This window comes from Glandiceps talaboti, chromosome 4 (genome assembly GCF_964340395.1).
Source record: "Glandiceps talaboti chromosome 4, keGlaTala1.1, whole genome shotgun sequence".
Taxonomy (NCBI): Eukaryota; Metazoa; Hemichordata; class Enteropneusta; family Spengelidae; genus Glandiceps; species Glandiceps talaboti.
The window spans coordinates 19,427,817-19,716,174 of record NC_135552.1 but is presented as its reverse complement, the minus strand read 5'-3'; the positions used below and the strand labels follow the sequence as shown (position 1 = coordinate 19,716,174).

Genomic DNA, 288,358 nt, shown 5'->3' with positions numbered 1-288,358 from the left:
CATCTAAGTGCAAACAGTAGATTTACTACAGACACCCTTATCTGCACCAAGTCTAAAGGGCAAACAGTAGACTTACCACACTTACCACCACCGCCTCATTTGCACCATCTAAAAGGTGCAAACAGTAGACTTACTACAGACAGCCTTATTGGCACCAAGTCTAAAGGATAAACAGTAGACTTACCACAAACCGCCTCATTTGCACCATCTAAACAGTGCAAACAGTAGACTTACCACAGACAGCCTCATCTGCAAGAGTATAAAGTGCAAACAGTAGACTTACCGGACAGCCTCATCTGCACCATCTACACATTGCAAACAGTACACTTACCAATTGCAAAGACAGCCTCACCTGCACCAGCATAAAATGCAAACAGTAGACTTATCACAACCAGCCTCATATGCTCCATCTAAACAGTGCAAACAGTAGACTTACCACAGACCGCCTCATCTGCACCATCTAAACAGTCAGAATTAAAATCACACACTTGTGTCATTGGTAGACAAGTCCCTGTGCCATCATTACATTCAAATTCACATGGCGGAGGTGGAGCTGGAAAGGCAATAATTGGAAACATTTACCAACAAATTTAACACAAATAAGTCTCTGAGCTATTACATGACATGGTGTGAGTTGAAAAATGTGACGACTTAAAATCGATCAAAAGATTGCAAACATTCTTGTCCTTAGAGATGTACATGGATTTAAGCTGCAACTAATTTCCATCCTGGCTGAGGCTAGGTTTTTCCTTATTCAGCAAGAACACAAATTTGCATAGGACAGTAAAGATAGTCTCCATGTGGCAGTTTTACAATCTACGGCTGTGTCATATATGATACAAAATATTGTATGGACCTCTGTAGCTGTAAATAGTGAATAGTGAAAGCCAAAAATGGGTAGCTGTGTATATATGTAATATAAGCCACTTACTCGGGCAGACACCATCAGCAAAAGTGATATCATCAATTGCAATATCACCCATCACATCAGGTCCAATAACAGCTTCAATAATAACCTCATACACTTCACCTGGTGCTGGCAACTGTACATAAGCCTCAAACCAGTCCTCTCCTTGCTCTCCACTCAGCGTGAAAACTACGGTACCTGGACTTGGCTGTGTGACTGGCCATTGATAGACAGTCAGTGTCCCTACATCGACGCCATCCATAGCATACCAGAATCTAAGACAACGGTCACTCATACTGTCAAACAGACCTGACACCAGCCAAGCTGTATCACCTTGTACTTGGGGTAATGAGGAATCAACAAACAGATATGTACCTGGTGGTCAGAAACAATAACAAGTTATGAAATAGTACAACAATTGAAAGTTAACATTCATTCATCAGAGATGTAGCATACAAAACGACCATCATCATGTATTCTATTTTCTGATCTGTTGTATATGGAACTCATTTCTTTCAAAATTCAAACTTCAGTCTTGGCAGGTCAAGTAAAATAATTAAGAGTAAAAGCTTGTTCCTTTTTATTACTATTAATACATTCCTACAGATCTTCATTTTTTGAATCAAAACACTTTGAAATGCCATTATTCTGACTCTGGGAAGATCTTAGTCCATTCAGTAGCACTTATAATTAGATGTTATTCCCCAATATATTTCATGTTCAGCCAAGGAAAATATGAGTGACCTTAGAGGGGCCTTTGTCACTACGAGTCACTAGATGAGTATGGAACAACCGTTAGGTCAAGAGTTTTTCCGGCTGAATCAAGAAAAATATTGAAGAATAACATAATTATACCAGCGCCAGTAACAGCAAAGAAACGTCAGGGAAAGTGACCAAGTAATGGCAATTTTGACTGTTTTGATTCATATTTTGAACACAGTAGAACCAGTGGCATAGACACATTGTCATGATGTAGACGCGAGTTGTCATGATGTAGACATGCATTGTCATGACGTAGACGCGAGTTGTCATGATGTAGAATGACCAGAGTATATTATTCATTTACTCATTTTTTGTTCAACTTGGCTTGTGCATGGTATAATAACTTGTTAAATCCACAGTGTTAGCAATATATGACAATTACTCTGAGTTATCACTGAAATATTTAAAATAAATTAACATGTTTATGACATGTTTTCACATTGCAAACACAAATAACTCATAATACATGGATCGAATGAAAGTATTTTGCTCAAATATATTCAATTTGGTATTAATTAATGTACCATTTTGTTCATCTAAAAGTCATTATAACTAAAATGTATTCTACATATTGCCATACCAAATGGTGTTCCTAGAGTGTGATCTGCTATAGGTCCTGTACCACCTGTTGCGGTTTCCCCAGATCCCATCACCCAATCAATATCATCCCTGGCTGGCTCCCCATTCTTCCAAGTACAGGTGTCGCCATGTTCAAAGTCACAGTCTCCAAATGGATAGCATGCCTCATTCTTCAGCTCTATCTCATCAAGCGCAATGTCACCTTGGAAACCGTCTCCAGTCACTGCTTCAAAAGTGATCTAATAATGAAAATAGAAACAAAATATATTAGTTTTCATATTTGTTTACTTTATTATTTTTTCATTCAGTGAGTGAAATATATTTGAAGGGTATAAAAACTTCATTATAAATATATTCAATTGTCACAAAACACAAGAACTGAGTCTGGGAGGATGACTCCTTATTCTCCCAAGTAGATTTATAGTATTACTATTACTGGTATTGTCACAAACACACATAAGCTTAGTCTCTAAATATCTCACTACTGGTCAATGACTGTTAAAATCATGTTGTTATTCTCAATTGTAAACAGGAATCGTTATATTTGATGAAAACTCATATGTCAACAATATTCCGCTCAGATACAAGTATGAAAATTGGTTTTACCATTGTTCAGTCTTGCTTGTTAAATGTAATAAAACAATATTACTGCAAAAAAAATTATAATTGCAAAATGTAGATATCGGTTCTGCAGACTTCCACTCACTGTTTTTCTAAATGACACCTGTACTGACAATGTGGGAATGTAGAGGGAGTTTAATATCTGAATGTGACTCAACAGTCAACTGTAACTGAATGTGTATTAAAAACTAGACATTTACCTCACCTCATATGGTCTTGTTGCATTCACTACACAATGTGTATCAAACCGTATATACATCTCACCTGATACGGTCTCGCTGCATTCACTGTAATCTCATTTACATGCCATTCAGACATACTTGTATCAGTAAGACCCCATAACTTAGTGGTTAATGCACCAGACTGCTTAGTATAGACATTTAATTCACCAACATCAGCACCATACATATGATACCAGAATCGCAGACACCTAGCATCATAGGTGATGTCATACACAGGACTATCTAGATGAGCTTTGTCTCCAGGCAAACGTGGTGATGACATCTCAGCATACATGTAATGACCTACAAACACAATTTTTTTAAATGGTGACCATCACACATGCCCTATGGATTAACATACAAATTTTCCATTACACAACATGGCTGATTCATATTATATTTCTAGCCAGCCAAGAACTCACTAAGCATCATCCAGTCTTTGATTTGCTATTTTTTCAATGGAAAAAATCATAAACCTAAGTTATAATCATGTTTATTGGAATTCTATCTTATCTTTGACATTATATATTTGCTGTTAAAAGTAAGGATAATTTGCAGAAAATCGAACTTTTAGGGCTAATTTTCAATAGGCTTGAAATTCATATTCTTTCATATACTCTGAAGTTCAAAGGTAATAAAACAAATTTTAAATTTAAGTTATTATTACTTACCATAGGTTGTACCATATGTGACATCATAAGATGGTCCTGTACCACCACTACCAGTTTCACCTTGATGTAGAGTCCAATCAAAGTCATCATTTATATCCTGACTATAGCCACATAAACCATTTTCAAAGTCACATGTATCTGTAGGGCAAAAACAGAGTCAGTCATACTGACCAGCTAGCTTCTGAAGTTTTGGAATCTTGCAAGTTTGGCACTATCCAATGAATTCGAATGTTAAAGAAAGTGAGCTCAATAGTTTGTATTCCACAAATATAATTTATGACCACATGTGCACAAATGTTTTTCTGTCAAACAGATAATGCTTATTGGAAACACAAAACCTATTTTTTATGAAGTATAGTTTCACATATCATGATGTCAAAGGTCAATTAAGTATGTCAAAATCTAAAACACAGACACTTTACCTGATGATGGACAAAGTCCTGTATTAAAGAAGATATCATCCAGTGCCAAATCACCAAGCCAACCATCACCTATTGTACCTTCCACTAGGATCTAGTACAAGGATTAAGAAGGTGAAATAAAGTTACACAAAGAATTCTCTAATTCAGAACTGTATTCAATAGCTGACATTTCATTTGAGACAACACACTGTGACACCATTTTATGCAGCAATTTACTCTCTAATGCATACTATATGTCACTTCTATGGGTTTAATAATTACATCATTGTAAAAACTCATCAAGACATACCGGTACCATCACTGCAATCAAATATGAACTGAAGAGGTTTGCTTTGTGCATACTAATGCAGAGTAATTACTTCTTCATATATGAATCATAGTGAGAAAGAATGAATGACCAATGACAAGTTCAACTGAGACTAGTATAACCTTATCATTAAGTGAGATAAAATCTAAATCATTCTTTTTATACTACATACCCTGAAATCTCTTGTTTCTTGTATATGAATCTGTGCATAGTTCCAATGAGGGCCATGGTCTCCATACTTAGACCATAGTAAAGTATCACTCTGTCCATCTATTCTCATATAGATATTCAAGTTATCTACATTTGGACCATACATATGGTACCAGAACTTCATACAGATACCATCAGGACTATGATAGTTGAATGTTCCACAGATAAGACGTGCCTTGTCTCCAGGTACCCGTGGACTAGACGCTTCAATATAGACATAATAACCTAGTGCAAATACACACAGTTAAGAGTTCAGAGTTCATTTCACTTTCATTTTTCATGGTATGTAAAATCTATGAAATAATAACTTTTTGTACAGTATCATTTTTAGGAACCTTATTTTTACTCCAACAGCATGTAAAATCTATAATGACGTTTTCCGTCGAGTGATATTTTATATATGAGCCTTATTTTGACTCATTGACAATCAGTATGGCTTTTTCATCTACCGTACAGTACGCAGATTTTTTATATTCAATTTTAATGGCTTACTTATATTTTCAACTTTTTCTCTTACATCAGCACTGTTATGATTGAAAGCTTTAAATTCTTTCGTTATGCATATTATCACAAAATAAATTGATTAAAAACTTATTTTTGAGAAATATGAAGATCATTATCCATTCCCTAGACACATTTCTAATATTGACTTGTTTCTGAGCAGTGCAGATAAATAACGAAGTGAAAATAAATTCTCTACAACTTACCATCTTCAGAGCTAGTTGTGTGGTCATATGATGGTCCTGTACCAGTTGTATATGTAGCTCCAGTTTTCCTTGTCCAATCAAAGTCATCAGTAAGTTCTTGAGTCCATGTACACATAGACTGTTCAAAGTCACAGTTGTGATAGTCTGGAGCTGTGTAAAAGTTGACAATACATTTAAAAATTTTACTTTATATGCTTTCAAGCAAATGAATTCGTACAACCAATATCCATTTCAAAATTACAACAAATGAAAAGTTCTTCATTAGAAATGCCCTTGTTTCATCTAATAGTTGATGTTTCTGTGTTCATAGTGTGATAAAATGTATCATTTTATATGCATGCATGCTATCTGTGTACATCTGTGTTGTGTTTGTGTAATTGGTAACAAAAAACCTTGTGTGAAATGTACTAAACATCATGCCACCTATTCAAATGAGATTTTTTCGTAATTTTGGTAGTAAATGTCTACATTGGTAGTAAATGTCCTCCTAAAGCCATGGTTGCTTTCTGATAGCTGAAGATGAATACATTAATTACAAATCAGGCAATATTTGGAAATTATTCCCTAAATAATCAAAACAAATTATGTCATCGGTAATCAAGCCTTCGGTTTCTAAGATAGACACAAACTGAATCTATTGTTCTTCAATGTGGTAGATTACACAAGTGGGTGATAGTGGTTCCCTCTGCTGTGCCATTCTAATCACCCTGTGATTAAGATAGTGTAAACATTGGAAGTCCCAAAACATTACAATGCAAGTTTATCGAACTTGAACTCCCTAATGAGCCAACAGTCAATTCAATAAATTATCACAGCTGTATCAACATATTGTGAAAATAGTTTTAGTTTTAAACTGAAGGTTCAAGTACCAGTCTGGTAATATTGCAGCTATCCCATCTAATTTTGTGGTCTTTGATATAAAATAGCCACTCTCCTATATTGGATGGTTAATTGTAATATATATTCAGAGTAATGACTAACTAAATATCTTACACTCTACTCTGCAGGCTAACATTTAAGACTTGGAAAAACATTCCCACATTGGTTACTAGAGAACACAAAAATGTTTGATAAACTTACGATATGTAGGAGTAGGTGGTGGCAATGTTGTTGGTGGTATAACAACAGGACAAGGACCATCATCAAGTTCAGTGTCATCTATAGCAATATCTCCAGTATTGTCACTACCACGTATTCCTTCAAATATAATCTGAAAAAAATATAGAATATACTAATGTCACAAGATTTGTCAAAAAATGTGACTTATTTCATCTGAATTCTCTAAAACTCTCTTTTATTTTGCTTTTGTATCATGAAACTCTCATTCTGAGGAACCTTCTGACCAACAATCATCCAATAACTCCATCATTTACTTTTTACTTTTGACTGAAAATCATACTTTTTAGAGCATAATTTGCATATCAATAATGTGGTTTCATCTTGTTCTTCATGTTGACATCCCTAAAATAATCCCTATCAATATTTCAGACCCAAGGTTTTTTTTATCTAATACGTATATCTATACAATAGTCAATACCCAAAACTAGCACACATTGAACTGTCAGAGCATGTCATACACTATTATTATCTCTGTGTACCCACATACAATACTCGTCTTGCTTACGTCATTATATTTTGGCACAAAGAGACAATGTACACCAATATGTACACGTACACTGTGTCGTCATGAATCACATGATTAGCTTCAAAGTTTACAAAAAACCACCCAAGTGGTACTTCCTGGACAAACCAACGTCATAATTTGCTGATATAAGCCCAAATTCATATCTGTACAAACAAAGAAGTAACAGGATACATTGCAGGATACACATACTAAGTACAAATATATGTTGAATGAGTTCCTTGCTTTAAGTCTGTCTGAGAATATAAACAGGATACATTGCAGGATACACATACTAAGTACAAATATATGTTGAATGAGTTCCTTGCTTTAAGTCTGTCTGAGAATATAAACAGGATACATTGCAGGATACACATACTAAGTACAAATGTATGTTGAATGAGTTCCTTGAGAATATAAACAGGATACATTGCAGGATACACATACTATATGTTGAATGAGTTCCTTGCTTTAAGTATGTCTTGTCACACATTGCATTCATTTCGATAGTATGATAATTACTGACAAGTACAATAAAAGGGACTGCTATATAAAGCCGACTGACCATGCAGTGACCAGACTATATACAGCTGCATAGAAACACTGGCATTATACCAAGTAGACATACCTTCTAACACATACAGGAATTGTTACAGACAATAGCAGGTAAATGTTATAATTCATCTGTTAGCTACCTTAAAAGTTATTAAGATTACTTCACTGTGTAATTTTTTGAATTAACCTTTAATAATTCTGTATACAAAACTTTGAGTGAGTGTTATTTACTAACAATTAATTAAGAAACTTAGAAGTCACTAATAATATATAAATCATTTTTTAGACTGCAACCATGCATATATAGAATTATATTATTTTTTTGTGGAACTTGACTGGAGTTATTTTGCTTGCTATGATGAAACTTTAATTTGAACAGTGACATTTTTCATAGTCAGTATTTTCAATTCACAATTATATGAGCCGTCAGATGACAAAAGGGACCTTAAGTCCCGCCAATAGAAATCGAGTAATCGTTCGATTTATACGTGGTACGCGTCCACTGTAAATCTGCAGAGTCGCAGTGACACGTCGGCAACGATTTTTTCTTTCAGTCATTCATTCCTAACCGTGCACTTCTCTAGCTTATAGAACTACCACTTCCGCAGTATATAATGTAAATACAGTAGTTTAATAGCCAAAATAATTTTTTGTGCGGATTTTCTTCGAAGTTTCTAACAATAAAATACATGAACAAAAGTTGTATCGACGGGGTTCAACATGCGGTGATGATCGACATTTACTTTTACATAGGAAGGGCCTGTGTCACTCACTTCAATGTACTTCATTGCAGAATGTCGGTCTTTGAAAGTTGTATTACTAGATATTGATAATAATAATAAATATGATGCAATCCTAGTTGAAATGATGATATCCGGACATTTCTAGTCGGAGTTGCTCTCATAATACGTTATGTTGCCGTGTCGCAGATCGCGATGTCGAATCGTCGCGATCGAGGTCACTTGACCCGGGAAGTAGATTTTCTGAGGTCATTCAAGGTCAACCTTGTTTACTTCGTATCAACTATATGTAGCGGACATTTGCAACTGAAAATAATATACACACATCGATCCATTGCAGACATGAGTTCTGAGCGACCCGAGCGAGAAATCTACTTCCCAGATGAAGATCTCGGTCAGGAATTTTCAAGCAGCCAACACGAGTATGAAGTACCAACTACCATGTACCAGTGACAGCGTCGCCAGGCCATGATCAACTGAATCCTCCGGTGATGTCAATATCAACGGAAACAGTATGTCAGGTACACATGTTGTTGGTGATGACGAAGTTGATGGTTGTCCTGATTCAGATGATATCCACGACAAGCTTAGTGCCGATATTGACGAATTTTCGTCACATGCGGCACAATTGTCAAGCGAACGATGAATTAGTAGTGGCGAAAGTGAGTCCTCAATCAATAGTAGTAGTACTAGCTATCGTAAAGATCGAAGTTGAAGACAAAGTGATCAGAAATGGTTGTTGCAGTGCTGACTGTCGCAAACACTTTACTTGTCCTTGGGTTTGATCCAGATTCATGCAATGATGACAACCCAGATGCAGTCAGGAAACGAATACGCCACAAGTATGCATATTACGATGATGGAGAAGTTTGTAAAGAAGCATTTTTAATTTAACACAACGTTACTTTGAAGTATTTAAATACATATGATATGAGACAAAATGGTCCAGTCCCACGCATTCATGGAAACACAGATAAACATCCAAAGCATACCTTAAAGTGGCCATATGGATGAGGATTGGGTATTTAGTTTTGGATTTTTAATTGATAAAACAAATTTATGATAGCGTCCTACTTGAAAAATAAAAGTGAAACAACATTGTCTCAGTCTATGTTTGTCACTTAATACGTTGAAAAAAGCCAACAAATATGTGAGAATGTTATTGTACGTACAATAACAAACATTTTTACACATTTATCATGCTTTTGCAGTTCATTGAACTACAAACAAGAGCTTGGTATATGTTGTGTCACATTGCTTTTTTCAAGTAGGAAGCCATGATAAAATTGTTTTATAAATTAAAAATACCGCCAATGGCGTTGTAGCACAACTGTACAGTTTTTAAAAATGCTAACATGCGAACAATAAGTGTTCATTTGGTGAATGACTATCCAGTTGCCTATCCAACCATGTTGCTATCTTTACGATATATGCTATCATTTGGCTGTTGCTATGGATGTGGTCTTGTTGCTAGGCATATTTACATACATTTTTTGAATATTTATTCAATTTTCTATTAATCTCCATTGTTATCTTCACAATATATGTGATCATTTAGCTGTTGCTATGGGCGTGGTCTTGTTGCTAGGCACACTTGCATACATTTTTTGAATGTTTATTCATTTGTCTTCTATTCCTGTTGTTATCTTTGCAATATATGTGATTATTTGGCTGTTGCTATGGGCATGGTCTTGTTGCTAGGCATATTTACATACATTTTTTTGAATGTTTATTCAATTGTCTATTAATCCCCTTTGTTATTTTTGCAATATATGTGATCATTTGGCTGTTGCTATGGGCGTGGTCTTGTTGCTAGGCATATTTGCATACATTTTTTGAATGTTTATTCATTTGTCTTTCTATTCCTGTTGTTATCTTTGCAATATACATGATTATTTGGCTGTTGCTATGGGCGTGGTCTTGTTGCTAGGCAAATTTACATCCATTTTTTGAACGTTTATTCAATTGTCTATTAATCCCTGTTGTTATCTTTGTGAAATACACGACCGTTTGGCTGTTGCTATGGGCGTGGTCATGGTTGCTACGGTATTTGCATACATTTTTTGAATGTTTATTCATTTGCCTACCATATGATGTTGTTATTTGACCAAAATATACTGCCATTTGGTTGTTGCTAAGGGCGTGGTCATGGTTGCTAGGGCCAATTTTGTCAAAATGTTTTGAAGAATAACATGCAGAAACATCTCACCAAGTTTCAGACTCGGTGACCAAGTACTTTTTGAGATACAAGTTTTTGACGCAAAATGAACATTTTTACACCTAATTTGCATATCACTCATGGAATCATGGTATGCTTAATATTTCTTTGTCCATACATCCCTAGATACATTCCCATTAAATTTCAGCCCAATCTGCTCACTGACAGTAGTTTTGGAATTATAGATTTTTAACCAAAAAGACACATTTTTAGCCCTAATTTGCATATCACTGATGGAATCATCCCGTCATGGACAAATCTTACTTTACATCCCCTTAAGAATGTTCCCACCAAATTTCGCACCAATCTGCCCAGTAGTTTCTGAGTTTAAGTTTTTTGACCAAAAATCAAATTTTTTGACCCAAATCACACATCTGTGATGCGATCATTTTGATTTGAACAATTTCCCAACTAGACACCCAAGGTAATGGACCCACCAAATATCATGGCAATCGGTTCAGCAGTTTTTGAGTTTAAGTTGTTTACACACACACACACAGACAGACAGACAGACAGACGCCGGGCGATCCCTATAGCACTACTGAACCTCAGTTCAGTTGTGCTAATGAGGTTCAGTAGTGCTAAAAATCAAAAATAAATACCCAAACCTCATCCATATGGCCACTTTAACATACGAACAAGTTAAACACTGTATTGAATTTATACTTCGGTATGCTGAAAACCATGGACTTCCACAGCTAGCAACACCAAGAGGTACAGATAACAAACCACCAGTACATGTACCAGCTACAGAAAATTATAAAACTATACATGCCCTGCACTGTACTGCTTGTGATGAAGCATAGCTGAGACCATTTGGATATGGCAGATTTCAACTTGTATGGCATCAGATTTGTCCTCATGTGCAATTTCCAAAATCTTATGTTTGTCATAGATGTACGGACTTTTGAGAAAAAAAGTGTTCAATGTACACACTGAAGAGGAAAATGTTCTGACAACACACATCAATGAATCATCAGGCAGAGCATACTATAGAGAATGCATCAATGTAGCTAAAGATGAACTGATAAATTATGATTTACCAATTGAGTATGATTTGCCAACTGAACCATGGAGTAATGATTTGATTTGATTTCATCACACTTTTGATCTTGCCCAAATATGTCTTTCTCCCTCATAGAGTTTGCAGGTTAGGCCAATGTTTTTAAAAACACCATTAAACATTCAGTTGTTTGGCATATGTAGTGAAGGTGTGCCATGACAAGTTAATTATTTAATAAATGAACAGGAAATCATAGGTGAAAATGGCACAAAAAGTCATGGTCCTGTTGTATCCTGTCTTCACCATCACTTTGAACAGTACAGCTTTGGAGAGCAAAGCTGCTCTATGCATGCTGATAACTGCAGTGGTCAGAACAAAAATAAGACTGTCATTGCATACTTAGCATGGAGAGTAATTATAATGACAGGACTTCACAACTCAATTCAATTAAATTTCATGATGTGTAGACACATCAGATGCACTGTTGATGTTTTTTTTTAATCTTATAAAACAGAAATATAGAAGGTCTGATATTGATACTTTACAGGAGCTAGCACCCACAGTCAATCAGTCTTAAATGAGTATCAATTAGTAATTCATGTTACTTAATAATATTATTATAGTTATCATTATAGCTTGACTTTTATGTAGTGAAAATATGGAGACAAAATGGAAAATTACATTTGGTAGTGAGAATCTTAATGGCTAAATATGAAGGGAATCTCTCCAAATCTTATATACTACACATATATAAGTTTGGTATATAAACAATTGTTATTTGTCAATTTTTCTGATCTGTATCGTGATACATGTTGTGGTCAGATAAAAATGGTACAAATGAAGTCAAGGAATAATTGCAGGATTATACATGCAGTTGGTTCTTCATTATAGAGTTCATGCAGTGTATCACTGCTAACATGGGGTATTTTCTTTTCTCTCTCTCTGTGTGATTTTGATTACAAAGTAACAGAAGTATGAAGCCCTCTCTACTCTGTGTATTACACTGTATTGGTCTTCTGACTATATCAAGTCTACCACTGACGAATTCCAGTGTAGCTGTTACTGAAAATGAGACTCAGAGCCTTCAAGGTGGCAGCTGTCATGGAATACCTGGTATACCAGGAACTGCAGGTATTCCTGGAATTCCAGGTAAGCAAATAGCATTTTGTTGGTACACACAATATAATAAGCTCGGAGCATACATATTTCTCCATTTCCAAATCAATTACCATTCTTGCAAGCCAGAGCACATATTTCTGTTGACGCAATGGCGGGTATGCTATGGATGGTGTTTTAAGAGGTCTCAGTGGTTTACGATGATTATCAATTAATGGAGAGAAAAATTCTTTCTACCTCACTGTATCAAACTAGAAATAGCATATTGTAATCATGACGTTTTAAAACAAAATGCATCAAAGTAATGAGATTACTGGACCAGATGTATTTATCAAAATATGTTTTTGAGATCTAGAAGTACCATAAATAGTACATTGAGTGACAGGTTTGTTGAGAATTTAAAAAAAAAAAAAAAAAAACCTAGACAAACTATTCTGACAAGAAACAATTTTTTTTCTCTTGGCCTTACATGTATGTCTCCCATTGGTAAATTTTTCACTTAACTACTACTACTAGGTCAGAATGGTTTACAAGGTCCTGCTGGACCAAGTGGAGCTGATGGCCTGACAGGAGAAAAGGGTGAACCAGGACTGAAAGGTCAACATGGTGAGGCAGGAGTAAAGGGAGAAAAAGGAGATACTGGGCAGGTACGATACCCTGAGAAAGTAGCATTCTCAGTTGTGCGAACTTCATCAACAGGACTTCTGACAGGTCTTCAGTTACTTCATTATGACAAAATTTACACAAATATTGGAAACGGATTTGATGGGGCTACAAGTAAATTTACCTGTCCTGTAGACGGTGTGTACTTCTTCACAATCACAGCATTACGAGACAATTCAAATAGGTTAAAACTTTGTTTGGTTAAGAATCATTCGCGACTACCATGTGTATATGCTGGCCATTCAAGTAGCAGAAACCATGGTTCATCCAGTAACAGCGTTATCTTAGAGCTGAAGCAAGGCGATGAACTTTGGACTAGAAATGAAGCCAACTCTGCTGTTTATGGTGATGCTTATGAAGTTACAACCTTTTCTGGTTATCTCCTCTTTACTAACACAGACTAGTAAAATATCTTCTAATTAGTAATATTCTGTTTACTAATTTGTTTAGGGAAAAAAAGTCACTTTTTTATATTTTGTTTTGGGATATGTTGATAAGTAGATTTAAACAATGGCCACACAAAAAGTAATCAATGCTTCTTACATTGTGTCAATGGAAAGAAAAACATGTATGTGACACACAAGGTGTAAATTTATAGGTGCTAGTTGAATTTAATGTCTGGTACAATTAAAATCTGATGTATAGGGAAAAACTTTATTGCATGCCTGCATGCAAAAGATATGCAAATGAGGCTCAGGGCATCATCATTTGTTGTACATGAAAGTATGTGATCGCACTCTTGGTTTTTTTTTTTGATAAACATAATAATAACAGAACCGATTCCACGCGAGTTCCAATGTGGCTACTCAGGGGTATTTGCACTGATTTGCAGTGTTTTCTGCCACACTTTCTCTTGCTATACTGGTGAAAGTATACAGCCACACAGATCGAACACTGCAAGTTCTGATGCAAATACCTCAAGTACACCACGCTTGCACTTGTCTGTCATGGAGTTCTAGCATCTAATGCTTTTCATGCGATAAAACAATTTTTGTCATTTGACAAACTCACCCAATATTCCTGTGAAGAGGAGACAGTGAATTTTCCTTCATACCAGACATCACCTTGGTCTCCTTGTTCTGCCCACATCTTGGTCATAGTTTGAGTACTTGACTCCATATATACATTGAGTGCATTTACTCCAGCTCCATTCATATGATACCAAAACTTGAAACATTTTTCTAGATATAAAAGAAGAGTATATAAACATATGCTGAGCATATACATATGAAATCGATGGTATTAGAGTTTTCATCAAAGAAATTGTTTCCTGTTTTCTTGTCAGTAAAATGGCTGTAATGGAATTGCCCGGGTATGTACAGAGAATTATTTGTCATTCAAAAATATTTGAAAAAGTAACCTACCAGTGAATGCGCCTGTGTTAGTTGCTGATAGATGTTCACTTATCAACCAGGCTTTGTTTCCATCATTGCCAACTGATGTTTCAATATAGACATAGTAACCTAAAATAAGAACAATTCATACGAATTTAATAGCCAACAGTTTGTGTCATGAGGGTTCTCCCTGGCCGCAAAGGAGTGCTGGTCAGTCAATATTTTGTTTCACGTGGGTTCTCCCTGGCCTCAAAAGAGTGCTGGTCAGATACATCAGTATTAAAAGATGGCAGCACAGTTTACTAGTCACTCCATTATTTGTATTAAAACTGAGAATGATGGGAAGCATTTTATTCATTTTCTGAGTGCCAGCTGATACGCATTGTGAAAACTCTGTACGAAGTTTCAGGTAATGGTAAATCTCTTTTCATGTAGATTTCTCCTTGTGCATTTTCCCCATAAATCTTGGTTCTAAATATTTTTACAGGGTTTCTTTTGGTCAATTTCCACTATTCATAACTAGTATCTTCTGGTATAGAGTATAGTGTTACAAAGTATATAACTGTATTATAAACACAGTAATTGTATCTAGGTTACCCGACCGTGTGAGGTCTAATTGATTAATGAGATAGTAATACGAGCTAGACCATGTTATTACTTGTAATTAAGTGAATGTTGCAAGTGTCACTACAAGTGATAAATCACAACTTTTAATGAATTCAGCCTTAGTAGAAAAGGGTATTTTCAAAATAGATTATCTCTGAATTGAATTAACTGTACTTCATAAACACTTCCTATATAAGGAAAAGAATTGAAGTTTACTGTAAACATGTTATTTACTAACCATATTTGTATTACGGAATGAAGATTTAGATTTGAATAAAATGTGAATGTTGGGTGTATGCTAATAAGCTACTTTACACAGGGAGAGATCTTGCGGGGCAGCGAGGAGAGCAACACGTCTTTAACTTACGGTAACTGATCTGCATCGTAGTAGGAATACTACGGAAAACTAATTGTTTCTATCTAGTTTGAACTGCCGTAAGTGAAGGAAAATGAATCCAAAGATCTCGTATTGTTGGTTCAAGCATACACCTACTTCACCAAAAGTAATATTTTGTGTGCTTGTGAGTTTATCCCCTGAATACGTGTCCTGAGATTCTGGTACCTCTGAGATTGACCGTGTGCGTCTGAAGTTACAACTTGAATTTGGTCAATAACTACCAACACCAAAGACAAGTCTGTAGCAATAGTATGTCATTCCTATTAGGCCTAAAAAAAATTGTTTGGTTCCGTTACCCGACTGTACCCCACTTAGTTTTTCACCGCCCACCCTAAACTTTTTTTATGTTTTCAAGAAAAAATAAAATCACAAAAATTGTGAAATATCGCGAGAAATAGTGGATGCATAAACTGACATCAACTTAAAAAGACAATATAAAACTGTTCTTCCAATCTGCAATGGCTGTACATCTGATGGGATGAAACCAATAACACAGAGACCATATGGAAAACAATGGTAACTACCTGAACTAGACAATCACATATGAAAAAACAGCATATAAAAGAAATAATAAAAATCTACCTACCCCACCTACTTTTAAATTAATCGTAATCAGAACCACACAGTTTTTTTTTGGACTTACCACTGTTCATTTTTTTGTAGTAGTTCAGAAATCAGGGTGTAAATAAAATATATTTCAGCTAAATCACTCCACCCTCTTGAGCTGTTATTGTATAACATAAAATTATAGTATAAGCAACCAACCTGATGGTGTACCAAGTGTATGATCAACAGAAGGACCCGTGTAAGAGGTAGGACTAGATCCGGCAATCCTTATCCAATCATAATCATCATCTTTTACATATTCGTTACTCCAACCACACATGTCATCTTCAAAGCTACACCATCCCTCAGCCTGACAAGGTGTGTTATCAATCAAGACATCATCTATGGCTATATCTCCTCGGTCTCCATTTCCAACTATGCCTTCAAATAGCACCTACAATGAACGGAATTGAATACATTTTGTGCTAAAAGTCTACAGTAAAGTTTTCATTTAACAGTCCCTGTGGGAGCACTGTAAAGAATTAACAGTCCATCAGGACCAATACATCATTGTAGTGAGTTCACAGTAGTATACTCTAAACCTGGAAATGTTCGCGTAAGATTTTCGCTAATTTCGCTACAAAACAAAAATGCGAAAATATTAGTAGTAGCGAAAATATATATTTCTGCATAATGCAATGTACCAGTATGGTTATTAGTGAAAATTAATCTTTGTGAACTACATGAAGACTGTAAAATCGCAAAATTTTCTAGTTGTGAAAATATGCAGGTTTACAGTATCTCAACAGTTAAAATTCCATTTTTCAAAAGGTCAAAATACAAAATTACCTGATAGTCATTGCCACTAGTTTTAGGCAGCAGTGGTACGGAACCTCTTCTCCATACCTCACCTTGATCACCAGATCTTGTCCAAACTGGTGACACAAAGATTTCAGCTATGTCTCTCTGATAAACATTGAGTGTACCAATGTTACTGCCATGCATGTGATACCAGAATCGTAGGCATTTCTCAGAGTCTGATGTAACATCAGCTGTTATGAGATGAGCCATATCACCTGGAGATCTACTACTTGATGTATCAATGTAGGCAAAGTAACCTGTAGATAAATTAAAAATATATCTGACACTTGACCAAACATTTCATCAGCTTGGTAGATCAAATGATTTACAAAGGTTATAACACACAAGCACACATGATATGTAAAATCTGAACAAATACTGGGATGATTCTGTTGCATTTGGAAACATATCTACATGTATCATACCTTGAAGTTGTTAAACCTGGATAAAAATTGTATACTTGTTCATAAAGCTTTCAGAGTCAGCTAAGTCCCTGATCACTCAACTAAGTCTATGATTGTGACCAGGAACTCAGTTCAGTCAAAAAGCTTAAGATGAACAAGTATGTAATTTGTATCCAGAGTTACCATGGCATGTTCAAACTTTATTACTAATTAAGTAAATGACCTGGATAGATGAGTCTACATACACCTACATAATATACTGGTATGTGTGAGTAAAGACAGTGGAGGGAAGAGAAACTCCACTGTCTATTGTGTGAGTTACTAAATATAGTCTACCTGTTTGAGTGCCTGTTGTGTGATCAATACTTGGCCCTGTGCCAGCAGTTTCAGTTCCATTGTAGCCCCTCATCCAATCAAAATCATCTGAGTTGTCAGAGTTTGACCAACCACAGAAGTCAAAATCAAAGTCACATTCAACTGTAAAGACAATGTGATCAACACATGATTAGACTAATTTTATTATGCTGTAAACACAACTTGCCAACATTGTAATTAAAAGTTAAATCTGAGATCATTTGCAACCTACATAATATCTTTCTATTAAGATAAATATATGATATGTCTATCAGCTTGATACTGTGCAAAACACTTTGTGGTTTCTTGTTTTATCAACCATATGCAATCAATTTGGAAATAATTTTTCTTATGATGTAAAGTTACAAGATATATATATATATATATATATATATATATATATATATATATATATATATATATATATATATATATATATATATATATATATATATATATATATATATATATATACATATATATACATATATATATATATATATATATATATATATATATATATATATATATATATATATATATATATATATATATATATATATATATATATAGTACATATACTTACAATGAAAGTAATATATCCAAGTCACAAAGAAAGGGGATTCAAACAACTACATTTACTTGTTTCAGGCAAAATGTTTTTATAGAAAGAAAGAATTATGGATAAAGAGAAATGCATGACAAGTCAAATGAATTCATAATTATATAACAAAATAAACAGGTGTACACTTACAATGTGGTGGACATAATCCAGGTGTAACTGAAATATCATCCAATGAGATGTCACTTCTGTAGTGAGTAGCTCTCACAGCTTCAAATATGATCTCATAATTCCTAGATGGTTGCAATTCTCTCTGTGCATATCTCCATTCATTAGCCTGGCTACCCATTCTTCTCCAGATCTATGGAAAAATAAAATAACCAAACATGTTCATCAGATTGGTTGATCAAATGATTTGCAAAGGTTATAATGCACAGTCAATCAGTTCAAAGTTTTTGAGTACTGAGTTTTAGATCTGTCTTGATCGTCGACCCTCATCTTTGGAATTTGTCATTCTGATAAGGATCGTAAACCACACCAGATCAAACTGCTTGCACATTATAATCTTTAGTTTGAATGATATATAAACTCTGACCACTGTGTAGAATTATATCATATTTTCTAGTTCTGTTATACCATTTCACTAACGTTGTCATGAAATTATATCAATCTAACAGTTAGCTACAACAGTTCAAACAAGAAAGCACACTCATAAAAAACAGAATTTCATATCTGATTCACTTCACATACATAACTTAGCAGCTATTAATATTATAATAAGAAAATATTTAGGCCTAATCACCTTGAGATATCTAAATCTGAAATTAACAAATAACACTATATAGTTACTATTTTAACAAATTTTCATTCCATATCTATGCAAGTTTGGATTGGTAATTTTCAAAGGGCATAACACAAGACTTGTACAACTAAAACACCCTAAAATATGTTATTTACCATGACTTCTTGCCCATTGTCTTCTCTAATGTAGACATTGAGTTCACCTACAGAGCTGCCAAACATATGATACCAAAACTGTAAACAGTATCCATCACCTCTAGAGGGCACTAGAGCTGATATCAGTCTTGCTTTATCACCTGCATCCTGATTGGTTGCTTCTATGTAGACATAGTAACCTGAAAAAGAACATTTTGTACATCGCATAACAAACTAGTCGGTTCTGTTCACATTATGAGTACATAATATAAAGTGAATGTTTTGTGGATATACCGTATATAATTTTTTATTGCATCATTAGCAGACACTTTTTGTGATGTATTTCATTCATAAACAGATATCCAAAATTTTTCCCCATTTAACTGTCAGATCTGTCTGCCTACATTTATATAAAGTCAAACTTTGCAACCCTCAACTCCACATAATAGCTGAATATTTCCCTTTCACACAAATGAGTGTGCTTGATCGAGTCAGCAGAGTTGCAAACAGAGAATGACATTATACTAACCTTGATCAGTTCCTAAGGTGTGGTCAAAGGATGGTCCTGAATAATCTGTTGCTGTGTCACCTTTATTTCTCAGCCAATCTAGATCATTAGCTGGGTCCTGACGCCAGTCACAGAAACCAACCTCAAAGTCACAATCATACTCTGGATGTGTAATAAATTACATTTAGTATACACAAAACTAACTATAAATATATATACACATAAAATGGATAAATTACCCTTACACAACTTCATTTATTTACTAGTCAAACAAAGAATACATAATCACAAAAAAAACACATACAATCACAAGATATGAGAGACACAATATGATAGGTTTCGGTGACTAGGGCCTGGCATATAGCAAAAATAAATACCAGTGACCAGTCCCAATTCAGAGAAGTCACAGCTAGGTCATACATATGCCTGTGAAAAATATTCAAACTGTATATAGGGTGGTGATGATAATACATAACTCTGGCAATTCAACTCACTTTTAACTATATCTGAATATACAAAGGAACTGGTTATAAAAGTGAGAGCATTGAAAGCACATATACTATCTTTTATTTGTTTTTATTTCCTTCAGAGATTGATGTCACCTCAAGTACATGTACTTGCATATCGGGGCCTTTTTGTTCAGGTTCTGAACTCAAAAAATCAAAATTTTCGAAATGATACTTACGATACATGAGAGGTGTAGTTGATGGAGCCTGTGTGGTGAGTGCTGAAAGGAAATCAACACTTAAGGTAATGATCACAACTTGGCAGCCACGAAAAAGTTTTTAATGTTTTATCTACAATATGACAAACTATTAATGTTTACCCGTTTACCTTTATGTCTGTAATATCAATTTTGTAAATATCAAACTATATCCACTCACAATTGAACTAGTTTTGTTGTCATTTCAAAGATTAGTTTCAAATCTATTCACAGCTCTACTGCATTCCATCCCGCTTCCTGTTCCTTGCATTCAGTCCATTAATTAGGTCATAAAACTTAACAAATTGAGGTCAAATTTGAAACATGTTTTATAAAAAAATATATACTACCGTTCTCACCTGAACAGACAGTGTCAGTAAACATGACATCATCAACAGCAGTATCACCTTTACTAGATGACCCTCTGATAGCTTCAAATATAAGTTGATATTCTGATGAGCTAACAATATATATTTGTCCTGGCAACCACACATCACCATGGTCACCAGTCTGTGACCACAACAAAGATGGTGCGTTTCCAGTATACAGATGAACATTCAAAGTACCAACATCTGAGCAACACAAAGCAAAATAATAATAATATTATAATTGTGGAATTTAGTGTGTGGATACAAATAATTATAAGTAATAAGGACACATGTATTCTGTGAAGACTTGTTACAACTGCTGACATCAGACCATGGATGAATGGAACCTGTTACAAAGAGGATATTTACAACACTTGGCACAGAATATTGGAAGTACAGAGACTTACATTCTATCATTTCATAAATTCAGTTGTAATTAGGCCACTTTACATGTTAGTTATCATTCACAAACATATTTCCAGTTCCCCTGCCTTGGCATTTCATGTACACATAAAGAGGCCATATATATAAAACTGTTCTTATCAAACCATGGTTTGTAATAAAAGCCTCTGCTGTTCCAACATGCTGAGACAAGTTTTTCCCTGTTTGTAACAGCCTGGTTCTGTTCGTACATGGTCTGGTGTCAGCAGTTGCGGTATGTACATCTTGAACAGATACTGAGGCAAAAGCACAATAGATTATTATGTAACAACACTAATTAAATATGATATGTATTACATTTGTGTATTTGAAGACAAATTTAAACTTTTGCCATTCATTTCGTCAAACTTTATACATGTACTTAGTTTTTTACTTATATGTGATTTTCTAGCAGTCAATAATCTCAAAATAAATTCGACCAGGACAAAAGAGCTTATAATTAAGTATGATAATTCTTCATTTTAAACTAAGCAATAATTTCTGACTGCCATTTCTTATCAATACATAACTACAATGTTGTAGTCATAGATACAGATTTCCAATAAGTGTACTGCAGATGTGGGATAATACAATAGTAAAGCTGACAGTGATGTTGATATAAAGACACTGAGTGACAATGTAAGATTGTGACTAGAGTGACTTTGGCTTACCAGATCCATTCATATACATGTGATACCAGAATGTTAGACAAGATCCCGATGTTGGGTTGAGATGTTCACTCATCAGCCAAGCTTTATCTCCGTTAGACATTCTGTTTGGTTCAATAAAGGCAAAGTATCCTGATAATAGATGGTACAAAAAGACTTATTAAAAGGGAATAAAGAAAGGAGAGGGAGGAATGGAGGGAGGGAGGGAGAGAGAAGAGAACAGATGAGAAGAGAGTGAGACAGAGAGACAAACCAGCAAAGAAAATTGTTTTGGAAATAAAATTTAAAAAAAAAAAAAAAAAAAAATTATAAATTACAATTGCAAATATTAATTGTTTGAAGACTTGGATCAATTTCACCTTGATCAGTCTTCCTAATTTGTACATTGGACAAACTTATCATAACAGTTTCTTACTGACTGTATTACTGGAGTGAAATCAAGTCTTGAAGACTATCAGAAGTACCATATACATGTACCATGTATGATCAAAGGATGGCCCAGTATATGTTGTATGAGTATATACCTACCTTTAATTTACCACCAGTGTATGATCAAAGCATGGCCCAATGCTGTATGAGTACCTACCTTTACCATCACCCAGTATGTGATCAAAGCATGGCCCAGTGTACTCTGTATGAGTACCTATGTTTACCATCACCCGGTGTGTGATCAAAGCATGGCCCATTGCACACTGTACGTATCAGAGTACCTACCTTTACCATCACCCAGTGTGTGATCAAAGGATGGCCCAGTGTAGTCTGTATGAGTACCTCCCTGTCCTCGTAACCAGTTGGAATCATCCAAGCCTTCTACTGGTTTAGGATTAGTCCATGAACAGAAACCTTCCTCAAAATCACAGAAACCTTGGGTCAAGTTGAAAACACAAATAATTTGTTTATTAATTATCATATACAGGTTGGTGAACTTCTCTGCTATCTGCGGTTTGAGTATTAACTGTAAACACATTCTTTTGGTATAGTATACTATACATCAGCTGATTTGATGTATACAAATATACTTCATAGACGGACTGTTTTTTTCCAAGTACAATGTAAATCACAAAAAGTGTACAGAGAAGTTAATACCTGTATGAATTTAACACATTATCAGAGTATCCATATTATCAAATGAAATCAACATTAAATACACTATGAAAAGTACATGGCTTTCTTACACCCAATTTATACCAGACAAAATACAGTCTGAATTGAATAGACCTGGTCTGCCATACAATACTTATGAAATGTTCCTTAGTGTAATTTCTACTGGACAGAACACATATTCTGTACTGAATACTCATTCTATCATACAATATATACAGTACAGATATGAAATCAAAATAAATATCAAAATTCATATATAAGTCATACTAACCAGGTGGTGGACATTGTCCTGGTGTCACCTCAATGTCGTCTAAAGACACATCTCCTGCTCCAGTTTGAGTTATTCTAGCTTCAAAAATTATCTGTCAATTCAAAGTTGATGAGAAAATGTTGAATTCCCTGACTTCTACTAATACTAGTCTATCAATAAAATGCAAATATAGCTTCTGCCCTTTCCTTCCATAGCTTCAGGTTTTTCTAGATCTTTAATTATTATTATTTTTTTTTTTTTTTTTTTTTTTTTTTTTTTTTTTTTTGGGGGGGGGGGGAGGATTTTTAAATGCTAGGCATTCATAATAGCTGGTTAAGACTTATGATCTTCAGAGAAGCATGTGTAAGGTTCATCTTCCTTTGGGATATTTTGATGTCGATCATCAGCTAAAAGCTTGAATATGTTTTCTCTGACCATCCTGAATAGAAAATCATGTTCTACATGTACATGACTAGCAATACCACTCTCTGATATTGTATTATATGAATGATAACTTAATATAGTTATCTATATATTAATTGATTTTATGCTTCATAACTAAATCTTGTAGACTGTCAGAAAACTTTCCAGGCAGAACTTATAGCCCTGCTTATAATCATATTAAACATTAACACAATGTGTTATACATAATGTGTCATATGGTCTCAGGTATAAAACTATGCTATTATACCCAAAGACAAGGATCTCTAGACCCACCTCATAGTCAGCCTGACTGTTAATAGTAACAGCACCATATCTCCAGATATCACCTTGATCGCCTGCCTTACTCCATAAGACATTATAGGGTCCATTAGTGCGGTAATAGATCAGAAGTGAACCATATCCCTGTCCACTGACTCCATTACCAGTAATGTGATACCAGAACTGTAAGCAGTCACCAGTTTGATTTGGTTTATGTGTAGAGCTAATAAGACTGGCAGAGTCTCCAATATTCCTTGGTAGTGATGTTGATGCAAATACATAATGTCCTTCGGAGAAAAATAAGAGGAGAGAATAGCATGCAAATTAACATATTGAGTAAAATGCTTTTTAATACTCAAACATGAAAGCTTTGAAATTTGTTCTTCCTTCTCTTTGCTCTTTGTTTAGTTTTTCAATCTTTAATCCATGGGACAGCAGAAAGATGTATAATAATAATAACGTCATACACAAATCATGATTTTGTAACCATCAGAATAATTTATTTAATCTTATCAGGTATATTACTGCCACCACTAGACATATGATATATCATCAGAAATTTACGTGTGTGATGTTAAATGTGACTGCCTGTTAATTTGAAATTCTTACCTGTACCAGACTCTGTGGTGTGATCAAATGTAGGTCCATCACTAGATGACCCGGCATCATCACTATTCTGTCTGACCCAATCAAAATTACCCATTGGACCCGCAGTCCAATCACACATGTCAGCTTCAAAGTCACAGAAACCAACTACATGGAAAGAAAACACAGTATAGACAAGCAGTGACAATCTTAGGTAACGTGTATTTTCTGCCCGAGTGAAGAAAAATGTTGGGGAACAACATAATTCTATCATCACCAGTAATATTTTTTTAAAAATCAGGGAAAGTAATAATGGCAATTTTAAGCATTTTGACTCATTTTATTGAACACAGCAGAACCAATGACATAGACACATGTTGTCATGACAACATACATGTAGACAGCATGTGTGTTGTCGTGACGTAGTCACCAGGGTGTATATTAAGAACTGATGATATAACTACATTTTATCATTGCTATCATAGTAAAGTTTGATGGCTGGCATTGATCATGAGACATTGGTTGTATAACTATAAGTGTAATATTTAGAACTCACCAGTAGGGGCACATGGTCCAACGCTGTACATGATATCATCAAGGGCTATGTCACCAAATATATTCTCTCCTCGTACACCTTCCAAGATAATCTTGAAGTCATTCTCACTTTGTATGGTCATAGAAGCATAGTTCCATTGGTTACTATAGCTACCTTCTCTGCGATAAATCATAGTTCGGCCTGACTGCCCAATGACTTGGACATAGATGTTGAGAACTTCAATATCTACACCATACATATGATACCAGAATGAGAAGCAGTTGCCATTTTGGTCAGTAGCTGGTAGCCCTTCAGTCATTAATACAGCTCTATCTCCCTCTATCCTTGGACTTGATGTCTCAATGTAAATGTAGTAACCTGTATTTGAAAAAGGTAAAAAATAGATTCATTTTTATCAATTTCTTCTTTCACAGCTGACAAATTCTTGACTATCAAACTCATCTGTACCTGCAGTATGGTCAGAATCTGGGCCTGCATAATCTGATGTTGTAGGGCTATTTCTATGACTTAAATCTAACTCACCTGAACCAGTAGTATGGTCAGAATCTGGGCCTGTATATTTTGATCCTGTAGGACTATTTCTACGGCTCCAATCAAATTCATCATCTGTATCCTGTATCCAATCACAGAAGCCACTTTCAAAGTTACATGTGATTTGAGTAGATGGATTAATGGTAGGGTCAGCATATGTAGGTTCTAGTCCACAAGACTGGTCATCAAGAATTATGACATCATCAATTGCTATGTCTCCTAGCACACCTGAACCCTCTACACCTTCAAATATCACCTGAAATAAGACAATAAAAATTTATTGATAATAGAGGAATAACTCCTCTCAAATATAGAATTCCCCTAGCTTTAATATTCAAAAGGGTCAAGTGGATGAAGATCAGAGATAACCCTATTTGTTAGTAGATGATATTGTGCAATTTGGGATATTGTGAAAACCAAATAACCAAATATTTCCATTTATCCTTGACAAGGTTATGAGTGATTTAAATCATATTTAAAGAACAGAAATACTAACATCTTCATTATGTGTTATCTTATGACTACCCAGCTGAATCAGAAGGTATATCGATATCAGCTATAAGTGATCTGCAACTTTATAATTTATACTCTTAGTTTTTGTATAGTGCTTTTCCCAGACTAGCACTTTACAACTATATTGTCACGGGCCACTGGTATGCGACTAAAGAGCATCAGAGTGGCCCTTTATACATCATACTTGACTGAATTAATAAACGAACAAACGAATGATCGAACAGAACAAAAAATCCTATGTCAAATCTACTTTGGACAGGGGTATGTAAAAAAAGCACAATTAAAAAATGATTGGAAATATCGGCAACAATTGTACCTGAATTAATGTGCTTATCAGCAATATTGGTATGGAGATGGTCAATAATGGTTTTGGTAGAGTCTACAAGACTTACTCCATGGAAGCCTACTACCCACTGCAGCCTCTACAAGTGCATAGGATTAAGGCATTCACATTAGGACCGCTATCCTATCAGGTCCCTAATTATATACCTAGGTTGACTGGGGCACAATCATGGTTCAAATCTTGCTCATGGACTTTAGCCATTAGAAACGAATGCTGGTGGCAAGGCTTGAACCTGCAACCTTCAGATTCCCATCCAGTCACTCTAAAAATCTAACCATCATGACAATGTACTACATGTAGACAACTGTCTAATATGCACTAGATAACCTACCATATATTCTTCACCAGTTGTGGTAATTGGTACTTGTGCATACATCCATGTCAGTGGATCATTCTGTGCGCCTACTAACTTCCACAACATCATCTCTGTCTGACTGACTATGTTCTTCTTGTAGACTCTTAGTTGACCAGTATCTTCACCATACATATGGTACCAGAATGTTAAACATCTATCCATACTTAGCATAGTGTGAATGGTACTTTCTAATCTGGCTACTCTACCTGCTGTCCCTCCAGATGTATCAATAAATGCGTAATAACCTATATAATATAAACGGTAATGACTGTAAGATGTATTTATTTTATTTATTTATATACATGTACCATCCAACAGGCATTGCCCAATAATAGGAAGACAGTTCGGTGTTAGTGCAGGAGGAAACCAATTAAATATCTGGGAAAAAAGATGTGATGTTCGGTAGAGTCAAAGTGAATGACACTCTTCTTACTTACAGCGTGGTACATTTAATCAAACCTTGAATGAATGGGTTTGAACCCTGACCACAATGGTAAGAGGCAAATGGTTTAACTACTCAGCCACCAACAATCCTGATTATTGGTAAATGATGAGTAACCTATACAATACAATGTTTGACATGAATGTAAAGTGTATTCAATAAATGCAAAGTAGCCTACACAGGATAGAAATAGATCAAGATGTCATTATTTCAATTCAGACGTGGCAATAACTGTAACAGTAATCTCATAATAAGAATAAAATGGATATCAGTGACATTATTTCTATAGTAAATAAATACTTAGTATTTTCCTTGTTGAATTCAAAGAATTACCGGTAGCCCATCAACATTACCAGAATCACTTGGATGTGGGCAATATTTAGCAACAGTTGATGTTGCATTTTCTTTCAATGGTGTTTTGGAGCTTCCTTACAATCTACAAATGTCTAACTTCATTAATATTTGTCAAATAAGTTGTTATATCCACTGATGTTGAATCATTCTGACATTTTATTTCCACTGTAATTTTTGTTTTTTGTTGAAAGAGGTACACCTGCAAGTACTTCTGGATCAATATTCATGTCTACCCATCATTATCATATACCCAGTAGTGATTCCAATGACATTATGTAATTGAATGGAGAGCACATGCATCAAATTCATGCAATGATCTTCCATATCATGCCCTAGTACACTTTGTCCAAATATGGTAAAGTGGCCTACTCATTGATATCCATTTGCACTGTGATTTGTTTTTATGTTTTTGAGCATAAAGTAACGTTTAACCATCAATTTATGTGATTTTGTGATTCAAATGATGTTTCCGTGCCACTATACATAAGGTATGTACATGGTCTGCAAAAATGTTTATCTGGGCTGTAAAGGTAATTATTAGCTTTATTAGGAATACTGATTATATATATATTATGTTCACACATGGCACACCATGATAAATGTCTCTTTGAATTTCTGTGCACACTTCTTTCCAAGTTATTTCTATACTTGTAAGTTATTCTGTCTATTGTTTAACACTGACCTGTATCAGTTCCCAGTGTGTGGTCAACAGATGGTCCTGTATACGGACTACCCGATGAACCTTGTCCCAACATCCAATCAGAATCATCTCCTGTGTCAATGTTGCGCCATCCACAGGTTGATGCACTTTCAAAGGTACAATTACTTGTCAGCTGACAGACTCCATCGGATATCTGGACATCGTCTATGGCTATGTCACTGGAATAACTTCCCCCAACTATGGCCTCAAATACAACCTGTCCAAAAGGTTTTAACATTGGAGATTAGATATGTACAGATAATGCTGGCCAGGACAAAGTTGTTATTAAACCTGGTGTTGGACATGCCCAATCAGAAATTTGGACTTCATCTATGGCTATCTCACTGGAATAACTTCCCCCTACTATGGCCCAAGATACAAGCTGTCCAGATGGGTTGGAGATTAGATATGTACAGCTAATGCTGGGATAAAGTTGTTATTAAACAAGGTGTTTGCCATGCACCATCAGAAATCTGTTTATCGGCGATGGCTATGTGACTGGAATAACTTCCCCCTACTATGGCCTCAAATACAACCTGTCCAGATGGGTGTTAACATTGGAGAATATATTACTGGTATAAAAAATATAAAATGCAAAGTTGGATACATTTGTTATTACACCAGGTGTTTGACAGACACCATCAGATATTTGGACATCATCTATGGCTATGTCACTGGAATAACTTCCCCAACTATGGCCTCAAATACAACCTGTCAAGATAAGTGTTAACATTGGGGATTAAATCCAATTATGACATTTTTGCAATGTGATCAAAATAAATGTAGGCTCACCTGATATGATGAAGTTGAAGTAATAGTGACTTGAGCATCCCACCAAGTATCTCCTTGATCACCTTGTAGACTCCACAACACAGCACCGTACTGATCACCACTCTTAGCATAGATATTCAGAGTACCAACATTACTACCATACATATGATACCAGAATTCTAAGCACTGACCAGTGGTGGCTGCATGGACAGTGGTCATCAGTCTGGCCACATCTCCCGCCACTCTTGGTGATGATGCCTCCATGTACATGTAGTACCCTGAAATGTAAATGTAAATAAAAATTCTAATATAAACTGGTATGTGTCATAAACTAGCTGGTTGAGAGGGTACTGCATTGATGATTTCAAACTGTATGGTGATCCTGCATGCTAAATATACTGAACATTTACTGATCAAAGACAGACTGTAATCTATACAGATCTGAATCATCAGAAGACAACATAATTAAGATTCATAATATATACCTTGATCAGTACCATAGGTGTGATCATAAGATGGTCCTGTATTGTTACTCAGAGTACTACCACTACCACGAGTCCAGTCAAAATCATCACTTGTATCTTGATCATAACCACAGATATGGTCATCTTCAAAGTCACAGTCTATAGTAGCTGGTACTGAACATATACCATCTGACAAAGCGATGTCATCAACTGCTATATCGCCACGGTAATCTAGGCCTCTCACACCTTCAAATACAACCTAGTTGGTATAAGCAAAAATTTAAAATGAGAGATTGTCAAGCTCAGCTATATATAAATTTCACTACGGATTTATTATCTTCAAACTAATATAGATAATGAGCATGATCACAAACTCTCACTCATTGTATACACTCCTGGTTGATTCTTCATCTTGTGATTGAATGGCAAAACCCTGTCCATTCGCATGTAGTTAAAACTCCATTCAATTAATGTATTTTAGTGCATGTAAAGTTACCTGGAAATTTTCAAGAACTGGGACGTTATAATAAGCATAGTGCCAGACATCACCATGTGTTCCTTTCCTACTCCATACAGGACTACCTCTGTTACCATTCTGTTGGATGTACACATTCAATGTGTTCACATCTGGACCATACATGTGATACCAGAATTCAAGACACTGACTTCCTGTGTTGGATACTGTCATACTCTCAATGCGAGCAGTATCATTCTCTACTCTTGGTGATGAAGCTTCAATGAAGACATAACCTCCTTGATCTAGACAAGATAACAGAGATACCATGACAGCCATGCAATAGTCATTAATTACAACTCTATAAAATCAAAAGATTTGCTCCTTTTTTATCAAATCACATAGTTGTAAAATGCATTCTCAGTGACATTCTACATGTAAATACAATTTAGTAAGTTGTGCATACTTAATATATAATTTAATATTTACTCTATGGAATAATACATGAAATCAAGTGTTGTTTACCTGTTCCTGTAGTGTGGTCAACACTGGGACCTGTGTTTGTAGAAGGTGAACTTCCCATACTCCATGTCCAATCAAAGTCATCATTACTAGCTTGACTCCATGACAGGCATATAGTTCCTCCTTCAAAGTCACAGTCTATAGTAGTTGGTACTGAAAGTTTTTTTGGGGGAAATAACGTTTTTAAAGACAAAGTTGCAATTCTGTATTCTCACTTAGATTACTGACTTTACTGTGTAGTTCGTATTTTAAAACAATCTTGCAGACGTAACATCTTGAATCATTATTCCCCATTGGATATATTTGGCCAAATAAAATCAATCAATCAATCAATCAATCAATCAATCAATCAATCAGTTAGTCAGTCAGTCAGTCAGTCATTCATTCAGTCAGTCAACCAACCAACCAACCAACCAACCAACCCATTCATTCATTCATTCATTCATCCATCCATCCATCCATCCATCCATCCATCCATACACACATACATACATACATACATACATACATACATACATACATGTACATACATACATCCATCCATCCATCCATCCTGTAGACAATGGTCAACTGACTTGTAATGTCAAAAGACATGCTTCTCGAATTAGTACACTTCTGGTAAAGAGAAATACAAATTTATCATTTGTTCTTTGATAATCTGGCAAAGTTAGGACAAACCTGAATTACAAGGACCAGCAAGAAATGAGATATCATCAACACCGATATCACCGAGATAATTACTACCGGTGACACCTTCAAACATGATCTGAAAGAAATATAAAGAATATAATAAATTTATAACCATGATGAAATCAAATAAACAACAAATACTAAATACAACAGACTTACATGTATGTCTGCTGGTGGATCTATGGCTTACCCTGCTTAAAACATATAACTGATATCCACCAGTGACATATTGTCAACATTCAATCATATTTTCCATGAGAGATTTTCTCTATTAATTTTCGTAGACAAAAAAATTCCAAGTTACCTACTCACTTGGTATCATTTAATTGTTTGCATCTCTAGAACTGCTTGCAAAGTTACAAATAAAAGGATGATAGAAATAAAATTTCTGTATGATGAAGGAAAAAGTGAATTCACAGACATTGGATACAAGACAATTGGGAGCTGATAAAACATTAGGGTCCCTGCCAGAAATGATTTACACCCTGAAATAGCTTCGCAGTTGTAACTAATATGCTTTTGGTTACACTGATCATCAAGGGAAAATAAAATGAATATCATGATGATGCTATGACATACTCCAGCTATTCTTTTCTACAATAAAGATCACATAATATTGAGTTAAAGTGGAATTCAACTCAAATATTCTAAGGCTTGTATTTTAATTTTTCATGAATGCCCAAAAGTAGACGAGTGCAACTAGCCTTTACAACTGTTAATCATTATTACATAAGACACTGTATTTTGACAGTCGTAAGTATTGGCAACAAACACAAAACAGTGATAAGCCAATGATGTATTATCCACTCTTTGTGATTTCATTTTTTGAATTACAATTTGGATTCAATCATTCTATGAATTAATGGTAGAAACAGGTAAATAAGGCTGACTTAGTGTGCAATATACTTTTAATTAATAGGCTGATATGTTAGTTATGTGTTTGGTCAACCTAAACTCATCAATAACAAATATTTCATTTATGAATTACATAGGATGACCTTTGAACTCTTACCTGGTAACTTGATACAGTAGATTTGACTGAAACAGTGCCCTCATTCCAAACATCACCCTTGTCTCCACTATCAGACCATATCATTTCTTGATTGGTAGAACTCTTCTTTAACCAAACATTCAAACTTCCTGTGGAATGAGATGTTATCTTTATAAATATCTTAGTTTTGAAAATCATCTAATTTTCATACCAAAACATATAACACATGTCACATGCACATGCAGATCAGTATATTTATGAAAACCTTAATCTACAAATTACCACTACATGCACAAAACACAATTAATATATTATACGATTACATGCCAATTTGGACACCACACACATGATATTCTGTATTACATACCAATATGGCACTTATACACACAGAATATACAACTAACTGTATGTGAAATACATACCTGGTCCAATAAGGGCACCATGCATGTGATATACTGTTCACATACCAATATGGGCACAACAACATGTAATATATACTGCACTGCATACTGATGTGGGCACTAAACACACAATATACTAGTGTATGTGAAAAAACAGCATTACATACACAATAAGGGCACCATGCATGTAATAATAAATGTATTACATACCAGTATGGGCACTTTCACATATACATGTAAGATACAAATGTACTGCATTACATACCGATATGGGCACCATACATGTGATACCAGAAATGTAGACAGAGCCCTCTGCTGTCAGTAGCTGTAAATTGTTGACTCTCTAAGTAAGCAATGTCTCCTTGTACTTGAGGACTGGATGTCTCAATGAACATGTAGTAACCTTGAGGAAAAAAGTGATTTCTTTTATGACTAAAGAATATTTTCAATTTTAAGCATTTGAAGTTAGAAGTACAATGTAGCGTATAGTAGCTGTGACAAGACAACCAAAGAATGTGTTAAAAGAAAGTGAATGACTTCTTTAACTTTCACCTGTACCTTTCACAAGTTTTGATAAAACATCTGAAAATTGAAGTATGACATTTCTAAATACCTTTGCTGCTTTGTTAGTAACAATATAGAGCATCTTAGACAAATTAGTTTTTTCTCACTCCTTTGCTTCTTACATGCCATCTGCCTGATTTAATGATAATTGAATTTTCTGTTTATGTGTTTGGATGTACATAACTCCTACATTTTACAACAAAACTTGTAGACACAACATCTCTCTTCCGTGTATCAATTCAGTGGTCTATAAATTTACAACAACTTAAATGGACAAACCTTGATCTGTTCCAAGCGTATGGTCCACAGACGGTCCAGTAAAGGAACTATCTGTTGAACCCTGTCCAAGCAACCAATCAAAATCGTCTCCACTAGCTGTGTTCGTCCAAGTACAGGTATTACCTCCTTCAAAGTTACAGTTGCCAGGTATTTGACAGGCACCATCAGAAATCTGTATATCATCTATGGCTATATCACTGGAATAACTTCCCCCTACTATGGCCTCAAACACAACCTGTCCAGATGGGTGTTAACATTGATGATTGAAAATGCACAGTTAATACTGGACAAATTTCTTATTAAACGAGATGTTTGACATGCACCATATCTGGACATCATCTATGTTTATGTCACTGGAATAACTTCCCCTTAATATGGCCTCAAATAAAACGTGTCCAGATGGGTGTTAAAATTGATGATTGGATACGTACAGTTAATGCTAGATAAACTTGTTATAAAACCAGGTATTTGACAAGCACCATCAGAAAGATGAATATCATTTATGGCTATTTTTCTTGAATAACTGCTACCTACTAGGGCCTCAAAAAGAACCTGTCCAGATGAACGTTAACATTAGAGATTAGATAATATGCAAAGATAACGCTGGATCAAACTGTTATAAGAAATGATATACACCATCACAAATCTTGATATCATTTATGGCTATGTCACTACCATAGCCTCAAATTCAACCTGAGTGGATTACTAGATGGCATCCAATTAACCATTATGGATGACTATTTTCCATCTTATGAAACACATAACAAAACCATAATGAAGAATAACTGTCTCACCTGATATGATGAAGTAGAAGTAATAGTCACTTGAACATCCCACCAAATATCTCCTTGATCACCTTGTTGACTCCACAACACTGCACCATACTGATCACCACTCTTAGCATAGATATTCAGAGTACCAACATTACTACCATACATATGATACCAGAATTCTAAGCACTGACCAGTGGTGGCTGCATGGACAGTGGTCATCAGTCTGGCCACATCTCCAGCCACTCTTGGTGATGATGCCTCCATGTACATGTAGTATCCTGAAACAAATTTAAGTTAGAGTGGGTCAATTGTATCTCAATAAATCGTATTCAGTTTTTCGTAGACCATTATACTGTCTGTATATATTTGGAAGAAGCATTTCATTGAGTACTGTAGCATTAGGGCATTTAGATCAATACATTAAATGTTACATATTGTAAATCATAATTCAAGTGACCCATGTGTTACCTTGATCAGTACCATAGGTGTGATCATAAGATGGTCCTGTATTGTTACTCAGAGTACTACCACTACCACGAGTCCAGTCAAAATCATCACTTGTATCTTGATCATAACCACAGATATGGTCATCTTCAAAGTCACAGTCTATAGTAGCTGGTACTGAACATATACCATCTGACAAAGTGATGTCATCAACTGCTATGTCGCCTTGGAAATCTATGCCTCTCACACCTTCAAATACAACCTGAAAGGAAAGAATTTAAATAATAATGAATGTCTGGCACTTCTCTTCAACATGGTAAAAATACATTCAGTCTGTTAATACCCCTTGTAAAGATCATTAAAGGCACTTGTTGTTACTACATAATTATATGTTTCAACTTTTTGAAAACGATACATGTACATGTAGCTGACAGAAGTCCACAGAACAAAATATGTTAAAAACTTTTGGAACAATTATAAACCTGAGTCTGTGCAAAATAACTAATGAATAAAGCCTTTTATTCTGGACAGATTATCTAATTTCAATACAAAAACTACATACCTGGAAATTAGTGAGAGTTGGAACATTGTAATAAGCATAGTGCCAGACATCACCATGTGTTCCTTTCCTACTCCATACAGGACTACCTCTGGTACCATTCTGTTGGATGTACACATTCAATGTGTTCACATCTGGACCATACATGTGATACCAGAATTCAAGACATTGACTTCTTGTGTTGGATACTGCTATACTTTCTATACGGGCTGTATCACCATCAACTCTTGGAGAAGAAGCTTCAATGAAGACATAGCCACCTTGATCTGTACATCAATAAACAACAGTAAACTGCAATATATGTTCAGCTATAGCTGTGGCTCTTGCTATTGTGGTGAACTCAATATCAAATCATGATGATGATGATGACATCAATATTGTTACCATAGTGATGAAGTCAAACACCATATTCTGTCACCATGGCGATGAAGTCAAAATTGTATCACCATACATGGTGTTGAACATAGTGGTGATAAACTCAATATTATGTCACTATGGTGACGACCTCAATACTATGTCACTATGGCAATGAACTAAATAGTGTCACCATGGTGATTAACTTCTCAGTACAATGTCATCATATGTCTTACAACAGTCTCATTTAATATTCCTGTTTATCAATTGACACTTGCTTTGTGTTCCTATACATTTAGGACTGGTTTACACTGATGAGAACTGACCTGTTCCTGTAGTGTGGTCAACACTGGGACCAGTATTAGATGACGGTGAACTTCCTGTACTCCACGTCCAATCAAAGTCATCATCACTGGCTTGACTCCATGAGGTGCACACACCTCCTCCCTCAAAGTCACAGTCTATCGGAGCTGAAATATATAATTCAAAATTAACAAAGTTATTTTTTCAATCAAACTTCTAGAAAGTGCATACTGAGGTGTGAAACTATTCATAAAATTCAAGTTGTTTATGTACTGACAACTAATACCAACAAATGAAAGTATACTTAAGGTTCTTATTCATTTCTTTCATCTAGTTCATCATGGTCGTTAAATGATTTGGATTTAGATCAGGAGAAACATAGCATAAGAGTTAACTCAACCTACTGCAACAAGAAATTGACTGAGGAATAATCTGGACTTAATAAACTACTTTCCTCGCTATTGATTGTTACTCAGTGAAAGGATTTTATCTTAAAAACCACAGTGACAAAAATCTGAAGTCAAATATTTAGGAATCAGAAAATCACAAAATTAAAACTCTTCCAACATTTTCAAATCTTATGAGATAATCATTAAAAGCTGTTATAGACATTATATACATAACTTACATGAACATGATCCAGTAATGAAATAAATATCATCAATTGCAATGTCTCCTTCATAATCACTACCACGAATTCCTTCAAACACAACCTGAAAAAAAATGCAGAGTATTACAAAGATTAATGTTATTTTGAAATATAAAGCATATTCTTTCCAAATACTTTTCGGTAGTTGAAGACTAATCAGAACTCATCATTGTAAGGTTGTACAGCCTTTCAAATTGCTTCTTACAAGACATAACTTTCTTCAAGCTATGACTAACCTTCCAGTTCTGACAACACAGTATGCAATGTGAAAATACCAAAAAATCTTTAATAAATTTTAGGTTCTTTGTGTCTTTGCTACTTTGACATGCATGCATATTTTCTCCTTTGTACATATTAATATATGCATTATGATGAGTTTAACAGCAAGATGCAGGATCTGGATAGAGCAACATATTTATTATACAATGCACATTTGGCATTCCTGTAGGACAGTCCTGATATCTATTTCACCTCATAATCTTACCTGGTAACTTGAATCTGATGATATAATTCCAACCTCAGCAGCATTCCAGACATCTCCCATATCACTACTTTCTGTCCATACTATGGTCTGACTACCTGTGTCCTTCCACAGCCACACATTCAATGTTCCTTAGAAACCAAACACAATAACAAGCAACATAAATGAAATGAAAATAGGGAAAATTTATTTCAAATTTGACAGTCATAGACAATAACAGGAAAAGAGTCAAGATACGTTCTACAAAACGCTTACCAATATGAGCCCCGAACATGTGATACCAGAAATGTAGGCATTGGCCTGTGCTGTCAGTAGCCATAAACCTCTTACTTTCAAATAAAGCTACGTCACCTTGGACACGAGGACTGGATGTCTCAATAAATAGGCAGTGACCTGTTTGATAGAAAAGGTTAGGACAGAAAGTATATACACATTAAATAAATTATATATCATGTACAGTATATCTTTTGGGTTTAAATAAAGCTTTGTTAATATCTAATTACAGGGTGTTTAGACACAGACATATCTACATTTGTAAAACTGAACAACGTTGCTGAAGTTGTCTAAAATGATTTTTCTTTTCACAATACTTTTTTCTGTTATTTTCCAGTTGTTAAGGAACAGATAAGAAACTACTAGAAATGAGGTATTCTGTGTTCTGATAATATTCACGAATATATAAGGACAAATAAATAAATAATCAAACGGTTCAGTAACTGTTTTAGTCATCATATGAAAAGTAACTTATGGTAATTATTTTTGACTTAGAAAAGTTCAATTCTGACCTTGAATAAATCTGAGAGTATATAACTATGAGTTCGACCATATGAAATATACTGCTAGATCATAAGATAGATGATGTTATATCTATTTTGAAGGAGCTATAAACACAATAACCTATACAAACATACACACATTCAATACGTGGCACCTACCTTGATCTGTTCCAAGTGTATGATCAACAGATGGTCCAGTGTACAGACTAGCTGTAGCACCCTGTCCAAGCAACCAATCAAAATCATCTCCACTAGCTGTGTTACTCCATGTACAGGTGTCAGCTCCTTCAAAGTTACAGTCACCAGGTGTTGGACAGACACCATCAGAAATCTGTATATCATCTATGGCTATGTCACTGGAATAACTTCCCCCAACTATGGCCTCAAATACAACCTGTCCAGATGGGTGTTAACATTGGGAATTAGCAGATAATGCTGCACAAATTTGTTATTAAACCATGTGTTTAACATGCACCATCAGAAATATGAACATTATCTATGGCTATGTTGCTGAAATAACTTTCCCCTACAACCTGTCCAAATGGGTGTGAAAAATGACGATTATATGCAGAGCTACCACAGGACAAGTCTTTTATTAATCCAGTGTCTGGTATGTACCATCAGAAATATGGACATTATCTATGGCTATGTCACCGGAATAAACTTCCCCTACGTACAACATGTCCAGATGGGTGTTAACATTGGAGATTAGCTATGCATAGCTAATGATGGAAACATTTATTATGCACCATCAACCTTTACAGGACCAATGTAGTACATAATGGCATTTTTACAATCATGAAAGTAGGCTCACCTGATAGGATGAAGTTGAAGTAATATTGACTTGAGCATCCCACCAAATATCTCCTTGATCACCTTGTTGACTCCACAACACTGCACCATACTGATTACCACTCTTAGCATAGATATTCAGAGTACCAACATTACTACCATACATATGATACCAGAATTCTAAGCACTGACCAGTGGTGGCTGCATGGTCAGTGGTCATTAGTCTGGCCACATCTCCTGCCACTCTTGGTGATGATGCCTCCATGTACATATAGTAGCCTGATATAAACAACATTGTTCCAGGTTTCATTATAATATTGAAAACACTTACATATGAACTAAACTAGATAATGTTACTATATATTGTACATTTCTATATTTAAAATGACAGCCATTTTTCTTGTCATCAAAACTGTTAATGGCCAGTAATATACTAGCCGGTGGAGGAGGTCTTTGAGACACAGGTCCATTGAAGGTGATACAAATAATTTCAAATCAGGTTTATGCTATGGAGTCTGACCTTATACCTATCCTTAATATAACTCTTACCCTAACTCCCTAGTTGGAAAAGAATTGTACAGTCCATTATTGCCAGAGAGACAACTGATATTTTCATACTGCATGGACATCATGCTAAAGATAAACATTTGCCCATCATTACATTGTTGAACCATGTCAACAGACTCAAGTGGTTATGGATCCCAAAACAGAGAAAGACATATCAACAAAAATATTACAATAGGAATATATTCAATTTTACCTTGATCAGTACCATAGGTGTGATCATAAGATGGTCCTGTATTGTTACTCAGAGTACTACCACTACCACGAGTCCAGTCAAAATCATCACTTGTATCTTGATCATAACCACAGATATGGTCATCTTCAAAGTCACAGTCTATAGTAGCTGGTACTGAACATATACCATCTGACAAAGTGACGTCATCAACTGCTATGTCGCCACGGTAATCTAGGCCTCTCACTCCTTCAAATACAACCTTAATGGAAAGAAGACTTTTTATTGTTACAAATTAATGCAAATTGCTTTGTCTACATCAAAATAAACCTTTTCATATATTAAAATTAAAACAAAAATGATGTGATTATGCTAATCAGATCAGATAAATTAACAGTATGATGTATAATGTTAATACAAAAAATACCTACCTGGAAATTAGTGAGAGTTGGAACATTATAATAAGCATAGTGCCAGACATCACCATGTGTTCCTTTCCTACTCCATACAGGACTACCTCTATTACCATTCTGTTGAATATACACATTCAATGTGTTCACGTCTGGACCATACATGTGATACCAGAATTCAAGACATTGACTTCCTGCGTTGGATACTGCTACACTTTCAATACGAGCTGTATCATTTTCTACTCTTGGAGAAGAAGCTTCGATGAAGACATAGCCACCCTGATCTGTGATGGAGAAACCAAGAATTTGTTAAAATCAGACAAATCTGACACATTGCATCATTGTGACATTGATATTGATATCTTAGTGCTATCACTTGATACCAAGTTGGTCTTATTCTTAATTCTGTTGCTGACTTTTCTATTTTCAAAATGTCTCGAAAATTTGTAAATTTACTGCTGTTGCTGATTGAAAAAATATTCATATCATGCACAATTGTTGTTTCAGCCTTGATCGCTGTATTCTGAATTATGTTTTTTGAATTATTCAACTAAGCATAATTTATATCATAATTTAAACTGAGTATGGATGGATGGCATGATTCAATCAAATAATTCTAACCTCAAAGATGGCAGTTTTCATAGCCTTGAGAATCGCAGGTATATACTTAACAAATGCCACACTGCCCAGAGTTATGTTCACTTATCTGTAAAGCGGAGTTCTACAGCTTTACAGCTCCATTGTATGTATATGACAGCATTGCTATAATACACCGTAAATGCTGCATTTCAACATACCTGTTCCCGTAGTGTGGTCAAAACTGGGACCAGTATCAACTGATGGTGAACTTCCCGTACTCCATGTCCAATCAAAGTCATCATCACTGGCTTGACTCCATGAACACAAATTTGATCCTTCAAAGTTACAGTCTATTGGAGCTGCAGTGTCAATAAACATACCAACATAGGTAAATTATGACAGTTGAAGATACTATAAACCCTAAACAAAATTATGCTTTACAATACTAACTTAAAGGTAAAGACTGTCAACACTAAATCTGAATTTGTTATGCAAGAGTTATACAATGTAACTTACATGGGCATATACCAGTAGTAAAATAAATATCATCAATGGCAATGTCTCCTTGGTAATCACTACCACGAATTCCTTCAAACACAATCTGAAAAAGACCGGATTTGATAAGATGAGCATTGAAGTTACTACTGTCAATAAATTCACATCAAAATGCTTTTTCCCTATAAGTACCAGCTTTTGTATTATGCATGATAATGTATGTTGTAAGCTTGACAGATATAACTAGTATACATCCATTCAATTGCAAAGCTAACTTCCAGCATAGTTTATCCTTATCAAACCATACATTTTCACTTTATAAACCTTTATATCATATGGTACGACATTCTTTAGTTTAGCATTTGGATGATTACAGCTCAATCATATCATCATATGCATCATTTCTTTTCAAAATTTTATGTTCTAGTTATGGTCACACTGACTTCATGTAGATTAACTTTACATTGCATTTAGGAGAAACCATACCATGTTTCCAATCAGCATTTCCAAAATTATATTACTACCTTTCGAGTGTGGAGTAATCTGTGTTTTGTAACTAATGTATAAATGTGCTTTGCATACATATCATTCGACTTATAGCTTTCATAAGGTACAAGACATTTTCAGTATGGAAGATACAACATAACATATTGCTTCAAAAGAATTGCTTGTTTTGATATGGTTACAGCTATTAACTAAGGTTGACTACCTGAAAGCCCCTGAGTGTATACCGGTATGTCTGTAGATTATAATGTTCATTTGACAGGTGTACATGTACTTTTATACATCTATCTGTTGTACAAATCATGACATAAGTACCTTTAAAAATGGGAATCTATCCTTCTTTTAAGAGAAAAATAAGCAGTTCTCACCTGGTAATTTGAGTCTGTTGATTTGACTGAAACTCTACCTTCATTCCAAACATCCCCCTTGTCACTTCCTTCAGTCCATAGTACTGTCTGACTACCTGTGTCCTTCCACAGCCAAACATTCAATGATCCTGCATGTGATTACAAAAGTGTGTGGTATGATTCCAAAACATTATAGCACATTTGGAACAATTGGAACAATGTGATATGGCTTAAAAACTACTGAAAACACATTATGACAAGCAAAGTTACTTGAACAGTGAGCCTTTGTTTCTGTTGACTCGGTAAGTAATACCAACATGTTGTGAATATCTTCATGTGTGGGCATCACTAGTAATGGAGAATTTTTTGGCTTATAAATTGTGAAAATCACCTACCGATATGTGCACCATACATATGATACCAGAAATGTAGACAGAGACCAATGCTGTTAGTAGGTGAAAACTTCTGACTTTGAAATAAAGCTGTATCTCCTTGGACTTGTGGAGTTGAAGTCTCAATGAATATGTAATAGCCTGGCAACAATATTATATAGTGTTACAATATATATAAATCCTGGAGCAAACTTGAGTCATCTCCATGATCAATCAAATTTATTATATCTAAAGTCAACATGTATGTACATTGTACACTCTACTTAAGGTGCAGTATAGCTCATCATGCAATTTGTGTCAACATCTATTTTACCATTAATAGTTTCACGTGCATTAATCATTACACTACTATCGATTGTTTATATATGCATGTATTGTACAATGAATTATTCCATGTCATGTTGGCTGAAAGCATTGAAATTGTAGTAATGAGTCATATGCTAAATTGTACATCTACATCATACATCCAACACAGAAATTGTAATATAAATCTAACATGCCTCTGTTACAAATCTGAAATAAATATACATAAATCTGAGTGAAAAAACTATGAGTTCGACCATATGAAATATACTGGTAGATCATAAGATTGATGATGCTATATATATTTTGCAGCAGCTATAAAAACAATAACTGTAGCAATTAATGTACACTACCTGTACAAACATACACACATACATTACTGTACTTGGCACTTACCTTGATCTGTTCCAAGTGTATGATCAACAGATGGTCCAGTGTACAGACTAACTGTAGCACCCTGTCCAAGCAACCAATCAAAATCATCTCCACTAGCTGTGTTACTCCATGTACAGGTGTCAGCTCCTTCAAAGTTACAGTCACCAGCTGTTTGACAGGCACCATCAGATATCTGGACGTCATCTATGGCTATGTCACTGGAATAACTTCCCCCTACTATGGCCTCAAATACAACCTGTCCAGAAGGGTGTTTACATTACTGATTAGAAAGGCAAAGCTTATAAATATTTGACAAATTTGTCATTAAACAAGTTGATTAACATGCACCATATGTGGAAATCGTCTATGGCTATGTCACTAGAATAAACTTCCCCCTATATGGCCTCAAATACAACCTGTCCAGATAGGTGTTAACATTGGAGATTAGATATGCATATACAATGCTGTTATTAAACCAGGTATTTGACAGGCACCATCAGAAATATGGACATCATCTATGTATTGTCACTGGAATAACTACTTTCTCATAGAGCCTCAAATAAAACCTGTCCAGATGGATGTTAATGCTGGTGATTAGTATGCATAGCTAGGCTGTACAAATTTGTTATTAAACCAGGTATTCGACATTCGCTAAAACAGAACCTGTCCAGATAAGTGTTAACATTGGAGATTAGCTATGCTGGATAAATCTGTTATTAAACTAGGTGTTTGATATGCACCATCTGACTATCCAGGAGCCCTGTAGTATAATGACAGTTTTGCAATGAACAAAGTAGGCTCACCTGATAGGACGAAATAGAAGAAATAGTGACTTGAGCATCCCACCAAGTATCTCCTTGATCACCTTGTATACTCCACAACACAGCACCATACTGATTACCACTCTTAGTATAGATATTCAGAGTACCAACATTACTACCATACATATGATACCAGAATTCTAAGCACTGACCAGGGGTGGCTGTATGGACAGCTGTCATCAGTCTGGCCACATCTCCAGCCACTCTTGGTGATGATGCCTCCATGTACATATAGTAGCCTGAAATACACATACATAACATTGGGCAGGGTTTTACACTAAATATTTAATATATATTATAATTATGTTATTATATATTCGTAAACGTTATTCATCCAAATCAAATCAAGAAATTCAAATACAGTCACATATACCACTTGTGCAGTGACCAAAAGCCCTAGTGATTCAAGAAGATGAAAAACAGAGTACCAGAGAAAACATGCATTTGGTAGATAGGGTCAAACTAAATGTAAATTAGACATTCCATGTAGACAATGCTTAAGCTAGCATTTAACTTATCAGTATATTTACAAAGATGGTAGTGATAACAACATTTGAACCTGAGATGTCAACAAACCTCATATGACAATGGTGTAGAAACAGGCAGAAATATCACTGAATTTTGGACTTTATCTCTTCTCACTATATTTAATGGCATGTGGTATCAATTTCTATTCTAGAATTATATTTATTAAAAAACCAATATATCCAGTATTCAAAATACCAAAACTTAAAAGATTAACACTGACAAGTTACCATAGTGAAACTGAAAGTGAAGAATAGTAAAATATAACAGATTTTGACAATTTGAAAATCATGTGGTTAACTCTAAAAGGCACGTTATTACATACATACTAAAAGTTGAGAATGTACAAAGACTAAGACTTTTGGTTACCTTGATCAGTACCATAGGTGTGATCATAAGATGGTCCTGTATTGTTACTCAGAGTACTACCACTACCACGAGTCCAGTCAAAATCATCACTTGTATCTTGATCATAACCACAAATATGGTCATCTTCAAAGTCACAGTCAAGAGTAGCTGGTACCGAACATATACCATCTGACAAAGTGATGTCATCAACTGCTATGTCTCCATGGAAATCGAGGCCTCTCACTCCTTCAAATACAACCTAAATTGACAGAGAACAAATTCATTCAATTTCATGTTGAAATAAAGTTACTGCAAAAATCAAAATCACAGAAAAAAAAATGTGATGCATATTTTTGTCTTATCAGCTTAACAGGAAAGTATTTGGCATATTAGAAATGGGACATATGTAAGAGAAGTTGTATTTAACAGTGTATACTGTTTACAAACATAATATGACAATCAGTATTTGACCCATAAGACACAAAGCTTAATTATATAGAATGTTATTATATAGAATGATATATACTGTTAAACTTAGTGTACCTGGAAATTAGTGAGATATGGTACATTATAATAAGCATAGTGCCAGACATCACCATGTGTTCCTTTCCTACTCCATACAGGACTACCTCTATTACCATTCTGTTGGATGTACACATTCAATGTGTTCACATCTGGGCCATACATGTGATACCAGAATTCAAGACATTGACTTCCTGTGTTGGATACTATTACACTTTGAATACGAGCTGTATCACCGGCAACTCTTGGAGAAGAAGTTTCAATGAACACATAGCCACCCTGATCTATAAGGAAAAAGTTAAAATATCAATGTTTTTGTGCACCTACTGTATCAAGACTAACAGACAAATGTTTACAAAATATATGTTTATATAATGCAGCTAGCAGAAACTACCACAAGATTTAGAGAAGGCATAATACATAATAAACATAAATTTGTAAAATATACCTGTGCCTGTAGTGTGGTCAACACTGGGACCAGTATCAAGTGATGGTGAACTTCCTGTACTCCATGTCCAATCAAAGTCATCATCACTGGCTTGACTCCATGAGGTGCACACACCTCCTCCCTCAAAATCACAGTCTATGAGGCTAGGAACTAGCAAAAAATGACAATACATAATTATTGTAATTTTCATTGATGTCAATCAGTTCTGTGAATGTTTCATTTGTGGCAATAATTATAACAGAATTGTTACAAGTTACAACTGCTAGGGATGTAAAATTTCTGATTTGATTGGTTTTGGTTTGTTTAGAATGGTTAACGAGAGAAAGAAATGGATTAATCACGGGTGAAACAAAGGGTCTTGACTGGAGTTTTTCTACTAACTTTCAATGCTACTAGTTGTGACAGCTGTCTAAATGTTTGAGTACATCTAAACAGCTGTTTCATAATCAGTAGATTTACTTTTAACTTTAATAGATCACTGCATCAGTGCAGATAGTTCTAAATATTATACAGTATAGTATATGTTAGCTGCTGTGGTGATAAACATCTTTGACCAAATTCGATGCAGTAAATGTGTTATTTCAATCACAACTTTCTGATAAGTTTTTAAAGGCTTCATTTTAGACAAAGGTAACTTACTTCTTGTTGGAGCAGGTCCCAATGTACTAGGTATTGTAGATGGTGATGATGTAGGTGGGTGGGCATAAGATGGTTTAGCTGCACAATAACCTTCTGTGAAACTGATGTCATCAATGGCAATATCACCTGTAAAACTCGATCCTACCACACCTTCAAAAATAATCTAAAATGGAACAAAAAAGTTGTTAGGGGAAGGGATGGGGAAGGATGTCATTAAACTTCAAACTCTAAAGTTGTACTCGTAAATACCATAATCTATGAGTAAAGGTATATGCACTGATATGTATAAACACACGCACATTTCTTACACTGGTGAGTAATTTTAGTGACATAGTACAATTATACTGTAAACTGAATTTAATTGTACATATATCATCACTGATAGTGACTTTATACTGGTATAAATATCACTGGCATGCATGATTGATAATATGAAACACTAATAAAACTGGTATCAAGTCTCTTTACTTTTATCATTTCAACCTAAATATATTTAGCAAGAATAGAAAGGTGTGCAAAACATGCATAAATTATAACAAATATAATTTTGACCAAATTGACTTACTCTAAACTGGACATCAGAATAAACAGCAATTTGTCCATCATTCCAAAAGTCACCATTATCTCCTGACAATTCCCAAATAATTTTATCTGATGAAGTTTGGACCATGACACGTAATGTACCAATTGTTGCACCATACATGTGATACCAGAAGTGTAAACATCTTCCATTTGATGACGTTGCACTAAGCAACTCACTGGAAACTTGCGTAACTTCACCAGGTATTCTTGGACTTGAAGTCTCAACATACAAGTAGTATCCTTTGAAAGAAAATTAATAGTTTAAATTTAACTGATGTACACAATGTATGCACGGGACACATTAATTATTGTTCAAATAATTTTATTCATTGTGTAAGATTCTCAATAAAAGTAAATTTAATATCCATCAACAGTTCAATAAAATATCAAAAACTTCCAATATTTCGATGACTGACAGCCTACTATTGCTACGAGACCTGATGGATCCAGTTCTAACACTTACACCATCTTTGATTGAGGTCGTGACCTTCTAGGGGCTCATGGCCTCATTCCTAGATGAAGATGGTTGTCTGTCGTCAAAATATTGGTCAGGAAGACTCTGATATTTTAGTACTCTGTTGATGGATAAAACTAACTTTTGTTGAGAATACTAATTGTTATTTTCTCAAATTCACATACCATCATGCCCCCTTTGACTTGGTAAGTTACATTACATTCTTGTATATTTGACTGAACCATGTTATATACTTGCATTTTATTTTTTTACTGAATTGATATACTGTACGGTCAGCCAATATCTGAATTTAATACAGAACAATCTCCATCTTTAATCTATCTGTTTCAAATTATTTACATACAATTAATCAGTTGGCTAAGTGTCATCTTCAAACAGACTAAACATTTCAAAATTAAAATGAAATGCAGTGTCAAATCTGGAAATCCTATGATTTTGGAAGACAAAAATTGTTGCCATAATCAACAAAACATTTTGTCAGTCTGAAGAAAATCTATGAATAAATGTACATTTATTTTCTTTTTTGTTGTTGTCCATTAGCATGAATGCAGTTCCTTGAGCAGTTCCTGTTCTGTGCTCTACACTAGGTCCAAGGAACTCTAAAAAAACCGCAAGCTTCATGTCACATTTCTTACCTTGAGCAGTTCCTGTTGTGTGATCTACACTAGGTCCAGTAGATGTACTAGTTGTTGACCCTGATAGCCTTATCCAATCAAAATCATCTGTTAGTAGATTGGTCCAATCACAGTTGTCTATTTCAAAATCACATTCACCAGGTTCAGGACATGGTGTTGTCTGTAGATTGACATCATCGATAGCTATGTCTCCTTCAATACCACTGCCTTTCACACCCTCAATAACAACCTGAACAAGAAAATATGGGACACCACAAAAATTTTTAGGAATTACAGGTGCTATTTCAAAATGTTAGAAAATACAATATCAAGCTCATTGATATTACATGACTTATCATATATGGAGGGAATAGCCAGTGTTTTTGCTAAGGTTTGGGAACCCCGGTAACAGAAAGGGGGAAAGAGGTAAAACTGGTAGTGCTTCCCATGCAATGTATCATAGTTTAGGTGGGGAACCCCGGTAAAATGATGTGGGAACCCCGGTAGATTTTACCTACTTACCGCCCTTAAATAAAACACTGATAGCTATATATTAAGTGGGTACCTCGCAGGAAGTACTGTCAAATACTATATTTTCAAGGGATTCAATTTTCACTGAAAAGAAAAAAATGACTATTTTTCCTGGAACTAATTTTCATTGATTTAGGAAGGTATGCATGGTATTTATGAATAAAAAGTACATTTAATAGATTGTATTTTAGCCGAAAACCAGTGATAAGAGTGCAAATAATTTCCAGTTGAAAATCAAATTAATTATTTCATAGTATTTGCTATCTGGCAAATTACTTAAAGTGTGTTTAGAGCCATGTGGGTATTTCCTCCAGCAAGTTGACAAAAATGATACTGCATATACTATAAAAGGTGTGCACAATACAAAATACTTTCACAACCGTGGGAGCAAAAGGATAGTAAGTAAGTGCTATGATCAAGCATTTATGTTCTGCCGCACTTTCACTCACTTTGCATCTCAAAGTAAAGCTGCAGAGAAGGCCACAAGCATTCATGCAAATACCATAAGTATACCACATTAGCACTTGGGTGTCACGGAGTTCTCTTATACACATTTGTCAAGTTGAAGTAATACAATACCTTGCTAAACATTGGATGAGATTATGCAAATGAAGTAGAATATTTATGAACACAACATATCGCCTAATTTACCTGAAAGTCAGAAGACATATCTACATCAACTCTAGCAAACTGCCACACATCCCCTTGATCATTAGAAACTGTCCACAGTGGCAGGCCCAGTTGGTCACTGGTTGGTGACTTGGCATACACATTCATGCTGCCCATGTCAGAGCCATACATATGATACCAAAAGTGAAAACACTGACTTGTTGATAGAGGGGTATATGTTGGTGAAATCAACAAAGCAACATCACCCTGCACTTGTGGACCTGACATATCTGAATACATGTAATGGCCTATAACAAAGGAAAACAACACAAGAATGTTAAAAACAAACAAAAACAACACAAAAACAAAAGACAAAACAAAACTTATTGCAGTTTAAATTTCCTTAAAATACACACACACATAGTAATATATAATACATAAAACTTAAAACCTTGCATTAAACTTTGGATTTCTATTTCCTACCATCTAACTTGAATAGTACAGGTTTTTTTTGTAAAATTCAAAGTACAGCAGAAGAGAGAAAGCTGTTACAATGTTTATAAAGCCACATTTACAGAGTGGAGAGAGAGAGAGAGAGAGAGAGAGAGAGAGAGAGAGAGAGAGAGAGAGAGAGAGAGAGAGAGAGAGAGAGAGAGAGAGAGAGAGAGAGAGAGAGAGAGAGAGAGAGAGAGAGAGAGAGAGAGAGAGAGAGAGAGAGAGAGAGAGAGAGAGAGAGAGAGAGAGAGGGAGGGAGGGAGGGAGGGAGGGGGAGGAAGGGGGGAGGGGGGAGGCAGGAAGGGAGAGAGAGAGACAGAGAGAGAAAAGCAATTTTACCTCCAGACTACATTTTGATTTCAATATTTGATCTAAAATTAAAAAGAAAGTAATTCCTACCCGAAGTAGTTCTGTATGTATGATCAACACTTGGTCCAGTGTTAGCAGTAGGAGTACCAGCATTATCTCTAGTCCAATCAAAATCATCGTTTCCACTCTGAGTCCAACCACACAAAGTATTATCTTCAAAATTACAATCTCTGTATGGGGGTGTTGTGCTACTGGATGGACACAAACCATTTTGAAGACTTATATCATCTAATGCAATATCTCCTTCAAAGCTGGTTCCTGCTACACCTTCAAAGACTACATACTCAGCAGAATTAGCTGTTATTGTCACAAGACCTTCGATCCATTGGTTTCCCTGTGTCCCCTTCCTGGTCCAGATTGCATTACCTTGTTGACTGTTAATTTTGAAGTATACATTCAGACTGCCAACATTGGCACCATACATGTGATACCAGAATCGAAGACACCTTGTCGCCGATGAAGAGATGTATGGACTGATAACTCTAGCTTTGTCGTACACAACTGTAGAACTTGTCTCAATGTAAATATAGAAACCAGCTGTTGGGCAACGATATTGTAGATTAAAATCTTTCTTCTGTTTTCAATTTAAAGCATAAGAAAACTGTGTGTGTGTGTTGTCTGTCTGTCTGTCTGTCTGTCTGTCTCTCTCTCTCTCTCTCTCTCTCTCTCTCTCTCTCTCTCTCTCTCTCTCTCTCACATTCATTCATCACTATCAAAGTACTCAGACACTGGCTGTGACATGGTAGAATAATGGTGGTTCAGTATTGACACAACTAAACCCAACCCCTAATTCCCACCCATCCTGCCCCTACACACTCTACTTGGACAGCACCATCAATGTATACTCACAGCCAGTGGTGTGGTCAAAGGCTGGTCCTGTACCCACACTACCGGTGGATCCTTGCAATCTTGTCCAATCAAATTCATCATCAGTGGCTTGAACCCAACTGCAGTTTGCTCCAGTTTCAAAGTCACAGTCAAAACCTGTTACAGCTATAAAAAAGAAGAAAAATAGATGTTAGTGGCCTTTGTATGAATGAATATGTTAATTTGGTTCCTGAAAGCGAGGTCTTTAAGCCTACAAATATAAGTGTACACACACACACAAACAATACTGTAGTCACATGCGCCTTGTGATTGATTTCCATATTAAAGGGTTACACCTTACCTGGTTGTATTGTAGTGGCATGTTGTGTGGTCAAATGTAGTTGTAATTGGTACTGCATCACTAGTTACATGTAGTATTGGACAGGACACGTTACCTGGTGGTATTGTAGTGGCAAGTTGTGTAGGTAACACCGTGGTTGTGATGGGTACTGCATAACTAGTAAGTGTTGGACAGGATACCTTACCTGGTGGTATTGTAGTGGCAAGTTGTGTAGGTCATGATAACTTACCTGGTGGTACTGTAGGAACAAGTTGTGTACTAGGTAATACTGTAGTTGTAATGGGTACTGCATCACTAGGCAATGTTGGACAGGTTACTGTATCAAATGATATGTCATCCAAAGCTATGTCACTTGTGTAGCTGCTGCCAACAATACCAATGAATAAAACCTATACACAAAACAAATAAAAAAATACATTAAAAAGATAACAGTGACCATTGCTGATAAGGAAACAGATTTTACCAACACCTTAGTCTTGACAAAAGCTTGGTTATACAATTCCATACACCCTTGTTTTTTTAGTGTAAATTCAAATGTGACTGAGCATTGTTATGGTCTCTAAGTGATGACATACTCAAACTATTCTTAATTTGATTGTGTGAAGACACATAATTGTTGATAATTCTAATGAGTGTATAACAAATATGATTCAAACAATTCTCATTTTGAGTCCAATTTTGGGGAGTACTCAAAATTGGTACTTAAGATAGAAGAGCGCCCCCTTGTGTCGATCAACTTGACATTCTTGTTAACTTTGTCATAATGATTAGTAAGTACATTTCATACTCATTACTTTGTTAAGGACTGATTTTTTACCATTATTATGTTGAGTAAGAAACAGTTACTAATCTTAATTAAGACTGAGTGAACTCTTACCTGATACTGAACTGTGGAATCAATCCTAGCCTGGCCTTCAAACCATTGGTCCCCCTTATCACCAGTCAACTCCCAAATCACCATATCTGTACCACTGACAGGTCTGACCATGACTCTTAGGGTGTTAACACTGGTTCCATACATGTGATACCAGAAATGAAGACAGGTACCAGAGACAGGTGATGCATCCAGGTATTCACTAACAAAGTGAGCTTCTTCTCCAATCACTCTTGGTGAGGACGTTTCAATGAAAACATAATATCCTTAAAAAGTAATAATTTGTCACGGTGTAAGAAAACCATGTATATAAATATTTAAAACAGCATAAATTTTGTGTTTGCTTAGCACTGATCAGATGAAAATCTACTATTTGGAAATCTCTATTTCAATTTAAAATTTCGATGTTCCTCATTTGTCCATCTTTTTTATATTCCTCTATGAACATGATAGAAGCAATGTTTGCATCTAATCAGGTTTGTCTTCAATTTATGAGAAATAAAGCATTATTTATTTAATATCATCATTATCAAAATTGGTATTATACAGTCACAGAAACTGAATCCTGAATATCATTTTATTACAGTTTCCTTGCAACTGACTGGATAATCAACAACTTACCTGCAGAAGTTCTCAATGTATGATCATAGCTTGGTCCTGTGTCTAAGGAGGAAGTAGCACCACTCTGTCTAACCCAATCAAAGTCATCACTACTTTGATCCTCAGTCCATGTACACTTACCACTCTCAAAGTCACAGGACCCTTTGATAGATGATACAAAAATACATTAAATTTAACATTATATGTATCATTACATAATTATGTACCAGAGGTTACTTGCATCTGTGCCCATACATACTAAATGTAGTGGTATTTTCACTGCAGTGCAATACTGAAAACCGTATTGCTTACCTGCATGAAATGTTATGCAAATGAGGACATCATCGTTTGCTACACACAAAGTTGCACGGTCGTGCTCTATAATTTCGATGGAAAATTTATGGAATAAAAGCTGAAACTTGAAGAAACACCACATACACAAAAAACACTGAGAAATGGCTGCTTATTGGTACAGGAGGAATAGAAGTTGAAAATTTAAGTCACACCATATACATCAAAAACACTGACAAGAGGAACAGGATGAGACATCCGAGTATTGATCCAAGTCACGTACGCAATATGTAATAGGCCATTTCTACCTACCTGGTGGTGAACAAGCTGTATCTTTTATCAAGACATCATCGATGGCAATATCACTATCGTAACTAGCACCAACAACTCCTTCAAAGACAATCTGATAAGGTAAATCGGCTGAGTAGGTGAATTCCCCAAGATTCCATTGATCACCAAGGCTTGTAGATCCTGTCCACTCAGCATTACCTAGCTGTCCATTCTTTTTGACGTATATATTCAAAGTTCCTATATTTAGACCGTACATATGGTACCAGAACTCTACACAGGAATAGTTGCCAGTAGCTGATTGGACAGGTGTTTCTAGTCTTGCAGCATCTCCGGCAACCCTTGGAGGTGATGCCTCAATGAACACATAGTAACCTGAAAAAATAGAGCCAATTTCAGATCATTTCATTTCATGAAAAGAGTAACGTCAATATTAAATACTAACTTGTCTTCCTTTGAATGAAGAGAGAAGAGCCAGAGAAAGGCAAACAGTGAATACATGATGTGCTTAGCAAACATAACTTTACATTTGTGTCACAATTAGTGACAAACAAGTTCACACACTGTAAAATTCTGAAAGGCTGAGACCGGTTTACAATCTTATTTGATTGAAAGACTTTAACTCACCTGCAGTCGTTCCATAGGTATGATCTACTGATGGCCCTGTAGCAGATGATGGTGTACCAGCATTGTCCCAGGTCCAATCAAAAGTATCACTGTTGTCTTGGGTGTAATTACATATCGTTGAACTCTCAAATGTACACAGCTGTGATGATGGTGGTGTACTGGGTGATGGTGTCACTACGACTATAATGAAAAGAAAACAGATGGTGTGAGAAAGAATTAAAGTATAAAGCATTCACAAATTAAGTGTATTATAAAATGTCACTCATAGGTATTTGGGATCTAATTTTATATCCATATATCACTTTTTAATTGATATATCATTAAAATATTCCAGAATACAGTGGCTAATCAGCAAAATGGGGAATATAATATGTACAGCATCACTTTGCTAATCTGACTTGAAGACAAGTGTAACTTCCTTCTCAGTTATTGTTCAGTGTCTATCTGTTGAATTCCATGGTATATATTTTGTGTATTACCACATAAAGGAATCAGATATATGTATACAGATTAATAATAATGTTGATATTTATATAGCACTTTCCCACTCTGTGTTCAAAGCACTTTACAATTATTACCCCTTGGCACGGATCTATAGTGACACAACAGCACTTTACTTCCTCAACTCCCTGGGGAGCATACAATCCATTGCAGCCTCTATATTAAGCGAATAGGATTAAAGCATTCATATTGCAAACTCTAACCTACCAGGTCGCCAATTATACAGCTGGGTTGACTGAGCACAATTGTGGTTCAAATCTTGCCCAAGGACTTTAGCCATTCAGAAACAAACGGTAGCGACAGGGGGTCAAACCTGCAACCTGCAGATTCCTAGCCAACCACTCTAACCATTCACCCATCATATGCATTGTATATAAGTACAGTTATCCTACTATTCTTTCATACATTGTTGTTGAAGTTGAAAATTAAAGATAACACAACACTGCTAGAAAGAAGTAAGTAAAGGTATAAAATACACAGCCACTTACTTGGTGGGCAGTCACCATCTATAATGGACACATCATCAATAGCAACATCACCTTGGTAACTGGGTCCAACTACACCTTCAAACACAACCTGATATTGACAACAACATAATTCATTAATTGAAGTAGTAATGACAAGACCAACATTCCAACATGTAAAACTGCACTAGCTGTTGACAACTACAAAATGTCTACTTCATAAGTTGCTTAACCTCAAAAGCCATAGTAGGTGTGTGAAATGAATTATCGACTATGATGTAGCATACATAACAGTCTGTTGTAATGTCAATTTCTTTACCTTGAATCTATTAAGTGTAGTAATATCAATCTGTCCCTCCAACCAAATATCTCCCTGTGTTCCAGTCTTGGTCCATACTGGAGTTGTCAGAGAGGGTCCTGTTTCAACGTATACATGCAGTGCATCTACATGTTGGCCATACATGTGATACCAAAATTTCATACATTTGCTGCCACTGACTGGGACAACTTCTGGACTGTAGAGATGGGACACTTCTCCTGCTACTCTTGGTGCTGATGTCTCAATGAACATGTAAAACCCAGCTGATGAAGAAAAGTGGTCACATCACATTTGAATATAACGTGAATCATAGGTTGAATTATTGGTACATTGTGACCATGGCAACAAATGCAATATCTCACAATCGTCATTCACAGTATTAGTTATTAGTGGTAAAGGAAAGACGCTATTGGGCATGTCAGTTGTATTAGTCAAGTTTATGGCCGTGATGTTGGTCAGACTATGCTTATGATGGTCATAATTATGAGAAAGTATTTGTTACAGGAAAGCAGGACTGGTACTCTTTTGAAAATGTATGTATGAGGGATATGAAAGAGTGTTTGCTGACACAATGTTCACAATACAGAGTTGTTACATAGGGGTATCAAGAATATATCATAACACAAAATCATCGTGTTCATGACTCATATAACACACACCACTGTACAAAATATTACACATTTATCAACTTACTTGAATCTCCCTTTGTATGATCAAAGGAAGGACCAGTGTCTATAGAACTAGTTCCACCACTTGATCTTGTCCAGTCAAAATCATCACTTGTACCCTGAGTCCAGCCACATGTATCGTTCTCAAAGTCACAATCAAAGGGTAAGGGAACTGAAAAAGATAACATTTCAACAAATATTCACCACTAAGAAAGTAGCTGTCATATGCAAAATCAACAACTTTGTTTATAACTTAAACTTCGATAGTTTTCTTTCTAAGTTTTAAAAGTAAATGAGCTGAAATCACCAAGGGCAAAAGTAGACCAGTTCAAGCATGTAAACGTTATTTACTGGGTGAAAGGAAAAACTAAATGGAGTAATATTCTGGTATAGCAATCAGGTATCGGTGTCTCCACTCTATCATAATTACTTGCATATACTGGTTTTTTTTTTTTACAACTCTGTACAATACTACAAGTATACAATTGAAAACACTGCTGGGACTGTGATGTATAAATGTACCATACTTTACAAAAAGTCTTTCCTCAAATCATTTGGTCAGTTTTAACTTTTAAAGACTGTTCAATTGTTAGTATTATCAATTTCATGTCTTACATTGATAAATGAATTAGGTATTAAACTTCGATGAAAATCTGATCACCTTTTACTATTCTACCTTACTTTCAGTGAAAATTGCATATGGTAATAATTATTCTATGCATATTTTGATCATAAAAAATAGCACTGTAATTCTGACCATTCAGAACTCAAAAACTAACAAGTCAAGTTATAAGGTCAATTCTAACACCTCACTCTTTTCATTTCATGAGAAGAAATCCTCATTTCACTCAAAAAAAATTTGCTATTGAAATGTTGGTGTTTTGACCAAGTAATTTCATTTTGTGTACCAAAAAAAATGTATTTAAAATGTCACATAATGATTGACATACCAACAGTTGGCCCCGTCACAGTAGTAGCTGCTGGTGATGGCAGGGTTGGTACTAAAGTGGGTGTTGCTCCAATAGGTGAAACTGCAGTGAGAGAGGAAAACGATGTATATTACAGTTACTTGTGAATGATACATGTATGTGTACAAGACAAATTGACCATTTTCCTTTTCTGTCAACAATTTTGCAAGTGTCATCACCGGAGAAGTTTACCAAACATGTGATGTGTATTTATTTCATCATGGCCTAGGTACTAAGCAAACATATATTGTGTACTTACATATATTGTGGCCTAGGTACTAAACATAATAAAATGGTTCTGTCCAATATACTCAACTGGGACTATTCTAAGTACTGGATAAAAACAGTACAAAAGTCATAGTGTCTGCTATCAGGAGATATCATAGCATAAAACAGCCTGTTGTCATATAGTTGAAAACTTATCTTTCATGTTAGACATTCATAATGGAATTTATTGAGGAAAAAGGAATTTCCCTTCACTAGATAAGACCTCTTATCAGACTCGTATATTGTTTACTGCATACACTGTGAATCACACACATTGAGATTCTGATCAGCTGTTGATAGTCTGATTGTGATTGCTTACCTCCACAGTAAGAGTTAGTAAATGAGATATCATCCAATGACATGTCACCTAAATAATCATTACCAATAATGCCTTCAAAATAGACCTGTAGAGATAATCAAATAATTAAAATTGTGTACTTGGATAATTGAATAAGGAGCATATTTAAATGTATGATGATTTTGTACATGCTTTTAAAGACACTATGACATGACCTGAATAAACACAAAAATAAAAATGTATGCAGTTTAAACTGCACCTCTGGTCAATATGTTTAATGCGCTACCTTGATTGACTGAACTAGAGAGATGTGAACTATTTCCTGTCATTCCAAATATACAGGATATAGAACATAAACATTTTCTCTCTAAAAGTGATGAAGTAGTAAGATAGGCACAAACTAAATCTATTGTTCTTTAATGTGGTAGATTACACAAGTGGGCGATAGCAGTTCCTCTGTTGTGTGACTGTATTCACCCTGTGATCAACATAGTGTAAACATTGGAAGTCCCGAAACAGCTAAACTGCCAGTTCATTGAACTCTGTAAATTAAACTCTGTGATGCCTCCCTACTAAGACTATAATTAAACCAATGTCCATTCAATAGCTTATCACTGTTGTATCAACATATTGCAACAATAGTTTTAGTTTGTGTCTATCTTTGTAAACTGAAGGATCAATTGCCAGAGAGTACTAATATACACATGTATGTGACAAATAATAAACATGAAAACTAACCTCATAGAATCCATTAGTAGTGATACCAACTTGTCCTTCTAGCCATATATCCCCATAGTCACCAGATAACTGCCACACAATCTGTTCATACCCATTCTGTTCTTTGATTAGTACTCTAAGAGTTCCTATGTCTGCTCCATTCATATGATACCAGAATATCAAACAGTGCCCAGATGAAGAGGTGGCATCGAAGATAATACTGGTAAATCTAGCAACTTCTCCTGGTCTACGTGGACTAGACGCTTCAACATATAAGTATTTACCTGGAATGGAATCAAGTAGACAAAATGTATCTTACTTAATATGCAAATAATGGGGAATATTGACATATAATGGGCTCAATATACATGTGGAACAATGCAATTCACCAAAACTATTTTGGAATTCAAGCTGTTTTTTTTTTAAAGTTATGAAAATGTCAAATTTCATGATATCAGACACACTGTGATTACTGAGTTCTGATGAACAAGGGGCAGATGAAGCATTTTGTTCATTAAAAAAAAATACAAAGATAAAGTATTAATACATCATGCCATGAAAATTACTAGCTATATATCTGACTATTTGTTCTGGATAAATAATATAGAACACACTGATAAACTACTGAGTATGATTGACTTTGTAAAATACAGGGATAGTATCATGAGTATATGTTCTATGTGATAACATTAATTTTGCTCAACTTGTGCTTTTTTTGTGTACAAACAAATACCCCACCCCACTCCCATGTCCGATCGACCCCCACTCCCATAGAAAAGGATGAACTATCATATTTTACCTGCAGATGATCCAGTTGTGTGATCAATGGAAGGCCCAGTACCACTTGTGCTTGTACTACCACTACCAACTATCCAATCAAAATCATCTGTACTCTGCACATTAGTCCAGGTACATGAAACCTTTTCAAAGGTACATTCACCAAGTGCACCACATGATCCATCATTCACCGATACATCATCCAGTGCAATATCACCATAAGAATTTGATCCTGTCAAACCTTCAAAGACTATTTGGTAATTATCAGTGGTTGCTACGGAGACCAGACCCAGGTTCCACCTGTCACCAAAATCCCCATTTCTATTCCAAAGGACATTACTCATTTGGTTATTTACCTAGTAGTGTGAGAAAAGAAAAAAACAAATGTTGTGATGAATTACCACCAAAAAAGATGACCAAATTTCAAGTTAAATTTAGATTACAATTCTTAAATATCATAACACTGATTCCTTTTCAAATTCTTTGTCAAACTTTACATATGACTTGTCATATTATTACCCTGGTAGTTGAGCCTTCAGTTTTCTAAGATAGACATAAACTAAAACTATTGTCACAACATGTTGGTACAACAAGTGATAAGCTACTGAATGGATGTTGGTTGAATAACAGTTCAGTCGGGAGACGTCTCTGAAAACTAGTTTATTTAGAGTTCAATGAACTTGCCGCTGTTTTGGGACTTTGAATGTTTACACTATGTTCAGGGGTGAACAAATCCACTGGTCCTGGGTCCTGGGACTAACAATTTTTTTGGCGGACCACACAAATTTTACCTTGTCTGGTCTGTCGGACCAGTACCTTACTGTTAATAAATATGTTAAAAAGTCATCTGAATGTACAGATTCATAAGTAAGATTTAATGTTTCACATTAGCGGGACCTGGGACCACTAATTCTTTCAGCAGGACCACTGGATTTTTTAAGGCACTGGTCTGGGGACCACCAGTTCACAAAATGATTTGTTCACCCCTGATGTTGATCACAGGGTGACTACAATCACACAACAAAAGAGGAACAGCTGTCACCCACTTGTGTAATCTACCACATTGAAGAACAATGAATTTAGTTTTCATCTATCTTAGTAATGTCAAGGCTGGGTTACTAGTGTCGTAAATTCGTTAATGCAATGAAAATTTCAGTCAGAATGAAATGTCTGTCAGTTTGATTCATCTCAAATTATGATGTAAAGTAAAGCTTTAGTTTATACTAGCTTACCTTTGAGTAGACATTGAGATCACCAATGGAAGAACCATACATGTGGTACCAGAACTGTACACAGGTTCCAGTAGAATTTATGTAGTATGGGTAGGTGGCAGTATATAGCATGGCATTATCACCACTCACTCGAGGTTGTGATGTTTCAATATACAGATATATACCTGTGTGTTCAAAGTTTAAAAAAATAACACCATTCAACCCATAACACCAAAGTAAAGCATTTTCTGTATGTACCACAATTGTTTCATTCATATCAAGTGTAAAAGTATACTGTTTTATTTGCTAAATTGACCACATTAGAAAGGCCACACGCTAGGCTTGTAAATAAACCAATTGAAACAGTATAGCTTTACCCTTGTTATGAATGCTATAAATGAGTGTAGCACATAGAGAAAGTGCTTTACTTTAGTGTTACTTGCTGTAAATGTTTTTGGAAGTGTATAACCTGCGAAGGATACAAACTTTAAGGCTTCCTTGCAATCGATATTTGTCTTTATACCTTTATGGCCTTACAGCTTGCTTGGATGTCTTACAATATTTTTTGAATGCCTCCCAATTTTTGTTTGACTGCCACAAGTTGGTTGAATACCCTTAGCTAAGAGTTTATTTTACATGCATTAGGGTTGAATGTGAATGATTTATAAGCTTGTGATTGAAAGCCTTACAATATTGTTTGAAGGCCAAAACTGATTTGAATGCTTCATAATTTCATTTGAATGCCTTACCTGTACTTGTACCCGTTGTATGATCAACACTTGGTCCAGTGCCAGTTGATGAAGTACTTCCTGAGGATTCTGTCCAATCAAAATCGTCAGTCACATACTCCTGACTGTAGCCACATGCAACATAACTGCTCTCAAAGTTACAGTTTACCACAGGGGCTCCCGGACTAGGTGTAACTGTGTATATAGAAAATCACAACATGGGTCAGACTGTTGTTCATATGTATGCTGGGTTATTCATTAATGTTATGATGAGAATAATGTGAATTCTATTTCCGATACATCCCTGGATCTACCAGTATTAATTTAGATCTCGCTGTAGCCTCTTGTTTGGAAGGCCATACAATCAAAATTGGATATGGCTGCTTGAGTATGGACAATGAGGTTTGGCACCCAAGACTGTCACTTTTAGTAGCTAAACAATTTTAAGTCATAAATATTTTTTATCTCAACACCTTACGAGAATCTACCAATCATCAGGCACTAGGCATGATTCATCATGTTTTAGTACTTGGTATAATGTAGTGATATCTCTGAAACAACTAACAACTAAGAACCATGATAAATACAGATTATGCCCCTTTACATAAAAAATGTATGGCATACAGAAACCAACCACAGATAGCTCTATTAAAATACTCTTTCTGGTTCAAATCTACCCCCCAAAAATACCAGAAAAGATGACACCTTACTTACCTTGAGGACAGACACCAAAATCCAACATGACATCATCAATGGCAATATCACTTCCATAAGATTCACCAACAATGGCTTCAAATACAATCTACAGATAAATAAGAAAATAAATACTGTTTTTTTCTGACACTATCACTATCACTTTCACTATCACTGTAGAAATTGTGACTTACATGATTGTCATTAGTGATAAACTTCACTTTTCATGAGGAGCTCAAACTTAAAAGTGGCACAGAGTACATTACACATATAACAGAATAATGATGCAAACTGTTTTCAAGCTATTTCTTCTTAAAAATTCATACACAATCATAGTTTAGGAGCACAGACTTTTGTGTGCTGATCATAGCATAAATTTACCAATACTGCAACAAATCTATTTCATTATCTTTCATCCAAATAGAAAACATACAATTCCCACGCAAAACAATTATTTTTGAGAGACGAAGATAACTATAGTTGAATTACATCCTACCTGAAACTGATCTCTTGTGGAGACAGTAAAAGCTGTGTATCTCCACACATTACCCTGCATACCAGTTCTAGTCCACAATGGACTTCCTAAAGCTGTTATATTACTTGTAACATACACATTCAGGGTTCCCATATGAGAGCCATACATATGATACCAGAAATGAAAACACGTGTCTTGGCTTGAAATAACTGGTGTGCTGATCAGCTGGGCTTTATCACCCACCAAACTACCAGTTGCTTCCATGTACATGTAATAGCCAGCTAGAACGCAAGATAAAACAACACATTACATAGTAATTCTGTCAACAAGGTTTTTATGCTCGTTACTGATTAGTAACTTTTACTATTTGACAAATGTGTGTACAACTATTCAAATCAAGGACTGATGTCACTGATCTTTAACATTTGAAATCATGGGACCTAACACAAAACATTGTCTGGCTTAAGAAAAATCTTATCAACAGTGCTACAATCTATCGTCTGGTTCAACAAAAATCTTACCAACAGGGATATTTCGGTTGAGCAAGACAATAAAATGTAGCACTTCCATTAAAACCATGAAACCTGAAACAACACATCTGGTGCGACAAAAATCTTACTACAATGTACACAACACTTCTACATTTTAACATCTAGCCCAACAAAAATTTGCCAACAGAGATATTTGTCCAGCAAGATGGTAAAATGTAGCAATGTTAGTAAGATTTTTGTTGAACCAGATGACATTTTGTTTAATGTCTTATGATTTTCATTGTATGATGTTGACACTCACATCCTGTGGTATGATCTGCACTTGGTCCTGTACCAGCACTTCCTGTTTCACCTGTCCATCTTGTCCAATCAAAATCATCGGTTGCAACCTGTGACCAATCACATGTCCCTGATTCAAAGTCACAGTTATCTGGACCAATCGGAATAGGTGGATTTGTAGGGGGTGCAGGTGTTGTAACTGATGGAGTAGTTGGTAGACCAGTTGGAAGTGCATCATCAGGAAGCACTGAAATATTGACAAGGAAAAATATATGTGGTTGATTTGTCTATAATCATTGCAGCGTTCACAATGTACATATTGTATGCCAGTGACAAGCTGAGGTTTGGGTATGAATGATATTCATGACTGTGTCAGAAATATCAATTTTGAGTAAGTCCAGGAGAGTCCAGGAGGACTGCAGAGAGACCCTTGAGAGAGAGATCTAGTTGCACTTATGATCGTCAATGTAAGACTGATCAGATTGATCATGTATGTGTTCACTGAGAAATAAGGCCAAAAGTTACAGAATGGAGTTGCTGCCAATAAAAATGACATACTACATACAAGTGTGGAAGTGTGGAAATTTCAAGGTGTCTCCTTCAAGAGAGTTACATCCTCTGAACAGCATACATACACTGGACATACAATAACTGCTGAAGAAGGCTGAGTGACTTAGCCAAAATATACTAGGTAAATTATTCAGGCTCTGAGTTTGGAACTACTACTACTACTAAGCATGCTGCCTTATAAACATCATAGTTTACACATGAAATATTTTATCTGCCAAAAGTCAAACCATTTCATTTTCATTTCAAAAGAGGACCTTGCTCACATATCAGCAAATTTTTTGACAGCAAAACTTTATAGCAATAACCAGTCTCCATAAATGAATGAATGCTGTCAGATTGCTGACTTACCTGTACAAGATCCACCAGTGAAGGCTATATCATCAATTGCTGCATCTCCTTTACTTGATCCATCCCTTGTGTAGCTAAATACAATCTACCAGGAGTCAATCACAAAACAAGAATATATAACATTCACACCATACAAATGTTGTACACACCGCCATGAACATGACAGTTTTGAAAGCAGTGCATTCAAAATTTATACAACTAATTATATAATACTAAATAGATCAAATTACAGTCTGTCTACTAATGTGAGGACAGTATGAGCATAGAGGGGATTCTCTTGGTATGAGTAAAAGCAAACACGTTTGTCTACAATATGCAAAATTATCCAGAAAAATGTTCAAAGGCCAAGACTTCTCATTTTATTAATAGGCAAATGATCAAGTTTCAAGAGCATTTTAAACCAATTACAAACTAATTGTTAAAATTCTTCTATTTACATGTAAGTAACTAGGGTCACTTCAGTTTGTCACATGGATGTTCACATTTCACTTAATAGGGATTATATAACATTGCAGATAAAATGACAATTTGCATAACGTGAGTGTCAATATTGCCATGGCAACAGTAATCATCATACATAATTATTTAGATTAGATGATGATCATACACTGTTTTACATGTATTTGACATCACTGGACGGTACATTTTCCCCCTTTGATGCTTCCGCTAATTATAACAGACCTCATTCAGACATGAGGGAGCGCTTTACATAACCACAGACAAGCCAGAAGGCGGAGGGAATGGATCAAGTTTCAGGAATATGTGTCTGACTCAGGAGCTGACTCGCTCGACTCTCTGCTCAAGAAGTCAGATTTGCCTCGATCGTGACAAAAATATGACCCGTTCGCATCGCTAGGTACACTCTCTGAAAGCTGTAGATGTAAAACTTTGAAATGGGACAATTACGTTATAAATGCAAGACAAAAATTACCTTCAGATGCCGCCGGCAACGCTATCCGCTAAACATGGAATTATTATGATGTCAAAGTTCATGACCTCGTCGAAAAGGTTATTAAAACAAAATTTAAAGTGCGCCCTCGCTAGACAAAATAATACATTTGGAGGACGAATGATCAATCAAGATGAGTCGATATTGACAAGAAAGCAGATTTACTCCGTCTTCAATCAGAACTGTTAAAAAGTGGATCCAGAAACACATTGTTTATACCTGGTGGTCCGCAGATTGCGAAAGACCAACTCTCCCAAATAACCAGTCATCTCCCTGTTCACTCGTCAGAGACCACACCACTGTTCTGGTGACACCAACTACTTGTTCGACCACAAGAGTTCCCGTTCCTGTCCCTTTCATGTGATACCAGAATTCCAGACATTTGTAAGTGTTTGGCACAGCTGTGAACGGTTCGCTGATTAAACGAAATAAGGCTTGGTTGACACCAGCGTTTGATACTTCACTGTACAGGTACGTTCCTGCAATGACATGACTATAGTGATTAAAACGGATCGTTTATTCGTAAAAAAAAAACACACCAAAAAACTAACATTTTTTAAAATATTGCCCATATATATTAATTTACTCTTGAAAGGAATTTTATCAGAGTGTGATATATAAACCATACAAATATATTCAAGTTCATATATACTTGTAGATCAGTTAAAATAGTTTAACTATACCATATTCATTTCCAAGGGTGTGGTCAAAATCAGGTCCAGTTTTAGTTGTACTTGTTGATCCTTTATTTAGAGTCCAATCAACATCATCATTGACTAGGTCATTGCTCCATCCACAGAGACCATTCTCAAAGTCACATTCACCTGTGGTATTATATTGAAAGAGTCAAGACAACAATCACAGCTGCATTACTTTTCTTTTTTAGTCCCCAAAAGGGGGACTATTACAATGGGCTCTGTGCATCAGTCCATGCAACATGGCTGAAAAGTGTATGCCATATCATTACATGGATATTGGCATACCAGTTACACACCTGTAAATTCTAGATATGTTACAGCTGTGTACTAACTAGAACTGTTAAGAGATGTTTTACTCATAGCTGGTTCAACAACTATGGCTCTATAAGACTATAGGGTGCACAGCCCTTCCTAGGGATATGTGACTGTTACAGGGCGTGGGAGTTCCCCTGTGTACGATATAGTATAATGTTTCCTGAAATAGTACATTATAGTTACCTGGATCATAGCAATCTCCATCCATTAACATATAATCATCAATAGCCAAGTATCCATTGACAGCACTTCCACGTACAGCTTCAAACACGATCTGATAATCACTACTGCTATCAATAGTAACTTGTCCAATCCTCCAACCATCACCTTGTTGGGAGTTTCTGGACCATAATGGGTTACCAAGGTTACCACTAATACTACTGTACACATTGAGTGTAGCTATGTCATCATCACCATCATTGTTGTAGTAAAACTGTAGACATTTGCTGTCAGAGGAGGCTGTGTACGTAGCTGATATAAATCGTGCTTTGTCTCCAATATTACCATTTTGGATGTACAAATAATGACCTGTTGGTTGAAAGAATTTTTTTATCAAAAACAGAGGAGACAAATACTTTTGAAGATGCAGTAAATATGCATTTTAACCAACAGTGAAATCTGCATATTGTGTAGAGTGTGTAGGTCAAACAACCCTATCCTGCCTTCCTAAAGAATATTACACTCCGGGATTACACTACCTTGACTCCAATATTTAGCATTTCATTTATTCACATCTATTGATGTATCTGAAATTTACTGTGATACTTTGAAAGCTTCCGTATGTATTAGTATAATATTAACAATGGTCATTATCTTACCCTTCTTTTATAAACTGGTGAATCAAGTTGACTGACAGTCTCAAATTTAGAATTGGCCTAAAAACCTTAGAAATATTTGAATGATAAAAAACATTGAGAACTGAGCATTCGTATCACATGACAAGGACCTTGTACATGTATGGTTTAAGTTCACTTTTGTTTTTGACAGAAGAGAAGTTGTGGTTAAGATACTTACCTGCCTTAGTACCATAAGTATGATCAGAAGGCAGACTTAAGCTATTACCATCACTTAGTGTCCAGTCAATATCATCTGATGAGTCCTGTGTTACTCCACATAATGTGTCATCCTCAAAATCACAAAGGTTGCCTGAAACAACATACATATAAAACTGTGGTGAAACAGCATACCAGGCTTGGCTTATTGACCCTTTTCTCATTCCATGCCCCAGTTCTTGGTTTATTTGAAAACATAACCATAATAGCTGTTTGCACAATTCAAAACATCGATTTCTATTCGACATACCTGAGTCACAGTAATCATCTATAATACCAATATCATCTATAGCTATTTCACCATGAAGGTTAGAGCCATGGACAGCCTCTATGACAACCTGATGGTCGTCATCTGTTGGTGCAATGATGTTCACTTGAGCTTGTCTCCATACATTGCCATGTGTTGACTTTTTATTCCAAATGACATCACTCAGAGTAGACCTTGTCAGTAAGTATACACTGAGTTCACCAATCTGAGATCCATACATATGGTACCTTGAAATAGAAGACATGCATATGTAAAATGTCTCTAGAATTTAAACAGTGATCGCTAGTTGTGATAACAAGTGAGTAGGTGAGTGAGGGAGGGAGGGAGGGAGGGATAGATGGGTGGTTAGATGGATACATGAATGAGTAAAAATGTAAATAAATTGTCATAACATGTCAATAGAGTTACAAATAATTAATGCTTATTGTAAAAAATATAATTAAGATAAACCAATGCTAACTTTGAAACTTGTTTGTCTGTAGACAGTATTTTTGTTTCAAACTGATTTTCTAGATGTTATCTTTGTCAAAAATGGAAATACATATTCAAGATTTCAAAACCTGAGGTCATTATACTCACCAGAAAGTAAAGCATTTTGGATGATTAGCCTTCATGAAGACATTAGCACTGATAATTTGTGCTACTTCACCTTCATCCGGGGTGCCATCCCCTATGTACATATATGTACCATTGGCTGCAAGATGTCAATAAAAATAGAATTAGATTAGTACTACAGCACTTATTAGTAATATCAACATGTTAAAGATAACCAATGAATCCATCTCATAGAAAAGCATATCGGACACTAATTTATATAACCTGTTATCAAATTAATGCAATTAGGTTTTCATTTTCATAATTTGGAACTGTATTTGGACTGCACTTTATTTACTTTACGGTTTTACTATTACTCTCCATGTGACATCGTCGTAAACCACAGCCTCTTTTACGGCACCGTCCAAAATGCTCTCCTAATAGCTTTGCAGTGTCGCAAAAGAAATAACAGCTCTGGTTTGTGAGAATGTCCTGTGAATGTCTATTTTGTTGCAATGACACAATACCAACAAATATACAATTAATAACTTGATATTAAAGAACTTCTGAATTATAGAACTTACTTCCAATTGTATGGTCACCAGATGGTCCTGAGTTGGGAGAATCTACTTCACCCTGCTGTCTTACCCAATCAAAATCATCATTTAAAGATTGTGTCCATCCACATGTATCATTCTCAAATGTACATGGAACCTGTGCTGGCATACCTACAAGATAATGGAATGTCTCAATGTTACTGATGAACAGACATCAACTTAAATAGAGAAAGTTAAAACTCCAACAAAGTATTTCAGTAGTATTAGAGATGAACAGAATATTATCAATTTTACAAGTCCTTTACAGGTTGATAATATGACAGAAATCCCATGATGTGCAAGTGTAAGTGTGAAGTGTGGCATATTCTGGGTACTTGCACAGGTACTTCAGGTCTTCTCTGTAGACATGTATGTTAGCAAGTGAAAGTGCAGCAGAAAAATCTGCAAGCACGAGAACAAATACCCTTTTGTCTTTCATGTCTCCACACTGTCACTCATGTGGCATGTGATTCAAAAATCATGCATCCAATTGAAATAATGTACTGGTCTTGCACTGCAGTGCAAATTTGACAAGTAAAAGTGCAAACATCTGCAATATGAGAATTCCCCAGACCAATGTCATCAACAGTTATATTTTGTCATCCTTACCTGTACAATAGCCTTCTGAAATTACAATATCATCAACACCTATGTCACCCTTATTGCCTTTCCTCCTACTGGTGATAATCAGCTGTATAGGGAAAAAGAAGAATACCAGTTTTTATTTAATTTGTGAAGGCATTTCTTTCCTGTCCAGCAGGTACTTAGCAATTTCACCCACACACAAATGTCTTTTTTTTCGTGGGATATGTTCAACTTGAAGTGTTTAGCTGCAAACTGTTCACACCCAGTCCTGCTCAAATGGTATGATGATGTACACACAAAGATAAATTATACAACTGCACTTTATTTGTTATTATGTATAGATTTCCTCTCTATTTCTTTGTCAGTCTGAGTAGAAAGCAGTACTCCAATAGTCAGGTGATTCAGGACTCTATGGTGATATGAATATAGCCCACCTGATAGTCTAGGTACGGTTTCTATTTGTGAATGCGACCAAGCTGGTTAGTCTAGGTGTTACTATTGGTGAATGTAACCAACCTGATAATCTTGGTATTGTTTGACTCCAACTCTGGCTAAGTTCCAGGCATTGCCTTGGTTTCCAGCAAGTGACCATAACATTGTCGTAGTAGAGCCACTGACTTGTTCCACCAGTACATTACCAATTCCACTGCCGTACATACTATACCAGAATTCCAGACACCTGTCATTTCCTGGTGAAGCCATGAAGGGTTCACTAACCAGCTGTGCTATAGAACCTCCATCAGTGTTTGAAGACTCAGTATAGATGTATGTGCCTGTATATCACAGTAATAAAATCAGATATCATAGATTTTTCTCAACATTAAAATGCATAATAACTGACACAGACAAGCAGTTTTCTTGCCTTGTAATGTTCTTTTGCTGATTAGTAACCTTTGTCATGAACATTTTGTGATGCATCATTAGAATGTAAATCGTCAACTATAATGCAAATATTGAAAAGAAATTTAAAAAAACACATAATACATAGTATAAATTGAAAACCTTTTTAACTTCAGTAATTGTGTATAGACATAATGTTTGGTACATCTATGATGTTAACCCAAATGTAAACGACAGCTAGTGAAATAATGTTAAACATATTAAATCAAACTATGGGAACTAATTATAATAAAGTATGAGGGTGTTATTATGTCCTTACCATTCTCATTGCCATAGGTATGGTCATAATCTGGTCCAGTATTACTAGTGCCAGTTGGTCCTTTCATCATTTCCCATTCTGTTTGGTCATTATCTTGATCATTACTCCATGTGCACAAACCAGTTTCAAAATCACAGTCACCTGCAGTGAATAAATTTCAATAACCATTACACTGATAAATGTAACAATTAAATAGATATTTCTCTTATTATAAGTTTTTTTTGTGATCTTAATAATGAAAGTGGATATAACATTTTGTCAAACATGCAGTTTACTTAATATAGCTTCAACAAGTTTTAAATTATTTCATAACAATATAGGACAAGGTGCTTACATAACAAATTACTATAGCTTGATGATTTACAACAAAATATGAACAGACTGTGTTCTATAATGTTAATGTATAGAAACATAAGACTTTTTCTATATTTAATACTTGGGGAACATCTATTAGAAAAAGGTTTTGAGTTAAATTTTTCTGAACATGGGTTTTAACAGGAAAGTAGCCTTGAAAAAGTGTCTATGTGGTATGGGATGCATTTCATTGTTTCGTTTTTATCATTCTCTCTGCAGAGTTATAAAAAACTATATAGTAACCCAGAGTGTTCAAGGAGCTGCCCACCAAATATAGTATCCCAGAGTGTTCAAGGAGCTGCCCACCAAATATAGTATCCCAGAGTGTTCAGGGTTCTGCCCACCAAATACAGTTTTGTAATGACACTAACCTGGATTCTGACAGGCTCCATCAGCAATGAAATAATCATCAATAGCCAAGTATCCATTGACAGCACTTCCATGTACAGCTTCAAACACGATCTGATAATTACTACTGCTATCAATAGTAACTTGTCCAATCCTCCAACCATCACCTTGTTGGGAGTTTCTGGACCATAATGGGTTACCAAGGTTACCACTTATACGACTGTACACATTAAGTGTAGCAATGTCATCGCCATCATTGTTGTAGTAAAACTGTAAACATTTTATACCATCTGTATACGTAGCTGATATAAATCTTGCCATGTTACCTTCAATGGCTGCAGTTGCTGCTACAGATAAGTAATGACCTTAAGAATGCAAGAAAAAAGTATTATTTAGTTGTTGTTGTTTTCTAAGTACTTTCATCTCATAATTATAAAGCTAGTGATATAGTATAGCTTTTAAACTTTTGTTCCGAACACAAACTTGAAAATTGTACCTGAATTGTTTGACGACACACTTCAGTCTTTGTTTAACAGATAGCCCCACTGTTGTAACAAATGTTTTAATTTAATACTATGATTTACCAACACTGGTGAATTTTCATTTTAAGCAAGTGACTTTTTACAAAGTCATCTTGAAATATATGTACATTGTACAGTCTTACCTGTGACACTGCCATAAGTATGGTCCATGACAGGGTTTCCTCCATCAGACAGACTCCAATCTACATCATCTGTGTTGTCTTGACTACCACCACAAAGTGTATTGTCTTCAAAATCACATATATCACCTAAATGGAGAGTGCAATTTAGCTATGTTATTACTCTCAAAACAGTTCTAAGGACCTTAATGACACGTCTGTAAACACACTAATGATACTATGATATTCCAGGTGAGTTATGACAACTGAAATTGTGTCAGTTTATATCAATGTTTATTCTACAATACTGTGTTTTTGTGTAAAATTATAGATTGTATTAGCACAAAAATGTAAGCTTTTTGATAGCCTGATATTAGTATTTGAATCTGAACACAATAAACTCAAAAGATTACATACCTGAATTACAATATCCAGTATTCATAATGACATCATCAATAGCAATATCACCATGGACATTGTAACCATGGACACCTTCTATGACAACCTGTCTAATATCATCAGTGGTAGTCATAATGTTAATCTGTGCATTTAGCCACATATTGCCACGTGTACCCCTTTTGGTCCAGATAGGTGGTCCCAGAGTATTACCATCTTGAAGGTATACGTTCAGATCAGCTACATGTGTCCCATACATATGATACCTACAAAAGATATATATTATAGGACTTACTAGTGCATGTATTGTTGAAATGTCATATCTTTACTGTCAACCTGTTGTGTACATTTGTATATCCAAATGGTAAGACATGTGAAGTGAAATACAATTCATAGTGTTTTGCAATGGTTGAGACACTTACCAGAAGGAGAGACACTGAGGTTGGTTGGCCACCATACTGATATCAGGACTAACCAGATGGGCTACATCCCCTTTACTTTGTGGACTGTCATTCTCAATATAAACATACCAACCGTTATCTACAAGAAAAGTAATTTTAAGGTTTAGGGGAATCATTCTTACAAGCCAATGTCTCTGACCAATGTTTTCAAGCGTTTAAAATATGTTTGGCTGCATTTATATCGTAGCCCAATATAGCGCCCTCTCTGTTGGTAAAATATAGAGACTTTTGTTTTTACATAGTTCCATACGTTATCTATTGTGATGGCAACACGTTTTTAAATGACGTCATTAATTAATGATTATGTTCATTGTATTGATTTGAAATGCTTAACTCTTTACATGGTTGCGTATGTGTTGTATTATTTTGCCATATGACAACTCACCTCCTATGGTATGATCTCTCGGGGGTCCAGTATGAGGTGACGACGTCTCGCCTTGCTGCCTGGTCCAATCAAAATCATCGTTACTGGACTGAATCCATCCACATAAATCACTTTCAAATGTGCAATCGAATTGACTGAGGGTACCTTTCATAAAATGGCAAGTGGACAAAATTTACTAAATACTGATTGGATTAGTGAAGGAATAAAAATGAAATCTCAGCTGAAAGCCATCAGTTTTATTTCGTGTCTTTTAAATTTAGGATAAATTTGTTGTTTCGAAAATATTAACTTATTAATAATGAATACAGCATTAATATACGAATAATATGATCTCAAGGAATGCTATTTATGTTTGCACGAAGAGATACTGTAAGTCGGAGATAGTATTGTTACGGATGACAGAATACAACTTTTTAATATTCGCTAAGTTTTGATGTTTTGCGAGGTCACCGTGAACTCTCAGCTGTCATGAATTAATACTTAGAACAAATGTTTGCATTGCGCGAATAGTATTCTTCTGAGATGACAACATTGAGTTATTAAAAGATCAACAGTGTCAAATAATGACTGATTACAGACAGTTGGAAGAACAATGACGTGATCACATTGTTTAGCTAGTTTTCATATTTGTCAATATCATTTGCATTGAATTAAGGCGACGGCAATACTTCCGTTTTAGTCATTTATGGTGCTGATTACTTTATCACCCAATCATTTGAGTATTGTATATTTTATGTTTATAAGAATTTAATGGAATAATAAAAGTTTGGATTCAGTCTTTGGAAGAGACGGTCTGAGACTAGGAGCTTCGATCTGCTCCGTGGCCACTTCCAAATGATCCAGGTTAACCATGAACATTGTGTGTAGTTTGAGCTAATTCCCTAAAAGTCCAAGTCGATCCCGTGTACAGAGTGGAGAGAGAGAGAGTGGAGAGAGAGTAACATTGAAGGGGGTTACCTAAACAGAAGAGGTATCCCTAAAATTTGTTACATTGGTGGAAGAACCGGCCTTGGACTAGGACCATTGTGCGCGTAATAAGACAAATCTAAACTTATGAAGAACAATTGACAACCTTTGAGAAGAAAAAAAAACGCCGCTGGGTGAGTGAGAAATCGATGACTTGATAACTTTTCGAAAGGAAACTTTTAATGATTATGATACAATGGTGGGAATTCAACTCGAACTAGAACTCGTAAAATATTGCAGTGATGGACTAAAGACATCTCAGAAGGAGAGATTGTGTTTCAAAACGCGGAATTGTGAATAAACAGACAGCGATAGAGACTTTGACAAACGTTGCAGCAGTGAAACCTTCAACGGGGACCGAACAGCTGCCATGCGATTGGAGATATCGCGTATCGGACGCTGATGCTGACCGAAGCAGTTCGCATGTGAACTACATGTTTAAGACTTTTGAAGGACAAACAACTCATTAATCATACGGTAGTAGAGATTTGCTAAAGATTTACATTGTTTTATTCCTCGAATTCATTTCTATTCATGATCAGCAATTTTTTACTGTGTGTACAGAGAAATGTGTAAGAAATAATAATTGTATGCTCGATTTAGTTTGACGATGAACACTTTTTGAAATCTATTTTTTTATCACAACCATTTCAGTGATGCTGTTTTACATCTCAACGGTCGCGTACAAGCAGAAGGAATATTATTGATGATTTTTCTATGGAGAAAATATTTGTTTTAATAAGAATATTTATTGGAATATGGAGTATTGGAAACTCCTCGAAGTTTTATTGACTCTGAGTTGTAGTGAGCCGAAAACGCTACAGATAAATGCGTTGCTCACAAGTTGAGTCTGATTTTGTGATGTAGAGTTCCTACACAGTAAAGGAAGGAACCATGTTGATATATTATTTTATTGAATCTGCAGTACAAGATAAATATTTGATTTTCAAATATTGAGTGTAAAACAGAGATCCGACCGAAATGAGCTGTATTATTGTCTATGCAAAAATTCCTTTCAAATTCCGCAAGAATTTCTGAAATTCCTCAAATGCTAAAAACCCGTATGATAACTGCTAGTCCAACCATTTTTTTCAATCGTACACGACGTAAAGTTGATTTTTATAAAAGACGAATGATATCACTTGTTTAATGAAATTAGAGTTGTCATTGAAGAGTACCTGTATGATAGATTTTACAAGTCAAAATTCAAAAGGGGTTCATTTTTATCTGGGTAAAAGATAGGCACGGCTGTGTGAGTGATTGTATAGTCTGATCAGACGCTGTATGATTGAGGAGCTGTATAATAGAGGACTTTAAAGGTACTTCTTAAATAACCACTCGCATTATCGTCAATGTTGGAAAAGATAATTCCTGCAATTCCGATCTTTGAAAGTAAACTGAATATCTCGAAATCAGACTGCTGTTCAAGAAATGAGCACACATCCATAATATTCCAAGTTTGGCTTGTACTTTTCTCCTTTTCTATCGATTTGCAAAATCATAAAAAGTGTTTCATTTATGAAAGGCAATTATTTAGAATATTTTAATGTGTGGCGGGGACGCCACACTTTGGGAAAAGGTGATAGTGTTACGGATGACAGAATACAACTTTTTAATATTCGCTAAGTTTTGATGTTTTGCGAGGTCACCGTGAACTCTCAGCTGTCATGAATTAATACTTAGAACAAATGTTTGCATTGCGCGAATAGTATTCTTCTGAGATGACAACATTGAGTTATTAAAAGATCAACAGTGTCAAATAATGACTGATTACAGACAGTTGGAAGAACAATGACGTGATCACATTGTTTAGCTAGTTTTCATATTTGTCAATATCATTTGCATTGAATTAAGGCGACGGCAATACTTCCGTTTTAGTCATTTATGGTGCTGATTACTTTATCACCCAATCATTTGAGTATTGTATATTTTATGTTTATAAGAATTTAATGGAATAATAAAAGTTTGGATTCAGTCTTTGGAAGAGACGGTCTGAGACTAGGAGCTTCGATCTGCTCCGTGGCCACTTCCAAATGATCCAGGTTAACCATGAACATTGTGTGTAGTTTGAGCTAATTCCCTAAAAGTCCAAGTCGATCCCGTGTACAGAGTGGAGAGAGAGAGAGTGGAGAGAGAGTAACATTGAAGGGGGTTACCTAAACAGAAGAGGTATCCCTAAAATTTGTTACAGTATATTTAATGGTTGACATTCATAGCATTATTGTATTCGTGGTGATACCAGTGTGTGTACTCTTAGCATATATACCATTACGATAACCGTCAATTGTGTAGTATTTTGAATTATAGATATCAAAATGTTCTCAATAGATTCTACGAACTAAAGAAATGATAAGAATAAGTTGAAATCCCCATATACGTTGCGTATGGTGTAAATTATGGTATAGCTGCGGTAGTAACTATCATACTGAGGTTGTCGCTCCGTTTTTATAGTACTGACGGACCCATTTCATTTTTGGCAACTTCGATTGATAAAAAAATAAAAGAAAATATAAAAATGTAAAATGATCATGTAATAATGATAAACATATATTATCACAAAAATTCAAAGCTATAATTATGGCAACTGTAGATTGTATTACTCAGTCCTTATTGTAGATACGAACTAGGCACGTACCATGTACACGAAATACAAAGATGACGTAATCTTCAGTAAGGCCTTATCTCCTGTCCAATCATTTATTAATGTGATTATTTTTATGCTAGAGTTTTTAGAGTGGTGACATTTAAAATCTAAGGATGTATTAATATTATGATTCCAGTGTGTAAAGATTAAGATTCGACGCAGATTGAAATAGTAAATATGATGGCGCTGTTCAAACTCTTACTGGCAGTGGCCAGTACTAACACTGTAACCTATTTTGACTTGTTAACATTGTATTTTACAACATCTTCATGCCAGTACTGATACACTCAACATTTAAACTGTATTTTGCACCCGCACCCATGAATCTTGTACGTGTTCGTGAAGCCTTGATTAAGTCTTTCGTGATATAGCGGACCTTGGATTAGAAGTGTTGAATGTAGACAGTCATCGGTATTACATAATTAGATCTAATTACAAACAGTAGCGGTCAGATTATTATTAATAAGTATAGTAAAGACAAGACAAGATACCATATCATGGTCAGTGTTCAGAAATTATGCACTGAATCTATTCATTTGGTTTCAATTTATTCTGGGCTTCGATTCCTTATAGTCGATGTCTTCTAACCACTGACTGTCACGAATTATAGATACTAAATCAAGGCATGGTATATCAGTGACGAACCAATACAAAATCACGATGAGGATAGTCACGATCAACTAGTATACACAATGTACATGTACATGTTTGAGTGAGGGCAGTTGGTAAATTGTTACTTGCACCTGTCGATCAGTATCTAAAGCGGTTTACAAAAACACATCTAAATTGAATTCACTATTTATAAACAGACCAAGAAATGTCCCCTTGCTGAGTTTATAACCTGAAGCGTATATGTATTGTATGAATTAGACCCGTGTCCTTTTCAACCATTGCTACAAGCGACGTCAAAACATATTTTAGAATTTAGACCGTGTAGACTTGTTGATACCCAGTTGACAAATTTGACAAATTGGTGATTTTGATCAATTTCGTTAATAATGTACTATTAATTTTGTTGGTTTACCTTCATGTGAACTAAATACTATGTTACCATCATTTTCTTCATTGATGTGGCATGTTTGTTTTCTATCGGTTTATCCCGAAGTACCCGGGATACATACACTGCACATACTGTTGTATATAGGAAAAGGGTGAAAATGTTTTAAATAAAAATAATACGGTTCCCGATTAGTTTTTGATTTTATATTACAGGACTATCATTGCGCATGCGTTCATCACAATCTCATATCTGTCGTATCTGTAAGTTGAGTTCACGTTGTAACTTACGTAGCATTATAATCGGCGATTTCTGGACATTGTATAAGCTTTGGTGACGGCGCCATTACAAGTTGACGATACGAGTAACACAACACTTCATGAATCGCAAACAATCTAATATTTATCTCAAAATTCAGAATCTGTAATTTTCAGAATCTGTAGTTTTGTTAGTTTAAGTCTTGGTGACACACTGTTATTCTGATGTCAAATGCCTGAATAGGAACTAAAAAGTGACATCAACTTTGTTTTAGTTGAATGAAAGACTATCATACAAATAATGCATCCATTGAAATTGCATCTTGTCATACCATCTAGTACTAACTGTTATACTGTTAGAGACAATGATGGTTGATTGAACCCATTAATCATATTTACTTGACTAATTAGTAGTACACACAATAATAGTTGGCCAAACAAAGTTAAGGTGTCTAAAATTGACAACGAGATTTTATGTATTACACATTATTATGATATAGCGATATAATTGTAGAAAAACCAGACTTTTCCCGGCTTACGAATCACTTAATGTTTATTTCATTTTATAACATCTTTTATTGAAGGTTGAAGTTATTCTCACGCTGGTTATACAAGACATGGAACAGCGTAAACACTGGATTACACGCCCCCTATTTCAACAGACAAATCAATGGCCAAAATAAGCGGGTGTAGACTTTATGAGCGAAGTGCGCAAATGTCTCCAAAGTTGTTAAGAATATTTCTTTTGTTTACATCAAGAATAATCAATCACAAGAATATGATTTTATAATCAACGTGTTTGTAAAATATATACTATATACACATGGATGGAAGAAAAACAAATCACAGCTCACCTGAAATACACAACAAAGTCAGAATTCCAGCCAGGAATACACTTTTCCCATCCATGCTGTGAGGCAAACGGTGCAAGGAAACCGATATCCTCTAGCGATGAGGAATACTCCTTCTGCGAACTGAAGGGAAAATCCCGAAAAGTGCGACTCGTGGAAATCTGAGGCTACTGTGAAATCAGGATAGTTATGCCACCTTGACTGTCACGTGCCGAGATTGTGGTTGTCAAGGTGATATCAGCTTAGCTATGATATTGAGTCTGATATTCAATTATGTAGATAGTTCTTGTATTTACCAGAGAGGAGTCAGGTTTCGTTTTTGACAAGTCATTTAATGGTATATAGCTAACATTATGCCGTGAGCTATGTTTAGTTTGGGTATTGGCACATGCAATCTAAGGATACGCTAGCTGTACTAAGCCTGTAGTAATAGTAGTATTATCACCCCTTTTTATACCACCACGACATTTCTAAACAAATAGAATTCCTCATTATGTTATTTTGGTATTAAATAAAGCAAGGACAAGTCGTTCTCAATGTATCACGTGTTAAAAAAATTACATTATTGTGCAATAAGTCAACATACTTGGAGCAAGTAAATTCTCATACTCTGACGGTCATCAACTTTACTGTAATGGTTAGGTTTTTATCTAGTAAGTCTGAGTAGCTATTGCATAACTGGCAAGGTGTAGTCGTTGCAGACGGACGGACGGTGTTCCGGACTTTGATTCCGACTCCCGACGATTCGGACTGTAGACATGTTGAGAGTGGAGATGCACACTGAGCGAACATGAATATTGAATTGTTGAATAGAAGTGTCCAATCTAAGTACTGGTTTCAAGTTTCACTAGGTTTCAGCGTTAGGATACCAATGCAATATTTTTATTCAGTCAGTACCCAAAATGTAATCAATGTGGCTCAAAACAAAGCACGATGTTTTAACAATATTGACCTCGACAGGGTTCAAAGGGCAAAGATTGACATTCAGGGCATTTGCCATATATCTACGTGAATCGCTGATAGGAGGCTAAGCTCTAATGTCTACGGTATTCCGCGAAGCATTTAATCACCAATAGATGTATTTGATTGGCATGTACAATGTCGATTGATTATACAATGTTACAAAGTTAATGAAAAGAATATATATTCTTTCCGACTAAGGGGCGGAATCAATAGTTCAATGTATAGGCCTCTAACTCCCCCAACCCAATCCCCCCCCCCCCGCCTTAACTAAATTGGCCAAAATTGAAACAATAGTTTCAGACAGCAAATCAATTTTAAATTGTACAGTAGTACGTAGTGATATGAATACAAAACCAGTACTTATGTAGTGAGGAAAAAATAACGCTTTTATTGACTTCCTTCATGAATTTAGATCACCATCACCTTTTGTTAGTGAAAGTGTCGGTGTGATTTTGTTTTTGAAAGACCCTGTATATGAAAAGCTTGAAGCCAGCATACTGTAATGGGTCACTGAACATTCACAATGCAATGTCAATTCAGCGTCTTTAGAATACAACCCATAGCCAGACATACTTCAGCTATTTCTACTTCGCAACTTTGGTTTGTATATAATTATATGTTTGTGTCCTTTAGGGCAAGGTACATGTATGTGAGAGTTAGTCTTCTTTAATTACAGTAACCTGTAGCTGACTTCACACGATTGTAATGTAAAATGCAAGTATGGAATGAATCAAACAGTCTGAGTATACCATAAATAAATGATTGATTTATCATTCCATTATAGCGCTGGTAACCTGTCACCGTGGGCAACAAACACAGTAAACGGGGACGACGTGGAGTAGACAGGCAAACGTATACACATATGAGGCCTACCGATAAAAACCTATGGTCATGATCATGGTGATCTGAGTAAAAACAAAGTAATCAACGCCGAGAGTCATGGGCTGGATGGCGCCCATACGGATGGCCCATACGGAGATGGCAATAATAATGTCCATGTATAGTACGTGGGGATACCAAATCAAACACCTTGGAGAAGAATTTAGAGGAATTTTCAGTATTTATTTATTACATCTCAGAAGAAATCTCTGACAGTCAGTCCATGCAAATAATTCATTGGTTATGGTTTTTTAAGAAGATTATGATCAAATGCCAACTGCTATATTGCTCTTTTCGTATAGCTTCTATTGAGTCGAGTTCTGTTCATAGTTGATGGCCTCGATGAAGCTGCATCTAACGTTAATGATGAAGTGATGAAATTAGTAAAGTCACATCACATATCTCGTCCATACACTGCACTAAGTGTTTTGAAACATCTTGACACTTGTATTGTCAATAAAGGGTTTACATTGGAAGTGGAATAGAATACATGAAAGGCTACTTTTTTAAGTATTCAGGTATTTCAGAAGATTAATATAGAATGTTTCTGTACAAAGTATGCGATGAATCACAACTATGGGAACTAGCATGTAATCCATTATGTAACATCTATCTGTGCATCGTGTGGGAAGATCATCGACTAGAATTTCAAGCCACCAAGACTGAACTTTATAAGGAACTTCATTTGTCAGTTGCCAGGAAATATTGCGTAAAAGCTGGCATAGATGTGACAAACAACGCCATACCAGAACACATTGAAGATACTTTTCGTATTGGTGAAAAAGCATGGAAGTGATGATCGATTACATTTTGATTTGACCTAATTTAAAGACTAGATACACTGCCAATGCTGTATACGATATGGGATATACAACATTCGATTCGGGTTCATCTCAGTTTAAACCCACAACTATTGCATCATTTCCACACAAAACTGTCCAAGAAAGTCTAGCTGCCAGACACATTGCAAAACTTGCAAAGAATCCCCAGTTAGAGATCTTTAGTACCTTGATTTCTAAATATAAATATTTCACCGTGGCAGTTTTTGTATGAGATTGTGTAGAGTCGTTTATAAACTTAACCTTTCCCTAGTTTTCGTTAATTTATACCCTTTGCAAAATACACTAAACCTCAACACACCTGACAACAGTTCAATCCTTGAGATGAATTACCTCTTTACAAAATCTTTGATAGTACTTTTTACTCTGGCTTGATGTCCGTGTGTAAACCGACGCGAATCAGGTACTAACCTGATTACGTGTTTGTCAATTATAATTTTGAGGGATTTTGACAGTATTTAATCACCAGGTGATACCCTGCAAGTATGCCAATACAGCATTGTAATAAAGTCAGAAATATGAAGAGAAATTATTAAACATATTGTATCAAGTATGTAATTGGTGTGCAACACAAGAGATATTAATTTGTCCCTGAACTAAGATGAAATGAAAAGAAGGTCACAGTGCCATCGTCGGTGGTAATTTATTTCTATTTATCTGATAAAAGGCGTGATAGAAAGAAACACTTGTCACCTAACAAAAATCTCCCATGATGTCCAATGCTTAACGCATCATGATTTGTGGTAACAGAGCAAAATACACGTCATACAGTTTTATCTATATGGTGTAATAGTAGTCGATGATGTTCATGATTTACTGGAATAGGTATGTGTATATTTGTATGTAAGGCAATATGTTTTTTTTTAAATTCTCCAATCTGAACTAGTACACAGGTGACATGATGTTCATGAGTTATTGGAATAGGTATGTGTATATTTTTATGTAAGGCAATATGTTTTTTTTTTAAATTCTCCAATCTGAGGCATTGGTCCTTTGTATGGTAAGAGAACTAGTACACAAGTGACGTCATTGTTTATTTGAGTCCTGCACACCTGTTGTGAGTTGATGTTTCTAGCACAGACATACACATACACACGTGAGATATAAACTACATATATCATGATATTGATTCATTTTCATGACAAACCCGTTTTAATATTTACTTTGCATTGCATTATCAGTATGAGAACTTGCACACCTGTATCAATCAAACGTGACTCGGTGACGCCTACTTTAGTGACGTCATCTTAATTTGTCAAAATTAAAAGAAGAAGATTATATAAACGTCATACCTGGGTCTTATATATATGTGGGCCGATTTCGATAAAAAGTTCTTAGACTTTTAGCCAACATCCCAATTATTCGCTTTCAGTGAGTCATTGGTTTGAAGTTTCCTTTAGACCGTGTACTGAATTCACTGGGACTAATCAATCATTCATGGTCTCGGGGAGTACTTGATTCGATTGTAGGGGTGTGTAGCTTCATGTTTTGCAATGAGTGTGTATGAATTCTAAAATGCGTGAAAGATGTCTTCTTTTTCTTCAAAAGGAATCGGGGGTGGGGGGTCACATTTTACAAACCTGTTCTTGGGGAGGATCATATTTTGCATTACAATGTTTGGGGAGGGTCACATTTTGCAATCCGTAGTTTTGTGACCAAATTGAAGATTCAATTATTGTCAATCTGTTTTGTGTGTTTTGAGATGTAAAAGTGAGATGAGCTCTCAACATTTATTTTTACGAGTACTTTACCTACATGCCAAAGTACAAAAACAAAAATACATATATTGTAAGAAAATTGTTTAATAAAACAATGCATTTTGTTGAGTTCACCATCTCACCTTATCACTCACACTGTCAGAGAATTTTGTTCTTAAAATATGGTGATGGTATCAGTGATGAGAATGATGACCTTCAAATATAGAGGATTATCCCAGTATTGTTGTCAAATGGAGAAATGACGTTACTTTCGAACAAAAAAATCTTTTTTGCACGGGTAAGTTAAATTGTATTTATAGGCACATCCGACCGGTTCTAAAAACTATTACCGAAGGCTACATCTCCGGTAAAGATGCGTTTATTTCAAAACTCCCCGCGTATGAAGTATCCCCGCATTGCTTTGGTAAGGGAGCCTTCAGTATTTACAGGGGGAGGGAAATCACACATGGTCTGTTACGTAAAACATGACCCTCCCCATTCTCCATTTGTAAAAAGTGACCCTCCCCTTTGTCACATTTTGTAAAACATGACCCTCCCCATGACAATTGCATATACTGAACGTTAATCAATATTCCCATTATATGTATACATACAAATTAAATGATTTTGACTCTGTATTAGACAGCAATATTTGTACATATAAAATGCCAAACAGTAAAAGACTGGCTAGTTACCTTTCTCTTATAATCATACACAATCTAGTTAATATCTAAAACGTGCTTTCCGTGTTGTACATACTCTGCCTGACCTGATCACTGCAAAAGTTCTCTGATATCATTGTCATCATCACCTTCAACTTCAGTATTGCCATTATCAGGTGTCACTCTAATCTGACCCACTGTTACTACTTGAGTCGGTACCTGTACACAACATCATGTCATAGAAGTTATGATAAGGGTCAAGTCGTCACCTACATATTAACATCACATGTCACCGTGAGTTCCCATCTTTCCAGATGATTGATATAGTCATACCACGTGAAATACGACCTGCTATCTATTCACCATATTTCCAGGTGATAAAGTCATATCACGTGAAATACGACCTGCTATCTATTCAGTGGGCACGGTCTATGAATGATGTATGTAGGGGGGTTGTTGTAACCTAGCTATGGACATTAATCAATGGAATTACTATAAATATATATATCATTTCACAACCGAATAGAGCTATGACGTGATTGTTGACCGAATCGGAACAGGAAAGTATTTTCGCAGTCTTAGCAAGCAGTAAAAACACAGATTTCACACAGTTCCATCGTACCGTGATAGAAGTGGTCTATAGTTCTTATATCGAAACCAAATAGACCCCCTCGATAACAGCTCCTCAAAAATCACCTCGACCGCCTCAACAACATATCTATCAAATTAATACGCACCCCCTCATAAAAATGAGAACGTCCAGGTAGGTAAACATACTATTCCATAAAAGGGGAGACGTTGAAAGTTTTAGACATAACGAATACCTGAGCCATGGCGTTCAGATTTGGGGCCTTTGTGCTCCTCTCCATGATATCCCTGGGTTTCGGCCCATCAGGGGTTTATTCACAGGCGGTGAAGAAGTATTGTGATGCAACGTTGGGCTCTATTCACGATTATACTGGAACAACTTTGCAGAATCCCGGCGAGGAGATCTCATTAGCACAGTTTAAAGGATCAACTTTGTTGGTCATCTCTACGTCTACATACTGAGGTAGGAATTCAACAGAGAAATATGGACAGCGAGAATAGAATTTTGTTCAAGAATTCGAAGTGTATGTGCTATTTATCAGCTGTTATTGTTTACTTATACAGTTATCAAAATCCATTGGCAAAGGCTCATATGTAATACAAGTAGTGCGAAAAATCGTAAATAATGATTGTAAACTCTTCAACAAATCCTGTCACATTTTTAAAAAAAACACCGTGTTACATGACGTCTCTTCTGTTCGCAGTCATTTCGAGTATTGTTCACCTGTTTGGTCGCCTCAATATGACTCATTTTGGTCGCCTCAATTGGTGCTGTAATCGAATACAAAATGTGGTTATTATAGCAGGCCAAGTAAAATAGCACACTTTCGATCTTTCCTTGTCGACAATCCTCGTCGGAATGTACTTATTGATTACAGCTAACCTATGGATGATTGGGTTTATTTTTCATTTATTTATTTTATTTATTTATTTATTTATTTTGAATGAAATGTTCTTTGGTTATATAAACTCCTATAAGTACCTTACTACATGTAAAATTGCAATTACAAGGCCGTAACAATATAATTTTTTCCTTTCAGGTTTAACCCATCAGTATCTAGAACTGAATGCACTAGTGGACGAGTTCAAGGATCAAAATTTCACAGTCCTAGCTTATCCATCAAACCAGTTTAGTAAGTTATGTCTCATGGTCTGTCAAGTTTTAGAAGGTGTTCTTTTGCTTTGTTTTGTTTGTTTGTTTGTTTGTTTGTTTGTTTGTTTGTCTGTTTGTTTGTTTGTTTGTTTGTTTGTCTGTTTGTCTGTCTGTCTGTCTGTCTGTCTGTCTGTCTGTCTGTCTGTTTGTTTGGTTATTTGTACTGAACGGTTATCAGTGAGTCGGGTTCATGGAAGGTTGACACTACATTGTAATAAAGTTGACATGACATTGGGCGCAATATGTAAGTATCGGATATGACAATACACTTTTAAAAGAGTCTATATGTATGGTAAATTGTAAATGATTGTTGACGTACATCGATCCAACATCTTCCCAAATCCATTACGGTAAATAGCAATAGATACGCGTGGGTTGCATCAAACACCACAAAATAAATTTTGAGTTTTGTCTCCTGTCATCTTTGGCCTTTGTTAATGATAGACCGGTTACCACACTGTACACTGTATAGTACATGTACACGAGTATCACATCTTCGTGCAATCTAGTATCGTTAGTGTTATTTTCTCATTATATTACTCGGCTACGACTCGTGTTATAACGCCAAGCTAGTTCAATGAAACGAAGAGTAGATATCGAATTGAAATAATCTGATAGTAGCATGCAGTGTGCAGAAGGTGACGAATTAGTAAAAATATATGAAGAATAAATACTTCACATAAATTAGAGCGATACGTGGAGTCTTTTCATCATACCTGGGGGGGGGGGGGTCATAGTTTTGGTTTTCCTTAGACAAAGAATTCAAACACAAAACAACCCATCACGGGCATTTAAAAGTGATCTCCCCTCAGTGAACAATGGCAACATCTAATACAGCCACAATTCGTTATGTTGTATTAATTTTGATAACAGACATGCAGGAGCCAGGAGCCAATGATGAGCTGTTGAATGGTGTCAAGTATGTGAGACCTGGGGAAGGTTATGAACCCACTTTCCAATGTTTGAAAAGGGAGATGTCAATGGTGCCTCCTCGCAGGGTGTGTGGCAGTTTCTGAGGGTAAGCGACGAGATTTCCTAATGTCGTTATGATATATGGACGTATGGCAACAAAAGAGACATATATCGAAAATTGCACTATTCTTTTAGAGAGAGAGGGAGGAGAGAGAGAGAGAGAGAGAGGGGGAGGGGGAGGGAGGAGAGAGAGAGAGAGAGAGAGAGAGAGAGAGAGAGAGAGAGAGAGAGAGAGAGAGAGAGAGAGAGAGAGAGAGAGAGAGAGAGAGAGAGAGAGAGAGAGAGAGAGAGAGAGAGAGAGAGGCGCGCATGGATAGGAAAACCCGTTCTAAAGTGATATTATCTATCTAATAGTAAGCTCGTCCTAAATCTTAAGAGTACTGTATGTCATAGGGTAACTAGTATTTGTTCAAAACAGTTCGCATTATTGCTAGGTTAGTCTATCATCTGAGTCAAAGGTATTTTATATAGAATCGTGTTACCAAGGAAACTGGTAAAAAAAAAAAGAAACATCATCTATCATTATAATTACATGCAATGGTATAGCTAGGTTTGTGTTGGTCAGGTGCAAGGTCAAATCTGGCCCGAGTACAACTGTAAAACTTAGTCAAGTTACAATGCCATCTTTTGTTCTCCTACATAGGATACTTGTAAATCACCAGTAGCTGATATAGGAGACAGCAACTCATTGTTTTGGAATCCAATTCATAACGATGACATTCGTTACACCTTCGTAGAGCGTTTCATCATCGATGCTAACGGTTTCCATACATTCGTATCAACGACGGCAGCGATATGTACACACCAGGGGGTCTCAGAGATGACATCGAACAGTTTTTGAGAGACGGCTACATTGATTTGTAAGAACGTATAGCAGAATAAACTGCCTTATTGACAGAAGAAAAGTTTGAAGGTGAATTTGAAACGTTTTAGTATTACTTGAAAACATGGCATCAATGTTTATGAAGGCCAGTATGAAACCATTACAGTGGTGTACTTGGTTCTGATGTTACAATGTAGTTTATGAAATGTTAGTGCATTCCATTTTGTAAAAAAAAGCATTGTATATTGATATCATGTTATTTAAGGCATTGCCAATTTGAAAGTAATAAAGCAACTTTCTTTTCACGAATAAAGAGACAAAACTTGATTTGCATTTGTTATGCTTGGAATATAAACGTCGGAATTCTCATGTGGATGACAAATTCACCGCTTATTGCAATTAGTTGAATTGCAACAACTACGTCCTAGAATAAACGTCGAATTTCTCGGTTATAGTTATGGATATGAATCATTCGGCTCTTCAAAGTTTACCCTCTGCTCGGCACTGTCGAAACACAAACAGAGAACGAACGAAATTCGAACATCCGTACACAAGTAGTTATCCGTCTACAGTTCACATTTTAAATTGGTCACATGGTCAATACCGTTTGTTCTGCAATCATGTTAAGATCTTTTTGCAGTGTTACCGTAGCTTGTGAAAGAGATTCAAAGTCTGGTATGGGTGGTCACTGTTACATTGGATAATTGAGTTTTAAAACATGTATAGCCTACCAAATCTATCCTGCGTTTATATATTGTAATAGTAATAGCATGCCTGCTGTTACTGTTTATATCATTAACCAAATATACTGCAGCCACTTTGGAAACAATGATTGTGTGCCATCTTTAGTACATTTACTTTATTAATAAACCTTCTTGCAAGTCTGGCTGAAACTTGATAGTTTATCTAATCCAAACTACATGCTCATCCTATACAGGCTGTAACCTTGTTGCCAGTCTCACTGAAGTGATAATTCATCTAATCCAAATGACATGCTCATCCTGTAAAGCCTGTACATGTACTACAAAAGTACAACTGTTACGATGAATACCATGAATATCATTGTGTAATATACACAAGTACTGAATGTGTATTCACCATAGCTGTGCACCATATACAAAAATGTAGACTGTAAGATATGCCGTGTTGCTTCGCCCTCTCAAACCGGAGGGGTTGACATTAATTTTTGGCCAAAACATTGAGTTAGTATTACAGTTATATGATCTATGTAACTAGGAAACAACCCTGTCCTTCACTCTCATTTCACAACATGGTCCATGAGATGATGTGATGTGAAACTACGACTACACACTGACAACTCTATATATGATAGAGGTGCTCAGTACACCAATGACGGGACGCCCTCACACATTGGTAGCAATTAACATCTTGTGGTCACTAGTTTTTTTTAATAAAACACATCCTTTTATTGACATACTAAATGTAACAGATCAATCACTGACTCACAGGTGTTTTATAATATCTTCTTTCAATGACTGCTGCCTTGTATCACTCAGGGCATGTACTTAGATATTTTATGTTTTATTTGTATTTGTTTTTAATAAGGTAAACATTTTATCAAATAAAATGAAAGTTATACTGGTAAATTGTCTGTCCTTGATACTTGGCATGTTTTCATATATTCTGCATCATAATTTAAGGTTGATAATAGACTTCAATATAGTTTGTCTTTATACAACTGCTGACATCAGACCATGGATGAACGGAACCTGTTACAAACAGGGAAAGTAAACAACTGAATTGAATTAATGACACAGAAAAACTGAGACTTGTGTTACATTTCATGGTTTAATAAGAACAGTTGTATAGTTCACATTCACAAACAAGTTTCCAGTTTCTCTGGCACTGATTACATACACATAAAGAGGCCCTAAACCTGTTCCTATCAAACCATGGTGTGTAATACAAGTCTCTGTACTTCCAACATACTGAGCCAAGTGTTTTAATCCAATTCATGGGTTTACTTTCCCTGTTTGTAACAGGTTCCATTCATCCACGGTCTGATGTCAGCAGTTATAGTTTGTGTATGGCAAGATATTTGATAGATATAAAATACACAACTTACATTGATAATGGTGACTCATACGAAAACTTACAACAATTCTTTCCTTGCTAAGTATCGTGTCTTGCAGACAACATAAAAGGTATCGCCCCCTCCCCTCCTCCCCAACTGTTTTTATTACAATAGTCTTGTATATATGCATGATTTCTTACAACTGAAATTATACTCAGAAATAAGCAATATCACTGACGTATACTTGTACACAAAGCTGAAGTCAATAATCCAAGTTTCATGACAAAAATAATAATACAAGGATCAAACACTATAAAGAGATTTCCTTGCTAGAAAGTCCTGATTTTTAAAAAGAACTCTGGTTTGCCTGTCATTCTTAAATGACTTCCCTTATCATTACGCTACATAGACCTGTATCTGCACACGAAGTGATTCAAGCTATTTTGCTTTGTTGATGTCCTTCATTCTTGTTAAGTGTGCCTGAATTACAAAGTCATTATGTCTATAAAACCAGGAAAATCTCCCTAAAAAACCAACAAGTAATATTCTTAGCTGTTCCCTTTAAGCTTTATCATCGCAGTTGATGATATATTTGTGAAGGGCGCCCTCTGTGTTCGAAATATACACACCTGTAATCATAGTAGAGTACATATTATTAGTACATATATTCTGGTATACAAGCTCTGCAGGTCCACATGTACAACTATGCCTATCTCACTAAAGGTGATATAGATGCAACTTACAAAAGCTTAATACTGTGAGTACTGTTCAGATACAAATGACTGATTCTCAAAACATTTCCTTACCATTTGATGGCACATTTGATTTGTAAAATCTACTTGGATTGGTTCAACGTGTAAAAAATTTCCAACCTTTCTTTCAATCCTGATTTTATGTTGGTATATCACAGTACATATATTAAAACCTAATCTATAATTTAACAATACCAAAGCATGTCTGTAAGTAGTGTTTGCTTGGCTCTGTAAATCATTCTACACCACTACCTGCAGGTGTGTCTACACACGGTACTCAGGGCTTTTGTGATCTCATGTTAGAAAATCTGGCAAATTTTGCATACATTTCCATACCATGCACTATGACGTTGGTGGGTAACCATGGTAACAGAGAATAGAAATCTAGGTAAAATTTGCATTGATTTCCATACTTTGCACAATGAAGTTGGTCTGTAACCATGGTAACTGAGGGTGGAAATCTAGGTAAAATTTGCATTTGATTTCTATACTGACATAAGTATGTAGATTTCACCTATTTCAATAAACAAAAAATTCATCATAAGCAAAAGAGCACATATTATTCAAAGCTTAGCAACACAGCTTGAAGACATGTTTGCACTATGACACACATTCCAATGTCCGCAAACAGTGTAAACAAACCTATGTGAAGCTCATGGAAGTGTCCAACTTACATGTGCATCAGAAATCGTAAAATGAACCTTCAAAAAGTGTTACATTGCACCCAAAATATTGCCGAAAGAATCACTTGGAGTGTGGCCATGGACTTGAATACAAGGATTACACACAATGACACTAACTGCTGCTGTAGGAAATACCAACAATCTAAGTCACTACTGGTTAACAACTTTATGATAAGTTGGTAACTCTGAATCCATTGTAAACACACATGTACTTAATGAAAAATATATTGATTTCACACACGCTACTAGGATATACTTCTGGTCATAGTTTTAAGTAAAATACTTAATCACACGCATATTTTGCTAATTTTCATCGTGATTTAGTTTATATCCAAAAGCAAATAACTTCCTCTATAATACATGTCAAGAAACTTATCTGAAATATGTCTGGAAAAGACTTTATGAAAGTAAAAATACTGGATGTATAACTGTTGAAAGGGGAGTCTTTTTCTATATTACTAGAGACTGAAAACATCTTGTTCACTACTTGGAAAGGTTTTTTTGTGTATTCCTGTCAACATGAACTAAAGAATCATACAGGACAAAATATTTTGAAGACACAAATTTCAAACAAATTGTCCACTTGAAAATTATGACAGTTACCTGTGAGGTACACTTTAGTATTCTAAAAGATTACAATATGGCCAAATAAAAAAAAATTAGTGTTTCCGATAACCTGTCTGACCCTAGTTTATGCCTTAAAACGCCCCCCCCCCCCCCCCCCTCAACATTTTTTGAAGGTAAAATGGTAACAATTTACTTCTATTTTTTGGGTACACCTTCATGCCTTTGCCTCATCTTGGCAATATAACAATATTGTCTCCATAACGTGTTTATCCACTTAACTTATAATTATCCTTGTCTTCATTTACTTTTACATTTCATCAAACTCTTATGGAAGTATTGTGACCAACGAGTATCTTATCTTAAAGTTGAAGTAATTTTTACAAATTTCAAGTAAAATAAAATAAAATTCCACCCTATTTTCTGAAATCATGTTATCGGAAACAAACATTTTCTTTTTATTTTGCCTAATCTTTGTCTAAAATTTATCTCAAAATTGCAGCATTACAAATCATTTTTTTCGAATCTTTGGTATTGTGATCTTATCTTGCTTCACAAAGGAAGAGTATCAAAATAAACTGAGTTATATCTCTCTCTGTTATTTTGATGATGGCAAGGTAGAGCTAAAATGACGTAAGCTTGGTGTTTCACTCATTGGACATTTGACACAAAGATAGACATATTTCGACTCTAGACTAACAATAACAGAGACACAATGAAACACAGCAGGATCCTTTGCCCAATCACATTGAACACTGATAAACATTGCTATTCTTTCACAGTGCAGTAAAAACAGGCTTCTAATGAAAACATTACACATGGACTTGAATTGTTTATTTTCTAACTGATAATCAACATTTCAACTTGACTACTTCTACATCCCCACTGTGCATAACACCTATGTAATTGTTTCTTTTGCATTAGAAGTTGTCTGAGGGTACCGGGTGTGTAATAAATGTCAATTTTACATGAGTGAAACACCAAGCCTACATTATTTTAGCTGTAATATATACTATGTTGGCAATGCTGCTATGTACATCCTATTGCAATGATGTCATCTACCAGTCTTGGGTGTTAATGATGTTGAACGCTGACGATCATTGTTCATTTCTTGATCAGACGTCGATATTCTGCGTCTACGGAAAGTTATAAAATTAATGTTATCTCAAATTGTGTTTTGAAAATTCTTTTTTAACATTTTATCAGAAAGCCTCTATTGAATGTCTGTCATCAATTGTTTATTTCGTGGTAGGAGGTTCTTATTCTGCCTCTTCAGAAAGTTAAAATTTTGTGTTTCAAAAATAACATTTGTAAGTCTATTCACTGTCTGGGCATTATCAAACAGAGTCCAGTATTTTCCACAGAAAATAATGAAAAAAGATGTGAGATACTTGCATTACAAAAGAGTAAATGTTTCGAGTTATAACTTCTGTAGTTTCAACAGATCATAGGGTGAGGATCCACAACTCAACAGAAGGACTGGAGATAACCCTTGTCTTTCATAGTAATCTCCCAATGCATTTACAAAAATTCTTTATTATGTATTATAACCAATATTGAGGAATCCTATTGACAAATGACAGTGCATGTGCTTCTGATTCAGCTAACTCTGAAAGTGTGGATTTGAAAGTTTCTGACATGCTAAATGCGTCACTTCATTTGTAATGTACATATTTGACATGACTTTCATTGCAAGACTACTGATTAGTACTGTAGACTATATATGATCATTCTGAAATTTTGCTATAACTTACCGTTTAGTTCTTTTGTCTCTTTCCCTCCTTGTGTCGTTGACATCGCTGTCTGAGTCATCTGATGAGCAACATGTAGAGCACTCACTGTCACTGCTACTACTTGAACTTGAACTTGAACTATCTGATTGCAATGGTGTGGGTCGACTTAAGTCAACACTGTCTGTAAGTGCTGCAAGCTCTGGTCGGTATTTCTAACAAAATGAAATATGAAATTATCATTATTATCATTAAATTTGTTGAGTGGTCTTTTACATTTCTTTTCATTCATTCATTCATTACATAAGATACTTTGACTGCAGTGTGTAAAGAATTTCTCACTACAAGAGAAGTAAATCAGCTACAATATGGGTTATGCTATATCACTTTATTTTTTGCTATTATCGTGGATGTCTCTATTTCACTATGAAAAAAAAAAGGTTGATGAAAAGACACTTTTTTCCCAGACTCTATATCTTTCTCTTAAAAGCAGCAAAACTTGATAAGAATACCATTTTCTTTACCTATACCTTTAGCTTAAAATCTAACATTGCTACCTTATGGTACCCAATACATTTATAGTCAAATTTGAAGTATAAGTTTCTTATAATATATCTCTTTGCTAATGTTATGGATGAAACATAAAATTATTTCATCCGAGGCAAAAATATCAAACCTTTGTCCAAAATTCAGCTCACAGCCAGTAAACCATGATTTACCAATGCAAAATATTATTGCATTGTAACAGTAAATAATTTTGTTTTGTTTACCCTCTTTTCATTTTTTGTCCAAGTATTTATAAATGAGACATGACTGCTGCAGTCATCAGCAAAAAACTGGTGTACATTTATATTGGTGCTGCTAGAGATATTACTAGGCATTACACAAGTGGAGGTCATGTACTGTTGACAATTACTGTAATACTTGTAATGGTGGTGCTTCAAATCAGTGTCTGATTGAAATTTCTGGGAGATCATGTGTGGTGTCTAGTGGACTAGTTTAATTCATCACGTATCTAGATTGCGTGTTTTACAGGATGAGTTTCTGTAGATCCATACATAGTTACCTAAAACTTGCACTGTATGAAAGGTAATAAATCAAAACAGCGACGTGAAAACAAAATTCTCACATGATAACAGACTTTTCATATAATACCAAAATATACAACTAATAAAGTGCTTTACTGTTGTTTTTTTATATCTCTGGACTTATATGACGAAATAGGCATTGACTTACTTTGAATGCAGCATGCCACTTAGCCGATAACTTGGGTCTTCCCCGTACAGTTTTATGCCACACAATGGGTAAATTAGTAACACTACAAAAATTCTGAGTAACAGCGATGGTTGTATCAAGGTTTATAACGACATGCCACCATCCTCCCGGTACAAATACAGTCTCACCTGGCTTTTGAAGGATTTCCAACTGAAAATGGACAAGTTTGAGCTCAAAATGATGAAAATAAATATTGTGTACAATAGATGGCCATGGATAATGGTAGTAATCACTCAGTTTCCTTTAAAAATCATAAATTTTCGAGGGAAAGTTGGAGAACTGTGTGTGGACATGAGTCACAACTTAAATTGGCCGTATGGATGAGGACTGGGTATTTATTTTGGATTTTTAGTTTATAAAACAATTTTATCATGGCTTCCTACTTGTTTTTAACTAAATAAATTGCAAAAGAATGATAACTGTGTAATTTTTTTGTTAATGTATATGCAATAACAAACTTTTTTACACATTTTTTAGCTATTTCCAATATTGATTGAGTTACAAACAAGCCTTGGCATATATTGTCTCACATTGATTTTGCAAGTAGGAAGCCATGATAAAATTGTTTTATAAATTAAAAATCCAAAATAAATATCCACTCCTCATCCATACGGCCATTTTAAGACAAACTAAAATACTGTCTCTATTGGGTAATTGTACAATAGTACTGGCATTAATAGTATTGGATGTGCACTGTTCTGCATCTATGAAGGTGACATTTCTGTAATGATTTTTTTATTCTTATTTTTTGTAAGTATAAATGAAAAGTGAATCTGAGCCATGATATCAATATTTCAGACAAAATTCAAAACTAACATTGGAAATTTCCCAACTATCTTGTTAGAGACACACTACATGAATTGATGTATGACTAAATTAGAATTTACAATATCACTCACAGGTTGACAGTCTTTTGGCCAGGAAGGAGACTGTGTTCTTGGATAGACTATTCTAAACCATGTGACTGCTTCATCTCGCTGTTGACCGCCCTCTCCAGGTCGCAGTTTGACTAATTCTTTAGGAGTGTGAGTTGGGAACATACACCACCTGGCAAGACAATACATGATATCAAAGTTTGGATGGAATTTCTATCACACTACCAAGTACTATCAAATGACACAAAGCAAAGTGTTGGGGTAGGGGATGGTGGTGTTTAGAGATTAATTCATTCATAGTTGCCAAACAACAAAAGGAGTCAATATCTGCCATACAACTCATCAAATCAACAAGGTACTCTAAAAAGTTGAATACCAAGGTAGTATTTGTGAGCTAGGTATACAGACTTGAAACTTGGCAGTAAACATGAAAATATCATTTTCCTGCATGGTGGGTGAGAAAAACAAACAAATCAACACCACAAAGCAGGATCAGTGGCACATGCACTCCCTCATTCCCACGATGGGAACATTATTTGAAGCTTATCTGAATTGCAAAACAAGCGCTATTGTCTACTGTAAAGTGGTGACATACATAATTTTAATTTTCTCTTGTACGAGGCAAGAGACACAGAGATGCATAACTGAAACTATACTCAGTGGGTCTATGTGGATTCCCATAGAATTCAAAATGTACCTTTTGTGTCCAACTACCTAGGCATTTGATGCACTGGTACCCAGTGGGTCTATGTGGATTCCCAAAGAATCCATTCACTGCATGGCACCCAGTGGATCTTTGTGGATTCCCATAGAATCCACCAGTGGATCTATGTGGATTCCCAAAGAATCCATTCACTGCATGGCACCCAGTGGATCTATGTGGATTCCCATAGATTTCATTCACTGATACCCAGTGGGTATATGTGGATTCCCATAGAATCCATGCACTGGTACCCCAAATGAGTCTTTGTGGATTCCCATAAAATTCAAAATTTACCTTTTATGTCCGACTACCAAGGCATTCCATGCACTGGTACCAAGTGGGTCTATGTGGATTCCTGTCCCTGATCTTGCTGGTCCCATCACAAACCATTTATATGGCGGTCGTTTCGCCTCACCGGCATATTTAAATAAATCGTCTTCAAAATACTTTGGTATATGGTAATCACGTAAAAGTTTTCTTCTTTTTGGATGCTGTGAAGTATACAAATAAAAGCAATTTCTCCATGGCTGTTTGAATGAATGGCACTCCAGTTAATTTATTTACCTCATTGAAATCACTGTTTGGTGGCACTATTATAGTACTGGTTTACTGCTAGCTTAGGACCTTGGCAATCAAGTCTTCAGTTTACTAAGATAGCCGCACACTACATGTAAATCTAATGTTCTTCAATGTGGTAGATTGCACAAGTGGGTGATAGCAGTTCCTCTGTTGATGTGATTGTAATCACCCTGTGATCAAGATAGTGTAAACATTGGAAGTACTAAAACAGTACACAGCAAGTCCAAGGAATTCTGTCAATAAAACTGTGTGAAGCCTTCCTACCAGTGTGCCCTCTAATGATAGTCAAATTTTATTGTTGTGAGTCAAAATGAGAAAAACTGGGAAGTCACCAGTCACCACATAGTAAGAGATAGGGGAACAATAAATTTTGGTGCATCACTTGAAATTGTGTGTGTCAGTGTCACGTCAAATTGGCTTAGAGGGCATACTGCTCCCTACTGAGACTGTATTTAAACAAACGGCCATTTCGTAGCTCATCACTTTTGTATCAACATGTTGTGACAATAGTTTTAATTTGTGTCTATCTTAGAAAACTGAAGGCTCAATTACCAGAGTAACATCTTTGCCTGATATACCATACTGTGAATAATCATATATGTATACATCTGACATTGAAATACAGCTTTCACTTGACAATATTTTGCCAAAGTCTTAAACACAAATAGAGGCTAAAGAACGTTGTCAAAGTATTATTGTATCAAACAGAGACATGCATGGTAGTCAAAAGTGAATATATAGATAAAAACATAACTACTGTGTGTTCTTACCTCACCAAAACTACTGTGTTCTTACCTCACCAAAACTACTGTGTTCTTACCTCACCAAAACTTCTGTGTGTTCTTACCTCACCAAAACTTATGTGTGTTCTTACCTCACCAAAACTACTGTTCTTACCTCACCAAAAATACTCTATGTTCTTACCTCACCAAAGCTACTGTCAAATATGTAGAGAGGGCTGTCATCTTTGTTATGTTCCATGTATTGTACATAGTACTTCATTTTCATCTTGACAGAATAGCCATCATTATCTTCACCACACTTAAATTTCTGGTTTCTGTATTTCCTTGCTAACCTCTGAAAGTTAGATAATGATAGAGTGCAAATTTGTCAGATTCTAGAAAATTAACAAAGCTATTAATATTCCATCTGATTTAAAGTGACACGATTTGTTACTGAAACTAGTTTATGTCTTGAAGGGTACAGTATGTGTGTGGGGGCGGGGTGGGAGGTGGGGGTGTGTGTGTATGTATGTATGTATGTATGTATGTATGTATGTATGTATGTATGTATGTATGTATGTATGTATGTATGTATGTATAAAGCTACCTCACTCTGCTTTAGACACTGTATTCAACTACTTCACTACAACCTTGTTTTAAATTTATGGTGTTTGCTCTATTCTATCTAATAACAGCAGTGCATGTGTAATGCGGCTGGCAATAAACATGTATGTTATTAGCACCTATTTCGACTCACGTACAGATAAATTAAAATCAAGAAATCATATCAATGAATAATTTTTACATCGTGTCTGAATTCCAAGAGAAAATATCTCAGTTATCAGATATAATTTGTACAGATTCAGTAAATGGAATACAAATATAGTAGATTCAAGTATCATCTCTAATAAGGAAAAGTAAAATAATCCAAAAACCTCAAATCATCAAATTTACAAACTGTGCCCCCCTTTAGACATCATTTGACGAAAAAATGTTGAATTATGATGTAGAAAACCTACATGTAAACTGACATCCAGCTTACACATCATGTTACACATGCTTACACATCCCTACAGTTTGCATTCCATGCACACTTATTTGTGCTTTACCTTCAAAAATATGTCAATCACGACGAGTGTTTCAGTGTGTATGTAAAGAAGTGTTCTACTCTAAAGATCACTGAATCAGTACAGAAGCCCGTCTGTCATCTCAAACAGTTTATACAGACTAACTGTGAGTAATGAGAGTTACTTAATCCTCTTTCTACCAGTGGGATATTTGTTTGCACAATAAACCATAAGTTGGGAAAAACAGGACTAAAACATACACGTCATATCATTTCATTAAAAATGCCAATCACTGTAAAACATACATGGTCATATTACATCTTCATTTTGAAACGACAATTCAGTCAAACATACAGTCAATACACTGTCAAAGAGTTTCACTATTTTGAAATCTGGAAGTGATTTCAGTACTATAGACTTTACCCGTTATCCTTCCATCATTAAAAACTGCCAAGAGACATATGTAACCTATAAGCTTGCTAATAATGTAGTCATGTCATGAACAGATTAAAAGTATTATATTTACCTTTGCAGTCCACTTTTCGGTAGCCCTCCACTCTAATTGATCATTGGAAATAACGACAGGTTTTAATGGTTTCTCGTACTGTTCTATGAATTCTTCTGTGCTGAATTTTGTTGCATCAACTCTTTCCACATGATCAGGAACAGCATCAGGAGACAGGTCAAGTAGTTTGTGATAGTTTAGTTTGTACCAGTCCTGTCTCTCTTTTAATTCTTGGATTTGGAAGAAGTAAATAATAAACATTTTTTGTAAGAATGATGAAGCTCGTATATGTCATAGATGGGGTTTGGTGTACACATACATCTGAATGGAATGGAGTGCTGTGGATAACTGTGGCAACAGGTTGGCTTAATTAATTTGAATTAAATCCATATCTCATTATTGGGTTGGAAAGTGTCTTAATCATTTGGAAGTCATTCAAGTCAGACAAGCTAACTATTACCGTAGTAAAAATACAAATAATAAACTATTACTGTAGTCAAAATACAAATGATAGAATTCACTGTTGTCACATACTGACACTACATGTACATTCACTATGTTTTAGTACGGACACTATTACTAACACTGCTTAATTCAACTTTCCACTAATGTTACTTGTATATAATTAGTGAGGACTTATCATACAATATACAACATAATGTCTTAGCAGTTACTGTAACTGACAAGTGTACTTACAGTAACAAAGACATTATTAACGAGATTGCTATCTCAGTATCTGTAATGTATACATGACCCATTTGCATGTGTTATTTCGGTATTGTAGTACTACTGGTAGTAGTGGTATCCAGTCAAAACGTCCCCGGGTCAAAACGTCCCCAGTTTCCATAAGTCAAAACGTCCCCGGGTCAAAACGTCCCCAGGTCAAAACGTCCCCGTCTTTCCATTTTCCTCGACCCAAACTATTTGTGTGTGAGTGTATGTGTGTGTTACATTATATCCTTATTTCTTACTATTTCTTACATCACAATACAGTAATGTGAATGCGTACCCACCTCAGGTGCCCAAAATACGTTTATGCGTAATCATTGTCTTGGGCAACCATCACTTTATTTACGGGAAATCAGACAGATTTGAGGTCGTAAAAGTCCTCCAATTTTTATGAAAATGAGCATGTAAATCACGAACAGAAAATGGTTCGGAATATGGGCATCGATACTTGACCGTGTTTTAGGGAAGGAACGGAAACTGTTACACAGTCAAGTCTCTTGGTTAAATGTTGGTCATACCCGAGGACGTTTTGACTCGGGGACGTTTTTGACCCGGGGACGTTTTGACCCGGGGACGTTTTGGTCATACCCGGGGACGTTTTGACCCGGGGACGTTTTGACCCGGGGACGTTATGACTGGTAACCGTAGTAGTAATACTGTTACTGTAGTATATAGCTGTATATACGTAGCACTAGTAGCAGTCATGCTTGCTTGCGGAATACGGGACTCGCTTTTCAAAAGGGGATATTGTCAGAATCGGGTCCCGACTTAAACCCACGTCTGCAAGCAGGACAACGCTAGAGCAGCGATGTACTACTAGTAGTAGTACTACTGGCACTGCGGCATGCTACAGACATGTACATCAAGTAATAAAATGTTTTGTATAAACACGCTTATGGGGGTTACATTAAAAACCCGCCTCAGAGCTGGGTAATTCGTCCTCTTGCTTTGCATAAGTGTGACACTTAGCAGGTCACTACTAAAATTTCACTTTTAACATTATTTTATCACTGTGTTCTCATATATGTAGTCACAACGTGCGTTTCACTCAGCATCAACTAACCTGGACGAGCAATTTTCTTGGCTTCCCTTATTCTCTTACGCGCTCGATGGTCCATTCTATGGATCCAAAGTTGGTCAAACGTCTTCTCTTCTCGCAGGTGAATCTTATAAGCTATGTTTTCAGTCCACCTCTCGTCTTATTTTTCTGTCACTCTTTCGAAATTTTAGCAAAAGTGTGAAAAACGGCGCCTCTCGTACGACCTTCGTCAACCTAACGTGTGTGTTTGTTGTTGTTTCATAACTCGATGACAACCGCTGAGCGGGGGCGCTATTGTCAATGATCCACCTGACAAGAAAATGAACGTGTATTTCTCTTGGCTGTGGTAGCACTGCGGTGACAAGCTTAAGTCCACTGGATGTGTAGTATACGAGGAGTTCATTAAATAGTTTGAATAAGAAAAAACTAGCTATATGCACTTTCATGACTTTGCTATGCCATATCGGCACAGAAAAGAACAAAATAGGTGCTTGCAGACTGGACTCGATTCCGACAAAGTCCCTCTCCTTTGTGAGAACCGAAATCGCACTCCGTCTGCAAGCTGGACTGGTAGGCCCTCCTCAGAACCCAGTACGCTTACTTGTGATATTACATGTACTTTATTTTTGTCGTTTAAATCAAGAAAAAAAGAGGGTTCATAAGCTAATCTAAAATCATTAAAATATATATTTCCTACTTCAAAATGACTACCTAAATATATCATCTCTCCACTCTATTACCCCCCCCCCCTCGTTGTGTGAAATAATTTCTTCGCCAAAATGTCCATGACACTTTTCTTAAGTTTACTCTCCTTTTGACATTTTCAAACTTAACTTTAGACTTAATAATAGTGAAAACAATGCCTTCATATAATTTGACGTATGCATCACAGTGAACATATTAACCATTCTGTGTCACGTCTCGGTGAACTTGAAGTACTGGATGACCTTGGCATCCGAGGAAATCAATCAGATCACTGTCTGCCTATCTACCATTCTCATCTACACACTCTGATTGCTACATGCATTGAAAGGCTAATTTTAACCATTATTTCAACAGTTCATGTATTATTAATTAATTTCGGATAGATTTTACACCTGACACAGTCTTCAATATTATCCAGTAACACACACCGACTATAACAAGAGTAAAGTGAGATTTACTGATCAAATCATAGTCTGTCAATGATGAAATTAACAAAAAGCGAATTTCAGCTGAAATATATAGTACTGTCATGTACACAGACTGGAGTAACTCTAATGTTGAATCACACATCATAACATAGCTATCAATGTTATCGTCAGAAAATATCAAATTTTATTGACTGCCAACAGATCTATCAATATGAACGTCAGTAAATATCAAATTTGATAGCATCATAACATAGCTATCAATATGGTCGTCAGGGCTATGCAAAATTCAATTTCTTTGCTAGCAATATAAACCATCTTTTTAAGTATGGCCTTAAGTAAATATCAATTTTGTTGTTAGTATCATAATATACCTCAGTGTTTAAGTAAGCCTTACTGTCGTTAAAAAATATTACTCCATTACTGCAGTTTTGAGAAATCGAATATCTATTCTCTAATGGACCTCGAAGGACTTAAAAAAACTGTAAATGAAAGCAGGAAGTAATATAGTGATGCGTTCTAAATGATGAAGGATCATGCAATCAAATGTCGTTTCCGTTTTATCCGGTATGGTCCCGGGTATGGTCAAATTTCATTTCAGAAAACAACGTCGAATTTTACCCGTGGGGAGTGTAAATCGATATTGTTTACCTGACTTAGTAATTGTACATATTATCTTCGATTCAAACAATTTGTGCCAGCTGTGCGCCCTCAGGTAGGTAGTAAATTTATTCGTAAAAGGATCTCGATGTAAGTTTATTTTACGTGTTTTCGAATATAAAGTTCACGCTTAGGTAGTTCGTGATCGTCATAAGTTGCTCCTGACTAAAATCTGAGCCTCAGTATTGTTTGGACAAAGGGTTCAGGAGGTGAAGAGCTCCTAATATTGCTTACTTCCCACGATGCATCCTGTCAGTGTACACCAGGACTCTTCTGGTCCAGACTTTGTTATATTTATCTCAGACCAATTATAGTGGTCTGAGGGGTTATCATTGACTCTCCACCAACGTTGGTGGCGGGTCTATGGTTTTATAGATGCCGCGCAATGCAAGGTTGATAATAATGACTTCTGTGTGGAACTAATTACAATAGACTGTTTATTCGGTCTATTAAAGGAATACATGGTCTAGCATAAGATAACGGAATGATTAATTTCTACTTTGCAGAAATAAAATGACATCACACCTTTCGTTTCTTGAAAGTAAAACGTCAATTGAAGATAGTATAGGAGAATGATATCAGTAAATACTATGCTTAAACGATGTAATTGAGATAATTCACATTTGGAAATTTGTTGAAAGGGTGCGTTTAAGTCTTTTTTGTGCAAGAATATCTTTCTTAATTTATATTACTTCAAGTTGACGACTGTTTGTATGATCAATTGATAAATGTAAAGGGATTTTAAAGAGTATAGTGTGTAACTAGTATGTGGGTAGCTGTGGATTTGCGGGTCAATATGCTTGCAGATTTGCGGGCTGTGGGTCAATTTGCGGGTTGCGGGCCAATGTGCTGGTCAATTTGCATGTCGCTGTTGATTCATGTGCCAACGTGCGGGTCAACATCTTACACAATTTTTGAATATAGTCTTTGGATCAAATTGAACACGTAATTACCAAAATCTCACTTCTGGACCAGTGGGCCACTGCTGGTTCTATACTTAGACTAACTTTAAAAATATAGAAACATAAGGATCTGCTCCATGGGCTTCTTTAAATTTGGAAATATCATATAACATTTATCTCTTAATCTCTTATTGTAATTCTATAAGATTCAAAATGTCTTTAGCCAATCTACAGTCGATGAAATGAAAACCACAGTCATTGCAATAAGTTGTTTATTAAACCCAAAATAACAACATATGCAGTGTGCCAACATTTAACGAACTAATGGTCTACGATAAGTAGAAAGTAAAGTGATCAGAGTGGGTACATGTATTTGCGGGACTGGTAAAGTTTATTTCTTATTCAAAGCCTAGACACGTGGGTCTCAAGAAAGTAATAATAGTTAGCCTACAGGTCTCAAATAAGTAATTAGAATTCGGAAATCCATGCATGCATTTCCTACTTAATAATCTTACACAAAGACATAAATTAATCAGTGAACGCATTTACTTACGACCAGCAAATTGACCCGCACTTTGACCCACTGACCCACAAGTCGACCCGAAAAATAATGGTACTATTTTAAACTTGAACACAACTTTTTTGTGGTATGCGCATAGAAAATCTGATCTCCTGTGACAGGCTAAAGCATTTATTTTTTTCTGATCAGAGATTACATTTATACACAATCACGAATAGAAATAAACGAATTTGCTAAAAATCCCAAATGTTTATATGTGACAAATTTATCCGATGTTAGAGTAGACGTGTATCTATAATCCACACCCTTTTGATGGCAAGCTGTCTCCGACCCCGTGACCTTTGACTTATTGCCATAGCATTCTTGTGATGTATACCCCTGGGTTAATAATGGAGCATTTAGTACACCAATCTTTAAAATTTAAATAACGAGGGAATATTAAAGCACACCTCTGAGTTAAGACAGCGTACATGATCGACCCCGTAATACGTCAATATTGCATATGCGATATCTATCTCACTCACCTGTTCGCATAAATCAAACCAGATGCCAGTCTGTATACATATATGAGTGGGTGATATTCCCCATTGCATGCATTGTTAAGGTATGCTTGTCACTTGCGATTCATTATATTGCATGCAAACAAACCAAAATGTCATGAAATCTAACCCCAATACAATCATCCTCTCTTGTCTCATGTGATCGAGCATGGACACATTGTATATGACTATCACTGTAAACGATCCATAGGTTGGATGCTACAATCTACAGATGTTTCACTGCATATTCTAGGGTTTACTGACACACCATATTAACTCTATGACAGTGACAATTCAAACACATTAACACGGATCACAATCACCTTGTCTTATAAGGGCATACATAAAGGCAAGTAAAACCGAACGCATCATGGAGTATTGATCATGGCTCATCATTCTATTCATGTGAAGCTACATGACATTCGAGAGGAAGAAAATATTTGTTTATATTATTTGATGACCAAGATCAATCTCTGCTATTAAAACTAAACGCGTAGGCCCTCTACTATCATAGATTTGACTCCAAAGTCTTAACAGTATACATCTTGATATAAACATTGCAATTCTTAAAATCTGTACCTTTAGATAACCATAATACTAATGCAGTGTTCTATTCCAACAGTTTAACCTTCTCACAGTATTGCAACATTCACCACGCATCATTTAGTTTTAGATGAGAAACACAGACTTACAGCATAGACAGTGGAGGGAGACTGTCTAGGCTTGCAGTAAGTCAACTTCTCAGTTTTAATCATACCATACATAGTGGTGACAGATGGTCATTTTACAGTAAGGTTACCTCCATATGGTAATCAGCATTTGTGCCAAATACAAAATATGTTTAAGTGACGTCACTAAGTTTGACTATACTGTTTTACAATATTTACATGACAGACCGCAACTAAAGCCATTCCCCTCCCCTTTTCAAGGTAGAGTCACAGTGTAAATGATAAAATAATGTACATTGAAACTCATGTAGGAGGAATTCTGGCTTGAACATGTCGTGAACAGAGGTGATTGAGTATGCATACACAAAGAGGATTTATAACAGACAATTACGTTTTACCATTTGGTACTCATATCATAACGTGCTTGGATAATCGTATACGAATTCCTGGCGAGAGATTAACCAGTTGCTAATCAGACTTTAACACTTTTAAATCGTTGGAATTATATGAGAATATCACAATATGAATACAGAATAACCACACCATTCTATAACGGTTACAGAATATTTATCATATGCAAACTATTTAGTAATTCGCAACGAAACACTATGTAACTTGTAAACATATGGCTAATGAAACGACAGGCAAAGTTTTGATAGGTACACGAAATGCCCTGAGTGGATAGTGAACGCAATGTATACATACATCTAATTGTAGTACAAAGCGTCTGTCAGCACCCCACGTACAACGCACTGCTGTTTGCCATGAGGATCTACGGATGATGTGAATTGTGAGCGGTATCATTAAAGTGACATTGATATCAGTGAGATTAGTCAAGTAATCATTGACAGCACATCTGATTACAATTACTTTGTCCAATTATCACCACACATTTATTCACTGCTCATATGGACACAATAATAAAACTTGTTTTACAACATTCATGTGCATACGGAGTTATTCACTGCACACCATGAACACAATAATAATAATATACTGCAACGTTAAAACATTCGTAAAGCATACAGAGAGTTATTCATTGCTCACGTGGATACAATGATATACGTGGTTGAAACATTCGAAAAGCATACAATTATTCACTGCTCACATGGATACGACTGTATACTTGGTTAAAACATTCGTGTATACACACTGGCAGAATTATTCGCTGTTCACATGGATTCACATTATCGTTAATATTGTAAATCAGTAAAGCATTCCTAAAGAATACATGTGTATTCGCTGTTCCCATGATACGACCACATACTTGGTTAAAGTATCCGTGTATACACAGTGACTTACTAGTATCAACATTCTTGATACCTTGACTTTTTCATGTGCTTTAGACATATAGGGAATTTCGTATCAGAATGAATAAAGGTCCAACTTTATCACAAAACAAAGTCATAATTTTAAAGGAGCTGATATTACTTTGTTATCGTAAGAAATATACATCCGTTTGTAGTTTTCAACACTTCTATAATACAATTTTAGCCGAACAGATTTACATCTATATTAGTTGTAACCATGGAAACCCCTACTATTTATTTCAATTCCTGGGAAAGATCTGTATATCCAGGTTAGCGATTATTCTTTATAATAGCAGCCACTTAACCATTTTAAGAACGAAGGAAATGATTATTTCGTTACGGCAAATTAATATTGAACATCAAAAGACATGGTAAATCGCTTTTACGCCAACTCTATTTTGTTGTGTTTTAAAAAGCCCGACTCTCTATCAAGATGTTATTCTGTCAAACTCGACGTCGACGTTAATTTGGTCATCAGAAGCATTTCGAAGGGCATCGACATTACAGTATTTCAATGAGGGTCTACGTAAGGAGGATCCCACTTGATAATGTAAAGACTACACGCTAGGTAAATAGGGTAACATAATTTATGTAACTTTAATGGGAATCGAAAATTTCTATATTTTTTCAATCATCTTTGGAGAATTCTTCTGAGTAAATATGCGAATTCATCGGAACTCACGACGTAGAAAAATTAAAAGTATGTTTCAATTGGAAATGCAATTTAACTGGATGAGAGGGAAGCTGTGAGGAAATGAGTACGTTCGTCACGAGTAAATGTAATGTAGTTTAGCTATATGAATCGTAGCTATGACGAGCTAATAACATTCACGGGGGCCATGTCGCACAGTTATTCATTTGGTGTATTTAGTTGAATGATGATGTGTCGCGCTGCCTTCCAGTGGAGCCTAGAGTACTCGTGGTGAGACAGATCTCCCGCCAGCCTAGTATTTTGTATAATTACATGAAATCTTCTACTTCCTTTACAATGTAACATGCAGTCGTTCGTTCGTCAAGGATTATCCAGCTATACTGTTGTGAGCGTGCAAAGTTCGTTACAAGGATGAGACAGAGGACATTAAATACACAGAAGGTATTACATGGTCATGGGTGAATAAAGCTTTAAAATGTAACTTAGGATTGATTTCTTATCAAATAATGAAATATCACCAGGACTACAAATTGCTGCTTTGGATTTTTGGTTCATTCCCTATGTAAGACTAATTGGTACATTCATTGTTCAGGTTTTGCACGTAGGATCAACATCAGACCTATACAAATCCTACGATGACTAATTGACGATAGTTTGCCATTCATTAGGAACTGACAGAGATGAAACAGTCTGACGTTAATATTAATTACCCAATCGATTACATCCCACTTCTTAAAGACTTGCCGCCGCACTGCCATGTCACAAGTAGGATTGTCACACGTAGGACTGTCACACATAAGAGTCTCATCCGTGATATATTGCGTCCATTCTCTTTAGACACAAAGTGATTGCTCAATAAACTAGTAATGCACACACCTGGAGAGTACATGTTTTAAATGATTTGAATAATCTTGTTGATTTCATTCCATAGAAGTCGTGTATTGCAAAGAGACTGAAACAATAGTTTTCTTTGTTACATTATAATATACAACCCGTTTCAAATTATCGTTCAACGACTCTGATACAACCAGAGGCAGAAACCAATAAGAAACAGCAAGATCGCATTTCTTGCTCCATTATATCTATTATGAAGTAAACCATTTATATGTACTACAACTAGCTAAATGCAGACACGCCGACGCCAATGCTGTGACATCTGCATTTGATCGATGTCTGCATGGTGGCACCTTAGTTCATGTCATTTAGACAAAATGTTGAAAGAGACTGTATTCGTGCAATGTTGTCATCTTACAGTGCAATATGTGCAGTTTCTTATTGGTTTCTGCAAAGTTGTATCAAACAAAAGCCGATGAATGGTAATTTGAAACGGGTTGTATGTATGTGTAAACACTGCGTCAGTGATTACTCATAAAATGCTCCATAAAACCTGCTGGGAAATCCGTAGCATTATATATAGATGTTATACCGTAACGATTCAGACATCAATCACCCTATATGTTTAATAATTCATCAAATTTTAGAATTGATGGGCAATGTATTAAGAAAATATTACATTACTTTCAGATAATACCACATCATAAATTTCACATATTATGTATAAATTATGAATTGATAGCTTGTTAACTTCCTACAAACCACTCTTACAAAGTCCCAAAACACGACATATCTGCTACATCATAAATTTAAAATATTACATATAAATTATGAGCTTGTTATCTTCCTACGAGCTACTCTACTTGCAAAGTTCCAAACACAACATATGACATTACTGAATTATCATGTGACTTTCACGTGATTATTACATACTATTTGGAAGAAGCGTTGTTACCAAAACAGAGAACATGACTGCTAATTTCCTGTCACGTAAATAATTGAAAGCCACAATAATCATAAATATGTGTGTATGTATGTATGTATGTATGTATGTATGTATGTATGTATGTATGTATGTATGTATGTATGTATGTATGTATGTATGTATGTATGTATGTATGTATGTATGTGTGTGTATGTATGTATGTATGTGTGTGTGTGTGTGTTTGATAACTACATATGGACTCATGTGAAAGTGGCGATGACGTAATCAGTTCGTAAATATAGTTTGTGATAGGCATCAGATCTAATCAGAACTAGACTTCATTTTACATATTTTACTAATACCTTTGAAAGGAATGCACATTTTTTAGCACAACTGAACTGATAAGATATAGGCATGGTCCGGTGTCTGTCTGTCCGTCTGTGTGTGTGTGTGTGTGTGTGTGTGTGTGTGTGTGTGTGTGTGTGACTTACACTCAAAAATTGACAGACCGATTGCCTTGGTATTTAGAGGGGACATTACTTTTGGAGTGTAGTTTGGAAATTGTTCAAATGAAAATGATCACATCACAGGTGTGTGATTTGGGTCAACAAATGTTATTTTTGGTCAAAAAACATAAAAATCATAATCTATTGGGTAGATTGGTCAGAAATTTGGTGGGAACATTCTTAGGGGTATGGGATTAAGATTTGATGACGATATGATAATGCCATCAGTAATATGCAAATTGGGGCTAAAATGTGTCCTTTAATTCCACGATTCGGCTGCAATTTAATGGGGCTGCATTTGGGAGTGTATAGATGAAGAAATTTTCAGCATATAGTGATCTTATCAGCAGGGACTGAAATTTGGTGAGATGTTTCTAGAAGTGTTATTCTGCAGGTTTTGTTCAAAACATTTTGACAATTGGCCCTATCGACCTTGACCACACCGTTAGCAAAACCCAAATGCCAATATATTCTCCTAAAATAACATCATCTGGTAGGCAAGTTGGTAAATATTCAAAAAAAAGTATGTAAATATCCCTAGCAACTATGACCACGCCCATAGCAGCAGCCAAACAATTGTGTATTTAACAAAGATTCTTAGACAAGTGAATAAATATTCAAAATGTGTATGCAAATGTGCCTAGCAACAAAACCACATCGATAGCAACAGCCAAATGATCACGTATATGGCAAAGATTACAACTGGGATTAATAGACAAATGAATAAATATTCAACAAATGTATGCAAACATACCTAGCAACAAAACCACGCCCATAGCAACAGTCATATGATGATGTATATTGCAAAGATAACACCAGGGTTTCATAGACAAATGAACGAACATTCAAAAAATGTATGCAAATATGTCTAGCAACATGACCAAGCCCACAGCAACAGCCAAATGATCTCGTATTTTGCAAAGATAACAACATAACTGGATAGGCAACTGGATAATCATTCAGCAAATGAACACCTATATCTAGTATGGATCAACATGTGGATACATATTTTTAAAAGCTGTTCAGTTGTGCTACAACACCATTGGCGCAATTTGTTGTTATCAAATCGAGTTACTCACTCTACGTACCATATTTGTAGATGCAGTTTCTGTGAAAGATAACTTCTACATAGTGGCCTCTCCTTGCCCCTATATGCTTAAAAAAATTAAAAAAAATTAAATATATATATATATATATATATATATATATATATATATATATATATATATATATATATATATATGTTTATATATACATACATACATACATACATACATACATACATACATACATACATACATACATACATACATACATACATACATACATACATACATATATATATATATATATATATATATATATATATATATATATATATATATATATATATATATATATATATATATATATATATATATATATATATATATATATACATGTGTGACACAACAATGAGTCTAACGGGGATCGAGACGTCATGATTTTTGCTAACAATGTGCTTCCATAAAATGTTGCATTACACCTCAGACCACCAAGCACCCACCACACAGAGACCGGCAAGCAAGATAGCAGGATATTGATATGTTTGGTGGTCTGAGATGCACATACATGAGGAAGTCTGACTTGTTTGCATGCACAAGGACTTAGCTTTAGGATGAATAGATGGCCTAATATCGGTTGCTGCGATTGTCCCTCTTTTACTGTCCGTTCTATGCAACGGGTGACCTTTGCAATTTATATATGCCATCTTTAATCAGTGCTACTTTATTGCAATATAAACCTCACCCCAAGTCTTGCAAATAAATGACTCTATTGTGTGTATTGAATTAGATACATGTTAGTTTACAGTAACTTTGAGTGATAAACAGACGACAAGATGATGATAACCATATAATGGATGGATTTGTTTAGCTGACTAGATGGGCATACAAATGTTTCTCTCGTCTCCATAGATGGATCGTTCGATAGTCACTCTCATACATCTAATGTCCGTGGAAAAAGGAGATATATCCCTGATACGCGAGTACATTCTTGTGTTAGTAGGCAATAAGCAGCAGGCTTCCCGTGACATAGAAATAATAAAATGAATAACAGACATTCCCTTGACGACATAGAAACTTATCTGCAGTAAGACATGTATACACACATCGTTACCATGGTTACCCTAATAGTCACAGTGAAAATTAACAAGCAGTAAAAGCTTTTCACGAATGACGTGGTACACACTAGGCAAACACTTTTTAAATTCTGAAGACGAGACCGACTTAAAGGCTTTATCCAATCAAGACGAATACATGTAATAAAGAAAGAGCTGCAAGATGTAAAAAGACTAGAGTATACCATAGATATATACACCTCTACATTTTCACTCCAGACCTTGCTTCTATTACTAATTGTATTTCCAGTACACATCCTAATTTAGCGTTTCCACTTATAAAATAGCCCAAAGCTATCTATATCCTGGACATCTCCTCTTAAATTTAGAGAGATAGAGAGAGCCACTGTACAGGCTTTACTTAACATATTGGGAGTAAAATCAACCAGAAGAGATTAACAGCAAAATTAAAACTACGTGGATACAAAAATACAAGAAAAGCTGATGATGAACACAAGTATTAATTGATATCGTAACCAGCCAACTGAATCTGAATGCTCTCGAAGACTTAATTCATATAAGTGACCTAAAAATAACGTTAACACACAGTTGATATTTATAGGAATACCAATTAATGAATGCTTACAGAGCAGAGCAACTTCGTTAAGTGTTCCGATAGTTCTCTGTCTCACAGTGCTGCATCACAACTAACCAGATGTAAACTGAATGTCTTCCGTAAGGGCAAAGTTTTGAGATTGTCGTTCCTACAGACAATTGTTGGAATACACTTGAACAGAACATATGTAATAAGTTATTTTTTCTCATTGATTGCTATTTGCTTATTGTTGTTAGTGATCTCCTGGCCAACCACAACATGTACTGTGACATTTGTTGAAAATGTAAAAAAAAAAAAAAATAAGCGAATCGTCAAACCACCTTAGACAATATTTCCTGACGAGAAACAATTTTTTCCTTTTTAGTGGCCTACAAAAATATGCCAATAATTTATTAAAACTAAAAGCTACATCAATAATATTTTCAGGACAAGTGCGCTTTGGTATCGCAAATGCATGTGTCAAATTATATTGAATTTGAAGTGTGCATTCTTGAGATATAGCCTAATTACCGAAAACCATTAATTATGTAAATGTCTCGTTAATATTCATGGGATATTTACCGAAACCTAATCAGTTCTTGTCACTACCCTACAGAACACATGCAATAAATTTCGTTTGAATTGAGCCAGTCGTGTTTTAGAAAATGGTGATAAAGTCGCACCACTTTAGACCACAGTTCCTGACGAGAAACTATTTTTTTCTTTTTCGTGGCCAATCGAAAATATGCCAATAACTTATTAAAACTAAAAGCTACATTAGTAATATTTTCAGGACAGGTGCGCTTTGGTATCGCAAATGTGTGTACCAAGTTATAATGAATTTGAAGCGTGCATTCTTGAGATATAGCCTTAGTACCGAAAATCATTAATTATGTAAATTGCTCATTAATATTCACGGGATTTTTACCAAAACCTAATCAAGTTTTGCCATTACCCTATGGAATACGTCTTCAAAATTTCATTTGAATTGAGCAAGCCGTAATGGAGAAAACGATGACACAGACAGACAGACAGACAGACAGACAGACAGACACACACACACACACACACACACACACAGACACACAGATTTCCAACCACAAATATATCTCTTCCATACGGTAGAAAAAACGTTGTTGTTAAAGTTACGTTACGTTCACTAAACACTTTCAGTTGACATCGATCGGACTTGTGCTGTCAGACCGCTACAGCAAACCGCAGGCCTCTTTACGGTGCCGTCCGAAAGGTACCCGCCAAGCTTTGGCTTGCGAGCGTACGCTATATATATTATAATATATAGTGGCACAAAACACATTTATCATGACTTCATCTCATCGTCAACCCATAGGCCTTTTTACTGCCATGGACCATTGAAGACCCACCATCATTATTTTTCCGCAAAGTGAAGCGTCCGAAAATAACCATAACAAGAACAAACTGTGTTGCCACTCTTTTGGAGTAGTTACCTTTTTACGTATGTTGAAATAGTCAAAATAATCTTCTATCTCTGGAGAGGAACACTAATAGATGGATATAAAAGTTAAAAGGCTCTTGGAAATAGACGTGTCTTGATGTTCTTCTTAATGAAATTTTAATACCTCTGGATTATATTTCCTCAACTTGATAAAAATGACATATTATAATTAGCATGCATTCATCTTATTCATGCCTTCATATTTTAATTCTGTATGTTGATGTGTAATTATCTCAAGTGTTGAACTGAGCTATTGCAATTTCCTTTCTCCCCCCCCCCTATTTTAGTGTATAACAGCATAATTGTAAAAATGAATGATGTAACAACGTGTGTAATGTTTACACTTTCAATTTCCTGTCTGCACGTCATATCACAGAGATAAGAAGTTGAGGAACGTAACTGGGTTAAACAGCTTGTTTATATGCATGTAGTCATAACAACCTATGTTATGCTTAAATGAACATACTATACCCTATTCTTTATACTCGAATTTTATCAATTTAAAATCATCCATAAGTAATGAATGTCGAAGCTTTGTAAATGAAGGCTATTTCAAGAATATTTCAACAAAATTCTAAGACTTTAGATATTAATTTGGAAACCACTGACACAAAAATTGTAATTCTAAATGAAAATAATAATCGCAAAATGTACATATACATGTTCTATTTGTAATTACTAAGTAATGTTGTGTGAGATTTCTCCGTCTTACATATGACTAGCTATGCGTCGACGATCTCCAAAGATTTGAATCATTCTCTTTAGTGTACTACGTCGATCTTGCAATGCGTTGTTTTCTCGGCGGTGGATTGGTGGAGGATGGGGGTGCAGTAAAGGAATTGCTTTTGTGGTTGGTACATTATATCAATGAATTGATGTCGTTTACTAAGAACATCAGAAAACTAAACCAAACACAAAATTTGTGTTGTAAAGAGTATTGATTGTTGTCTTAGGTGGAAAAGCATCGCGGTGTCATCATAGGTGTTAAGTATCAGACAGTCTAAGAGTGAAAGAAGACGACATCTATTTGTTGACGATTTTCCCACCTAGCTTGGGGTGACCCTAAAACGAATGACAACCCGAATGACGGAAAACGAATGACAGTAGATCCAGTATGTAAACAGTGGAATGACACCCTTTTCTACATTCGGTTAGTTGAAAGACACCAACTGCACTGGAAAAACGAGTGGAATGACATCCGCCACTCTATAAAATAAGTGGAATGACATCATTTTCAATGCTTTGGAACTGGAATGACAGCATTTCCAGTATGTAAACAGTGGAATGACACCCTTTTCTACATTCAGTTAGTTGAATTACACCCTCTGCACTGTAAAACCAGTGGAATGACAGCCGCCACTCTATAAAATAAGTGGAATGACAGCATTTTCAATGCTTTGGAACCGGAATGGCAGCATTTACAGTGTGTAAACAGTGGAATGACATCCTTTTCTACATGTGATGTATTTTCTGCTGTTACATCAACCTATTCATAGTATACATAAATTCTCTTCTAAGACTTACACATTTGATGGAGAAACAAACAGACATGTCTCGAACAAATCACGTGTTGCCCTTCTCCAGTGTCTAACTGGATCTGACAGGATGACCCGATTGCTGGTTCAGGAGGTGTGGAGTAAACTCGATGTATGAAAACACCTCCAGCAAAATCGGATAATTCTGCGAGATCCAGTTTAGACACTAAAGAAAGACACGTGCTTTGAACGAAACAGGTTTGTTTCTCCATCAAAGGGGTGAGAAGAGAACCGTGTGTATGAATCTAAGTGCTTCCATGATGAACACACATAATGATAGAGAATAACATTTAAGTCTACTTCTTTAGTTTATTGAAAGGCAAAAGGAAGAGGCAGGATCGGGCCGGAGGGGCAAAGTGCGGGGAGCGAGCGCAAAATGACATGCGGCAAAGGGCCATGGGGAAAAAAGAGAGAGGTGTCGGGCTGATAGCAACTGGCCTCGCACCAAAACAGATTACCAGCTTTAAAGTATTCCAGCATATGTGACAGAGAGAAATTGGTAGATAATTAAAAGATAAATAAACGCATACGTGCGTGCAAAACTAGATAAATTCAATAGTTAATAATGGTGGACGGTTTCCACTACATCTATACATAACTGTTTTATTGATGTATATAGGTAAGTACATTTGTTAACGCTACCATATGTCACCATATACAATATGATAAAGCTGTAGGAATAAACAGCACGTTTTATATCTGAAATGATATCTCATTTATGTCACGATGATGTGTTTTAGAATAGCAATGTGGTGAAAGAAATAATACATTTGAATGTGTAAAAATAAATTTTTTTTGGAGTTGAAGTTCGTCACGTTTATCTTTTGATTTTTCAATTCTTAAATTCATTTTTGGCATAATTTTACTCTTATACTTATAACCATCTGTGGTCAAATGATTTCATACCATGCATATCCCTCGTACTCGATTCAATTAAATTAGGTTCCACAGTTCTCGAACATATTTATCCATTGTATAACTCTCGTGAAAAGAGCATTACACATATACAATGTATACATATGTACATTGTGTACTTTATTGAAGACAAATTTAATTATTTGCCATTTGGTATTTCAACATATTGTTGACATATTCAAATTAGAATGTATCCCGGGTCAGGTTTCCACATTAATCTAAGATACACTATTATCGACATTCCAATGAATCTTTCATGTCAGCCCTGTACTAAATCCCCTTCTGAAACAAGACATAAATACGATTTTATTTTACATTAACGATTTATAAAAGTGACATGGAAGTGTTACAATTCTGTACTGTGTTCATAACAAAATACATTATTTCATTACTGATTAACACCATTGTACAGTTTAGGCAAGAGAAAATTAACACGTGGTGTATAAATCCCACACCAATATGAAGACAACTACATTCAGGCATCACGCAGTACTGATTTTGCTTTTGAGAAAGTGATAATATAGTGTTATATGGATCTATCAGTGCAAATAACTCAAAATGACTGTTAACACATATTCATGACAGAGATTTGAGTTTCAAAGGAAAGGTCGAACACTTTTTATTTGGACATAAACTCAATAGAAGATTGAAAGTGATTAGTATCACATTGGCCAAGAATGACGTCATCACTTATCGTTTCTCAGAAAATTATGCCATTTTGTCGTAAAAGGAACATCTTATCCGTATTCACATTGATTCATCACATTCTTGGTATGACCGTAAGCTACTCTCCTCGTCTTGCAATAAGTGCCCACTAATGCACTATATGTTTATCCTGAATTAGCTCTCTACCGTTTCATATTTCTTAAATCGTGTTTGTGTTACTTTTTATGATGTCGTCATCATTCAGCGGTTTCGTGTTTTGTTTTTCACATTACTAACCAAGGGATAGCATTAGATCTTGCCGTTGTGTACTTTTTGTTGAAAGAATTCAGTTTTTACTGAAGATGTTACGTATAAAACAAATGAAATGCAAAATAAGACAATACATCACAATACAATACAATACAATACAATACAATACAATACAATACAATACAATACAATACAATACAATACAATACAATACAATACAATACAATACAATACAATACAATGCAACAATACCACACCACACAATAAAATGTAATGCCATACAATGCAATACAATGCAATGCAATACAATGACAAGACACGTGATAAGAGATATATGTTATATGAGACATGACATGACATATGATTTATGATATGACGTGACGTGACGTGATGTGATATATGATGATATGATGTGATGTGATATGATATGATGTGATGTGATATGATATGATATGATATATGTGATGCAATGCGATGTGACATAATGTTATTTTAGGCAATAACATACAGCAGAGTATAGTGCAGTGCAATGATATCAGCCTGTGAATAGTGTCATCTCCGAGTCGTGTATTTTTACGCAACAACAACGGATACCTCAAACATCATGAAATATTGTCTAACTGCACCAAACAAAAAGATTAGTCATTTCCAACTATCTGAGGTGAACAGGGGACATTATGCAATTACCCTGTAATGAATTGTAGCTAGCGGTTGTTTAGTGTCTATGTAGATCAAGTAATGGAGTTATTGACAAATGGGGACAGTATAACATTGTTGGCTCATTTTGTTTACCACAATCTACGATATATGGAATATATCACATAAAGTGACGGTACTACAACTCTCAGTCACCAATTAGATATTCTTTACGTATCACACACTCTATACAAACCCTACATAAATAACCAAGAACCCTAAAGCATGTATTACTTGATACTTTCATTCAAGTCACCACATTTCTTACCTGTCCACTCTGGTGAAATATTGATATAACTCCCTGATATACCAATTGATCTGTCCGTCATGTTACGCTTCATACCTGCCCCCCCCTCCCACTCCCAATTAACGATCAGTGGTAGAGCCCGATATACCTGACCTGTATTTTTCTTTTCATGTCATATTTAATACCAGCTTTCCCCCGAGGAAAATAATGGTTTAATCCTATTAAATGTACATGAATTTCTACAGGATGTACAGCTTTTAGCATGAGATAAAACTTTACGGGTTATTTTTCGTCTTTGTTGATTACCACTGTACATAGCTATAGATACCCCCCCCCCCCCCCATTTACGATGGAATCGTTATTGTGTATATTGAAATTGGCTGGTAATTTAGTTTGGAAATAATTATAATTCCGAAAGCCTTCATTTTTCATAGTGTTGCCGATGACAGAACACAATGATATTCTGATTTCTGGTATTCATCAAAATTTGATGTGACGCGAGGTCACAGTGAACTCTCAGCTGTCATGACGTAATAATACTTAGAACAAATGTTTCCATTTCGCGAATAGTATTCTTCTAAGATGACAATATTAAGATTTATTAAAAGATAAATTGTCGAATAATGACTGATTACAGACAGCTGGACGAGCAATGGCATGATCAAATTGTTTTAGCTACTTTTCATACTTGTCAATATTATTTGTATTGAATTATTAAAGGCAACAACACACTTTGGTTCATTCATTTATGGTGCTGAGGATTTTATCATTTGAGTATTGTATAATTTATGTTTATAAGAATTTAAAATTGGAATAAATTATGGATTCACTTTGGAATTGAAGAGAAGGGAACAAGCTGAAGGCAAGGCAAGGAGCGTCCATCTGCTCCCTGGCTACTTCTAAAATGATCCAAGTCAACCATGAACATTGTATGTAGTCTGAGTTAATTCCCTAAAGTCCGATCAGAGAGTAACACTGATGGAGAATTAACGTTAACATTAGAGGGCGAAGCATTTGTTACCCTAGGGGCTAGACTTTTGTTACAACAGAAGTAGCACTGTTTCTATGGAGAGTGGCAAAGTTGGGGTTTAGCAGGCAAAATTATGTAATCACCCTGTAATGTGTTGTTGATGGCCAGAGTGATGATCACACCAGTAATGTAGTACTACAGCTGCCACAAAGAGATCTGGTGGTTTCTATAACGACCATGTAACATATTGTGAGTGTTACGCTTTAATATATTTTGATTGATATATTGAAATTATTTACACCAGAAACATAAGATAATAACAAACATACAACAATAACATATTACAAAAATATCCAAGTCACGATTCTCCTTGTTTTCTGTATGCATTGTTGTCAAGGTAACGAACTAACATGATCAAATCAGCCTAAGTGATGCTAAGCTTATGTAGCCGACAAACATATGCTACATGTGTGTCCGATTGTTCAGTCAATCTACAACCATCTATGGAATGTGATACTACTAAACAACCATTTTCTTTGTTGTAAATGACACAGAACAGTAGACAGGAGAAAAAGCATGCCATACATATTGCTAGTATCACATTTCACTACTCTGTGTTATTTTCAGCCTATGAAATGTGATGCAAGCAATATGCATGACATCTTTCCCCTTCTGTCAAATGCTCTGTGTTATTTACAACCTATGAAATATGATACAAGCAATATGCATGACATCTTTCCCCTTCTGTCGACTGCTCTGTGTTATTTACAACCTATGAAATATGATACAAGCAATATGCATGACATCTTTCCCCTTCTGTCGACTGCTCTGTGTTATTTACAACCTATGAAATGTGATGCAAGCAATATGCATGACATCTTTCCCCTTCTGTCGACTGCTCTGTTATTTACAACCTATGAAATGTGATACAGGCAATATGCATGACATCTTTCCCCTTCTGTCGACTGCCGTGTTATTTACAACCTATGAAATGTGATACAAGCAATATGCATGACATCTTTCCCCTTCTGTCGACTGCTCTGTGTTATTTACAACCTATGAAATGTGATGCAAGCAATATGCATGACATCTTTCCCCTTCTGTCGACTGCTCTGTTATTTACAACCTATGAAATGTGATACAGGCAATATGCATGACATCTTTCCCCTTCTGTCGACTGCCGTGTTATTTACAACCTATGAAATATGATGCAAGCAATATGCATGACATCTTTCCCCTTCTGTCGACTGCTCTGTGTTATTTACAACCTATGAAATATGATACAGGCAATATGCATGACATCTTTCCCCTTCTGTCGACTGCTCTGTGTTATTTACAACCTATGAAATGTGATGCAAGCAATATGCATGACATCCTTCCCCTTCTGTCAAATGCTCTGTGTTATTTACAACCTATGAAATATGATACAAGCAATATGCATGACATCTTTCCCCTTCTGTCGACTGCTCTGTGTCATTTACAACCTATGAAATGTGATGCAAGCAATATGCATGACACATTTCCCCTTCTGCCGACTGCTCTGTGTCATTTACAACCTATGAAATGTGATGCAAGCAATATGCATGACACCCTTACCCGACTGCTGTTTCAGAAGCATGTATTGGATGCTTACTTATAATATTCAATCACTCTTGTTATTAGGGTACTTCTAAAGAAAACATACTGAGATGAGTTTTATATCTCTGCAATCCCTGGTAGAATTAGTTATCACTGAGTAATACAAAGCTTTACGTCTTTCCCTGCTACAACCACCCACAAATAAATATGTTACAAGTATGTAAAGTAGCTAGCCAGTAAGTTAATAAAAGTGTATTTCAGTCTAAATGGTGGTGTGTTTTTAAAAAAAAAAAAGAACGGGATAGAAACTCAATTGTTAAAGAATATCCATTCGAAACGTCGGGATTGAATTTATTTATCAGGACTGTTCTACTCATTACTTTTTCACTCCTACATATATGCATGCATGCATACATACATACATACATACATACATACATACATACATACATACATACATACATACATACATAGTCATAGACATACATATATACATGTTACATACACACACGTACATACATACACGTACAAACACGCGCGCTCACACGCACATATGTTCTTTAAAAATACATTGCCTGGTTACATATTTACTATTTATATCAAAGTGCAGAGATTTCGACAAATATCACCATGGGTAATCTTTCGAACAACTTTTAGTGTAAGTCTATACCGCCATTTCATTTAGTGTAGAGGAAATACGATGTGAGGTTTGTGTTCATTTTCTTTTAGCCAGCTTGAAATTTAACCCTTTTGGCATCGAGGGTTTCAAATATAGGCTTTGTTGACGAATGGACTCTGAAGCTGGCATATTTGTAATTCGCTTCATCTATACAGCCTCGCGATCTTCAAACAGTTATCAGATGTCTACATGGGAGGCGTCAGATTGTCTGTACCATTTAGGCACACTGAAATGACTTGGAATTACATATTGGGTAGAGTTCAGACGTCCCAAAATTCACAATCCAAAGGAAGAAATAAATCAATAGATGACAAAATGATATTATTTTTATTTATGACTGATCGAAATTAGTAATCTAAAAAAGGTTTTCAAAGTGAAGATTGAGGATAACTACTCCTTTCGGCTCAGAAAACCTCGTTACCTGACAAACTTTCACGTGATTAATTCCGCCTTTAGCGTTCCTAGTAAAGTGGATGTGTGCATCGAGCACAATAGATGGTAAAGCTTGTTTGCGAACTACTAGATAATACACTACAAAGTGCCTCCAACTATTTACTAATCATTTGTGATGACGCACTTCAGATTAGAAGAATTGTACATGTGTGTAACATCTACAACGACGGATTAACCAGCTACATTCCGTTTGTCCGAATTTATAAACAAACGCCAATTTCATTTTTTTTTTTTGAAAATTAATTTTCTATAGAATTTTCATATAATTGTCAATTTTCACTGGTATCAATTAATCGTGACAAAATCTTCTTTCGATGGCATTTACTATAGTCATTTAATTTGAATTGCAGTGAAAAGGGCAAATGAAAGCGTTCCAATTTACCTCTTTCGTAAAGATACGGGCTGATGACACGTCACGGGTCTATTTGATGTTTTCAATTATAACGCTGCTTACACGACTCCGTACATCACTTTATCTACGGGAACAGAATACACGACAACGCGGAGCCCATACACGTCGACACTCTGTACAGTTTAGTAATGATACATCTAATGTTAGATAGTTTAGAGTTAACGACGATGTCTTTAGTTGGAAACTCTACAGAAATAGAACATTCTGTTAATAGCTGTCAATGTTCTCCACATGTTCGAGTCATAACATGAAAACTATATTGGCACATAATATGTACATTGGCTAGACGAACGAGGTTTACTTTGAAAGCGTTTTAGTGTAGATGTCTTCCGCACATTCAACCTGAATGGCAGAAAATACTGTGTTGGATTTGTGATCATTTTGACAAGGGAATCAACTATTGCTGTATTTTTTGATCACCTTGACAGGGAAATCCTCGATTGCTTTTATTTGTGGTTTCCACGACTTATAAGCTTACAATAAACATGTGCCATGAATACAAACAGAAACGATCGATGGAAATAAAGATAGACATGAGACACTTGAGTATTGATCCTGACATTGCAAGACTTAATGAAACTTTTACTGCATAGTATACAGCCATCACGCTCTTGATAATCTCAGTCAGTAAATGTTAAACACCACAAAATGAAAACACATTATGCTTCAAATCGAGAAATTTGACAAAAGTGTAATACTAGACCCGATACACACTTCAATTCATTATATTCCAGGCCCTTTATGCCGTCAACCTTCATAAGTGGGCGCTTTGTGTAATAACATTTTTTTGAATTGTGAGAGATGAAAGGCAAATTGTTAAATTTTAGTATTTAATTGATTGATAATGATACATAAATATAGAGACCCCCCCCCATCTTGCCATTTATATTCAATATATTCAACTGTATTCGTATTAGGTACAGAGTAAGCATTTCTGATCATCTATTTAATTTAATATATGTTATTTTTTTCAATTTGACGAAAATCTCGTCCTTTAATTTAATAAATTTCCTATTCCGATTAGTCTAAGAGCGCTCTAAGTAATTATGGTGGTGGTGGTGGGGGGGGGTTTACCGGTAAAGGGGGTGTTGTCTAGCTGAACATACCGTTAAAGTGAACAAGTAACTCTCAATTATTCTGTTTCTATAAAAATGACAGACCTGACCTTACAAAGGTACATTGAGGGTATGAAACATAATTACATGATATGACTGTATTAATATCACGTGGAGACACATTCATGCTTAAAAGTGTGTACATTTTCTGACAGCAGTATATTTTTATGTCTGATAATTAGACCATACTTTATAGTGACTGAATGAGACAACACCATCTATAATAGTAACAGTGTTTCTCTCCATTTATATCCTAAATCGTACAACCCCAAACTGTAATGGAAACTATCACATTGACGGGTTTACTGTTGGAAGTCGTCATTATCGTGTACTCTCAATATGTAGACACACAATGCGGAAGTTCAAATTACCAACTATAAATAAAACCCCGAAATGGCCGCTTTTAAAATATGACCTTCCACTAGGACAAATCGTAACATCTACTTTCCCCTTCCATCTAGTCCCCCCGACTCCCCTTACTATAATTAATAGAAGTTCCCCATGACCGGTTTTTGTGTGCATCTTATCATTTGACATAGGTATAGATAGCTGTATAGGTTAGAAGATGAACGACGGATATAGGGGTAATAGATATCGGCTACGTTCACACAGATAACATTACCCAGCTGTGACAAATGTTGTCAACGACTTGATAGGGATTCGCATTGAAATCATGTTATATCTCCAGTGGTTTCGCTCTCATGCAATGCAATTACTGCGACCTTTCCACTGGAGTTGATATTTAGGGTAGGTGAGCTCCATTTAATAACAATATTATATTATTCGCCACTTTCTAACGACTTTTAATGTCACGAAATTACTTCATGACGTCACAGAATCGAAGATGCACTTCCCTGTGGTGTTGACACCAGAAATTTTGATCTATTTTAAAAATTGGAAATTTTAACTCATGCAACCTGATTTTTTAATTTATGATTACGAATATCATTTCGGTAGATTCTCTTTATTTACGTACGATTGCCAATTTATGCCAAAATTATAATTAATACCAAAGCAACCTCTTTTACATTTTTCAATTATATTGATACAATGGACTGTGTACTGTTATTGAGCTGTACATGCGCAGTGATCAAGGGGTTGTAAACCAGTTGCTCTTATGTTCGTTGATAATTGCGTTTTCAAATTTGCCGGTCTTGTTAGAGCAAGACACACATATATCGTACACGTACCAGCAGAACGAGGCGAGTTCCCTTGGAGAGAAGGCGTATATCGAACACTTTGCTGTGCTCTACTATACGTTGATCACGTGTTGATGGACTCCGACTGTAGACGGGCCTGCAGAGAATACCACGTCTACATAGCTGGAATTAATTCATTCGTTTACATCCATTGGATAATTTCAAAACGATAACAATAATCGGCGATGGTTCAAATACTATATACGTGGCAAACGCAGTATCTACAGCTTGCATTGTGAGCAATCCTCGCAGAATTACCTACTAGAGCGATTCTTTCAATTTGTGTATGAGCGTACAACTACTCAGCTGTATACTACTGGCGGTAAATAGTAGTACCTGTCGACTGGTTAACGCGAAGTGACTTCTACCATACGTACATCATGGTTTATACAAAGGATAATATGTTTGGTATAAGCATTGCCATCATTTTCGGTGGCGTTGTTTTAATAATGGTTGGCGCGCCTTGTTTATCCGTATGTTTCTTGTCTGGTTTCTATAGAAACGCGGGATCACCTGTTTGGACAGGAATGCTGGTAAGTACTTGATAAGGTGTAATGTATTAAATTCAAACTGTCATCTCCATTTTATTTTTATGAACTGTTTGGAGATTTGACAAAATGCATACATCTCTCAATAAACAATAAAAGCTACGTACTTTTTCATTTTGCTGCATATTCTAACCTAAGCACGCCGTCAACCTCCAAAAAACCATGGCGACGATGCTTTAACTGATAAATTGAAGTTTTTGTCAAAACACCAAAACGGATGGTGTAATTTCTTTTCACTTGAACAACCAAACAATGGTCTCCAGATACAACAACGATATAAAATGTAAATCTATTGTCACAGTGGTTTCATGTTTCATGTTAATATGCATGAATACAGCATGGTTAGCCAAACATTATTATTCTTTAATATGTTTGAGTATTCATGAAGAGCAAAAATGTCAACCAAGGCTTTATTTGATCTTCATAATGGATGGCTTTTTACAGAATAAATTACGTGCGGCCTGTGACACACCGTTTGGTTATCACGATGCTTAGCCCACTCTAACATTAGCCCAAACGATCTGCTTGATTTAAAGGGAGATGTATATAACTGATGGTATCCTATCGATATGAGTTAGCGCTTTTTGTAAGATCGATCCCGATAAAGTTTGAAGAGCCATGGGTAAATCAGGCCATCCATTATCTCCAATATATAGGTTACAATTTCCTATGCTGTCGTTTCAATTCCTTCGTTTTGATGGTTTGACGAATGATATTGACCTCAGCTGTCCCATCCTCCATGTCGAACCCCTTCAAATACGTATATGTCCACTAGAATGGTACAAGCTCTGGACCGATCAATGTCCTCGAAATAGCAGAGCCGAACATCATGTGTTCATATACGTTGTAATGTCTTAAGCCGAAAAACTGAGAAATGGGATCACCTCTGTCTTAAAACACAAGCATTGACAGGCATGTTACTTTTACGTAATGTTATGGGTGCTACCCTATATTTCTTTACGGTTGAATTTCCGACCACAATCAGTTTATCAATAGGGTATGGTTTTAGAACTGTTTATTAATTAATTTATCAACATGCTGATAGGTAGACAGCTTGTGTATTTAATGGGTCAACACTCTAATGCTCAAACTTAACGACTGTAATAACACGATTACAATTTAAAGTACGTTGTAACAGAATATGTCAACATCGAAGGAGAGCTATCTGTTTTATCTATCATTTCCGTCTTCTTCTTTTTTAATCTCACGAATCGATCTAATAATACACAACCGGTTTGAAAAGAATAAAGCCGTGGTCACACAATATGTTTATCTTGTGAGTATATCTCCAAAGATAGAAAGTCGAGTGTACGCAATGAAGTAGTTTGTCAAGTACATTGTCTGTCAGAACAGTAATTTAGTTGTGCTCGAGAACAAACATTGGGCAAATAGCGGATGTGTGGATACACAACAAGACATAGACTATAACGACACTACTTGTCAACTACTTGAAACCTCGTAAGTAGAGATACACTCCAATTTTCACTGCAAACAGAAGTGTACCTACCGTTAATTGGTGCATGTATGTACATCTATCCATTCTAACATGAATAGTAAATTCAACAAATGTACATTGTTTCCAATTAGAAACTTGCTGTGTCATGATTGATAGCTTCAAAAGCCTTTATGTACAATCGATTCCGTAGGGGGATGTTTACCTCTGGTATGTTATGCAGTATAGTTTACTATTATGATAGTCTGGTCTAGCCTAGCACAGAACAGCAAAATACAACTTACAGCACTATAATATATATATATATATATATATATATATATATATATATATATATATATATATATATATATATATATATATATATATATATATATATATATATATAACATAAACATTACATCTATGTTTGCTGAATTAAACTAGACGGAGTTTTAAAAGCTTTGTGTACAAAAACTGATAGCTAATACTGGATAACTTCATTTTTAAATGCCAGTAAGGAGGAAAAACATTTTTCTTTCGTGGGGTTACTTCTAAATCTTTGAGGAATGAAATGGTCGTTATATAAAGGACAAAACAATATAAAATGACATTCGTCCTCAACAACTGTAAAACCTTGTCTTTTACAATATGGACACACTCTAAGTTCAACAGGAATATACAATGACGTCCCACTTCAATTGCTAAATTGTGACTATATATATATATATATATATATATATATATATATATATATATATATATATATATATATATATATATATATATATATATATATATATATATGATTTTAATGTATATATATATATTGCCGTATATGATGGTGCCAAGTATTGAACCAGATCACCTCTATTTTCTTGAAATATACTTTTAAGAGCGTATCATGCTTTGGCAAGTTTGAAGTAACTTAAGTCTGAACAGTAAATGACATTTTAGGAGGAACTTTGCATGAAGATATGTAAATAATAGGCTTTGATAACTAGTGTAGCCCTTTCAAGCCTGTAATGTATCAACTTTAACTCTATACAGCAGACGGTAGCTTTAATAACAAACCCTGGGGACGGAATGAAAGTCATAAAAGGTATCAAATATTCGGGATTATCGATAGCTTTCAGCTGTCAAGGATCAAATAGTATTTAAAAAGTGTCCCAAAAGACTAATTGGTATTGTAACATAATCCTGGAGATAAAACTCAAAATACTGGCATTGTCCCCTTAGTATACATATAAGCCGAGGACTGTTATCATAACATTAGCCCTTGTAACAATAAGTATTGGTTTCAAATAACCAACGTACTGTAACATTAAGCAGGCATTATAAATGATAACATACAGAGCAATAATATAAACACAGGTGTCACGGAGAGCTTATTTCTGGTGATTACATCTAACAGTGCTGTGTGATCCACCACTTCGAATTTAACTATGGTATAACAGACTACCTAGATTGGTACTAATTGTTGTATGTTTTCATGAAGTAGGGTATAATAGACTGCCCAGATTGGTACTAAATGTTTTATGTCTTTGTAAAGTGTGGTGTAAAAGACTACCTAGATTGGTACTGATTGTTGTATATCTTTGTAAAGCATGGTGTAAAAGACTACCTAGATTGGTACTGATTGTTGTATATCTTTGTAAAGTATAATGTAACAGACTACCTATATTGGAATTAATTATACTATGTTTTAGAAAAAGAATGGTGTATCTGAGACTACCTAGATTGGTGCTAATTGTTGTATGTTTTCGTAAAGAATGATGTATCAGACTACCTAGATTGGTGCTAATTGTTGCATGCCTTCATAAAGTATGGTGTATCAGACTACCTAGATTGGTGCTAATTGTTGTATGTCTTCATAAAGTATGGTGTATCAGACTACCTAGATTGGTGCTAATTGTTGTATGTCTTCATAAAGTATGGTGTATCAGACTACCTAGATTGGTGCTAATTGTTGTATGTCTTCATAAAGTATGGTGTATCAGACTACCTAGATTGGTGCTAATTGTTGTATGCCTTCATAAAGAATGGTGTAACAGACTACCTAGATTAGTGCTAATTGTTGTATGTTTTCGTAAAGAATGGTGTATCAGACTACCTAGCTTGGTGCTAATTGTTGCATGCCTTCATAAAGTATGGTGTATCAGACTACCTAGATTGGTACTAATTGTTGTATGTCTTCATAATGTATGGTTTAACAGACTACCTAGATTGGTGCTAATTATTGTATGCCTTCGTAAAGAATGGTGTATCAGACTACCTAGATTGGTGCTAATTGTTGTATGTCTTCATAAAGTATGGTTTAAAAGACTACCTAGATTGGTGCTAATTGTTGTATGTCTTCATAAAGTATGGTGTAACAGACTACCTAGATTGGTGCTAATTGTTGTATGTCTTCGTATAGGTGTACAGACTACAAAGGTCTATATAGTTATCAGTATAGGTGTACAGACTACAAAGGTCTATATAGTTATCAGTATAGGTGTACAGACTACAAAGGTCTATAAAGCTATCAGTATAGGTGTACAGGCTACAAAGGTCTATAAAGCTATCAGTATAGGTGTACAGACTACAAAGGTCTATATAGCTATCGGTATAGATGTAAGGCTACAAAGGTCTATATAGCTATCAGTATAGGTGTACAGACTACAAAGGTCTATATAGCTATCAGTATAGATGTACAGACTACAAAGGTCTATATAGCTATCAGTATAGGTGTACAGGCTACAAAGGTCTATATAGCTATCAGTATAGGTGTACAGACTACAAAGGTCTATATAGCTATCAGTATAGTTGTACAGACTACAAAGGTCTATAAAGCTATCGGTATAGATGTACAGACTACAAAGGTCTATATAGCTATCAGTATAGTTGTACAGACTACAAAGGTCTATATAGCTATCAGTATAGATGTACAGGCTACAAAGGTGTATATAGCTATCAGTATAGGTGTACAGGCTACAAAGGTGTATATAGCTATCAGTATAGGTGTACAGGCTACAAAGGTCTATATAGCTATCAGTATAGGTGTACAGGCTACAAAGGTCTATATAGCTATCAGTTTAGGTGTACAGACTACAAAGGTCTATATAGCTATCAGTATAGATGTACAGGCTACAAAGGTCTATATAGCTATCAGTATAGGTGTACAGGCTACAAAGGTCTATATAGCTATCAGTATAGGTGTACAGACTACAAAGGTCTATATAGCTATCAGTATAGGTGTACAGACTACAAAGGTCTATATAGCTATCAGTATAGGTGTACAGGCTACAAAGGTCTGTATAGCTATCAGTATAGGTGTACAGACTACAAAGGTCTATATAGCTATCAGTATAGGTGTACAGGCTACAAAGGTGTATATAGCTATCAGTATAGGTGTACAGGCTACAAAGGTCTATATAGCTATCAGTATAGATGTAAGGCTACAAAGGTCTATATAGCTATCAGTATAGATGTACAGGCTACAAAGGTCTATATAGCTATCAGTATTGGTGTACAGGCTACAAAGGTCTATATAGCTATCAGTATAGGTGTACATGCTACAAAGGTCTATATAGCTATCAGTATAGATGTACAGGCTACAAAGGTCTATATAGCTATCAGTATTGATGTACAGGCTACAAAGGTCTATATAGCTATCAGTATAGGTGTACAGACTACAAAGGTCTATATAGCTATCAGTATAGGTGTACAGACTACAAAGGTCTATATAGCTATCAGTATAGGTGTACAGACTACAAAGGTCTATATAGCTATCAGTATAGGTGTACAGGCTACAAAGGTTTATATAGCTATCGGTATAGATGTAAGGCTACAAAGGTCTATATAGCTATCAGTATAGGTGTACAGACTACAAAGGTCTATATAGCTATCAGTTTAGGTGTACAGACTACAAAGGTCTATATAGCTATCAGTATAGATGTACAGACTACAAAGGTCTATATAGCTATCAGTATAGGTGTACAGACTACAAAGGTCTATATAGCTATCAGTATAGGTGTACAGACTACAAAGGTCTATATAGCTATCAGTATAGGTGTACAGACTACAAAGGTCTATATAGCTATCAGTATAGATGTACAGACTACAAAGGTCTACATAGCTATCAGTATAGGTGTACAGACTACAAAGGTCTATATAGCTATCAGTATAGGTGTACAGACTACAAAGGTCTATATAGCTATCAGTATAGGTGTACAGACTACAAAGGTCTATATAGCTATCAGTATAGGTGTACAGACTACAAAGGTCTATATAGCTATCAGTATAGGTGTACAGGCTACAAAGGTCTATATAGCTGTCAGTATAGGTGTACAGACTACAAAGGTCTATATAGCTATCAGTATAGGTGTACAGACTACAAAGGTCTATATAGCTATCAGTATAGGTGTACAGACTACAAAGGTCTATATAGCTATCAGTATAGGTGTACAGGCTACAAAGGTCTATATATGTATTAGCATAGTGTATAACTCCTTCGTGTTTCATTCTCAAGATAGCGCCTACGAACAAAAGTGCACATACAAATTGAAATTGAAATAGGCAATTAACCGTCAATGTACTAAACTACGTAGTGTGTAAATAAGCACAGTCTTTATTCATACTGCCAAAGACCTATTAAAAACCACTTGAGATATCATAGTTTATCTACAATTACAATATCAGAGTGTTTCATGAAAATGGAACCTATTAATAAAAGAAGCCTTTATATTTTCTGTTACACATATATGAAATTGAAAAATGGTGTTAGATTATGCTCAAGCACCACTAGAAAATAGGTAGAGCTCGTTTTCACAGCAACAAAATTGTAATTAGGCTAAAAGTATATTACTGGAGGGGTTAGCATGATATTAAACTCTGTTCAGGCAGAGTTGCAACAGCAGTTCAATTGTGTTAAAAACAAAACGCCGTTAGCCCCATTCATGTATAGTATGTCAAAATAGAGTAACTTATGGTGAAACATAATACAAAGACAATATTGGTAGGAGGAAATGGACATGTGAGGACGCTGTGGACAGGATGGGGGGGGGTGTAAAGGGGTAAGGGAAGAGGATGGGGGCGACAGTAATGTCATTTCACTTGCAATATTATCTATAAGCTTTCACGACACGACAAAGCGAAGATACACTGCAATAAGAATTGTATTCTGGGTCCAGCATTATCATGTTTGAATTGTTTTGCTTGAGAAAATCAATGTGTTTTAAATACAAAAAAAAGGATCATTTACTAACCCAGGTTTACTAATCATCAATCATCAAATGGCAGACAACAAACTCATTGTAGAATGATTTCAAATGCGTAGAATTAAACATCATGTCGTAAAATAAGGCTTGAAGTATAGCACCTTGTAGCACGACTGATTTCATTCACGTCATTAAAGTTTCAATTATGGGATGGCATTGGAAATGCAAACCGTAGGAAATTACGAGTCCAGCCCGAAGTGTTAACATGACTGTAAAATTAAATTACTTTCTTGTCGGATAAGATCTGTCCTTGTAAACTTGCTCTGAAATGACGATCAATCGCGATCATTCAAAAGACATATTATTTTATACCTTGCACACCTCTAGGTTTATTTTCTAAAGAGTTTCACCTTACCGGCTGTAATTTTACAAAGTACGATTTCATGGCCTGTTTATCGACTCTGTATATTGACGAAATAAACTTTAATGGCATGGATTCCTGGAAGAAATAGTTTAACTCCAGGGCAACAAGTGAACGTCCTTTTATCCATTAAAAGCTATCCAATAACCTTTTTTGCAATGATCTACTTTTGGTTGACAGTGACGGTCTTTGTGACTTTCAAGGTTACCACAAATAAAATGACAACAATTCTCTTGATTAGGCCTTAAAAAAATAATTGTTTGGTTCCGGTTACCCGACCCCACCTAGGTTTTCACTGCCGACCCTAAACCTTTTCTTACGTATTCGAGAAAAAAATAACAAAATCGCAAATATTGTGAAGTCTCACGAGAAACAGTGGAAATCAACTTAAAAAGACAATGTAAAACTGCTCTTGTAATAGCTGTACATCTGATAGGAAGAAACCAATAACAGAAAGACCATTTAGAAAACAATGGAAAACCTGAACTAGACACTCACACATGTATACGAAGGAACATATTTGACCATGTCTTTCCGCCGGGGTAAATCTTTAGCAGAGGATGTGTAAATGTGATGAGTATGAGACGAAGTTCCACCTTTGACTTAATTTACCCCCGGTGATCTCTCCCCTGGGGGTTGTAGGCAGTCAAAAGTGTCACTTCGTCTCGTACTACCCCTTGACAGAGATGGTAGTTAGGTGGGTCACAGGTAGGGTAAAACTGGTGTTTGTCCGATTCACTCTCCATTTGAAGAGTAAGGGACAAGTCAGTTCCTCCACCCGGGGAGGGGTGGATTTTTCCATCGGGCCAATAAAAATCTCTGAACACCCCCCCCCCCCCACATACACACACCTTCTGTAAAACCGAAAACAGACTGACCCCCCCCCCTATAACTTACTTCTAAAACATAATGACACCCCCTCCCATCATATTCATATGCCAGATATTTCATCGTGACTAAGAGTGGATTGCTTGACTTGAATATCTCGCAAATACTTTATAAGAGAGCACAATCATGTAATTAGCTACTACATAGGGTTGAAATATTCAAAAAAGGTTCAATAGCATCTTGACAGTAAAAAGGTAGGGGGATCTTGAGATTGGAATATGTATACCTCTCATGGGGGTGGAGTGTTCCTAGGGATCTCCACTAAAATCAGTGGAGGTTTTTTGACTCTTGAAGCCATTGCTAATTCTTAGTCGAGACCGTGGTCCGTGCATCCGTTCCTCTTTATAGCTAACTCGAATTGTTGATCTGACATAACAAGTCTTCTACATTCGGATACACACCCCTAATAATAATAAAATGTTATTTGGTGTCCAAATTAAAGTAAGGTCCTACTATTAGATGATAATCTACATTGTGTGGGTTCATAAAATCACACATAGCAACGCTTACTGATAACATAGCGATGTCAATTGACACAATTACGGGAGAATGGACATCAACTACATAAACAGTAAAAGGCGTTGACATATTAGAAATGAAATGGTGAGTCTAACTCGACATTTTTTGCTCTAGACTATGTTTGTTGGAGGCTAATATGTAATATTTGTACAATATATCAGATACCAAAATACATACAGACTCATCAGGTCGACCATAAACCTTAATGTTATCAGATATTACCTTTGAGATCAAATGGAAAACGCGATTTGCATGAGTACATCATAAATTAAATTTTTTTTTTTTTTGTGAAAACGGTGATTTCTTTCAATTCAAATATTGTACTTAGGTGATATACTAAAATTATTTCACGTTCACATCACTTTTGAGCGAACGTCGATCATATTTTTCGACCAAACCATTTTTACAAACTAGTTAAGGAAGTATGATACGTCACGTTAGTTTTAAGTTGGTCTTTTTGGTTTCTTGTTTGTTTTCGTTTTCAGTTGAGAATAAATAATGGCTTTCGAATTTTGTCAACCTTGCCATTAGATCATCGAGGTGGATGTGTTGTTGTTGTTGTTGTTGTTGTTGTTGTTGTTGTTGTTGTTGTTGTTGTTGTTGAGTTACTTTCACTTGGGGATGATGTCCATGTACTCTTGTATAAATGTGTGGTTGGGCAAAGTCCGTTGATCGCACCAAGTTTTTACCACACGGTTTTACCATCCTTTTAGTATCTTCTGGTTCTGGAACACTATACATGTTGTTCATTTTATACAAACTCATCAACGTTAATGGCTACAGCCCACTGTACGTACAGACGTCGACACACTGACTGGCGTCAACCATTAACATGATTAAGACAACTTACAATGCGAATTGCATATAATGAAACATATACTATCAACTATCTGCTCCACGGGATCTCCTCTTACACTCAAAAATGTACATGTCAACAACCACTTCACCTAGGCTATACGTCTGCTATATATGATGGTTCTTTTATATTGTAGACATACAGAAACTGTATTTGTAGCTACTAGACATATTAGGGTACATTGAAAGACACGACTGCATTTGAATATACTAGACATACTTTGGTAAATAAAGAAACATTTGACCGCCTTTTAGGATCCTGACAACAATGTGATGCCGATTATGGATTGCTATGAAACCATCTTAATGGATGTCATTTGCACATGCTACAGTTCTATGATCTTATACTATGGAATGTTGGCAACATCATATAAACTAATAGCCCCTACACACAAAATCGATGATCTTGTTAGTGGCCTTGAATCATTCATGGTTTAAATTACTGTTATGACTTGCCAGGAGCAGATTCTTTTCCAGAGAAATGGTGACTCTTTTGCAGAACATTTCAACTTCGTTACTTTATTTATTTTGGTCTATTATAACGTCACTGATTTTCTGTTTCTATAATCTTGTCTGCAATGTTGCATTGAATCTTAAAAAGAAAATCACCTTTTTGTCAAATATCAACGTCTCCGAGCAACATTACTCGATGCGATGAACCCTCCAGTAAGTAAGATAGTTTCTGGTAGCAAATCTATACTTTTAGCTTATTACTGATTTCACCACGTGTTTATCATATATAGTCAGATGTCTCAATTAGCATTGGCAGACGGTGAATGCCAAACGTTCATATATTTCTATAATTCACTGAACATTTATACTGCATTCGATAACGACTACTCGTAGCAACGCCAGTGGGAGTAGTGCCTGTATGTTGTGATCTATATAATAATGAATTATATTAGAAGGGCAGCTGCTGATAGCAAAGATTCAACGATCATTCTTGATTTACTGAAACGTTTAATAAAATGACATTCCAAGGATATGCTTTAAAGCGAGGATTGGAGGTCAAGGCGATTGGATTCAAATAAGGTTGTGAAATTTGATAGACGTGTACCAAAATGTTATCAAACTTATTTAAGCTTCCATACGTATATGGGGATACTCACAATGGGGATGGAAGGCCAAGGATGGAGACTTAGAGGCGATGGTGTCTTGGCTGGCCAATCAGATCAGATTAAAACAAAATATTCAAATTTGTAAGTAAAGACTGGAGGATTAATAAAGCATCTGAACTACGTTGCTATGGTAACTGATATGTTGATTCCAAAGTGTGATATTTACATTAATAAAACCACAATCTATGGATTTCAATATCATAATAAAATGAATAATCTAGGGGCCAATCTACATATTATAATGATTTTATGGATTTCAAGTTCCCATTATCGATTACCATACATATTCGATTTTTAACAATCTTTAATTATTAAACGATATAAGGAAAAGAACTGACGTTCATCTCCAGTAAACTTAATCTGACTCGACTCTACTATCATGACTGTTTAACTAATGTATGTATTTATGGCAGGTCACACAAGGCATGGCATTCTCATTCTCTATGTTTACATTTACCAGATATACATCAGCGCAAATACATTAAATCTATCAAATAAACAAAAAAAGTTCCAAACGTCTATATAGAGCACATGCTATCTATTCTATTATATACCGGGTCATTGAGCTTGAAAAGAATGTGTCTTCTGATATGAAAAGAACAACGAGCCGGGGCAATTTTAAATGGGTTGTTAGATTTAGTTGGCTACAGTGTCAGGCTTAAGACATTTAATCTCTTTTGCTTACTGTTCATCAGTCGGATCGTGACTATCAGCTGAGTGGTAGAGAAAAGCAAACGACTGCCATTATCTATTTTGAAAGAATTCACTAATTGCGGATTCTTGAAGTTGTCTGAATATTTTGAAGTTTATTTCTGTTGCTGAGATAGTTGAATTTTCTCTACTAAAGCTGATACCACATTCTTTTGAAGGAGACAAGCTTGCTCGCCGGCGAGTAAGTAATTATATTTGTTTATCTAAGTAATGATGATAATAGAATCGATACTTCAGATGTTTGATTTAGGGAATAAAGCTTTTGGAAAGTACGAGATAACTTTTTTTAAAGACAACAACTATGTGATGGATGACATGTGAAGAGACAGTAAAACACTTTAAACATGTATTTACTCGGCACATATTCAATTACATGCCTGGCAGGGTACAGTCCTATTAGGCAGAAGTCTCATTTAAGGTTTGATTGCACAATACATGGTTAAATCAGGTGTAATGTTTATCATATCCGCTTCATTTACTGTTTAATCTCTTTCCATTACTGCTCAGTTTAGTTTTTGGGGTTACAAAATGTACAACAACATTTGCCTTTAAAAAATATATATATATTACCATCTTTTCATTGTTGCTATGGACTTGGACTTAGTTGCTAGACATAATGTAAATCAGTGCAGATGGGCTACAAACACTAAGTGACATTAAGTTGACGTTTTCGTTATTGCCAATCTAACATTGAGAACCCACAATTCTGAAACAGTAAACGACTTCTCTGAATCAATACAATTAGAAAGATATACACTTATAACGAAAATTAGATATGTATGAATATATTCTACTTTTGAGAAGCGTATCCTAGATAATGACTGGTTTCAATTAATACCTATTGAGAATTTACATTAGAGTGTATGACTCGCGAAGAAAGACTATAAAGATTGAAATGATACACGTGACATCACCGACTCTCGAAGACATGTATATTAGAATCACTGTGTGTTGTCAGGAATACAAATGATTCCAATGAAAGACTTCGGTACTCATTTACGCAACGTGACCTGAGAAACTTGTAAAAGATTACACATGACCTTGTCTTGTAAGAGTCGAGTTTCAATACCACCTAGCTAGACGTACAGTTCGACTATTTTGTGCTTAGCGCTGCTATTCATCGTTGTCATTACGCAGACAATGTAGGCAGAGATAAACCCATGACCCTGCTGTACGCAAGATGGATAATATTAGAGTCAGGGCAAATTCGACTTATTCAGACAGTGTGGATGGGGAGTTGCCTGTTCTTCAAGCAAAGCGGTGAAACTAATCTTCTCTAACAACGTGTGGTTACCTGCCGTAAACTAATAGCGTCAACTAGGTCATTTCATTAGAACAGATCTTGTTGAATTATTATAATGACAGTCGTAAAAATGTATAATATGTGATAATAAAATTAAATTATCTGGTTTGACAGCTGAATGAAATAAAATGACAGGTAAACTCAATATGACACTATAATCGCCACGACATGCTAAGGGTAAAATCGATAGAAATGATTAGGTATAAAATTGGCACAGAGAAGAATAGAATGTAATTACACTTAATTTGGAACATAGTTGCCACACGTTCAGTTTCCATTTCATCACGCCATTAAAATTGCATGGACATTGTAGTACACATATTATTGTATAAATGTATTAAGTTTGCACATTTTTTTTGTTATGGTGATATCATGTTTGAGCATGAACAAGCTGTAACCATATGTGTGTCAGCTATACTATACTGAAAGAGTATGACAACTGGGCTGGGAAGGGAACAAGAAAATGTTAAGGTCAACTAATTGCCAATTTACACGGCATTCGAACCGATTTCTAAGATAGGTAACTGCATACATGTATACATACAACATCATGAGGAATTATCGAAAACCAACGTTTATTTTGCATAGCCCTTCATTGGATCGATGAAGCAAGATGAGAATTTGATTCGTTTTGCACTTCGCATCTGACGAAGTTTTACCTTGAGGGGGTCATTCTTTTTTCCAGAGCGTTACCATGGAATTTCCCATCTCCCGATTCTGTAACACAAAGGAAGAAGCTCATAGGAGATTGAAGAGATCTCCTGATGATTCAGGTTTTTTAAAAATCATTTGACGTCAGCAAAATGATTGTGAAAAAAAAATCGTTCCTTTGTTCGTTTAGAGGCTTTAAACCACTAAAGTAATGTTATTGCAAAGTTAACTATATCAGTGAAACAACCACATATCTTTTTAATGACATATCAATTTAAAATAGCCTTCAGTTATTGGTGTAGATCGCATCACATCACATGATATGGATTAATGACCCATAGTGACCCCAATTTGCATGTAGGGGCACTATTCGCGTTCTGCTTTCCCTTGGACAATACTCATGTAGCACGAATGTCTTATCGGGGATTTCATTTGACAATGCCTGCGAATGTGGTATGTTATTATAAAACAGTTATTGCCTGGTTTTATTCGTGCTGTTATGGTATAAACTGTTTCACTCGGCTCTGATCCCCGGTTAACAGTGGCTTCATAACAGCCCTCTAGGTAACAAACTACTAATAGTGACCTCATAGCCACCCATAAGCGAATAATAATATCGTTTCAAATCTATCTTAACTTATTCATTATTACAATACAAAAAAAAAAGCATATTCCCGTGTCTGTCTTCTTAAATTATGTAACTTTTGTGTATTCAAATTGGCGTCATTATTTGTGCTATGTCTCAGTCTTATTCACAGGGTCATAGATTTGTAAACCAAGTTGAACGGGTTCGAACTAAACATATGATTTATAGCCTGGTCGTTCTTTGTCACGACAACGCGCATGTCTACCTCATTCGTTCTGGGATGCTCTAAGTATGTGAGTCAAAACGTTCAAAATAAAGCAAATCTCTTCTCAATTTTTTCAGAAATTATGGTTGCGCAGGAGTAATTATAGTATTCCCTAAATATATTTCTTCATTCAGCCGGAAAATGTTCGTGACCTAAGGGGTTTTGTCACTTCCAAGTCTCTGACTTGAAGTGACAAGGCCCTTAGGTCACTCGTATTTTATTTGACTCAACGAAGGAAAATATTGGATATAGCATAGAATCGAATTATTGTTGGTATGCAACTGTGGTCAGTCTTGTCTTAAATAATCATTACTCTAAATACAGACCATCATTGGATTAGTGGCCAGACAGTACGAATGAGAGCCTTGGGAATGTGAACTTCGGGACAAATATTGATTTATTGCGTGAGATAAGATAGAGAATCAAACATAAAATTAGCTAAAAGCCGGCTTAATGTCGCCTCATTTGCTATAGATAATAGTATATGCTGATTGTATTTCATGAAATGACCATATTTTTTTCGTGACAAACTTTGGAACGTGAGTGAAGAAAAAAAATGTTGTTTGCGGTGCAAAATTTAGAAATTCGTGTTGTTACTTCATTATGATGTTCATACAAATTTAGAGATTACAACTACTAGATTGGACGATCATATATGTATGTCTTGTAATAAACCACACACAGTAAGGTGTATACAAACATACGCACGTCTATGCCTAGGTAGTTATTATGTGTCATTTCAAACCTTCCTAAAACGAAAGTTGGATCAAATAGCAATTTTATTGCTTCAATTCTGTCACATTAATGGCTGATGCAATTTCCGGCCAATACTGTCGTTAGCATGAAGATAATACACACATTTATATTTTATCAGTATTGAGGCACTCTGACGTAGGCTGTGATACCATCTAAAGAATCCTGATAAATTGAAACTATTTCACATTTATACGGTTGGACTTTAATGAAAGACATCATCATCCTGTCTCCTAGGAAACTAATCAATGATAGTATTTTATAAGCCAATGTCTTTTCACGTTTCTAACGCTTTATTAGTTTAATAAGAAACATGAATCTGTCTTGCAAGAAACAAACCTTTCCAAAGAGATAAAACCAATTCATGCTGTCGAAGTAGATGAGAGTGTCAACTTGCAGCAAACGTTTGCAATTCGTTCTGTAATGAATGCATTGCTTATGAGAAGGTTTACAGGATGAAAGTTGTAGCAACTATCTCATGTTACACACAGTACGTTGCGAACTGGGGTCAGAGAGTCCCTCAATGTCAGATATAACATTGTGAATCACTACTGGAAACTTATTGTCCACATGGTAAATACATACATGTTTTTTTAATGACGTCATAATATATGGTGAATACATGTTTTTAATGACGTCATAATATATGGTGATTACATGTTTTTAATGACGTCATGATATGCTAAATACGTAGTTTGTTGAATGACGTCAAAATATCGTAAATATGATTTGTTGAATTTGAATTTGAATTTATCTCCACCAGAAACTACTGTTAATAAGAAAGTGTTCTGGTGAGGACCATGAAATAGTTCACTTGAAACTAATCTAGTCCATGGTCCCGACAAATATGGAAAGTAACTAGATACAAGGTATATATATAAATTATAAATAAATAATCAAATACGCATACTTTCTTTAAATTTGTATAGATGATATTACAAATGAATAATACTAAAACAAAGAAAAACATGATATAGCATAAAGAATATCAAACAACCAGAACGGAAAACCGAAGCAAACGAAATCTATGACAACACATACAAAGATTTTTTTACATATTTTCAGCATTGGGGAAATAACAAGACGAAATGAAAGACGTCGTAATATGGTAAATGCATGGTTTGTTGAGTGACGTCATAGATCATGGAATAAAAAACTTTTATTGACTGACAGGTCTAAGCACGTTTCGATTTAAGTCTTCCATGCCGAGTAATTGAAATAATTGGACATGTTGAAGAGATAGCGAAAGTATGAAACCATTATAAGCATTCACAGAACACCAAGTGTATTCATCGTGATATTGTTTCCGTTAACTCTGGTAATCGTATACTAACTAAGACACGTCGATGTCGCCAAGGAAAGAAGTACGTAGTCGAGGAAAGAAAGACTCATCGCTGTATCCAAGGAAAGAAAGACTCATCGTTGTAGCCAATGAAAGAAAGACTCGTCGCTGTCGCCAAGGAAAAAAAAGGATTCAATTTATCATTGCAAGTAGTATATCTTACTTTGATAAATCCTTCCTAATTGGAATGGTATCACGACTGTCGGATTGTGCTCAGGTCTAACAAATCACCATCTATCAATACAAAAAACTGTACATATCGGTGATAATTTACTGCATTTGCACTGAAGTACGAGAAGCTTATACAGTATATTATAACAAACCCAGGGATAGAGCTAATTTGTTCAGATGTATGAAATATGAAGACATCACAGTAAGGAGTTCTAAATACCAACCTTTTTAATTGTACTTTCTCGTATGTTTAAGTGTCTTATATAGCGGATCATACGATTGATGTTTCATTGCTGTACATCAGAACGTGTATCAAAACACAAAGACACACATGTGCACACACATAAACACACACACACACACACACACACACACACACACACACACACACACACACACAAACAAACAAACAAACAAACAAACAAACAAACAAACAAACAAACAAAATAACTAACTAACTAACTAATAACACACACACACACACACACGACAAACAGCAAATGTTAAAGAAATGTAAACGCTGACACATTCTCAAAGGAATAACAATGATAAAATAAAAAAGTAGTACACTCAGAAAGGTTGTCATGGAGATATAAGCCTCGTCCTTTTTTCATACATCACATTGACAAAATACAGAAACCAATATCTCAATGAATGTATTCTCTACGATACCTCATATTATTTCGTTGCCTAGTTACAATGATAACAAAGTAATTGACAAGTTTATTGTATCGTATACTTAATGCCCCTATTTCTTTTTGTGATATGGTTACTTATTTCATTGGTAATCGTGATGAAACAGTAATTCTGGTATGATTGTAAGTATTTTTTGTCTCGGTACAATAATGTAAATACACAGACCTATCTAGAATAGCGTCATATGCACTACTTCACGTACTATGATTGTCTAATGGATGACTGTCAACATAAATATGATCAATTTCATTTTGATATTGCTTGATACAAAAAAAAATACATCTACGAATCTTTCTAGAGACTTAGACTAGAAATTATCCATTGCTCCGATATTAACAGTCCAGGGGATATTGTATTTCCTAAGCCTGCAGTATTTCAATTCGTTTGGGATTTTTATTACTAAGCTTGGGAGTATATGTGTCATGCATTACGTAATCGCAAGGGAATGCTATCATCCTGATGGTGGAGAATTACAAATACAAAAACACAGGAGAATAGGAAATGTACAAAATACGTAAAATTGGCTATTTTCGTACCGTTAATTCTTAAGATGGGTGTCAAGCTAACCTTTTTTTGTTGAAGACAATGGAATGGTCCATGCCAGATGATGGGATTGACATGACATTACTAGCTGAATTGGCTACAGGGGTTTATTCCAGTATCTGTTTCATTTGTCTATTTGCATTGACAACATGGTTTTATTCCAATCCAATATTGTCAAATCCTTGTAGCCCTAGATACTCGTTTTGATAATATATGGTATTATAGAATTTCACTTTTTTCTAGGAAATGTTGGGTTGTATATGTTGTTTATTGAGGGAAATGATGAGTGAATCGAGTTATTTGATAGTAGTCATCTAAGAAACTTGATGACTTAATATTGCCATAGGTGCGTGTTTCTTTTAAGGTATTATACCATTATCATGTTTGGCTAAGCCACTAGATGTATGAATTATCAATTCTTACCATGTGCACCTTACACACAAGTGGTAGCCTACAGCAAAACGCAATGTAAAACGAATCTACATCTCAACTGTAGATGAGAAACTATAAAATTAATAGAAAATGTAGCATGGATTTTATTTTGTTCAATGTAACATAGCACTTACTCAATCATGATGGTTCTTTTCGGTCTGTACATCATAATCTACTTTTAAAGAAACGTCCATTTCCGTATGTATTTTTTAACAGACACAATAATGTATATAATATTCCCCAAAGAACTTTGGTGTCTCACACACCCGATTTTGAAGGTCAAAGTTCAATGAGAGAAAGATGCTTTTAAAGGCAATCTAATACTCGTTTCAACTTTACACGTACATAGTCATATTACATATTTACAGTATTAATTTGTACACTCTTTAAACATGTGGTTTTATATTATATGCGTTCTCGTTCACATTAATTATACCATTTCAAACATTTATACATATCTAAATTATTTGATTCCAAATTTATAGCTTATTTGTATAAATGTGAATCATATTTATGCACATCAGCACAACATGTTTCTCTCTACAACGTAATTCTCAAAATTCCTTGATAATTGCGTCGGCTTTCCTTTTGACAGAAGAATTGTCTAGCAAATTCAACGTTAGTTTGGTAGTTTTTAATAAATGTTGACCTCGCAATCATGCACTGACTAAGTTTGTTTGCATAACATATAGACTGTACAGTATTTATCTCACTGCCATCAACCATCAAATGCCAAAGTTCAATCATAGATGTCAAACGACTACCCCTCAACGAATCAGTTTTCAATCAAATAATGCATTTTCTATTACTATATAAAGCTTTTATGTCATCAAAATGCCAGTTAAAATGAAACTACTTCATTAATAAACATGAATCATAGCGATGGCTGAGAGTTGAGAGAGAGAGAGAGAGAGAGAGAGAGAGAGAGAGAGAGAGAGAGAGAGAGAGAGAGAGAGAGAGAGAGAGAGACAGACAGACAGACAGACAGACAGACAGACAGACAGACAGACAGACAGACAGACAGACAGACAGACAGATAGAATAGAGGCCAACAATTATGCAAGTAGTAGTAATAGTAGAGGGTCAGTACAATGAACAGTTGTGTAGCTTGTGATTATGAAAAGGAAACTTTCAATTTTAAATTATAGTGCGAGGAAGAAATACCAATATCAACCTAGCGAATTAAATAAAGATACTGTCTTGTTTTCACTAGGCAATTGTAACTGGAGTAAGTGGTATCTTAGTATCAAAGAATGAAAAGGTGGACTCAATGGTAAGTGTTTGTCATTTCAATTCAAATCATCTGCTGAAGATGGACGCTCTATTTCTCTCTCCAATTATTTTTCTTGCATACGATATTGATATTCAAGTACCATTAATACATCACTTCTGTCTAGCCATGAATGGAGAGTAGATGAAAAAATAAAATTTAAGTCCCTGACGGACCATTGAACTCCTTTGTTTATGACTTTGAATATTCTTAGACTAAATGTTTTCAAAGTTTATAAATATTTACTAGGCTCTTTTATTTATGGTGTGATCCGTCAACAATCACCACATTCTTTGTATGATTATTTTTGAGTCACTAGTCACGACTATGATACTCGATTCTGCTTATAACAAATTCTATACCCATGTCATGCGCCAGATCGAATCCAGGTCAATTTTCCATTTCTATTTCTGGTGCAAAAATTTGTAATGACATCCCTGTCAACATAAAATGTATTAACTCTCCTTCAAGCAACATCCACTGGAGCAGTATGACTGTTCAAGTGTATATTTGTGCTTTTAATCGTGTGCACAAAATGCATTAGGGAAATTGTTTCTGGTCAGCGAAATTGTTTCTGGTCAGCGCGCGCATCACTTAAATACCCTCGCGTCGGTCTTTTTTTTCGTGTTTGTCCAACCCATGCAGTCTACAGATCTGCGGGGAAACACAAACATGACCCTCTCTACTCCAGTGAAGACAACTGTCTGTGTCAAAACATCATTCCTGTCTTGTGTCAAAATATCACTCCTGTCTTGTATCAAATATCACTACTGTCTATGTCAAATTATCAATCCTGTCTGTGTCAAAATGCCATCCCTGTCTATTTGAAGATGTCATATCTGTTTATTCCAAAATGTCAGTACTATTTATTTAAAGATGAGATCCCTGTCTACATTGTACAATGTCATTCCTGTCTATGCTATTGTATTAATTGTATCTCTAATCTAGTCTCGACGGTTAGTATAATGTCTATATTCTCTTGATAAACATAGTCTGTTATCCCTATAGTTAGTATGAACGTCTATGTTTAACATATTCCCTTACCTCTACGGTTAGTATAACCTCTATGTTCACTTGACAGAGTGCAACTCTGGATATCCGAGTACCATCCAGTTGTTACAAAAGACAAAGTACAAGAAGTGAACAACGAGGCATTGATATCTATGTATAGCTATTTCAACTAATTGCTTTTATGCATCATACATGACGACAGAACCACTTTGACGTAATTGCGCTTGTTTCAGGGAATATATATTAGTTTGCCATAGCTACTGTTTGTAAATGTCCGGACTGACTCAGTTCTCCCCTTCTTTATCATGTTATCTCACTACTAAGTAAAGTAATCCAAGGATGCTGCCATATCACAGGTTATCAAAAGCAGCAATTCAATATGCTACAATTGTTGTGACCACTTTCTTACAATTACGTTTCTTCAGCTTTAAGTATAAATGTCCATATTATATGTACTACAGGCGTATAAGACTGCTTCAGTTAGGTGAATTATCTCGTGACTCTATGAAATCACGACAAAATCAATATCAACTTATTTAGTCAAATGTGATGACAATACCATAGCATAGTGCTAATAATACACACGGTGTGCATAACATATCGTGAATATATCACAAAACCTGTTGATTATAAAGAGTCTGCCTCCAGCAGTTTGTAGCATTGCAGGACCCTCTCAACACTGCAAGTTTACTAAGTACCCCGGCCCAGCCCACTGGTTCATCTATATATCTATATTCTCTTAATGACTTTAATAGTATGTTGACATTACTTATAATAGATGGTTTATTAAAACAGTTTTGTGACCACATGCTAAAATGGTCAAATTATTTGAGTTTACATATAAAATAAGAATAAAAAAAAATTTGCTTTCCATTCATTCATTCAAAATATTAATTTATTATCCCGAATTGCTTATTTGACTTGTGTCTGTTTATTATCCAGTCCGTGACGTTCTTACTATTAAATATATTGGTGATAGTTGCTGCACTGTTTGCCATGATATTATCTGCAATTGGAGCCTACTGGGAATCCACGGTGATATGGGTATATCATGATAAAAGCAGTGGTCTAGTCTTGTATGTGTTGGTAGAACTGGTAGCCTTGGCTGTTCTTATTATATCCTGTATAGCCTCGTTTTTATATTGCTGTGGAGTTGGGGAAAGACAGGTATGTGAACCTGTATATATACATATATATATATATATATATATATATATATATATATATATATATATATATATATATATATATATATATATATATATACATACATACATACATACATACATACATACATACATACATACATACATACATACATACATACATACATACATACATACATACATACATGTACATACATACATACATACATACATACATACATACATACATACATACATACATACATATACAGCTATATATGATGCTATGGCAGTGTTTTTAATGACAGATATGCATGATTTGTGACAGGTAAGTTAAGTTCTGATACATATATGCTAAATTCCATGACAGGTTTGCTACATCAATGACATGTATCGTTAAGTCCTATGGTATGCTTGATTCTATGAGAGGTATGCTTGAATCTTTGACAGCTATATAAAGCAGTTATACTGAATTCTACGACGCATTCTATGACAGATATGCTAAAGTCTATTACAGGTATCCATGACAGGTATGCTAAATTGCATGACAGGTATGCTACATTCTATGACAAATGTGCTACATATGCTATGACAGGTACATGTATGCAACACACTATGGCAGGTATGCTGAATTGCATTACAGGTATGCCACACGCTATGACAGGTATGCCACATGCTATGACAGGTATGCTACATGCTATGGCAGGTATGTGTTTGATAGTAAGACAGGTATACTAAATTTAAACATTAACTTTTTTTGTGACCATATATTGTTTCGATGGACTATATAAATTTGATCAACAATAAAAGGCACGTATGCACCATTTGATTTGTATGATATACAATGAGGGAATCTCTTTGGAGATAATAGTGCTCAATACAATTAGTAGCAGTCTATTTTTAATATCAGAAATTAGTAGTCTGACGTATGGTTAATTTCAGGTATTATATACATATATATATATATATATATATATATATATATATATATATATATATATATATATATATATATATATATATATATATATATATATATACATTGTGTATATATATAAAATGTAACAATTTACTAAGGCGTATATGTTATAAACTGTATAAACAAAACATAGCTGTTTGATGTTTCAGAATCACATTTCATGATAACTTACAGTTGTCTTCCACAATTCAAAATCTTACAATAATAATTTTTTTTTCCATTTTAGATCATGATGGTTCAACAGCAATTGCAACAACTTCCTAACACAACGTCAACTTCAAGTCGTGTCCTGCCACCAAGATCATCTCCTGCTGCTCTTTATGTCAAAGGTCACGTACAAGTCTCTTTAGGACAGGGTAGTAAAAGCCCAAATATGAATGAGTTACGAGATAATGGATCACATGGTAGTCACGTGGACAATACACAGGCTCCAGAATATAAGCCGTTACAGGCCCCTCCTGAATATCAACAAAGAGTATAAAACGTGTTGTACAATTTGGTCTGTAGTATTTCCATAATACAATTCCGGAAACTTAACGAGATGATGACTGAAGACATGCAGGAAAGGTGTTTGGACCAGGTTATAATTTTAATGAAATATTGAAAAACAAGTACAAAACTGCAACAACAAAGCTATCACAGTCAGGCATTTACAGAGGTTTGGTTAAAAATCAGAAAAGAGCTTTGGGATGAAAACATCTTATTTTATCAAGGAAACAAGAATTAACACGTTTAATTTTTAAAATATTAAGATGTATCAGTACAAACTACAAATTTATTTTACCTACAGATCTCTCATTATCAACATTTACTCGTAAAATAATAAGGACAAATGGATTTAGAATCAGATACACTTTTAATCATCACTGGATGATCAATGAGTAGAAATATCTCGTTATGTGTACACAGATACGAGATAACGTAACCGTAGTTACGGAGTGAGGCATATACATTTGTAGAATGATACATCCCTAGTTCCAGAGTTAGAAGTACAAATACAGGTCTATTCTTAACCATTGGTAAACTGGGCATACAGGAATAAGGTACTCCTATGAGGTGGTAAGGGGTTGGGTATGCACGAATACGGTAACACTAGTTACTGAGTCGGGTACACACAAGAATGAGGTAACCGTAGTTACAGAGTTGTTCGTATGTGCATGTACAATATGTCTATTTTTAACCTTTGGTAAACATAGGAGGGGAGACGAATAAAAATTTGCATGTACACAGTATTTGATGAAGCACTAGCTCTTCTATCAAATTCTTTAATGGGATCAATATATGGAAAGATGACACCGACAGATTACTTCTCCTGTTATTTCGTCTTGATTCCATAGCTCGATTAATAATTCATCACCAGTATAAAGAAGTCTCCATGGATTTTAATATTTGAAATTGATATGTGAAATTACAGTTGTTATGCTTAGAAATAAGGTGAACGTACAATGACATGGAAATGTCAAAATCAATATATTTTAGTTGACGTTCGGTTTATTTGCCAATGGTTACCCATTTCCGTCAGAGTTGTTGACCTTAACAACTATGTGCAGTTGATGATAGTCGAGTCTGGAGCGCTTATGAATAGTAATCTTTTAAGCGCATTCGCTGATTCGAATTGAAGACTTGGATTCTGGTGGCCTAGTTTTGGGTCATTTTGCAGATTACTATGAAATATATATATATAACAAACACATTTTCACAAACATTAATACAATTTAAGCTTCAAGAAATGCTAAGTTAACAGACAGACTTACACGTTCATTAGTGGAATTATGAAAATGAAACGCTTCTGGGACATTACGAGATCGAGTCGCAATACGTGTGTAGTCAAACAAAACAAGCATAATACGGCTGCGTGAAAGACAAAAATGGAAGTCTTAGTATTAATAATAGTTCCAAACCTGACTGTAGTGACTATTTACACACATCGAATTCACTTACAGCATCAGCAGGTACCTGGTGTATCATTAGCGCTGTAATGCATACCTACAGTAGGTTTTCTACGACTACCCTTTCGAACGTGTATATTGCATTGCCCTACAAATTATCTACACAGAAATGATAATATAAAAACAACGGGGTTTCCTACAGATGTGCTAGTCATCATTATCACCGTGGTAACAGTATTTTGCACGTGATCAATATCATATTTACTGAACCAGGCCATTTTCTACCGATTGAGTAATATAAAGAGCAAGTCTTAATTAGATGACATCACACGTGGAATAAATTACAAAGTTATCATGGAACTAATATTCTAGTACTCTATAGTTTAGGTACAGCACAGATTCCGTAAATAATCACCTTTATACACTTCAGGGTATTATATTCCATTATACGGTGACAGTTCGTTGAAAAGTCATTGAACACACACAAACAAAAAAAACCTACACATTATTCTCACACTAGTAGAGAGTTTGTCCTCCCGGATATTGATATATTGAACGCAGGGATGTAGTTAAATTTTTCAAAATTACTTAATCCTAAGAAACCATGTCTCACTTATTTCATTTGATGAGCAGTATCACAACTTGAATGGACTCATTCTGATCTGGTTTAAACTATACACGTCGTCTGGATGTCCCGCCATTTGTACAATGAAACTAATAACATTACATGAAATGGGTCTAGATACGTCAACACAGCCTGACTATTAGTCACCGTGCACAAAGAATGCAATAGTATTGCTGAAGAAGCTAGTTATAAAGATACATTCAGAGAGAAAAAAAGACAAATATCATGAACTCAAGGGAAATCTGTATTTGTTATCGAAATAACGACATGTAGTCGATTGAACAATTCTACGGATACTTTCATCAAGATCACTTGAATCTTATAAATCAGTCGGGAATAACTATTTTCTTTTAATGATTTGTATTATTCTAAAATTTGAATTTTACAATTTCTCAATTAAAATTTGATATTTGAGACCAGAATTTATCAGAATGTTTTTTTTCTGTAAAACATGGAGGAATATATCAAATAAAGCCTTAACGTTAGAAGCCAAGCGACCAAATTTAAAATCGTTCCTATCCTTTACTTGAGATGTGGATATCATCAAAGTAATATGTACTTGGTTTTATGAATAAATAATTACTTTTGATTGTTCGTCATTGTTGTTGATGTTTTATTAAGACCCAAGACTTAAGGTGTATAAATGCGAAGTAGAAATAAATGAACTGGAACACATATTGCGAAACAGATGCGTGAAATAGAGCGCAGTTTTGGAATGAATCACGCCGGCCGAGCGAGGTCTATTTCTAAAACGCAGATTTAAGCCCAAGACAATTAAAATACATGTAGCATGTCCTCTCTGACACTGTAATATACATCACACAAACTACCCCAGACTCCCAGTTGAATACAACTGATTCATTGATTCCCACAATCCATCATTCCGATCAAAGAATAGACGTTAAGCACGTCACGGATTGAACTGTGCAACCGTTTTTCGATTTTTCACATCTATGTATCATTTTACACATATTTTTAAATTTCCGTGTGACAATGTGTGGGTATGATACAACCTCTCTTCGATTTTTTTCCTTGTAATCTTTACACACCATTGCCTAATCGATGTAATCTCGAAAGGCGGTTAAAGATTTCAGATATACTGCTACAGGTGTATGAATATGAACGGTTCATTGAAAACATGTGATATTTAATATGAAGTTACTAACATTGGTTAAGCTACGTTCACAGCGCAAGTGCACAACCATGTTTAACACACACACACACACACACACACACACACACACACACACACACACACACACACACACACACACATTGGGATTGGAAGTAAGACTGAAGTCTCCAGCTTATCATTTTATTAGATATATATAAATATTATACATAATTCACACACAATGATTCTCGTTCATTTCTCTCATAATATGTGCCTCTTCCTCTCATATTGTAAATCTATCCATACCAAATCCATCGTAATAACATCACTTCCCTTCCCCAGGAAACAACAGCGAACACTTTACTTCGTCGTATGCAAATACATACTTTATAATGTCTTCTGCTTCCGATGCGGAAGCAGATTTTCCTTTATCGAATATTTCGTACGAAATAGACATATCAATTTTGTAGTGGCACTTCCTGAAGCGAGGTTTGTTTTGAATTGATGCCATCAATTGATCACCCGGATGAGATATTGCAGCATAAATTTAGTCATACCCAGGTTACAGGTGTACAAAGTCTGCCGAAATAGAGACACGCAGATGGCGAGCAGGAGACAAATATGTTGATATCTTATCGTTGAAACACGAGTCAAGTCAAATAATGATCGTCTTTTTTAATCTGCTTAACAATATTCAGTATTCAGCGATATTCAGTCACAAGTATACACTTTACTGTTTACCATGTTTTCTAGAATATTCACACAGCTAGCGGGAGGAATACGAGTAAGCCAGTTCCTCTGTCAACTCAGGGTAATATTTCGTGGGAAAGCAGACGCTTGAAAAGTCGTTGGAATGGCTAGAGAAATGTTTTTAAAAAATATTAAAAACGAGTGAGTGAGCGAGTGAGTGAGTGAGTGAGTGAGTGAGTGAGTGGGTGAGTGAGTGGGTGAGCCTCTCAAAGTTATATTTACAAAGAGCGTTGATGTTATTTAAAAATGTTGTTCCGACCTTGAGAGTACGATTGAATGGCATGCCGCTCACGACACATCGTACAATCTCACTGAAGATAATGATCGCCAGGAAGTGTACCATCTAGTATTTAACAAGCTAATTTGATCGTCGCTGTCCGTCATTCCTATGTATATATGTCAGTTTTCAAAGTCCGTAGTTGTCTGACTGTCAAGTTAAGTCAGTATACTGCGACTGTTACTAAAAAATTACTTTTATCAATCTGCAATCGTCTAAAATGTTACAATTCGCTAAATGTCTCTAAAATAGTATTAGATCTGCCAATACCAACATTGGTAATGTACAACCTCTAACGAGTATGGCTGTGTGCAAGCCCTGTGCGCAAGAGTCATATACTATATAACAGAATATAACAGTCGACTTTCTTGGTTCCAAGATTCATCACTTCAATATTACTTCAAGGCTTACTTTTTGGCTTATTCCATCTTTGTTACATTTCATGTTTGGAAAAAAGGTTCATAATTGAACGCTGAAAAGATAGTATGACGTCTAATCGTGAGAGTGTCTCATTGAAGAAAGAAGAAACGTCACGAATGAAAATATTGATACGTGATGTACACGCACATTCAGGGTATCGTCAGGTGAACCACTGCAGTAGTCTTTTAAGTAGTGTTTATATAGGAGATGTACACTTCATCATCAAATCGGAAACAAGACTTCCACTCTCCATGTTTGTAGATCTGAATAGAGAGTACAAATATCATTGTTGTCAGAGGTCTACACAGGCCTATCGCATATTCTGCAGCTCACAGTGGTATGAACCCAATATAGGTCAAATCTAAGTACATACAATCATGAATCCGATGTATACTAATACATCCATGATAGAATGTAGAAAATGAAATTATTGAAATATGCCCAATACCGAAGCATCGTGTCCCCATATGTAAATACGTTCACCAGCTTGGTAAATCATAGCATTAAATACGTGTTATTACAAAACCAAGGGTTTCTAGTTACTTACATGTAACGTTTCGGCCATTCAGGTCGACAGACTCTATCTCCGCCAAGCCGTAAAAGCAAGTACACGTACATTTTGACAAAGCCTGTAAGGAGAAGCCTCGACGTTGCGATAGAGATTTTGTTTTTGCAATGATCAATTATTTGATTGAAAATTTAAAATGTAGCCCTCAATTTTGTTAACTTGTTAATATTCTAACTGCTTGAAAGAAACGTTTTCTACCTGACAACATTTTTAATAAAACAACCTGACATATATGAGATGTATTAACGCGGATGTAAATCTCCTGCCCTTCACTAAATGGATAGTTACGTGACCTGGGTAGGTAATCTGTTTGCCTTTTCAGCTGCCGATAATTCACTATGAGGTTCTCTCGCTGGAAGCCTATACTAGGATTGTACGCTATTTGATGACTTCAATATGTGATAGTGATACGACAATGACAAGTTATAACGGTATATAATTTGTAATACCGTATGTCGAACTGTCTAGTGGTAAAATCAATAAGCTGCAGTTTTACTCCACACGCCAAAACGAGTTCCTTCATATCATTCGCTATTCATGCAACTTATAAGTAAGTTGAAAAATACACAATATTTCTACCTAAATTACAAATCAAAAACGTCTTTTTTGTTCATTTTGCAACTTTAAAGTTTAAATAAACAGTTATCTAAAAATAATTTTAATTTTCTGTCACAATTCCATGGCCATGTCATGAGTTTTACAATCGTCATGTAATACCTAATTCAATGTCTCTTGGCTATAATATTACTCTTCGTGGTTTGAAATTAAAAAAAAAAGACTCCGTTTCATTAAATTGTAAATCCATAGTCACATAACAGCATAGAATTTATAAGTTACTGTCGATAACACTATTTATAGGACTACGCTAAGTGACAACCCGTGACACTGAGGGCACTGTGACGGACTCACAAGGGATAACAGTCAGTCGAGACTAGACCCATATATCACAAGTTCATACTAAGGGTTTTATGAGAACCGTTTAGATTTTTCTATTTTCCACAGTTCACATGTTATCAATTTAATCTAAATAACACTTGGGTTAACCCATTTTTACCTCGAAAATGAAGGACAAAAATATGAAGGGTTACTGCATGCGTCCATTCTTATCTGTTTAAATATAAAAAAAAATATTTGGGCGGAAAAAATCAAAGGTGTTTAAAATGTATATGAAATAGAAATTCTATAATTTTACGAAATTTACAAAGGTTTTTGTGTATTGAATGTTGTTTTGTGGATTTTATTTCATGTAATATATTTAAAACAAACAAAAATAAGTCTGTGCATTTGACGTCACACGTTTTTGTTACAATCGCAAAAGACATTGGTCCAAAGATTTATAAGCCAGAGTCCATAAAACGAGTCAATGGTCTATAAATAATGTTGCGTTTCCCTCTTATCATTATATACATATGAAATAGCTGTATTTAAAAGTGGATTCTGACGTCTCTGTGGATCAACGGATTATTGATAAAACTATTTCAAACCTATGTCAATTTACTGTTCCTGAGTAAGTATATTGTACTGCCCTAGGTGATTCTTGGAACCATTAACGATATATTCTCCGTTATTTCAGACCTACATAGTATTATTATTTCACCTTGTTGGCTCCACGAATATTGAGATTTGATATAAAAGGACGGCAGATGAAATTTGATATTTTAAAATGGAATGTGATCAATTATATGTAGTCTGTTGAGACGACAAATATAACGGTGGACTTCGCAGGTTGTAGACATCGCCAGTTTAATACGTCATCCGAAAAACTACCCGTCCGGTTTTCCTTTGACCACACAATCGATCCTGGAACTTGTCGGATTTCACAAAGATCGAAAAGACAAGCCTGAACTCAATAAGTGTAATATTTAGCATGAAAATGAAAATAGTGAATCAATGTTGTAGGAAAGAATTATATTTCAACATCTTGGCATAAATTGGATGAATTTAGAATTCACAATACAATGGACGTCACTACTCCTATTTTACCCTTGGGTTATGCGGTTGACATTTTGCATGGTAAACATGTCAATATTGCAGACAGACTGGAACTGCCTATATAATGACATACGTATACGTCAGCGAGGAATAACAAACTGTCTATTTTGTGGGTGGGATGGTCTCTTGCAATGGAGTAGGTACTATTGATCTAGGAAAGGTTCTAAATAAATGATTGCGTGTAAACTACCGTGAATGGGTGAATGCTAATGAGCATGGGTATTCAACCCAAACAGTGTGTTTCATTACCTTTCCTTAGAATTACTCTTAATTTGTTATTAAAAGCTGTCATAAAAATTGATTGAATAGTTTTTATAAAAAATGAATATATGGTCACGGATGATGTTACATGAATATGATTACATTATATTTAATAACTAGAACGATGACGTACATATATCGCGTATGTAAACTTATACTTGTAATTTGCATTAATTTCATTTCTGCCTATGCTACGTTGAAAATTCTAACAATGGGTAGACGTGAACGTCTTGTCCGATTGCGGTAGTAATGCGGATGACGTATTTTGAGCAATGAACATGTACAGGTTCTGACGATACGTGAATGACGTCACGGTTGTACCAATCAATATTATCAACAGAACCATGTAGTTAATGTTGTGACGACAGAGAAAGGGCGGTAAATGTGATGCCATCACTATTGGTTTTCCCTATAAACCCTTGCAGGAAATTCACCCAAAGGCTGAACACGTGTCAAGTACACTGTGTATCACGCTTCTGTCCAAGGTTGAGTAAGTTATCAAGGTGATATTTCATCACCCGAAATCATAATTATGGGATATAATAGTAGTACTTATTAACAAGGTGTACGTAAGGCGGAAATCCGTCTGACCGGACTTTTCAATTGATAAACTCTTTACTGGATTTGTATACATCAAGTCTATCCAATCCATTATCAAACATGTACTCTCCTTATATCAATATTTCAACTTTCTATGCAATGTACTTTCGGCTACATTCATCTTCTGTTTTACACTCAGAAACCAGAATGGAGTTGAATACATAAAGAATTCCAATTAGGTATTAAAACGTTGTATTCGTTCTGACTTGTTTTTCATCAACGTAATAGCCTTGGGTTTTGATCAAATTTATTCAAGATTATGAAAAAAAAATCACTTTTCAAGGAAACTGTGTATATAAATATGCCTATGTTATTGTGAAATTAAAATTATATCTAACGGTTATAATATCACAATAATTCTGCCTTTAATAACGGTGGGGGGGGGTATCAGATCACTTATACTTTAGGTAGATTGTACATTCCGGCTTTGTAGGGAGAAGACACTTATTATACAGTCTGTATCATTAGAAAATCCCTTCTCGTTTTAGGCAAAACACTAATGGTCTGAAATGCGCTAAGTGCCTGAAGACACTGGCTCTAATGTAAAATATGCATAGCTTAATGAAAGATGAATATAGTAGTACACTATATGTACGTGTTATTTAATAGTATTGGCCTGACAGAGTGCTTGCCACTTCCAGATTGTAAATGTCTAATAATGATGGAGTATTCACACACAGAATGGCTACCATCTAAACATATATCTATGCATTATATTTCGATCGTGCCAATTTCAAATGATGTTTTAGCTTATGAGTCGAAATAAGCTTATACATTGTCCAATACTAATTATAAAGACTGAAATAATTTAAGTAAAATTCTTGGTCCTACAAAAATAGTGGATACCATATACATATATAACTAATATTCCACAAGTTTATACGGTTGTTTTTACGCGTGGGTCGAAATTGTAAAGCGCGAGCTCTGATCGAAGTATTTTAACACGCGCAACATACCCGTACACTGTGCGTTCAAAAACTTGGACCGTTAAGAATGTCTTCGGTTGTTAAGTGCGCGTGTTCTTCTTAATTCTTATCATTTCTTGCAAAGCGACAAGTTAGCTTTTACGTCGACACTTTCTTGGTTAATGATACAGGTAAGTCATATTATACCCGTCTAAATAAACTTTTCTTCATTAATTAGATGAAGAATAACATGACGCACTTTGAAGGTGGACTAGCAATAGTAAACTACTACAAATCAATGTACTCATTTCAAATATAGCTCAATTCTACTCGTGTCCAGTAAGTAAAACCCCCTGTGGCTGAATTCTGTTGATTAATGCTCTGTTCGATGTCTAACATCACGTCGTAGTCATGCTGCGGGCAGTCCAGTGTGTATGGACTCGATAGAAGTGTACACAAACTGTTCTTTAGAAGATTACATCTCCCTTATTACAACGTTGTATAGTATAAATAATTGAACACAACACTCAAAGCAATCCTCTAGCTTATCACGCGTAAGAACATTTCCTGAGAAAATTGCTTTTGTCAACCATACATCCCGCGAGAGGCTGAAACTCGGCAATTTCTTTAAAGTATCACCTATAAGCTTACTCTCTAGCGAACCCCCCCCCCAGTAATTATTGTAACAGTATAAGATTGTGAATATATTGATAAAAATGATAAGATATTCTGTTTAGTTGACAACTTTAATGAAAGTGTATTATTATCTGAAAAAAGAGAGTCACAAATCTATGTTGACAGACCGTTGAATGTCGAGGCGTACAACTATATACCATACCAAAGTAATCTCTTTTGAATGCAAAGAGACTGTTGCCAGCCATTAGTGGCGTATCCCTCCGTTTGCCTGAAGACATGTAGTACTGAATAAGCAAAACATATCGTATGCCCCGAAAATGTTAAATCTCCAGAGTCACAATGCAGTCAAAAGATTATTTCATTGATTACTTGCTTTTGTGAAAGACCTAAAACGCTGGGAGTGAAATCATTTTGTCGTTCAGGAAATTTTCTCAACCGTGTAATTTAGAGAGAGACGGTGAAGGACACGGGAAACCATTAGCGACAAAATGTTTTAATGAATGTATTTGGGTTCCGGTGTAAATCGTACAGCCTAGTTGTCCGGATACAACACACACTGTGCCATTTACATATGGATAAACTCTAATGTGAAGCTAAGCCACGTCTTGGCCAACAACAATATTCACAAACCAATATCACAAGAATTACATTTGCATACTATTACAATATGTATCTCACATCCCATTAATGTCACAGAGTCTAAATGACCCAAAAAATAGAGTATCTTTAAATAGATATATACATATACGTGTATGTATAGGTTCTGAGATAAAACATCTTCTCGTTGCCGATATCGTACGATTAGGACTATGTTGAACCCCATGACTTCATCATGTTCTACAACTTTCTTGAAGAGAACTGAAGAACAGTAATGATGAAGAGATAAATAACAAATCGGGCTGTCGGTGGCCGAGTGGTTAAACCACTTGCCTTTAATGATACGTCATATTCTCAGACACATATTCTTTCGATAGTGAAAACAAATCATCAAAAAGACTCCCCTGCTAGATGACTTTAGCCCCTAGGGAAAATAGAACACGACCTGTCACTCACTCTGTGCAAATTGAGGTCACTATGGGCCATGTGGTATATGAAGATTGAAAAAATTGTGTTTTTATAATATGTGCGAGGTTGCCATATTATATATATAAACCAAATATACTTATTCACACGACTCAATCTCTCTATGCTATGAGGCCGCCCTCACTGGTAAGACACGGTTTGAAAAGATGGACAGGGAAGTTACATGACACCAGTGTCCTGGGACTTACTGAGAAGTATGTAAAGGAAACACGTAATCGCTGCATTATTCAATCCATTGATAATATCAAATTATAAATCACGAAAGCTTAGCCTTAGTTACGGTTTTTATACATAAAACATACTATGTCTTTTCCAATTTCTGAGTGTCTGCAAATGGGATAATCCTGTAGACATCTCAAATAAATAAATAAATAAATAGACAGACAAACAAACAAACAAACAAACAAACAAACAAACAAATAAATAAATAAATAAATAAATAAATAAATAAATAAATAAGTAAATAAATAAATAAATGTGTTTAAAGAAAAATATCGGTACTGTTGCATTTTCCATGTTTTATTTATATAATAGTAGATGGCATAACTACAATATGTATTCTGAAATGACACATTGTTGAATCAAAACTATGGATAGAATCACCAATAGTCATATTTGTGTGTACTAGTCTCACAGTTAATTGTCATCATCAAGGTCTTTATGGATGTTTGTATTCCAATGATATCTCATGACAGAAATTAGAAAGATGATTATAAATAAAATATATAGAAAAAAAGGAATGATTTTTAGTGATAGTACAATCATTTAAACATATGACCTACCTCATTTCGGACTGAGTTTTCCATTTCTATATCTATACGATATAAGAAATTTAAAGACCAACAATAGACAAATATTTAAGGCGAAACTAAAACAGTATATTTTTTTTGAGGAGATGACTACATCTTCCCGATCCTTTAACTTGTCTCTATAATTTCATTTCTGAATGTATGCTTTTTATTTTATTTCTATTTATTTCATTTGTTACACCGAGTTTCTGTATATCAAGTTTATTACATTTTCCACTGTCATAATCTCCATCACTATTCACAGGAGATGTATTTTTGCTGTTATATCTCGTATACGCGTACCAAATTAGTCTTACATTGTAATTGTCATGAACGTTTGGTCCATGGACTTTGACTAGTTCCTCGGGAACTATTTCCATGGCCCTCGCCAGAATTATGTTTTGTATTACCGTTTCAAAGAATGTTGTTGTTGTTTTTCATTTTCTGGTGGAATAAATTGCAATTCAATATATATATATATATATATATATATATATATATATATATATATATATATATATATATATATATGCAGGACTTGTCAAAGTGTCAATTTAGAGAGTAACCATGGGATACAGTCGAGATGACATCAGTGTAGTGGTTATTGTAACAGGCTTGATAGCGATTGCTGCTGAATTGCCCTGCTTTGTGTACTGTTCTGCCAGTATACCACGTGATATACCAATACCAATCCTGACCGGTGTCCTGGTAAGGAATTGTGTTTTAACGTATCAATAACTACCCAATGAAATCTGACCGTCATATGCAACGGAGTAACAGTAACAGGAAACTCGTGAAATTACTTTAATGATTTAATGAATCAATATAAATTTGATACATTCATAACATTGGCCGATGCTCCGTGAATGTCGGTCAGAGTAGTCATATTACTTTTACATAATTATTCATCTATTTGTCATATTTAGATAATTTGGCTAAATCCACTTTACAAGAACCACAGCTAATACTTATTACAATGCATTAGGCCTGTACAGGTAGACTGTAAGATACGTCGTGACGTTCCGCCCTCAAAGGCCTCCTCTCACCTGAAGGCCGGGGTCGGCCGATGCGTGAGGGCGCCCCGTCACGGCGTACCTTACAGACTTGCCTACAGGTATCAAGCACATTGTCAAGCTAACCTCGTATATGGTAAACGAATGAAACGAAAATCATGGCACGTGGTGGCAGAAGAACTGATAAACCATGGTACAGGATATCTTTATATTGATTTCATGAAGCAAGAAATTAGACTTTGGCTTTTTTCTTATAATTTTATTTCTTGATTTGTTTAACTGTCGTTCTCATGACATAGGCAATCGTCGTTGGAAGTGTTGGTATTGCTATATCTCCACATGCAAAAACAGGTTGTTTGGTAAGTTGTTGGCGTGTCATGTTATACCTACTAATAAGCTTATATAACTCCACGTGAAAAAAAAAACCAAACAGCAGGTTGCTTGGTAAGGTTATTTGATTTTTCGTTGTATACCCACTATATACAATATATCTCCACATGCAAAATCAGGTTGCCTTGTAAGTTGTCTGTGTGTCATTTTACACTTTCTAATAAAAACGACAAGTTATTGGTCGAAGTAATGATAAAACAACAGAAATTAACAGATCAAAAGAGGAAATCTGTATGGTTGAAATACAGTTTGATATACTGATAGTATTTTGAAAGTGATCACTTAATCATTAGTGGCCTGATACTGGAGTGATCGTAGTAGCTTAGCTATCAGAAGACGAGATTGTTTTGCTGATTCGTACAATACGATCAACTACTGAACAATCAACTTAAGCTAGAGAATTACAAAACTGCCAGTAACGTATCCATTGTTGTACTGAGCTATGGCCGTGACAATGGGTTCAAGGTCATCTTCATTGTGTTTTGATCACTCTATATCTCTCAAGTATATCTTCTTTTTTTCAATCATACAGAGGATAATGGTCCACGTCATGTACGGGTCCTTTGTTTTCAGTAGCGTTCTATCCTTCCTCTGGGCTGGTTGGGGCACCCTCACAGAGAGGAAGAACTTCAACACTGAGTACACTTGTTACAGTTTGTATATGGCTAATCTTGGCGTATCTATGCTGCTTGGTTTAATTAGTACTCTCAACTATATGGATTTCTGTGACATTTGTTATGCACCTGGGGATAAACCAGTAAGTTAAACCAAATTATAACTACTTTTATACCACATGTCTTTCGGTGCCTAATTGCATGCGTGTATGTCAGCTTGTGTGTGTGTGTGTGTGTGTGTGTGTGTGTGTGTGTGTGTGTGTGTGTGTGTGTGTGTGTATGTATGTATGTATGTATGTATGTATGTATGCATGTATGTATGTATGTATGTATGTATGTATGTATGTATGTGTGTATGTCACATGTATGTATGTATGTATGTATGTATGTATGTATGTATGTATGTATGTATGTATGTATGTATGTATATATCTATGTATCTGTGTATCTGTATCTATGTATCTGTGTATCTATGTGCGCATAGCGATTATTATGTTCAATATTTTTAGTAATGGCAGTGGAAAATGTAAAGATGTGTAAAATAGATATACAGTGTGGATTTTCAATTTATTTCAAAGAATTATTTGCATTTTTACAGGAGCAGGAAGTGGGAGGATTTGGACGTCAGTTGAAAACAGACGATGAAGAAAATGTTGTTTGATCAAATAGGAGTTAAACGCGTCTCTCTGTGTGTGTACACCACGGGCCAAGACTAGCAGTACCTTCTACGTCGAATCTGACCTTTACCCATTGACATTTAGAAACTTTTACTTATTTTGTATTTTCTTCAGTAATTTTTCATCAATGTTTATAAATACAGTGTTAAGTCAACTTTCTTTGCAATTTATTTGTATGTATTCGTGAATTGACTACAGCTGATTTCGCGCAGATCGTGTTAATTGTTACCGACATCACTTCCAGTGGGCTAAACATTGGTTTTGGTGTCGACTAAAACGACAAACCAAAAAAGATCACAGCATACACTTGTAACTTCTTTTTATCAATCGTGATAATTCCATAACGCTTTCCATCTGTACATCTATGCCATTTGTCTTCATTTCTACGTCTTTCTCTCTACATCTGTCTACTTTGATGTCTCTCTATCTAACTTAATTGTTTGACATCAATCAACATAATGGCTGCATTGGAAGATAACCCTACCATAAAAGATATTTCAAATACCGTACGTTGGCAGTCAGATTTCAAGTTCACATGCCTTTTGCTTAAAGGTGTTTGTACTCTCCTTTCAACCAACCAATAAATTATCGGTGCCTGCAATAGCATGATAAGGGTTAGTTATTTTTAGCTGGCTGGGGTGGTGTTTGTTTTTAGCCAGTGGATGTAACTTTGCAAAAACATCACTTAAAGGAGAGGGGGGTCATTTTGGAAAAAAAAAACGCTTGAAGTGCTAGTGGGATATGGGGTTGGTTACTTTGTAAAACAACAAGATAAGCGAGTTCACCTTACCCAACCAATTAAAAATGACCGGCCTTTACTTATGCTAAGGGGGCCAAACTATAACAAGGACGGCTCATTTCTCACGCGCGCCTAGTAATGCACGTCAGTGTAATGACGTAAAGCGTGTGCGGGTCGAAAATTATGGCATCGACCAAGAAATTGGATTATTGTTATTTCAAGTCTAAGAACTATAATTGAATTTCCGAGGTAACGAAAAACTGACAATTTGATTGGTTACAAAACATGGTTCGACAGCCAAATAAACCGATCTATTATTTTGCTGATATGTTTTGCCACCAGTAAAACAAATTCTGCTAAATCATTATGAGACCTATAAAAGACAAATTTCCCGTTTAGAATCATTCGTAACGAATTGTACATTTGTGTAATGAAAATAGACATAGCGTTTCTTTTGATTGATTAATTAGCGAGTTTAGCTTTGTCAAATCTCCTTTGCGTGTAGTCCATCTTACTCTTTTCCGCTTGAGTTGTTATTGAATTGAGTTCAGTTTGATTGAATGTTGTTATTTAACCTAATCTTACGATGAATGACTACAACTCATAACTCTGTACATTTCGGATTAATTAAATGCCAACAGTTAGAGGATCATGTCAAACCAGAAAATGGCTATATATTGTAAGTTAGTTGCAAAAACAAACCATTAAAAACGTTTTTGATAAATTGCTATCTTAGGGGCGATATCAATAGTTCAATGTACGATAAAACTAAATTCTTTTACTTTTTTTTTTTTTTCTTTTTTTTTTTTGGGGGGGGGGCATTTTAGTTCCCATCCTATAAAAACGTGATCTGTTTTGTACCTATACAAATATTTTTTTTTAAATATCGTCAAATTGAGAAATGGAAGAATTTTAACAATGTTAAATGCATGGCACTAAAATAAAGTAAAGTGTCAACAAAAGTCTTAGAACTATGTTTTCATCACTACATATTGGTTTTGTATTCATAGCACTACTACATATCGATTTGAAATTGGTTGTACTGTCTGAAACATTTCCAATTTAGCCAATTTAATTAGAAGGGAATGTGGTCGGAGAGGTTGAGGCCTAACTAAAAGAGTTTAGTTTTTATCCTAGTTGAACTATTGATCTCACCCATAAAGTCGGCTAACGTTACGTAAAAAAAATTTGCAGATTAGTTTCCCTACGTCTCTTTCAAGTTGGTTCGCGATATACGACTGTAGACTATCTAATTTCTGTTACTATCGTTTCAACAGTTTAATCTACGTCACTCCTTGTAATCTAGATAAACTGCTTCAACTTAATACCCATTGCTATATCTAAACTACATTTTATAATCGTGTAACACCAAAATTAGAAGTGCACTTGATGACAAGTTTTGCTGTGTGGCCTGGCTATTGAAGGGTCTAGCAAATACGAATCTACGAGTACAAACTCATGTTTGATCAATATCGTCAAAAAGTACATTCCACATTATTTTTACTCTCATCCTACTTATGCAAATTTTATAGAGATAAATGCTTTCAGAAGATAATGATATAATTCAAAGACTAGTTGCTTTTTTTTTCCTTGAGAAAAGAGGCACAAAATATTTCTTGAACCTGTGACATTTTACCTATTGTATTTAAGATCAGATAGTATTTTGAGCTGATGGCCATGTATATACAATAAATGAGCAACATATATAATAGATGTAATACAGAGTGACCTAGAGTAGGTCGTAAACAGTTACTCCACATACATATATCATATATGTACCAATTTGTCACGTTCCTGTAAAGTACATGATGATAGCCGTCGATATCACATCGTCAAAGTGACGACAGTTTCGAATACTGACATCTTACAGTGTGGAGTAAGAGTTGTTTTTTTGTGTGTAAGCACAGTGTGAGCTTTGCTGCTGCAAGGAATGGTAGGAGACAGTACTTTATATAATAGTTGCGTATGTTACTCAACTGTAACCGATCACGTGACTCTGACGTAATTAGTTGTATACCCTGATGTATTGCTAGGTCAGCATGTAAATATTCCAGATCAAATATTGATACATTCAACTGTCGTGCATCTAAAATTTATTAAAGTCAGTTTTGACGACAGCTGTACAATTCTCATTTTAATAGCATAGGTTTACTTTACACTTTGGCCCAATGGATATTTGAAAATATATATATATATATATATATTTCTCATCAACTGGAACAGGTGCCAAAAGTGATAAAAGAATTGCACCAGCTGTCATTTATTTGAGGATGTTTGTTTCTATGGAAACGCCGATTGGGCAAGGTGAGGTACAAACCCCATGTCAACTTGATTCGCATCTAGTGTACAAGTATCTTATTGGAAAACACTTTAAAACATGTAGGCAATTCAAAACCAACTTTGTACAGGGTTATCCATCTCACAATATGCAAGAAATGTTTCCGAGTGCTATAAATTATTGTTATCATTGTGAAGGGTAAACATACCAATTGGCGTCTGAAAACTATGTTCAAGTTATCAGCATGATTTACCCTCGAGCAATCACTGTGGCAAGACGAAAGCATGAAAAATGAGAAATAGTTGGTACTAAATATCAATCTTAAGGATGACTTCATCTTAACTCAGTGGGCGAAAACATCCGGCATCAAGCATGGAAGAAACTTTCACCTCAATAATTACTTGTAAAAAAACCCTTGTCGTCTAAAGAACCATACTTTAAAGAAACTCAAGACGACTAATAATCGTGTTAAAGGAAATCGTGACATCGGATTAATGCGAACGAAACTGTTGGCATCTAGATGCACTGCGAATTTCACAATACCATTCAACTTTTCTGTTTGATACAACCACGCAGAAACCAACAAGAAACTGCATATGCTGCAATTTAAGATTGAATGAGTACAGTTTCTTGCTACATTTTGTCTGGGTGCAATGAACTTCACATGCCACCATACAGACATCGAATGAACACCGTAAAGGGCATTTTACGCACCATCCATCGTGTGCTTGATACTAAGGAAAACGTTGACGCCTGAATGTCTGCATGAAGCTGTAATACATTTATATAGTTTATTTGATTTAGCCTAAATGTAGCAAAAATGCGATCTTTCTATTGAAGTGTGGCATGTGCAATTTGTTGTTGGTTTTTGCGTGGTTGTATCAAACAGAAAAGCTGAATGGTGTTGTGAAATTCACTGTAGCAGCTACAAGAGAAACTTTTTTTCAACTTTTGCTGTCTTGTAGATGTATAAAATTCAAACGAAACTGACACAGGGGTCTATGATATAACTTATAAGATCAACGGTCACGATTGCTTCCATTGATATAATTTTAAAAACATCTAACAGTTACATTCAATAGCATTAAATTATAAACCGTCCACTTACTAATGCGTTTACGTATACTTTGATCGAAAGAGACCAGTACATAATAAGAGTATTGATCAGATTGATGGTACAAGGTTTGCTTTTTTTCATTAGTATTATATGTATTTCGAACCTATAGGGGGATAAAAATGGATTGGTTCCCAGACAAAGGTTAAGACTGGCCTAACCCTGTCAGCTATTCACATAATTTTCAGGTCTGTCTTGTAAACCACCAAAGCTCTGCACGACTCTGACTAAAGAAAATTAAGGAATTGGGACCGAAACATCGGAAAGAGTATGCACACTAATATTGTGAAACAAGATATTTGTATTTATCCGCGTATTACCTCCCCGCTACCTTATAGTATTTATCATAATTATAGAAAGCTGGGTTTCACTAAATGATAAACAGCGGCCTTGTCGAGAGACAACACTATATATTCCGTTCTTCTTGACTTAGCAGCTAGCTATCAATTACTCGCGTTTTTATTCAATAGTTGTAATGTCTGCCAAAAGGTTACAGTTATTGTTACAGTGACTTAAAATATATTGTACACTGACTACAGTGACTGTTAAAGTACATTGTACACTGACTACAGTGATTGTTAAAATATATTGTACAATGACTACAGCGACTGTTAAAATATATTGTACACTGACTACAGTGACTGTTAAATATATTGTACACTGACTACAGCGACTGTTAAAATATATTGTACACTGACTACAGCGACTGTTAAATATATTGTACACTGACTACAGTGACTGTTAAAATATATTGTACACTGACTACTGCGACTGTTAAATATATTGTATACCGACTACAGTGACTGTTAAAATATATTGTACACTGACTACAGCGACTGTTAAAATATATTGTACACTGACTACAGCGACTGTTAAATATATTGTACACTGACTACAGCGACTGTTAAATATATTGTACACTGACTACAGAGACTGTTAAATATATTGTACACTGACTACAGCGACTGTTAAATATATTGTACACTGACTACAGCGACTGTTAAATATATTGTACACTGACTACAGCGACTGTTAAATATAGTGTACACTGACTACAGCGACTGTTAAATATATTGTACACTGACTACAGCGACTGTTAAATATATTGTACACTGACTACAGCGACTGTTAAATATATTGTACACTGACTACAGCGACTGTTAAATATATTGTACACTGACTACAGCGACTGTTAAAATATATTGTACACTGACTACAGCGACTGTTAAATATATTGTACACTGACTACAGTGACTGTTAAAATATATTGTACACTGACTACTGCGACTGTTAAATATATTGTATACCGACTACAGTGACTGTTAAAATATATTGTACACTGACTACAGCGACTGTTAAAATATATTGTACACTGACTACAGCGACTGTTAAATATATTGTACACTGACTACAGCGACTGTTAAATATATTGTACACTGACTACAGCGACTGTTAAATATATTGTACACTGACTACAGCGACTGTTAAATATATTGTACACTGACTACAGCGACTGTTAAATATATTGTACACTGACTACAGCGACTGTTAAATATATTGTACACTGACTACAGCGACTGTTAAAATATATTGTACACTGACTACAGCGACTGTTAAAATATATTGTACACTGACTACAGCGACTGTTAAAATATATTGTACACTGACTACAGCGACTGTTAAAATATATTGTACACTGACTACAACGACTGTTAAAATATATTGTACACTGACTACAGCGACTGTTAAAATACATTGTACAATGACTACAGTGACTGTTTTAAAATATATTGGACACTGACTACAGTGACTGTTAAAATATATTGTACACTGACTACAGTGACTGTTAAATTATATTGTACACTGACTACAGTGACTGTTAAAATATATTGTACACTGACTACAGTGACTGTTAAAGGATATTGTATACTCACTGCAGTGACCGTGTTCATATATTTTGTACACGGATTGCAGTGCAGTGACTTAATTTCAATATATTGTACACTGATCGCAGTGACTGTGTTTAATTACAATGTACACCGGCCGTATAGTCTATACACGGCATGCAGTGACTGTCTTCGGATACTTTATATGCGAACTACAGTGACTGTATCTTGCATAGTGACTGCACTGGTCGTATCTTCTATACTGACCGTACTGACTGTGTTTAAATATCTTGCACACTTAATTGACCGTTTAAATATCTTGTGCAATGCAGAGGCTGTGTTTAAGATGTACACAAAAGCAATCACACATTGAAGCCTGATACAAGTTTATAAGGGTGTGTACGATACCGTCACATTATGACGTGAACATATGTGGGGATACTCATTAAAACAGTGCTATAAAATCCCACCCGTAAAATGTGATCAATTTTTATAGTATATAAAATGGACAGTCTGTAATGACATGAAGCGGTTATGGTTATTCGTTTTCTAAACAGTTTACTTAAGGTACATGTATATATAATCGTATATGATTATGCATGGTGTGAATTACTGACGACGACAGAGCCCTCAGTAGGCGATCAGGCGGCCTGGCATCATCATAACTCAATGTTTCAGTGTATATCAACAGACAGTAGGTGGACACACACATATACTGCGCTGGTAGTCTAATGCTGCGAAGGCAATCATGGGATTTTGGACAATCCGCCAGATTATGAACACCTTTTTTATCGTCACTGCAATGTGCATTTCCGGAAGTTATTCATACGGGTACGTTGTCTTTCTTGTATACCCCTGATGCATACTAGTATCTTAGCACAACGCTTTACGTAAAATGAAAGTTCTGTAGTCCATTGCCGTATTGCCGCTGATCTAAGTTTCATGTTCTGTTTCATTGCTTTACAGACACAGTATGAGAAACGAAAGGTACTTATATACAATTTTGATGGAAGTCAAGGCAGAAGGTACTCAGAGCGGACTCCGAAACGAGAATTTTAGTAAATATCCAAATTACCTAGAACGAGTTACGCGTTCATTCGTTATTTCCTATTGTAAAGTATCCAGACTTCATGGATTGGTTCAGTCACACTAGAATACCACCAAATACAGTAATGAATTGTATATAGATGGCAAAAACGCCCTTGTAATTTCTAGCTATCAAAATTACCCTATATCGAAATAGAATAATCGTTTATTGAATATAGAGAATTATTCTCTTGTTTTTGTTCTACACACAAGGGTATATACGATCCATATTTTCAATTTCCTACGCATTCGTAAAAAATGAATACCCGTGATAAAAATGACGCCTACACGATATACGTATTGAATTGTACACCTTTGTAACAACCGATACTGATAAGGTGTCTGCTGTTATTACCCCGTCGTTTCATATCAAATGTAAAACATTCACAACAACAACACATTTCATCATTGCCATGTAGCTGTATTATTAGACCTCAAATTTAATATGACAGCATAATATCTCGTTTCGGATGTCGCTGATACTACCTTACATCTATTTATTATATCTTATATTCAATAACTTCTATATAGTATTTCACATTATTCAACTTTCCGCTCTAATAACTTCTTTTTCATGGTACACATTTTGATTCTGCAGTTACTTCTGAAAAAAAATATGCACTTGCTTGCCAAAGTCTTTTTCTTTTTCATTACTTTCGTTCTTTGCGATGCTTACTTGGATTTCCTGGGTTTGTATGTAGTAAGTTTTTGTCATTAATTATTACAAGCACGTGTATATCAAACTGTGAGCTTTGATTTTGACAGTGAGGTGGTTGTTGGGTCAAATACAAGATTAGTAAATGTGGTTTAGCTATCAGCTTTGGGCCCATTTATAGACAAACTGTCAGATATGAACGACGAGTTGATGTTAAAAAAACTATTTCAATATCACAGCCACTCGAGGATTTGCATAATGATTACAGAAATTCCGAAACAATCGTTATATGATTTCAGTGTGTCCCTCTGGGGAATACTTGTATCGTTATGGGAAGGCTAACTACAGTCACGCATGTCTGTCTAAAAGCTGTTAATGTCAAAATTCTTATGTTAAATTAATGGGCGATGTTGAGGCAATTGTTGACTTAAAAGGTTCAGCACGCAATATTGAATAAAACAATACAGGAATAATTATTAGCCATTCCTAGAAGATTTAAGTATTGTGAATATAAACTACAATGATTTACATGTATGACAATAGTCAGAATGGCTTGTTTTGTTTTCTATTGGTATCACCTATAGACCTGTATCAAATCTCTCATCGCTTGAAGTAATCAAAGGGTAATAATTGTTAGATCTTATCGTCTACAAGCTTGTTGAGTTGGAGTAATATAATGGCGTGGGCGTGTACGCTAATGGTACACTATGATCAGTATGGCTTTTTAAAAAAAATGGGTTAGCCTGTAAGAAACAAAGACGATGCGCATAGCCTATAAAGGTATATGGGAATTTGAACTACAAGGCAACGTAGGCCAGGGTCATATTGTTTAAGTAGTATTTGCAATTACCATAAACTTATCAATCATATGCTCATTCCAGAAATGTCAAGACAGCAACATGATTTCATAAGATGGTTACTTTGAGAGAAAGTGGAAATCTACTTTGCAAATTAGAACCGTGACATCATATAACACCATAGACCTTGGGTCCCTTCCAAGATCTATACTAAAACTTTATTTGATATTTGTATTCGTGCTCAGTTACTGGTAGTTTGGCGTATTGTAAAGTTCAAACGTGCCGATATTACCTTCACATGCCCACAATACAATGTAATATACTGTGTTTTATAGCAGATTGCTTCGCTTTATGTCGCAGACATGGCCTAAAGTATGTAATCAAGTGTTTGAGATTGATAGATATACACTAAGCGCTGTCCGTTTTCAATGCAACGACGACATTGATTAAATGTGACGGCAACGCTGATTGAAGTTAGATGTTAGGAGTTTAGACATTGTACGTGACATGGAAATCCTGTAAGCCTCACCAAAGTTATGTTCGAGACAAAGCCACAATTTTGCTCCATCCACGGGTAGGGTTGATCTTTATTTAGGTAATCACAAATCGAATGTCACAATTGGTCGCTTAGAGCTTAGCTTAGCCATGTTATCACCATTAAACCTATTTGCAGAAGGAATCAAATAAAGTAATAAAACGTGACATTGGGAAGACAGCGTAAGTATCATCGCATTTATAGATTATCTTATTAATCAGAGTAGTGTGGCTGCTATCAGCTCATCATCACCATCATCATCATCCCCATCATCATCATCATCATCATCATCGACATGCATGCTTTCGGAAACACTCGAGTTTTTTTCTTATTTCTACTCACCTGCACAGAGCAGTGATAATGTACATTTTGTACATTTCACTTGCCACGCGTCGTTTCAATCTGTGATAATTACCTAGATAGTTTATCAAAACATCGATGGAACTATATTTTAGATGAAGAAACATACAACGTAAAGTCAGACAGTAAAAGATGGCATAATGCCAAATAATCTTGAAATACTGCAGTGTGTGGTTTCGGTAAACGCAAAGTTTCTTGAAAATTAAGAGGATGGATTGATGGATGAATGGATGGATGGGATGGTGGTTAGCTAGGTAAGTAAGTAGGTTTGCCATGTTGGTAAGTTTATACTCAGGTGCAATCAACAAAGCTGTTATTGCAAAAAAGCTGTTTTTACTCAATTTTTCAGTGAGTGGGTAATTTTATTTCGATCGGTAGCGGGAGGGCCTGGGGGAGTAAACAAGGAATAATTGTGGCTGGGAAATCTTGATTTCGATACAGTGAAAGGGGAAAACATGGAATTGGGGGGGGGGGGCGCACATTGTGTGTACGTCAAAATGATTGTTGATATATAGTGAATATCACAAATGTTTTCCTGGTGTGAGTGGGTAAATATCGTCCACAATATTGGGTGGGCAGTAAGCTGGCGGGCAAGTGTGAAACCCAGTGGGAGGAAGGGAGGGTTGATATCCTTCACCACCAGTAGGAGGGCACATAAGACCAACTAAACACCCTCCTCACATTTATTTGGGGGGGGACGGGATCGATATCTATTAAAAGCATAATTTTTGGTCTGAAACAACATATAATTATAATGAAAACCACAAATCTGCCCATTGGCTGCACCTGCACTGCACGAAGTTTCTTTCTTCTCTCCCGGTATTCTATCTGACACTACATTGGTATTACTTACTAAGTACTGCGTTTGGATTAAGAGTTGCATTGGTGACATTACCACGTGACATTACCAAGTGACATTACCACTTAAAAGATAAAGTATATACAGATTTCTTATCTCGTTGTTTTTACTATTAAAAATTACCCTAGGAAGGATTTAACTAGTTTAGATAAAGTATATACAGATTTCTTATCTCGTTGTTTTTACTATTAAAAATTACCCTAGGAAGGATTTATCTAAGTTATATATTTTTCACAGAGTGTGATTTCTTATTTTCAAAAAAAAAAATTCAGGGTCGTCGTCAGATATAGGAACCACTTATAAGTCAGATTGATCACTAAGTGTGACCTACACATCGTAAAATTAGCCGAACTATTACATTTTAAATTACAGGCTTTCATCTGAGTAATTTTCCTTCACATGTATACTTGTCCCTCGAGTGGTTAGTGGAAAGATAATAGAATACAGTACTTAAATTACCCTTCTTGCTTAGTTCAAATATGTTTGATCGAAGGCTTTTTCCCCTGACTCCCAGAACTTATTAAACAGGTGTATTAAATCAATTGAAATTAGTAAACAAAGTGTCTATAGTTAAAATCAAAAGCCTGTATTTCTTAACTTTCATTCAAGCTTTGATTGCACATTCGTTCTTTTTCTTAAATATTGGCGTATCGCAAGTCAACATTAGGAGAATCATTCTAACTTTCATTCATACTTTGATTGCACATTCATTCTTTCTCTTAAACATTAGCATATCGCAAGTCAATATCAGGAGAAAGTTTGAGTTCTGGAGTCGAGTACTTCATTTTCCATTTCGTTGCTATATAAATCAACAATTGTGTCTTCAGATAACTAATATTATACATATTTCTTCCTCAGCTTACAGAGTGAGATTGAAAAGGCTCACAGTGAATTCCTTGAAAATCTATTAGAACACTACGACAATCGAATTAGACCTCATTTCAATGGTAAGTAAACAGTCATTGCAATATTTTTACCTCACAAATCGACTTTTCTTATACAACATATCAACTTTCACTTTGGTTATTGAGTCTTGAGATTGCCAAACTACGTGATAGTAATTTTTAGGAATTCTTGCCAATAATCTCAATACACGTAAATGGTCATTTTCCGAATTCTTTCCCATGATCTCAAAATAAAATGTATGGAATTTGAAACTGACCGACAACTTTGTGTATAATGGCCATGTAGGTTTATTGATTCAAATATTTAGATTTGAATCAGAGGTATTCAAATAGCCTAAATGGAATGTAGACGACATCGGTCAAGTTACTGTACCAGATGTCCTAGTAGTCTTTCACTGCCGTATACGTATATACAGACGTCACCGATGAATATCTAACATCATGTATCGTACTGTATTTCATTTTAAGGTTCGTGTAAATTAACCATATCTCAAGTTGATTAAACGTAATTTGGTTGTATCAAACACAACTGTGATAAAAGTCATTTTTGATTATTTGTGCTATGGCATAAATCCCAACTGAGCTGTTTTGGTGTGTTTTATTTGACTCATGGGATAACATGTAGGTACTGGTGTAAATTACTTGCACGACTGCAATCTTTAGGGGTGTCATTGTCCTACATACAGCCAACTCTGTTACAAATTTCATCATGTGAATGCCCCTAGATCACATCTAGACCTTTATGTAAGTGACATGTATATTACAGTTTTATCCAATGGGTATGCAGCAAGTAGCACCTTGTGTATGATCAATGTCTTGCGAAATTCGTGTATCAGTCATTACGCCATATCTGGCATGATGTCTCCCATCATAAACAGCCATTCCATGAGTCATAACACTCTTTGCATCTATTTCACAAGTGGTAAACTGTGCTTATATTCGGCTATACTCTACTTAAGTGTACATATTGCTTCTGTCATGTTAGTCTCAGCACGTTTCACAGTGACAAAACAGCATGTACATATCTAAAGACATGCTGAAAGTAAAGTTTAAGTTCCTCACATTTCAGTTGCTCCACTCTGGACTAGTAATTACAAAACTCGTATATACTTCAAAAGTTGGCTATAATCACCGAAGCATAAAACAAAGTATTAGAGTTAGATTTGCCATATCGATTACCACTTATAATTAATAGGTTACCTTTCCCTACCTTGCAAAAAAACAACAACACACATTTCAACCTTTTGCTAAATTGACCCAATTAAGGATATAATTGTCTACTGTATATTGAATTGGAGTAGTAGCGTGACATTGTGTATGATGGAGTATATCTAGATATCTGACTGGCAATGAAGAATGGTCATTAATAATAAACATCTTATAATATTAATAACACTGGCGTCGCTTTACTTCCTAGATTAAATATATTAAGTATATGGAAACGATCACGATGTGCTACTTAATAAATAAATAAATAAATCATTAGTTTTAACTGCCTAAATATGGACTCAACTATTAAGCTGTAAATTGCTACAAAATGACTGACTTATACATGTGGAAACGAACATACGACGTATGGCCATTTAAATGTTAGAATGAAGGATAAAAAATAGACAGACAGACAGACAGACAGACAGACAGACAGACAGACAGACAGACAGACAGATAACACATATTCTCATCTGTCTGTCTGCCCGCCCGTCCGTCCGTCCGTCCGTCCGCCAGTCTGTCTGTCTGTCTGTCTGTCTGTCTGTCTAGCCATCTAAGAATGTCATCTCTGTAAAATGAAGTTCATTTATCAAGATATAGTGAATATGCCACTTTAGATATTTAGACATACCGACTAGGTGTACATGTTGTTATAATAAATGTTGAATATAGGAGGAATCCAACATGTTCACCTGTTGACCCTGAATGAACTACGCTATGTAGCTTGCATCTTTAAGCTTTACAAGCCGAGTATACATGCACGATATGATTATTTAAACCTTTAATGGACAACTCTATCGTAATATCGTTTATTAAATTTTAATCCCTTGGACGCGACTGGCATACAAATCCCACTCTAAGCACGTAACTGGAATTTCAAAAATTATTATGTGCACATGTAAAGATATATATCCAGGTGTTTATTCGATATTTTGTTACACCATGCTATTGAATGCCCTGACGTTAGACATAAAAGTACATTCTGTTGTCATGAATGTGAGATATTTCCACGTGTTATTTGGATATTGTGATCGATAAACATACACCTTGCCCCTTAATGCCCTGACGTTAGACATAAAAGTATTTTCTGTTGCCATAAAATGTGAGATATTTCCACGTGTTATTTGGATATTGTGATCTTTAAACATACACCTTGCCCTTAAATGCCCTACTATGAGGCAATGGAATGGTAGAAGTATGATTTTAAATGAAAAGCAATACGATCTGAACAGATGGTTTTTGTAAACACATTACTATTTATAGCGCTAGCATTATAGATCTTTATCATGCTTTTTTCATTGTTAACCTGGAAGTTAGTGCTTCGTGTCATGAAGCTCAGTGATGCAGACTCAGATGTTTGTTCTATCTAAATGATTATATCTTCTTCTCTGTGTTATTGTTAGGTCCTCCCGTAAATGTCACATGTGATATGTTCATTGGGACCATTGATAGTGTCAAAGAAACAACAATGGTAAGTATCTGATTCAACGCACAATTTCAAAAGACAACACCTTAAACAACTATAAACGAATGTCTACTTTTAAAATTTAACACATTGTCAATGTGTACGAGGTATATACTACTAACCAGCAAGACTATACAGTTACGGCAGCACGATGTTTTATTACATCGAATTACACACAAAAAAATACACAAACTGATAATGCGCACGCTCATGAAATGTTACATTTTATCTCACTGTGAACACAAATAAACAGTTTTGTGTTTGAATCTTTCTTGTTTCATCCGACAGTGATGTTTATTTGTGTTCACAGTGAGATTAAATGTATCATTTTATATGCTTGCAAGCTATCCGTCTCTGTATTTTGTTCTATGTTATACCAACAACAAAACGTTGTGTGAGATGTACAACTGCTGACACCAGACTGTAGACAAACAGAACCTGTTACAAGCAGGGAAAGTAAACAACGGAATTGGATTAGTAACACTTGGCACAGCATGTTGGAACACAGCACAGACTTGTATTACACACCATGGTTTGCTAAGGACAGTTTTATGGCCTCTTTATATGTACATGAAATGCCTGGGGAACTGGACATTTGTTTGTGAGTCTGAACCATTATATAAAGTGGCCATAAAACTGTTCTTATCAAATGATGGAATGTAATGCAAGTCTCTGTACTTCTAACATGCTGTGCCAAGTGTTATTTTCAATGGTTTACTTTCCCTGTTTGTAACATGTTCCGTTCGTCCGTGGTCTGATGTCGGCAGTTGTAAAAGATATCGTGCCGTCTATAGTCACTCTGGTTTGGTAGTAAACAAACCATTAAACTGTAGGAATACATTGTGATCATTAACTCAAACGTGGTCGGATACATCATAACGGTGACGACAGCAACCCCGTCCACCACCACCAGTGTACTTGAAAATAACAAAAATAGTTTAATCACAAAAACATGCAAGCCCCCGTTATTGTTGTCAACATCAACCGAGAAAAAGTAAGGAAAAGAATAGGCTTGGAAATGGCAAAAACAATATGCCGTCATTTCCCTTAATTTTAGCATACATAAAGTGACAAGCGGCAGTTGATGTTTACCTTTGTAAAACTAATTTCTGAATTAAAACTTCAATCACGACATTCAGAGATACCATGACACAAACATTTGCTACAGTGTAATCAACTAAAATCTCCTCGTACATGAATTGAGAGTCTTGTCTTTGTCATACTTGCTTTATGTCTTGAAAGAACTGAAATACAGACCTAGGCCTGTTTGTACACTCGCAATGAAATTTAAGACGTGCGCCAAGCCAGGTATACACTATTACGATGCACTTTATACTGATTAACGAAAAGCTGAAATTCCACACTGAGCTACTAAACTATTGACAAATGAAACCACACTCCCCTTTCCTTTCACTAATTGTCATCTTCCTCTCTTATACTGTTATCACGATGAGCTCTCCTGAGTGTATCCAATTTAACTGTCGCAACATAAAATGTGGTTTTGTTAGATTATGGAAGGATTTATGCATTTACAACGCCCCTCGTCCGTACTTAGAAAAAAAATGTTTGCAAACGAGAAAAATGTACAGGCATCAGTCTTTTGATAAAGTAGCAACCTGTTTCTTGGCTCCATATTGTCTGCAGATTTTGACATGGGTTAAACTAAATAGTTTGACTATAAAACAGAAGACTATTTGATTCAATATTTATTGGATGTAAAACAGAGTGATAAATAGAGAGAGAGAGAGAGAGAGAGAGAGAGAGAGAGAGAGAGAGAGAGAGAGAGAGAGAGAGAGAGAGAGAGAGAGAGAGAGAGAGAGAGAGAGAGAGAGGGGGAGGCAGGCACTGAGACAGGCAGTTATGTAGGTAGCTAATTAGGCAGGTAGCTAGGTACGTGGGAAACAGTTTTCTTGTTCTTGATCTATAAAAAAAATAATGGAGAGCGCATTAAATTTATTAAAGTTGAACGGTCTCCTTCAAGTTTATCAATGATTCACATGGGACCTTACTTACTAAACATCAACGTGCAATGCACGGCAGCTGACTGCACTAGACCTTGGGTCGCTAATATCGTTTAATGGTGTACAAAGGCGATTTGATCACACACCTCAGATTACATCTTTTCAATTTCAATTATATTGAGCCGGTGCAGCTTTTATATTACTTAGTTCATTAATATGGCGGTGTAAACGATTGGATCACTTACATTAGTTGCGTATACAAACATTTCTACCAAGACCGATCACACACAGACAAATAATATCACGTTTTATTCAAATAGAGCTAGGCAGGCCAAATCACAGGTATATCTATCTAGGTCGATCACATGGACAGAAGACTGATTTTATGTTGTTTTTGTTATAAAATATTTATCTACCAAGTCCATCGTTCAGAGAAAGGAGTCACACCTGTTTTATTAAACCATATCTACCAAGGTCAGTCGCTTACAGGAAGACGTGAGAGGAAAAGAAGTCAGTTATTAGTGTCGGTTTACTGTTACAAATTAAAAAACGATTTAAATCATGTGTACAAAACCTGATAAGGTAAACGCAGCTTGTTATTACGTGCTAATCGATAATGAAGAGTAATCATGGCATAAGATTTAAATGAAATCTAACCTCTTTGTGTTTAGTAATACGTAATGTGAATAAATACAGTTTATTTCTCATATAAAATATAGACAAGTACAACATGCAAGGTAATTTTTAACATTGCCACATAATGAAGTATATATCAGGTAACTGTTTATACTGTCACAGTCACACACACACACACACACACACACACACACACACACACACACACACACACACACACACACGAGTTTTCGAAAGAGCTATTTACAAATTGATGTTAAATTTCGACAGTTGTAGCTATGTAATTTCAGTAATTGACTCTACCTTGAACTTCGACAGTTAGACACGAATGCCAACTTCAGACCTCCACCTCAGAGTCATATTTGTGACTTTTGTGAGAGTGAACTAAGCACTCGACGAGTGGGTTAAATACAAAACTCCAGGGTACATAACTCCCGTCCGAACAAAATAAATAACCGATATGAACATGTGGAATAAAAACAAATATACCAAACATAAAATTATGCAGTTTTTTTCAAATATTTATCCAAAAAAATCTCGGGAGAGTTTTAAGGTCAGACCACAGTCCCTCTATGACTTCCTGTTAGAAATAACTGAGCCGGTCTGACTTTTATTCGTCTCTGTAAATCTTGTTGTCCCTTCAAAAATGTGTAAGAATTCCCTCCCGCTGTTCAATACAAACTACCGTGTGTGTATATATATAACGAATCTCCCATGTTTGGTTCACAGCTGAAACTACAGTTCTTAAATTTCCATTACATACTTTTGAGTGTTATTCATGGCTATGAGCTTCAGCTCGGTCACAGAATTGAACATCCTAAAGAATATATTATTTTTCTTAATTGATATATTCAATGTATAGATCTTTACCAAAACTGTACCAAAGATCAAGTAATACCAGAGGCTCGACAGAACAAATGTCTCTGTACCCAAATACGAGCAAATGGGAAAATTCAAGGCTTTGCATAAGACATTAGGTCCTCTCGGTGTTCAATATTACTGCATCTGTCACGTATATTTGTATTTTAAATCTGTATTTGTATTTGTTGTATTTTGAAATTGCATGAAAAACACATATAATGGATACATTGCCGTTTATAAATAAATGAATAAATAAATAAATAAATAAATAAATATTAGTAAATAAATAAATACGAATGGGTACATTTATATATGTGCGTTGTGTGTGCAAGAATTTGACTTCTGAATTTATGAATTGATAAATAGGTATGAAAATATGGTTTATATTGCTACACATTCATAGCGTTAGGTTACCATAATGTTAAACAGATGGTGGTCAAACCGCTGAGATATATAGTAGCAATGTATGCGTGCCAGACTCATGTCAATTTTTGTCTTGTCAGACGACAAGATGACGCAATGTTGATGAAACAATCTTTGAAAGCATTGTATCGAGGTTTAACTGGCTTTCATTTGACATTTCAATATGTCATTTGTGGAAACATAGTTGTCTTCTACTGTTGTTTTTGTATGCTATATAGGCAAGATTTAGAGATTCGACCTTTTTGTCATGTGTGAGTGTCTAGTTCGGTTTTCCGTTGTTTTCAATATGGTCTCAGTGTTATTGGTTTCTTCCCATCAGATGTACAGCCATTATAGCTTACATCGTCTTTTTAAGTTGATGTCAATTTCACTATCCACTATTTCTCGTGAGACTTCACAATTTTCGCGATTTTATTGTATTTTTTTCTCGAATACGTAAAAAAAAGTTTATGGTCGGCAGTGAAAAAAACTAGGTGGGGTCAGGTGACTGGAACCAAATTTTTTTAGGCCTAAGTATAACAGTTTCATCTTTTTGTTCATTCATTTTTTTCTTCAGAGTTACAGTATGGATATATTTATGCGTCAACGTTGGAACGATCCAAGGTTATCATTCACAGAGTATGATGGAAAAGTCGCCGTACACACAAAACTGCTAGATAAACTCTGGTTTCCTGATCTTTTCTTTGCCAACGAGAAACGTGCATCAATTCATAAAGTGACCACGAGTAATAAACTGCTACATTTGTTTCCAAATGGAGACGTTCTGTACAGTGTCAGGTAAGTAATGTAATTACTAACTATCGTGTATACCTCATTATGTTAAAAGTATATGTATGTTTGTCTGTGTGTACATACTATGTATATATGTATGTATATATATATATATATATATATATATATATATATATCATAAGGGAGCCTTCAGTGTTTACAAGTGGGGAGGGCCGGGGGAATTAGGGGGTTGGTCAGATTTTACAAATCGCTTCTTAGGGAAGGGCCACATTTAAAAAAAATGAAATTGAGGGACAGTCATATTTTACTTGGCTCATTTCATAATCTGACTTGGCATGGTTTTGTGATGTTTGTAGTCCCACCATTGACATCACTGCCACATCCCACCGCTGTCACCATTGTACCGTAATATAAGAACATAATAACATACCAGCCAAATTGCTGCTGACAACCATGCAATGAATAAACGTTAAGTCATGGTATCAGGAGTAGTGGTGGTGGTGGTGGTGGTGGTGGTGGTGGTAAACAAGCAATGTCATTAAATTATCAATGTAGTGGCAGCGGTGGATAGAGTACTAACAATAGAATCTCAGATTCGGGTCCTTTTCCGCTTTTGAGAGCATTTAATTCTCTTGTTTTTCTTTCTTGTTTAAAAAAAAACATTGACTAGAGGGATTGACTATGGGGAAGGGTCATGTTTAAGATATATGAAATTGCGGGAGGCCATATTTTACAAAGTGGAATTGGAGGGTCACTTTTTTTTGCAACCAACTGCGCTTCCCGCCTCCTCCCTCGTACTGAAGGCTCTCAGTCCTAACGATTAAAATGCAGTTGCTAGACACGAAAGATTTTCTTTTGAGACATACCAGACACTCATACAAATTGAATGGGGTATTCTAACTTATATAAACATTCTTGAATGGCAAATTAATACGTATACTTGATAGCTGTGGCCACTTCTAAGTCATATATTTGGAGAAAGAGAAAGACTATTTGGTCTTACAAACAATCTTAAGTGTAATGCGAAAAGAAAGCAAAAACGTGACTACGTTGAAAATAAAACACCATAGGGATGTGAAATAACACCGTGGTGTCAACATAATGGGATGGAAAAGATTAGAACGTCGTCTACTGACAGTCGCTGATTTATGTACCGGATATATGTGGTGTCTGACCTTCGCAATTGTTTTTGATCTCTTTGGCAAACGTATAAATGATAGATATCGGATGCTGAAGACTTGGACGTCAATATAAATTAAGAAACGGCTTGCCAATAATTGAAGTAAAGATATTCCGGACAAGCAGTGCGATATAAGAGCTCTCAGCGACTCAGTGTGAATGTACAACTGTGGCCTGTGCGCGCTTAGATGTAAAAAAAAAAAAAAAAAAAAAGGATTACGCCATTCACTAAAATATTAAATGCAATGTAGTAAACTCGTGCGTTAGCGAATAAGTCCAAAATCAATTAAACATGGTTTAAGCTGTCTATCGTAGAATCCATCAAATCGATTGGGTAATAGTTCAATTACCCCTCAACCTGTCTGTGTATGTGCTGTCGAGTGTAGATGTGAATTTAGAATGGTTCTCTTACTTTGATTAAATTGCGATTTACAACTGAACACTCACATGTCTAAGTAGTTTTTAACCTTAAGTTGGCGAAGCAAAAAACAATACCAACCGACTATGTCCTTTAACTAATTCTTTGGGTAATAAGAAATGAATACATGAAAGCAATAATACATAACATGGCCACAGTTAACTTGATGAGAGAACTGGAATATAAACATTTGTATTAATTTTTTTTAAAAGGTTCTTTTTGATAGCGCTGGCAAACGCAAATTCCATGACATGCTCCTACAAAACTCAGTGACAGAAATGTTTATAAAGGTTATCAGAGGGTGACGTATAAAGTGTCATCACTTAGAGTGGTGGATTACTCAACACTATCAAATTCAGTCAAAACATCATGACATCTGCCTTTTCTTTCCTGAATACTGTTTAAATTGATTTTTTAAGTAGTAAGTAAGCATGGTTGACCGTGTATGGCATTTAAGCGTTAGTACATTAAGGTATGGTCATATTGATCCCCTGTATAATTACAAACATTTATAGACACCCTCTGTCTATGCATGATTAGAACGTCATAAGAAGCTCGTACAGTGCAGACGTAAGTGCAGGCATAAGCTATTAGCGTTATTGCCTTTGAAAAATGTCCCCAAAATCATTTGAATTATAGAAGATTATTATCATCAAAATGATAGCAACAAATCGAAGTGCTAGTACACTTATAGAGGTGATTTTCTCAAATGGATTACTTCTGTAAATTAGGTAAATACGTTATATTCTTCATCATTATACTCGATGTGAGACTTTCATTAGGAATGACATTTGATAAACTACCACTATTCTAAAAGTCGGCCATTTCTCATTCTCTTCGCTTATGACTCACATACGGACACGTACGTGTTGTAAATCACCAAAAACTCGAACCGTTCTGACTTTATTTTATTCTTTTTTTTACAAATAAATCACACATGAACTGGATAATTATAAAGTAAAACGAGTTCTATATTTGAAGTAAAGAATGAATCATGGTAACTATACCATGACATTAACAGTTCCTTTCCTGGTTATATAGTGTTTGTACGGCGATGTGTGCTAAGGTTGTGATTAAATATAGTACTTGGGTGAATGCCTCTAGTGTTACATTACTGACGTTTTGTCAAATGGTAATAATAAAACCATATTGAACTAAGATTGGCTGTACTGTGCAATTTCCAACAGAGACCCGGTCATAGTTGCGGATGATGTTTGCTATGACGAATTCTTAGTATTCCATCCAATAATATACCCGAAACATGATCAGAAAGTACAACACTGCATGCCAATGTGTTCATTAGACATAACTGTGTGTTCATTAGTGTATCAAATTGAATTAAATTGAATTATGTTCTTCAATGGAATGTTATTAAAAAGTAATGATGATGTTGTTACGCAAATATGAAAGTTAGATATATGTGCCAATAATGAAATTTCCTTTTCTAGCACAAATGGGGGTTCGTATTGTGTGTTATAATATACACATACATTTACATTTCCTATTCTTAAACTATACATAGTAGCCTTGTCAAGGTAAATAGACATGCTTCTGATGAAAACCAAACAAGCAAAATACTCTCACCATGAAATGAATATCAACTCTGTGACGTCACTACTATGTGCTTTAAACACCTGTCCGTGTACAAACATCAATAATGTATGAACCTCCCCAAACGGAGACTCACTATGATGGTACATCGTGTGACCTCATTGTGTGACCTCGTCGTCACGAATGACGCAGTGACAGTCATTCTTTGCTATAAGTTAACATTGCAAGGCTAAATCATAGCTCTATACGAGTATATGTAATATACCCTTATTGCTAAATCAGCTTTTGTTGTTTAAAATAAGAACTCTTATCCGCAGTCAAGCTATATCGTACTATGAATTGTGTTTGACAGTTTCATGTCGTGATGTCAAAATCAAATTGTGCACACAAGGGTTCGAAAAAATGTATTGTGTACATTTCTACAGGGAGCCAAACAGTCCTAATTTAGCAGTAAGTGTGCATGGTTCATATGTTACAAACTAATGATGATAAAAATATTATTTTATATACTAATAGTAGCTTATCCATGTTGACATTACGTGGAATGGAGTTAACCAGGACTGATTGTTTAGATGTAAGACCGCGTATCCTGACGTCATGTTGTGTGGCATACCCGTGACTACCTGATGAGATGTCAACAATGAATAGTGTACTAGATCCAAAGTAATTAGTATCTGGTAGCAGTGATACCAAAAACATTTTGTTTCTAAGACTAGATTTCTTATAGATCGTGGTTGCTATGCAACCAGAGTGATTCTTTACGAACGGTTTTCTCTCCGGTCTTCAACAACATTATACACTTTCTTTATATAGACATATTACCGAGTGTTACTTTACCATTTATAACGTAGGCACCAACCTTGTTGTACACATAATTAAATACCATGGTTGATCTGGTTTCCATTTAAAAGGTATACAAGTTTTGTTTGAGTTTAGGATATATTTCCTTTTGTGCTCTCTATCTGATAATGACCTTGATTGATCGGTTTATTAAGCACACCGTAGCGTTTTCGAATGACGAAAGAGTTTCACAACCCTGGACAAATCGGGTTTATAGGTTTATTAAATATTTTTCTTCTAATTTACACAACCCAGACTTTTAAGGTTGGAAATCTAATCTTGATATGTAAAAGTTTGTAGACCAATAAACAGTTATTGATATTTAGTATAGACCCCAGAGTGAACCATAACGTTGGGGTCAATATATGGCAACGTCTTCCGCAGTCATAAAACAGATCATGCGATACGACATCACATTTCAAGCCTTGCCCTAAATCATTTACGGTATTGCATCGAGGTACCAATACACAGTTATTATGCAGCATTTTCTAATTGGTCTGTGGTAGGTCGTTTATGAAAAGATGATATCTTAAATGTCATGTTTTGGAAGGTATATCTTCTTCAGAACATCTCTCATAATATGATTAATTATGCATTAATCATTAATAGTCATAACGTGAGATTAATATGTACTTTAGGGGTTAAAACAATTTCAAAAGGTGAACCATGTTTATATTAGGTCCCTTTGTACCTTATACATATAACTTTGTGCAATGATTTTCATCAACAAATGTAGCAAAGAAAAACAGTTCAAATTTAATTGCAAGGCCCTGTAATATCTAGGGGTAATATTTCAAGTAAAATGTTTACAATAGTGTTGGCCTAATATGTCATTCTCTCTTGTGCCCATCGTTCACGTAGTCTTCGTAAGTCTGAAGGTTCTAATATGATTTCCTGGTCATTTACAAAAAAATCGATTTTTCATTGCCTTACCAAATTGAGTCGAGCTGGAACAGCTTTTGACTGTAAATGCTCGTGTCCTTTAACTTTGGAACGGTATGAATATTCAAAACAAATGACGCCAATCCAATGCCGAGTTGCCAATGATAAAATCGGCATTTTTTGCAAAGTAGTAGTGCAGCTGCTATATCGTTACATCTATTCTAGTGTTGCGGGAGAGTAAACCAATCGTTAGTGGTCTGCTTATACATGTGCTGTGACGTCACTTTCACAAAAACGTGTCTTCACAACACTTTTATATCTTGTACATCTAAGGAAAACCGTCGGCCTTATACAATAACGACTTACTAACTATATCTGTGTTTAAATATGTTTTATCCATTCCTAGAAGAATTGTTCTAAACGTTGGAATTGTGTATTACGATCTAGCGATTACACGATTGTACATAAAATGGATGAAATTACAGAGCGTAAAGATAAGAAATTGTATATATAATGAAACCACTTAATGGCCAAATGCTTTAGCATATAGTGCCCTTATTTTTAGACTACTGAAATGATAACGATCTAGCTTAGATTTTTACGACACTGCATATTCAATACATAGTTTGTGATTGTCAATTACATGGCGCTGCATTATATTAGCAATGAAGTTGCTGGAGTGACGTCATTCTACATTTGTTGTGGCATGTGATATGGAGAGTTGTACGATACTGCTCAAGTGTTAGACGTCGTAGAGTGAGGCTCGGAGCATTAAAGTTGTCTCCTGTCACGTATGCCGGGTTGTCGTGATCGGTCAACAACCCAGTCGATTTCTATTTGTACCTTTCCCTGATAACTTTTAAAACAACTGCCATTGAAAATATTGATTCCACTTCCACCATTTGCTTGTGCAAATATTAGAGAATTGGTTTCGATTTCATCGAAGGGTTATCATATTTGTAACATTTATGACATATACAAGAGAACATAGGTGTTGCCGTGATTAATTGATTTTAATATACCGAAGTCTTTCAATGTAGACAATGTAAAGCGACGACGTGTGTCCCATGAATCCAACACATTGTATGGTCGCATTATACCTGGCAATACATACATACATACATACATACATACATACATACATACATACATACATACACACACACACACACACACACATACATACATACATACATACATACATACATACATACATACATACATACATACATACATACATACATACATACATGTCATTTATCATCGCTATCTGAGTCTGCTTAAATCATTTCCGCAGCCAAAAATTTGTTTTTAGAGAACAGCAGTCGCACGATGTAAACACCTGATGTGGACAGGATATGTGATCAGTGGTCAGTCTATACAATCCGTGTTCAATCTGTACAGTAGAGTCAATCTGAACACGTGTCATTAAGGTGAAGAAGAATGTTTTTCTATGTCAAAAATGTAAATTTTGCATGTTAAAGTGTTTGTTATTTTATCGAGATAATGATAGCTATAACTTCAAATTGTATGGAGGAGTTGCTTATGTGCCAAATTGCATATTTGGAAATGTTTATTTAACCCTTTGTTGGAATATGATACGGAATGTTTAGCTATTGCAAGACCAATGATGACTAAACACACGCTCGTTACAGGCAATTAAGAACATATTTAAAAGGACATATGTGGGAAGACGTCATCCCTATAATATGCTCCATGTTGAATAACATTCTTAGCTGTATACTATAAACGATGTATCCCCACAATGGTAAACACTAATAATATTGCAAAAGAAAAGCAATATCAACAATAGTTACAGTACGCATTTTATCAACAACAGATGTACAGAATTTAAAAGTGTAAAGCTTGAATTCTTAAGATATTGCCCAATGACCAAAAGGAATTAATTAGGCGAATGATTCATTAAACATTATAAGCTACATCGAAACATATAGAACAAATGCGATATACTATCACCAATGAAAGTCCAGTATATTCAGTTTGATGCTTGCACTCTTGAGGCAACACCTAATTACAAAAAAAATCCATATTTATGCAAACAAGTCATCAATATGCATAGGCTGTCTATCAAACTCTAATCGGTTCTTGGGATTTGCATAACAAACACACGTCTTAAGTTTCATTAGAATTGATGGCATAATTTTTTGAGATATCGTATTCGGAGTAATATTAACATTAATATTATAGACGACTCTGTAATACTGTCTTCCCTTATGGAAGGTAAATAAAGCCGAAGGCTACGAAACAGACATAATTTCAGGAAAGTGTTGACTTAAGCAAATCATATTTGTATGTAATTTGTCTACTGCAGTTCACATTCGAAAATTTAAATCGGGATCGATATAACGGAGATTTATGTAAACAATTGTCACTTAATACAGTTTGTATAAGGTGAAACAATGCTGCAATGATCCGATACCAATCGATTCGGATTTTCCTAGCATACTAATTGCTCTATGTTACGTTGCGATGGAAACGGACAGTAAACAAACACACGTGACACAACATCTGTTATATGTAGCAGCTACATAAATGTTCCTGTCAGATGTTAATCGCTTGGACAATTTTGCGCAAGCTGCTTATATTGATAAGCTTTGACAGGTTCGTTTTGTAGTAGTTTCCTGACAATGGTGTGCAATAACTTGTCGATGATTCTAGCCGTAGGCCGAAAACACTAGATGTACTACTTCGACTCATTGAAAATATTGAAAGAAGCAATGAAATATAGATTCATAATGGCACTTGTCATAAAAAAAGACATCTTGATATTAAAGACACAGTGCTGAGAAACGTTCCTTTACGACACTGGTCATGATTGTGCAAAACGAACACTTTTATAGCTTACAATTGTTAAACGAATACTTATTGAAAATGCGTGAGAGATGACATTTAATTTTGCTTTTACAGACAAGCAATAGATAAGTATCGCATAGTCGTAGCTTTGTACGACATTTTATGGCCTAAAATCTCACAAGAATACAGTATCATTTTCACAAAACCTGTACTGCATGCGATTTGCGCTCTGAGACTGTCATAGCTCCCGAATGTGTTTATTTGTTGTGTTTGCGAATCAGGATAGAGATTCGGTTGATTAGATTTGCGAAGTAATTTTTTCAGGTTGAGAACAGATTATTGATATCGCGAATGCTTTTTTAGTCGCCAATCGTAAAAAAAATAACTAAAACTTTAATAAAAATCAACATACATTATGAAATCATTACACAACGGGTAAAACACACACCATAGAAAAGTCTATTTGTTTTCAATCGCTAAACTACTGCACTGCCGGTTCTTTTGATATTTTCTCAGGACAAACAATGCTTCTGCAATTGCAACATGGGGATTACCTTGCTAGAATTTTGCGAACATAAGTTGCGAACAAATTGCGGCACGTCGTAATCTTTATGAAAATGGTACTGTACGCATGGGACACCAGAACGAAGTTCTCTTGTTGCATAAAAATGCCTCGACTGTCTTGCTCCGTCAATCTTTACATAGTTAAAATAGAAGAAAAGTTCAGAGTAATGTCACACGCATCTGAAACATATATATACACGTACAATAAACTGGAAATAATAATTTGAATTGCGTGAGCCATGCAACTATTTCATATTTAACTGAAATGCCACTTCACCATATACGTTTCTATTGAATGTGAAATCTGGAATCGGTGAAGTTGAGAGTTCATTCAATTAGAATTGTATGAGAGTTAACTAAGGGTACTAATAATGGGTAAAGTGGCCAAGAAATCATTCATGTCTGACAAGGGATTTCAGTAGCTACTCTGGATTGTATATTTTAGGCTGTGAAACACGTCGAATTGAATTTCTAGAACTGTCTGCTGAAGCGAGAGTAAAATGTCATGTAAATCATTAGGCAACACTTTTACAGCAAATGTCTCTTTATTTTCCTCAATCGTGCTTCTCCTGCAAATCGTTTTGTAAAAAGCCAAAGTCATAAGTTACGACGTGGCAGGACAATGGTGGCGAAAGAAGAATTTCCTTGTTAACATTTGTAGTTGACTAAAACAAATAAAGGGCGGTCGTGTTTCCACTTTAATGACACACTCGTTCCATATAAACCAATACCAATACAACATTCCATTTCCTGGCCGTACACAGTCTTCAACGCTGCCGTGTGTCCATTGAAAAATGAACACTCATACAGTTCATACATTTATCATTCTGAAAATGTAATGGTTTATTCTCCGGTCGTCCACTGATCGAACTTTTGAGAACTTCTACAAGTTTACTTCCCAGTCTCATGCTATAAACATCACTATACCCCTTTCTCGGTCAGAACAATACTGGTACATATGACTGTTCATCGGCAAGTAATGGCATCGGAACAAAGAAGACCCGGGCCCACTGTTGGTCCAGGTGGACGATTCCGCGGCTAACGACTGCGCACAAGTACAATTAGTAGAGAAGAGCGATTGTACAATTGTATGACAAGGTCTGTGATTGTACATACAAAGTATCCATTAAGTTTTTCAATTTAATAGTTGTACAAAGAGCGGAGATATGATAGTTCTGATACACGTTGTGATGGGTTTAATAAGTTCTGTTGACCAATATAAAAATGACGTTTACTATTGAAATTGGGGAAACGTTACATTTGAGACGACAAATGTAGATGTGCGTCCGTGTTACAGCTAGAAGGTTAGAGCTGAGTAACAAGTTTTACCACAGTGAACATATGGTACAATTGCTCTCTAATAAATAACATACGACATATTTGAGTTTTAACTTAATCCGCATTATTCTGTGCAATACTGGCGCAATAAAAGGTTATCTTTGCAACATTTGTTCCACATACATACACACACACACACACACACACACACACACACACACACACACACACACACACACACATACATACATACATACATACATACATAATATAACTTTATTGCCATTTGCAGAAACGTGCATTGGAAATTGACTTTCTATGTGCACTCATAAAAAGAGGTGGATAAAATTAAAAACCAAAGATTGGAAATAAAACAACAATTGAATAAAATGTAGCACAGAAAATGTCAGTGAAAAGTAAAAGCAAAAGATAAAATTGATGTAACACATCAAACTATTCAAAACACACACGATGCTAAAAAGATACAATGCTTAGACAAACATAGCACTAAAATAAATGGTAAACGATCCTAGGACTGGTTTAAAATGTGAATCGCAGATGGATAAAAGCTCGTCCTAACACGTTCTGATTTCGTTTTAATACATCTGTACCGCCTACCTGAGGGTAACAGTTCAAAAATGAATGTGCCGGATGACTGAAATCCTTAATGATTGATGTAGATTTACGAATGGATCTGGAATGATAGATTGATTGTAAGGATGGTAATTCTGTACCGATGATTCTCTGTGCTGTTCGTACGACTCTCTCAGGTGCATTCACCTCATCGTTGGTGATGTTGGTAAACCAGATGGTGATGGCATATTTTAAAATACTCCATGACAGTGCGGTAAAAAATTGACTAAAAGACGACTCATTCCAAATTAAATTTTCTTCTAACGTCTGAGAAAATAAATGACGCTCTTGTGCTTTCTTTACAAGGTGTTCAGTATTTGTTTACCAAGACTGGCGGTGTGAAAGTTGAATACCCAGGAAATTGAAAATAGTGACAATTTCAACTGCTCTACCATGAATATCGATCGGGGTATGTGTGATACCAACCTTTCGAAAATCGATAATAACTTGTTTGCATTGAGTTCAAGATTGTTCGAACTGCACCAATTGATTAAATTTACGATTAGACGTTCGAAGCATTTCATGATAACAGATGTAAGTGCAACCGGTCTATAGTCATTCAGACACTTGACGTGACTGGGGATTTTTTGGCACAGGAATTATAGTAGATTTCTTGAAACACGGTGACACAATACAGAGGTATTGAATATGTCCGTAAATGCGCTTGACAGCTGGTCAGCTCAATGACGAAGGGCTGCAGACGGAATATGAGATGGACCTGGCGCTTTGCGTTCATTTAGACTCACAAAACACTTACGTACATCAGACTCAATGGTAGTAAAAGGTGATTCTATGTTATCAGTATCAAGGCAATAGGGGGGCCTAAGTTCTTCTCGTCAAAGCGAGCATAGAAATCGTTTAGACGACCAGGAAGGTTAACATCGCTGTCGACTATTTGATTTGATTTGCTTTTGTAGGATGTAACTGCTTCTAACCCCAGCCACAAACGTCGCGAGTCATTTTCTTCGAACTGGTCTTCAAGTTTTCCGCGATATCGTCGTTTAGCAGATTGTATTGCTTTATTTAGCTCATATCGTGCCTTTTTATAATTACATGCAATCAATCGCATTGAAGGCTTCGGACTTTTAGTTTTACGCGAACATCTCTGTTGAACCATGCCTTCTAATTGGGATAATGCGAACCAACTCTATTGGAATGTAAGATTCTTTGCAGAAGTTTATGTAATCTGTTACCACATATGTGTACTCGTTGACATCCGAAGATGATTCCTTGAATACTGACAAATCAGTGGAATCTAGGCAGCCTTGGAGACACATAAATAGTCAGACCGAATAGTCAGACCAGCAATGGACAGATCTATTTACTGGTTTTGCGGACTTAGTTTTTGTTCATAAGCAGGTATCAGAAATGCATACATACATGTTATACATTTATATTTTGCAATATTTCCGTTGCAAACTCTAATAGATCTTGGCGATTTAATGTCAGTGTCCTACCGTCTAGTAATTGAATAACACGTTATTTTCAACCCTGTACTGTTTCGTGTGTATGTTACTAGGCTAAGGTTTCAACTAAACTAAACTATCAAGAGGCACATACGAATAAAGAAAACGCCACTTTGAATATACATATGATGCAACGAAACACCACAATACATTTCGTGTAACTTTTCAGACGTTATTTGCTACTCAGAATTATGGCTATACACTAATATTTAATGTTTCCGAAATAAACAATTGAAGCAAAGAACTCCATCTGAAACATTTGGCCAGATACCAAATTTTGTCGTAACAGATGAAATTAGACAAAAGTTCAAAACCAATATCATTCATGGAAAAGTAGAACGAAACATCAACGGTTGCTGGGTCTAATTCATCCACGCATATTCCTATTTATTGACTTAAGCTGTTTTGTTTCTCACGTTCCATATCTGTGAAAGTTTGAAGAGAGTGATATTTCAATAACATTTCCAACACACAAGTCTGTGGAATGCAGCATAAAAATTGTACATGTTGACGGGAGCAGTCCAACTTTCTATACCACTGCTAAAGGTCACATCAATGTGTGTGCTTTACAGCACATGAATTGAACTTTGAATTTTACAGCCTCCACTACTAAAACTCAAACGAGTGTGAATTTCACTGCACATATAAAATTATATACTGCAATGAGTAGCTTTTGAAGTATTTTATCATAAAAACTGTGACAAAAATCATCAAATATACCAACACGAACATACCTTGTTATGACAATAAAATAATAGTGTCATAGTACAATTCGTGGGTGGTATTTTCACATTTTACACATTAACATGATTATAATATGGTGATAATATATTCATTTATTCATCGCTTGGGATATAGCACACCAAAGCGAGTTGAAACAGATTTTGTATGATTTGCTTCTAACTGACCAAACTCAATTTACTGAAACACATAATAATAGAAACTGGGGTGAAATAAAGAGCTTCACATTTTGACTAACTGAAATAGTTTTCAAGTGAAGAAATCAAAGACGGGTTTGAAACTGTCAAAGACGGGGTTAATTCCGTCACGTAGTTAATATGCTATTCCTTATCCAATTGCATATTATATATGTGATTGAATTGGTAAATCTGTGTTTTAACGACGTTTAAGGACATGTAATAACCCATGTTCTGGCCAAATTCCATTCCCGTTTATATCCTTTACATCAGGGTGGAAAAAGTACTGTTGATTTGTACAACCTTGCAGCCTAAAACAACATATATGCATTAAAATATGCATACGCGTGGTACGGTCTGTCAATCTGTAGAAAAGTGGCATCTGTCGCGGTAACAACAGGTTCTCACGTTACCGTACATTTGTATGACAAATAGCTATCCAACATCGGCAGTGAATACATCATTGACACACGGGTTGTTGACGAATACATTCGATTGTCGTTTGTGGTAACATTTAACATTTTAGTGCATCATTTACTAGCGTTACAGTACTATTATAAGAGTCTTCGTACGTCTAATGTGAAGATGTGTATACCAGAATCAATTGATAAAACATCATGCATCTCTGTCTCATTGTGACGTATATTGCCATTTCGAACGTCAATCACCATACTAAAGGAATAAATGACAATGAAATATGCCATAGATGCAATTATTGCATCTTTACCGGCCTATAGGCTCTTTACAAGTGCAGCTACATATACGTACATTCATCAACTGTAAATCTACTTTGTTCTGTCTTTCACAGTCACTAGAACTGTAAACGGTTCTTTCTTTCAATCAGTACCGTGCTACCGCTGTCAAATACAACTTCTTTCACATGATACTTGAAGTAAATAAGACATTTGGAGCTGTCAGCGGAAGGATAGAATGGTCCTCTTAACATCAATCATTAAACTTTGTGAAGTAGAACATTATCATCTGCTACGTCAGGCTTCTAGCAGTAAATTAGTCACCTAAAATGGTTTGTGACAAGTAAGGATCTCGAACCGAGATTGGTATGACCCCGTGTCATATTTTTTTGCATGATACAGATAACATTGAAATCACCTCTGGAGTCATTATCATGGTGTCCTTCATGATGCAACTAACCTAGTTTGCTGTGATAAGTACATTACATAGGCCGTTGACTGTATAGCACTTGTTAGTTTAGCAGTAAATGACTGGAACATTAAATATGCTTGAATCTTCGACTAGTTTCGCACTCGTGCGGGCTTTTTCTAGTTAGTCTGTATGCATTAGTTTGGACACTTTAATAGTAGTGTCACATAGTAGTCTTTAGAAAGAATATCGAACTTGAAAACATGCGTACACACAATACGTCAATGTGCTAAATTCAAATTTATCAAATTAATTTAGTGCCGATTTTTTTGTTATTTCTTCGCGTATTTTGATTTCGTGATATTTGATATAGTAAGAAACCTCGTCGTTGTTCAGATGCCGTTACCAAGCCCACTCATCCATGCAAACACCCATACACAAATATGTACGCCTGGTGGGGAATAGGAGACAGGGACTTAATTTCCCCCGATATTCTTTGCCGCAAATAAATTTCGTCTTGGATGCTGTATTCAATCCGTTACTGGTAAATATCCCAATTCATGTCTACGTCAAAGTCCTAAATGTTTTTAAGCGAGTATAACGAAACGTGTACATGGGCATTGATGAAATGCGTCAATTAAAAATGAAATTCATGAGCATAGCTGAACATTTACGTCATCGCCCCAATATTTACCCAAAATAGTTCTTGTATGTCAAGCATGCCTGAATCGGTACATATTAAATAGCAAATTTACAAGTTATCGGTTGAATAATTCATTTGTTTGGTATGAAATATGCAGCCTCTAATTTCAATTCCAAAGCCGTCAGATCACTGTATATTGATCTCTGTTATTTAAGTTGATTTACTCACCTAGTTTGCATATTTTGTATTCTATGGCCACTGTCGATATTACCACGACGCTGATACAAATAATATAACGTCATTTAGATTTTACATAAATAGGATACATTCTCATCAACGGAATTCCAGTTTTTATTTCCAACTTTACAACTCTTAACATTCATTTTCATTAGCACACCTACATCGTAAACCTGCTATAGGTTTGTAAATTTGGAATAAATAATTCATATGTATATATAAAGTACTCACATACCTTTAGAAAGGCAGCACACATACCACACTTGGTGATAATAAGAACATATACCTCTTATTTCAGTTACGAGTCTTGAATATTAAAAGGATAAATCTGTTTTGAGTATATTGCAAACCAAATTCGAATGTTATGATATACCATACAAATCAGAAATCGAGTCCAACTTCTTGTAAAAGGTCGCCGGGGTGCGAAACCAGTCGAAGATTAATTAGAGTCATTGCTTTACTCATGTACTGTTGACTCATTCAGAGCAGATACACAATCTAAACAATGCTATCCTACGAAATTAAAATATGCACAATTCTTACTTAAATTACACGTCGTCATGGTATCGTAAGTCATGAATGATAATAAAACACAATTTGTACTAAAGGATTTCTTACATTCGACACCATGGCCATGTTTTGACGGGATATCAAAAACACTGATAACATAAAAACCAATCAATATCCAATTTCTAAAGGAATGTTAGCAAATTGTGTCTTAGAGTTATCGAAAAAGGTATCCCATGCGAAACTATCTTTAAAATATCTTTATCAGCAAGGTTTGGGGTCGTATTAAAGCTAAGGCAAAGTCAGGTTTGGATATTTGGACAATCGTGGTATGAATAATAAAAAAAAAAGTCACAAGATGCGTTGTGAATAAATAATGTCAATTTTGTAACGTTGAAAAGATTTACCTACGAGAACAACTAAATTGATGTCTGCAGTACGTTGATAAATACTTAAATGCTTCAATTACCCATCACAAGTGACCGTGAACATTGTGAATGACCATGTCACAATGTCGAAAAGTGCTCTTAACTTGTACAATGTCAGAATTCGGTTACTCGATCATATGCCAATCAGTCACTACTTAACGTTAACGTTAACATTTGTAACGATTATCATTATACCATACATTCTAAGCGTCTTGTCTTCATATATATATATATATATATATATATATATATATATATATATATATATATATATATATATATATATATATATATATATATATATATACACACAGACTTTGGACTTGATAGACCTTATTGACATATCTAGTATAGTACTTAGCATTGTAACATTGGACTTGATATACTTTATGGATATATCCTAGCATAGTACTAAGCATTGTAACTTTGGACTTGAAAGATAACACCCCAGTACGGCACTAAGTATATTTACTATGGAATTGATAACCCTGTTTGCTACATCCCAGTGCAGTTCTAAGCAGTGTAACTGTATTCGTCAATTTTATACGATAGCTGGAGAGAATTCTGTTGTTCTCAATGTTCTGACCTGTATGACCGTTTTTTTTTCCTTTAGTAGGCTTAATCATATAGATTGACAGAATATCTCGAAAAGCAAAATGTCTCAAGTACTTTGCTAGGATAATCTCATGGGGGGAACTCTGACTGATCGTCAAGCGGAACGAAGTGTAATAACATCAATATTCTATCATTATATCCAATTTCATTGGTAGGAAACACTCCTCATCGTTATTTCGACCGCGCTATTGAGTGTTCACTGAAACCAGTTTTTGTAGGACATTTACATTTAAAGACAAACAGCACCAAGCATGGCATCACAACATATACATGTAAAAATGGATTAATTATACCATGGCAGATCGCTGACGATATACACAATATGATTTGTATTACATGTTGAGGAGAGAAAACACAACAGAAGCAGCTAAATTTACATCATAACAACAACAACAACAACAACAACAACAACAACAACAACAATTTTGCATTCAGAATGGTAGTAAAGAAATTACACTGACGTACATGTCGTGATATGCAATATCACAAGACCAATTGGAAACACTTAAAGCAAATTAATCAGTAGAATTATCTGGCATTTGATGAATTGTCCCGTAGAGGCTTGTTGTATTGAACATGTAAGACATCAGTGATTGAAATCTACAGTATCTAGTCACCTGAGTAGGTGTTCAACAAATGCGATTATGTAAAGATTGCCTGCGGAGACTTTATTTACTTAGGTTAACCCAGCTGTGCGCGAGTTTTACATGCATAACGTCACGGTGAATTATGGTAGAAAATACAAACGTATAACAATGCTAGGGGATTACAAACTATACCCTGGGAAAATAGATAATTATGATAAATGTATAGTAATCATTCTGCAACACAAACAAAAACAGCGAACATAAAATATCAGCATTCATAAAATAGAGTTATGCACAGTCTGTGATATAGAGACTGCGTGGTTAATATGGCTATTCAAGCTATGAAGGGTTAATTTACATATTTTGATGTGGGTTTGTTTTTATTAAACTGCTTTGGGATCACTCAATACCAAATAAATGATTTTCAATTAATAACGTTCAAGTGGAACGTATATTTTAGTGAACTCGGTTGATTACAAACATTAATATTGCATTAAACCATTTTTTTTGAGGTAACATCGTTACTGCTATTTCACGGCTTAGTATTTACTGACATAACAAAGTATAAACACAATTGTCATATATAAGAAATATATTATTTCTCACATCTAGAGTAAACATTTATTAACAGTAATCCCAAATGAATCTTAGAACAGTGTTATATGATCTACATGTGTTATACTGAAAATTGGTTATAGGGGATTCTTTGTGAACTTCATTAGTTTGGAACAGTGTGGATTGCCAAGGGTACCAAACATCATAGATTGAAAATAACAGTCTTGAATAATGGTTTACCACTGAGTGAGATCTAATGAATCACTGTCATCCATGATTAGGATACGTCATCTCTAGCGTCCTATACGTATACATACTTTATGAGCTGTGCACTCTACAAATAATCATCGAGGGAGAAATATTGAACTTATGACACTGTTAATCTGCCAGTGGAGTGGCAAAGATCACGCTTTAGAATAGGATAGTTGATGTCGGAAAACGTTGAAGCTACAAACTTGAGTTGAGTAAAACTTTTAATATGAAGCAGTGTTGGTTGAGTAAACGATTCGGGTTGGAAACAACCTATTAGTTCCCCATGGCGAATTAGTTATACAGTTAAACACCATATCATGGATGGTACTGAACTATCAAGTTTATTGACATCATTAATTATAATGTTTACATAGACTATCTCTTTACAATAACGTCGCCAAACGGATTAGAATTCCTTTGACAAAGTCGGAGTCCTTGATATTCACAACTCGCAAGCTATAACTCATATTTAGAAATACCTTCACTGAGTAACATCACAGGCGTTTTGCAGTTTTGACATGTCTTTGTAACTTACAATACAGACGCTGTACAAAAGATTGCACAATTGCACTATACATAAACTCAAGACTAACGCTGGTACCCCAACTGTTTACGATATACCATATATAATAGTAGTCCGAGTAATCAAAGACGTATATTACCGTTTATTGCTTGGATTGTTTCATTTCCTATTTTATCCATAAAATAACTCAGAACCAAAAATTGATTTATCATTTAATGAATCGTGTATTTAAAACAAGGTTACTGCAATGAAAGCTAGTTAACACCAACGGTAAATTACTGTGAACGTGACATTGACTTTATGTCGATTTGAGAACCACAGATTAGAATTTAATATGCCAGAAAACGAAAAAATCGTCGATTTAAAGAGTGAAAATCTATGTTACTAAAAAATGTTTAGAAAATATAGATTCATCATCATATATATTCTGTTTTTACACTTTGGAGATAAACCCATTGTCTGCAAGATTCACTGGCGGCATATAGTTTTCACAGCTGTGCAATAAATATCTAAGCCGCAAAGTATACAAGAAGTACGCTATTATGAGGTGAAATCTTGCGGAGCAAAGGTTTATGTGTCTTCATAGTGTGATTAAAGAGAACTAGTTGTCCAGGAGATTCAGTTTACATTGATGCAATAACTAGGATTGGGTCAACCGTAATCTCAATGATTTAACACCGGAAAATTCATACCAATGGTGTTTATCAACAACCCTCGTACATCAAATACGTACACTTGATGACTAGTACTATGTAAAGTATTTGAAAATGATCGTGTAACTATGTATATTTCCAAGGTTTCAAGGAGCAAGTACTCAGTGACGAATGTGTACCCCGGCCCTGTATATTTCAATGTTGTCTATAATTATAAGCTACGATGGTGTTTCTTGTAATACTTCCATGTTTTCTAACATTAAAGCTATATATTCACGGACAATCGTGTGCTCTTGCCCCCCCCCCCCCCGGGGGGCAACATTTTATGGTTTTTTTAACCGAACTATTCAGCGACGATCGTGTATCACTCTATATTTCCAGGTTTTTTAACCTAAGTATCCAGCCATGATCTTGTGTCTGTGTATATTTTCCAGGTCTTCTAAGCCATTTACCAACGATCATTCATCTCAATACATTCCAGGTTGTCTAACCTAACTGTATACCGACGACAGTGTATCCATGTATATTTCCAGGTTTTCTAACCTAATCATCCAGCGACGATTGTGTATTCCTATATCTTTCCAGGTTTTCTAACGTGACTATTCAGTGACGATCGTGTATCCCTGTATAACTATTCAGTGACGATTGTGTATCACTGTATATTTCACGTTTACTGTGGTCCCGTGTAAAATATTCCGCAATGGTCGTACAATCATGAATATTTTTCAGATTTCGTATCCCATTTATTCAGAAATCGTCACGCACCATGGACTCAGCAATTGCAATGTAACAATGCATATATATTTTCCAAAGCTAGAATGGTGTTTGCCTGGTGTTTCACTCATGTGACATGACGTTTAATACACACCCTCAGACAACTTCTAATGCAAAAGAAACAATTACATACTATTAGGTGCTGTACACAATGGGGATGTAGAAGTAGTCAACTTGAAATGTTGATTATCAGTTAGAAAATATACATTTGCAGCCATTAAAATCATCAAGTCCATGTGTAATTTAACGTTTTCATTAGAAGCCTGTTTCCACTGCAGCAATGCTTACCAGTGTTCAATGTGATTGGGCAAAGGTCCCTGCTGTGTTTATTGTGTCTGTTATTGTTAGTGTAGAGTTGAAATATGTCTAGCTCAGTGTCAAAAACGTAATGTCCCATGAGTGAAACACCACGCCTACATCATTTTAGCTGTAAAATAACAAATTTGCGATTCCGTACATTATTAATTCACCAGGTCTCATCTGGCAAACATATATTTGGAATGATGGCCATATCTATATACAAAATGTAGTTAGGCCTAAAATAAAATTGCTTGCTTCCGGTTCCCCAACCCCACCTAGTTTTTCACGCCGACCCTAACCTTTTCTTACGTATTCGAGAAAATAATAATAAAACAAAAAAATTGCGAAAACTGTGAAGTCTCGCAAGAAATAGTGAATGCGGAAACTGACATCAACTTAAAAAGACAATATAAAACTGTTCTTCCAATCTGTAATGACAGAGACCATATGGAAAACAACGGAAAACATAACTACCTGAACAAGACACTCACATATGAAAAAAATATACATATAAAGAAATAAAATAAAAAATCTATCTACACCATCTATTCTGAAATTGAGCGTTATCGGAACCACACAATTTGTTTTATTAGGCCTAGTAACAAATGTAACACAGCTACATTATATCATCATGCGTGAAGGGAAATATGACATATCAATCAGTGCAGAGGATCTGGCAATGGATGGCTATGTAGAACATCAAATCTATTATAGTAGTCTGTGCTACATTCTACAGGAATCTGCCTGCACAGCTGGATGATTCCTTATCACAACACATTCCATTAGACACAATTGTCTGAGTGGTAATGAGTTTGGAATACACTACATCTTGACTCTCGGGAAGTCGAATGGTGACTGAATCCATGCGAAAACAGTAACTGGATGACAGACGAAATATTAGGAACGTTTATTAACTATCATAGTGAGTATAGGTAGTGATATAAGCAGCAATATGACGATTGTTTGTTTGTCCCCTGTTCTCTATCAACTTTGGACAACATATGAATTGATCACTGACATATCACAGGGTGTACAAATAGCACAATTGCAAGAAATGGCTTGACTTTGCCAAATGACCTTGAAGGTCAAGATCATGGCAAATGTCATGGTCTTGATACAAGAAAATAGGAGTAGACTCTATGTATTACAGTTTGTGAGATACACAGTCAAAAAATTATTTGTACAACAATTATGGCTGTCATTGAGTGATTTTCTATGCAGGTCAAGACAGAGGGTACCAGCTCACACCATATGAGTGGATACTTCAATGAAGTCTCCGTGTCTTATGGTTCAGGAGTTGTCGCACAAATCCTTGAATTTTACACCAAATACGGCTGCCATTCGGTGAAACAATTTAATCGAGCAGCAAAAGTAATGTTTGTGTGTTCCATTGCCTAAATGCTATAATATCTGTGCCGAAGATCTTATATACATGTAAAATACACAGTGTCTACAATATGCAAGAACTAGCTTCATTGTGGTAATTTAATAGATCCTGAAGGTCAGTGCTAAGGTCAAAGGGCAGGGTCTTACAATAAAGCTTGCACCTGATAATATGGGGAATAGACACTTGAATGGAGTCTACATATTGCAGTTTTTGATTTATACAGTAAATATTGATTTTAAACTACAAATAAGTCGAACATTCGGTCAGATAGTTGCATATGTCGCGAAACAAAGTGACGTGCATATGTTTCATATGATATATCACCATTGTACCAGGTTTCAATGAAATAGAATACTGCATGTCAGAGAAATGACGTATTATAAACGGGCGGAGCCAATTGTAATAGCCCACCCCCCAACACCACCCCACCCCCACCCCCACTTCGGGAGACTAAAATGTCACTACTTAACAAAACACCACTTCGCAAGAGTCTATCGTATCTATTGCTATTCTCTAAACGGTAAAAGTAGCGCTAAAGGTGTTGTAGGACTAATTACTTTAATATATCCCAATTTTAAGGTCACATTTCCTCTCTATACATTGCATAACATTGATCAGATCATCTTTTCATCTTTGGTGTAACATCTTTCGATACCCTACAGACATCCCTTATTGCCAATCAACTACTTTGTTTACTTAGCAGTAGTTTCTGGGTTTACGATATTTTCCTAAAATATGCAATGGCATATCAAGACCAAAAAATCACATTTGTGTACCTAATTTTGCATGTCAGGGATGAGATCATCTTACATTGAATAATTTGATATCTAGACATCCCTTGGAATAACTACTAAACATCAATTTATTATGTAACAGGTTTACATTCCATATGCAGAATACACTCACAATTTATCACCATTAGCAAAAGGTTATACACTTGATAGGGTCTCTGACAGGGATCAAATTTTGATATTTACAATGAGTGCAATGGTTAGTTTTTTAACTATCTTGTTGGAACATCGTTAGCATAGTAACCTAATTGACTTCTTCCCACTAAGACTATTTTGTAGTCACGATGATATGCAGTACTCACATAATTGTCTTCTTACTAGTCTATGGTTAGGTATCCACCTTCGATAAATGTGTTTCGACTATGTTGTGTATACGTATTTAGTTTATTAGTTTATTAATATATATCATAATGAATGTCAAACACATACACATACACATAGTCTCTCTCACTCACTCACTCCCTCCCCTCTCTCTCTCTCTCTCTCTCTCTCTCTCTCTCTCTCTCTCTCTCTCTCTCTCTCTCTCTCTCTCTCTCTCTCTCTCTCTCTCTCTCTCTCTCCTGGATAACAGCAATTATTGTAATATTAAATGTTAATTGTGTTGGGTATACAATATTTTACGATGACATAGGCTATCAACAGAAAGAGAGAACTTTGGCTATTACGGTAATGACATTTTGTGTTCGTGAACTACAATTGATGGACAGCTCTTTGTAACATAATCTCCTGCATGTAAATTATTACCATGGGCTTTCATCGATGTACATAGCTTTGAAAGAAATGTAAAGCAACTACTTATTACTCTGTTTTACTTTCGCATGGTTAACCACACCCCATGTGGTGACTAAATACCACAAAGTTATTGATTTGTTACTAATAGGATATTTTATATCTTGTTATCATGATATCTAGTCACTCTCACGTTTCTTGTGTGTTGATACTGTATATTGTATTTTCCTATCTTACATCACCATTTAAAATATAGGAAAAATTATCCTCTACTTTTCAAAATTATGAGAACTTTCAGTTCACATTTTTTTCTGTAATGTATTCCCATTCATGAAAAAGCTAGTGTCAGGTTTGTCTGGTTAGGTGTTTAATATTCACAACACTGTACGTTTTCTCAATCACTTGCTATTATCTACATCAATCCATATCTGACAAACATACCCCTTCCATGAAAAGCTTTCATTAGAGATGCGGTGACGTCACAGGACACAGGTTTTCAATTTTCTCACTACTGTAACCACGGCAACAGCCACCTGAACGTTTTACCATGACAACGTAATACATGGAAAGCATTTGGCCACTGTTACACAATCATTTCCAGTTTACCAAGACATTCCATTCCGTCAATATATAAAGCAAAGAGCGATGTGTAAAATTAGTTGCTCTAACACGTGGAAAGAATGGCACAGCTGCTATGATAAAGTACGTGGAAAGCATGGCATACCTGCTATAACACATGGAAAGCATGGCGGTGTGTAAATTAGGTACCTCGTTTGGTACATACGTACAACAATCAGTAGACGGTTGAACACGGTAAAAAAGAAACACGCACACGCATTTATGTTACACACACACACACACACACACACACACACACACACACACACACACACACACACACACTATTAGTCATATAAAGTTTAAGTTTATCATGACGATTGTTTCCTGCAAGTCATCTTTGCGTTATATATATCGTAGTATATAAAATTAATCTCTCTCACAACTATACAATTCTTCTACTTGGAAAACTCAGATATCAAAGAAGTAAGTCATTTGAAAGCATATTATGTTATAATTTTCCCCCGTCTATATTTCAAATAGATTGTACAGACGTATAACATGTTACATTGTTTGCCTTTCACAAATACTTACAAGGCAGCTTTCCGTGGATTGTAATTGGAGAAGTCAAATTCGTACTTAGACTGCTATTTTTCTATTATGGTTGTCTACAAAATGTGAACGCAGACATGCTAACTAGTACATAGATTCTACATTAGTAAGTCATAGATGTATGCATGATAAAAACAAAACTTAAGTAAATAGATCAAGTCTCATGATATTTTTGTCTTTCAAATAAGCTATCATGTCATTTTTGTTATCGACGGTTCGTTGCGGAAGTTGATTGCATTACCTTTGAAGTGCCGAACTTCAATCCCGGCTTTTCAAGTTAGTGTGATTTAATCTAGTCAGTAAATATACATGTAACCTTTAGATGTCTTAGAGTTTTGTTTACATGTTATGTGTGTTATTGAGAGTTGAGAACTCGATGCTACTTAAGCTTATGTGCTCATTGAATTGGCTGACAGCTCACAGCCCCAAGTTACCTTTATGTTCATTGGTGGCCACTTGTTGACCCGATGTTATCGATTAACATTTGACAACCCCATACTTGTATAGGCTTATTACGGTTGACAACCTTATGTTACCTACAAGTTTAAGGGCTTACAGTTGACAACCCGATGCCATATGCAAACTTATTTGGTGACATTCAACAATCCGACGCTCACAATATAGTTTTCGAATGCACTTGACAACCTAATGCTAAATATGCGTTTACTGGCTTACACGTGACAAACCGATGGGTTTAGGGTCTGAGAGTTGACAACCCAACAACCTATGTTACCAGCAAGTTTATTGGCTGACAGTTGGCGACCCGATACTACCTGTATGCGCATTGGCTGATCCGTTGTAGCGTATAGCTGACATAACTATAGCAATGGTCATAACATCAGACATGCAATATTTGTCTATCTACAAATCTCACAATATCTAATGTTTTGGTGGTGATCGATCATATATTGGAAACAATACTGTACATTTCATTTCCATATGTTTATACATGTACAAAAGTTAATTAGACGTGTTCACGCACCCTTCCATTGTTGTATATTCTACACAGGTTTAGCGCTAATTAAATCAGCTAGGTAAATCACGTTTTGACATTTTATTACTAGTTAATAACCCTTAAGGTGAATGTCACCTCCATTTACGTCAAGTTCAAAGGGTCGCGATACCCTCGAAAATGTTATCGCTAACATGTGTATGGACTATTTATGTGGATGCACTACAACATACAGCGTCTGTGGCCATGCCATACTGTAACTACTGATGGATCGTTCCCTTAATATATCTGAAAGAACGTTAATAACACGGACGTTCGCCAATCTGTCATCGTCAACTAAAATCGCCGTCTACTGGCATAAACAACTAGTGGCATCAATTAATAGATGCATAATGCCTAAGCTGTTCATTAAATGTATAAAAGCGGTGCATAACTAAGGTATTATATCGAAAGTTCTTTGACATTTACGAATGCACTGAGCATTTGATGAATCGCGCGTGCGTGCTTGAGTGCGTTCTTGCGTGAGTGCATGCATGCGTGGGTACGTGCGTGCGTGAGTGAGTGAGTGAGTGAGTGGGTGAGTGAGTGAGTGAGTGAGTGAGTGGGTGGGTGGGTGGGTGGGTGGGTGAGTGAGTGAGTGAGTGAGTGAGTGAGTGAGTGAGTGCGTGCGTGCGTGCGTGCGTGACAACATGTAACACATTATCGTGCTTTTAAAATGAATATAGTTTACATTCACTGTTCACTTCCACTATCATGACTATAGCAGAACACGCTTTGCACGATACTGGCGACATAATACCAACAATCAAATCTCCTACTGTTATTTAAAACACTTTGGTTTACACACTGAAAGCCGAGCAATTTATCATTCTTAAATTGTTTTTACCTTCAGCTGTTACCGAAATGAAAGGCTGTTCTCCATGGGCTCAGACACTGAGCTTCAGCGTAGGCTTTCCATTGTAGCAATTATACAATGCTGTTGTCATACAACGAAGACAAATCTGTTTCTATCAGTTTCTGAAATGTCTGTCGTTTGAATACATTCACGATATTTTTATCGATCAGTTATCACCGTCTAAACTCTGTCCTTGCATTCGAGACATTCGAAGACATGGTTTAAGAAAACGTGAAGCCATATCATCTCGGATTGATCTCTTTATTGGGAAGATTCAAATTCAAGAATATCGTAGTCAAAATTTAGTATCTACCATCACATCATCCGGTATACACGTACATAATCACTTCACATTTAACCCTTGGATCCAAATGTACGACTTATGGGTGGAGTACTCGTTGCAAATGATGGAAGTACAGCCATAGAATGTATGTTCATAACCTATGCTGATTTAGCATAGGTAAAATGTTCTTTGAATGGATATGCATAGATTAGATGCATACTGGCAGGAAAGCAAAACAAATCCATTATCACAGTAAAGTTATTGTCCTGAAATATGTTGTTCAACAGTTTGGATTTGATGAAGAGTAGTTTTCACTATTAAAAAGACAACTTATCTGTTTTATGTATTTATTGATAAATTATCCGTCTATATGGCAGCCAGGTACTTCACACCACATAAATAAATAAATAAATAAATAAATAAATAAATAAATAAATAAATAAATAAATAAATAAATAAATAAATAAATAAATAAATAAATAAATAAATAAATAAATAAATAAATAAATAAATAAATAAATAAATAAATAAATACAATCATCTTATAATGAGATTATCTAGTTCAATGCCATAGTCTGTGTGGTATAATAAATCACGACCCCAGATAGTGTTATCAATAGGGAAGGTAACGGATGACGCAGGCATTCACTTATTTCTAGCATCTAATTATACGTGGTCTTTTTTCTTACCGTGAGAATTGGGTAACATACTCGCAGTTTGACAGTAAAATGAAACGCTACAGACGTGATATTAAGATAAAGTATTCCAACTACGTGAACTACAAATTGGAGTTTGACTGTAAAACATTTACTATAAAACACGTGATGTTCTAAGTAAAACTACGATTGATTACTTCTCGCAGTTTGACTTTGTTACACACACACACACACACACACACACACATACACATACACACACATGTACACGTACACGTATACGTACATGTACATGTACAGCAGTGAAGCTATGACTGACTATTTCTCGCAGTTTGACTGTAAAATATTTGTAATGAAACATATACAGAAATGAAACAACAATCAGTCCACGGAGAGCTGTATACAATCTAATATTCAAAAAGGACTTGACTATCGGTAGAAATAAATATGACTTCAGAGGATTGCCTAATGTGTAGGGGACATTAATTATTTATTGTTGCAATCCAGGTCAAGTCTCTACTCAATTGTTCATCAACTGGTACGTCCAACAGACACCAATAATTTAATTTTCCTTTATTACCATAAATTTGATTTATAATCCAAAAGTATCAGACAACAACATTGTAATGCTGGATAAAAAGAAGCCGCAAAAATAGCGCTGTTCGACAAGTTCTATGCCTAGGACAGTCATAAAATTGTAGATAGGACGATTATACAATGTGAGGTGGCAATAATAAACAATTATACTACGGCTAGACCGACTTGGCCAATCAGAGGCCTTGATTTCGGTTGGTTATATGGAGCCATAACCCACTCTTTCTTAGGGGTGTGACCTATATTACGCTCAGCACTCAATTTGCATGCAACAAATTGCACAACAATTGAAAAAGATCCGTTTGAGCCAAACATGCCGTAGTATAAGTAAGATAGACAACTCGTTGACTATCTATTACATAAATAAATAAATAAATAAATAAATAAATAAATAAATAAATAAATAAATAAATAAATAAATAAATAAATAAATAAATAAATAAATAACGTGGTTATTATGGCAATTTGTGGACGTGCTTATGAATGAGTTTCTTCATGGTTTCGGAGTTGTAAATATAAATTATTCAGAAAAACTGCCAAAGTCAGTCACGTTTCTACACTTATATTTACTTATTCAGTGTCTCACAGGTTTTGTACTGTAGCTAGACAAAAAGATATAGTTACTAGTAAATCTCACTGGAATGACCTAAATCAGTAAAATAAAATTTGTTTATAAATACAGCGAGTGGAAATGTGAACAACAACATGGGAACACTCAGTTGGCTAAATAAAGTGATTCACTGCAACTCAGTACTGTAGACGGAGTTGAAAACCAAATGTGGTAAAGATAAAACCAAAGCAAACTTGCACAATGGAATTTGAATGCCAAGATGTTCAAAAAGACTTACATGTAATATTAAAAACTGCACCATTATCGCCTAAACATTATGCCAAGGTTAATGTCCCGTGTCGAGTCTTTATCAGCATTTCTTAATTTATCAATTTTCTTCATTACTGTACACTATTGTGAAACCACTACGTAATTAATGGTTAGAACCGTTTGTCATTGCATTGTTCATATTTCATGATTACCTTTTCATAAGACATAGTGTATCATTTGTTAACACTTGTCACATGGAATGACAGATAGAGGTATACTATTGACAAGTCTAGATTACTTTGAGATTGGATTTTCACCTTTTCTTCATATATAAAGCTCTGCCGTTAAAATGACTCTTCTCAGTGTTGCCTGTGTGTACATGTGGTGTAAATTATCATTTACAATTTCTAATGACCTTGCCTAAAGAATCCATACATCTATCACAGTGTGTTAGTGGGAGATAACGGCAGAATTTCGCTAAGTCATGCTATGTATAGAGTATGGCTAAGACGCGCCTCTGTATCCTGTATCTGTATCCTCTCGCGCAATGCGGAAAATCGACTATCCTTTGTCATCTAACGTATCATTCAAACTTTGCTTGCTTACAGAATAATGTTAACATTATCTTGCAATATGAAGTTACATCTGTTCCCTATGGATCAACAGATATGTGGTGTCCAATTAGAGAGTTGTAAGTATCTCATTTGCTACAACATTTCACGGCCAAAACAATTCAGAGTGCCACTTGTGGAAATATATATCGTTATTTACAAAATAGCATTTGCTATGGTAAATAAAACGATGGGGACAATTTTTTCTTAACCAAGTGTGGCTGTGCGACTATATAAGTGCCTTTACATCTGTTTTCCTTTTGTTTTTAATAGATGGTTTCACAACTAAGGACTTGCTGTTTGATTGGAAGGAAGTTGGGCCCGTACAAATAAATGAAGATTTAGAATTGCCACAATTCAATATACTTGGATACACAACGGAATCATGCACAAAAGAATATAATACCGGTTTGTGAAATGCACTGGTCATCAGTCTTACTACATAACTATGATATTTAGCATAACTACTGTACAAGTTGTGTAACCATCCACCAATATGGTTCATAACTTGATAATGTGCCAGACTTGATGGTAATTTATCCCTAACGCTGGCTCGTTATCATATTAAATTAATATACTGATCAGTTTTTGGGTTTTGGCTATAAAGTTATATACTTCATCCATCTGTTAGTTTAACTCTTGATACATGATAGACACACGCATATGCACGCACACGTACGCATGCACGTGTATGTGTGTGCATGCGTGTGTGTGTGCGTGCGTGCGTGCGTGTGTGTGTGTGTGTGTCTGTGTCTGTGTCTGTGTCTGTGTGTGTGTGTGTGTGTGTGTGTGTGTGTGTGTGTGTGTGTGTGTGTACAAGCATTTACAAAATATACATGTACAATAGAGATTTTAATCTGTTATCTTCTCTTTCAATCCATAAACAGACATGAAGACTAACTGACTTTCGATTGGTTCTTCCTACATTTTTTCAGGGAGCTACACCTGTGTGGAAGTTCAATTCTACCTTGTACGTCAAATGGGTTACTATCTAATACAGACGTATATACCAAGTATGTTGATTGTTATCTTATCATGGGTTTCATTCTGGATCAGTGCAGAATCATCACCAGCCCGGGTAGCTCTGGGAATCACAACGGTCCTCACCATGACAACACAGAGTTCAGGGGCCAATGAGACATTGCCTAAAGTATCATATGTTAAGGCAATCGATATTTGGATGGCTGTTTGTTTGCTGTTTGTCTTTGCAGCACTGGTAGAGTTTGCTGCTGCTAATTATATGCATAGACAAGAGAAAGAAGACGGTAGACCGTCATCAGTGAAAAAAATATACATTGAAGTAAGTCATCAATTTGTCCAAATATATCAAATATGCTTTAGGACCTATATCCCTGAACGCCACGAGTTCTTAAAATCTCTCTAAACTGTTGACATTATGAATGTTTGTTCCTGATCCTTTTGAAACAGTACAAGAAACTTTTGGGTCCACTATCTTGTTTTCAAGGAAACTGATAATCTCTTATTTTCCAATAGACTAAGAGTTACCACAATATTCGGTAGCCATAATGGATTCTCAAATGGCTTAATTTTGAGATTTTGACTATGTTACAAAAACTTGTACGGTGATCCCTTTTTTTTACATTTTTGATTTCTTGATTTTGAGTATGAGGAGTAGTTTATCTGAAAAAAGTAACAGCAAAAGATTAATATTTTTATCTCTGAGGTGTACGATAGAGCAGGTCGGTGAGGGTGGACACCGGGTATATTACAGTCCAAGGGGCATATTATGTTAAACATATAACATTACTAAAGAGTCAAGAAATTGGCATGTCATTCAAGCTTGCCTCTGGTAGAGAAACATTTGACGTCAGCTTACTGTATTCCTATCCTGACGATGCTTAAGAAAATTCTGTGACACTCAAGCACATGTTTATGTTTGAAGGGTTATTCACCTTATGATAAATGGTGACACATGCAAATAGTAAAACAGAAGGATCTATAGGCACTTGTTTCCTTAAGTTCGTAAATTTCTTATCTCAAGGTGAAATTTACTGCATTCTTACCTTTAGATAATACAACATCAAAACATTGTATCTTTTTTCAGGGATCCAAGGAGAATGGAGACGTGAGTGTTGACACGACATATGTTCCAAGATATATGAAAAACAGCAATGATAGATTACAGGCAACATTAGCACGTATCATGAACAATGATAGTAAGCCGCAACGATTTTCGCGAACTCTCAGGAAGAAATGCAACACTCAAAAAATTGATCATACTGCCCGTGTCATATTTCCAATGTCGTTCTTGGTTTTTAACATCATCTACTGGTCAATCTACTTAAGGCAATACTTTACAATGCCTCGTGAAGGCATACAAACGAAATGACGGAATCCAGAGTGAATGAAACCACGGAGGACACATATACTGAAGATAAAAGCAAACCTCACGAAACCCCTTGAAGGCATGGAGACTAAATCAAAGCCGTTGACGTCTTATGATCGATAGCAGTGTCTTGGTCGATTTTCCAGTTTTAAGTTGCTATTAAATGATGCTAACTTTAGGCTTTGTTTGTCTTTATGACATTTGAAATAACATTTTCATCATGAAATGATGGAACGACATTTTCTCCTCTTTTATTGTAAGAGATTGTATGAAACAAAGACTACACTGTATGAGGAGACTTGAAATGCATCTTGCAACAGGTCTATTGATGTATATTGATGATAGAATGAACCGATACACACACACACACACACGCACACACAAATATATATACACACACACAAATATATATATATATATATATATATATATATATATATATATATATATATATATAAATGTGTGTGTGTGTGTGTGTGTAGAGTTAATTTAAAAGAATAAGGATGTTATATGTCGTTACTCAGTCTCACATCCTTATTAGTATATAATGCTCTGCTAATAATATTGCACCGAGCGCTGTTCTCTCCAGTGAGACACTTATACTTATATGTTTATATGAATATGTATATATATATATATATATATATATATATATATATATATATATATATATATATATATATATATATATATATATATATATATATATATATATATATATATATATATATATATATATATATATACACATACATATATATAAGACTTTTGTTATTATAGTTTTAATTGTGGTTACGCTCCTTTTTCAAAGCTGGTATCACATTTAATACATGTCAGTGATACCGATGTTATTGAGATGACTGTCATGTGACATCCTAAGTTAAATCATGTGACATAACAATATCAGCGGTATGTATAACTCAATGTGATTTATAGTTAGAAACGATATCGATGGGCTGTTGCGACTATCAAATTCTGCTTTTGACATTTTGTCTTCAGACAAGAACATTCCTTACGGTATGACCAGCTGAGCATACCATCTAGATTTCAGTTACTGAAATGTCATGTAGTAGACACATATTACTGCAATTTTAAAAAGGAACTTAACACAAACAAATAAAGCTGATCAGAAATATGTATTATCGAGAGAAATATTCAATTAAAAGATCAGTCCCACAAGCAGTTGTGACAAAAATGCAGCTTTAGATATTTGTGAAAAAAAAGTGAAACTTACCAAAAGTCATCAGTATTATTTTGTTAAATTCTGCACAATTACATGTGCGTTAGGTGTTGGAACCCAAAGATGTATTTTGCACTTGAACTTAATGTAAAACAATGCCCTCTTTGTATTACATTTCTATGCCATAAATCATCTTCGTAAAAGTTTTGTATGTCCTATGTCACCTTTGTACTAGGCTTGCATGTGCTATGTGACAATGTCATCTTTGTACCAGGTTTGTATGTGCTATGTCTTCTTTGTATGATGTTAATATGTGCTATGTCATCCTTGTACTGGGGTTGTATGTGCTCTGTCATCTTTGTCCCAGGTTTTATGCACACTATCATCTTTGTGCAAGGTTTGTATGTGAAATGTCATCTTTGTCCTAGGTTCATATGTTCTGTGTCATCTTTGTACCAGGTTTGTATGTGCTATGTCATATTTGTATCATGTCTGTATGTGCTATGTCATCTTTGTACCAGGTGTGTATGTGCTGTCTTCTTTGTCCCAGGTTTGTATGTGCTATGTCATCTTTAAATTTGTGCTAGGTTTGTAAGTGATATGTCATCTTTGTGCTAGGTTTGTATGTGCTATGTCATCTTTGTATCATGTTTGTATGTGCTGTCATCTTTGTACCAGGTTTGTATGTGCTATGTAATAATTGTCCCAGGTTTGTAATTGCTATGTAATCTTTGTGCTAGGTTTGTAAGTGATATATCATCTTTGTGCTAGGTTTGTATGTGCTCTCATCTTTGTACCAGGTTTGTATATCCTCTTGTCATATTTGTACAAGGTTTGTATGTCCTATGTCATCTTTGTACCAAGTTTGTAATTGCTATGTCTTCTTTGTACCAGGTTTGTATGTTCTTTGTCTTCTTTGTCCCAGGGTTATATGTGATATGTCATCTGTGTGCTAGGTTTGTATGTGGTATGTCATCTTTGTACCAGATTTGTATTTGCTATTTCTTCTTTGTACCAGGTTTGTATGTGGTATGTCATCTTTGTACTAGGTTTGTTTGTGAATTGTCTTCTTTGTACCACGTTTGTATGTCTGATGTCATGTTTGTACTAGGTTTATATGTCTGATGTCATGTTTGTACTAGGGTTGTGTGTTTTGTGTCATCTTTGTACCAGGTTTATATGTGATGTTATCTTTGTACCAATTCTGTATGGTCTGTGTCACCTTTGTACGAGGTTTGTATGTCTGATGTCATCTTTGTATCAAGTTTGTATGGTCTATGTCACCTTTGTATTAGGTTTATGTTCTCCTATATATAAAAAAATATACAAATATATACAATACTGTAGTTTCCAAATATAGATACAATAGATTTTGTAAATATTTTTAAAATAAAATATTTTTGTGACAAAACATTACAAAGTTACAATGGTTTTAGTTAATATTGAATAAGTGTCACATAAGCCCAGCTTGTTTTGAGTAAGTCATGTAAAAATGCACAAATAAGTGTAGTTTTAGACATGTAAATGGTCCTTCATCATTTATCATCACTTCTGGCTTTCCAGGTTACAATGACAGAATGCACTTGGAAAGCCTAAATTTTAGTACATAAGGTAGTATCTGGTATATGTCATGTTGTTGTAGGACAGTTAGTACATGTGTAGTGGTTGGTCAAGCTTTTGCCAACATTGTTATATGAAAGTTTATATGTACATGGTGATTGGTCAGGTTTGGGGAAACATTGTAACAACAAAAATAAGAATGTACATGGTGATTGGCCAAGTTTTAAATATAACATTAGATAAATACATTATTTATTTTCCTTTTCATTCATCTATTTATTTATTTATTTATTTATTTATTTTATGTGTGTGTTAATTAATTTATCATATATCTAATGATTAATTTATTATTCTCATTCCACCTGCACTGTGGCCTTGCTCTGCTGAATATTATATGACACAAAAATTATTCTCGCAAACCATAGCTAACTTTCCTTCTGTGACACATTGAAAGTCTTGAATGGTGCTGTAAAAGAGGCGCAAAATATCATGTTTTATCCATATGTAATCAAAACAAGGGTACTTCTATTACACTTCTCTAGTAGTTTGAAGAGTCCAAAGGCTGAATATTAGCTTCATGTCCACATATACTCTTTCCATCAATAGAAGGTGACAAAATTGACAAGATCAATCCACTGACTCTAACCTTAGGATATAGAGTACTTCTCTCATCTCGCATCCATTAGTAGAAATGCATACTTTTAAATCATCTGTAAATATGTCACAGAAGTCTTTAATTTATTTGTTGTTGTTGTTGTTGTTGTTGTTGTTGTTGTTGTTGTTGTTGTTGTTGTTTTTAACTTATGAGGTATGTAGATAGGATTGAATATCCACAAGATATTTATTCAAACACTTGAGATTTGTATCAGAACAAGTTTATAGAAAGTCTGCATTAGTAAAAAAAAGTGTCAAAGAGCTCCAAGTGTGATACGATAAAATTTCCACTGTACACCTGAATAAGGCCTAATAAAAAAAATGTGTGGTTCCGATTACGCTCAATTTTAGAATAGGTGGGGTAGGTAGATTTTTTATTTTATTTCATTATATATTTTTCTCCTGTGTGAGTTTCTAATTCAAGTTTTCCATTGTTTTTCAAATGGTCTCGGTGTTGTTTATTTCTTCCTATCAGATGTTCAGCCAATACAGATTGGAAGAACAGTTTTATATTGTCTTTTTAAGTTGATGTCAGTTTCTGCATCCACTATTTCTTGTGAGACTTCACAATATTTTCTCGCATATGTTTAAAAAAAGTTTAGGGTGAGCAGAGAAAAGCTAGATGGGGTCAGATAACCGGAACCAAACAATTATTTTTTTTAAGGCCTAACTTATATCTATCCTGTGAGGCTGTGATGCATTATGACTAGACACCTGAATAGTGTATATGTCTTGACCAAGGTATATATACTGGGTAGTATTTATACTTTGGTTTGCTAGTGCTCTGTATATGGTTTTATACCAGTATAAACATGTAACTATATCTCTGCAGAATCCTGTAATTCCTACCTTGTATCACATGGTAATTTTTTATTGCCTTCACCATTACAATATTTAGTTTATCCACAATCTACTTGTACAATATAATACATACAGTGAAAGTATTGTAATTTTAGAACTGTGTTCATCACAGCCTGTACATTTGCAATAAAACTTTAACAATCTAATCTTTACTGGACAGTCTTATTTTGTAAACGTCTTCATGAAAAGTAGAAGCAGTTGAAATTAGGACTGGAATGATATGACTGACATTAGGACCGGGTTTATCACTAAAATTTGGACTGGGATGGTATAAGTAATTTTGAAGTGGGCTGATATGGCTAAACATTGGAATAGATCAGCATTTTGAGGGAATCAATTCTAACAAATGTATGACCGTAGACATGTTGTTCAGAATAAATTCAAGTCATCAGCAGATGGCAAATTTCTAACATTGCACTGCATTGCATTACATAAGTAAAGGTATTTCTAAATTTAGCATGAAGCTAATAAGCATGATCATCCAAGTTGATAACAGATGAGGTATCATTTGGTAAACTTATGACCCTTTCAGTACACTTTGACACTGTTCACATATTGTAGGACGAGATGTCACTAGACAGTAGATATAACAAATCACCTATCACACTGTTATGTGATACGTTATATCAAGGGTCAGGGGTCATATGACACTGCCTATGGGGAAATAATTTGGAAAAGTGACATGATGAATACTGTCATATTGATTATCAGATATTTTTATGGGTGTCATAACTTGACATTGTAAAGTTACAGGGACTCTGATCACTAAAACACTGATACAGATAAAAAAAACTTTTACACTGTAACTGTTCCTGTATGTATGTATGTATGTATGTATGTATGTATGTATGTCATCGATAAACAGAACAAACATGCAATATTAGTTGAAGTGTCCGTTCCCTTTGATGCACATATTTCATTGTGTTTTCAGAAGAAGTTCGACAAATATTTTCCACTCTCACTAGAAATAAACACTACAGGCTTTCGTTCAGAAATAATAGTTATTGTCATTGGAAGTCTCGGAAATGTACATCATAAAGTCACAAGTGGTTTGATCAAAGCTGGTTTAAATAGAAGGAATTCCAAATCCATCACCAAATATTGTAGTGTAAGCTCAATAATAGGTTCTTACAAAATTTGGAGATTGAGATGTAGGTACTATAATAACCAGATATCACGTGAACGTTTGTCATAGGTGACCAAGAGAAACTCATTCACTAGTCACTGTGATTTCCTGCAAGGTATTGTGTGTGTATTCTGTAAAGGAATTATGTAAATACTTTACCTGTTGGAAATTTTGGAAAAGTTGGAAATAAAAGAATTTGATATGTATGTATGTATGTATGTATGCTACAAGCGGAACTATATACTGCCAGTTTGCTTACAAAGCTGTTCATTTGCAGGAAAGTTAAGATCATAAAAACTGTAGCCTTCACGTGTGTGTGTGTGTGTGTGTGTGTGTGTGTGTGTGTGTGTGTGTGTCTGTGTGTGTATGTGTGTGTGTGTTTGTGTGTGTGTTTGTGTGTGTGCATGCGTGCGTGCATCAGTGTGTGTGCATGTGCGTACATGCGTGCGTGTGCGTGCATGTGTGTGTGTGTGTGCGTGTGTGCACATGTGTCTGTGTGTGCGTTTGTGTGTGTGTGTGTGTGTGTACGTGTGTGTGCATGTGTGCGTGTGTGTGTGTGTGCATGTGGTATAATAATTCTACAAACAATACTTGCAGAATGGCAAAAAATGAAAACAAGTAATTCATTACATTTTACACTTAGTATTTATTAGTTGCACAATATCAAATACTAATTTTGAGAGCATTGAGTAATAACTGATCATATCATTTGTTCATTTTACTAAAATGCACATACTCCTTACTCTACGTTTACATTTCTAGCAATGTATTTTACAATTCAGAAAGAAATTCAAGGTAACATCTGCTATTTCAATTATCCATGCATAAAGATATTTAGTATCTGTACAAACTCTTAAAGCCTCTTTGACTATAAGCATCTGAAAAGAACCACTGAAAAATAGAACAAAATGATAACGACTAATATATTACTAATATCTCCTAGAATTTGCTGGTCTGCTTCTGACAACCTACCACCAGAGGGCGTCCTAATCTTGCCAGATGAAATAATTGTCTTATCTAATAACCTGCAGACCATCAGGTGGGTCTTTACTTTTGAAGAATGGCTGATGAGCTACTTCCAAAGGCTACAGGCTCTCAAATCTGAGTTCAACACACTGCAAATGTGGTGGGTACATTACATCCACATGTCACGTATTTGCAACACGTAATTTCTAATTTCTCTGTTTGTCATACAAACCACAATAATTACGAGATAAGATGTATATTTTGATATTTTGACTTGTTTCTAGTTCAGCAATTTCTTCTTTACCAAGTAAAATGCTCAATGAAGCTATAATAGCAATACTTATAAGTAAACAATTCAAAATAAAGTCAGAAAGTACATGGTGTGTCAAAGTAGCCTAAGACATTTGGAATCATTCTCTTCAATTCTCTACTACTTCTGAAGTTCACAAAAAAATTCATAATTCACCTGCACGCAATCATTATTACTGTGCTAAAACTTTGTGAAATTTTTCTCTAAGACTGGACTTTCTGAAATTGTTTAGAGACAAGACACGTCTTCAATTGTTTTACATAAATAACCAGGATGCATTTACCAAGGCACGAAATTACAATCTGGCAATTTTTTTTTTTTTTATTATTATCTTTTGTGTACTGTTACCCAGATTTCTTCTCTGGGTTGGGTAAATAAGCCGTACTTAGGTTCTACAACCTGGCCTTCCACCATGTTCCATTTGAAATGTTTACATAGCTCAGCCAGGAAGAGTGCAGTCTCTGTGTTGATGTACTGAGCGGCAGGACAGCTACGTTGACCAGCAAATCCAAATGGTGAGAACGCGATGTCTGCGCGTGTTGCAGAATTCTCATCGGTGAACCGATCAGGATCAAACCTGTTGCCGCAATAGCAATGTTATAGAATTAAAAGTGGGGTGTATAATATATACAAAGTATGGTATCTTGTACAATGTATTGGAAATTTCCTCCATTTATTTCATATTTTTTTACAGCAATCACCTAACATGTACACCCGTTGTTATTATATGGAAGCTTCAAGTACATGTAACGTCCATAATATAATTTCACATCTTTTCGATGGAATTTCCGCATACTTATCATGATGAAGTGCAATAAACAGATGGTCTATGAAAATTATATGTACCATCACAGAAAGTTGACAAGTTCAGAATACGCCAATACGAGGATATTGATTGTGAGATCTAAAGTAACATTTCCAATATTTTGTCATGTACTTGTAACTTGCAAAGCTATTATATTTTAAAACCTGACATTTTACCATCTATGACACAAGCCGAGTTTATAACCTTTTTGCTTACGTGACAATACTAAAAAAAATTGTTGATTTACTATTCTTGTATAATGTTAATGTCGATTCATGTCTTCTATGACATCACAATTTATGTTCTGGCATTCTTAGAACAGTTGACCGTACATTTTTTGCTATGTATAATAAATCATGTCATCAGATCGTTTATATGTTATATTCTAGTATCGAGTTTGAGTCCAGTCAACTGCAAGTGATGGTTAAGTGTACATGAGTGAGTAGAATACTGTGAGTACCTTTTAATATGTAAAAAAAATTACATGCCAAAAAACTTATATAAACTCAGCGTGTGTTCATTTGATGTACGATCATGTCGTAACAAAGTTCATGACAAAAATACCCCTTCGTATCATAAACATATATACATCAACATATACTAATACAGACACCGTCTAAACATTCAAAATCCATTGAAATGTAATGTATTAACTGTTGACTTACCTGTTTGGTAATGGCCAAAGTAGCTCATCTTGTAGCACAACACCCAAGGCATGGATTACAGGGGTCTATCAAGGCAATACAAATACACTATACAATTACAGGTTTGTTGCCATAATTATAAAACTTGATGAGAAGCAGTCTGGATGATGTATTAAAACTTACGATAATAGTTTGATGAACCTGGTATTTTATCAATTAAGCTTTACAATATGGCCCATTGAGATTAACTTTTTTTTTATTAGTTTGGTGAACCTGGTGTTTTATCAATTAGCATTATGATATGGCCCATTGGGAAGCACTTTTTTATCAGTTTGATGAACCTGGTATTTCATCTATCGAGTATTATAATATGGCCCATTGGGATGCACTTTTTTTATCAGTTTGATGAACCTGGTGTTTTATCAATTAGCATTATGATATGGCCCATTGGGAAGCACTTTTTTATCGGTTTGATGAACCTGGTATTTCATCTATCGAGTATTATAATATGGCCCATTGGGAAGCACTTTTTTATCAGTTTGATGAACCTGGTATTTCATCTATCGAGTATTATAATATGGCCCATTGGGAAGCACTTTTTTATCAATTTGATGAACCTGGTATTTCATCTATCGAGTATTATAATATGGCCCATTGGGAAGCACTTTTTTATCAGTTTGATGAACCTGGTATTTCATCTATCGAGTATTATAATATGGCCCATTGGGATGCACTTTTTTGTCAGTTTGATGAACCTGGCATTTCATCTATTGAGTATTATAATATGGCCCATTGGGATGCACTTTTTTTATCAGTTTGATAAACCTGTTTATATGGCCCATTGGGATGCACTTTTTTATCAGTTTGACAAACCTGTTTATATGGCCCATTGAGATGCCATTTGTAATTAAACAGTGGATTTATTAATCCCATGTCTATCACAATATGTGAAGCAATAAATCTCCTAACATAGCAAGTGTTGTCAATGTTCTGTATATAACTCACATTCTTGGGTATCACATGTCCACCAATTTCAACATCTATTTCTTGATATCTAGCTGTCCATGGCAACACTGTAGAACAACGCATTGACTCTTTAACTACTTGATGAAGATACCTGTTGATAATCAATTTCCATAGACAGGACAGGGGATCATGTTATATACATGACACAACACAGTTGAGGTCAAGAGGTCATTTGAACTGGACCTCCTAATAAGGTTACATGTACATGGCTTGTAATAGATTGAGAACCCAGCTTTAAGACACATGTTTACAAGAAGTAACTCATGAACAAATCAATTATATGACAGCAATTGTACGCGAACGTTTACCAACCAATCAAAATACACTTGTCAAATGCTTCATATCTTCCCTGCTGGCCCAAACATTAAGTCCGATATGCATTTATTACATGCGCATGAACTTTGAAATTTAATAATAGTTCTTATTAGTCATTTGACCATGAAACTTTAATGTTTTTTATTACCTATGCCCTATGAATTTTATAGTTTTTAGACCATTAGAATTGAATGTTTTTTACTACCATTGCCATATGAACTTGAAAATTTTATAGTTTTTAGACCATTAGAATTTAATGTTTTTTTATTACATATGCCCTATGAACTTGAAAATATTATAAAAGTTATCACCTATATGCCTTATGAACATGAACATTTTAATAATTTTTATCACCATAGCAGTAACTATTTTGACTGATACACAAATCTGAGCAGTGTAATCTACCCTGGTATGATGTATTTAATTCCCTGTACACTTTAAAGGAAACTACGAACCTTAACTTTTTAAGATTTTCAGGGTTCACCTTCTTCTCATCTGGTAGGACATCTTTCAGTTCTTTGTACACTTTATCCTGTACATCATCATCACTTGCAATGAAATACAATGCCCAAGCCAACACTGTCAAGTAAAATAACACAAAAATAACTGACATGAACGTGATATTCAAATACTGGTTTTCCCTTTCTACTCATATGTAGCTAATGCAGAACACTATAAAACTACTGTGTGACCCTGCCAAACAACGCAGGTTTCTCTCCAGATACTCTGGTTTCATCCTGCTTTTTCAACACTAGGACACGAGGGCGCTGTTCAGTGGCAACCATTCAACAAATTTCCAAGTTTATTTGGACGAATAAAATATTATTATTATTATCATTATCAATACTTACAGTAAGCAGTGCTGTGAAATCCTACCATTAAGTATGTAATTGCATCATTAACAGCTTCTTCTTCTGAGTTACTAGATTTAGCCAATACATCAATAAACAACTGATTGCCTTCATCACTGGATGCATTCTCCTTTCGTCGCTTTAGTTGGTTTCTAAACAGTCTTTGTAGACCCTCAATAGCTGTGTATAGAATCAGTGGTTATCATTAATGTAAATGATGGGATGACGGCAAAGAAAGACTTCTTTGATGCTATGTATTCCAGAGATGTACCAAATAAAACAAGTCATTTTGACGGACAATTCCATTTCATCTGTTAAGATGGGAAATTGAATTATGTACTGTCATCAACAGTGGTAGGAACAGATTTCAAGCAAAAAACAAAAAACAGTTATTTATTCCATCAGCAATATGAACTTATGATAAAAAAAAATTGAAAGGAACGGAGCCTGTTACTGTTTTTTCTGTTTCTGCTTAGTACAGAGTTGTTGAGTATGTAGTAGGATCATGTGTTGTTGTTGTTGTTGTTGTTGTTGTTGTTGTTGTTGTTGCTTTCTTCTTTTTTCTCTGTAGTATATTATTACCTACAGTGACTTTTAACATTGTTTTATAGCAAACCTGTCAAATTTTCTCAAAATATTTTGTATTCATTTTTTGTATATTTTATAAAACTGTTGAAATATGTCCTGTGAACAATATGATAGGTCAATAGGTTGTATATCTCACAGCAAAATGTGAACATTTAAATTTACTTTTCACAACTATGAAATGAATTGCTACTAACTATTATGTTATACTGAGACAAATTTTAAAACACCAGCTAAACATGACACACTTAGATTTTTATCATATCAATCCCCGATCTATGATTCAACTCTAATAGAAGAAAAATTTTGATGTCAAGAAAACTGATAGTTGATAGGTAGTTTTCAGTTTTTACCGACCTTTCTGGAAGCGTTTCTGACGTGGACTGTCTTCACTTGGTACTTCACTTACATGCAATCTCTGCTCTATTTCATGCCAGCTCTGAGCAAACAAACAAACAAACAAACAAAAATTAAAGTAAAGTGATATTACAGATTCATAGAATTTGCCATCAGTCGACTGTGACCAACTGGACTCTATTTCAACCATACCTTGTACATACCACATCATACTGTGTACTTACCACATCATGCCGTGTACTTACCACATCATACCGAGTACTTACCACATCATACCGGGTACTTACCACATCATACTGTGTACTTACCAAATCATACCGAGTACTTACCACATCATACTGTGTATTTACCACATCATACCGAGTACTTACCACATCATACTGTGTACTTTAATACCACATCATACTGTGTACTTTAACACCACATCATACCGAGTACTTATCACACCATACTGTGTACTTGAATACCACATCATACTGTGTACTTACCACATCAAAGTTCTTCTTCAGTTCTAAGACAGCTCTATCATCATAGAAGTACTTTCCAAACAGAGATCTAAGGAGTGCCTTCAATGCCAAGGCTACCATATACTGACATAGTGGAATGTGCTCTTCATTGGGTACAGATTTCAACTTATCAACCAACTCTTCACATACCTAGCATACAAAAATGATGGAAATGTGAAATGAATTAATGTACATACCTAGTATATAAGAATAGGAGCATTAAAATTCATTTACATATTTCCCATATATGAATAACATAAGTATTCAATAAAGTAAACAATTATAATGCATCTCACTTACAATGGAACTTATGAACAAGAATCATCCAATAATATCATGAGTTGAAGTCATGCATCAGGATCTGGAAGGGCGCCCTCAAGCAATTCACAAGAATGAACTTTTGTTTGCTACATGTACGTGTGCCAGCATAGTGCATGTACTGTATAGTGCATGTACTGTAGTGCTGATGAAAAGCTATGATGACATGGTATAATTATACTGTTTCCCCATCCATCGGTAAATTTATATATATGATGGCTATGTCTGCACGAATTTGACATGTGAACGGTTGATAACATGTCAGTAATTATGGAGAAAGGAACATGTTATCAGTAATTTTCCAGATGAGTAAACTGCAATTTGTACTTGTTAATTAACTTGAAAGATGATATAAGATGATAATAAAATCCTACACTGTGGGATTGTTCAAGGCTACTGCATAGTTTATGTGCAGCTTTAGATATGTACAAGGCTTTGTTACAAAGGAGAAATGCATAATCAAAGGCCCAGACATTGTCATATTATGGTAGCTATGTATTTTAGGAAATAGACCTGTATCAACAACCATCAATTTGAAAAGTAAGCGCCTGAAGTAGGGACTAATGTTTTTTTCATCAATATATATTGAAATAGGAGAAAAAATGACAAACCTCATGAAAGACTTCATAGTGTTTCTTTACAGCTAGTTCACTAAAATTCTGATCATGTAGTTTTCTGCGACTTCTACCACTCCCTTTATTTGCATACAGTATGCTGTTTTCTCCAATCAGTGGTCGATATAACAGGAAGAGATCACCTGAAATGAACACAATGGATTCATGATGTGTTTGAGATACAGCATATTACAAAGAATTACCATGATTTTGATATTGTTCGTTCGAATCTAAATTTGCGTTACACATATCAGCACTATTAATAAAACCTACATGTTCAGTATGTTGCTGGTAGAACAATGATTTAGAAAGAAAAAGGCTATTTTGGTGAACACATTCAGGGCTAGAATGTAACTTTTATGCTTGGTTGTCAGATTTAGCTAGATGAATTTTTTCAGCTGTGGTATTCTGTTGATTTCCATTGGTCTAACTAGCTCCTTATAAATTTGGTAGTCTAGATTTGATGTTTACTAGTCTATGTGCCCTGGACTACTGCTAATTTGGTAGTTTAGATTTGATGTTTAGTAGTCTTTGTGCCCTGGACTACTGCAACTTTGGTAGTTTAGATTTGATGTTTAGTTGCCTATGTGCCCTGGACTACTGCTACTTTGGTAAGTCTAGATATGTTGTTTAGTTGTCTATGTGTCCTGGACTACTGCTAATTTGGTATAGTCTAGATATGTTGTTTAGTTGTCTATGTGTCCTGGACTACTGCTACTTTGGTAGTTTAGATTTGATGTTTAGGTGTCTATGTGCCCTAGACTACTGCTACTTTGGTAGTTTAGATTTGATGTTTAGGTGTCTATGTGCCCTGGACTACTGCTAATTTGGTAGTCTAGACTTCATGTTTAGCAGTTTATGTGTCCTGGATTACTGCTAGTTTGGAAGTCTATATACAATGTTTAGCAGTTTATGTGTCCTGTCTTACATGTACATTTCACAGGGACCAAATTTTGGCTGGAAACATTTCAACTTGAAGGCTGTACATAATACATTGTATGGTCTAAGCTGCTGAGGTTGTTGTTTTTACTTGCTAGATAACAGCACAGACAAGTAAGAAACTTGTCTGTGATAACAGCATGCACGTTTACTGCTGAACACAGTGGGATTAAGATTGGGGAGAGAGTTTTGTGTACATGAATAATGAATATTTAGATTCCTCTCAATAACAATTGTGCTGTGTTCAGTGGGTGAAAGTGCTATCGTCTATCAAGTAAAACAACAACCAAACCTTGCAACATGATTGACTTTGAAGTTTGACAGTAGATGTATCTACCATACTGTCTTCTGGTGAACACTTCCTGCTTTCAATGTAAAAGTACAAAATCTTGTCTATATTCTACATCAATGGTTATAGTGTCCATGTTTTATTCAATGTTGGTAGAACTCAATGAGTCACTATAATCATTAAACTTACCAGGTTTATCAAATACATTCTGATGTTGCTTCCAGAGATCCACAGAGGCCAAGCTGACACATAATTGGGATCCATAATAAAATGACGCTATGTTACCAAACTCAGCATGTAAATCTACCAGGAATTCATGAAAACTACCAGCTGCACTGATATCAGGAAGGTTACCTTCTCTGTAAGGAAATTAATTGTATGGAAAAGGCAGGAATGAAGAACAGTGGACTGACCATGTACAAATTCATAAATTACAGATTTGTACTAATCAAGGTGTTAGTGTATGCACACCCTAGCCTAGAGTGAACTACACTCAAATCAATGATGACACAGAAATAGGACATATATTGAATCACCTTGACAACAGTATGTAAAGAAATGTACATACACATGCTTAGAAGTTTTTCTTATCTATATACATATATCTGTTATTATCAAAACTGTGGTACATCATATACATGTGCTGTATACAAGTTTATGGGTGTAAGCTTTAACAACTGCATACATGTACATGTACATGTACCACGGTCAAAAACTATAATATGAGCTGTACCAAGTGTTCTCTATAGCTACAACAGCTGCTACTATTGTCATAAATTATATACTCGTTTATTAAAGTGGCCATATGGATGAGGATTGGGTATCTATTTTGAATTCTGACTATAAAAACAATTTTGTCATGGCTTCCTACTTGAAAAATCAAAGTGAAACAACATATACCAAGTCCTTGTTTGGAACTCAATAAATTGCAAAATATTAATAAATGTGAAACTCTTTGTTATCATATACACAATAATAAACTTTTACACAAATTTTAAACTTACCAGTAAAGTTTTTTGCAATGTATTGATTTGCAAACACAGACTTTTTCGGTGTTGTTTTTATACATTGATTTTTCGAGTACGAAACCAATAACAAAATTGTTTTATAAATCCAAAATGCAAAATACATGTAAATACCATTGAATCCTTCTCCATATGGCAGCCTTTACATGTAGTTTTGAAAGACTGCATGAATGAAAAATATCTTGATAACTTTTCATAATTTGATAAAGTTGTAATAAATGAAGAATTGTGATTGATGTGATACTAACTTAATAACAAAATAATGTTTCATTTTTAATCATCAAATTTTAAAAAATATAGTAATTCATGCAACCTAATGGATTTGGGATTCTTTCGGCTTGGATTTTCCCCTGTATTTCCTTACTCAGACTATGGAGGCAGGAAAAGTCCTACCTCCAATGCTCAGACAATTATAATAGGGTGGCCTAAATTAAATACAAGCACATGTATTCGAAATCGCACATCACAAAATTCACATGATGATGTGATGTCCAGTCTGGACCAAGCCTTATCTGTGTCGCATGTCAATTGACACCAGTGACTTACTTTAAATCGGATGGATCTCGACCTGGGATAGTTGTTGATCTTGTTGAGCCCTGTGAAGAAGTAAAGATACGTGGCAAAGTGAGTGACAGTCAACGTTTGGGTGATGTCATTGATAATGATGCCCATTCATTGCATACATATGATACATATGTCTGCCTCTTAGTTTGCACCTAGATACAGCTTTATGACTGCTTTGCTATCATATACTTACAGGGTATAGATATATGACCGCAACAATCAAAACGATGGCAAAGGTAACAGCAAATATGGCAAAGTCAAGCATTGTTAAACTACCATTCCTCTATGGAAGATTTCAATGTTCGCGACCTGCACGTCCTCAAGTAATGTGGTGATGCAAATACTTCCGGGTGTCAACAACCGGTAACCTCTGCGCATGAGCAATTTAGACCCGCCATTTAGGAATCTGAACGAGTATAAAGTTGGCGTCAGATTCAGATTCAGATTCAGCTAGCGTCATATTGAGCGTCAGATTCAGCGTCAGATAGCCTCAGATCCGAAGACACCCGACGGACTCAATCAAACCTGAAATAATACCGTTGAGACTACAGGGAAAGATTCTGCTTCACAACCTTTTGATGGAAGATGGAATGTCTCTGCTTGCACAATTTTTTAAATTTTAAATTCAAATTTTTAAAAATGACAACATATTAGTATACGTAAACTTAGCTTTTGCTGACACCATGTACATTATTGGCAAAACGTATCAACCAACGAACATACAGTGACTGAACTTGGGGCTATCAATGTCTCGGTTGTAAGTATTTCAACTCTATTTCACATATTTTTCCCAAATAAAAATTGTGCAAGCAGAGACATTCAAACTTCCATCAAAAGGCTGTGAAGCGGAATCTTTCCCTGTAGTCTCAACAGTATTATTTCAGGTTTCATTGAGTCCGTCGGGTGTCTTCGGATCTGACGCTATCTGACGCTGAATCTGACGCTCAATATGACGCTAGCTGAATCTGAATCTGAATCTGACGCCAACTTTATACTCGTGAATCTGAAGTTGTCGACGCGACGGTGCACCAAGTAGGCAATGAACTGGGTGATGTAGATAATACACGTGAGTGATGTTGTTATTCTTAGTAGGGAAATCGACCTCACAGTATGCTATGTCTTCTCATCAAGGCAAACTGTATTTTTTATTCGCAATATATAGAATATGCACATAGGATACATAGATTACATACAATACATATATACATACATACATACATACATACATACATACATACATACATACATACATACATACATACATACATACATACATACATACATACATACATACATACAGACATACATACAGACAGACAGACAGGCAGGCAGGCAGGCATGCATACATACATACATACATACATACATACATACATACATACATACATACACCAACTCCTTACATACACACGTTCATGTACACTGTACTAATACATTCTAATCAAAATAACAAGTTGTATATATATATTATGTTCTTGCTTTACAGATCAGATCAACATGTCTATTCTTAGTTCCTTTGCTTTGCCACCACCAGAAAGTTTTGTCACCGTATGTGAGCTAAACAGTGAGTTTATTTCTGTTAGAGCTGGGGAGGAAGATATAGGTGTTTATCTACATGGTACTCAAGTAAGTATCATATATTCACATTTAGGGACTTTAATATCTATGTATATGCTTGCGATGGAGATTTGATGGATATATTATAAGTACATCAGTACAGTATAGTTAGGTTTTGTGGATACTAGTTTTGCAAAATTGCAAAGAAAATATACATGTGAAAAGACTTTTGGTGTAATTAAAACTCATAATATTACAATATAAGTTTGACAAAAAATATTTTGTGTGAAATCTGTAAATTGAAGTTTTTTGAACAATATAGCTAGCTTTTGTTCAAGTTGATAATGATGTACATGTACATGTAGTCTCTGTGCTGCATTTTGTGAATACTGTCCTAAATTTCTTTCAATCTTTCTCATAACAGAAATTAGATTACCCCAAAGTAGAAGTGACACCAGAAAGTCTACGGCCATCCTCCTCACAGTTCAGTGCTAAATCTGCCTTCTTAACACATGATGAGACAGTGTGGAAACGGGCTGCCAGTGCATGGTATGAGCATGGAGTTATTGGTGTCTTTGAAGAAATTGCAAATAGCAAATCAGAAGGTATACAGCAGTCTTCATTATACCATGAACATGCCAAGTTGAACAAAAAATATGGAATGTATACTCTAGTTGTTCAATACACAGAGCACTTCTATGTCACGGCAATGTGTGTCTACGTCACTAGTTCTGGGTTCAAAATAATTGAGTCAAAAAGTTCAAAAATTGCCATTATTTTCCCTGAATTTTCTTTGATATTACTGGCATATTACTGAATGCTATAAACGAGTGTAGCATAGAGAAAGTGTTTTACTTCAGTGTTACTAGTTGTATTAATTTAGAAATGTCATGCTGTTAAGTTTAATAGACTGTCTCAGTTGTAGGAAACATGGTGGTGTCACAACTGACTGACACTGACTGACAGCAGACAATAATAACATACCCAAGGTGTATGTATTTGAACCATTGCTATAAAGGCATGTACACTGATCCTATCCATATTTGTATCTCTCATGTAGTGTCTCCATGGATATCCTCACTTTGCTGTGGTTGTTTGGCAGTTGTGAGATGGACCCACTCATTACATGGTTCTCTATTCCCACATTTAGTGGTAAGTAACATCATAGATGTAACGTGTTAGACAAGTCTCTTCTCTTACATCTATGGTAACATTTAGAACTATCACTTTTTATACTGTACTTGCATCATTCTGAATCTACGATGTAAACTGTTCTATTTACTACTAGATTGATCTTCTTGGGTAATCACTTACGGATGAGCGATAGGTATAAAAAAACACACAACCATGCATATGATCGCACAGTGCTCACCGTTTTACTTTAATATTCTTTTTTGCAACATTGCCATAGGGATTTCATACTAAATTCTTCATATTAAATGTAATCCTCTTGTCAAGAATGTGGACGTTTTAAAACAACGCAAGAAAGTGTGGGACAGGGAAAGGTTACAAATTTAATGAAAAAGCCATGGTCAATCAGCTAGTGAATGTGTTCAACTTATTTAAGTCATTAAAGTTGTCATGGTTACAGAGTGATTTATGTATTCTCAGTTACATTTGGTCAATAAAAATAGAATGACAGATCTGTACCAAAATTATGTATTTTTGTATTTTTGTATAGATGTCAAATGAAGAAATGGTTGATTTATTTTCACCAACCAGAGACTGGTACCAATCTCCCGTCAGATCATTTGCATGGCATCCACATTTTACAAAGATGGCTATTGCTTGTAGAGATGACAGTATTAGAATCCACTCTGTTAAAAGGTTTGTCACACCATAGTTGTGTATATCAAAATAAACTTTAGGCTAGTATCTGGTATGCCTAGACTAGACTCTAAAGAGAACTTAAAAACCTGTCACCCTGATTGTACATCAATTTACACTTCAGTCTGGTATTTGGTATATCTACTAGGCATACAGAGAATAAAGAACTGGAAAACCTGTCATCTTGAGAGTGATGTTTTATGGTAATTTATATGTTGTGGCATCATTCCAAGTTTAATTAGAGGTCATTGAACCTCTGTTGACCTCAATATATGTATTAACCAATAGAAATCTTCGGTACAATGTCCTGTTTCATGGAGAATATATCTCACTGAGAGCAGTCTAAAAATGGCTCTGGCGCCTCCCACTCCCCAACACACTGATGTGCTAACAGTGCATGTTTGCAACCCTGTTGCATCTTAAGCTATTGTTGTCTTTGATTTCAGTGACATTATGCCAATTTGTAAACATAAACTACAGAAAGGTATCTCTATGTTGAAATGGAAACCATTATCATCATCACAGTTAGCTGTAGCCTGCCAAACTTGTATCTTAATATGGCATCTTGATCCAACTTCCTTGTCAACAAGGCGAGTGTTTCATCTCATTCATACATTTAGACAGTTTTACCAGCTGGGAACAGAGATTTGCTGATAGTCCAGTCACTTGTGACATACATGATGATGTGTGGGAGGGGGTAATAACTTTTGCTGCTCACTTTTACAATCTCTGTTAGTGGTAATATCCAGAAGAGGACGAATAATAACGGACATAACCTGTGCAAATGATAAACCACAAATACAAACATTTCAGCTTTTTCCTTCATTTTTAGAAATTTAAATGAATATGATATTCAAGTACACATGTCCAAATTGCTGTAGAATTACATGTATATACTGTTATCGCAACCATATCATTCAATGTTACCAAAAAAAAACTGAACAAGTATTTCCAGACAATGCAAGGCTAAGTGTGTGCTAAGTATGCTGTTTATTGCTGATATTATCTCTAAGTTTTAGTGTAATTTCAAAAATGTACGTCCCTTTTATAGCAAATGTGGAGACAAACTTGAACACCAATACTAGTAATCTATCAACATCTGTATGAACATCTTCATTTGTTTTTCTCTTGAAACAACTGTAACCACGTTTGTAATTTGTTTTCAGACCATCCAGCAGTTCAGTGCAGGTTTTAAGTTGTAATGGTCATGTCCCTGTAACTCAAATAGAATGGCACCCAGATGGAGATCTGTTAGTATCAGCATCCCCTACCGATACTGCTATGATGGTGAGTTGTGGATCTTATTTAGATCTGTTAGTATCAGCATCCCCTACCAATACTGCTATGCAGTGTGCCTTCTAATGATAGCCAAATTTGGTTGTTGTGAGTCAAAATTATAAAATCTGGCATTTCTTGTGAGTCACCACATATGTTTACATCTGAAGGCTCTAAATTTAACACATATGTGCTTTTGTTTTTTGTGTTTTCAGAACACATTATGGAAAAAGCAAAAACATGGATGTAAAATGTAAAATTTATCTTGCTTCTGAAACATTTGATATCATCATTTCAATGATTTCCAGTTGAAGTATTAAGATTATGTTTTCATTTTGCTTGTAGATTTGGAATGTTGCCATGGAGATCTGTGAGCCCATTCGTCGTCTTGGAGGTGGTGGTGTATCTCTCCTGAAGTGGTCCCCAGATGGCAGTAAAGTGTTTGCTGGTACACCATCATCAGTTATCAGGTGCTTATATTGTACATATAATGATATTTGTGTCATTATTACATAGATATATCCAAATCAGTTCTAGGACAACTGCCCCCATAGGACAACTGCCCCCTGCATAAGGCACTCAGTTTATTGAAATAGAGAATAAAGCTCCATCAATTCAATACTTTGTTTGCTGTCCTTGAATTTTCCTAAAACCTACCAGGCAGATGGGGAACAGGGAAAACACAAACACAGAAAAAAACACAATGCTAGCATGTCTTGATGGTTACAGCTCCACTGTCCCTTTTCACCCTACATGTTACAAAATAAGCTGTGTTACTCAGTAGAGTTGTGTTTTAGAGTAATAATTAAACAGATGATATATTGCCCATAGTTAGCTTTGTAAGTAATTTCTTGTAAACATTGCCATACCAATACAAATACCCATGCCATGCACATTTAATAAACTGAAACCTGTGTTGTCTTTCAGAGTGTGGGAGACTCAAACCTGGTCCTGCGAACGTTGGTCTAATATCTCGGGACGTTGTCAGTCGGCATGTTGGAGTCCTGCAGGAGATGTTCTACTATTTACAGTCACAGAAGAACATGTCATATATTCTCTCACTTTTCATGAAAACAAATCTTTGATTGGTGGATCTAAAATTGCTGTGAAGTGTATTGACCTGTCAGAGGTTTGTTTAGAACTTGGTGACCAAGACGCAAGGTATGAAATACAATCTCATTAAAATCCGATGTAGTGTACATGGCGCAATTTCTGTTTGGCTGTTACATTTACTGTCGTTTGTTCTTTTGTGAGAGCTCATTACATACATCTGACATAATACCATAGGTTTCCCGAACCCAATCTCGTACTTACAAGTAAGTAGCCAATCAGAATCTGTCTTACAATAAAACACTCAATGTTCAAAATTGGCAGCAAGAGAACCACCAAACAATAACGATAGCATCATTGTCTGTGCTCTGCGCTCAAGATCTTTTCGAACAGAGCGCTCTGAAGTACTGTACTAGTATATTTCTGCACATTACGCGTTCTCATTCATTAAGTATAAAATTCACTCACCGCTCTCGTGTGGCTTGGGAAAACCTATGGTATTGTGTCAGATGTATGTAACAAGCACTCACAAAAGAACAAATGACAGTAAACGTAACAGCCAAAAAGAAATTGCACCATGTACACTACATCAGATTTTCATCAGATTGGGTGAAATAGAACTTTACCAAAGATTTCCAATTAATCAGATAAGGCAGGTCATGTGACCAGGCTGAGAAAGATTGTGAATTATCGAGCTCATTAATATAAATGTACATTCAACTTTCAGTGTTGGAGGTAATATTCAAGATATGGCATGGGATCCAACTGGTGAAAGACTGGCTGTCATCTTTACTGGAAACAAAGACACTGCCAATTCTGGCCACTTGGTGGCAGTCTTTAGGACGAGACTGAAACCAGAGTTTGAAATATTACCATGGTATGTTAACTATTAGTGTTTGTTAGCATACCAAGATATCTAGCCTTTGAGAGTATATTTACACGTACAGATGTCTACTTAATGTTTTAATTATTGCACAAGTCTATTGTGTAGTCCCCCCCCCTCCCCCTCCCCCCAGTAACTACTTTGTATCACATGACCTGAGAGTGTTTCTCTATGTCAGATAAAATAAACAATTCTTGATATTAAACAAAATATTGAGAGAGTGTACAGATGTGATCTATGTCAAGGTAAACTTCAGTGTTGCAGCCAGAGGGGGTTTTTGGGTCATTTGACACACATTTTTTAGACCTGATCCACAATTTTGGAAGTGATGGGTCATAGATGACCCACACTATATTTGTATGCAAATATGTTTAGTGACATGACCACACCTATAGCAACAACCAAATGATAGTGCATACTTTGTATGGCATAGATAACAACAAGGTTGGATGGACAATTGCATAATCATTCAGCAAATATCTAGCATGGATCAGCATGTGGGTAAATATTTTTAAAAACTGTGCAGTTGTGCTACAACTCCATTGGGGTTTGTTTTTTTATAATGTCCCCAAAAAATTTATGATGACCCAGAAAAATGAAAGTCTTGGGACACTATGTCCCACTCTTTCGAAAGGCTGGCTGCAACACTGAAACTTAACCTTAGCAGTGACTTTTTAAATTTCACTTTCCAATTCTGTGTTCAAAGTATGTCTCAAAGAATGTAACCATGTGTTGTTCTTTTTTATCTTGTCAGTGGTTTTGTTAAAGGTTATCCAGAAGATATTCCACAACTTGTCAGTTTTCAACAAAAGTTTGACAAAGGTGCTTTATTGACCGTGGTAAGTATCATAACATGTCGTTGTTTTGATGTCACATATGTACATAAATATGTATATATACAAGAAATGTATATGCTGAGTAGTCGCTTCAAACACTATTACTGCTATATAAAATGGAGTCAAGAATCAATTTCTATTCTACTATGTTCTGAGTTAAAATAACCTACTATGGAATACTTTGTTTAGATATACCAGGTAACCCACATACCCATACTATGTGTTTTACAGATTACTACCATAACATACTCACACTATGTGTTTGACCAATTACTACCATAACATACCCACACTACGTACTTGTTGACCAATTACTACCATAACATACCCACACTATGTACTTGTTGACCAATTACTGACATAACATACCCACTTTCTCTTTGTCTGTAGAGTTGGCTAAGTGGTAGAGTATCATTTATACCACTGTTTTTCGTTCCAACTGAATCAGATGATTTGAGGAAACAATCCGGATATAGTAACTTAGCAAGCAGTACCATGTACCGACAACCACAATTATTTTCTTCCCGTGATGTACTGTAAGAAAGCACACCTTGATTCTTTGTAAAGGTACTATCTGCCAGTTCAAACAGCTCGAGTCTACGTGGATCTAGCAGTTAAACATAAACATTTCTAGACAAAATGATGAACAAATTGATAAAAGCTGAACCAGTTAAAACTATCTGTGGTTGAATAACCTCTGATGTCTTCATAAACTAGACAAGGGTTGACCCCTGACCTTTTACCTGTGACCGACACAAAAGTAGAGAAGTCAACATTAATGAAAGTTTGGTGAAATATCTTTATTTTCAAAATAAATGACCTGTAATGAACGTTGGCAAAGTAAAAAGTTTCTAATGCAGATTAGTTTTTGTGTAAGAGAGATACTTTAAAAGAATTGTTGAATAAAACAATAATTTAACAATGACTCATCAGTTGATAGTGTCTGTGCTGTGTGAGTGATAGGTTGTACAGTGTAAAATATTAAACTAAAGCAAATTAATATTGCAGAGGTCGAGGGGTGAATGATCTTACACTGTCCTTCAAAACAGCTGTTATATTTATTGTGTCCCACGTACAGGAAATTAAAACAAAAATCGAATGATACACTTTTGAATATGAATATTAAATTACTCAGTTTATCCTTTTCTTGCCATTTCAACTAAAATGTGATATACACATAAAATGGCTTGTTGTGGTATTGATCGAAAGTATAAAATTTAAAATCATTAATTTTGAAAAAGTCTGGAATCGTTTTCCATCATACAATAAATTGGATTATGATGAAATATTTGTATATTTGTTTTATTCTTAAGGTAAATAAATGTATATTTAATACCAGTACTTATTAATTATTTATTAATTCTCAAAATAAATGATAACCATTTCATAATTACAGGATGTAGGAACAAAATTTCTCTTACTTCGTAGACACAAACAGAAGAAGTGTGCAAGGACAAAACGATATTTCTACAACTTTGTTCCGACTTTACAAATGTTTACAGGTCTGCAGTTATGTGAAATAATACATATCAGTCTCAGAATTAATTTACTCCCCATCAATAAAAAAAAAAATACCCTGACTTAGGTACATGTCTTAGTAAATCCCAAGTATTGCAAAGTTACAATAGGAACACGACAGCTCTATTATATTATTGTACTTTCCAGTACTGATTTCCAATTTTATTTGTTGCAACAAAATCAGACAATTTTGAATGCAGAAACTCTTAAGTCATAAAAAATAAAGAATTCTGTAAAGTTTTCATAGCAAATGTTTGGATATCAACTCAGGAAAATCAGGAAATAGTTAGGTTACTCTGTAACTTGACAGAGTTGTGTGTATATTTAATCTGACAGTAAGTGTCTGCAAGTGGTCTGGATACATTGTATTTGATGTTACAGAGTGAGACAAGAAAGTCAAAGAGCCAGCAAACAAACATTCACTTTGTTTTGCCATGGTCGTTTATTGCCATATAAATTGTATCTTTGTATTCCAAATTGCCCCTAAATCAGTTAAAACTCTCTTTATGATGTAGTTTTCATTAAATTAACAACACTTTATTGTAGTAAGTTATGAAGGTCTTTCTAAGAGTTCATCAAGTTTGCTATCCTTGGGCCTATAATTATCTACAGTGAAGACCTAATAAATAACATTCTCAGAAGTAGTAAATCTGTACATTGCCGTAAAAAGACAAGACCAGTGTTTGTGATGGGTGTGTACCGAGAGGTCTACAATGACATTCTAAGAAGTTGTAAAAACATTGTTGCCATAAAAAAAAAACACATGCTAGACTTGTGTTTGTGATGGGTGTCTTAGTGTGGTTGTACGTAAGTCTATACAGTCTACAATGTTTTGATCCGTCTACTACAGACCTTGATCAAGCAATGATTGTGTGGATCAAAACATCACATTCCTTTCCAATCCAAAGTAACTACAGTGTACTGTCCGACATTATTACAAATGTACCTATTTATAGCAATGTACATGTCTCATTATAAACACAAAGGTGACAAGCATGGTATTATCACCACACTTGTGATACATTTATGATATCTAAAGTGACTTTACTACTTGCATGTAACACAGTTAACCAGTTTTCAATTTTTATAGAATTATATTACATGTAGATGTGTGCATTTGATGTGACGGCCTCGATAAGTGCATACCCTCTGCAAGATACCCTGAGATCAAATTATTAACATATTTTCATTATTATATTTTTAAAGTGTCACTCACTCTAAAATACTAATCAATGGAAATGTTTAAATATTTCTTTCAATAAATTTTTAATGTAGTTGATTAAAATTTAAGGTTAAAAAGAAGAGAAGGAAAATAATGGAATAAATTATTGAAATAAAGGTTTTGTCTTCTGTGTGCATAATGAACTTTTTAACTCTCAACAAGGTGTGTGTGTGTGTGTGTGTGTGGTTCAAAGTATTGGAGACTACCTTCCATTTTAAATAGCATAGAAAAAACATTACATTTTGCACAGAACATATTCACAGCAAGACTGTTAACACATATATGTTTAACAAGTCACAAAATTGGAAATATCGGTAAGTACTACTCTGTGTACTTGGAAGGTACGGTATGGCTAAATTTTCTCTTTTTAAATTTTATTCAAATTTTCTGAAATTTATTATAGCCCATTCATTTTTAGAATAATTACAAATTTGTTAAAACTCGATCTCCCAGTACTAAATGACAAAAAATAAAGATATCAACTTTTGGCCCTGTACACTGAATGAGTAACAAGATATGGACCTTGGGCCCTATACACTGTATATACCGAATTACAAAAAATATGACTTTTGGGCCCTGTGCACTGAATAACTAAATAAGACATTTGGACCCTGTACACTGAATGTAAAATAATATGAATTTTTTGGATCCTGTACACTGAATGACTAAAAATATCAACTTCAGCCTTATACACTGAATGAATCAAATGTTATGAATTTTGGGTCCCCACTCCAATAGAGCATTAATGGAAACTTAGAAACTTTACTGGTACATACAACCTTCCCAACATGACCTTAATAACCTGTACATCTTATTAATATTGATGAAAAATGACTGCATAAACCCTGTAAAAATAGACAATAAAAATGTTGGGAATACGGTGAAATGGATAGTTGTATGATAGGTATAAATGTGTATTCAAATTAGGGAGTTATGGTTACAACATAGATCCAGGGGTCTATAAGTTGGAGGTATGGATGGAAATAGAGTTGAACTCCATATCATAAATATGTATTATATAAATATGACCTTCATCTACATGCCAGAACCCCATACATTTTTTAATAGGAGTATTAAATTTACATGGAGGTTCAGACAGGAAAACACAAGTTGAAACATGACATAGTGATTACAAAATTAATGACTTGCATATTTTTTTACAAAATAAGTCATCTATGCAACAAAAAATTCTATTTTAAGCATAAATGTAGATATCACAAAACACGTCCGAATATGTTTTATGATAACTATCAGATAACTCTATTCCATGTTGTTAACAAATTATTCAACAACAATTTTTCAATTTCTACAAAATTTTTCATTTTGTGTGAATCAAAGAATCTGAATAATAATCTATTCATTCAAATTAAAAATAATCAGATCAAAATCATCAAAATGATTTTCAACTATAAATTTTTAATATACATCATTGCTTCAGTATTTGTTTAGGTAGTCACATGATTATCTAGATTCATGGTGGAAATATTTTTTTTTTGCATAAATATATGACAGTTAAAATTCCCATAAAAAAGGAATTGTCTTTTTAGTTGAAACTCTATCTAAAACTACATGGTGCGTAATGGTATATTTGTATTTACAAAAATTACTACAGAATTTAGGTCAACATTCACAAATTATTTGAAATAGTCGTGTGTACTCATAGAAATTTGAAATGTATTAGTGAATGATTATTATACTAGAGATGGTACAAATCATAACTTGTATTGAAATTTGTACTCTAAATTTACTTAAAAACAAAAAAAAATATATGGAAAGATTTCTCCATGGGTTGTTATCGTGAAGTGCTACTGAATATCATTATTCCTATTTTAACAAGTTAATATTTGTATTCCTGGAATTGATTTCTCATTAACAGAAGACTGGAGTTCATTGTCAATAGAATTATTGTGAAAATCACATTATGCCATCAACATATATGAAGTACCCTGTATTTCTCACTATATCAATAACAAGGCCACTCGATATGTGTGCTATTTACAGACTATTATGATACAGATGGATGATGTAGGCATTCAGTCACGGATGAGTGCTTCACAATATAAATTTATGTTTTTTAATGTACATATTATCGACAGGTATAATGAAATTATTTCATATTTACGAATGGATATACTCAAGGCAGTTCATTTTTTAACACTTGTTCGTACTTACATGTACAGTGTATATGGATAATAACCCCTGTGGATATGTACAGTGTAAGGAAGAACCATTTATATGCTTCTATGGATGTACCACTTACACATATGTAAATGTACCACGTCATGTACATGTATATATGACATTCAGTTACATTATCACTTCTTAAAACAACACTTAGAATTATAAAAAGTAAGTATACTCTGTTGAGCCAATTGTATTACAGCAATATTTCCATCATAAGGAAGGGTTATATTCTGCTTTTTGTCTGTCAGTGATCATATACAATATCTCACTACATGCTTCAAATAAATTCCACATGACTTGGTGCATACAATGATGATGGTAAAATGCAAGTGTACTTCATTTCAACAATGCGTGTTTCAAATTTCATGATTTTGTGCATACTTGATGACAAAATACACGTCCTCTATCTTAACAGCAAAAACTTTAAATTTCATATAATTTGGAGTAGAATAACAAACCTTACAGAAGGCATTCAGTTTACATCTAGTACTGAACTGTTGTACAAAACCTCTGTCATCATCTGTGAAATTTTTCTCTCCTATCTTTCAAGTGTACAATTTCATTGGTACAAAATGAAGCAGCAAAGGTGTCATAGTTTACTTTAAAATTTATAAAAATAAAATTAAAATCGTATTGCGTAGGATATTTTACACTAAGATATTTTTTCTAAAGAATTTTCTTGGATAGTTTAAAATTTGTGCAGGATAGAAAGATATTAAAGTAGAGATTGAAAAATACACACAAAAAATATGAAAGTAAATTTTTTTCAAAAACCCAGTAGTTGATGTGTTACTGTTAGTGATGATCTGTACTTGTTAAGCTACTGTAATTTCAGTAGTACTTTTTACGTTTTCTTGTTCTGCTTTTCACTGTGTTGTCGGTTTTTAGTTTGACATTTCCATTCACTGTGTTTTCTGTGTTAGACTTCTTTTTCACTTGTTGCTTGGTTTGGTTGATGATGCTCAGTAGATACATAGCCATAATGGTTGCTAGGAAGGGACCAATCCAGTACACCAAGACATGTTCTTGAATAGGGTGCCCCACACAGTTGCTGGTAATGGTCGTTGCTAAGGCGGGATTGAACATCATACCAGTGTAATCTGCACCTGTTGAATTGTACACAATTAGACAATTTAGATCAAGTTTTATAGAAGGATGAAAAGTCTAGATATAAAATTCAGAAAATGTTTCTCATCTTCTATCTGTGCTATACAATGGCCATTTACATCATCAAAGAATCTTCATCCTTGTGTTATGACAATGCACATATTACTTAGCTAAAATGATGAAGGCTTGGTGTGTAACTCATGAGACATTATGTTTTTGACATAGACATATTTCAACTCTAAACTAACAATAACAAAGACACAATAAACACAGCAGGATCCTTAGTCTATCTGCTAGACCTCGGATGTTCTTCCGATACAATATGACACACGACCGAACATCGCTATCAAGGATGGAACATCCAAGGTCTAGCAGATAGACTACAGGATCCTTTGCCCAATCACATTGAACACTGATGTACACTGCTATTCTTTCTCACTGCAGTAAAAACAGGCTTCTAATGAAAACATTACACATGATGGACTTGATGATTTGAATGGCTGCAAATGTTTATTTTCTAACTGATAATCAACTTGACTATGGTACTTCTACATCCCATTGTGCATAGCACTTACATCACTTTAGCTACGAGATTCTACTTGGATGATTGAAATCTTAAGGAAGTCCCCAATTTCTTTGGGTAATGATATTGTTAGTAAACATACATTGTTGTATGAATATATATCCCAAGGTTTTTAATAGTTTTATAGTTTTATCACACAGTGTAATGTATCCTTAAACACATTAATCAGGTCAGTAAAACATAGTTATAAACAGTTCTTGTACCATGACCGTGGGTTCTTATTACTTATGAGTAACGTTTCATCTGTTCAGGTCAGTTTGTGTAGGGTCTATGGTTTGACAAAGTCTGTCGACCTGAAATGTTACTGGTAAGTAATAAGAACTCTTGGTCATGGTACAAGAACGTATTTTTACTAGTGTAATATAGTTTACTGAAATTTTAAGTATATAAAAGTGTAGCTGAGTAGTACTATAAACTATGTATGAATTGACTACCTGTATATTAGCTCTGATCACAATGATAAGAGAAAATGACTAATGTATTCTGATACATCTATAACAAACTTACCTGTCAATGTAACAGTGACCACAACAAAGGCAAAGACAAACTTATGCCATCGTTTTCCACCCACTGAAAGCCCATCAACAAACCGAACTATAAACGTTGCTATCAATTCCGCTGTGACTCCATAGATAACATAGGTTTTCATGGCAGAATGACACGGTTGTTTCATCACGTCCACGTGGTGTAAGTGAGAATTCAAGGCTCCGAAACTCCAAAAGGCTTTCACATGTTGTAAGGCTACAAGGCCACCAATAACACTGCAAGCCATTTTGAACGCCGCGGATGATACTGAGGCCAAAGTGATACGTTTCTGGAGAAGTTCGTGGAAGATACCACATGGATTACCATGGCCATCGAACGTAATGCAGTAGCCAACTGTCAACAAATACATGATAAATGCATACATCACTATTCCGTACTCCGGATATATGATTAGTCCGTTCTCGAAGGAGCATACGGTTAACTGGAATAGACATATTACTTCAGCAACATATGGATATATCGTTTTGGGGAGAACAGTTTTGCTGATTTTACGCAGAACTTGAGTCAAAACAAATACACCGACCATATGAGACAACGAAATAACGAGACAATGGATCCGATCCATATTCACCGCCAGTGCTTTGACAGAGTCCATTGCTGTTTCTACGTTTATCCACCCCGAAGCCATCGTGTTGCCTCAGGTTTTATTATGGTTATACGATAAACTAGTGCAGTGTATATGTGTGTACAAGTACCAAACGTGGCCTCGCGTTCCCAGTGTTATGTTATCGAGTGAATCAATGGCTTCGTACACTAAAGCAATGGAAAAACTACACCGATTTCTCCTTTCCCAGAAGTGGCCGATCGTTCGTGTATAACTTCGTGTAAATTTCAATTTCTGTTCTCAGTTCGTCCGATCAAGAAATGGCTTCGGTGAATGGAAAGCGTCGCATCTTCACGCCACGTAAACAGCTGTCACTATTGTATTTGTGCAATCAGGTGACAAGTTGACCTTTGACATGGTCACCAAACCTCTAGATGGCGTATTTTACTTGACTCACGATGTGATGTATGTGCACCATGTGTATATACCAGATATGTACATTATTTCTCAGGGGTGGGGCGAGATCCTTTTTTTCACTAGAATTGTAGCAAATGTGTGTCAGAACATTCCCATTACAGTTCAGAGTTCAGGCATTTCCTTAAAGAAATAATGTTATAAAATAAATGACCACTTTATATTAATAGCAATAGGGTTTTGTAGATTTTATCAGTGTCAAACACGGTATCACCATGTTCGCGTCACAGGGGTGTGTATTTACAAAACGATTACATATTTACATGTACTTTTTGACCTTTAAGTCACCACGGTTTTCATTTATTTCTCTTCCATGCGACTGTAGTTCATGTGCATATCTGATGTATCTATCGAAGACCATTGGATAGCTTGCAGTAATCACCACAGTTTTAACAGGTGGGTTGTCTGATTTGAAATTTCACCAAACGTGTTCACAGATCATGGCCAAGTCGGTAGCAAAAACTACCACATCAAAGCAGCATGCAAACAAATCGACAACAAATGGAACCAAGTCCAAAGTACAGAAGTTAAAGAACGTCCAAACAAAGAAAAGCACACTTAGTTTTCGGACGCCTGGTAGATTCGTTCTTGTAACAGTCAGTGTGTTGTTGTGCAGTGTAGTTCTGTATTATGTTTTAAAAACTACCCCACCAGACATTGCTAAGAAACGGGACCAGAGTGCTGATTTGATGAACAATGAGATACAAGACAAAAACAGCGAACAACACCAGGGTAGCCACCACGAAAACCATGATTTTGTATCAAGCAAGGGTGCAAGTGTACACACCGACACAAACACAGATAGACGTTCACAAGATGTAAGGAATGAACAAACAAAAAAGAAAAAGAAAGTAAATGTAAAGAAATCATCTGAAACGAATTCAAAAGCCAGTCTACCCAAAGAAAAGACCGTGTCGAGAGAAGGAGACCATGTGCAAGGACGAGAAGACCTACAAAGTTTCAAATCGTCAATTTTGAATTCATTAGAAATACGTGATATTGAGATCGATGGAAGAATCATTAAAGCCCAGGAACTGAAAGGAAACAAACCAAATAACAGTTCTGTTAGGTAAGATAAGTTATTTTGATAAAATATGCAATCATATTATCCCAATTGCTATGTTGATATTGATGTAAACAAGGGAGCCTTCAGGGGTAGGGAAATCAGCGCGGCTTGTTGAGCGTAAAACGGTGTCCCTCTCATCGATGCCGTCTTCTAAACCCCCGTCTATGCCCTCCCTCTGTCATTTCTCTAAAACATGACCCCCTCCCCTTAAAGCATAGGCTAAAATGCTGTCAGAAGTGAAAAGGAATCCCATATCTTAGACTCAAATGTCTGTCCCACCGCTGCCACCACGTTGCTAGTTTTAATGGGACTGGTTCATTCATTCCCACGTTGTGCACAGTGGATTTGTGTGAACGCACCACACGTCATTAATCAACTCCAAAGTTTGGACATAATCCTCGCAACAACATTGTCGTCTCTCCTTTACATCACCCCTTCTTTCCTGTGACACCCACTCATCCCTAATACCATATAACTAATTACAATCGATTCGTTGCATGGTTGTCAGTAGTTTTAGATTTATTCAACTCACAGTACAGTGGTGGCAGTCACGTTGCTATGGTGGGTTACCAAAATCACAAAACAATGAAAAGTTAAATACATGTCTTGAAATAAGTCATGGTAAAATTTCAACCCCCCTTGTCTTTCTTTTTTCTTGAAAGTGACCAATTTGTAAAATCTGACCTACTATTCCTCTGACCCCCCCCCCCCCCAATAAAAACTGAAGACTCTCGAAATGATTGTAGTGATAAGATTTTTGTATGAACCGTGAATATCTGCCTAATGGAAACAAAATTGTAAACCGACACATTTTACCAACTATACAAATACGAACCTCTAACTCAGTTAGTCTTTGAATATTATAATACTGTCTAATACATATCGACTACTTAGGATTGTTTTGACAATCAAAGTTCAGTGGCAAATAAAGTGAGAAAATCGAAATGTTACGTCTAGATTTCACCAAAAAATCATTCTATCGACGGGTAAGTGATGTGTTTTGGAGCACTCATCGGTTCAGTTTGCGCACCAGGTCGGAAAAAAATCGATATTCTTTTAACTAAACTTTCAACATTGTATAACATCAATATTATACCTGTCAATCAAATATTGGTGACTAAATGCTTCGCGGAATACCGAACAAAGTAGAGCCTCACTGGGCCGCAGCTTTATGTGAAAAGGATATTGTATGCTTGGATATATTTAATTTGTAAAACAGTAGATACAGCTAAAAAGTTGGTTAACTTCCTGTACTAATTATTTCTATTGTAGGATATACCAGTATGAAGATTTTCTAACTCAGAGAGAATGCTACGGACTGATGAACGCTCATAACAAACACGTGCGAGAAAGTAACCAGGACGGACCCATTATTTGTTTCGACAGTGTCGACACACTACGAAAACACTTAGACGACATTGGGATGAATGTCAAAGTATCCGAAAGAGATTTTACTCAAGGTAATTGATAATCTTGTGAACAATTACAAAATTTTTTAGATTGACATACGATTTTTTATTCAAACGGCCTGTGCTACATTGTAAAAATGCACCTTGATATACTTTTATTATATTGTCATAAGAATAACGTTATTAGAATCTTGAGCTCTCTGAGGACTCGATTTAATTCTAATTAAAAAATAAGTAGATAAATAAACATTTAAGAAGGCGTACACAAAATACATGACAAACACAGCTTTAAATCAGAATGAAAAGAAAAACAGATATATTGTACACACCAAGACCAACCAGGTGTACTTATGGGACAATGTCAAATCTATTTGTCAGTTACCGTGATCAACAAGAAAACCATCAACAAATTGAGGAAACTTTTAATTTCACCTGAAAAGAAATATGAACATACCTAAAAATCAATGAATCGACACGTTTTTTACTATATATATGAACTTTTTTGGGTCGATAACGAATATTTTGATCAGTTTCATGAGTTCACTTACTTTATTTATTGTGTATGCATGTCGACGACTGTCGCACGTGTCTATGGTGTATGATCACATATCAAATATCGGTCATTCAGGGTATATATGCTATTATTGCAGGTAAAGGGTAAAATTCTTAATGATAGTTCTTTACGACAGGTATAACATGCCGGGGGGGGGGGTTCTCACCTATTTACGACAGGTACAACATGTGCAAATGCTTGTTTTACCTATTTACGACAGGTACAGCTTTGTGAATGACAAGTTTTTTTCTCACCTATTTACGACAGGTACAACGTGTGTAAATGCTTTTTTACCTCTTTACGACAGTTACAGCTTTGTGAATGATAAGTTTTTATCACCTATTTACGACAGGTACAACGTGTGTAAATGCTAGTTTTTCTCAAGAACTAAGTCAGCTGATTAAATGGTCTTACAGTACTTCATTTTACACTGGTGAAAGTAAATTTTCGAATCAGTTTGACTCCCTCGCAGAACAAACAACCGGGCTTTTATCCACAAATGGCGGGAAATTTCAAATTACGTCGTATCCCCAAGGAGTAGGTATGCATGATTGGATCATTGATTGCGTTACAGCATAGCTATTTAAACATTAGCATGATGCCTATCGGGACCTAAGCGGTGACTGAAAGCCTATCACAATCCAGGTCACACACAAGTCTGTGCCAGGGTGGAAGACCTTCGAGGAATACAAGATATAAGCTTACGTACCGCATTGAGTGATACACTCTTGTTACATGTTACTTTGTACGAATTACCAAAACAAAATAAGATTTTTTAGATACACCTTAAGCTTGGAAAGTATTGCCGGTGAAATACTTTAACGGAAAAAATTGACTGTTGATTAAACTATAATCAAATATTTTTAATAGACTGTCACCTAGAGATAATTGTCAAATTGACTGTATGATTTCATACAGTTTACTATTCAACTATCGTCATCGTCTTCTTCTTTACTTTGTGTTTATCGACATTTCAGGGTATAAAACACATACGGATTGTATTATTGGTTCTAGCGACAAACGAGACCGTTTTGCGACAATCTTGGTATATCTCCAAGACGTACCGAGAGGTGGACACACAGACTTCCCAGGTAACTAGATATATATAGCTTCTTTCCCTGTTTTCTAATTTCTTTCGGTCGCTTATATTTTGGTGCTTCATCATTTTGATCGATATCTCTTTGTATCCATTTTGGTCAGTACATATCAACAAACAAAGTTAGGATCTGCACACCTTTTATCGCTTGTCCGAACAATGCCAAGGTTATATTTTATACCAGATGTGTGAAGTTCCTAAATGTGTTTGTTTCCCAGAATGCATTTCCCCAGTGTACAGCAGTGCTCTTCTAAGTCAGATAAGCCCATTGTTATGACTTTATTTTAGAGTGGTATCGTCGATGTAGACTTGGTGAAATGACTTTTCTGATTAGTAATACCCTAATCATAAAGAAATACAGCAATCAATCAATCAATCAATCAACCAGTCAATTAATTAATCAATCAATCAATCAATCAATCATTTTGGACTTGAACGTATCTATTTTCTATCTCAATGTACGTGTATCGCAGAGCTTGGAATTTCTGTGAAACCTAAACAGGGACGAGCCATTGTTTGGAACAATATGAATGAGTATGGTGAATGCGAACCGTTATCTATTCACACCGCTGGACCTGTTCACCGAGGACACAAATATATCCTCCAGAGATGGTACGTATAAACACCTTGATATAGTGTTGTTGCTATGCAATACGGTTCTAGGCCCGTTGCCCCCGAACTTTTGCCCCCAGTCTTTTGCCCCCTGGCCAGTTGCCCTCAGCCAGTTGCCCCCTGGTCATTTTGCTCCCGGCCTGTTGCCCCCCCCCCCCCAATAATATATCGACATATTCCACATCCGGCGTCAAGTTGGATTGATCATGAATGTACATAAAAGTGACTTGTAGCTATAGTCCATGGATTGATCTCGTATGCATACTAACTGTCATATCAAAGGAATCTTTTATGATTCTTCGAGGTTATTAAATCTAGCACTGTAATACTGTCGAACTTCAAAGATTGTCCGTGAGGTGGTGAATATTAGAACAAATAATTTTACCACGAGCTCATACAAGTTCCTTGTCTGTACCCCACGCAAGTTAACACGTATGCCACGACGGTTCATATTGCTACGAGAGCTCATTGTATTGCTGACATGCATGTCTCCTTTCACACTGATAAAATGCTCTATTCTTATCAAGCAAAACCGATTAGATAGAATGCTTCTTTGTTTTAAAGGAACTTATCACCGTCAACGGCAATCGATTCCTTTATTAGCCAACCAAGGGACAAGGCGCAGACTGATTTTTGTTAATTGCTCTTTATTCGTGAACACATCACTTCCTTCATATAATGACACCCAAAATTAGCACTAAAGTCTTTTACACGATTTGCGGTAAAATATCCAAGGCATCGAACATACAAACACAAAATTTCCTTGGAACAAACAACACAATGAGTCATTTCTAATTCACAATAATTTCTTACATCTGAATTATGCGATAACTATTGAACTATTGTCACTGTTTTCATATCGAGTAAAACTAAAATTAAAGTTTTCCGATTCAGGTGAGGGGGCAAAAGGCGGGGGGCGCAGGGGGCAAACAACTGGGGCAACTGGCCGGGGGGGAGGTCGGGGGGGGGGGTCAACAGGCATGCTTCCATGCATTACATGTATGACCACTTTGCTCGTTGGGGTCGTTGTCAGTGACAGCGTTTCACAGTTGGTATCATACATTTATACTATCAGAAATGCTGAATATTGTTAGCATGGGTACATGTTTTACTTGATGAGAAGTGTGAATTATTGACATATTCTACCATACCGACACCTATAGACTTATTTATCAGAGTAATGCAAACACAGCGGATCCAGGTGATGACGTCACTCGCACCGGGAAGTATATTTCCATTTACGTGTAGGTTGAACACAAAATGTTAGATATCATGAAACTGTCTTGGATAATTATAATACGATAAATGGCATATAATAATAAATTTAAAAAAAAATCAATTTACTAATCGAAACCATAGCACATCTATACTGTGGAATAAAGCAGTGTTTTGGTGATCTATGATATTAATACAAATAATTTGTGTTGTTTTTTTATTTTCTGTCTTTTTGGTTTTTTTTGCTTTATTTCATTTTTCGTTCCGCAACCAATTGTAGCAGTTTCTTTGCTGATCAGTCATAGCGCCCTCTCAGTAATTTTCATTCTGACTTCCTTCATGTTCAACACATTTTGCATATACCTTTCAAACCTAGAAGAACTACGTAAAGATATTTCTAGTGCACGAGATATATCTCGAGCGCACGACTTATCTTCTCGAGCGCATGAGATGTTTTTTTTTTTTTTTTTGCTTTTGTAGATGGCACTAACGGGCTTTCATAAGTTCTAGCAACGATCGTTAAATAAAGTCTTCCTTCCAGCAAAACTATGTATTGTTTTGACCCCATGACCCTAACGACGTCTCTTATCTAGATCACATTGACAGTAAACGTGCACACTGCATATAAATCTAGAACATCTCAACCATGGGTGGTGCTTTTAAAAGCATACGAACTGTACTGACTCTTGAGCAGTCAAAGAATTTACTTATTTTTAGAATTATGATTTTTCTCCCTTCCGTTTAAAGGTACTATTATCAAAGTTTCTTTGCCCTCGGTAGCAGAAATCCAGAACCTGAACTACCCCCGAGACTGGATGGCCAACCACGTGTATCATGCGATACATATGAATCAGGTAGTTGTAGATGGTATGACGAATGGAACTATGATCACTTGATTGACTATCAACGGATGAGAGCAACATTACAATAATGCAGAAGAAAGTAAACAGTCACTAATGTTCGGATAGCCAAAGGGGAAGTATATGCCATGTACATTTCAAACCCATGGTAGTAGCTGTAATCTTTGGCGTATTACCTTGTATATATAACTTGCTGTTGCCTTTCAAGTAGTCAGATTCGATTCTGAAAACCCCGTAAACTTACCACATACATATATAATGTCGTTGTGCGAATTCTTTTAAGAGTAAATTGTAACTGTAATTAAGTAATAAATTATACAAAAGACACACATTCGACATTTTCAGCGAATGTTCATCGTTACACGAATAACTGTTTTACTGACGGGAGAATATAGAACATTTTGAAGCAGATTGTTGTTGGCAATAAATTGAACCCTTATTCCCTGGCGGTAGCAGGAAAACGGTCACAGCTGTGCTACTTAAAAAAATTGTTATTACATGTGCCTCGTTGTTATATTTTTAGATTTGTCTGAATATAAGCAACTGTTTATTTTTCTTTCATAAATAACAAATATTGACATTTATATAACGCATTGACTTTTAAGCCTAGTAGCTAGACACTGCTTTATTACATTGTGCAGTGCACTGAAAATCAATACATTGATGAATGTAATGCGTTATTATACTGATAGATGTGTCTGTGTAATGAGCCACAGTACCATAGAAACCCTTTTAAAACAGAATCTGAAGTCAAACTTACTATCTTTTATATTATTTCTTTTCATCGTCATGTAATAACGAATACAGAACAAAAATTTGCTTTTCAACATTCTCATACCATCACGGTGATGGATGGAGTTTCAAACGATCCGTCGTTTTTGTCTTGTGTACCTTGCCTGCACATTCTTAGAAAATTTTACAGTTGATTAATCGTAACCTAGCCGAGTAAACACACATATAATAGGAGTTGTAATTTGACAGATATGAATAGACAATAAAGAGCGATGGTTTGTTGTTTGAATATATTGTAATGTACTAGTTGCCATGGTATTGTAGTGATTGACAAGTTGTTTGTATTGACCAGATAGTGTACAGTGATGATCCGTTTGTTTGCACTTTTACATGTATTGATTATCGTAGACTGACAGGATTGAAATGAGAGAGGTTTCAACAGAGCTAGGAATGCAAGTAACTGTTAATATTTCTACATCTAGATGATCTATAAGTCTTGGAGTATACTACATGAAACATGTTAGTATAGAAATAGCTAAGCTATTTTAGTTTGCATGATTAGTATTATCCAGAAAGCATGGTCTCAATAACATCATTATTATATTTTAAATACTGCTGATTCAAATGAATTAAAAGGTATTTTGCCACGTCTGATGAGTTTTTGAACAAATCCGTGCATATCACAATTTGTTCAATTTTTTTTTTCCTTATTTCTAGAATAGAATTTAACTAAATACAACAATACTTGGGCAAATATATTCTATATTAGTGAAGTAATGTGCGACAAAATAAATTGCAAAATCTGTAAAGTAATTTCTCGTTATTGCCATTATCTCACAAACTACTGGTCACGGTCAGATCAATTTTTTGGTTTTTATTTTCTTAGTAAATGTCATCAATTTTACATCATAATCTTCAAGTTTCAGGTTATCTCTTTCAAAACTTAAAAAAGTGGAGAAAAAATAATAATAATACTAAAACCCCAAAATAGATCAGGTGTTTATAGTTGTCTTAGAGATTATTACATTTTAGAAATCTGTACATATAAATTACCCTAATTTGCATACGTTCTTTTTAGAATTTGTTCTGTCGAGGATCTGATTTAATAAAATACTAAAAAATATTTACTGAAATGTATACATGATTAATTTGCATAATAGCATTATGTATATTTTGTATAATAGCATAATGAAAGTACTCCATAAATATCATCTCAAAAACTGATAAATGAAATATGGTCATATATTCTTATGGAGTTCTTGCATATTAATTAGCTATGTTAATTTGCTTGTTATTAACATAATATCGGCTTTTTCATTATAGTTATGTTTTTATTGCTACATGACTGAAGCTCTTCGTGATAACTTTTTTTATCAGCGAAATACGTGTGTATCAATTGGTAAAAATTAGCATATTAATTAAGTGTTCTCTCTGAACAAATCAATTTACATTTCAAGTTTATGTATGGTTATAACATGTACAGACCTAGTTCAATATCTACTATACGACTGTACATGTATATTGACAAAGGTCATTGATTTAGTATAGTAGGGTATTTTGCTATCCTTGTTTTGGTGAATGTCAGATTTAATCCGTGTATATTACTTAGATACTACAATTTCTTACATCGTGAATATTTTATCAACTTGAAGGATTTATTCCTGACATCTGCAGTAATCCCTAACAGCTTTGACTGGTGGGATCATAGGGAGCCCAGGAACCGTGTTACAAACAAAGGAAATACACACATAAACAAGCACGCACACGCACACGCACACACACACACACACACACACACACACACACACACACACAAGCAAACAAACAAACAAACAAACAAACAAACAAACAAACAAACAAACAAAACAAAACAAACATGCATGGGTTAATGAAATATCATTTTTAACTCGTCGACAACTACATGTATTGTATCTGTAAACATGTATACAATTTGTATGCTTTTACCATGCTTGCTATGGCATGTTGTTATACAATAAAGATTGCTTGATATGATATATGTATATACGGGCCTGTATAACAGTATCATATCATATCATATCAATTACAACTAAGAAGGTTAAGTGCATATGAGCTGATCAGGAGTCAAATACCTAAAATGCAACAGTCAAATGTTCAATAGACTGAGCGTGTATACTGTTACTACTACAGGTTTCTTTCCACTATATATGCAAAGTACAAATGTTCCAGTTCATACATAATACAGTCCATAGGATATAAATAAATAAATAGAGTTTCAGAAAATGTTTATATATCAAAGGCTGTATTTGTACAGTTTACAGGTTCAACAAGTCAAACAGTGTCCAAGTTCATGTTTGCTATATATTTAATAGTCTGCCCTATCACTGACTAAACTGTTTTTGAATGAATTTATAGTGTTCGCTGTAACAACTGGTGATGGTGACTAGTATTGAAATAATTAGACAGTGTAGTATTCCCCAATATGTGTCTTCGTTCAGCCAAAGAAAATACGAGTAACCTAAGGGGCTTTAAACTAACCCGCAGGTCATGAATATTCCCCGGATGAACGACGAAAAATATTGGGGAGCAATATAATTATACTTCCTCAAGCTTTATTCATGACGTCACAAAATATAATTGCGATTTGGAACGTTTTATTTTTTCGAGTACAGCTACTGCATGGTATAATACACGAGGTCTTCTGTTTAAATTGGGTCACTAACAGGACGGGCCATGGATTGATGTCGGTGTATAAATGTAAAAGTGCTGCAAGGTACAACAGCAGTAGTAGTTGAAGGATAGATCGATCACTGCCTCCAAGCAGATGAGAACCTAGACATTTGAGAAACAATCTCGAGCGAGTACATGCTATTATGTGTCAGATCGACACACGGTGCATCGGAATAAGACGGAATTGCTTTTAAGGAAGCTTAGGTGGAAATGTTATCGCATTCTACTTGAATAGTTTCATCTCCCTTTATACCTCAATGGTGTAGCTTTTACATATATTACGTTAGACCATAGACCCTCCACCCACGTGGAGGGTCTATGGTTAGACAGTGAGAAAAATTACATAACATTGTCATAATACTTTTAACATCCATAGTAATGCAGGTAATTAAAACCCTTAACATTTAGTCCATTCATATGTTACATGGTTTTTTATGGACTTAAAGGACCGTGTTCGTTGAAAGCGCATGCGTGAGTTCAAAGACCGGCAGGGATCACAGTTATTTAGCAACAGTCGAGACATTGTCAAGAAAAAGGGGGTTGGCCCTCATGACAGTGAAGACATTTACATGTAAGTATTTCCGGCCATAGCTATACCGTACAGTCAGATTGACAAAGGCTATATGAATATTGATATTATTATTTCTCGCGTCATGGCGTAGGTGAAACAGGATTACAGTGATAGAGCAGTGCCATATATAACATAATGATATGTAATATACAAATGAGTTGATGACGTGGTAGTAGCAGTCATATTGAATCGATCATCACGATAACCGAAGGAAACTTAGTAAAAGACTCTGTACTGGCAAATATCTATTTAAAAAGTAGATTTACTCGCTCAGGTACAAAATCAATGTATATCGACCTCTGACGTCACGACCTCGTTCTCAGTGACACGTATTAGTTCTATAATAGAAACGACAAAGGTGAAAAGGAGCCGAGTAACAAATGATAGCATTAGCTGTCAGGCTACAAGATGTGTCCCTTTATCGATCGTGCTAATCTTAGAAGTTGTTTTGTAGAAAATTAATCTAAATGTAAGTATTTAGGAACACCTGATGACTATAATCTTGATAAGAAATAGTAGTACAAGCATTCCACATATAAACCACAGTATCTGAAATATCACATCACGAGTTTCAAGTACAATTCCTCTGTCACGGTCAGATAAAGCACTTGAAATCTTTGAGGAATCAAAACAGATATGTGATTGTGTGACGGTATAGTTAGGTTGGAACGTAATATAAATGAACATGAGTTGGACTGGCAACAGAATGAAATGTGAAAAACCAGTGTCCTATATTTATATGTTATTCCCCAATATTTTTCTTGACAATACTCAAGTCATGAGTATTCTTCAGCTGAACGAAGAAACACATTGGAGAATAACATTATCATACCAGCGCCAGCGCACAGAAAAATCGGGGAAGGTAATGGCAATGTATAACGTTTTGACTTATATTTCAAACACAGCAGAACCAGTGACACACATATACATACATACATACATACATACATACATACATACATACATGCATGCATACATGCATACATGCATGCATGCATGCATGCATGCATACATACATACATACATACATACATACATACATACATACATACATACATACATACATACATACATACATACATATATACTCACCGAGTTATATATATATACATATATATATATATATATATATATATATATATATATATATATATATATATATATATATAACTCGGTGAGTATCAATCTGCTAAGACAGTGCTCTATACCGCAGTGGCAGAGCGTATATATATATATATATATATATATATATATATATATATATATATATATATATATATATATATATATATATATATATATATATATATATGCATAGACTTTACCATTTTATCTACTACTTTGGATATAGTAGTATACGAGTATCAGTCTTTCTGCATGTCCGCTTAATTATTTATCGTTTAGACCTTCAGGAATTTAGTGACTTTTTATTTGGTATTTTGATCAAAAATGATATTATTCATTTTTTCCGAAACATCTTATCACTTTCCCTCAATGAGTATTTAATATTGGAGTAGTTGACAGAATACTGACCTACATGTAAAGTAAAACTTGATGTAACACTTAAGATACCATCAACTTGCATCATGACGTCATCACAATCGTTTTTACGTCAATGACTGCTCGATATTATCTAACCCCAATAACGTCGAGAGAGAGAAAAAAGAAACTATTTCCATGTCACCTCATTTAAGTTTTTTTGTCTTTCTTTCAAGTAAATATCAACTCAAGTCAACTCCTACCTTGAAATATAGTTCAGTTTAAATACGTCAACAATAAGTCACGTTGGTGTCGTCGACACTTTCATCAGTATTCATTTTCGCTGAGTGGCCAATAAATATTTATAACAAGTAAATTGTTTTGTATTTTATGCAAATTAAGAAATTAATACACCCCACCCCCGTTCGGAAACAAAACAGAATTCTATGGAAAGTTTAAAGAACACTGTTGCAATAGGTAACTTGCAATCGAAACTGAGCATGCTCAGACGCAAAGGACTATGGGATTATCTGTGGTTATCGTAATACCTAATCTGGAGCTACTGGTAAAATAAACCTCCCACAATTGTCAGGGTGACTATGAATTGATTATTTGTGGTTACAAACAATGTAACATTTTGTTGTTTACAATGCTAATTGATTACTATTTATTATCACATTTCCCATGATGCAACATTCAACATGGCGGGTTTGCAAGTTCCCTATTGTGTGTGTGTTTGTTTCTATGAGTTGATAAAGTCACACATATTCAGAATTCTGTCGCGCGATAAAAGAAATATTTGTTATTAAGCGACGATGCGACGTGCGTATAAAGCAGACTTGTGAGAGAAGCCAGTCTGGATACTATAAACCGATTACTATACTAGACGAATCAGTTTGTTTGTAAAGAAAACATTAATCACTTTTCATTCCCTTGACGACGAACAAAACCCTGTAAACAACGTACTCTGGCCCGTATAGTCGTAACGGATTTACCTTCAATGATGCCTGGATCACCGATGTCAATATCATAGCAAAGAAATTGCCATGACGCAGTCTTTGTTCTTGCCAAACATCATCTAAGTTCCTTTTAATCGGACAATTAATCATTTGATTCATCAGTGTAAGAGTATTATACCTTACAAACCGCATGTGACGTTCACACGACCTTTAAAGTATATTGTATAAGTACTTGGTTTTTAACTGTAGTGTTCTATCTAATACTAGTGCTATGAATACTAAGAGGTTGTTTTTTAAAGGCTTAGGCATACCTTTAACTGTGGTTTTACCTTTAATGTATTTGACTATTTATAGATACTTATATCCCTTATGTTATATACCTTACTATGAATAATTTGGCTTCTGAAAATTGACATAAAGTGTACAATTGTATCTACTATAATTATGTATAATGTATAATTATGTTTAACTTATAAACTGTAGTTTTACATCTAAATCTAAGTAAAAATCGACAAGGTTTGCTTTGAACAGTAGTGTTTGGTAACGAGCAGAATTTACGGGGGTGTTAGGAGAAATATTTGTGCAGCCCCCCGCCCCAAGTGATTTCAAGTTTACAATTTCTGAAATTCAAACCCCTCCTCATATCTTCCCAATTTTGTTCGTACCCTCCTCCCATGTTCTCCTCAACCACCCCCGTAAAGTCTTCTCATTCCCTCACGTTTAATTCTATGTATAATTTACCTCATTTCGAAAGACAGTGCATAGACTTTACCATTTTATCTACTACTTTGCATAATTTTGAAATTTTGTCCATATTGAACAAGTCTAGAGTACCTGAGCTATGCAGATAGCTTATATTACACTGTATTACGAGAGTTGCTAGCACATAGACATGTCTTATTGTGGATTATGAAAGTGCGTAGTAGTTATAATGAATGGTGGGGGTTAGGGGTCAGGGTTTATTGTGGATGATGGGGTGTGCAGTGAATGGCTGGAGGGTGTAGTTGGTATTGTGGGTGATGGGGGTGTGTAGTTGTTATTGTGGGTGATGGAGTGTGTAGGGGTTTGCGGTTATGGATGATGGGGTGTGTAGTGGTTTTTGTGGATGGTGGGACGTGTAGTGAATGGCTGGAGGGTGTATTGGATATTGTGGGTGATGGGGGTGTGTAGTTGATATTATGGGTGATGGGGGTGTGTAGGGGTTAGCGGTTGTTATGGATGGTGGGGATGTGTAGTAATTGTTGTGAGTGATTGGGGCTGTGTACTTGTTATGGGGTATGTGGTGGTTATTTTGGATGACTGGCGACGGGTTGACTCCCATGCACGTGTATCGTATGACACCATATCTCAATTCCTGTAATGATAACACCAGGGGCAAGAAACGATGGTACTAATCAAACATAGTCATCCAACATGCCCTGTCCCCCTGGTCCTGTTCATATACTATCACGTTTGATCTCCTGTGTCACTGAGTGATATCCTTCAGTATACGATCGAATCTGAAACACCACAACTAACTTTAATCTATCTAGGTGTTCACTTTTGAATGGGATTGTACAAGTTGTGATTCATATGGGACAACCATCCTCGGGGAATTGCGCAAGTTGTGATTCCTATGGGACAGCCATCCTCGGGGAAGAGTTTCTTAGAAGCTGAAAAGACCTTTGGAAATGATCAGGCAGTAAAAGATTAGTAAATTAAATAGAGCGATTTCAGTGATTGATGTCACCAAATAAAAGGTCGGACTGTTCCATTAATGTATATTGCACTCATTGATAATAGCTTCTAGTTCAGACACAGCACGACTCTACTACACGTACAATTTACCTCTCACTGACCCCCAACAACATTAATTGAATACTAACCAATCACTACGGTAACCATGAAATAATGTTTTCGTGATCCTTTTCTTCGCGTTAGTTTAAAAAGTTGATTAAAGTTACTGAGCAATCATTTCATGGCTTTTCTAACCGTTATGATGTTTTGGCCTGGTATTACACGCCATAACTGTGTAATGGTACATGACGTTATCACGAACAGAAGGAAGGGTATGATCCTTACCTATGTCACCTTCAAATACAATTTGCTGTTCACATATTTTGAAACCATCACTACCACCCAACCTTCAACACACGTTTACACGCACATATATAAGAAGTACATGGAATGAAATTGAAGATCTGCTTAACCACAGATTAAGTCTTAATCCGATTATGATGTCTACGAAGATTAGTCAACTTCCTGTGTCGAATATCATACACTGGGAAAAACCATCCCACGTCTATTTTTCTTATAAAATATTTATACATATAGTAGGACCGCGGGGGTATCACAAGAGGTTACTAATCACACTCAAGGTCAAGGATGTACAAGGTCAAGTGCCCACTTGTTTCCCACTTGATGATGCATCTTTTAAATGTGGAATTTCGATTTTTCGCTTCAAGCAAGTGAGCTGCCTAGATATCGGAAATAAATGGGCTATTTTATACTTGCGTTTATTGCATGAAGGTCATAACCGTGATCAAAAGCAGACGGATGCAGTTTGTTATTGGGTATTCAAAATTCTAGCAGTTGGAGCTATGTCAACAAAAAACAACGACAAGTAAGTTCGTGTGCTCACAAAATATTGACAGAGTGACTGCATAGAGTTGGCTGCTTTGACTTATGTGCAGTGTAAACATATTAGATTGTTACTGATTTACCGAGTAAAATATGACATCATTTGTAAGATAACTGTTTCCCTATCTATATCCAATGATATTTCTTCCTCGTCACAATAACAGTTATACGATATGATAATACATCGTTGGATACAGTACTACTGTACTGACTTCGATGTTCTTCAGCATACTAGATAATGTATTATCGATCGAAGGCAAGTATCTTATAACATGCTAGGGATAAAACTAAATGCCAAGGACAACCCGTTACCGTGTTTAGACTCACAACTACAGTTGTCAAAGATTAGGTGATGATATCACACAGTTATCCAGTCTTAGCTGTTTGCAAATGTGTTGTAAGTGTCAAGTAATATGTTCAGATGGTTTCATTAAGTGTCTAACTCAATGAATGTTTTCGTCAACAGCTCTACTACTGTGACAGCTCTGGGAACAAATACAGTCGTAATGATACAAGTTGAAGTTATTTGAAAATATCTGCGTTTTAGAAAATAAACTTGCTTGCTTCGGATCATCCGTTCTTGGAATGCGATCAAGATTTCAACCTGTTGCTGTACTACTTCTGGATACAATCTACCCCTTATTAATATGTACAATCATTTTAAATGGTTTGTATTTTAAAAACATTCAGAGAATGTAATTGCTGGTTTTCCAGTCATAGCTAGTGCAGGTTTAAGAGAAATCAGTCAAAAGCGTAAATAGAATATAATGTCTTTGTCATGTCCAAGAAGTGTTTGGTTTCTCAATATACATTTCAATTTGAACATTTCATACTAAAAGTAAGATCCTGTATCTCTCACGTTTGTAGTCAGGTTTTGAAGAAACTAGTCAAAAAGCATCAAAAACCTTTTTTTTGACATTTGACCATGACAATCAAGGTCAAATCCTAGGCAAGTTGAATATTTGCAAGTTGCAACAGCCAAGCCATACATTGCAAATTTAAATACCAACACATACACTGTGTCCCCGAGGGTTGAATTGTGGTGATATTGCGAAACTAGTGGATTTACTGATAAATGGGTCTGTCAGGAAACAAACTAATGTAAATATGTTCATTCTAAAGACAAGAAGCAAACATAGTTCACAATTACACTGGTAAGTCAATATTGAATGTTGACAGATCTAATTCTGTCATGAAAATTCTTACATAATTTTCTTTCTTTCTTTCTTTCTAGGTAAAGCGGAAGTACATCGATATTTTGCCTTCAACCAAACACCGTTATTCATGTCGTTAATTGACTTTGCTGATTAACAATCTTTCAATGTGTGTTCGTTTAGTAATGAAAGATCTAAATGTAAATCTTTCTACGTGACATCTTTATTTTTAAACACAATGAATTGAATGCATTTTATACAAAAAATATTATTTTCATTAATTCTAAAGTCGCAACGTTCACATTATGATATATCCTGCCTGTCAGTATTTATATAGAGGGGGCATGATGACAAACACAACACGTGTGTGACGTCATCCTGTTTTCTAAGGCGTCATAAATAGGGCACAGTACATAAATGTAGCTTCTCTCGCCATTTAACTTATTTACCTTCAGTGTCGTGGCAGAAAATCCAAATATTATACAACTGCTAGTATATCACAATTTTGTCGGAAGTTCGATAACAGAGTGTTGGAAAAAAACAAGAATATTGATTTATCAACCGCTATAACATAAACATCCGCTACAATATGGAAACAATCCACACATTGTAATTTTTGATATGCCCAGAGCTTACGTGTAACCAATTTTTTGCCAGCTAACAATAACACCTGATTACAACGACGCTATGGTTGGCGTTTCGTGATGATTGCTGGAGCTCCATCACGGTGTTAGAATTACAGGAGCATTCATATTTGAAGTACTCAGTCTGTATGAATTAATTGACCATCTGATTTGCCTGACAACAGCTAAGTATGTTTAATTTGGTTTACTTTTCATCGATTTTTTTTTTACTCGCCAAAACCTGTAGAAATGTAATATTGAATTTTTACCAAATGGATATGCAGTCGTGTAGAGTTGTGCATGTAGCATTTAGGCTGCGGTCAAAATTTATAGCAAGAAGGGTGGGGTGATTATAATGGTCAAAACATTCTCTCAGCCCCCCCCCACCCTTTAATGGTCTCAAAAATGTCCATACCCCTCTATTAAATGAACACAATAATTCAATGTTATAACGTTGCGACTTTAGAATTAATGATTGTTCGTAGCCACCCCACACCCACCACCCCACCCCATGCCTCCCTCTCTGACTTTATAGGGATTTGTGATTGAATTATACTGTAACCCCCTCCCTCATTCTGGAGATGTACAAGATGTAAACTTGTACACTAGGCCTACACTATCGACTTTATGGTCCATATACTTATAGATATGTATGGGCTTCTCAAGGAGAAATCTCATTTTGGGTTCTAACCTTGGAAATATTTACCCAGCAGGGATTTTCTCTTCAATCTTGATTTGGGAGAGAAGCATAACGACTGACGGGGAGGATGTGGGAGGGTGTGTCCCCCCCCCCCATGGTGAGCACGTTTTTTTTAAAATATGACCATATAGTTGGAGTTAGCAATTTAAAACCAAACATAAGGTAACGTTATGGTGTTAAATTACCTCACGTAAACGTATAGTGTTGAGGCGAAGCTGCAATATTTTTGCAAATGTACAAGTTAAACGACTGCTGCTGAGGTTTGATTTTCTTCAAAGAGTGAAATTTACTCTTCAGTGATATTATCTACCTCTGTCTCTCCATCAATACATCAAGAACATTCACAACCCCATTGTCTCCCCCTCCCGTCTTAAATTCTAACCACAGCCTTATGTTCACTATTGTGTGTCTGCCATCGATCAGTGTCTCTCTCTGTTGATTTATACATGTGTCGGTGTATTTCCTATTCGCGTCAGTGTTGTTAGTGAGAATATTTTTGAAAGAGGCGAGTTGTATCTCCCTTCTGTTTCAGAAATTTGTATTCGAATGATTTTTTAAAAATTATTTTCCAAACTTCGTACGAAAACCTCAAAATTATATTCACCACTAACATGTTTTGATTTGATCGTTGGAAAAATATAAGAAATACTCTTGATTATATATATAATTTGTATTGTGATAACACAGCTGTGATCTACGGCAAACTAAAACCATAATATTAGGATATTATTTAAACATGTTTGTCCTCGAATGGTAATGGAAATTTAAATAAGTAAATATGATCGCAAACTGTTTTGTCATTTTCTGTCCAGATATTAGTGTTCAGGTAAAGAATTCACACAACTAGGGTAGTTCCTTACGGACAACGAAACAAAATTGGTCTAATTTTTTATTAGGTTTGAGCGAAAGGATTGAACAAAATTTCGAACACAATATAATGCATGTTGTTCAGTGTTTGAATCACCTTTGTATAAGATGAACTTTGGTATATAGGATTAATCTATCATCTCAAGTGGTATGTTATAATGTCTTCGTTTTATTTCCACCGTCTAAAGATTTGTAAAACAGTAAACACAAAACAGTTTTAACTGGTTCAATAAAGGGAAGGAACCATTATTTGTACTAAATATTTATAATAAAATAACAACCAAGTTTGACATCAAAGCTGTACATATAATGGCTTATAGTTTGACAATTTAATTTCAGTATAAAACTTGTTAACATTTCATTGTTGGTGACGGATGATCTTTGTTCTAGTATATATAATTAAATGTTCTTACTATGTATATGTACACATATATTGTCGCTATAGCAACAGTCGTGACGTCAAATAACAAATGAATTCTTACATTCAATGGCTAAACCAACATACATGGTTGAAACAGAACGAGTCTGAATTGCGTATATCCATTAAACTGCTTTTAGATGTAAGGATTCGAGTTAAAGTGTCAGGTATGACGTAGCGATCGGTACTGTTAATAGTATACAGTCGACCATGTGCCATTGATTCTCATTCTCGCAAACCAAAGCTGATATGTCTTCCACGACACTGCGAACTGTAAAGCTCTGGTGCCTCTTGACGGTGAGTCTTGGACGGTGCCGTAAAAGGGGCTGTGGTTTACGACGATGGTGACTCTTTTCCGTCAAATTTATTTTCTTTTGTTATTTCAGTGGCGAAACTGCCATTGCAGGACACAGCAGTGCTTCATGCACAAGTAGTAACATAGCAAAGGTAATACCCCCATGGGACACACAGACAGGAAGAACAGCGCCCTCACAGTCAATTGCACAAAAGACTGTTCGCCACTATCGCCCCATGGCCCCAACACCATTTCATCATATAACCATTCTCATTATAATTCGTCATTCATATGCAAATATACTACATCTATCTATAATCTTGCAAAATGACAATGTTGAAGATAATTGACCTCACATCGAATGTAAATTTCACCAATTAAATGTGACCCTGTTCGATTGTTTACATGCTTTGTGTGGCGTACTGTAATCGATAAACTATCAGTGTTATGATTGCAGAGACAATATACTTTCCACTCAAAGTCAGGTACGCTTAATTACCAAAGTCTGAAATTACAATGAAAGCAGTTTTGAAAACATGTTTGCTTTAAATGATTGCTTTTCATGTAACATTCAGTATTTGAATAGAAAGCCGACTGTACAGTCATTACCTGATATCTCTGTATTTGTAGGGTTTAATATGATATTTTGTCTCTTGTTAATGGTGAAATTTTGGTTGTTTGTTTTCTTTTCATTTTCTCTTCAAGTAATGTTTTTGTTTTTTGTTAATGGTGAAATTTGTGTCTTTTTGTCGTGTTTCTTTGGAAATGGTGAAATTTGCATATGAATATTAATTTGAATAATTATTATACATTAACAAATTATGTAAACTTAAGGAAATTATGTAAATACCCATGATGCATCTCTTTGGAACATCGTCCTTTTAACCAAAAGACGACGTTGTTTTGTGTTTGTTTGTTTGTTTGTTTATTTGTTTGTTTGTTGTACATTACAACACACATTTTTTTGAAAAAATTGAAATGTAAGACGTTTGCAAATTGCTGTCAGATTTCATTCACACTAACCGCATAACAACTACGCTTCGTCGTTTCCGTTACACTCTCTGGTTCTAAACAAACGGAAGTTTACCCCTTAGGTTTACTTGACCTTTCCTCACAGACAAAACATTTATTTATTATAGAAAAAATAGCTACTCCAAAACAATTAAAGTCTTTCATCTATATAGAGCAAAACGGGGAATGAAAATGGAAGCAAAAATTATTGTTTTAAATTAAAAAAGATATAATTTGGCATATACACGTGACGTATTCAATTAATCGGCTGTTCATTTAAATGTGTTAATTAATCCCGCTTGAATAACTAATTAGTACATGTTATACATATATTGCCAAATTTCAACCTCTTCAGCCATTGGATAGTCGCTAACACCAGAAGTGACGGTACTTGCACATGCCCAGTACTGTAACTTAACGTTAACAGCAAACTATACGGCGTAACCGAGAGAAATGTGTTGAATACAAAGGCTGCCTGTGTCAATACACTGATGTTGACAGTACTGCATTTTGCCTTTCAAGTACGATCATTGTAAGGAGACGTGCTGTGAACGGATAGATATTTTCACAAGCTCCGATAAATCAGATTTAATCGAAATTGGTTCAAAGGATCTTTCTACGTCATCACGAAGAACGATAAAGGATACATGTGAGTTGTCACGGTTACGCATACTACGAATCGTGGCGTTTTGGGGGTGTTCCAAGATCACTGTGGGAGAGGGAAGTACGGAAGACGTGTGGTAACGTACTTGTAATCCAAGGTACGTATGCCTGCTATGCGTACGGGTTGATCAGGTGTTCACCTTGCGTGACGATGAAGTGGGAGCCAAGACACGGGTTTAAATTGTGTTTAGACGAGCATTTAATGCATTGATTCAAGTTATCGTGTGTGCTATATAACGAGGCCTGTCTCCATCAAATCAACAGAACCCAATGGTCGATACAAAAGATTGACAGCGATACTGCTAGTCGACTTAAATCACAGTCCTGCATTCGATCTTATCAACGGCATAGCGTTTCAATCTGATAATACCAAAGTGTTTCAGTCTACGAGATCAAAGCCAGTGCTATAGAGGAAGAGACCAGAAGGTGCAGGTACATCCAATAAACCAGAGCTGTATATTTGTGTACTGCACACATGGACAAAATGACACTCTTGCAGATAGCAGGTAAGATTTTGTCCATTCCAATATTTCTTGAAATGAGTGTAAAAGGCAACTATTAAAAAGTCACATATACAATAAATCAAGCAAATGTATTGTAAATTTTCAATTATGTACCCTGATAAAAATTAAACTCAGTGAATGAGCTGGATTATCAAATAAACAGATTTAGTGTATTAAAATGATTTTACGAAATCAAACACGATACATTGTTCTAAATTAATAAAACGTATGATATAGCGATCACTTTTTCGGGTTCGTAACATTAACTTATGTTACACATTTTTATTCTTAAACTACACATTGCAACCAAACAACAAACCTTCCAAAACTGATAGTATTATATAAAAGGGGGTTTAATTAGCGGTATATGGTATTTAAATACCCCCAGGTTTGCACCATTCAAAGTTACAAATTTCTGTATGTGCTACTGTTATCGAAATCGGACAACCACTTATGTAAGCTTGTTTATAGCAAGATGGCAGTAAATGATAATAATTCGATATTTTCCGACTTCCTTGCTGTCATAGTCAATACGTTGTGTTTACTATGTAACCTAGCTGGTGTCCGTCATATACATTGTCGTTCTTTGGCGGCACTAAATAACAAAATAGAAAATTTGTTGACATCATGCTCTGGAAGACTTCACGAAAATCTGTTGTGTGTCAATTTAACCTTATCAATAATTCATTACACACTTCCAAGTAATGATTTTCTTCGATCGCCGTTACTTTTTTTTTCTCACCATTCTTTCTATTTATATCTTCATTTACCCTCCACTACCGCTGGTCGCGTGATCCGAATCCCATGTGTATACCTTTATCTCTCGTTAGTTTTCATAGCTATTGTGTTACTCTAGATCTTTTCATGGTTTTTATCTACGATACAGCGTTTAGTACATGGGTTTATTGACTGGTCAGTGTACAGTCCAGTTCCCTCGTTACTAACGGGTGGCTTGCTGCAGGCGATCTAAACTCGTCACATAGCATGATATTTTCTAATTGCAGGTTTAACCAAAGGTCAAAAGGTCAAAGCTATTTACACAATAGCGGATCAATTCATTAAAACAAGTCCAAATACAACATGTCACACTTAAACAAATAAAGTTTTAATTGAATTCCTATCTTTGCGCACAAATAACAGAAAAAGTGGAGAGAAAAAAAATTCAAATTCAGGTCAGTGTTTTGATGAGACATCGTAAAATAGTATGAAGATCATATGTGGTCTATTGACAACCTACAAGTATTGATTTACGTACCACAATCATACAACATCGCGTCGACCAAATAAAAAATATACTACTTTAATAAAATAGATAGGTTTGAAATGACAGTTTCCTATTTATAACGCTATCAAAGGATTTGATCGTCTTCAAGAGTAGATGACGTAACAACCACTGTCGTTTCCGTTATGTTTATACTGTGCTTTTATCGTCTTATTTGGACTCAATTCATCGATTGGAATTCAAATCATATCACTTCATGTTTTTATTGATGGACCACATTGTATTGCTCTATCCACACAAACTTACAAATGAACCCAACGCACACATACATATTCATGAATGCATGCGCCCGCGCACGCGCGCGCGCACGCACACACACACACACACACACACACACACACAAACAAACAAACAAACAAACAAACACTTGCAGAGAATACATACATACATACATACATACATACATACATACATACATACATACATACATACATACATACATGACAGCACGAAGAAACAATTGCAAAGGCTAGCTACAAAGTGAACCCTAATTTGTCACAGCAAATGATTATAATTAAAATCTAGTTTACTAGGACTTAGTAGGTGACGAAAAGATGCATGCAGTGACATTTTACTGGCATTTGATCTTAGTGGTGACATCGCAGGTGACATGTATTCTTCACTTTAATTAAAACGTGATACTGTCAGCAAACCTTTACACTTTACACTTTGTCTTACATGCCTTCTATAAACATGCCCTAATGATCAAGCGAAGTTAAGAAAAATGGGCCAAATGCCAATTCCACTGTGTTTTCAGATAAATACACTACGATTTTGCCGTTCTTGTACGATGGAAGTGAGATATAGGGTCAGAAGCTTATTCAGAAGCTCAAACCATTGCAAATGTTGAAATGAAACTTTGTAAATTTGTAAATTTGTACTTTCATCTCGAAAATCGACCGTCCAACTGTAAAGGCAATTCAGTTTAGTTAAAATTAAAATAATTCAGAATTTGGAACATGGCTCAAAGTCGTTATGTTCTACATTACTATCATTTACATTGTACTTTGACAAATGTCAACAAAGAATGTTGGGTGGAAAATCTCAACACAATTTTATTTATGTACTGTTTTGCTGAAACATCACATGGTATCATCAAGGGATTGAGGATGAACATTTGTTTGTAAGTAATTTTCGCCAACGCTGTCTGGATATTGATTTTTAGAACTGGTTGCGTAGTTACAAATTATTCAAAACAGACTTAGTTCTAGAATCGTACCTCACGATTGAGATGTAATAGATTATTCGTTAAGCTTTTTTTATAGGTAAATTCAGATATTCTGCTCAGAGGCTTATGATTGAAAAGGGCAGACATTTGGGTATCCAATGTAAAGACAGATTATGTCCAGTGTGTCTGGAAAATATTGAAGATGAGATACACTTTTTATTTGTTTGTTCTCTTTACACAGAGCTCAAAGAAAAGTATATTCCTATGCTGAATAAAGAAAAGCCATTATCTGATAATAAATTTTCAAAATTTTAATTTTATCCTTTTTCTACAAGACTTTAATTAAGTACAGCATTTTCCTATTGCTATATTTTGCCGTATACTTTTTAAAAAATTCACACTATATTTGATGTTTATTTTGACCTTTGACCTTTCTCGACAGTAACCGGAAATGCTTATTGATTAAATAAAAAACAATTTTATAAACAGGTGAAATTAGAATCGTATGCCAAATTATAATGCCAACAAGGCAGATACTATGCAATCAGAATCACGCGATTTGAAAAACAAAATCGTAATAATAGGCATGTTTTATCATTTTGGTAAGATAATAAACAGTTACTAACACTTATCTTTCTGTAACATGCTCCCCAATATCGGACGATTGATTGGTTCACAAGAGGTATAAATAGGTTTCACGTCTGTTGTCAAGTCAAGAACTACAGGTGGTACTTTGCGATGTTACTTCATTTGTCAGTTTCATTGGAAGCAAAAAATGGATGACAGTGATTTAAGAAATGACTTGAGATATGAATCAATGATTGCCTACTCTTTGTTATTTACCTTTCATAAGGGAAGATTATGTTATAGCTGTCTGTCTGTCTGTCTATCTGTCTGTCTGGATGTCTGTGCTGCGTGTCTGTCTCTGTCTGGCTATGTATGTGTCTGTCTGCCTCTTTGTCTCTATATCTGTCTGTCTGTCTGTCTGTCTGGCTGGCTGGCTGTCTGTCTGACAGGCTGTCTGTCTGGCTGTGAACATGCTATCTAAAAACAGCAACATCAATTCTAATAAAACTTAAAAATCTCTTATGAGAATAGCATTAACTTTGGTTTTTGGTAAAACGTCATATGAATACTAATGAGTTATCTGAATGAATAACGATTTTTGGTAATAAGGTAAAATCTTCACTTTACATGAAATGTGGTACACGCAATGATTATAACAAAGCACACATGTAGCTAGCTATACGATTTAATTAGTCGTTGGCATAATTAACGATTTTCGGTATTTGGACATTATCTCAAGAACGCATGCTTCAAATTTCATATAATGTGGTACATACATTGATGACAGACAACGGAAAGTCATTAAAATAACGGCGAACGAGTGGGACATGCACGACATAACCGTGAAGGGAAGTCCATTAATAAGGGCGAATGAGGGGGCCATGCTCGACATGACCGTGAAGGAAACCCCATAAAATAACTGGGAACGAGGGTGCTGTGAAATTGCGATGAGTACTGTAACAGTATCACAGCCATTGTAGTAACAGTGTAAGTAACATAACCATATAATGAATAAAATCTCATTTTCGTTCTTAGCTCTACTTTTCACTTGTTTCATCGTGTCAAGTGAATGTCTACTGAACTGTATGGAAGCGAAGGAGGCATGCCAACATGATACCATTTGCCGGGCAGTCTTGACGTACATGAATAGTGGACAAATATGTGGTGATTCAGGTAAGATATATGCGTTTCTCTAGGTAAACCAGTTTTCATATACACTAAGCCCGTGTGCTTGCTTGCAGCTCAGATCACGAAACAATGGTCTGAGCTTACAGTCAAGTACAATATTACAAAGACTTTGTGCTAATCTTGTTAGATCCCCAGCCCCTTCAACAAAATAACCCCGTTTTCGCTATGAGCAGCATAAGCTGTGAAAAGCTGCGACAGTTTTGCAAACAATGTTATTAAATTACGTTAATATAAATGTTAATATAATGTACATGGGTCGTGTCTGATAGAGATCAATTTTGATCATATGAGTTGATCCTGGCGTATATTTTGTACAATAACTCGCACTAATATAGTAACATTACTATTGTGATGCGTTGTTATCGAAATATGGCAATTGATATCATTACATTTTTGACTTCTGAAACCTTTAAGGTGAACTCGGGTAATAATAATTACAATAAATGTAACACTAAGTATAATTTATACTCTTTAACGTTTACCCAAACAATGCTTATACGGTTTGATATTATAATTATACTAATAAAAGTATATTTTCTATATAGTTCCTGTGCCTTATACAGTTATGCAAATGGTTATTATAGTAGTTTATTGTAGATTTTTTACATGTATGTCTGTTAGAAGCGAATGATAGTATTTGCAGTGCATTGCAGGATGCTGTTCACTCGCTATGTTTGATACAACCATGCATAAATAATCGTTCGGCGTTTGAGAAGGGGTGGACGCAATTTGTCACGGATTAGAAACCTATAGGAACTGTGGACGTTGCACTTTACTGTTAAAGGTAGCAAGGTTGAGTGAATAGAGTTTCTTGCGACATGTTGTCTGAATGAAAAGAACAGATGCAGACGTCAAATGCAGACATCAAAACATTGGCGCCCGCGGGTCTGCGACCAGTTGCAGTATGTTTAAATGGTTTATTGTAACATAGTCAAAGTATAGAAGGGAAAGAAATTGCCATCTTTTTATCTTGAAGTGTAGCATTTACGGTTTCTTAGTGGTTTCTGTGTGATTACGTCAGTCAGAACAAGTGAACAGTAACAGCAAAGCACTCTGTAAAAAGTTGTTTGCTTTTGCCAAATAGAAAGCTTACTAGCTACAAGTGTCTCTTAAATGTCATAACACTTACATGTAACTAATGTGGGTATTAGTAAAGCAAGTTTACCAAGCCTGTCTGATATCTTGAATTGAAGTTAAAACACTAGACGTTCTTTATTTTATGTTTAAACATTTCAGTCACCTAAGGAGAGAGTAAATAAACGAAATGTCGGAGTCAGAGTCACTTACCAAACATTGTCATTAGAGAATGGTTATGAAATCTCAACGTCTACCCATGTATACTGTGTAGTATGTTTCTATTTATGGTCAGTGTTCAATACGTTACCAAATAATGTTTTCTCTTTTTTTAAATATGCGTACCGTGGTATGCAGTAATTTCTCCATAGTTTGATATTATGTATCTTACAGTTTCCCAATGCACAGCCAATGACCCTGAAAATTGCCGAGCAGCACATAGGGCGTTGTTATCATCATTTCAAAAGTGTACATGTGATGAACGTACGGTATCTTTATACGAGTGTAGCCGTTTATACGAATGGCTATATCAACATCCATGTGTTATAACAGGTAGGACCAATTTTGCGTTTTTCAAGACGCCATCTAGGTTCAGTATTACATACCTTCATCGCAGACGTTGTACAGAATGATGCAGATGTGGGTCTTCGAATTCGAATCTCTACAGTCTGTCATATCTATCAAGTTTGATCAGATTGATTGCTATAATCTGTGCGTCTGTAGAGCTATTTGATTGACAGCTGATATCAACATGTATTCTATTTTAATATAATCTTATTCATACTAAATACTGCATCAAATAAGAACTGGCACGTACATTATTTACAATTTACAAAATGTAAATTTACAGGTGTACATACGACAGTACAGCCTACTTTGGACACTGCCGGGGCTACAAGACATGAAGGAAACGGACGTGACTCTGGTAGGTCTACTTGATTAAGAACAAAATCCATCACGGACACAACTGTTCGCAATATTTAAAAAAGACTATTACAATTGTTTCGGATATGATGTCTCAATAAGGACGAGACTGGATTATTGACAACAAATTAAAAAAAAGGAATTTCCGAATCTTGTTCCAATTAGCTAAAAATTCGTAGTACAGTTTTAATAATGAAAGGTCATATCATTAACATTTTTGAAAATACCGCATGTGAAAATAAAATAAATGTCATCCGGTCACTTAATAGTCAATTTACTGATATTGTCGTCTTTAGTATACTTCTTCCTTATATAACGTTTTAACTGTTTGGGCTACAAATTGAATTGAGAAGTTTATCCAGTATTAACGTGATCAGGTGTATTATTGATTAATCACCATGGTGACGTCTGCACTTGAAAAGTTGCATTTCAATCGCTACAAACTAGACAATGACGTGATTCGAGATACATCTTTAACACCAATAGATATATATATATTGTGACCAGAGTTGACAATTCCCCCTCGTTTCTCCTTTACCCATTTTATTCAGTTGACCTATTTTTTTCCTTGTCAAATGTTTTCATTTATTTTATTCTAAGTTGTCCTATTCTAAAGAATCCACCCTCCCCAGATTTACATTTTCTGTTTATTATCTTTGACTTATATTAGGTTCTCTAATTATTCTTATTTTTGCCATTTATTAGTTTTTTTGCTTCGTAACCCTCTTTTATTGTTTTCAGTGACGTCATCAGCGACAGACAGGGCACACACTTCTGTAATAAGTAGTAAGGCTAATATCTCTGATTGTAATACCGCTAAAGAAGCTTGCTTAAAGCAAATGAGTTGTTCAGCTATCTATACACATTTTATTACCAATTGTGCGACACGAAAATCGACCTGTGTTTCCGAATCAAGACATAGTTGTCCACAACTGCGGCGACATTTAGAGTCAACAGTGTTAGGACATTGTCAGTGTTACGAGGGGATGCACAGGCAAAGGAAATGTCTACGTCTAGCTAAACGACTACATGACAATCCATGTGTGGGTAAGTTGTGAAGTGAAATGAAACGACCAACGGAAATAATACTAACACCCATTAGAAAAAACGCACAGGGAAGGAAAGGGGTAACAAGTAAGCTTATACCACCCACACGCATAGGCAATAATATAGAACGTGTTAGACTTTGAATCCATGATTGTAAATTTACTCAATATTTCCGCGCAGAAACATGGATGTTTGTCGCAAGAGTATAATCACAAACATAGGACCTTTTTTAAGTGGGGGGGGGGGAGGTGTCAAATTCAAAAAAAGTCGATAGATTTTTCTTATACTTTGCATACCTAAACAGTGATATCTGAATATGTAAAAAATGCAAAGAAAATATTATGTCACCACCTTTGTTTTCAAGATAATGTCCGTTTCTTGTATCTACACATATTGTTTTGGGTCAAAATAAGTAGATTTACAACAATTAACTACATCACAATTTATGACAGTTAAAAATTATGCCTGGAGCACTTAATGAACTTACATATTTTAGTGCAAAATGTATTATGTCCAGAAATATTTGTTTGTAATTTCTTTTCATTATTTCATAAAATGCTATGTTATTTTATCCCCAGCTGCTTTACGATTTTTAAAGAAAAATGTTAGAAAACTGCAAAAAAGGATAAAAGTCCGTGAAGAATTAATTTTATATGCTGTACGTGTACAATGTATTATTCCAGCTATTTATCAATGACAAAATAATAGTGGGTCACCACGTCCGTTTAAATTCTAGAATTGAAATTGTAATCCCACACATCTAAATTTAGACATTTTCGACAGAAAGTTTTTATGAAATATTGTTGAATTTTGACAAAAATTAAAATGAGCTTGTTTAACTATGCACATATGTATAATGCACCAATGCCTCTTCATAATTATACAACAAAAATCATTGTGTGTATGCTAACTTTAAAATGCCAGTAAAAATGTGACCCCCCACCCCATCAAAATTTCAACATTTTGAACAAAAATCACTTGACATTTTATAATATTGGAACACACAGGCACCAAGGTATATTTCTGTCAGTTCGTATGTATGATAAATCAACTAAAATATTCATGTGTAGAGTTTATGTATTTCTCCCAAAGCCAAAGTGGTCATAATATTCATAATTATTGAAAAAAAAACTTCCAAATTTCAACGTTTTTGGACAAAATTTACATGAAATTTCATAATATGTCAGTACATAATTATGTATGATAAATCAACACATAAGGGGTGAAGTCAATAGTAGGTCAATGTAGGATTAACAGCTAAAAACATTTAGTCCCCCCCCCCCCTCCTAACTTAATTGGCTAAAATCTAAAATGTCCATCCAATTTCAAATCAGTATATAGTAAAAGTATGAATACAAAGTCTACTAGTATGTAGTGAGGAAAAATAGTTCTTTTGTTGACACTTTATTTTAGTGCTGTGCTAGTGAAAATTCTTCCATTTCTCAATTTAGGGGATATTTTTAAAAAAGAAATAGTTGAATGTTTAGGGGTACAAACAGACCCATTAAAAAGTAAAATCGTTTCTGTATGATGTGAACTAGACAACTAAAAAAAACACCCCAAAAGTAAAAGAATTTAATTTTTCATCCTACATTGATTTGAAATATATATTGATCTCGCACCTTATATCTCATTCTCGCAATGTTGAAACAGTTAAATATTGATTTCATGTAGGAAATTGCTAGAGTTGTATTGCGGAGTGTGGTCACTATGAAATAGGAAATAATTAACTCATATCAGTACCTGTTGATCCACTGAACACGGCATGCAGTATACGTACCTAGCCACATGATAAAGTGGCACTGCACACACTGTGAGGCCCAAAAGCTATGCTACTAGATGTATTTATTGATTTTGGGTACAATATTAGAACCCTCATTGAAATCTTCTCAATGTTACCATGGACACTTCTTTCATGGGAAGACAGTGTAGATAGTTTTTATACAACTTGTATAATTTGTTGCAATTTGAACTGTAGGCTTTACGATACGTAAACACTATAGAGTCAGTGTGACTAGTGACTAATACTATAATAGTAATATAGTTGGCGCGACAGATGAAAAATAATCTATTTTTGGTTGAATACATCTACTGAAAAACAAACTATAAATTCATTATTTTTTAAAATGGCAGGATGTTACTATGCTGATACAGGAATGCATAATGGCCGGGGGTTCCATGTCGGAAACTCCTAGACCCCTAGTCCTGCTTGCAGATGGTGCACCATTTCGCTCGCATATAGCAACAATGTGTATCATGCAAACCAGTGAAAGGCAAAAGGGGTTCATATCCAAAGCTGAAAGATGGTGATATTGAACTAATAGAACCCTTGAAAAGGTCTTCCATGACATACCGAGCACTAAAGGAAAAACTAGCAGAGTATGGTGATATTACCAAAGATGTTTCTATCGCGGTACATTCGGATGAGTGGTGAGAACTTGATTATAAGGTGCACTAGGTGGTATGTCGTACGGTCTTGGCACAGTGAAGAAGAAGTATTTTTTTCACCGTCTATTCTCCACGACCAGTCGTACGGTCGTAGCCCAGTGAAGACGTAGTATGTTTTTTCACTGTCTATTCTCCACGACCAGTAGCACGGTCATGGCCAGTCTACGACCAGTCGCACGGCCGCCGGTCGTAGCCCAGTGAAGAAGAAGTATTTTTTTTCACTGTCTATTCTATTCTATTCTATTCTATTCTATTCTCCACGACCAGTCGCACGGTCATGGCCCAGTGAAGAGGAAGTTTTTTTTTCACTGTCGATTCTCCACAACTGGTCATATGGAATTATGGTCAGTATGTAAATTTCAAGTGAATACCATACAAGTCATACTTTTGAAATAATGCAATTAAAGTTTCCAAATGTCATGTCAGTTTCATTTTGAGCAGTCGAAATCGAAGCAACTAATGAGAAAATTAAAAGAAAATGTTTTTGTTTTTTTGTGGGGGGGGGGGGTACTCAACTTGGATGACTTGTGAAGAAGCAGACATTTATGACCCGGGGGTATCTCAGGTAGAAGTCTTGGATGTATTCAGACGTTACGGCTAATCTTGCAATAGTTCGCAAACTCGCCTTTTTTATGGCCTCGATCTCGTTTAGAAGTTCCGAATCAATGTACATGGTTTTTCCCTTGTTGGTGTTCTATTCTGGTAACTCCTTAGCATGCCACCATGCTACCTCAACCCGCCTTGAACGATGACATTTAGTAGATTGAGAGATGAAATTCTAGCGTCAGACACTGGGCGTAGTGTTATCTTTTTGATATGGCCGACTCCAACTTTTCTGTTTCGCACGTCAATGTTTTTGCTTGACCGGCAATATAGGGAGTGTGGTTGTTGATACATTTCATCAAGTCTAATATTTATAAGACAGTTTATAAGACAGTTCCTCTTTAAGTCATGGTAGTAAAGCTAATTTTCTTCTCAAGGACTTCTGAAACTCATACGAAATTACCTTCCGTTCACCCTAAATCTCCAATTCAAGAGTACGTACAACGATCGAAAAACACACGTAAGACTTCACTTCACTTCACTTCTCTTCACTTCACTTCCAAACACGGGTTTGTTTCGCGTTCGAATGTTGACAAGAGCGCCCGTTTCAGTCTGGCCCGAAAGTTGCGTCGTTGACGTAATTCGAATTTGACACCTCCTACCGTAACTAGAGTATTATGTGCCACAACTCAAAAACAGGTTCATTTTAGTTGGCTCAGGGAATGTTCTTGATTATTACATTTTAATTATGAAATTTTTAATGTACTGTGTCCACATCCAGTTATTCTTAAACTAGTTAATACAAGACAATAAAAGGTAAAATTGATAATTTAGGCCACAGTTGATTAAAATAAGACAGTTTCCGTAAGGTTTGATTGTTTTATAATGGTACTATGGTCTTTCGATCTATAGCAGAAACATTATTCTGACACGATTAACTCGTCCTGAACCTCAACTAGAAAAATACAAAAACAAACGACCTTGTTCGCGTTTTCACTTTTCCAATCGATAACTTGCAGAGACTGTTCGCTAAACCTATCATATCTATCAATTGTTATCCCTTTCTATACCTTTTGAATTCGCCCAGTGTGACATTCAAACTCACTCTATGAAAAGCTGACAAATTACATCGATATTTTTCTGTGTTTCTCAATAGTGGAGGTGGGAAGTAACCAACAATCAAGAACGTTAACAACACAAGGTAAGGACACATTGTACTACTGTAACAATTGTACAAGGATGTCTGTCAATGGAGAGCTTGTTCATACAAAGGGGATGTGCGGAATGGCTAGGTTTCTCTCAAATTTATATTATGGTATTTCGACTATGATCAACAGTTTGAAAATAGTCGTTAAGGATATGACGAAGGTTTCCATTGTACAACTCAAATATGAAAGTTAATACACACAGCTTGTGAAGTTTGAAAATATCTAGAAGACCTAACTCTTGAAATAGTGGTGATGGTGATTCTCCTGAAACCAAAGAACGTTATGCAACGCACAAACATTTTTTTGTACACTGAAAATGGGCTTTAGATAAGACATGTGCTACCCCATACTTCCAATCCATATTTAGTATTCAAGTATATATTATAACTATACTTGACATTTAGTAGCATCCTGCCCAATAAGAATAAATTGAGGATATATTTCTCAAACTTTTATACTGACCTTCCTTACCTTGATTTTAACAAAAATTTACAAAATAACACATTTGAGGAAGTCATCGATATCAGTAAAATGTGGAAACGATTGCCTGTAATGCTGGTCCTAAGTAGATATAGATGCTAGTGTATATCTCACTGATTAGACCATGCCTTGAATTTCCATATATACAGTATCACATGGCAAGGGTAGCCATCTATATAAATCAAAATGAGAATTGGAAGGTGTCAAACAAGAGCCCTGCGTATCATTTTGCCATTTGTACCATAAATAAGCTCTCAGCCTTCTTAAAGTCATGAGCTAAGAAGACGGCGTAAGCATATTTGTCAACAGTTTGGTTCTTACCTATGCACTACATGTACACCACAGACATCTTTACCTTGTCCCTTATATAAAAACGAAATTAAAATCACATTTAAATGTGGGACGAAAGGTAAGGAAAACAACCCTATAGTGTATTGTATTATTGGTGTCTATGTGTAATATATAAAAATAGGTATAAAGTATACTTATTATGCAAATTGGCGTAATCACCATGCAATCGCTTCATTCAAACATGTGCAGTACCAGCTTACATTTGATCCAGCAGTTTTTTGAGATCATGATAATGATAAAATCGTTAATCATACTTTATGCAAATTAATACGCAGAGTTTTCACTATTGTAATTACACTTTGCCTAACTTGATCGAATCCTAGATATAAGGGGAAAAACGTATTATTTGTAACATGATATGCAAACTAATATGATTAGTATTCACAAACGTTGTTTCTCGAAATAAGCACACGCAATGAGTGGACATTTGACCCTGTAGCCCCTATAAATAATAGTGATATACGAAAATCCCTGCCAAGTGAATGACGCATGGATAGTTATTTTATAAAACAATTTTACCATATTTTCCTCAATGGGAACCAAAATAGACCAAGTGCATGTTTGGAACTCAATAAATTGCAAGAAGTTTTTGTCTAAAATATCTTTTATATGGAAATAATTTGTAAACTAGCTAATTAAATACAACTTGATATCAGAAGTAAATGATAATCGATGTGGAAGTGACATATGTATGCACAGACTGGGGTATGTCATAGTAATGATAAAATATTAATAATGATGATAATAGTATTATGTTAATTATGCATATATTAAACAGACGTTTGCTACATGAATGAAGCTCGATGATACATATGTGAGCGAAATGCATCTGTATTAATTAGCATAATATTAGCAATAATAGCAAAGTAAGCATTATGAGTACATAACTGTGAATTTTAGCCTTTCATTTTGAGAAATTACCCAGCCGGTTGTGTACGTGTAATCTTTTAATCTCCTGAATTGTTGTCACCCTAGCTATGAACCCTGGGCAAATGGAACCTGCTGGGCCTACCGGTGGATACAATGGTGGAGGTTTGTTCGTTCTCTCTCTCGTTCTCTCTCTCTCTCTCTCTCTCTCTCTCTCTCTCTCTCTCTCTCTCTCTCTCTCTCTCTCTCTCTCTCACACATACCATTCACTGAACTTTACACACATTATTGTCTATCCGTCCGCACGTTTTTGGCATGGATCAGATAGTAAGGGAACACAGGAATGATGGCTATTCATCTACATATACCATGATGATGTATCTGTTACCATGGATACCAATTGATTCACTTGACAACAATAATATATCGATAACCGAGTAGCTTATGTACCTATTGCATGCCATCACTATTCAGTAACCGTGCATTTTTAACTTACTGTCTTAGATCCGTTATCACCAGTCAACGAAAATAAGGCTCTTTTCTGTCTTTTGTATCCTTTTATTTTTGAAACAGAGAGCACATGCGTAGAGGCACTATCCGGATGCAACTTTGACCAAACTTGTCGTGTCTTTTTAGCTGAGTACATCGAAGCATGTTCGCCTGATCAAATCACTGGGGCATGTCGACGAGATGAGTGTCTTGCATCAATTCATGCCTTCTTTACAACCGTACAAGATGTGTTAACACATTCACTAGTTTACTGTTATTGTGCAACTGAAGACGATCAGTGTATTGCATTGCGAGAAGGTTTAAATCCACGCTGTTCTCATGAGGAAAACCCTATGTCAAACTGTCTAGATCTCGTTGCGAGGTGTAACACAGATGAAAGTTGCAGGTAAAGCTGTGTTCAGTCTTCATTTTTTAAAATGCGACAGTGGAAGTTAAGCTAAGATTGACACACACTAACACTTCTTGTTGCCACATGTTGATTTAAGCGCATAAGCATAGACAGTGGAGAAGAAATTATTTAAGATATTGAATGGAAATTGGTTTAATTGTACTCACAGGGGGGTGGTATTCCTGGTAACTTCTATGATCTTGCACTTTACATTTTTTTAGTGTTTACGCATGATTATACCCCCTCACAATGAAGGCACCGCTACCACTCACTTGTGTAATCTACCACCATCAAACAACAATAACTTAAGTTTGTGTCTATCACAGCAAGCCGAAAGTTCAGTTTCCAAAGTAGTAAATTTTAAATGTGATTCCTCACCATTACATTGTAATGTGGTGGACAACAGTCATCTAAACACACGTTTTACCCAACACAGTGAAATTGGTTCATTGTACGTACTACTGATAGTAATGTATTTTACCTTCTAGGTCAAGTTATGAAACTTTCATAGAAGAATGCCGAGGAACGAACGACTCCAAGTCTACAGGCTGTCATGGAACGTATGCAGCTTGTCGTGCTGCTTATGTTGGCACTATGGGCACCGTTGTTGCTATGAGCTGTAATTGTGATGGTGATGAGGGGGATCGTTTACAACAATGTCTTGATTTTCAAAGGGTATTTTTCGACAATCAGTGCGTTGGTCAGTATTTTCTAATTAAAATATCTGCATCATGTATAATATGACATTACTTTATTTATTGAATGTAGAATATTTTTATATCTTAAATGGCACAGACATTGTCTCTAATCATCATGTAACAGTAGCCCCATCTACACGGCACTAAAAATCCTACCTGAGGTAGGATTCAGGATAGTTTGAAGCCTTCGTCCTATGTACTGTCAGGAAGGAAGGCGCGACATCTCCGCTGTAACCTTCCTACGTTTAGACACAAATCTATCCTACCTCAGGTAGGACTTGGGACTGCCTCAGGTAGGACGACCTACGTGTAGATGGGGCTCAACAACTTCTTTAGATTTGACAGTGGATCTAACCCTTTTTCCCCAATTGGTTGGATAATGTTAAGTAGCTGTGTACTTCAAGTGGTGCTGGTTCAAAATTACATTAACTTTCGGAATGAAGACATTATCTCCAGTCGCATGTTGTGTCTGATAGTTTGTTTAGAGACTGTCTTTTTTATGAATCGGCTAGTTCTGATCGATCATGCTATAATTTGTTTTGTTTACTCCAATCAGGCAAATTGTACATTGTAAACATCTATGTATGTATGTATGTATGTATGTATGTATGTATGTATGTATGTATGTATGGCTGTCTGTTTGTTTGTTTGTTTGTGTGTGTGTGTGTTTGTTTGTGTATGTATGTGTGTGTGTTTGTTTGTGTTTGTTTGTTTGTTTGTTTGTTTGTTTGTTTGTTTGTTTGAGACTAAACTATCTGGAAATGTATGAATGAACTTGTTGAATTTCTCAGAGTCAAGTATGAAGTATAATTTACAAGAGCTTCATTTTACCCAAATTGGTGTACTGTTGGTAGAGTAGTACGTTAAAAATGTTTCTCTTTCAACATAACTATTAATGTTCATAGTGTACAACTTTGACTCTTGTGAGTAAACGGAATAAGTCATTCTCAGGACAAGCCGAGTTCATCAGACGTACACTCTCTTTAAAGCTAAAGAGATCAAACGTTTAAAAACTTGATAACGTCTAGTCCCTGGTTTGTAAACTAAATAGTTCGTCTGGCAACTTGAAGACGCAAGTGTCATCCTGAGCCTCGTTCAGCAGTGAATGACAAAAACATTAGTAAACATGTACTTTCGAGGAGAAAAAAAAGGTTAAATTTGTAACGTTATAAGTTCATGATCGGACATCATTTTCTGTAAAAGATATTTTGAATGATAGTTTTGTCGATTTGTATGTTCATATTGGTTAATTAGTGAAATTGCGTTCCGTCATCCCACCATCTCTACCCTAGTCCGGTGAGCACATTATCAAGACACACTTTTGTGTGTACCCCTTCAATTTTATGGTCAAAACACTGAGTGGAAATATTGATGTTTGAAACATACTAAAGATAGACTAAGTCCAAACAGCTAGAAATTCTACAATCAGACCACAAACTAAATACAAACAGAATCACAAATAATCGTTTGTCGTCTAAACTGTACTACAGAAGTGGCGCCAAAATTAGTCTCGTAAAGATCTCGTGTTACTTGTATTTCTTTTTTCATTACTCATCTGATAGTAGTTTAGCTGCATACTTTGTCAAATATTTCGTGGTTCAAAGTAGGTGAAAGTACTAGTAATCGTGACACAGTCAAGTCAACCGGGTTTTTCTTTCAGGAAGTTTGTGGATGCAATGACTTGTACTTACAATCCACAATATCGTATTGGGGGTTTAAATACGAATACTTTAGTAATCTTGGCTGAAGTTCAAGTTGACTTACAGTACATTGCTAACAAGCTCATGATTACATGAATGGACAAACGTTACGTCATTTTTTTTAGAATCTATGCAGTCAGCACTTTTTAATATCGCGTGATTGTCAATCCTACAATTTATCCTATTGGAATATGATGACATCATTTATTACCTCTCTTATTTTAGAATTATATGTTAAAATATTTGAATTAAGGAAACAATCGACCAGTCGAATCAAGCAAAGCAATGAGGGAGAGAACGGTGTCGCAGAGCTGTGTCTTGGCGTTCAATCTAGATCTTGCGCTCTCTCTGGTACACTGATCTTTAGAATTGGGTTTTGGGGATGTGATTCTGGCAAACAAATATCGATCTCATACTGAGTTCATTCCCGACTGTGGACTTTCATGATTTCCAAAACATGTGACGACTGACGAGTGACCCATAAACTGTTAAACCTGATGTGTGTGTTTGTGTGTTTGCTTATTCATTTGTTTGTTTATTAACGTTGCCGTGTGTGTGTGGGTGTGGGGGTGGTGGGTGTGGGTATGTGTGTGTTTGTAAGACATGTTATGTACGTGGCATCAGCATATAATTTTGTGTTCTACATTTTTTAGCGAGGGCTGCCCGTGCGTTTTATTCTAATGAAACAGAGGTGACGCCGACTTCTCCCGTTGCAGTTGAACATAGGGCATATAAAGGTAATGTTGATAAACGTTTTCCTATTGTTCAACATTAATCATGTTAATCCAAGTACGGTTTACTAGTCTATCAATTTTTTCACCGATAGTACTTTCAGTCAAAGTTAATGGAAAAGTGGCCTGCTGCTTGAATACGTGCTGCTTTGTTCTAATCACCCAGCGATAGCACAAAATATTTTGATCAAATCAAGTTATTTTATGAATAATGTTTCCAACATATCTAACAATCGTGGTGCAGTCAATAGGCAGATTTGTGATTTTCATTAATTGTATGTTGTTTCAGACCAAACATGGTGTTTTCAATCGAATCGCCCATAAAAGATGTTTAGCGTAATTTACTCCCCTTCTGCATAATTGATCGCTAAGGGTAGAGACCACACCATGACCCGTGTTCACATTTTAGAGCAAGGAGTATTTTCAATAATACTTCCACTGTGCAAATGTTATGTGTATGTCATTGAAGAGCTTGAAAGACTTACATTTCCTACATTTAATGTGCACAGGTTGTGAGATTTCGATATCAGACCACAGAGAGCAGATATTCATATCTCCCGGCAGTAACATTCGAGTAAGTGTAATCTCTTAATCTGAAAGAGATGTAGGGCGGTCACCAATTTCTAGCTCGTAGAAATACTGCTTAATTCTAATAATTTCAGCACGATACAACTGTTTCCGATTTTATCGTTGTGTGAATTTATTGATAGCATTTGAAGTGAGTAGAGATGATCGTGGTTGTCTTGTTGTTACTACATCTGTGACTAACAACTAAATATGAAAACGTTTCTAGCATGCGTAGTGGCAGGACCAACTATATAATCTAATATCGTCTCACAGTCTTCATCACGTATATTTGAAGATCTTTGAATGGCGCATCTCCGTTTTCAAATCTTAAAATATCGTCCTTTTTTCGATAAGCTAATGCTAGTGGTTTGTCAAACGCTGGGTTGTCTCCGTTCATTTTCCCTGTTTCTTCTTATCCCTGTCTTTTCACAAGTTAGTTTTATATCAGTATAAACAAAAATATAGTTGGCGCTAGGCGGTTTTCTTATATCTCTCTCTCTCTCTCTCTCTCTCTCTCTCTCTCTCTCTCTCTCTCTCTCTCTCTCTCTCTCTCTCTCTCTCTCTCTCTCTCTCTCTCTCTCTCTCTCTCTCTCTCTCTCTCTCTCTCTCTCTCTCTCTCTCTCTCTCTCTCTCTTCTTTGTAAAATGTTGTAAGATATGCAACCTCCGGTCTATTCATCACAGGATGCCTACTCCGTTGACTATCTTTGTCATCATACTTTGAACTCTTTCTTAGAGGGTTGTACTTACATGTATCAGCACGTCACAACCTGCTAAAATTGGCTGCCGCATCCACAATACAAAGTTGTTTAGGCAGCTTCATGAGAAAAATGATACTGTCATTTAAACGACGTCGGGAATGACACAGAATTGACAAAGTCATCCTGAAACTATTAAACACATCGAGGCAACCTGTAGAACCTGTGATAATGTGCCGTTGGGGGCGTGCTAACATATACAATCCCAAGAGAAAGCGTTGAAGAGGATGACAATACTGCAGTGGGAATCCCTATATCATTCAAAATGGGGAGATACTTTATTGATTACATTATTATTGTTCAATCATTTGACCTTTGGGGCCAAAGTACCGAATAAACCATATATATATACATTTGACCTTTGGCCTGTGTTGAGGTGATCAGAGGGATATCTTCCTAATTTATATATTAGTGTGTTGCGTTCTTTACATATTAGATACCATTAGATGATGGCAGATGTTCAGAAGTTTGTCACTGTTCTAGTACAGGTGATTTAGTGAACTGTACCAGGCTACCCTGCATCGACCAATCTCTAAAGTGTACCTACAAGGGCCTAAAATACAGTGAGTTAGAATAACGTTTTTGTTACATCATATCTTGTGCTGAAAGATCAACGTCTTATTTTGCTGAATCTTATTCTGTTCTTCGTTTCCTTTATTGTATGTATATCAGTGTTTTAGTTTTTAGTTGTCTATATTTTGTGTATAAATTATACTTTTGTCTCTGTTGTGTGAAGCTAAAGATAAATTTCCGACGAGGACTATAAAGTTATATTGAATTGAATTGAATTGAAGTGAAGTGAATTGAAGTGAATTGAATTGAATTGAATTGAATGAATGGTTGGTTGGTTGGTTGGTTGGTTGGTTGGTTGGTTGGTTGGTTGGTTGGTTGGTTGGTTGTGAAGGTAAAGTTTGTATTGCAATAATGATATTAAAAATCAAATAGTGATACATATGATGGGTTAGTATCGCAGTGCTACAGAACTAGCAAAATCACATAGCACACGCACATAGTCTAATATGTTAGCACATAGTCTAAGTCACTCGTCATTATGACAATACCATTTTCTCTTCCTATAGGCCATAATGAAGTTTTCCAAGAACAAATTTACGGCAGATGTATTTGTTTCGATGGTGACGTCATCTGTTCTCTCAATCCCAATTTTCTACATCGAGATGGTACGTAAGTGAAAAATTGAAATAAAATAACATTTTCCAATCTGCGTCGACAGTGTTACCGTTTATAAATAAAAAGTGAATGTGCGAGGAACGGACTTTCCATAATGTCGTATAAAGCAAGGAATCGAAATTGGTTGTTTGGATCATTTTGACTATTAGACTACTCTTTCACATTACATTACATTACATTACATTACATTACATTACATTACATTACATTACATTACATTACATTAAATCACATCACATCACATCACATCACAAATCATCACATCACAAATCATCACATCACATTACATTACATTACATTAATTACATTACATTACATTACATTGCATTACATTACATTACATTACATCACATCACATCACATCACATCACATCACATCACATCACATCACAAATCATCACATCACATTACATTACATTAATTACATTATTTAATTTATTCTTAATTTAGAAGATTTAAACATTTGATGTTGACATGACGTCGGCTACTTTCTATTTATGCGGATGTATGCCTAGCTTTGGAATCTACTATGCATAAATTGAATTAAACTATAATTCAAATCATTATCAAGACAAAAGCGTTTGTTGGCTAGTTGATTTTAATAAGGAACATAAGGGGGCCTTCAGTATTTACAGGGGGGGGGTAACTTTTTACAAATCGACTCTCGGGGGAGAGCCATATTTTAGCAAATGGGATTTGGGGAGGGACACTTTTTCTTTGACTCTATGTATTGTCTAACTGCATTATTAGGGAGGGGTGCAATCCCATTGCTGCCACCGGTTCCACATCCCATTGCTGCCATTTGGGTTAGGGTTATGGTTAAACTTAGGGTTAGCGCCAGATACCATAATATAATATCAGCCCATGTCAATCATATCGTAGCTGACAACCATGTAGTCAATTAACTCTCAGTTGTGATGTCATGTGAGGAAAGAAGTGGGTCTCGAGCTTACAGGAGTAAATCGGGATCAGTTGGGTAAGATACTGGGGATAATGTTCTAGCGATGTTGACCACGATCCCGCCTCTGAGGTCCCGTCATTGTCGGGAGTGTGCCAATCTAATCTTCGGGAGTTTGTGGCCTTCAGCTCAGCCTATAAGTTTCAAACACAGGTATTAATCTGATTATTAAATGCACTGCCTCCACACACATGCACATGGGGTAGTAGTGGGAAATAACCAATGCCTTTAAAATTTTCAACATGGTGGCAGCGGTGGGATTAAGTTCTTACCATTGATTCTGGGACTCGTGTCCTTTTCCATTTCTCACAACATTTTAACCCATGTGTTTGAAGTACTTTAACAGGGGGAGGGGTCGTGCTTTAGAGAAAGAAAGTTGAGGGAAGGTGTTGAAAGTGAGGGGAAGTCACTTTTTAGCACGACGGAATCGAGGGAGGGTCATATTTTACGTAACAGCCCGGGTCTGACCCCCCCCCCCCCCATGGTCCACTCCGCGCTTGTAATTACTGAAGACTCCCTAACAGAGGTTGATTTAATAACTCTGATTAATCTGTGTCCTAGGTGAACGACCATGTATAGGCATTGGTTACAGTGTAAAAGAAGAAAACGAGTTACAAAATTACATCAACGTTAATGATGTGGAAAACACAGTACGAAATAAACTAGAAGTACTGATTACCCGCAACAAAACGGACGTAAGATATTGTTGTTGTTTTTAGCTTAATGTAACATGGGTCAATTCAAGCGTTTAGTTTGATAGAACTGACATTATCAAGGTACGTCGGTCTAACACCGAAACACAGATAAACTGTTGTAGTGAAGGTTATAGTTTTTGTGTTTTTGTTTTGTCTTCTGGTGTACCAAAAATAATAAGATCTCTGTTTCTGTCTCTATTTAGAAGAAATGCACTGATACAGCATTCCCTCTCTGTTCATAACTTTTTATTTCTCTAGCTCGAGTGCACTTTGGATCTTACTGGCAACAATTCAGGTGTCTGGATGGCTGTCGTCTCCAAAGATGTCGTTCCACACAAGGTTACTGTTTTGTTACACTATCCTGTTATTTTCTGTTTAACGTCCAACTTTTTATTAGGTTTACAGTAAAATAATACTCAAAATTGTGTATAACGATTTCATGGTTCGTAATAGCTCTTAAAACAAGTGAATGGCGTCAAGCAGTTCCTAAATGAGAAGAATCAGAAAACTATTAACATAAACACACTTTCTCACTGTTACGGTTTTCACTGACTCGTCTCGTCTCGTCTCGTCTCGTCTCTTAAATCAGGCATGTTTACAAAAAACTTGTAACTTAAATTTGTCAATGTCATGCGAGTTGTTTATCGTTACTGGTCATTATTTGGTCCGTAAGTAAGTCACCTTTAACAATGCCTGCCACTGGTTTATAGCAACAACAACAAAACTGACGTGCACGAGCTGCAACATTTTTTTTCAACAATGCTTTGTAAGGTACAATAACGTACCCTTAATAGTATACACTGTGAACAGCATTGCATCACCTATGGGCAAAAGTCAAATCAAATTGATTTTTGGGTCAGCACCCAAAAATCAGCGCCCTCAACGGTGTTTATGATTTCATCCTGTTTCTGTAATGCCCATGGATAATATCGACACATGTCGAGCTTTCGTTCAAGATTTAAACTTGCCATTACACTATGCACAAATAACATTCAGCACTACTTAAAAAATTATAACAAATACAGCGTCTTTTAACAATTTTTTTAGTGAATATGTCTTTGGTTTTATTCGATGATAAAAATGTCCCAGTTACAGCTAGTGCAGGTAACTGGTTTAAGATCGAAAGTATCAAGTTGAGAAAGTAATATCCTTTTATCTTACAACACAGGTAACTGAATGTAACAGCCAACTTCTGATGTTAAGTGAGTTGATAAACAAGAGGGCGCTCTCTATCATCACAGACGTTATTCTTTCGACATTCAAAGTTGCTACAGTTCAGCATGATGAGAAGAAAGCAACTTCGTCAAAGACCGGGCTTTACCTACACAATGGTTACTTTTACTTTTTTCTTTTTCATTCTTTTATATTCTTTAGATAACTTTTTATCAACTTAACTTCCTAATTATGCAAATATATTACCGACGTTCCTATTTAAGTACATTCTCCAAGTACGGTTAATCCAAGTACGCTTTACTAGTTTATCAATTTTTTCACCGATAGTACTTTTAATCAAAGTTAATGGAAAAGTGGCCTGCTGCTTGAATACGTACTGCTTTATTCCAATCACCCAACGATAACACCTTTTTCCCTCTTTTGAGACACGCCTACGATAATTTGTCAAAATATTTTGATCAAATCAAGTTATTTTATGAATACTGTTTCCAATATGTCTAACAATCGTGATGCAGCCAATAGGCAGATTTGTGATTTACATTAATTGTATGTTGTTTCAGACCAAACATGGTGTTTTCAATCGAATCGCCCATAAAGGATGTTTAGCGTAATTTACTCCCCTTCTGCATTATTGATCGCTAAGGGTAGAGACCACACCATGACCCATGTTCACATTTTAGAGCAAGGAGTATTTTCAATAATACTTCCACTGTGCAAATGTTATGTGTATGTTATTGAGGAGCTTGATTTTACGTTTCAGAAAGACTTACATTTCCTACATTTAATGTGCACAGGTTGTGAGATTTCGATATCAGACCACAGAGAGCAAATATTCATATCTCCCGGCAGTAACATTCGAGTAAGTTTAATCTCTTAATCTGAAAGAGATGTAGGGCGGTCACCAATTTCTAGCTAGTAGAAATACTGCTTAATTCTAATAGTTTCAGCACGATACAACTGTTTCCGATTTTATCGTTGTGTGAATTTATTGATAGCATTTCAAGTAAGTAGAGATGATCGTGGTTGTCTTGTTGCTACTACATCTGTGACTCGTTTCTAGCATGCGTAGTGGCAGGACCAACTATAAAATCTATCGTCTCATAGTCTTCATCACGTACATTTGAAGATCTTTGAATGGCGCATCTTCGTTTTCAAATCTTAAAATATCGTCCTTTTTTCGATAAGCTAGCGGTTTGTCAAACGCTGGGTTGTCTCCGTTCATTTTCCCTGTTTCTTTTTATCCCTATCTTCTCATAAGTTAGTTGTATATTAGTATAAACAAAATATAGTTGACGCCAGGTTGTATTCTTATCTCTCTCTCTCTCTCTCTCTCTCTCTCTCTCTCTCTCTCTCTCTCTCTCTCTCTCTCTCTCTCTCTCTCTCTCTCTCTCTCTCTCTCTCTCTCTCTCTTTCTCTCTTTCTCTCTTCGTAAAGTGTTATATGCAATCATGGGTCTATTCATCAAAGAATGCCTACTACATTAACTATTCTTTGTCATCATACTTTGAACTCTTTTCTTAGAGGGTTGTACATACATATGTAATCAGCACGTCCGAACCTGCTAAAATTGGCTGCCGCGCCCACAATACAAAGTTGTTTCGGCTGCTTCAGGAGGAAAAATGATACTGTCACTTAAACGACGTCGGGAATGACACAGAATTGACAGGGTCATCCTGAAACTATTAAAAACATCGAGGCAACATGTAGAAACTGTGATAATGTACCGTTGGGGGCTTGCTAACATATTCAATCCCCAGAGAAAGCGTTGAAGGGGAAGACAATGCAGTGGGAATCCCTAGATCATTCAAAATGGGGAGCTACTTTATTGGTTGCATTATTATTGTTCAATCATTTGACCTTTGAGGCCAAAGTACCGCATAAAGCATATATATACATTTTACCTTTAGCCTGTGTTGAGGTGATCAGAGGGATATCTTCCTAATTTATATCTTTGTGTGTTGCGTTCTTTACATATTAGATACCATTAGATGATGGCAGATGTTCAGAAGTTTGTCACTGTTCTAGTACAGGTGATTTAGTGAACTGTACCAGGCTACCCTGCATCGACCAATCTCTAAAGTGTACTTACAAGGGCCGAAAATACAGTGAGTTAGAATAACGTTTTTGTTACATCATATCTTGTGCTGAAAGATCAACGTCTTATTGTGCTGAATCTTATTCTGTTTTTCGTTTCCTTTATTGTATGTATATCAGTGTTTTAGTCTTCAGTTGTCTATATTTTGCGTGTAAATGATATTTTTGTCTCTTGGGGTGAAGCTAAAGTGAAGTTTCCGATGAATCAAATAGTGATACATATGATGGGTTAGTATCGCAATGCTACAGAACGGACATAGCAAAATCACATAGCACACGCACATAGTCTAATATGTTAGCACATAGTCTAAGTCACTCGTCATTATGACAATACCATTTTCTCTTCCTATAGGCCATAATGAAGTTTTCCAAGAACAAATTTACGGCAGATGT

General features: G+C 35.4%; 9 protein-coding genes and 1 pseudogene across 15 annotated transcripts in view; 5 read left to right on the top strand and 5 right to left on the bottom strand.

Annotated features, from left to right (window-relative positions):
- LOC144434282 (MAM and LDL-receptor class A domain-containing protein 1-like) overlaps positions 1 to 7,166 on the bottom strand; it is an 8,013-nt gene extending 847 nt beyond the window's left edge. The window contains exons 1-10 of the mRNA XM_078122735.1: positions 7,158 to 7,166; positions 6,488 to 6,617; positions 5,408 to 5,557; positions 4,663 to 4,925; positions 4,184 to 4,274; positions 3,762 to 3,899; positions 3,134 to 3,393; positions 2,250 to 2,487; positions 932 to 1,282; positions 437 to 553 (exon numbers count right to left, since the gene is read on the bottom strand). Coding sequence (XP_077978861.1) covers positions 437 to 553; positions 932 to 1,282; positions 2,250 to 2,487; positions 3,134 to 3,393; positions 3,762 to 3,899; positions 4,184 to 4,274; positions 4,663 to 4,925; positions 5,408 to 5,557; positions 6,488 to 6,617; positions 7,158 to 7,166 — 1,747 coding nt within the window. The remainder of the gene's footprint in view (positions 1 to 436; positions 554 to 931; positions 1,283 to 2,249; positions 2,488 to 3,133; positions 3,394 to 3,761; positions 3,900 to 4,183; positions 4,275 to 4,662; positions 4,926 to 5,407; positions 5,558 to 6,487; positions 6,618 to 7,157) is intronic.
- A 386-nt stretch (positions 7,167 to 7,552) lies between these two features.
- On the top strand, positions 7,553 to 16,320 carry LOC144433924 (cerebellin-1-like). 6 transcript variants are annotated; one of them, XM_078122333.1, is made up of 4 exons: positions 7,594 to 7,694; positions 8,664 to 8,844; positions 12,515 to 12,693; positions 13,177 to 16,320. In XM_078122333.1, the coding sequence occupies exons 3-4, from the start codon at positions 12,519 to 12,521 to the stop codon at positions 13,725 to 13,727; spliced, it is 726 nt and encodes a 241-aa protein (XP_077978459.1). In that variant the 5' UTR covers positions 7,594 to 7,694; positions 8,664 to 8,844; positions 12,515 to 12,518; the 3' UTR covers positions 13,728 to 16,320. The 6 variants fall into 6 exon arrangements, with proteins under 6 accessions (XP_077978456.1, XP_077978457.1, XP_077978459.1 ...); XM_078122332.1 differs by having other exon boundaries at positions 12,509 to 12,693; XM_078122330.1 differs by lacking the exon at positions 8,664 to 8,844 and having other exon boundaries at positions 7,553 to 7,694; positions 12,509 to 12,693.
- On the bottom strand, positions 14,296 to 77,946 carry LOC144434281 (MAM and LDL-receptor class A domain-containing protein 1-like). Its single transcript, XM_078122734.1, has 84 exons — positions 77,892 to 77,946; positions 72,174 to 72,317; positions 71,750 to 71,867; positions 71,349 to 71,593; positions 70,956 to 71,081; positions 70,315 to 70,656; positions 69,590 to 69,730; positions 68,947 to 69,203; positions 68,455 to 68,536; positions 67,834 to 67,977; positions 67,295 to 67,409; positions 66,698 to 66,942; positions 66,410 to 66,541; positions 65,579 to 65,923; positions 65,066 to 65,206; positions 64,602 to 64,861; positions 63,434 to 63,518; positions 62,538 to 62,762; positions 61,767 to 62,026; positions 61,292 to 61,379; positions 60,599 to 60,772; positions 59,871 to 60,034; positions 58,661 to 58,994; positions 57,883 to 58,145; positions 57,166 to 57,250; positions 56,562 to 56,642; positions 55,637 to 55,783; positions 54,944 to 55,206; positions 54,645 to 54,736; positions 53,660 to 53,817; positions 53,057 to 53,407; positions 52,475 to 52,615; positions 51,857 to 52,119; positions 51,209 to 51,368; positions 50,661 to 50,804; positions 49,842 to 50,348; positions 48,990 to 49,255; positions 47,829 to 48,057; positions 46,702 to 46,958; positions 46,164 to 46,299; positions 45,498 to 45,647; positions 45,071 to 45,333; positions 44,549 to 44,786; positions 43,637 to 43,893; positions 42,960 to 43,089; positions 40,636 to 40,752; positions 39,860 to 40,122; positions 39,453 to 39,690; positions 38,715 to 38,971; positions 38,060 to 38,294; positions 37,380 to 37,517; positions 37,128 to 37,255; positions 36,623 to 36,707; positions 36,018 to 36,161; positions 35,341 to 35,603; positions 34,803 to 35,040; positions 34,356 to 34,612; positions 33,562 to 33,796; positions 32,984 to 33,121; positions 32,339 to 32,466; positions 31,315 to 31,402; positions 30,640 to 30,789; positions 30,157 to 30,419; positions 29,682 to 29,919; positions 29,218 to 29,474; positions 28,408 to 28,642; positions 26,906 to 27,174; positions 25,710 to 25,974; positions 25,188 to 25,544; positions 24,656 to 24,799; positions 24,062 to 24,333; positions 23,366 to 23,456; positions 22,705 to 22,854; positions 21,994 to 22,122; positions 21,451 to 21,579; positions 20,894 to 21,106; positions 19,853 to 19,993; positions 19,345 to 19,523; positions 18,580 to 18,748; positions 17,808 to 17,948; positions 17,056 to 17,324; positions 16,426 to 16,660; positions 14,688 to 14,786; positions 14,296 to 14,504 (listed from the first exon to the last, which is right to left on the bottom strand). The coding sequence occupies exons 1-84, from the start codon at positions 77,944 to 77,946 to the stop codon at positions 14,296 to 14,298; spliced, it is 16,359 nt and encodes a 5,452-aa protein (XP_077978860.1).
- A 2,645-nt stretch (positions 77,947 to 80,591) lies between these two features.
- On the top strand, positions 80,592 to 86,505 carry LOC144434280 (glutathione peroxidase-like; annotated as a pseudogene).
- Positions 86,506 to 90,692: 4,187 nt separating this feature from the next.
- On the bottom strand, positions 90,693 to 99,824 carry LOC144433890 (bifunctional arginine demethylase and lysyl-hydroxylase JMJD6-like). The gene is made up of 8 exons (XM_078122284.1): positions 99,747 to 99,824; positions 97,976 to 98,184; positions 96,585 to 96,737; positions 95,376 to 95,572; positions 94,403 to 94,550; positions 93,465 to 93,653; positions 92,253 to 92,443; positions 90,693 to 91,634 (listed from the first exon to the last, which is right to left on the bottom strand). The coding sequence occupies exons 1-8, from the start codon at positions 99,799 to 99,801 to the stop codon at positions 91,553 to 91,555; spliced, it is 1,224 nt and encodes a 407-aa protein (XP_077978410.1). The 5' UTR covers positions 99,802 to 99,824; the 3' UTR covers positions 90,693 to 91,552.
- Positions 99,825 to 144,961: 45,137 nt separating this feature from the next.
- LOC144434279 (uncharacterized) lies at positions 144,962 to 146,773 on the top strand. Its single transcript, XM_078122733.1, has 2 exons — positions 144,962 to 145,132; positions 146,316 to 146,773. The coding sequence occupies exons 1-2, from the start codon at positions 144,962 to 144,964 to the stop codon at positions 146,568 to 146,570; spliced, it is 426 nt and encodes a 141-aa protein (XP_077978859.1). The 3' UTR covers positions 146,571 to 146,773.
- Positions 146,774 to 158,564: 11,791 nt separating this feature from the next.
- Positions 158,565 to 210,191, top strand: LOC144434278 (glycine receptor subunit alpha-2-like). Its single transcript, XM_078122732.1, has 11 exons — positions 158,565 to 158,705; positions 159,310 to 159,369; positions 159,933 to 160,157; positions 167,675 to 167,733; positions 171,859 to 171,947; positions 174,518 to 174,585; positions 179,017 to 179,237; positions 207,795 to 207,877; positions 208,071 to 208,205; positions 208,733 to 209,097; positions 209,863 to 210,191. The coding sequence occupies exons 1-11, from the start codon at positions 158,565 to 158,567 to the stop codon at positions 210,145 to 210,147; spliced, it is 1,731 nt and encodes a 576-aa protein (XP_077978858.1). The 3' UTR covers positions 210,148 to 210,191.
- Positions 210,192 to 216,185: 5,994 nt separating this feature from the next.
- On the bottom strand, positions 216,186 to 281,933 carry LOC144434051 (cytochrome P450 20A1-like). Of its 2 annotated transcripts, none has more exons than XM_078122503.1 (11): positions 281,850 to 281,933; positions 225,622 to 225,671; positions 224,240 to 224,409; positions 222,820 to 222,965; positions 221,873 to 222,040; positions 221,385 to 221,466; positions 220,443 to 220,622; positions 220,047 to 220,170; positions 219,256 to 219,367; positions 218,272 to 218,336; positions 216,186 to 217,378 (listed from the first exon to the last, which is right to left on the bottom strand). In XM_078122503.1, exons 1-11 carry the CDS (start codon positions 281,889 to 281,891, stop codon positions 217,129 to 217,131), a joined length of 1,389 nt encoding a protein of 462 aa, XP_077978629.1. In that variant the 5' UTR covers positions 281,892 to 281,933; the 3' UTR covers positions 216,186 to 217,128. The 2 variants fall into 2 exon arrangements, with proteins under 2 accessions (XP_077978629.1, XP_077978628.1); XM_078122502.1 differs by lacking the exon at positions 281,850 to 281,933 and adding an exon at positions 225,833 to 225,958.
- LOC144433951 (aladin-like) lies at positions 226,202 to 234,000 on the top strand. Its single transcript, XM_078122364.1, has 13 exons — positions 226,202 to 226,396; positions 226,524 to 226,705; positions 227,126 to 227,265; positions 227,621 to 227,801; positions 228,257 to 228,348; positions 228,878 to 229,023; positions 229,470 to 229,613; positions 230,190 to 230,310; positions 230,644 to 230,768; positions 231,226 to 231,459; positions 232,076 to 232,225; positions 232,986 to 233,070; positions 233,458 to 234,000. The coding sequence occupies exons 3-13, from the start codon at positions 227,137 to 227,139 to the stop codon at positions 233,605 to 233,607; spliced, it is 1,557 nt and encodes a 518-aa protein (XP_077978490.1). The 5' UTR covers positions 226,202 to 226,396; positions 226,524 to 226,705; positions 227,126 to 227,136; the 3' UTR covers positions 233,608 to 234,000.
- On the bottom strand, positions 238,819 to 241,062 carry LOC144434698 (aquaporin-11-like). The gene is made up of 2 exons (XM_078123215.1): positions 240,189 to 241,062; positions 238,819 to 239,097 (listed from the first exon to the last, which is right to left on the bottom strand). The coding sequence occupies exons 1-2, from the start codon at positions 240,853 to 240,855 to the stop codon at positions 238,823 to 238,825; spliced, it is 942 nt and encodes a 313-aa protein (XP_077979341.1). The 5' UTR covers positions 240,856 to 241,062; the 3' UTR covers positions 238,819 to 238,822.
- Positions 281,934 to 288,358: the final 6,425 nt, after the last annotated feature.

Bases quoted from the DNA above. Each gene is read 5' to 3' on its own strand.
- LOC144434281 (XM_078122734.1), bottom strand. From the start codon at position 77,946: ATGGATGGGAAAAGTGTATTCCTGGCTGGAATTCTGACTTTGTTGTGT. The intron at 58,995-59,870 runs GTAAGCTAGTAT...TCACACTACTAG, and splicing joins ATCTCAATGTCTACTCAAAG to GTAAATAACCAAATGAGTAA. The intron at 27,175-28,407 runs GTCAGTGTTAAA...TATATTATATAG, and splicing joins CACACTGGGAACTGATACAG to GTTATTACGCATTTATTGAT.
- LOC144434279 (XM_078122733.1), top strand. From the start codon at position 144,962: ATGATATTATCTGCAATTGGAGCCTACTGGGAATCCACGGTGATATGG. The intron at 145,133-146,315 runs GTATGTGAACCT...TTTCCATTTTAG, and splicing joins GTGGAGTTGGGGAAAGACAG to ATCATGATGGTTCAACAGCA.
- LOC144434698 (XM_078123215.1), bottom strand. From the start codon at position 240,855: ATGGCTTCGGGGTGGATAAACGTAGAAACAGCAATGGACTCTGTCAAA. The intron at 239,098-240,188 runs GTAAGTTTGTTA...ACAATTCAACAG, and splicing joins GGTCACTGTTACATTGACAG to GTGCAGATTACACTGGTATG.
- LOC144434278 (XM_078122732.1), top strand. From the start codon at position 158,565: ATGGGATACAGTCGAGATGACATCAGTGTAGTGGTTATTGTAACAGGC. The intron at 160,158-167,674 runs GTAAGTTAAACC...ATTGCTTTACAG, and splicing joins ATGCACCTGGGGATAAACCA to ACACAGTATGAGAAACGAAA. The intron at 207,878-208,070 runs GTAAGTATCTCA...TGTTTTTAATAG, and splicing joins TGGTGTCCAATTAGAGAGTT to ATGGTTTCACAACTAAGGAC.
- LOC144434051 (XM_078122502.1), bottom strand. From the start codon at position 225,904: ATGCTTGACTTTGCCATATTTGCTGTTACCTTTGCCATCGTTTTGATT. The intron at 224,410-225,621 runs GTAAGTCACTGG...ATTTCCTTACAG, and splicing joins CGAGATCCATCCGATTTAAA to AGAAGGTAACCTTCCTGATA. The intron at 220,623-221,384 runs GTCGGTAAAAAC...TTCTATACACAG, and splicing joins TCAGAAACGCTTCCAGAAAG to CTATTGAGGGTCTACAAAGA.
- LOC144433951 (XM_078122364.1), top strand. From the start codon at position 227,137: ATGTCTATTCTTAGTTCCTTTGCTTTGCCACCACCAGAAAGTTTTGTC. The intron at 227,802-228,256 runs GTATACAGCAGT...TCTCTCATGTAG, and splicing joins TGCAAATAGCAAATCAGAAG to TGTCTCCATGGATATCCTCA. The intron at 229,024-229,469 runs GTTTGTCACACC...CTTTGATTTCAG, and splicing joins AGAATCCACTCTGTTAAAAG to TGACATTATGCCAATTTGTA.
- LOC144433924 (XM_078122330.1), top strand. From the start codon at position 12,519: ATGAAGCCCTCTCTACTCTGTGTATTACACTGTATTGGTCTTCTGACT. The intron at 12,694-13,176 runs GTAAGCAAATAG...TACTACTACTAG, and splicing joins AGGTATTCCTGGAATTCCAG to GTCAGAATGGTTTACAAGGT.
- LOC144433890 (XM_078122284.1), bottom strand. From the start codon at position 99,801: ATGGACCATCGAGCGCGTAAGAGAATAAGGGAAGCCAAGAAAATTGCT. The intron at 98,185-99,746 runs GTTAGTTGATGC...TCCAAATCCAAG, and splicing joins CAAGAAAATTGCTCGTCCAG to AATTAAAAGAGAGACAGGAC. The intron at 93,654-94,402 runs GTGAGTGATATT...GTCCATTTTCAG, and splicing joins GGCCAAAAGACTGTCAACCT to TTGGAAATCCTTCAAAAGCC.